General features: G+C 37.4%; 1 protein-coding gene and 1 pseudogene across 2 annotated transcripts; one reads left to right on the forward strand and one right to left on the reverse strand.

Annotated features, from left to right (window-relative positions):
- The first annotated feature begins 25,352 nt into the window (after positions 1-25,352).
- BCKDHB (branched chain keto acid dehydrogenase E1 subunit beta) lies at positions 25,353-214,247 on the forward strand. Of its 2 annotated transcripts, XM_045843192.1 has the most exons (11): positions 25,353-25,587; positions 34,774-34,851; positions 36,280-36,348; positions 68,134-68,267; positions 68,505-68,660; positions 70,822-70,930; positions 100,910-101,007; positions 102,935-103,045; positions 163,054-163,140; positions 212,265-212,413; positions 213,957-214,247. In XM_045843192.1, the coding sequence occupies exons 1-10, from the start codon at positions 25,395-25,397 to the stop codon at positions 212,403-212,405; spliced, it is 1,176 nt and encodes a 391-aa protein (XP_045699148.1). In that variant the 5' UTR covers positions 25,353-25,394; the 3' UTR covers positions 212,406-212,413; positions 213,957-214,247. The 2 variants fall into 2 exon arrangements, with proteins under 2 accessions (XP_045699148.1, XP_045699149.1); XM_045843193.1 differs by lacking the exon at positions 163,054-163,140.
- LOC123821621 lies at positions 60,276-60,988 on the reverse strand (annotated as a pseudogene).
- Positions 214,248-288,358: the final 74,111 nt, after the last annotated feature.

A 288,358-nucleotide genomic window follows, 5' to 3' on the forward strand; every position in this document is an offset into this window, starting at 1 on the left:
TCTTTGGTCAGGAAGAGATTTTCACATTTAGATCCTTAGACACAACTACATTGCTTGAGTGGGAAGCTGAGGCTGACCAAGCTTGGCTCTGGCTGTTGTGAAAGGCAGTGTGCTATGCTGCTTGGGTGTCTGTGCTGGTTACAGTCCATATAGTGATCACCTGGGACTGGTAATACACCACACTACTGAAAACATTACTGGCTAGTTGGAAGTTATAAAATTTGTTTCTTCAAGTTCAATGTTTAAATCCCTAGCTCCAGGCTTCTAGTTAAGATGGCAGCATAGGTAAACATGGCTTGCCACCTCACACAACCACATCAAAATTACAACTGGAATATAGAGCAACCATCACGCAGAACTGTCAGAAATCGAGCTGAATGGAAGCCCGACAACTACAAAATTCAAGCAACCACATCCACTCAGACTGGTAGGAGGGCGAACACAGAAAGGGCTGGTCCCACATCCACGTGTGGTGGATAAAAATTTGGGAGGGTTATCTCGGGAACAAAGAGTCCCAGCCCCACACCAGCTCCCTAGCCCAGGGTTCCAGTCCCAGGAAGGTAAATCCCCAAAACTTCTGGCTGCAAAATCCAATGGGAATTGAGTTGGTAGAAGAAATTTCTGAGGTCTCAAGCACTTCTCCTTAAAGAACCCAAGCATATACACACTCAGACTCACTCTCTCTGAGCTCCAGCACTGGGTAGCAGCTTGAAAGGCATCAGTGGCAAACAGGGAGGAACTGAAGTGTCTGGCATCAAGGTGAGAGCTGGGGAACAGCGTTGGCTCAGACAGAAAGGCAGAGGACATTGTCCTTTTCTGGGCGCTCCCCCCAGAGTCACAGAGCCACAGAGCCAGCAGGCCAGTGTCTTATCTGAGACTCCATCCACATGGCTAACACTGTTTTCCCCACCCTGGAGATCCTCTGAGACTCTTTCCCACCAAATTTCCCGCAGTTTTAACCAAACTGTTAACTGTGACTTTTCCATATGAGTGGCTGGTTTTGGCTTATACTTCACAACTTTCTAAACCTTTTCAAACAAGCCACAGCCAGCATTAGTGAGCCCCCAGCTCCTGTATACCTTTTTAAGTGGCCCCAGGCCTGGCACTAGCAGCAACCAGCCTAGATTCACAGCTTGGTAAAGCCTGGAAATGTCCAAGCCCAGCACAAGTAGCAGCCATCTCAAACTGCTTTATGGCTCATAAAGCAGGGCTGTCAAACTCATTTTCACCGGGGGCCACATCAGCCTTGCGGTTGCCTTCAAAGGGCCGGATATAATTTCAGCTCCTTAACAGTTAAGGAGTAGTTACATTTATAAAGTCCTAAAATTATTTCAAATGAAGAATTCTATGGGGGCAGTTCTATGATAAGAACACCGTCTGTAAGGAATAAATATTTACTACTTTCGACTAGTGCAACAGTCCCGAACCTTCCTTCCTACGCAGGATGCAGTAGGTCTAGTGGTTGACTAATAGAAGCCTGGAGATTGATTTATAGCTCCAACATGCATTCAAGGATGTGGGCAGTCTTTTGTTAATTAGCCCACAGCTATTGACTAGTTAATTATTCTTGACTTTCTCACTCTCCAGCTGCCATACTATAATTTACAACATCTCAGAATTTTTTCTTGTCAATAGTAATAGCTAAAATGCGTTGAGCACATTAATCATCACAACAGTCCATGGAGGTAAAAAACTATTGCATTGCTATGACCATTTTGCAGATAAGAACTTCAGTCACCTCCTTGTCCTTTTATTTTCAGAACTGACATTGTCAGGAGGAGGCAGAGTAGAGGGCAAATGCTCCAGAATTCTGAGGAGAGTGCATCCAAAGAGACTTACTAGATAGGAATGCAGAAGAGAGTCCAGGGCAACTAAATGAAGAGGAAGGTGGGGAAAGTATCAAAAGCTTGGGAATTCTAGCTATTAGGTTATAGGCTATGTGGTGTTTGAAATGTGTATTTTTTTTAAAGATTTTATTTATTTATTTTTAGAGAGGGAAGAGAAGGAGAAAGAGAGGGAGAGAAACATCAATGTGCAGTTGCTGGGGGTCATGGCCTGCAACCCAGGCATGTGCCCTGACTGGGAATCGAACCTGCGATGCTTTGGTTCACAGCCTGCACTCAGTCCACTGAGCTATGCCAGCCAGGGCTTGAATGTGTATTTGTAATGAAGATGATAATAAACATGGAGTATCAGAATATAATTGAAATTAGATGAGCAAAATTGTAAAGTGGGTTCAGGATGCGAAGGAATTCTAAACATAGGTGAGGTGATTACAGTTGAGAGCAATCATGGTATGTGATTATACCATGCTGCATAATAATCTCTCTATATATCAAGTTAACCTGTTTTTTTTGTGATTAAAATGGTAAATTCTATTTGTGTGTGCTCTCCATAAGTTTTTATTCATGTATTATGGTCCTTTATTCACCACTTGAAGCAGCATAGAAGGAATTCCTTAAAATGTACTTTAAATACGATATATCTGTAATGCTGAGCATGGTGCCGAACAGCTCACACATGTTGGCTTATTTAAACCTGATGGCAATCCTCTGATGTACTATTATGAAACGTGTTTTATATAAGAAAATGAGATGGAGGGAGGTCAAATAACAGACAAAGGGGAACAGTGAATAAATGGCGGCGGGAATGGGATTTGAACCCAAGCAGTTTGTCTCCAGTGTCTATGCTCTGCTCTTCATTTCTCCTGTTCTAGAGCTTCATGTAAATGGAATCATGCTGTGTGTCATTAATAATGGATTTTAAAATGTAATTTTGTTTTTAATAGTATGAGTTTTTCCTGGAAAGTTTTCTAAAGAAATTATTTATTCACTGAATTACCAAAACAGTAACATCCAATAGAGAAGTGCCTCTTAATTACCGTAGCAATTTCTTATTTATATATGTATATATGTATGCTTGTGTTCCATTATTTAGCCTTTTAATTACATTTTTTCTTTAAAAAATATTTAAACCTTGGAATGATCCCTTTGAAGTGTCTCAATAAACCTGGCATCACACTAGGACCTCGCTCTGGCCCCAAGCCCAATAGGCGCTCAATAAACACATAGTAGGTAAAAAAAAATCACTAAATCCAACAGTTATTGCCATCAATTCCAATTGCTTGAGTGATAAAATATTAGATTGGGTGGTCCTTTCTACCTATGCTGCATTTTGTCATTCATGCTTTCTAACCTGTAACCCGTAATGCAATCACACCAGAAGTAGGTGTGAGACAGCTTCAGCATGAGCTTTCTGTAGCAATCAAAAGCAGCTGGAATAGCATCTTACATCACTGTGGACCTAAAGCACATATCCCACTTACTTCCTGCAAACTTTGGCTGGTAATTCTGCCTTCAGGAATGTCAGGGTTAAGTCACCAGGGTGGTCAAAACACAATTTCTTTTTTCTGAATCCAGGTGTTACCAACCTCTCTGACTAATGATGATTTGTTTTGGAGAACATATTACATTGTTTAATTCCAAAGATGTCAGGATAGAAAAATCTAGGCCTGTTGTATCTAAAACCAATATGAGGTATGAAAATTCTAGTCTATGATGGAAGTTTTGAAAGGGGACCCTAGTTTGTTATTAAGCAGATGGAGTTACAATTGTCGAACTGTGGCATTTGTAATGATGACTTCTTGGCAGCTCCTAGGTTATTTTCTCACACACTTGGGAGACCAGTTCGCATGTAAATCTACTCCAGTTACAAGTGGGTCATGAATTTAAAACATTGGGAAGATAACCTTTCATAGACATATTTGAGAAGCTGAGTTCACCTTGTGTTGATTTTTCTCCATGTTTCCTTAGCATATTTATCTTTTATTTTTTTCATTTATGCACAGCTAAAAGTGGTCTATATTCCTTGAATCCTAGTCATTAGGGAAGTAGAATGTAGGAAGCAAGTAACCAGTATGTAAATTCTCAAGCCTCAAAATATGATGGAGACAGACATGCCAAAAAAGGCAAAAGAGCCAGCTTGAAGAGGATCCCACTGCCTAACTCTGGCACAATTGAAACAACACAATTAATGATAATAGTAATGATAGTAATGAATTATAACCCATAAATAAAATAAGAATCCATGGGTTCATGCTGATATAAATAAATCACTGAATAAATAATTAAATGAAGAATGAAAAAGACAGTTATTAAAATATAAGTCTAAATAATAAGTCTAGAAAGAATGATGGAAATGGAAATACCATATTTGGCAAAAAACACAGTAATAATTGTTTAGGCAAGAATCATCAAAGGATGCCAAAATTAGCACATGACAATATTTATATCACCTCAAGGTATCTTCCCATGAGATAATTACAAAGACAGTTACAAAGAGAAAAAAAGTAACATTACAGTACAAAAATCTAGCAGAAACCACTTTAACCAAGGGACCTAAGTTAGCCTTAATATTAAAGCGACAAATTGATACCATGTGCTGTCTGGAAACCCCATGAGGAGGACACAACAATATTTCTGTAGTATTCTCACCAAAAACTGCATAGCCTGAATTTAATGATGAGCAAACACCCATCACCCAAACTGAGGGGTATCCTTCAAACCATAGGCTAATACTCTTCAAAGTGTCAAAGTCATAAAAGACGTGCGGAGGGTTGACACAGCCACCGGCCCGCAGTGTCCACGGCATTATGGATGAGATACGAGACAAATTCACACAGACTACCGAATCCTGTGGAGGAAAAGGGACAGCGCGGCCACTCTCTCAAGAGGACAGTGCTCGACCCTTGCCTTGACAAGCTTTTATTGAGTTCAATTTGCATAGGAAAAGCTCATCAATCATTGTCAGGCAGAAATGATTACACAATAGATAACATTCAAAGAACTCTGAGGGCTTATTTTGAGTCAGGGTCAGATAGCTAAAGGGCCATAAAATTTTGGGAAAACCAGCTCATTTCCTGCTTGGTCCATTATTATTTAAATTGAGGGTATTAGCAAAGTAGGCTTCACAGGATTTTATGCATTCTTTCTTAGGCCTGATCAACCTAGGGAACCTGCCCTTTCTAGCACAGGGCTGCACCCACCACCAGCATTGTTTCAGGCTTAAAGCATTGTTACAGGCTTAAATCAGGCAGCAGAAGTAAGGCAGCCAAGAGATTAGGAGACTTCTTGCAGACAGAATGAGGACTCGGGCTATGTCAAAGCCAAGGGGCGAGGGTCCATCACCCCCTTTTTCTATAGCCCCCCAAGTCCTTCCCTGGGACCCCCCATGATCATGCCTGTCTTAGATCATCTCTTCCTTGAGGAATCTTACCCATCATTGGCTAACCAATCAAGCATTGGGGACCAGGCAGGGTGAAGTACAAGGAGCAGAAGCAGCACTCCTGCCAGGGAGATAAGCTTTATCTCCTTAGTGGCTTATGGTCTGAAGGTCTCTCACTCAGCCTTAGCCATGGGTGGGGGTGGGGTAGGGGGGTGGGGGGGGGTGTTATAGCTTCTGAAACCAGGCAGGGTGGTTCCCAACAGAGAGTATATGGAAATTCTTTGTACACATTTTGCAACTTTGTGTATGTCTGAAATGATTTTGGAATAAAATGTTTTAAAACACCTAAAAAAAATCCTCCCTTTTTGGTCCTTTATAAGCTTAACATCGTACAGGTAATCTGATGGCAGATGTGTTGACAAGAGTGCCTGGGCTATAAATGATTAGAGGAGCTCCCCCTGTCTAAACTGCCCCCTGCATCATGAGGAAAATTCCATTAATCCTCAACAATACAGAATAAACTTCAAACTGTGGGTGAAATATTGATTTCAACTTCTACCCAGATGGAATAAAGTACAAGAGGCATTCACTCTGAATTTAGAGGGGAAAAAGTTTTTGATGATCAATTGGCCTCTCAACTACAACTACTTTTCAAGAGATGCTGCCTGTGAGGAGCTTTCCTGGGCAAAACGGCACTTGACTGGCTTGTGACTAAGTCTTCTCTATTATTAATTGTTCTTACTGTTACTGTTATTATGCTTGATTGTAATAAAACCAGACTGCCAGCTGGTGTCTTTGTAAGGCCCAAAGAAGCGTTTTTGGGCCACGCATCGGGCTATGCCCAGTTGGATTCAGGAGTGGGAAAGCTTTTCAGCCTCAAGTGCACCCCATTCCCTGTGGACTCTATAATCAGTTACTGTGCTCCTTTCTCACCTCTCTCTACAGATGGCAAAAAAGTATTTATTCTCATTCCCTTTCTCTACTACCCTAAGCCTTATTAAGCCATCATAGATTTTTTTCCATGGGAAAAAAAAATTGTTCTGTGATCTAACCATTTTAAGCAAATAGCTTCAGCAATTTCTAATCCCACACAAGTTTAAAAATGACACGCATACACATACTATGTATTTATTTTTAGAGAGAGAGGAAGGGAGGGAGAAAGAGAGGGAGAGAAATATCAATGCGTGGTTGCCTCTCACATGCCCCCAACTGGGGACCTGGCCCACAGCCCAGGCATGTGCCCTGACTGGGCATTGAACTAGCAACCCTTCAGTTCGCAGACCTGCTCTCAATTCACTCAGCCACACCAGCCAAGTCTTTCAAGTAACATATATTTTCTAAAGAAATGGGGCAATCCACATTTTTTCTCCTCTGTGTAGTTTTTCACTTTTACTTTGTGCTTGAAATCTCACCGTGGTGTTTCAGGCATGGTATTGCAATGCCAGGGCCTGTCTGAAGCTCAACAGAAAGCTCTGCTGAGTGAAAATGAAGCTCTCACCACACTGCCACTTACTTCTTTCTCATGAAAATGCTTTCTGGGTGACCTGGGACTAAGTTTCATCCCTCCTGAAGTTTTATGATCAGGAGTAGACAAGAAGTGAGCAGAAGTCACACCTATTCCAAAATTGGATCATAGGGATAATTCGGGCACCCAGGTGAAGTCCTTAAAAGTATAATATACCCATGAAAACCATGTTCCTCTAGGATGATTTCTACCGTGCGAATTGCCCTAGCCTTCACTGTGCTAACACTGGTGAGAGGTAAGCTTCAGCAACCCCTCTGCTCAGGTGAGGGAACCAATGCTTCGGGATAAATGACTTGCCCAGGCTACACAGCCAGAAAGCCACAGCTGTGGCTTACATTTAGTTCATTTTTTAAAAATCAAAGATTATAGTTAGTATGCTAGGAGCCCTGTCGTAAATACCAACCCAGGCCCCAGATCTTCACAATTTCAATTGAATGATCAAAATCTTTTCAATCATCCCCCCCTATTTTCTAATTTCCTTTTCACACAAATCAACACACACACACACACACACACACTTCAAGCATTTGGGAAATGTTTGGTTTCTTGAGTCTCTTCTTACACATTTCACAACTCCCATTCTAGCCTCGCTCATCTAAAGGTGTCTTTGGGACAAAAATGTCCTGCCATATGGCTGAGGGTTGAGGCTTTGCTGGAGAGGAGCAGAGATACCCTTTTCACCCAGGAGTAGGCATTTTTGTTTGGAGAACTGGTGGCTGATGGCCTCACATCCTGTGCCAGCTGATCCCACTTACAAGCCCTGGAAGATGCCAGGGACACTGAACCGTCAGAACCTCTGCTTTGCCGGATTTGAGGGCATCTTCAGGATTTGCCTGGGTTACTATGTGGCATTTCAAACATTTCCTTGGCAAGGTTTATTTTTTCTGTTAATTTAAGTGTTTTAAAAATCAGTGTAGGAATTGCCAGTGTGATAATGGCAATACATTTATGTAAGAAAATATGAATGTTTTCAAAATGTACAAAATGAATGAAGCAAATGGTTCAAATCTAGATAATTGTTGAATCTGGGTCATGGATAAATGAGTGTTCATTGAATCATTAGCTCCAGTACTTTTGTGTGTATTCTTAAAATTTTTCATAGTAAAAATTTGTAAGATAACAAAAAGGGGTCTCTCTCTCTTTATTTCTTTCAAGAATCAAAAGACACTTTTAGTGAAGAAGGGCAAACAGGGGTTTTCAGTGGAGGGACTGCCAGAGAGACCTCATAAGAGCCCGAAGGCATCCATTGGCTTTAACAAGAGAGTGGTCACTAGGACCCTGGGGGAGCAATGGAGGGGTGGTAGGCAACAGGTGTGGTTGGCTAGGGTGCAGCAGTTGGTGGGGGCATATCTGGGTATAGCGGGTAGGTGAGAGCATCTGCACAAAGGGAGATATTCTCTGATGGCTGGTCCCTGGACTGAGCAGAGGCAATAAATGAGTAGAAGTGCTTGAGATTACACAGCAAGGAACCAGAAATGGAATCCTCAGAGATTTACAAAAATATGTGGTTGCCCCATTCAGGGTCCGAATTTGTCCCTCATTCAAACTGATATTTACTCCACATGTTTTAAGGCGAGCTCCAGGGCTGTGTGGGGGAAGAGCTAAGGAAGGAGCTTTAGCGGGCATGGCCCAGCCTCTCCTCTAGGTCCTAAGCAGTTTAGCTTAGGTCCCAAATGTGCACTCCACACACATAGCAAAGGCAGAGGCCAGCAGCAAATTGGGCAACCACCTCAAAAGGTGATTGAGGAACTAATCAGCTCTTGTCCTCAAACATACCCCTTGGAGTTTCACTCTAGAACCGAAGCAGATTATCGGTGCATTCCTCCCTGACACACACCTTCACTCCCTAAGAGGAGCACAGCAGAAAGGGGTGATTCTTGAAGAAGGCGTGTAGAGAAGACAAAATATGATCTCCTGGGCTCCCCAGGTTTACCTGCTGAGCAGGGTTGTTTTATGCTGAAGATAATGGGACACATTGTTCACCCGTGTGAACTGGGGTAGGTTACCTAAATTCTCTGAGCCTCAGGTTTAATTCATTTAATGGAAGTGACTTGTTATTAAGTCACTTCTATTTTTATGAAGTGGCCAAAATCTCATGAAATCCAACAAACAATGAGAAGGAATACAATTCCCAAAAGAAAGGAACTCCCAGGTCTCTATTCTATTGCTTAGAACAGAAATTTCATTATATCTTAAGCATTAGATAAAAGCTGATTTTTAGGTAAAAAATAAAAAATATAACACTTTGGTATATATTATAACCAATGTGATAAATAATGACATCATATGTAATATAATATATAAGATAGCATAATAATAAACTATAGTATTATAAATAATAAGTGTTATTTTCATAGATTATTATAATTATTAATTATAAATAAACAGATATAATAAATATTGGTACCCCACTACCATGATACTATTGCTATCTCTGTGTATAATTAAAGAAACAGCAGTTGGCCACGTGACCATCAGCCTTCTATCAGCAGTTGTATTAGAACAGGCTGGGCCATGCTGTGGTGACAAAGCTTATTTGCTTAATCAAGCTGTCCTCCATGTCTTTTGTGTCACAAGGTCTTGTGAAATGGACATCTAAACACATAGTTGTCAGCTTGTTGCACAAGGAGAAGAGAAACCCAAAGGGTCATTTGGCCCAGAAATAGGATGTATCCCTTCTACACATTACTCCATTCTCTGCAACTAGTTACGAGGCTTCAGTTAGCTGCAAGGAGAGTGGGACTCAGGCATCAGCGAGCAGAACATTTCTCTGACACAGGTGGATATGCGACAAATATAGATCTAACCTACATCTGAATGGGAGGTCACTTCTGGCTGGGAAGATTTAAAAAGGCTTGGGAAAGACGTGTTGTTTTTGCTGGCTCTTCTGAGTGAAAGGTCTCTGGAGAAGCAGTGTTGGGAGTGGGGAGGTCTCCTGTAGACAGAGGAACAGCATGGAAATAAAGTAGTAGATGTTTTAGAGACCTATTTTTCTAGAAAGAACAGGCCCTCTAGGAAGTTCTGGGACCAAAATCTGGAAATCATTAGTCAATTGAGTAGAGCCAAATACACATACCATGTCAAGGGGTTTATTCTACAGATACATTTACTGAAAGTGTTTGGAACTAGAATTGATATTATGGAGTAGGAAAGGACAGCCAAACCACACCATGCTATACAGATAAGGGTTCCCCAGACCCAGGAAAGTGACCTGCTCAGGGTCATATCTCTAATTATAAATGAACTGGGATTAAAAATCCATGTTTCCTGATTTCAAGTTCAGATTTTGTGTGGTTACCCCATGGTTATGACATGATTTTCAAAAATTAATCTGGAAGAGGTACACAGAATGAATAAGATGGGGGGAAGGCCAGAAATGGGAAGACCAATTTAAAGAATAATTAAATTTTTTCTAAATAAGGGAGAAAGGACTCTGAACTAGGCCAGTTATCAAGAGGTGTGGAGGAAGGTGTGATTGGAGTTAGTGGGATGAGTAACTTCCCACTGGAGTCAGAGAAGCCTTTCTCATTCCCTTATGACTTCATACAGTGGAACTTCAGCTCAGTCCCTACCTCTGGTGAGGTTGTGAAGAGGAAATGAGCATGTATGGCTCGATCCCACATGCTCTCTCCTTATTTACCATCTCTGCCACACATTGGGTCTGGGAGGGAATGAGGTGTCAAGCTCACCCTTTGATTGGTGGGTAGGTTTAATTCTGTGTTGGGTGGGACAGTGTTAGCATGCTTACGTAACCATGGATTCCAGTCACATTTTCAAACTCAACGTTATCTGTAAGAAAGCTATTCCTTTAGTGACCATTGTCTGTTTAGTGTATTTTATTTCTTAATTGGTTCTAAATTCAGGAAAAGAAAGGATAGTTAGCTATTATCCCTCTTAAACTGACACAGAAAGAAGAGAGAATCATAATTTTGGAATGGAAAAGACCTCAGAAGTTTTCCAGGTCAATAGTTTCTATTTATAAGAAAAGGAACTGACTTCTAGAAAGGCTGGCATACCCAGTGTCACAGCTGCAGTGCAGTGTTCAGAGAGCTTTCTCCTATTTGACTGTGGAAGGATGGCGACGGGAGCATAGCAAACTAAAAACACACAAGAGGCCAGCAGCACGGAGGGGAAGGTGGAGATATAGGCCAGAGTTACAGATTTGTTTAAGAAATTTTTTTTCCTGTGGAAACTATATGTTTTTGGTAAGCAAGTCTCTCACTACTTTAGTTACGCCTTACACCTTCAGTGAATGTGGAAATGTTCCTCTCCTCCTCTACATTGTGTAAACATGTACCTAGAATATATGAATAAATACAGAAGACATAAGAACACATATGGTATGTATAGAAAATATGAGGGAATATTTACAGTTTGGTGTTCTACAGTAAAATCTTAATCCAATCAGAATTTTGATATATTTAAATTTTCAACTTAAGTTTAATTAAATTAAAATGTTAACTTAAATTTTCAAGCCAAAATATCTTTTGTGCCCTGGCTGGCGTAGCTCAGTGGATTGAGTGCGGGCTGCAAACCAGGCATCGCAGGTTCGATTCCCAGTCAGGGCACATGCCTCGGTTGCAGGCCACGACCCCCAGCAACCGCACATTGATGTTTCTGTCTGTCTCTCTTTCTTCCTCCCTTCCCTCTCTAAAAATAAATAAATAAAATCTTTTAAAAAATCTTTTGTTAGAAAGACTATCTTTTCCTGACTGATTTGAAATACAGTATGTATCAAGTATCACCCTTTATATATGCCTGGGGCTATTTCCAAATTTTCCCTTCTGTCCAATGATCTGTCCTGACTCTGCCTTTGCCAGCCCCACCCTGCTGCATGTAGTGTCAGGCTTCACATGACAGTCATCACGGACAGCATGGGAAAGGATCAGGCACTGGGTTTGAGCTTAGGGTTTGAATCCAGGCTATCTCCCTTGTGGATGCATGTCCATAAGGAAGTGAGTTAACCCTCTGAGCCTCAGTTTATTTATTAGAGTAATGAGAATCATCCCTAACTAACAGAACTGTTCTGAAGACTAGGAAAAACACCACAAAGCATGTAGCACTTTGGTGCATGGTAGAGCCTTGGGGAGGAGGGTTGCAATGACCATCAAGTGACAGTGCAAGGAGTGAGATCTGTGAGAAGCAGAAGGAGAAGCTGAAGGACAGGGCTTTGGAAGATATGTCCATTTAGAAGGGTGGAGGGAGGAAGAGGAACCTCTGAAGGTAATAACAGAGTGGTAGGGGACAGGGAAGTGGCAGACTAAAGGAGGAGACCATGGTTAGTCAATAATGTCAAATGTTTTGCATCATTACGGAAAGTAGCATGTCTCTTTTGCTGTACTTCTTTTAGGATGACAGTTTTAGGGATATGTTTGGGCAGAAACTACATATATTTGAGGAAGAGTGTCATCATGGCTAGCCCCCTGTGCTTGTTATTCCTGTTTCTTTTCATGGAAACTGTGTGACATCTTCATTTGCTGTGACTGCTTGTGAAAAGCCAAGGCCACTTCAAGGTCAGAAGTTTTCAATTTGAGAGTCTTCCTGTCTTGTTTAACTGGAGTAGGTTGGTGTGCTTCAATTTAAATAAACTGCCTTATGACATCTGTTTTAAAAAGTGATATCATTGCAAATATCCATATAAAAGCTTAAAATTATTTTAAAAGTTAATCCTACTGATCTAGCTCAAGCACTTCTTAAAAAGCTAGATTTTCTGCCACCTCACAACTTTCACCAGAATGAGTTTCTTTGTTTACTTATCTCTGTTGAGCACTATGTTTATCACTGAAGAAAAAGAGACCCTTTCTACAACAACTCCACCAGCCAACCTTCTAAAGGAGGCTGACACTGCAGAGTCTTTGGAAAGTAACTGACCAGCCCCCAGCACATTCTCATCATTGCACGTGCAGTTTTACTTGTGAGTTAACTGCACTGAGGGGGCAATGAGACTGGAGAATGTTTTGCAATGGCTGAAGAGTGTCCTTTGCGGAATAAGAGTTTAGACAAAGCCAAAAATCTGTTGAGATGTACAGTTGAGACACAGTCTTCAAGAGTGTCATTGGGATCACATGTAGAAGAATTTTTCCATGACAAAGAGACCCTATAAAGGGTCATCTACTAAAGAAACAGTTAAGGATCCCATCTCTTTCACTCAGGACCTGTGTGCCCATTTTCCCTTGACAGTCGAGCATATTTAAAGCGGTTTCTTCAAACTCGAGGTTAAATTAGTTAAACAGGGTGGCAAGACCCAGATTCTCATTTGACTGGCTTCCTGAATGCCACCAGAGTCTACAGACATAGTCTGAAGATCACTACACTTGATAATGTCTTTTTTTCTCTATTATTTATGGTTCTCTTAAGCAAAAGAGTTCCCTCCTTTGAGTTTTTTAGAGCTTGAGAGAATTGTGAAAATGGAAATTAAACCAATGGAAAGTTCTCTCTCTCTATTCAAGGCCCTGTTTCAGTGCCACTATCTCCATATAGCTTCCTTGACCATTGGCTAAAATAAATGTCCAATATTTAATTTTCAACCTTTAGGCCACAGTCACTTAGTGAGCCTGTTAAAATGCAATGTGAATTCTCAGGTGCTATCTCAGAAGGAACTCCCAACATGGTAGGTCTGGAGGAGAACCTGTTCACTTGCATTCTAGCTGATAATTATATAGCAAGTAGTCAGGGACCACACTAAGAAACACTGCTGTCCTGGCTGGCGTAGCTCAGTGGATTGAGCGTGGGCTTCGAACCAAAGTGTCGCAGGTTCGATTCCCAGTCAGGGTACATGCCTGGGTTGCAGGCCATGGCCCCCAGCAACCGCACATTGATGTTTCTCTCTCTCTCTCTTTCTCCCTCCATTCCCTCTCTAAAAATAAATAAATAACATCTTAAAAAAAAAGAAACACTGCTGTATTTTTTGAGTACTGTTTCTTTCTAGTTTTATTACATACTACATGGGTTGCATAATGGTCTCTGGAATGGCTTGTCTGTATCTGTCCTAGCTTACACATGTTTCCAGTGTAAGGACATTTCTGTGCACCAAGGGTTCTTAAATTGCAAAGGAGGTCTCTATTGGTCGGTGAACCAAATATGAAGAAGGAAGTAGCAGTGGCTATCCTTCCTGTTCTCCCATGCCAGGGACCCAGGACAAGACCTTTTCAAGGTCCAGGAATGCTTCTCCCTCAGGCTGACAGACACTGGTGATGACTTTGGAGCCACACAGTTGGGTCACGCCATCATCTGAACAAGACCCAGCCACAGTGTCAGGGGAATGGTGCACGGTCTTGAGGTTGGGTGAGCCATTCCAGACATTATTCTGCAACATGATTTATTTACTTCAGAGATTAAGACTTCTGATGGAATGAATTGTGTCTGGATTATGTATTAGTCCCCATACAGTATTCAATAAATATTTGTTAAATGAAAGAGAAACTAAATAAACATTACTTTGATCTGAAACCAATTCCAAAATGAATGTGGAGGGAATGACTTTGATGAAATGACTTATTCCCATATGTGCTGTGCCCTTTTATTTGTAAGTAGAATATTGTGACACCTGTCTAGTATATATTAATATTTTAAGCCATACAGTATGTTAAGACTCTTGGATATGAGGTTTATGTAAACATTTTGCATTAATGCACTGTCACTTAAATATTCTTTACAGTATGCCTATTAAATTAAATACTGTATATTCACATGCAAGCTTATAAAGCATTATAGGCTTGGAGGTTGCTTCTTACTTTTTTTAAAAGTTACTTTAGCTATTACTCAATTCATACTTCTATAGAGGAATTAAGGTCTATAGCAGGCCACATAACAGCGTTTTAAAAGGTATTTCTGCCAAGCCTTGGTTTGAAACCCACTTTCACCCTAATCTTTTGTTTTCTCATCTGGAAACTACAGTTAATGCTGACTTCCTAAGAGAGATGAGGATAAAAATAAAAGGATAAAATAAAATAAGGCCAGCAATGTTTGCGGTTTGGTCTATTACTACTTTAAAGAGCAAAAGCAGATACACTGAAATGCTGAAATAAAACTGCAACCAAAAGATGAACTAATAAAGTCATTTTGAAGTTTGCTGCTTGCTTCCAAAATTTGAATCTCAGCCTTTCATGAACATATGCAGTATGTAAATCATTGTACAGTTGTATTCTGAAGGGCATTACAAAGTGGCAATAATTTTTATTGTCTCCTGCCACCTGGTGTCCTGATCAAGTTACTACAATCCGTAATTGTAAATGGTTAAAAAAAAATCAGATCTTATATTTATTAGATTATTTTTCTGCACCAGACACTGTATTAAACCTCTCATATGTGCTAATCAGATAATTAATTAATTAATTAAAAAATATTTATTGAGCAACTTCTGTGTACCAGTAACTTTTATGTATTATGTGATTTTATCATCGTGACATCCCTCTAGGTAAGTTTTCGTGTTCTCCCTACGAGACTCAGAGACATTGAGTGATACACCGAAGGTCATACATACAGCTAGAGGTGGGAGATCTGGTATTTGAATCAATATCTCTCACTGCTTCCATTGTGTATAATAGCTAATCTACTCTAATTTTTTTATGTAGCCATTTTTCTTTTACAGAATGATGATGAAGGTGCTTCCAACACAACAACTGTGTCAATAAACCTTTATCACTATCTCTTTAGACTTACTATCACACGCTTTATGAGAGCAGTGAGGTTCTTGGGCGGCAGGATCCACTTTCACCCTGATCCGTCGTACTCCTGCTGTCCGTACACTTTACGTCTAAATGTGTCATATACTCCATAACACAATGCTATAACTTTTACTTTAAACAATGATTTGCCTTTTGATACAATTAAGAAATGAAAAGGATAATGGCTTTTGTATTTACTCACCTACTTACAATATTTTGATCTTCTTCATTACTTTTATCTGCATTTTTTCTTTTATTTATGATTCTAGAATTTGACTTTTCTCTCTTTTTCTCTTGGTCAATGTAGCTAAAGCTTCATCAATTTTCTGGATCTTTAAAAAGAATCAGCTTTTGGTTTATTAATTTTGGTTTATTAATTTTAGAAACAATTTTCTATTGTTTCTTATATTCTCTTTTCTGTTAATTTCCATTCCATCTTTATTATTCCTTCTTTCTGCTTGCATTAGGTTCAGTTCACTCTCTTTTTTCCACTGTTTTAAAGAGGGAAATTGGGTAGTTAATTAGTCCTTTCTTGTTTTTTTTTCAATTGAAGCATTTAGAGATATACATTTTGTTATAAGCACTGCTATAGCTATATCCCATACATTTTGAAATATATTTTCATTTTCATTCATCTCAAAGTATTTTCTAATTTCTCTTTTAATTTTTTTGACCCATGATTATTTGGGGCATGTTACATTTAATTTCACATACTTTTGAGTGTCCCAGTTTTGGGGGGTATTGATTTCTATTTCTATTCCATTGTAGTCAGAGGACATACTTTGTATTATTTCTGTTCTTTTGTATGTATTGAGGTATATGTTATGGCCTAACACATGGCATATCCTAGAGAATGTTCTAGGTGATCCTGAGAAGAATATATCACTTGTTGTGTTGGTGGGTAGAGAGGTCATAGATGTCTGTTAGGTTAGTTGGTTTACGGTATGTTCAAGTTGTGTTTCCTTGCTAATCTTCTGCCTAGTTGTTCCATCCATTATTGAAAGTGGAGTATTGAAGTCTTCAGTTGTTACTGCTGAATTGTTTATTTCTCTCCTCTTTTCTGTCAGATTTTGCTTTGTATGTTTTAGTGTTCTGTTGTTAGGTTACATCTATCTCACTGATGGATTGATCCTTTAATCATTATAAAATGTCCCTATTTATCAACTATTTTTATTTTAAAGTCTATTTTATGTGGCATTAATATAGCCACTTCACCTTTCCTATGGTGGCTGTTTGCATGTTATATCTTTTTGTATCCTTTTACTTTTATATCTTTGAGTCTAATGTGTGTCCCCTGTAGATAACATTTATTTGGGCCCTGTATTTTACCCCAGTCTGACAGTCTCTGTCTTTTTCTGCCTCTGTTGAAATGATTACAGTTTTTATTGTTCCATCTGTTGATATGGTGAATTGCACTGATTCATTGTTAAATGTTAAACCAAACTTGCATTTCCATGTGTAAATCCATATGGTCATGATGTACTATCTTTGAAATATATCATTTTATTATCTTTTCTAGAATTTTATTGAGTATTTTTACATCTGTGTTCATGAGGAATATTTGTTTATAATTTTCCTTTCTTATACAGCCTTAATCTGATTTTAATATGAGGGTAATATTGTCATCATATAATGAATTGCAAAGTATTACCTTCTCTCTATATATATTTTTAATAGAATTGGTAATATTTATTCCTTATATATTTGGCAGAGTTCACCAGCAAAGCTATCTGAGCTTGGAATTTTCTCTATGGGAACATTTTAAAGTATCAATTTAATTTCTTTAATAGATATAGGATTATTCAGATTAACATTTCTTGGAAAGTGTTTTCCAAACTCCCTCACCTCTGTGCACCTAATGCCAAGTTTGCTTATCCTGCACTTACACATAAGTTTGTACTTTGTAGACTTATGTGTGTCATAAGTATTCTGTACATATAAATTATATTTAAATTACTTGTATTGGATTTAATTAATTGTATTTAATTTGCTTTCCATTTTGCTCTACTTTTTAAAAAGATTTTATTTATTTATTTTTAAAGAGAGTGGAAGGGAAGGAGAGAGAGTGAGAGAAACATCAATGCGTGGTGGCCTCTCGCTCGCCCCCTACTGGGGCCCGGCCCATAACTCAGGCGTGTGCCCTAACTGGGAATCAAATCAGTGACCCTTTGATTCACAGGCTGACACTCAATCCACTGAGCCACACCAGCCAGGGCTTACTCTATTTTTTTAAGGAAAGATGTAGGAGATTCAGATATATGAGGCCACTATCATCCTGCCAAAATGCAGGAGCATATTAGTCTCCCAGTGACAATGTTTCAGTCTATATTGAAGAATCCAGAGGAAGGCCTTTCATGGTGAAATTTTCATGACTGGAGGGACCAGACATGTACCTTCCAGGCAGGATGATACTATGGTCATTGGGTTTTCTTTTGGCTTCCAAGCACCAGTTCCCCCTTTGGTTGGTTGCAGCTTTGTGACTTATGTTTGGGTAATCTTCTCTTTCACTTTGTATATAGTTGCAGTTTATAAGACACCCCTTTGTTTCTCAGTCAAGGGATAGCAATGAACTGACCTGGGCTAACAAGAGCCTCTCCCCCAGGAACTGAGTCATGAACAGAATCACTCAAAGACAGATAAAATTATTGGAGTCAACGTATTCCAGGGGTTTTACTATCCATATAAGTCATGAAATTTCCTTCTGTTCTCTATACCTGGGGCTGCCCTGGTTTCTGTTTTTTCTGTGCTGTTTGTCCCTCATTTTTTGTGGGCTTTCCCATGTCTTCTAAAGTAATTATAGATGTTCTTAAATTAGCCAGAGGAGATTTCGGTAGCTTGTACCAAATAGCCCTAACTGATAAAAATGTGAGTGTGGTAAGGTGGTGGCTGTTCTTCTCTAGGCAGAGAACACAGTGTGTAGAAAGACTGCAGGCTGTTTATAGGGTTTGTACATATGATATGTAGACCCTTTTATCAAAGACACTAGTTGGGGGGAGCTAATTAAAAATGCAGATGCTCTACCCTGGGCCTAAGGAATAAGAATTTCTCAGGAATCTGGGAATCTGAAATTTGAGCAAATTTCTCAGGGATTATTCTACAAAATACATTTGAGAAACACAGTATAAGGGCATAGGTTTTTATATTTGAAAAATATAAATTGGAATAATTTAAGATGTTTAAACTGAGGTTAGTCAATTAATTTCTCTGAGCCTGTTTTCTCATCTATTCAATGGTGATAGTAAGACCTTGTTCATCAAGCTGTCTTGAAATATTAAAATATGTATATAAAGAATTTTCATGTTGCTTTAATAGAGAACAATTTAATCATGTGTGCATATCTAGACTTCTGAATCTAATATGTCTAAGGTAAAATGTGTGAGTAGTCAAAACTGTGATTGAAAATAATTTAATACACAATAATAACATGTGACCACATTAATGCATTATGTTGTGGATAAACACACTGTCTTTCAGTAAGCATACAAATGGGAATTTTCCTGTTAGAAAAGTTGAACATCATGCAACGTAATCGGCTTGCGCTTAGAAGTCATGTCCTATGAAAAATGAAAAATTTACATTTTCATTGTTTCTCACTTATGCTGTATATCAAACAAGGCCAGCTAGGGGGTAGTGGCATTCCAAGAACAGGCTGATGACTGCTCACAGCTAAAATGTTGCTAGTTGATGAAGCAGAGGAAGAATACATAAAGAACTGGCCATCAGCTCTTAAATTCTACCACCCAGTAGTAGCTGTTTACACTTGGGCTACAATTCATTGGCAAAGCAAGTCACATTGCTGTACCTAATCGCAGATGGCTGGGGATAAGCAGTCTGCCTGAGTTCTGAGAAAAAGAGGGAATGGAAATACTTGTGAGTATTGCTAATGTTTACCGCATGGGGCCTGGACATCAGTATATTTTGAAAACTCCCTAGGTGATTCTAATGTGAAGTCAAGACTGGATACCACTGGTCTAGGGCTTGTATTTTTTTCATGAAAGGGAAGGAAGCATCACCTGCTCTCCTGTAAGTTTCATTTTAATTTGTGTGGGTTAAATGTGTACATGGTGTGACGTTCGTGGACATTTATCTTATCTAAGCCTCAGGGTGGTTTACAGGGTGCAGAGAACAAATTTTCATGGATCCCTGGTGATGACCACTGTTCACCTGCCCCTGCTTTCTTACCTCCTTTTCCACACTGCTCACCATCAAGCATTCCCAGTATTCTCACAAAGTCTCTGATGCCTTCAGGAGTGCCAGTTGTTCAATGATTTGAAATGAGATTAATGGATAAAAGAGAAAAGAAGTGGAGATAAGTTAACATGTAAGTCTCAAAAATTTCTCTTAATCTCAATACTCATGATTAGGTAAGCCATAACTTTAATTAGGCTTTTAGAAACCTGGCAGTATTCACAAACTATCTTGGGAATTAAGAAAAAATCTCTACTGCCAGGCTGGCATGTATTTTTGTTTACAGATAAGTGGATCTTTCTGAAATATACATACAGGGAGATATTAATATTTGGAGCAGTGTTCTGAGCCATCATTTGTGTCTAAATCCACCAGGCTGTACACAAATGCCAGAAAATGTCACTTCGAAGGATGATCTTTTTGTGGTGACTGCTCACAGGGTTTCTGTCCACCCAGATGGTTCAGGTCCCTAAAAGACTATCATAGTATATCTCGAGCACCTGAAAAAGATGACAAGCTACAAAGAAGTTATCTGGACGCTTAGGAAGCAGAGAAAGAGGGATAATTCACATGCTGAATGGTACAGGTGACTGATGTATGGGTTGGCTTAAAATAATATTCATTAAAACACAGTGCCTTGCTCATGCAAGGCTCTCAATACAAGGGTCAGATTCTTAAAGTTAGGGAGATCCTCAACAATTCCTAAATGAAGCATCAATCCTTTCAAGAAGCTTCTCCAATAGTGTTCATCCCTGTACTTGACTATCTCCAATAATAGAGAATTCATTATTTACCAAGACAATCCACTCAATAAGAAGTTCTTTACATTGCATTGCAGTTTGCTTCATCTGTTTCTTGTTCTTCCCTCTGGAATCAAAGAGCAAATTTAATCATTTTATCATGAGAGCCTATCAAAATTTAATATATTACTTTAATATTACTTTAAATTAATATATTACTTTAAATTAATATATTACTTAAAAAATCTTATATGGACCAAGAATCTTGTTTAACTCTTCCCAAAATCAAAGAATATCATATTGAACAAAATCTATGAAACAATATACAGAAACTCTTGAATAATGCAAGCATCTCCAGAAAGTTCATCAAAAACATCCAGCTTCTGTTGTTTCACCAAGACTCTGGCTGTTATGGGTTAAATCATATTCATCCTTCAAAAGATATGGTAAATCTAACCCTCAGTAACTAACACCTAGTACCTCAAAATGTTACTTTATTTGGAAATAGAGTGGTACATGTAATTCAGTAAGTTAGGATGAGATCATACAGGAGCAGGGTGGGCTCCTAAGTCAACAAGACTGGTGTCCTTATAAGAAGATAGCCATATGAACATACCAGAGACAAGAAAGGAAGAAGAGTGAGGACATCATGTATGACAAAGCAAGAGACTGAATTGAGGCTGCTGCAAGCCAAAGATTGCCAACAAACCTCCAGCAGGTAGGAAGAGACAGGGAAGGATTCCTCTACGGGTTTCAGAGGGAGCATGGGTTTCAGAGGGAGCATGATTCTGCCAACACTTCCATCTTGGACTTCCAACCTCCACAGCTATGGGACAATGCACTTCTGTACCCAGTGGTACTTTGTTACAGCAACTCTAGGAAACTAATACACTGGCTTTGATTGTATTTTCAATATTTTGCATTGAATTTTTTTTGTCAGAGTTCCATGCAACTTGATTTTCAGGCACTTCTGGTTGTTTACTGATTTTAGATTGGTTGTTATCTTCCTTTTGGTTGTAAGGAAGTGAAGGGTTTCTACCTATGTCTCTATCTTGGCCAAAACTCTCCCTGTCCTTGCATTTAATTTTGATTGGACTTTCTTTTTGGGAAGATCCTCACAGGATCATTCCATGTAGTAATTGGCAAAGCAAGGAAAATCATTAAATTTTCCCATTTAAATAATCCCCAGACCCAAACTGAAACCAATTTCAGAGTTCATAAATAATACACATGTTGTCAAACCTATGTTGTAAGGGATACATCTCCTAATCCACATATTTAAGTGTACAAATCTAACTTCCTTATTTTTCTATAACATGATTTTTAAATAGCAGTTTTGCTGAGATATAATTTTTATGGCATTAAATTCACCCTTTTAGTGTTTTTTTAAGTGCTTTCACAAAATTGTGCAACCATCACCATCATTTAATTTTAAAACATTGTCTTCAATTCCTCAAAAATCTTCATACCTAATAACAGTCACTCCCCATTATGTCTTTACCCCAGCCCCTGGCAACCACTAATCAACTTTATGTTTCCATCAATTTGACTATTCTGTACATTTTGTATGAATGGAATTGTATAGTAAGTGACCTTTTGTGACTGGCTTCTTTCACTTGCCATAGTGCTTTCAAGTTTCATCCACGTAACATTACCCCATTTATTTTTATTGCTAAATAATATTTCATTGCGAGATTGTACTATTTTTTTTAAAGATTTTATTTATTTATTTTAGAGACAAGAGAAGAAAGGGAGAGAGAGAGGGAGACAAACATGGATGTGAGAGAGAATATCAAATGTTGCCTCTTGCATGCTCCCCAGCTGGGGAGGGGACCCACAACCCAGGTATGTACCCTGATCCGGAGTGGGACTGGAGATCTTTCGCTTTGCAGGGGACAATGCCCAACCAATTGAGCCACAACTGTCAGGATAGACATACTATATTTTGTTCACCCACATCAGTTGATGGACATTTGGATTGTTTCCACTTTTTGGCTATTGTGAGCAATGCTGCTATGAATATTTGTGGACAGGTTTTAGTGTGTACATAGCTTTTAACAGATATTTGTTTTGGGTGTATACTTAGGAGTGGAATTTCTGTGTTATATAATAAATCTGTTTAACATCTTAAAGAGTGATAAGCTATTTTCCACAGTAACTGCATCATTTTACATTCCTACCAGCAATGTGAAAGGGTTCCAACTGCTCCTTGCCCTAACCAGCACTCACTATAGATGTCTTATTCTAGCCATCCTAGTGGATGTGAAAATGGCATCTCACTGTGGTTTCGCTTTGCATTTCTCTGATGAATAATAATGTTGAACCCATGGGAATATTAACATGGAAACAAAAACATGGAAAGATTTCCATGAATTTATAGGCTATTTGTATATTTTCCTTGGAGAAATGTCTATGAAAAAACCTTGCCCATTAAAAAATAGATTTTATTTTTATGACATTTTAGGCTTACAGAACAATTCAGCAGAAAGTCTGGAGAGTTCTTACATACCTCTTCTCACACACACACAGACTGTCCCACTAACATCATTCTATCCCACAATGGTACTGCTGTAATGGCCAATGAACTCACAGACATCATTAGCACCCAAAGTCCACAGTTCACTTTAGTTTACCTTGATGTTTTTACAGACTATCGATTTTGACAAATGTATAATCACACGTATGTCCCATTACTGTATCATGCAGAATAGCTTCCCTGCCCTTAAAATCCTTTGTGCTGTCTATTCATTCCCCAAAACTCCTGACAAATGTTCATATATTTACATCTCCATAGTTTTTGCTTTTCCAGAATGTCATATAGTTGGAATCATACAGTATACTCTTTTCAGATTAGCTTCTTTCATTTAGTCATATGCATTTAAGATTCTCCATGTTTTTTCATGACTTGATAGCTTATTTATTTTTAGTGCTGAATAATATTCCATTGTCTGGATACACCACAATTTATTTATTCAACACCTTCTGATGGAGGATATCTTGGTTGCTTCCAAATTTTGGCAATTATGAATAGAGATGCAATAAACATTTGTGGGCAGGGTTTCTTTGTGGGCATAGGTTTTCAACTCCTTTGGGTACATTATAAGGAACGTGATTGTTGGATCATATAGTAAGAGTTTGTTTAGTTTTATAAGAAATTACCAAACTGTCTTCCAGAGCAGCCCTATTATTTTGCATTACCACCATCAATGAATGGGAGTCTACGTATTTTTAATTGGGTAATTTACGTTTTTATTAAGAGTTTTTAAAAAGTATATTCTGGGTACAAGTGCCTTATCATTCTGACTGCTGGACCTCCTCAAGTTTCCTGGACCTTGATGCCATATCTGCACCTCTTCTGTTCCAAACATCATGCCATGGTCACGAATTTGAGGACCCTGTAACACTCTTTTAGGTCTGCCTACAAAGAAAGACACCTGCAGTTCTTTGTGTTCTATGGCTCTACCTTTATGGAAAATGGGAAAAACTGGACCTTAAATTAGCATGCTCTTTGTAATCTTTTGTTCAAGACATAAATTTTATACCCTAAGTTATTCAGGTTCTTGAGGTTTAATAATCAGAAACCAGTCTTTAAAAGTTAGTCTTTTCTCCAATTATTGTCTCTGCCATTGGTTTTAAAGTCTATTTTAAAATTCAAAAGCAAGAATACGACTCCTTTGCTGTTGCCTCCTTGATGCCTCTGGTTGAGTTTGGGAGCATGTAACAGGATATGAGGATGAAATATTACAAGATATTATGTTGCTATATAAGAGAGGTGTTCAAAAGCTGACTCTGAACAGGTACAGAATGCACAGGCAGTGAAGCTCAGTGACAGGAAGTGAGCCAAGAGTCATTCTGAAAGATAGTGTTTGCCTGGCTTTCTAAATTATACTTCCAAAATTACCACAAAAGTGACAGTAATTTCCCAACTAATCATCAATGAAATGTGGCCAGGGTGGGTCCCACTTTAATAGCACAGACATTTCCACAGTTACCAGATAGAGGTGTGGTGGGGACAGGGAATTTTTTTTTTAAAGCGATTTGCTGGGCAGACACTTCTATTGGTGCTTTCTTTTTTGTTCCTGACTGCATATAGTTGGCAGTTCAAACTTAACCAGCATATGAAGATCTTCAAAATTTTGGGCCTGTCCTTTCCCATCCTCCTGCTTTCATCTGATGAAGCTACTTTCACTCTTGTTTCTGTCATATTATACAATGACTTGTAAATTCATGGACAGAGAAAGTAACTTTTCAAATATTTGGATTTTTAAAAAATTATAAAATTGATTATTTTAAATGTAAATTAATGACTCAAATTCTCCAGTTTTCTAGGCTAATTAGAATAAACCAGCCAGGTCATTTTCCCTACACCAGGGCAAAAATGCATCGACTATCTAATAAATGGATTTGTAAGATGAAATTTCAGTTTATCTGTTTCACTGTCATCTAGATAAAAAATTAATACAAATATATACAGACTTATCAAACATTCAAGAAGGATTTAAATGAAGAGCTGGGGTTTCACGCAGTGACTGTTAGGTTTTCTGAAACTCAAAGCCAATAACCAGTGCCACTCAGTAATCTTTCCTCCCTTTACTTACAGATATAGAGGTAAAGAATAGCAGAGGATACACAGGAGTAACATTTCAAAAGAAAGTATAAATGTTAAGATGAAAAAGCCAGCGAAACTGACAATGTAAATGATGCTGGGAAAGAACAAATCCAGGGATACTGAAGAACTTTGCAGAACTGCGACCGGTCCCCGGACCGCTAAGCTGAATTAGGGAAGGCTCCACCTCTATGGATGGATGTAAACTTCTGAGCTCAGTGCCTGCCCACACGCACTGCCACCCCACCTCTTCCGCAAGCGCAAGCCGAGCAAACGCTGCCTGGCTTTTCTCCATGCCTGTCCCACCCCTGAATCCGCAGTTCCGAATGGTTCGATTCATGGATCCGCCCCTTAAGCCGAACCAATGTGCAAGCTGCTTTGGTGCTCCGCCCTTACTGCCGGCAGTGTGCAGCGGAGCAGCTAGCAAAACCTGGCGGCGAGTGGGGATGGCTGCGGAAGCTGCGGCTGCGGGCCGCCTGTGGCTCAGTGCGTGTAGAGCCGGGGGACACTGGCGCAGACTGTGTAGTGCGGGGCTGTTGCGAGGTTTCCTGCAGCCCGCCTCGGCCGTCGGGGATGCAGCCCAGAGGCGGCAGTTGGCTCACTTCACTTTCCAGCCGGACCCGGAGCCCCAGGAGTACGGTGAGCTAGAGGCTGCCCTGTGCGCTCCCGCTGCTACCCAGGCCCGCGGGCATCCTGCACAGTCCATGCCTGGCTCTCTAGAGCCTCTTCCTATTGTAGGGTCCGATTGTGGTTTCCTTCTGGCTCTGAATAGCCCCTCAGTCTGGACTGTTCAGCTTTTGAGAGGCAGCCCTCTGCATCCTGGACCTGGAGGAGAGGACACACTGGAGTCTGGAAGGGCCCGAGGGTGGAGGTGTGGTGCCGAGGAGACGCCTCCCTTTCTCTGGTGTCCATCCTTGCTTTCCCAACCCTGGCCTTAGTTGTTGCCCTAGCTTGCCTGGGACTAGGCCAACACCAATAGGCAGCGGTGTTTAAAAGAAAGATTTTTTTTTCTTTTTACCTTTGGTAGATTAGAGAAAACGGAGGAAATAAGTAATTGAATTGATTTTCCCAAGGTCACAGAATAGGTTCTTCATGGACATGGGAAAGAATCCAGGCTTTCTACCTAAGCTTTCTGCTAGGCTAGGCTGCCACTCAGCCAAGGACCGGTAATTTAATTGACGTACCTGAAGGGAGGACGAAGTCATCTAGGGCTTCAATGGTAGCAAGGACACGGAGCACACCTCACAGTATAACAGTTGCATAACTTTTACGATTTTTTCTTCAAGTTTTATGTCATCTTTGAAAGTCCAGTGTCTGTCATTTGGCCATTGGAAACAAGAAAATGTTTTCCCTCGTCTAAAAACTTTTCTCCTGCTAGAGCTGAAGTGTGTTTTTATTTGTGAATAATTAATGAACTTTTATTGATGGCTTGCCCTGGGCAGGCACTGTGCTCAGATGTTTACATCCATCATCTCATTTGATGCTTAGGACAGCCTTAAAGAGGTCAGTAGTGTTTTTATTCCCATTTTTCAGTTAGGTTAATTGAGGTCTTAAGCTAGTTTGTCCAAGGTTACACAGATAAGTTAGTGGTAGCTTCAGCTTTGGAATTACTCATATTCCAAAGCTGTATTTTAAATAATGTGCTAAAATGCATGTAGAAATAATTTGCTATGAGGGCTTCCAGTTTTGTGGAACAGAGAATACCTTAAAGGTGAATAGCAGTGTTCTTACCAATAACACGAAGCTTGAATTTTGTCTTAAGAGCAAAGAAACTTTTGCACAATACTTGGGAAATAGAGCATAGGTCTTCTTAATCCCCTTACATAATTGAGAAATTGTTAAAATTTGAGTAAAATGATAGTCACTTTCTATGAATAGTCTTATAAAAATAATAAAGACATTATATAGATAATTTGGATAATAGAAAAAATAAAAAAGAATCTTACCACTTATTACTGTAAATATTGCTAACATTTGGGGTGTATTCCTTCCAGTTTAGTGGAATCAAAGTATTCTAATAAAACTAGTGGAATTAAATTTTCCCATAATTGTATTTTTAATACAAATACAATCTATGCTATTTAATCAAAAGCATATCCTTTATTGTTATATAGTTTATTTATTTATTTATTTGTTTTTAGAGAGGGAAGGGAAAGAGAGGGAGAGAGAAACATCAATGTGCGGTTGCTGGGGGCCGCGGCCTGCAACCTAAGCATGTGCCCTGACTGGGAATCGAACCTGAGATGCCTGGTTTGCAGCCCGCACTCAATCCACTGAGCTATTCCAGCCAGGGCTATATAGTTTTTATAATCTCCTTTAGAAGATGCTTTCTGTGGAGTAGGAACAGTATAATTCAATGATTAAAATCTTGGCTCTAGAATCAGATTGTCTTAGCCCTGCTACCTCTAACTTTGAAGTGATCAATTACCCTCTGTAAGCCTCAACTTTTTCATAAGTAAGGAGTTAATAATAATACCTACTTCAGAAGGTTGTTATAAGAACTAAATAAAGATAATAAGTATGGTATATACTTAACACAGCCTCTGACAACACCTACAATAAGTGGAAACTTTAAATAATTACTATTATGCTTTAGTTGTTACAGCTTTGTAGTGTTAAAAATAATGAAGATAGAAACACTTCATGTGTCTTTTATGTATCTAAGATTATTTGCTTAGGATAAAGTCCCAGGGATGATATTTCCAACTTGAAGAAATGAACACTTTAATGGATTTTAATGCATAGTTTAGATTTCCATTTATACTCCCATCTGCATTTTTAAGAGTGTGAGTATTGGGTGTCATGCTAAAATCACAGGTGTACTCTATATCATGATTTATAATAAAAAATACATATTTAATCTTTGTTCCACTAATTGCACAGAGTTCGGAAAATCCTTGAAATTTCCTTGACGGGAGTGATCAATGTGCCTTTTGTTATGTTAATATTGGCTTTTGGCAAGCTCCTTAGTCAATTAAGGATGGGGGCTGGCCTAGAGAAGAACAACCTTTGTGATTAGCCAGTTGGCACTTTCACTCCCACCCACCTGACCTCTGGGGAGGGAGTGGGGCTGAAGACAGAATGAATTGCCGAGGGCCCATGATTTAATCAGGCATGCCATAAAATCCCAAAGGACAGGGTTCAGACTGCCCCACTCACAAGTTAACATTGCCAAAGTTTGTCTTAATAAGCTTTCTTGTCCTCATCTGTACTACCCCAGATGTTGCTGGGGGGATTTTGTGAGATAACATTTAATTACTGGTGCCTGGTACCTGTTGTACTAGAGTCAGTTTCACTAATTAGGGGATTTGGAAGGTAACCAGCATAGGGTAGATGCTTCATAAATACTGGACATTTGATAGTAGTCACCTCACTGAATTCTCACAATAGCTCTGTACATTAGACATTTCTTCTATAGAGATGGTGAAGGAACTTGCCCCAAGTCATGCAGGATGTAATGGCTCACAGACTCAGGCCAGGCCTGCCTTGTGCCAGTGTGTTTACTCCCGCCATCGCCCTGTGTTGCCCCCCAAGGAATAGCACATCTAGTCACTCCTGTTGCCGCCCCTGATATCAGACATTGTGTGTATTTGTAGGTTTGTTTTATTTTTTCATTCTACACATTTTAATTTTCTCTGGATACCAAACTGTGCTAGGTACTTAGGGATATGGAGATGGGCCGGTCTAGTGGAGGAGATAGACATGAAGTAGTAGGCAAATGCCTACTTAAATCAATCCCAGTTGCAATAAGTGAAATAAATGTTTAGGTGCTAGGAAAAAGAATAATACAGACCTGGCTGGCTCCTAAGAAGAGGTAACATTTAACTAACCTCTAAGGGATCAGAAAGGAGTATTCAAGGAGTTGTGTGTGGGTTGCCAGACAGAGGGTCAATATATGTAAAGGCCCTGAGGTAGCAAGGAACTTGGTTTAGTAGAATTGAGAAGAGACTCAAATGGTGGGCCTTGGGGACAGTAGTGCAAAATGGGACTACTGAGGTGGGCAGCAATGAGATCAGTCAGGGCCTTGTGAGTGTGGTGAGGAATGGAGTCTTTTTCAGGTACGGAGGCCTTGAAGGATTTTGAGCAGAGGGGTAATATGACATGCATTGCTTTTTAGGACTCTCACATAGCAGCTTTTTGATGAATGATTTGGAAGGATGAAAAAGTGCAAGTTTAGAAGCAGTACTATGGACTGAATATCTGTGTCTTCCCAATCTCTGCACCCATTCTTATTTCGAAGCCCTAATCCCTGATGTGATGGTATTTGGAGATGGGACCATTGGGATGTCATTAGATCATGAGGGTGGAACCTGCATGAATGGGATTATAATGAGATTATAAGAATTCTCCCTTATAAGAAGAGAGGTTCTCTCTTTTTCTACTGTGTGAGGAAATAGCAAGAAGATGGCCTTCTGCAAACCGGGAAGAGGACCTGCACCAGGAATTCACCTTGGTCTGGATTTCCCAACCCCCATAACTGAGAAATAAAATTCTGTTGTTTAAGGTACTCATTCTATGGTATTTTGTTATAAGAGCTAGAGCTATCCAAGACATGCAGTTAGGAGGTAGGTTTCTGGAACAGGAAAGAGATGGTGGGTTCTGGAAATAGTGCCACATTTTAAGCTATGTTTTGGAAGTAGGATTGGTGGATTGGATGCCAGTAATGAATAAAAGGAAGACTTCAAGGATGCCTCCTTTGTTACTGGCTTGGGCAGCCAGATAGAGGATAGAGCTGTTTGCTAAAATGTGAAAGTAGCATCTTGGGCATAGACATCAAGAGTTCAGTTTTGTGCTTGTTGAGTAAAAGCCCAAGACACCCAAGTGCAGAACTGCTGACTGTTGGAGATGTTGATATAAGAACATCCAAACCTATAGATAATTTTTATAAAAATTGTTTTGATTCAAGCAGGATATAACTGGATGCAAGATCTCAGGAGACTGAGATAAATGCATTGGAGAATAACAGTTTGTATTTTCTGTTATGCATTTGGAATTAAAGAGGGAACAAAAGAAGATTACATAAAGGTGGGAGAAAGCAGATTATGATGGGAATTATAGGATAGTTAAGGGTAGGTGCTCTCTTGCATGCTTTAGAAGGAGGGGTCTAAAAGGGCCATTTCACAGGTGTGTGATCCTCTATGCACAGAAACAATGGAAAGGGCCTGCTTGAGGCAAAGATGAGCTTTTTCGGAAAGAATTTGTATGCTTGTGACTACCCACCATGACCTGCCCAGTTAGGAATTTATAATTAGATCACCCTGTGAGATTATGATAGGGGAACTCAAGAGTAAAAGATTTTAGCTTTAGCTGATAAGTGATTAGTGCACTTGGAAACCTATTATTCTAGGAAGTGGAATACAGGACTCACCTGTAACTTCAGGAGGTCCACAAGCAATTCAACCTTTGTGCCCCAGGGGCTCTGCAAGCAATGGAGATAGTAACTGAGCCATTGTGTTCCAGTGAGGGAAGACTGAGACTCAGATAAAGAATTGTTGATCAGCAGATAAGGAAATACTAGGAAAATTGCTGCAGGACTGCAACTCTTATCTGATGAACATTTTCCCAAACCCCTTACTTACCCTTTCTGTCTTCCTATAAAAAAGATTATCTTGAGATGAGATGTTAAGACAGTTTTTGAGAGTATATAACCTGCCATCTTCTCAGATTTCAGGCATCTGAAAAAAGCACCCATAATGATGTAATCCTTGTCTCTGCTTATTGGTTTTGGTAGTGACAGGCAGCATGAATGCTGACTTTTCCAGTCTCCATTACTTTCCATAGAACCCATTTTATTTGTCCACAAATATAAAAGACAGGAGCTCTGATGAGAGGTCTGGATTATAGATACTCATTTGGGAGGCACCAGCATGTGGGTAGGTTTAAAAGCCATTTTGAGATTGAGTGGAGAAGGAGCCAGAAAAAAGAAGGGAAGCCTCATCACTTGCCATATCATGACTAAGTTACCAGGTGCCCTGAGGGGGGACCCTAGGGACCTTAGTTACAGTCGATTCAACTTTCAGAGTTTCTTAGGGCCTGTCTATTTGATTACTGCCCCCTTTCCCCAGTACCATTTACTTTCTCCCTTTTCCTGGATATGCAATAATACCAGCACCTTAAAAAGGCATTTGTGTTTACAGATCCTTCATTTATATTTTAATGTTAAATGTTCTGTCTCTGATGTTTGGATTTTCTCTGAAACTTACTATAATGGAATAGAGATTGCAGCACCACTTAATGGAGCTAAGAATGAGGTAGAGGTACACACCTGGCACATAGAAAGGAATTGCTGGAAAATAGGGCATCTGGAGAGGTGAAAGAAGTTTTCTTGGGGGCAAATAGGTAGTTTCCTCACCATCTTCTCATTTCACAATATAGTTACTGCCAGTTTAAGCCACTGAAATATTCATTGTGCTTCCACAGGCATACATTGTATGTTTTAGGCACTGTGCTAAATGCTTTCTAAGGAATATGATGAGGCAATGCTATTATACGTAGGTCTACAGCAAGGACTAGGCAGCTCAAAGGAGTTGCAGCACTGAATTTGTTCGCAGAGCCTTTGTTTTTCTGAAAGTAGGCCCTAATTTTCAATATCATAGCTGTGTATTTTTATTTGTTTTGGGTCTAATTACAAATACACTTGCTGTTGACATGTCCTGCTATTGACCTTATTTATTTTTGTAGATTGCTCCTTGGGACCCATTTACCCCTTTTGTCTCAAGTGCTCTGGCTCTGTGGAAGGCTTCTCTCTCCCTTCAACACAACTGCCTACTGAAGAGTTATTCAAAATAACTGAATACTCCCTCAGACTGCTATTGCAATACTCCCCTCTCCCCCACCTCCCCTGCAGTCTCTTTGAATTGTGACTTTGACAGATCATTTTTTTCTGTCCATTCCTTTCTCTGTAAGTGGTTGATTAGCAGTTTGCTTTGTGTATTTTTTATCTTTATTGAAATAGCTGCATGTATTTATTGGTTTAGTCATTCATTCAACAAATGTTTATCGAGTACCTACAATGTGCCAGACATTGTAACCACTGAGCATATAGCTGTCATCAAAGGCAGATGGGAATCCCTTCCCTCTCACAGCTTATGTTCTGGTGTGTCCCTTCCATTCCATTCACATGCCACTTGCCTTTGCAGCAGTGATGACCTAGTAATTCGTGATGCTGTAAATAACTTTAGTGGTGTTCATAGACCACCTTCCTTCTTTTTTCTTTTTACAGATCTTCGCAGTGGTGCAACTTTGGTTGGATGTGCTATAGGTGTGCTTATCTTATGAGGGAACACCATTTTACCAATGGTCTTTGGTGTAAGCTACATAAGAATAAGTACTTTAAGGAAATTAAATATTTATTTTTTTAATTTCAATTTTCCAGGAAATTAAATATTTAAAATGATCTTACCTGTGAATAACTTGTGATTTCTTTCTGACCTGTCCATCAACATAGTACAACTTTAAAACAAATTGAAAGTAAATGCAAATAAGAAATACAAATTGGTAGTTACAAAATAGTCACAAGAATGTAAACTACAGCATAGGGAACATAGTCGATAATATTGTAGTAACTGTGCAGGGTATCAGGTGGATACTAGAACTGTTGGGGTGAGCACTTCTTATGTTATATAAATGTCTAATCACTGGGTTGTCCACATGAAACTAATATAATACTGTACATCAACTGTAATTGAAAAATTAAAAATATTTAAAAATTTCAAAAAATTGTCATAAAACTTTTAAAAGCATCTGATAGAATAGCAGTTAATCCAAAACCCTAAAATTTTGAATTTATTTGAAAAAAAAGTATTCAGGAGTGAAAGTTTATGTGCTCATATGGAAATATTACCTTTAAATACCCTTGTAAATTATTTTCATGCAAGATGAGTAAATTCTTTGTGGTTATCAAACAATACTTTCCAGACTTACTTTGAGTGATTTTTCATTATTAAAGTCTTTGCTTTCTTCTGACTGGAAATTTGCTGAGCAGCAATGTGATAAGATACCTTAGGAACATTCAATATTAATTCTAATGATCAGACTAAAATAAATACCAGCTTAGATGTTTAGGAATTTTTCATCTTCCTAGGTTCTTAGGTATAAAAATCCTAATTGATAAAAATCTTACTTTGTGAAATGTGTGCAATAGGAGAGTGGGAATATCTTGGTGGTTGGTAAAATTTACCCTAAACCATTATTATCTGATGCTGGGCACTAAAAAACACTCTAAAGAGTTTTTATAGGCTGGAGAAGGATTTAAGGAAGGTATCAATTAAATGATATAGCCTTAGCCTCAAGAAAAATAAATTATGACATGATCATGGACATGTGGTGTGATTGTGTTTCCTCTGACATAGTTGATGTAACAGTATTTTCTTGAGTGAATTCCTGTTATTCCTACCAGAAATAAGTCTAGAAACAGGCCTTTATTCTGGGCACACAGGGCAGCAGGCAGACCTGATGGGCATTGCCAAGGCTGGTAGTCTGGGTATTTAGCAGTGTTGAAGGGATTAGAGAGACACCTGAGGCCAGAGCAGACAGAGAAATAGTAGGCCATGTGTCAGTAGTTAATAAAGATTCAAGATGTCACAGGTCAGAGACTGTCATGGAGTCTTGGGAAGAAGATGGGTTTCCAGGAACAAAATGAGTGACTACTGTCTCATGGCCAGAGGGTTGAAGGCGATGAATGGCAGTAGCTATTGTGTCCCACCCTGGGAACTGGACCTTGGATTTTGGAACATAGCAGGCTACCGAGGAACACAGAGGTTAGATGGGGCAGTGGTCAGGGTGAGTGCAGGTGTTAGGTGATTTGATATTATCATGGTTATGGGTTAAAGTGAGCACCAGTGCAGAGATTAGGCACTAAAATGAAGACTGGGCCTGTGGATCAGAGAGGATTCTGGCAGAAGAAGCCTTTCTCTGCACTGAATATGGTTTTAGGGGAGTTGACCTAAAATTCTAGGATGACTGTGGGCACTGGGCAGCACCAAGACTTAAATCACACCTCTGAAGTCATAATGCTTCTGAATTTCAGCATTTGGAACTTGATCAACGAATGCTTTGTGCCCTTCAGAATAATGCCCAGGTGAAGATGAAGAACACAATGTCCAGATCTAATCATAAATAGCTAATATTTATTTTATTCAGCACTCACTGTGTCCTGTATTGTTCCAAGTGCTTTACGTGTACTGATCCATGCAACCCATTTAGGGAGAAAGACATTGGCTTGCAGAGATTCTGACTTGAGCAATAAAATAATAGGGAGAAACAAGTCTGATGGGTTTAGGCATGAGATTGTAGTATTCTCCAAACATCAGCAATTCTGGGTACTTAAGTTCACTTGTTAGCCTTCCTCATTGTTTTATGGCCTGTGACTGTTTGCTTCCACTGGCCTATGTAACACATGCCACTGGTCATGTGCATTCCTTATGGCTAATGTTCCCAACCTCCCTCTAGGGCACCTTCCCACACCACTCTCGTTGGCTGGTAACCTTTCCTGACTTTGCGTAACTTTTGTTTATTTTCTACACATATTTGGTCACTTGATTATATGTCTTTTTTTGTACTTCCTTTTTTATACTTGTTTCTTAAATTGTTTAATGTTTGTAAATTTTGCCTCATCAACAACCCCCTTGAGGTTTGTGTTACTTTTGTGTCTTTTATAGAGCCATCAGCATTGTAAATAACCCAATAAATTCATGTAATGTGCTCTGTACCTTCCTTCCTACCTTGATTTTATTTAAGTTGTAAATAACAGTTAACAAATGCATTATTTTTATATGTTTTACTATGTATGAAATGTGACTTAAAAATTTTTTTTTTATTTTTCAGGGCAAACTCAGAAAATGAATCTTTTCCAGGCAGTAACAAGTGCCTTGGATAACTCATTGGCCAAAGATCCTACTGCAGGTAACTTCCCTTGGGCTTGATTGTGGAGGCTGTGGCTTCAGAATTAACGATTTGCTAGAAATATTTGTCTGGAGCTCAGTGGTTAATATTATAGCTACCTGAAATTTGTAAAAGACCTGACCAAATGATTATGGTTTAATAATCCAATTATGATCTTAACACACTTTTAATGTGCTCGTTACAAATTAGTTCTCAAGCGCATCTAACATCATCAAATTAACTTTCCCCATAGTATGTGAGGTACTGATATTATATTAATACCTTCTGGATTAAACCTACTCTGTACTCTTGTTTCTCTAGCATATAAAAAACAAAATACCACTTTGTTCAGCTCTCTATAAAAATCAAGATTTAATTCTATGCTTTCCTATAGGATACATTGTCATTCAACTTGCAAGATTTTGGGGGCACTAACTTTATAAGTAACTTAACCTTTGTCTTATCAAGTTAAATGATTAATACAGGAAGAGTTGTCCTGCTGTATTTTTAAAAATTTGATTGGCTGTACTTCATACTTTTGACTTCCTTCTACTTGAGAATCCCTAGTTTTAAGATCAAGTGAAAAACAGGTTGTTTTTTTAGTAGGAAGTGAGAACTAGACTGTTGGACCTGCTTTGTTTTGAATGCTCTCTGAGAGTGATTGATCTGGATGAATAGAGAAGGGTAAGTTATTTTCCTGAGGTACACAAGGCTGGTTAGGTGCATTAATATGAATAGAATTTAGCACTGTGAATTTCATTTTTTAATTTTCTTTGCTTTTACTACAAGTTCCTCTCAATTTGCCCCTGTACTGTTCTTTTTCTTACTTACTATGTCCTGCCATACTTGCCTCCTTTCTCTTTCGCACAGTGCAAGTCACTTAACTATTTGTGACTGTTCTCTCCTTTTGGAATGCTTTGCTTTCAGCGCTTCTGAACACCGACTCTCACTGTATAATATACCATGTATGAAAAACCACTGGCCAGGGACTTGGGAGCCTGGAGTGTGAGTCATAGCTCTGCCTCCTGCTTTCTGACTTGGCAAGTTCCTTTACTACTTCTATGGCTTCAGTTTCTCCATGGTAAAACAACATGAGGTTTTAGATTAATGGTTCTTTCTTAACTGGAGCAATTTCAATCCCCCTTCCTCTTATGTGTAACAATGCCTAGAGACGCAACTGGGTGTGAGGGGCAACTGTCACCTGGCGAGTAGAGGTCAGAAATATGATGTGCTGCTGAATATCTACAGTGCACAGGACAGGCTGCTGCAATGAAGGAATCATCTAGTCCAGAATGTCAATAATGTCAAAATTGGAAAACTTTGATTTGGATCTATGGTCCATTTCTGTCTTCTGATTTAAAATGTAAACATTTACATTACTTATTTCTCATTGTTACTATGATTTAGGGATTATTAAATAAAATATGTTCTTTAAACATCATTTTTCAGTAATATTTGGTGAAGATGTTGCCTTTGGTGGAGTCTTTAGATGTACTGTTGGCTTGCGAGACAAGTATGGTAAGTTAATATCTTTATATATGAACAGTATTCCTGCATAATTTTTACTTAAAGATCTTGAGAATACAAAATATGCCTGTTAAATTGTTGCCATATCTGTATTGTATGAATGGGTTTCTTTTCATTGCCATAGCCACCCATGGAATCCTTTGGCCTAGATTTCTCCAAATGTGCTCTAACTGTGGCATCCCTTTGACCTACTTCATATTACACATATTATAGATTCCAAAATAATGTTGATTAAATGTATTGTTTATCACGTCATGCGTATATCTAGGAATCTTTGATGTTATTGCTGCCTGCTCAATTTCAGTTGCATTGCCTATAGTTTAAGATTTTGCCCCATTGGTCTTTCTTAAAAGATTTCATATTTTTTTATTTATTTTCTTTTTTATTTTTATATAATTATGTATACATACAAGTTTTATACATCTTTTTATGTCTATATATTTTATTTATAGATGTGCTTATATACATATGTTTTTTAAAAAATATTTGGCTCCTATTTTGTAACTCTTCTTTAAAAAATATATTTTATTGATTATGTTATTACAGTTGTCCCAAATATTCTCCCTTTGCCCCTCTTTGTATGGTACCCCTCCTTCTCTCCAGCAATTTTCCCTACTTAGTTCATGTTCATGGTTCATGCATTTCAGTTCTTTGGCTACTCCACTTCCAATACTGTTTTTAACATCCCCCTGTCTATTTTGTACCTACCAATTTGTACTTCTTAATCCCTGCACCTACCCTCCTTCTTGCCTATCCCTCCAAATAATCTCCATTTCTTGATTCTGTTCCTGTTCTGCTTATTTGCTTAGTTTAATTTTTAGATTCAGTTATTGATAGTTGTGTGAGTTGTCATTACACTGTTCATAGTTTTAATCTTTTTCTTATATAGTTCCCTTTAACATTTCATATAATAATGGCTTGGTGATGATGAACTCCTTTAGCTTGACCTTGTCTGGAAAGCACTTTATCTGCCCCTCCATTCTAAATGATAGCTTTGCTGGATAGAGTAATCTTGGTTGTAGGCTCTTGCTTTTTATCACTTTGAATACTTCTTGCCAATCCTTTCTTGCCTGCAAAGTTTCTTTTGAGAAATCAGCCAATAGTTTTATGGGAACTCCTTTGTAGGTAATTATCTGCTTTTCTCTTGCTGCTTTTAAGGTTCTCTTTTATTTTTAATCTTTGGCATTTTAATTATGATGTGTCTTGGTGTGGTTCTATTTGTGTCCAACTTGTTTGGGACTCTCTGAGCTTCCTGAACTTGCATGTCTATTTTCTTCTGCAGATTGGGGAAGTTTTCCTTCATTATTTTTTCAGATGTTTTCAAATATTATTGCTTTTCCTCTCCTTCTTGCACCCCTATAATTTGGATGTTGGAATGTTTGCAGTTGTCCCAGAGGTTCCTAAACCTCTCCTCATTTTTTTTGAATTCTTATTTCTTCATTCTGTTCCAGTTGAATGTTTATTTCTTCCTTCTGTTCCAAATCATTGATTTGAGTCCTGGTCTCTTTCCCTTTACTGTTGGTTCCCTATATCTTTTTTGTTTATTTCACTTTGTACAGCCTTCACTTCTTCCTTTATTTTGTGTCTTTACTCAATCATTTATGTGAGCATCCTGTGTTTTGAATTCTGATTCAAAAGTGTTACCAGTGTTTTGAATTCTTCATCTGATAGGTTGGCTGTCTCCTCATCACTTAGTTCTTTTTCTGGAGTTTTGATCTTCTTTTTCATTTGGATTATATTTCTTTGTCTCAGAGCACCTATTACTTTGTAAGGTATTCGCCAGGGCAGGGCAAGCTGGGTTGTGGTACTGTATGTGAGGAAGGGATCAGGGAGGGAACAATGCCATTTACTCAGCTCTCACTTTGTTGGGGGCCCTTTAAGAGAAGTCTCTTGAGAATCCTGCAGTTTCTTCTGCTGGCCCAATCCGCCCTGGTTTCTGCAGTGAGAAGTTATGGGAACTTATCTTCCTGGTGCTGGAAACCTGGGCAGGGTGGTCTGGTCTGTGGCTGGGGTTGCTCCTTCCTGAGGCATCCCTCCCAATTTTTATCCACCATAGGTGAGTGTGGGACCACCCATTCTGTCACCTCTCCATGCCTCCACATCTCAGCCCTCCTACCCATCTGGATGAATGTGACTTTTAATCCTTGGTTGTTGGACTTCCATACAGCTCGATTTTCTGATGAATCTGGGTGAAATTTGTAGTTTAGTTCTAATTTTTTTCTGTAGTTGTGTGTGGAGGTGAGGTGTGTTTATCTATGCCTCCATCTTGGCAGGGAGTCTGATTTCATCTTTCATTACCTGCATTACTCAGGGTTCTTCAGAAAATAGAAGCATTATGATATATTTGTGTTTTTGTGTATATATGTACCTATATCTGTGTGTGTGTATATATATTTATATATCTGTATATCTATCTATATCTATGCCTATATATAGAGAAAGAATAATAGAGAGATTTATATTTTAAGGAATTGGCTCATACAGTTGTATGGGCTGACAAGGCCAAAACTTGTAGGGCAAGCCAGCAGCCTGGAAACACAGGTATGATTTCTATATTTCAGTCTTGAGGCTGAATTTCTTTTTATGTAGGACACCTTCATTTGTCCTAAGGCCTTGAAGTGATTGTATGAGGCCCAGCCACATTATGTAGGGTAATCCTCTTTATTTAAAGTATACTAATTTAAATGTGATAAATCACATCTAAAAATACCTTCACAGCAATATCTAGACTGGCATTTGATCAGATAAGTGGGCACCAATGCCTAACAAAGTTGACACACAAAATGAACCATTACATTCTCTTTTTACATGTTTTATCCCAGCTAATGCATGTCCTTTGCCTGGTATGTGATTGATTTCTCCTTTTTGCTTTCACTCATTTCATTTGACTCAAGACTATCAGAATGCATTGTGGCCCATCTCATTCTTCTCACTCCTGACTTTTTATGTAAGGGATGTTGCACCCTCTACTACTGTAAGGGATGCCTTAGGTAATTTTTACCCATTTTTTCTTCTCAGTTTTATCTAATCTGGCAATGCAGTTCAGTTTCTTGGGAGAACTTGATATCTATCTATCTTCTTATCTTTGACACTGCCCTGTAAAGCTCCTGTGTGCTACCAGAGTAAGGGGTGAGGGTCTTTAAGATATATTTTTCTAATTGTTGTTCCTTTTTGTTCCACTCTTTTCTAAATCTAAGGAACCATAGCATGTTCATTTCACTTACCAGAAACTCCCAGGTGGTTGTTCTCACTTCTTTTTAATGGCAGGCTGATTTCCAGGGTCCTACCCCTCTGCTTTTGCCTAGTTTTCTATTTCTAATAGCTGTTTAGAGTTTGAGACAGTTGGGTCAATCTCATCTACCTCAGGCTATCTCAATTAGTTCCAGCTAATTTAGACTCCTATAAACTTGAGAACTTAAAAAAATGTAAAAATGTTTATACATTTGATTTCAAAAGTAATGTATATGCATTGTAGAAAATTTGGAAAATACAGAATGGTACAATTATTCATAATCCAGAGATAATGAAACAGGGAAAAATGTCCCCATAGGCTCCACTGCCTGCCACAATGAAAGCCAAACTCATGAGACAGGTGCTGGTGAGAAGGAAAGTGGTTTATTTCAGATGTTGGCAACCTGAGCAGATGGCAGGTTCATACCTCACAAACCATCTCAACATCTCTGGTTAAGCCAGCGATTCTTATTGGGAGTTGGTGGGAATTTTGGAGGGGAACTGCCGAGTGGGGGACTGTGGATGTATGGTTTCTCTTGAGACAGGGAAGTGGGAGTGAGGGGAGGGGGCTGAAGTGGAGGTATAAAGTTCCCACTTAAGTCCATTCTTCTTGTTCTGATGTTATCTCGTGATGTGAGTTAGCCAGATGTCTCATTCATTGGGTCATTGCTGGTGGCAGTGCTCTTCTTTCCAGGAACAGGGGCAAATGGAAGCAAAATACAGAGTTGATTATATGTATACTTTGATTTGTTACAGAATGTATAACTTTGGTCATTAGATTAGTAATATTAAATCATGATTACAATAACCTAGAGAAAATCACTGTACATAGTTTGGTTTGTATATTTCTCAGCTGTATTTAAATATATTTGCATTTATTAACCAATATTTAAAACATAGAATTGCACTTTTTTTAAGGCTCTTTGTCTCTACTTACATTGCCCATCTATTCTTACATGCTGTCTATTTTATGTATTAGAGCCTTTAGCATGTTAATCATAGTTGTCTTTAATTCTAACATCCCTACATCTGGTTCTGATGCTTGCTCTGTCTCTTCAATAGCTTTTTTGCCTTTTGGTATACCTTGTAATTTTTTCTTTATAGCAAGACATGAGGTGCTTGGTAAAAGGAACTGTTGTAAATAGGCCTTCAGGGATGTGGTGGTGAAGTGGGGCAGGGAGAGGAAACATTCTGTAGTCTTATGATTAGGTCTCAGTCTTTTGGTGAGCCTATACGTCTGGATTGTGAACTTTGCAAGTGCTTCTTATTCCCCCGCCCCCCAGGTGAGATGGGATGGCAAGAGTGGGCTAGAGTTGGTTATTTCCCTTCCCCTAGGTCAGTTAGCTCTGATAATACTCAGCAGGGTAGGCTTTGGTTAACTAGTTTCACCTGATGGTACACCTTCTTAAGAAGGGACTGCTCTGGTATGTCTCAAAATAGTTACTTCTCTGCTTCCCCTGCTGGAAGTGTGAGGAGATTTTTCTCTGATGTATACTATGGGAACCTCGTTGATCTCCTGGAGGTAAACCTCACAAAGTTGAGGCCACCTCATTGACTGGGTCCCTTGGAGTTTTTAAATCTCAGACTTGCCCACACTGAGCCTCCAGCACTTCATCTGTTACACAGTTCAGGTTTTCCTACCCAGGCACTGGTTCCTGTGGTGGTTTCAACTCCTAATCTCTGCTCCTGTAAGTTGAGATTCCCAATAGTTGTGTGTCTGCCTGTTTCTCCAGTCTTGGGGGCAGAGGTTTGCTGTGTGTCCTCCCCGCTCATATGGGTTTAAGATGATTTTTAGTCTGTTTACCTTGTTGTTAGGATGAAGTGGCAACTTCTAAGCTTCTTACATGTGGAACTGAAAACCAGAAGTTGAGTTATACTTTTGTAACTTGTGTGTGTTATGGGGCCTAGAATCAGCTCTGACTCTTGGCAGCCTTGTTATGAATGAGTGATGTCCACAATGCCCTGTTCTTAACAAGCCTGCTTAACTCTTGTCGATACATGCCTATGGCTTCTTTTGTGGAGTCAGTCATCTTGTATTTGTCCTTCCTCTTTTCCTGTTGCCTCCTGCTTTTCCCAGCATTGTTGTCTTGTCTATATCTGGTGTAGCTATGTCGCTGAGCAATTTCTAGCCTTCATTATTCCGTCATGCCTGGCCCAGTGTGTAGTAGCATGCCATATGCTTGTTTAAGCTGGAGACTCTTCTGTTGGCTCTCTGCCCAGGTTCTCATCCTTGGTGCTCCTCTTCTTACTGTATCCATTCTGTCTGGGGTGTTTCATCCACATCACCTTCAGCTCATGCACTGGTAACTTCCAAATTTCTATCTCCAGTCTAGACCTGTGGCCTGAGCTTCAGATCTCTATATTTAATACTGTATATCACTGCACATCTTCACCTCAATGTTCCAGTCACTTCAAAGTCAGCATTTCCAAACTCACATTTTCAAATTCAGCAGAAGTCATTATATCCACCCAGCAAATCCATGCCTTCCATTACATTTTCTATGTTGGTGAATGTACCACTGACCTAAGCCAGAAACTGGGGACATCCTAGTGTCTTCCTTTTGTTTCTCATTCCCAGTATTCAGCCAGTCCTACTTGTAATTTTATCTTCATAGTTTGTCTTTCATGTGGACTCTTTTTCCATTCTCACTGCCATGGATTCTCACTTTAGATTCTTCACCCGTTGTGCTTGAACAGTTTCATCATTTTTCTTAGTAATTACCCTCCCTCCGGTTCATTCCTTATCTTCTTGCCAGTGTGAGCATTCGGAGGTACAGATTTCTTGGCAAGATGTGTGGAAGACATTGAGATCTGCTTCCTACCTACCTACCCACCCGACCTCATTCACTTTATTCTTCACTTATATTGACTTTCTGGATGTTTTCCTGAAGCCCTTGCTTTTTTCCCTACCTCTCGTCCTTTGTATATGCCATTTGAATCTCTCTCCCATCTGATTATTGGTAAACTCCTATTTCACCTTCACATGGTTCCTCTTCGTGAGGCTTCCTGACCCTCGGGAAGACCCAGGCACTACTTAATCACTGTTCAGAGTTTACATATTTTACATCTTGCAAAGTATATTTTAATTGTGCTTCCATCAAATCTGTACCAGACAACTTAAAGGCACATCTTTTTTGTATCCCTGAGTGTTAACATAGCATCAGTGAATAGTATGTGAATCAACCCTCCACTTTCTCCCCAAGGCAGGAACCTACGACCTTAGAAAGGGGATTTGCTTATCTCCCTTCAATAATTTTTGGTTGGTCTGAGTTTCTTTCTTAAAATGTAGGTAAAAAAGGGAGAAGCTAAATCTCTCTTGACAAAGTCTACTGTTTGTAGAGGACTATTGCAGATCTATGTTTATATGACAGGGGGCTGAGAAACAACTCTTTCAGCTTTATTGTCAGCACTGCCATGAATTTTTACAAGAGCTTTAGGACGATGAATTCAAATTTTGAATAATTCTAGGTCGATCAGTAGGAACAATTAAATCACCACCACTGATTTTAATGAGAAGAGGGTAAGACTGAGTTTTCAGAAATGAAGAATGAAGAAAATGGTGATGAGAAATATACTATCAAAAAAGGACTTTTGCGCATTTAAAAAATAGCACTTGCCTTTTAAAAATCTCTGCCCTTTTGAATATAAGCTGGGACTTTTTAGGTATATTTAGCTTAGTGTTTTTTTCAAAGTTAAAAATATTAATTAAAAGATTATGTTGATATAGTTGAATACATTGTATGAAATGACATAGCAAAGACAGCCTTTTGTGAGCCAGCTCTCTGGGCAAGGCTGTGTTGAGTGGGAAGGGTTCACAGTCGGTCAGTAGGTGGCAGCCTACCCTTTGAAATGAGACTGACCCTGTTGGCATTTTACTACTGTTCTGACTGCAGAGGAGCGTTTTCAACTCCATCAGAAGGGTAATTTGAAGACTTGGAGGTTACTGACATAAAACTGTAAAGCTGAATATTAATTTATGTAAAAAAGAGGGAGTTGTATAATTAGGGACAATGCTATTTAAAAATAGCATTGGGAGGGGAGATAGAGTTATATTGTAGTCCAGGTAGTCCAGATGAATGTGGGTTTAGCACCACTAAACTGCTTTTTTCCTTCTTGTATTTTGATAGAACAAAATAATAGGAGTGCTTTGAAAATTGAATAGTATAACTTCCCAACACATTGAATACCAGATTGCAGTTTTAAACTTTTTAAGCAAGGAGATTCCTTGATCAGGAGCAACAATTGGAATTTGGGAAATTCTAGGTAAGCAGTGGGTGGGAGAGGGTAATTAAAGGTAGTTGATTTTTACAGTGTGTGTGATTTTTATGTTGAATACCACAGATTCTGTCATTTACATTATGAGACAGATTTCACTGTATACAAAATCTGCCCTCCTTATTGTCATCCTCAGTGTGATAGAGTGTGCATGTGTTGTAGTCAAATAAGACTTTGGCATTTCAGGTTCAGGGTCTGTTTTTACTTAACACTGTTGTGTACTCATATGAATATTGCTGGGCTGCGGTTCCTAAGGCTATATTTTGGTCTACTTTTTGCAGGAGACTTAGGTGAGAAAAGGAACAGCAGAGGACTTACTGATTTAGTTTACAGGCCCAAACATCCGCCTTTTCACAGGACTTGATGTTTTTCCATTACTGTATTCATTCCTCTACACCACAGCTGCGGCCTGTCGTAGCAACTTGGGAAAATGAATATAACTACTTCTTATGTAAACATCATAGAAATTGTATAACCAGATACTTTAATACACTGAATTCAGGAAGGGAAACTAGGACAGTTATGTGGCGATGGTGAGTCTTCATAGTATGCCAGTATTTGGGAGTCAACTCTGGGCCTTGGTGTCCTCATCAGTGAAGTGAAGGGAGAGGACCAGGTGGTTCTTGTAGATACATGTCTCAGTAATCTTTGTGGTTTTATTTTAAAAGTGAAACACATTTGCTTTATACTTTGATTTCCTTTACATTTAGAAGCTTTGTAATTATAACTGTTGAATTATTAATTATAGCTGTTGAATTATCTTAGAACCCTGGGGTTGCCCTGGCTGGGTAGCTCAGTTGGTTAGAGTGTCATCCTGATCCGGCAAGGTTGTGGGTTCAATCCCCCTGTCAAGGCACATACATGAAGAAACCAATGAATGTATAAATAAGTGCAACAACAAATTGATGTTTCGCCCTTTCTCTCAAATCAATAAAAATAAATAAAAAGAACCCTGGGCAAACTTAAGCACTTAATTTTCTCTTAAGACATCCCTTTTCCAGTATAATTTTGTAGTTGTGGGGACTGTGATCAAAATCATTTGACAAATCTCATGCTTTTATATGAATTACAAAATAACACAAACAGAAAGTGACCTTTTATTATACACTTCTGCTGCAAAGAATGGGTTGTTTGGGTGATAATCATACTCTTGGATTTAGTGTGAGGGTTCTGTTGAAGAGTGGCACTCTGTGAGATGGGGTTTGGCCTCTGAGCAATTGAAACTAATTTCCCTGAAGAAAAAAACTTAAATGATGATGGTTCTTCAGGGAAATAGAATATGTAGTTTATTCCCCCTATTGAAGTGTATGCATTTATGACCTCAGAGAATGTTGAAAACTAGTTATAGGTGGTAAGATGTCTGACTGTTCCCTAAGTTGGGAATGAAAACAAGTATCAATAAGATGGTGTAAACTGTTTTTTATAATATGCCTATTAAAATATTTTTAAGTATATTTTATGGATTATATTATTACAGTTGTCCCAATATTTTCCCCTTTTCCCCCCTCTGCCTGGTACTCCCCTTACCTCCAGTAGTTACCCTTCCTTACTTCATGTCCATGGGTCATGCATATAAGTTCTTTGGCTTCTCCATTTTCTATATTCTTAATATCCCCCTGTGTATTTTGTACCTACTAATTATGCTTTTTAATCCCTGCACCTTTTCCTTATTCTCCCCTTCCCCCTCCCAACTGATAACCCTTCAAATGATCTCCATACCTATGATTCTGTTCCTGTTCTGGTTGTTTGCTTAGGTTTTTTGTTGTTGTTGTTATTGTTATTGTTTTTAATTCAGTTGTTGATAGTTATGAGTTTGTTGCCTTTTTAATATTCATAGTTCTGGTTTTTTCTTTTTAAAAAAATTTTAATTGTTTAAGTACAGTTTTCTGCCTTTTACTCCCATCCCAGCCCACCCCCACCCCCAGGCCTCTGATCTTTTTTTTTTCTTAAATAGGTCCTTTTAACATTTCATGTAATAATGGCTTAGTGATGATGAGCTCCTTTAGCTTGACCTTGTCTGAGAAGCACTTTATCTGCCCTTCCATTCTAAATGATAGCTTTGCTGGATAGAGCAATCTAGGTGGAAGGTCCTTGCTTTTCATCACTTTGAATATTTCTTGTCAGACTCTTCTAGCCTGCAAAGTTTCTTTTGAGAAATCAGCTGACAGTCTTATGGGAACTCCTTTGTAGGCAACTCTCTGCTTTTCTCTTGCTGCTTTTAAGGTTCTCTCTTTATCCTTAACCTTTGGCATTTTAATTATGATGTGTCTAGTTGTGGTTTTCTTTGGGTCCAACTTGTATGGGACTCTTTGTGTTTCCTGGACTTATATGTCTATTTTCCTTCATCAAATTAGGGAAGTTTTCTTTCATTATTTTTTCAGGTAAGTTTCCATTTCTTGCTCTTCCTTTTCTGCTTCTGGCGTCCCTATGATTGGATATTGGCACGTTTGGAGATGTCCTTGAGTCTTCTTATACTTACTCATTATTTTGAGCTCTTGTCTCTTCTTCCTCTTCTGGTTGAATGTTTATTTCTTCCTTATGTTCCAAATCACTAATTTGAATCTTGACTCCTTCCCTTCACTGTAGGGAAGGAGTAGATGTTTCTTTATTTCACTTAGTGTAGCCTTCATTTCTCCCTTTATGTTGTTGCCGTACTCAATGCGTTCTTTGAGCATCCTGATAACTAGTGTTTTGAACTCTGCGTCTGATAGGTTGGCTATCTCTGTTTTGTTTATTTCTTTTTCTGGGGTTTTGATCTGTTCTTTCATTTGGGTCATATTTCTTTATTTCCCTAATTTGGCAGCCTCCCTGTGCTTGTTTTTGTGTATTAAGTATAGCTGCTTTGATTCTCTGTAAAAGGCACCTATAAATTCTGTGGGTTGGAGCCTTAGGTAATGACCAGGGTGGGGCAACCTGCTTCACTGGTTTGTAGATCTGTGTGGGGGAAGGTCTTGGAGAGGGGACTGTGCCACTGTCTGGCTTTTGGGGTTTTCTGTCACTTGCCCCATTTCTAGTCACTTCACCCGCTTCCCTTATGTGACTGGCACCCTTCCAGCTGTTGCCCTAGTGTTAAAGCCCAGAGTGGGTGGGTTTGCATATGTTTTAAGACCATAAGGGCCCTTTAGTGGAGCTTCCTGAAAATCCTGCAGTTCCTTTCACTGCCCCAACCCCCACTAATTTTTATAGCCAGAAATTATGGGTATTTATCTTACTGGTGCTAGAACCCTGGGCTGTGCATAGTGGCCTAGGATCACTTGCTCCCAAAGTATCTCTCCCAGTTTTTATCCACCACATGTGAATGTGGGACTGCTCATGCTCAGTCCACCGCCACTGGCATTCCAGGCCACACGGCATCTCCTTGACCCTTTCCCCATCTCTGTGTCTCCCCAACTCCCACCCATCTGGATGAATGTGGCTTCTTTAAATCCTTAGTTGTCGGACTTTCGTATGGTTCAGTTTTCTGACAGTTCTGGGTGTTATTTGTTTCAAGATTTAGTTGTAATTATTTTGTGATTGTGAAGGAGGCAAAGCATGTCTGCCTGCGCCTCTATCTTGACAAGAAGTCCTCCTATTTTTAAAGGATTGCTAGTCACTTTAGGTGTTTTTTACTTTCCCAAAACTCAGGCACTTTAATTTGCTCCTGATATTACAAGTCCCCTTTGTTTTCTAAAAGTACACATGTGGTGGAATTAGTTAAGGAACAGGTTTAATGTGCCCTTTTTTAAGCCCTTCTTTTTAATTCAGTTGAAGGAGTTACCTGAGAAAAAGCAATAGAAACATTGACATGTGCTTCGTTTACGGTAGTTTCCCTTATATATTACATTGATGTTCTTTTGTAAATTTTTATTAAAAAAAGATTTTAGGCCCTATTATAGTTAGAATTGGCACAAGTCATTACTATTTCAACTTCTCTAAACATTAAAATGACTGCCATCACAGTTGGTGTGTTGATCAGTAGCTTAACAAATAACATTTAAGAAAATAAGACATTTAATGTATTTTGTAGAATATCAGAAAAGGGGAGGAATTGAGGATATACTTGAATTTCTGGAGCACTGAAATCACCCCCAGTTCTCAACTGGGAGTCATTTTACCCTGCTGGGAACATGTGGCCATTTCTGGAGTCACTTTTGGTTGTCATAGCTGGGGGTTGCCCCTTCGCATATAGTGGGTGCAGGTCAGGGATACTTACCCGTGATGCATTGGACAGCCCTCTCCCACCAAACAAATAATTAGTATCTGGCCCCAAACGTCAATAACATCAGCGTTGAGAAACCCTGCTCTAGTCTCTCTTCTGATGCAGAAACTGAAGTTTTGAGAGGTTGAATTGTTACCCTTTTGCCCACTGGCAAGTGGGTGAGCCAGATACTGAGCTCAAGCTTTCTGAAACACAGTTTTAAGCTTTTTGAACTACGTTATTTGCCTTATCATATTTAAATGAACAACTCATTTATATAAAAACATGAGACATACAGTGTAAGGAATATGTAAGGACTTTTAATAAACAAAGCTTAAGGGTTTTGATTATTCATGGATCAAGAGGCCGTCATCAGTAACCCATATTAAAGTTGTAAAAAATTCTCTTTTTGTGACTCTTGTGAACAAATTTTTTGGTTAGTGCGTTAGATTGTTTGGGGGTAGCAGCTGCCGCTTTAACAATATTTTTTTTCCTTAGTTGATTAAACAATAAATGTTAGAGCTGTCAGCAGTTGTCTCTCTGACATTTAAAGCATCAGTATAATGCTCTTAAGCCAGTTTTTCTCAACCTTGTTTGACAATAGCAGGCTTGTTGAATTATTAAATGTGTACAGCAGGGCTTAGGAGAAAGGCAAGGACTACAATAGACCAGGAAAAATGGGAGTATAGGTCATTATTTTCAGAAAGCGTAAAACTGACTTATTTATCTTTTTAAATATCACAAAGAATTAGAAAAATTATATTTTATTAAGAAAAATATAGAGAAAGTGAAAGATCTTTTGTTTTACATTTTCACTGTCAAATGTGACACGTATCATATGTCCATTTAATAGCAGGTATGGCATTGCTAAGTTAGCTTCCCAAATCTGGTTCCAAGTCTCACGAAAATTTTCTTCCCAACTGTTACTTTTAATAGAGAGAAGAACATACTTTTTTCTTCAGTATTTAGTATTTCTTGAATTAGAGTGCCTTAGATATATTTAATTGTTTTATTTTGGAGCTCATTTTATAATTTTTACACATGGAAGCCAGAAACCAATGACTTCTTTCTTTCTTTTTTTTTTCTTTTTTACTTTTTCTGGTTTCAAATTTGCTTATTTAATTCAAATATAATTTTGAATTATGAGACTTTTCTTTTTAGATCCCAGAAATGATCAGGGCTGAAAGGGGATCAGTATAACAAGTTTTATATAGACAGTTCAGATTGCTCAGTATCTGAATCCCTGTATTTTCCCATCCTGTTTCATTCTTCTTTAGGGAACATCACAAAGGCCATTAAATTACAATATAGGATGCTCTTCTTTCAAGAAGTTGTGCCTGATGGCCATGCAGCTGTCTAGTAGCTTTATATTGACATTGTGCTCAGGTATTGAGCTGATGTTGTCATTTACCTGAAGTGACATACCTGTCCCAGGAGGTTGGAGTCAAAATGTGTAGGTTATTATAAGCTAGACATTCTGCGCTTTAATTTTGACTTGGAATTCCACCGCGTAGCACCTTCAATAGCTATAAAGTCACATAATAATTGAATTCACCAGGAAAAAGTGACTTTTCAGTCAAATAGGGAGTAGCCAGTAGAGAGAGCCCTGCATGGAAGACAGCATTAATGTCATTTGCCAGGTGTTTGTTGAGTGAGACCTATGTAAAGTCTCAGAAGATTGGAGCACAGTGCTCTTATTTTCTGTTCCCGTTCAGCATAGATGAGATTTCTCGCTTGCTTTGATTGGCAGAAGGGATGGGGGTTGAGTTAGGTAAAGGTTGGCAAATGTCATGTGCTAAGGAATCACTTGGGTAGCTTGTTGGACAAAAAGTTTTCAGTTTCCTAGTGAGTAGCTACACCCAAAGGCAGCTTTAGCAATGAAGTGCTTGACCTTCTCTGGTGGCATCCTGCCATCCCTCTCCCCACTGAGGTCCTCTGGCCATCAGCTAGAACTGGTGACATCTGGCCAACCTTAAATTAGCCAAAACATTCTTTTTCTGTAGTTTTGGCTCCCGGACACTCAAGCATCCCTGGTAATAAAGGATTTCTCTTCATCTCAGTTTCTGGGCAGGCAGTTCATTTAACCCTCATCTTTTTCCTCTGCTGGTGTCTGCCAGCTTAGAGTCCAGCACAAACAAAGACATTTACTTCTAAGCCAAAAGGAAACACACACAAACACAGCATTACAATCTTAATTCATAGATTCTATAGATGCCAAATTTGAGCATTTCATTCTTAAAAAAGTGGAGGTTCCTCAAAACTCAAAAGGAAACTTATATCACTTTAGGAACATGTTAATTCTTAAAGGAAGAAAGGAACATATTAAATGGCTTACACCCATGATCTCTATTCAAACCTACATTAAACAGTGATAGGATAGACACTAAAAAGTTCCACAGTATTTTAATATTCCTCAATATAATAGGGCACCTGGGTCATTTGCCTGGAGAAGCCACCTTACCTTTTGTCAAGTGAAGATTCCATGGAGTTTATGCCTAGGACCATTTAGCTATCACTTACTCTAGTGTGTGTGTGTGTGTGTGTGTGTGTGTGTGTGTGTGTGTGTGTGGTTATAACTGTACTCATAATGTTTAACTCTAGATAAAAAGAGAAGTTAGATATCATATTAGATATGTCATACAATTATTGCACGAATTGTGTTTTTTTGAATGGCTTCATTCACCCCACAGTCTGCTGAAAATGAGTCAGGAGGGGAACCAGGATCTGTTGTGTGCCTCTAACCTACCCAGTCCCTCCTGCTTTCTCTGAGATACTTGTAAGTGGAATTTGAGCAAAATAGTCTTAATGAAGCATTACCCCCACCCCTGCCCCCAGTCAGTTCTTGCCAAATTACCTTTATTCACCCTCATATCTAGTGCACACAGTTTCCTCAGACCTGCGGCCGAGACAGTTCACTGCTTAGCTTTAGCGCCTGTTTCACCTAAAAATTTCAGTGAAGTAAAATTTCAATAAAATGGGTTTTATTTAGGTTAAGTGATCCTTGGCTGTCAATATTCATTTCACTCAGGGAGCAACTGACTCGTTCTTGCACTATTCTTCACTGTTTAGGTTTCCTTGTAGCTGTGCAGAGCTCCTGCTGTCGCTTACTGCTACCATGTATCCCATTTCCCTCAGAGTAACCTCTGCATCCAAGGAGTTCCAGGACCGGAAGACAGACATTGTTTTTCTTAAGGGTTTAGATACGCTCAAGACTCTCATGGGAGAAGAGCCTAACATCAGGATTTCCTTGCCTAGTTTTATTTTCACAGGTACCCTTCTGGTACTATTTTCTATTTGTAGTCTCTAGTGGGGTCTTCGTTCAACAGCTTCAGGCTTTCTTCCCTAATTTCTGGTTGACTGCTAAAAGATTAAGCCCAACTATTAGCATACGATATATTTCTCTCTTCCAGACCACATGGTGTGTATTTTCCCCTTGTGGGTCCCTTTTGTGGAGGCTTTAGCAACTTGACACTGTTTCTCCTTGCCTGTCCTCTTCTTGCCATCACTGTGCATGCAGACATAAGGGTTCATCCTGTAGAGAACAGATGCCCCCCACCCTCCAAAAAAAGAAAAAAAAGAAGCCTCTGATGATAGTGTAGCAACATAATGATCAATGGACCCTGACCCTGCCTCTGCTAACTGACATTGCAGTACTTGGCGCGCAAAAAGACTATTTTTCATCTGTCCCCCCAAACCACCTCGTGCACACATAATATTTAAATAAAAGTAGTCTAGCTATGAAAATGTAAGATTAAGAGAAGCCATCTGGCTTTAGTTTCCAGCTAGAATGCTTCTCCTAAGCTCTTCCGACATAGATATTCTGGAGTTTCTGCTGCCTGGCAACTCCATCAGTTTCTCTTTGGGTCATTTTTATAGTTTCTGCGGAAATGGAGGGTTGCCACTCAAAATAACATGTGATATGACTGTTAGGCCAACTGTTGCAAGTAATGAAGAGGTATGAAGGCAGCAATGGGCTCAAGTGCACTCAGTAGAGAAAGGCTGGCATTGACCAGTGGACACAGGAAGTAGGTGATTAATACTGAAGTGTCATCTGACATGCATAAAAAAACATCCCTGAACTTTGTGTTGGGCTAAGGCACTTCTTTAGTATGTCCTGGGATTGCTCAGGTCGTTTTGCAGGCTACAGAGACCAATTTATTAGGCCTGGGTGCTTGCTGGAGGTACTATTTGAGGAAGATACAGATGCTTTTGTGTGTGTGTACATATGTGGGATAAAATAGTGTTTGAAATAGGCCCCCAGACAGTGACACCAGGATTCACTTTGTGGCACTGCTTTTCACCCTTGCCTGTATGTTGCAATACTGATTTGTAGGTCTCCCCTCAGAGGTTCTGAGTTACTGGTCTGGTGTGGGGCCAGGGTGTAGAAGCTTTAAAAGGTTCCCAGGTGATTTAAATATGCAGCCAAGTTTGAAACCTGCTCTAGAAGGTACTAAAGCTTGTAAGGAAATCACAATACACTTGATAGGTCAAAGCATAATTACATGGGAAGTTAAATAACAATGTAAGAATGAAATAACAATATAAAACTATATAAGAAGTGCCCATAACTTTGCTTCTTTTATTTAGGCTAGAATTTAAATGGCAGAGAGTGAACTAAATTGTGCACTGTGAGTTTTGATATCTGAGACTTGTGGAAAAAGACAGTTGAACATAGGCATCTACTTTTCTCCAAAGACTCCCCTGAAATGTAAAGGGATTTTCTTTTGTAAAGGCCTAAATCCACAAAGATGGGGAGAATGTGCCTGGAGACAATATGAATAAAATGATGGAAAGCTGGGAGGCAAAGGACTTAATAGGCCTGGAAAAAGAGAATCCGGAATGGGCAGTGGGGCAGCCAAGAACCTGCCTAGTTACGTCACAGAATTATCCAAAGGCTCAGGAGTTGGCAATACCACGTCTCTCTGGGAATAGGGGTGAAGAGTGTTGAGTCTCTAGAATGAGGAGAATTGGTTGAAAGTCTTTTTGCCCTCAGATCTACAACTTTTTTATATCATCTGGCTGAATCCTGGAGGTTAATTCTTCATGGAGAGAGCATATGTTAATCATCTAGAGGTTAGGGGGCTGAACATGTAGTCTTTATTCTGTGAGGATATGTGCTCAGCTAAATTTTGGGGTTCTGTTACTGTACAGGAGAGAATGAATAATGGGAGATAATTAGCAGTCAGTACTATGCTTACATATATAGGTATTTACTACCTGTGTTAGTATAATAATATTAGTAACAACAACAATGGTAGTGATAATAGTAGCAGCGAACTTTATAGTGCTTTCTACATGCCTAACACTCTTCTAGGAACTTTACATATATTAACTCCCCTAATTTTATTCCATGTTGCAGAGGTCAAGAATGAGGTACAGAGGAGATAAGTAACGTCCTCAAGGTTTTACACCAGAACCAGGCCTAAGACCTCATCTTTCTGTGATTAAACCTGACATTGTTTCAGAAGAAGCTGATTTCTAATTAAAGTTGTTTAATATGTTGGTTTTGTGTTCTCTTTGGGAAAAAATGATTATACTGATATATGTGCTTGATAAATGTAAGGAATTATTACTAGTTTTATAAAACTATTTTGTTGTACAAGTTCAAGTAACAGAATATAAATAATGTAACATTTAAAGTGTATTAATATCTTTTTTAATGGGTTCATATAATATTTTGAATACTGTTGTAGAAGGTGGCGAATGACAATTAAGTTGGCCATTTAGAATATAACTGACCACAACATGTGAGAATGAAGACAGGGAGACCAGGATCTAGATGACTGTTGAGTCCAGAGGTTCTTAAACTTTAACACCCATCAGAATCACCTGGAAGGCTTGACCAATTAGAGATTACTGGGCTCTACTCCCAGAGTTTCTGATTCAGTAGGTCTGAAGGGGGGCCCAAGAATTTTTACTTCTAACAACTTTTCAGGTGGTGTTGCTGCTGGTAGGGCAAGGACCACAGTTTCAGAACCTCTGCACCTATCTGAAAGGTCATGAGAAGCCAAACTATGGCCATGGAGGAAAGATGGAGTCGGGAAGGGGTCAATAGAGAGCCAGTCAGAGAGAACTGATAGGCCTTGTGATTCTTTGGAAGTTGAGGCAAATGGAGAGAAAAGGATCTAGGGCAATTGTCAGGAGTTAAATACTGAGTGAAAGACAAACGTTTCTGCTAGGTATGCAATTAGGAGGCCACTGGTGACTTGTTGACAGAAATAAAAGCACTTTTAATACAAGGTGAGGTCAGAAGTAGATTAGATGACTAAAATTTTGAGGGAATGTGATTACCCTGTAATAACGTATAGAATATAGATGTTTTTAATTTTGTAACACTAGATTTTACTCTGTACCATTGCTTATTTTAGCTGGCTACCTGGGTTGGACCAGACTAAAGGGTTCCATCATGTTATGCATCATGATACTTTCTGGCTTTCCCCTGACCAATTGTTAAAAAATGGATCTGACATTTAAAAAAGTTTCTATATCCAGTTTATTTCAAGTGAAACTCATCCACATGCATGTAGAAATTGTTTCCTTGCATTTTATAATGCATGGTGGCTTTTAAGCTCTGTGTGCCTCTTGGGTCTTGCATATGGATGCTCGAGACTACTCAGATTTAAAACTTCAGAGTTGTCAAGTTCTATTGGAAGTACCTGGTGTTTTTTCTCACTGCTGTCACTATCATAGTTCATGCTCTCAAGACTTTTGACCTGAAAGATTATAATATTTGTGGTAAGAGTCTTTTTTCTTACTTCCTACTCTAGCTAACATTATATACATCTGTGAAATTAATGTTCCTGGAGTACAGCTCCAATCACAATACTTAACTTGCCTAAAACCTTACCTGTGTTTAATAGTAAACTCCAGTTTTCTTAACTTAGCACTTAAGATCTTATGTGAACTGACTTTCACTTTTCTTTCTGTTAGTTTTTTACCCCATGTTCCTTGCTGCATCCATAATATTCACCAGTTGCACCAGAGCTTCCCTGGTCTTCTGATTTTCTTATAGCTTCTGCCCTTCGGAAAGTCCTCCCTCTTCTTCAGATCTGACTCATATTTCCAAACCCAGCACATCTTCCTCACAGTCTTCGCTACGTAGAAGTAAATCTCTCAATTGTTCCTGTTTGTGTCCATCTAGCACTGCACCTATAACTCATTATACTTATTTTGTTCCATATTTTATTTACATATAAAATTCAACTTTATATCTTCCAAGATGCCGATAATAATCCCACACACAGAGATTGGTTTAGTGAATGGAGAAATGGGAACTTGTTGTCATGATTTAGTGCAAGTAAAGTGATGGTTCATTTAACTGACACTGATAACTATTGCTTATCAGAGGATGATTTCTGATGGAATTTTCTACCACTGCTGTGAGTGAAGGTTTAAGTATAGTCTATCAACTTCATCATATCTCTTTTGATTGTTCAGAAATATTTTTATTTTAACTTCTTTGTATTTGATTGTGTCCTAGGTATTTCAGTGAGCTGAAGACTATGCTTATTATGAGATGTCACTGTTATGCTGTTTATGGCAAGCTTGTTAAGCATCGCTTGCATGACATGTGTGTGTATAAGTACCCATATACACACAGACATGAATTCATGCATATTTTACCTGAGATTAATATGGTGGACAACTGTGTTTTCCACACAGTGGTTATTAATATAGGTGGATGAATGGATTCATTAGTCAGAATAATGATCTACACAAGTTATTTTCTGCCTATTGATAAATTCCATTGATGTATTTTCTGATTCTGCTTTTAGTTACTCATTAGAGTGTGAACTGGAAAAGTAATTAGACTGTAGAAGTGATATGTCAGATTTGTTGGTTATAACTGATTTTAGAGGAACAAACATATAACTCTAGCATAAGAAATTATAATGCTATAAGTTATAAAAACTGTAAAACATTTTAGATTTAGAATAGAATAATATAATTGAATTTTCAAAACTAACTTGTTTTCTTTTTGTCTGACCATCAGTCCTTTGGGGATTTTAGACTGTCACTTTGGGGACTATATTAAGGGTCATAGTTATGGTATTTGTGTTTAGCTCTGCCTATAGTGCATATTGAATTTGTTCATATATCAGTGATACAATTATTTAACTTTTAACCCTCACTCAAGGATATGTTTATTAATTTTAGAGAGAGAGGAAGGAGGAGAATGAGAGAGAGAAAGAGAGAGACAGAGACAAACATAAACATCTATTTGCCTTTCATGATCGAACCTACAATCTAGGTATGTGCCCTGACTGGGAATTGAACCTGCAACATTTTGGTTCATGGGATGATGCTCCAACCAACTGAGCTACTCAGCCATGGCTACTCAGAGTTATTTTAAAAAGAGCAGATATAGTTAGTGAATGTTTATTTTTTTTTTTTGGTTAAAACTGTGTTTTCATTCTTTTGAGTTTTATTAATAGATCTTCAATTTAGACTTAGAATTGGTTTAATGTCAACTTTCTCCTGTTTACAAAGGGGAAAGCTCATTTATTTTTCATGCTTCTTTGTCATGTTGTTCCTTTGCTTCTGAGAAAAGGGCACTGACCCATTTAGATAGGGAAGTTCAGGCTATTTATAAAGCTAGGCAGGTTAATTTAAATTGACAGCTTGGTGATGTCGTCCTTGATGAGTGACGCACACGGGTTTGGATGGTGCTGGCATGCTGTTTTCACTTACTGTCAGGAATCAGCTGGAAGAATCTGTGTGCTTCGGGCTTTGGTGTTGACGTAGGTACTGGGTACAGATATGTTTTAGGAAACATCTCATTTCCATATAAATGAAGAAAGATTTTTTAAAAATTTATATGGCCTGCCCTTAAATTCCAGCTGGTATCATGAGGCTGATGAAAATGTTTCTTTTGACTTTCTGGAAAAAGAGCTTTGATTGTGTTCAAGCAAAGTGAAATCATTACAGGTTTATTCAGAAATACTTTTTGTACTTTTTTAAAAATAGTTTTTAAATATCTATGTATACATTTATTTAAAAATTGTGTTTTTGCTTTAAACTCCAACATTAATCTCTTAATAAGTTTCATAGATAGCTTCACTGAAGAAATTTGTGCAGTCACATCAGTAACCTTGTCAACTTGATTTTAATGAAAGAAGAGTCGAAGAATTCATCTTCCATGACAAACTGTGGTTCTCCTTTTAAAAGATATCATTTATACTAAATATCAGTTTGATTAATATGGGCTTTTGTGATTTTTTCAAATTTGTGAGTGTCACTAGACAAATACCATGTGGTCTCATTTATATGTGGAATCTAATGAATAAAACTGATGAACAAAAATAGAAACAGGCATGGACACATGGAACAGACTGACAGCTCTCAGAGGGGTGGGAAAGGGGGGCCGGAGGAAAGAAAGTGAAGGGATGAGCTGAAGAACACATATGTATAACCCATAGACAGACAGTGGTGTGGGGACAGCCAGAGAAAAGGGGGCATTGGGGGCTAGGTGGAGGCAGATGGGGGTAGGGGAGATGGGGACATCTGTAATAGTGTCGACAATAAAATAAAGGACAGAAAGGAAAAACAAAGAGTCTAATTTAAATGTAAATTGTTGTATGGTGCATATTACCTAGAAGCCAAACATTCAGATTGTATTTGTTTAAATTCTGTTTCTTTCCAGATAAAGTGATTTTATAAATGGGAATTTTATCTTCTTAAATCACATCGATCATGCTCAGAAATAAAATTTGACACAAGTGTCAAAACATCAGTGGTTGATTTATTACTAGCTTTTATATCGTTTCTGGACCCATAACCTTCAACAAAGCCAGAGCTGGGTAATTCTTGAGGATGTGTGGGCTTGGGAATGCTGAATTGGTTCTGTACTGGCAGGGTCATGCAATTGCCTTTGTGGATCATCATGCCGTAAGGGCTTTACTCACGTGTATGGCAAACACCACACTGCCATGGTTCAGGGACCAGGCATCGGTTTGCTCAGGTACCCTTGCAGTTGGGGGGAGTAGTGTAGAGCCACTGCTTCCAAGTGATGCCTGCTTGAATAGAACTGTGATCTATTAGGATCAGTTAGCCCTCCTTTCCAAGGAGTGTATTGGAAAGCTTTGGGCTCCCACAGGTTCAGTTTTTGGCCTCTACAGTCTTCAGCCCTCTAGGTAGATGCATAGCTGCTGCAGTGGCATTTATTACTTAGTCCAGGGGTTGTTTGGTGATTAACTCTTTCTTCTTCCTCCTGGGATATCTCCTGTGGGTTCAAAGTGGCTGGGCCTCCAGTTTATAGCTGTACTCGGCTCAGTGGTAAACCCCAGGACCTTTGTGTAAAAGTGCATGCTAGCCTCCTGCTCTGCCTCTTCATGATCTTGCTAATGGAACAAGATTTGGGTTCATAGTTTAGCATTGCTTGTTACAACCCTACTGCCATGACTGACTTGCTTTGCTACCCCACTTTTCATCCCAGATGGAGACAGAACTTATGGAGGAGTGTCAAAGTGGCATTGACATTTTCTAGCTGGGGTAGATTGAGGGTGGGCAGGAGCAGTGCCGCGTGGGCTTCTCTAGCTGATGGGAGTCTTGAAGACCAGATGTGGGCCTCAGTACCCCTCATTGCCAACCACTGGGGTTCTCTGCTTTCTGTGCCTTTCAGCTAACAACTGCTCAGTCTTATTGTGATAATTCTTTACATTCTATTATGCTTTATAGTTACAAACAGCTTATACATTCCTTACGTTATTTGACCCACTCAGGTCAACCCTTGTTCGTAGGCAGGTTACTTATTTTTATCCTAATTTTATGAATGCAAAACTGAAGCATGATCCAAGACCACACAGCTGAAGTGGAGGAACTACATTTAAATGCAGGTGTTCTGACTCCAGAGCCCATACCTTTAGCCATAATGCTAACTTGCACACATACACCAGACTTCCTGCCTTTCCATCCCACAACTGTTTCTATTCCCTTTATGCTTCAGCTTCCGTGGTTTATTTCCCAGCTCTGAATTTGCACTTTATTATTTGCCTCTGTGCCTTTGGCCACAGTATTACCACTTCCACCTGTGCCTTTCAAAATTCTCATTCTTCTTTTCAAAATTAAGTTTTTGGGGTGACAGTTTATAAGATTATATAGGTTTCAAGTGCACAATTCTATGGTACATCATCTGTTTATTGTACTGTGTGCCCACCACCCAAAGTCAAATCTTCTGTGGCCATATATTTGACACTCTCACAGCCTTCACTACCTTTTATCCCCCTTCCCTCTAGTGACCACCATACTGTTGTCTGTGTCTATGAGTTTTTATTTATTTTTCTTGTTCATTCATTTGTTCTCAGTTTTATAACCCACATATGAGTGAAATCAAATGGTTCTTAATTTTTTCTGTCTTATTTCACTTAGCATGATATTCTTAAGATCCATCCAATTGTCTTTCTGGGTATTTACCTGAGAAATTTGAAAACATTTATTTGCAAAGATATATGCACTCCTATGTTCATTGCAGCATTATTCACAGTGGTCAAGACATGGAAACAAATGAAGTGTCAAAGTTCTGCCCATTTTTTAGTGCTCAATTCCAGTGCCTTCTCATCCATGAAACTTCACTCCAAGTGTGAAAGAATCCCGTCTTCTCTAATAGCCTTTTATTTTTACATCATTTTCTTTTTTTTCTGTCCTTTTTTTATTGCAATATTTTATGTGAAGTTACACTAAAACTAACCAGTTGCTTTTATTATGTGACTGCCAAGTATCAACTCTACTGTGTCCAATAAAGAACCAATGATTACTTCTAAAACATTAAGATAGTAATTTGTAAAACAGTATCAGTTGAGACTTCCATGCATTTATGACTACTTAGAAACAAATACCAATCTTAAAAAACACAATTCCAGAATAAGTACAGTTACACTGAGTACAGATAAGAAAGCATAGGGAGTTCATTGGCTTTGTTGTATCAGATGGATGAAAAGTAAAATAGATTTTATAATGCCTCTCCCTGTGAATAAATAAACAAACCCCAATCTTTTTCCTGTATGTATGCTTAGATTCCCTGTACAAATACCAGAATGTTCCATTCCATTCACTTCAATAGAATGAACTCTTTAGAAAAAGACTAATAATCAACCCCTAGATTTTATGCTTATTTTTTACTTCTACTGATTTTCTGACATATTTAACATAAGCAAGAATATCTTTTCAGTCAGCAGAGCAACTGAGGACTCAAGTGAAATCTCAGAAAAAACCTGAGGTCTGGAAGAACTCCAGCAGGTTACACATATCCCATGTTGCTCTTGGTTTCCCATCTGTTCTTTGCTTCAAACCCCCATGCAAGTTTTTTCTTTTTCTGAGCAACCTGTGAATTTTCAAGTTCCTTTTTGGCTTTTACAAAGTTATGGCAGGCAATTGCTTTGGCAATTTTTACACCAAGCTTTTGGTGTAAAGCTTCTGGTATAGCCAGCTGGTTGCTGAGTTCCTCGGCCTTCTTGATATTCTGCTCTTCCACCGCCTGGTCGATGCTCTTTTCAAGGTCTGACTTCTTCAATTTTTTTCTTTTTCACAGGAGGTTCAAACCTGTCATTGATACCAAAATACTGAGTTAAGTTCCTTCCACTGTGCTTGAGGACTGTTCATTATGAGATTCTTCTTCATTCTTCAATTTACTTTTTCTGGAGCATTTTCTCTTTTTCCTTCTGAACCTTGAAGTTGAAATTTTCTGTTCAGAGTGTTTTTATTCAATTCTTGAAATTTATTCCACACATGTAAAGGGAATTCCAGGAGGACGCTCTTCATACGCATTTACATTTGCCTCTGTGTCAGTTTTGGTCCACCTGTAGGGAAATCTGAGATCTCTGTTTCTGTAATGGTCCTATGTTCTTTATCTTCCTGTAAGTTAAGTCTAGAGTTCTCTAAAGTGTCTTCATCTTCAGAACTCAACTCAACATCACTTTCATTTAGGCCAGGAGGTAGCAGCCCACTCCACATCTTTTCTTGAGGGTCAAGACTGCAAGAGGGTGGCTCTGGAAAGGTACACCTTTTCCTGCTTAGTTGTGCAACCCGGAACTCTGCAGGCTGTCTTGCAGCAGCATCACACCCCAGTCCCCAAATGGGTGCAGCACTAGGTGCCCAGGGTTCTGGTACAGGAAATCTAGCTGGTCAAGAGCCAGCCACCCGGCAGCCATCTTAAGACCTATATCACTTTCTTATATCATAGTTATTTATATTTGACTCATCTGTTTACATAAGTTGTTTGAATGTTAAAATGTTATAAGTCATTTAAATGGTATCTCACCTTTATATCATTTGTAGCATCCATCTACAGTGAGTGCCTTGTCCCATGGTCAAGTACATGTTGCGTGACTGTTTATTCTATTGGTTTAAAACAAGTCATATCAAGTTATATTTTCATAGGTCAGAATTAAAGCCTCTGATGGTGTCAAAAGAATATGGGAAGGTTCAATGTCATCCTTTGCCACATCTATCTGATAAGCTTAGGAAGTTTCAGACATCCTTCCTATTATATCCTCAGTTTGCTCTGCCTCTTAGGATACAACTTATTGGTTAAAGATCTTATATAAATTGTGACAGATTGAGTACTTTGTTTATATAAAAATAGTTTCATTCCAAATGTTCCATATTTTTAATAGTCTCTTATATGGTAATGGCTAGTGGTAATTGAATTTCTTGGGAAACAAAAGAAGATCCAACTTTTAGTATCAAAATAATTTTTATTTTCCCCTTCAAGATTTTTTTGTGATGTGTTTAAAAGTAAAAATCTCTTTAAAGTTTACACCTAGCTTTAAGAGCATAGCAAGCAGGAAATGTTGAATATAACTTAAAACGTTTTTTGAATAGCTTGGTGATAATTAAGATCATCTGAACTATGAAATTGACATAGTCAGTTTGAGATACAGGGTTGAATCTGAACTGGTATGAGGACTTTCCTTATATCTATTTAATTACTTCCCTTTTCTTTCACACCTTTTTCCATTAGAGTGGACAGTATAAAAACTACGTCACTTCACTGTCAGTAACATCTTAGTTTTATGGACAAGTCTGGCAATTTTATACTACCTTTTTGAGATAGAAACATGTATACATTTATACAGAATAATGGTGGTATCTTGCTATGCAATTAATTATTGGATCAAAGTTTGAAGCAGCCCCTTTTAAAAGTTTTTTTTTAATTCTCAAGTATTTACTTGATTTTTAAAAATTATGTTTTAAAGATGTTTTTTATTTTGCTTCGTTGTTGGTAACTAGGTACTGTTCTGTGAAGATTTAACCCAACTTTTTAAATTTGATATAGCTATTTTGAGAAACATTTGAGGGAAGTTTTAGGAATTACCCTCAAAGACTTAATTACATTCAGATTAATATTCTGGACTATTTTTTTTTGCATCTGTGGCTGTGGCACCAGATAATTAAGGTCTAATTTGATGTATTTGAGCATTTATGAGTTGAGTAGTTTGTAACAGCTAATTTAGGAAAGAAATTTCTCTAGTACAGTGGAACAAACCCTGATTAGAGTACCAGGGCTGTTAGTTACTGGCTTTTAACTTTGGGCTTGCTGTCCTTCCATACCCAACCATAGGTTTTACATGATCATTAAATTATCTCATGGAATCTCTATCTGTTTTTATTCCTTGTGAATTCCTTGTAGGTATAACTTTGAATTTCTTTTTTTTCCCAGTTGATACAGTTTGGAGTGTCCCTATATTCTATTTAGTTTAAAAATCTTTATTTAAATGAAAAACTAATATAACCCATAGCACTTTTTTCCAATTAATCATGTACACTTTTTTTTAACTTCAGTTACTAGTAGTAGTGCTTTTAAAAACAATTGCCACACTATCCTTCCTTGTCATCTGTGGCCCCTGGGCCAACCTTCTCTGTCCCTAGGCTGGCTTTCTGTCAGTCTCTCTAGCACTCCTGTCAGTGCCCACGTGCATGGTCTTCTCAATGCTCTGACTTCCCAGTTTTTTACCCTTTTCTCTAGTGATCTTGTCCTGCATTCCTGCCTCATCTTCTTACTCTTAAAGTTACACTCCTGACTTTGTCATTGTCAGTAACTGCAGTTCCTTTGTAATCTCAACTTGAAGCATCCCTAGCTATGACCTCCATGTAGAACCTCTCCAGCTCACTGCTTCTAGTACTTCCATCTCAATGATCTTTTGAAACTTACTGATTCTTAAAATCCATGATTGCCACAGCCCTGTTACTGTCTCGTACTCCCCTGATGGCTCTTCTTCCCTTTATACCCAGTTTTTACTTGTTTGGCAAAATCCAGTTCTAGTTAAATCTGTCCTCTGTCTAAATCAACAGCAACGCTGTTGGAATAACACACATCATCTTGCCAAGTGCTCTCACTTTACTCTAGGACTGGTGCTCGCAGGGCCTGCTCATGCCGTCTGCCATCCTGCTACATGTTCCCGGGCCACTCACTCTTTCATTCTTTCTTTTCTTTCAACACTGCCTTCTCTATTTACTCTTGCTGATAATCTAGTTTCATATTTTATTAAGAAGATAGATGCAACTAATAGAGAACTTTGACAAGCTTTCATCACCGCATATACCCATGTTCCAGCATCCGTGCTCACGTTCTTCCCTCCTGTTTTGAATGAATGTAAGGGTTCCTGTCAGCCTCTCCATATAGACTCCTTCCCTCTTTGTCACCTTTTTAAAGACATGGTTCTAGTCATTCTTTTCTCCCGATTTCATTAATTTTCTCAAAATCATCAATTTCCCCTTCTCTACAGATCATTCCTATTGGCCTGCATAAATATCGTTATTTCCTTCATCATTTAAAAAAATTCTTCTATTAGCTCCATATTCAGCTAGTTATTGCTCCTTTTTTTCTCTCCTTTATAGCAAAATTGCTATAGATAATTGTCATTACTCATGATCTTCAATTTCTCTTCTCTCATTCCTTTCTGAATTTTTTGTTTTCTCCTTCCTACTTTGCAGACACTTATGTTAAGGTCACCAGTTAAAACATTTCAGCCCTCATCTCACTTCTGTTGATAGCATACAGCACAAGTTAATTACACTCTCTCTAAAAACACTTTCCTCATTTGGTTCTAGGCCAGCATATTCTCCTGGTTTTCTTGCAAACTCTTTTGTGGTTTTTTTTTCTTCTTCTCAACTTTGCTGATATATTTCTCACCTCTTGTCATTGTAACATTGGATTTTTTTTCCTCTATATACTCATTTAAATTTACTTGGTAACTTCATTTAGTCCCATGTGTGGTTTTGTTTTTTTATTTTCACCTGAGGACATATTTTTCATTGCTTTTAGAGAGAGGAAAGAGGTGTAGAGAGAGAGAGAAAGACATGGATTTTAGAGAGAAACATTGACCAGTTGCTCTCTCATATGCTTCCTGACCAGGGATCAAACCCACAACCCAGGTATATGACCGGACTGGGAATCCAGCCTACAACCTTTCAGTCCACGAGATGATGTGTTACCCAACTGAGCCACAGTGGCCAGGGTTCTAGTCCTGTGTTTTTTCATGTCATCTTTATGCTTAAGACTTTCATATATCCAACAGTTAAATTAATACCTTTATCTTAATGTCTGAATGCATCTCAGACTTACTATCTCTAAAACTGAACTCTTGGTATCTCAACATGCTTCTTGATGGTTTTTCCTGTTTTAGTTAATGGCAACTCTCTCCTTCAAGTTGCTCAAGGAAAAAGCCTTTGAATCATCTTTAGCATTCTCTGACTCATACTGCACATTCATTTCATCAGCAAATCCTTTTGGTTCTATCTTTAGTCTATATCCAAAGTCTTACACCTTTTTTGCAATTATGTTTTGTCATCTCTTACTGGGATCATCGTAATATCCTGTAATCAATCTTGCTGTGTCCACCCTTGCCTATTTATAGGCTATTCATCAAGTACCAGCTAGAGGGATCCTGTTGAAATGCAGTTTTAGAGAATGGCATGATGTTGCTCATTGACTTCCTGTCAACTCACCTACTTTACTCATTCTCACAGTAAAAGTCAGAGCACTTACGGTGACCTGCAAGGTCCTATCTGATTTGTTCTGTCTTCCCATCCCATTCTCTTAATTCTTCAACTTCATATCCTTTCACTGTTTCTCTTTCTCTAAATCAAACATCCTGAACTTTTTGCCTTTCCCCTGCTTTGCTAACCATGTTCATACCCCCAAGATCTTTGTACTATCTGGTCCTTCTGCCTGGCACATATTTCCCTGGATGTATGCATGATAACTTCCTCAGTTCCTTTAACTCTTCCTTTAAATGTCACCCCTTAGTGGTGCTTTCCCCATCTTCTGTTTAAAGTCACAGTAGTCCCACCTGCTTCCCACCTGCTCCCTCAGTTACCTACTCCATGCTTTACTATTCTCCATAGCACTTATCATCAATTAGCACACTATGTATCTTATTAATTTTGTTTTTGTCTTTTTTCTGACTGAAATGTAAGTTCCATAAGATAGAATTTTTTTCTCCTGTATCCTCTGCATCTAGAATTAGTGTCTATACAATATTAAGTACTTTGTAAATTGTTTGAATAGGTATGAATTTTTAGCCTTTCCAGTATCCATGATTCTTCTGTTACGGATAGAAATTGAGCCTTAAAGAGTTTAGTGATTTGTGGAGATGATGCCTAAACCCACAGGCAACTACTTTATGTATTATTAATTTATCCATCAGGATACTGTGTGTACAAACTTGACATCAGGTTAATTGCATTGTAACAGAGGAAGTCATCAGTATTGTAGATTTTATGTGTGCTCTTACCCTCAATCATTACCTGTTTGGGAGAAAATGGAAGCAGATTTTTAACATTTAATTCATGTTGAAGCAGTTACTTTGCTTGATCACAGAGACATGAAGAGAGTTAAACTATTTTCTCGAACGAAGAATGTTTTGGAGTAAGAATTCTGCCTTCTAGAAACAAAAAAGGCTGTATTTACTGAGATAAAAAATAACTGAATCTGGGAACTAGAAGCAGCGAGGAATAAATATGAACACTGTTTCTCTGGCTCAGGTGGTTCAGGTATTCCATGGGTGTGGATCCCACAGGTGGCAGCTGGAATCTGTTTTCATTTTCTACCAGTGAATTGTTCTTAATTAAACAGAATCATACATTTTCAGAAATTATCAAGCAACTCACAGTCAAATAGGGAACTGATGAGGGATAGAGGTCACAATCAGAAGGTAGTCACAGATCGTGATGAGTATGAATCATGCTTTAAGTTTCTGCAGCTGCTTTTAGACCACAGACTGTAAGATGTGTCTAGCTGGCATTTCCTAGCACCTGCCCTATTTGTGGTTCATATTCAAAAGGACTGATTGAGCCGAAAGTAAATTCTACATATCAAATCCCTGGATTATAGAACTGAAATATGAATCCCACACCTGTCCCCAAATTCTGGTCAGCTGGCCAGACTATGGTCATTGGCTTGTGTCAGTTCATCCATGTGCCTGAAATGAGAACTTTTCATGAAATGCTGACATTGGTTGGGAGGTGGTAAAATTTCAGATGAGAATTTAGTTATGTGCTGATAACATCGTACCTTGTGGCTTCAATGGAAAGCCCAAGTTGTTTTTTTATCAAGCTCCTTTAACTTAAAGAACCTCAGACTCCAAATTCTGTCTCCCTTCTAGTGGGCAGAGCTAAAATCTATGCCCAGCTCTTTGCGCTTCTGGATGTTACCTGCTGGGCTTCTGGAGGCTCCTGCAGGCACAGGGGTCAACTGAGAATCTGAGCAGAGTTAATGCACAGATTTGGGGGCACTCCTGTGTAGTGCCTTCTTTTAGGAACTTAGTTTCTCAATTTCCAGCCACTGATAACTCCAGACTCCATTCTCTCTGACACTTCAGGCCAATAAGACCATGTCTGTGTATCTGAATTCTAGCTGTCTCATGTCAGGGAGACTGGGGAGTCCCCTTAGGGAGTATGTCTTGTAAATGTTATACTCACCCATTGCCATTCATTTCTTCCAAGGGTCCAACCTCTTTCAGTTTAGGCCTATTTTGGCCTCTCCAAAGACTTTAAGTAGTTTTTTTTTTTGTTATATTTTGTTCAGATTTATAATCATTAGATGTGGGAGGGTTACTCTGCCATTATTGAAATCTGAACCTCAATAAGTTGGGATACATAGAATTTTCATTATCATTCAGGTCAAAATACTTTCTAATTTTCATTGTAATCTCTTTGACTCATGAGTTATTTAGACATAGATTTAAATTTTTTTTCAACATAAGGATTTTCTAATTATCTTTTTATTAATTTTTACCATGGTCAGAGAATATACTCTGTATGATTTTATTTGTTAGAAATTTGTTGAGATTAGGTTTATTATCCAGTCTGTTGTCATTTAATACCAGTGTTCTTTGTTTACCTATAAAAGATTTGTATTCCTAGCTGTTAGGTATAGTGTCCTGTATCTTTTAGTTAAGTCATATTTGTTAATTGTGTTCAAATCTTACTTAGTTTTTATTTTTTTATTTTGGTAAGCTTTATCTGTCAGTTACTAATATTGGTACATTAAGATTTCCCACTGTATTGGGAATTTATCCATTTCTTCTTTTAATTCTAATATTTCTTTCTATTTATTTAGAACCCATGTTGTTACATGGGTTTAAATTTAGAATTTTGTCTTCCTTGTGAATTGAACCCTTTAAAGAATAAATTTTCACTTTTTATCTCTGCTAATGCCTTTTCCTTTAAAGTCTTCTTTGTCTGCCACTAATTTAGTGACAGCTTTCTTCGCATTGGTTTTTCATTGTATTTTTTCCTTCTTTTTACTTACGACTTTCTGATTTCTTTATTGTTTATTTTCTTTGAAGTAGTTGGGTTTTGCCTTTTTTTGATCCCAGTGTGACAATCTGTCTTTTAATTGTAACATTTAGATTACTTACAGTTAATATAATTACTGTTTGCATTTAAACCAGCCATCATAGTAGTTATTTACTATTTCCTTTGCCTATTTCATGCTTTCCCCCCTCCATCTCACCATTACTAACTCATTGACTTTTCAGGGGTATTGTGCATTACATTACTCTGATTTTTCATTGTAAGATGATTTACTTTTCTTTTCTTTTCTTTTCTTTTCTTTTCTTTTCTTTTCTTTTCTTTTCTTTTTTCCTTTTTAGGAAAAGATAGAGTTTTTAATACCCCATTATGTGAACAAGGAATTGTTGGATTTGGGATTGGAATTGCAGTCACTGGTGCTACTGCCATTGCAGAAATTCAGTTCGCAGATTATATTTTCCCTGCTTTTGATCAGGTAAGAAGATTGCAATTTACTATAACTGATCATTTCTAAGGTTAAGTCCATGGAGTACTGAAGTTTTGCCTCCAGTCTTCTACCCACTATCTTAGCAACTTTTTGTTATCTTTCAGCAAGTGCATTACAAGTTTTGTTGTTTTAGGCATGTATTTAAAGATCGAATAACATGTTTCAAGAAAATGGATGAGAATAAAGTTCTTGTTGTGATATGCCCCTTCTCTTTTCCCTCCTCAGATTGTTAATGAAGCTGCTAAGTATCGATACCGCTCTGGGGATCTTTTTAATTGTGGAAGCCTCACCATCCGTTCCCCCTGGGGCTGTGTCGGCCATGGGGCTCTCTACCATTCTCAGAGTCCTGAAGCTTTTTTTGCCCACTGTCCAGGAATCAAGGTATTCTCATTTATGTACTTTATTTGATCTCCATTTGATGTTTTCATTTTGGTTCATTCTACAGTATTAATATTAACTAATAAGCTTATCTAGAGGAAAGCAAACAAGATTTTTGGAATTTATGTAAACATAAATTCCAAAATCTCTTTTTAAGAGAACTTAGTATTTTTTTAGATCCACTAATCCATCGCTCAGGTTTATAGAATATTGATTTTGAAGTAGCACCTGGCTTGACCCTGATACTGATTTCAGGCTTCAAAGAATAAGACTGAGAACATAGTTGGTTTATCTTTCCCTTCTTTCAAAGCTCTAGGTTCACTTAATGGATTCTGGGGTAAAGTAATAAATCTACTGTTTAATTCATAGTCAGAGGAATAAGACTTTTGCTTTTAGTCTATTTCTTTTTAAGTAGACTAAAAGAAGCCTTTGTTAGCTAGGAGTGCTTTTCAATCCAGGTAAGGTAGTATTTGCTCAACCAATTAATTTTGAAGTATCTTTCTTTCATAGCCTTGCACAATATTCTTAGGTTTCTACAACAGCTTAAATCTTTTAATAAAAAACATGTTGCATATTTTAAGTCTAAATTTTTTACATCATTTCCTTTTTTAGTTCTATTTACTGAAGAGCTTTCCAGGGAATCATTATAAAAACACATAAATATGTCCACCCAGGGCTGTGTGTCTGTTTTTTGATAACATAAACTGGTTGTGGATGTGTTTATGTTTTATTTTTGTTTTTTTTTCTACTAAAGCAAAGTCATAAAGTTTTCTCAGTTGAATACAAATTGCATAATTTTTCAATGTAAGCTGGAAATTGTAAGTTGGGACAGAAGCCACATTTGAGGTGACAGTTTTATTTGTGCTTGAGTTGAACATTGATTCACATTTATTGTTTATGATGTCGCCCAGTATTTTTAAGAACAGATCTTTTCTCCCAATCTCCTACCTTCTCTATTCCTCCCTTTTTTTCTTTTTTTAATCCTAAATGAAAATATACATGTAATATGAAATGCTAAATACATGAGGGAAGCAGATGAAGAAAAGTAAGCGGTGTGTTCAACAGTCTATTTACAGAAAACGAAATACTGAGATTTGAGCTGCTGTTTTATTTTTTAAATAAAAATCCTAGACATGGTATGAGAATGATTTTGAAAGCCAAATATAGCTTGATTCAAGCAACCTTATTTGAGCTTTTGTGACAAATTCAGTTTTATTTTAATGGTAACTCTCCTGTGTAATTCTTGTCTTTATGCAGTTATTTAACAATAACTAAAAATTAGACACAAGTTTGTACCATAATTCGAGGCAAAATGGTGTAGAAGTTAAGAGCTTGAGCTGTGGTGTCAGTCAGAACTGGGCGAGAATCCCTGGTCTAGCAAGTGATATAACCTTGGGCAAGTTATTTGATCTCTCTTTAAGCTTTAGTCTGCAGTTCTAAATTTGGAAAATAATAGTAGCTACCTTGTGGGGTTGCTATGAACAGTAGATGAATTAGTCCACATAGAGTTCTTGGTCCAGTTAACACATGTGCTACCTGCTGTCATTTTCTTCTTCCTCATTATCAACCTCATTCTCAGGAAGGTCCTCGAGTCCTTTCCTGTCAACACAAAGCATGCAGTACCCACACTTTTCTTTTAGATTTGTTATAACTAGACATTATAGTACCCGGGTGATAAAGTTCAGTGGATTACTTCTTCAAATAGGAAATCATGTTGTTCATGGAAAAGAGATTTTGATGTTTGAAATTGGAGAAGAGAGTTGCATGCCCTTTGAAATTAGCAGTAGAGTGTTAGTGGAAAATATTTCTTTATAGATAAATACAGGAAGATATTGACAACTTGTTTTGATGAACGCTCTTTGCAGAATCCTATATTTTACACACACACACACACACACACACACACACACACACAACTTTAGCTCCTTAAGAGAAGAAGAGTTTTAGTCATCACAATGTGATAGGCATCTAATAAATGTTGAACAAGTTGAATTTTTGGGGACAGAATGTAAATTTTTATAAAAAATGGTAATTAGGCTAAAAATGCCAGATTTCTATTTTTAATTAGTAAAAATTGGTTATTTAAATACAAGCCCTTCTTATAAGTGAGTTTACTGGGATACAGTTTTACTAAAATTGTCTTTAAAAAAATCTGTTTTTGCAGGTGGTTGTGCCCAGAAGCCCTTTCCAGGCCAAGGGACTTCTTTTGTCATGCATAGAGGATAAAAATCCTTGTATATTTTTTGAGCCTAAAATACTTTACAGGGCAGCAGGTAAAGGTTTTCTTTATTTTATATTTGTGAATATCTTCATATTTTTGTTTTTTACACTTCAAAAATTTATTTTTTTCCTGTAAGTTTGGTTTATATTTACCTTGTAGAAAAAATTCTGATTTTTGTCTATATTTAGTTTGTTCTAAGGTGTATACTTTATGTGTAGGGAAAACCTACTTAGCCATTTATATTTTGATTGTGGAAAAAACATGCATTTTTTGAGAACATGGGGACTATGGTCATCTACATAGAGCTTAGTAAATGTGGGTTGAATGAAAAAGTGAATGAGCTCTTTGTGCTAAATAGCATCGGATGCCCTTATAGCTAATGTGTCTGTTTAGGCCTTAATTTAAATTAACATACTTACGACAGTGAAAGAGGGACTATTAATGCTGTGGCATTAGGTCTACATTGGGATGACTGCATATGGAAACTGTGGTGTCCAGTCATGCTCCTTTTAGCTTAAAAATCATGATTCTATAAATACTCATCTGTGACTGCTTATTTATCAGCTGTGATCAAAATTTTTAGATCAAATGATTTGTTCTGTTGAAAGTATATTTTGAATTCAGGAAACATTGCTTTGTTAAATGATTTTTTGAATACATAAGCTTAAAAACATTTAAAAAAATTCTTGTTTATTCCATTGCAGTTATCCCAGTTTTTTCCCCTTTTCCCTCTGCCCAGCCCCCCATTCCCCTCAACCCCTGCTCCCACAGTTCACCCCACACCATTGTCCATGTGCATGGGTCATTCATGTGTGGTCTTTGACTAATCCCTATCCCTTCTTTCTTCTGTTCCTCCCCTCTTCCCTTTCCTCTGGCACTGTCAATCTGGTCCCTGTTTCCATGTCTCTGGTTCTGTTTTGCTTGTTTTTGTTTTTTTTTTATTTTGTATTAGATTCCTCTCATAGGTGAAATCATATGGTAGTTGTCTTTCACCACCGGGCTTATTTCACTTAGCGTAATACTCATCAGTTCTATCCATGATGTCACAGAAGGTAGGAATTCATTCTTTCTTTCTGCTGCATAGTATTCCATTGTGTAAATGTACCACAATTTTTTAATCTACTCTTCTACTGATGGGCACTTAGGCTGTTTCCAGCACTTGGCTATTGTAAATTGTGCTGCTATGAACATAGAGGTACATACATTCATTTGAATTGGTGATTTGGGATTCTTAGGGTATTTTCCCAGCAGCAGAATTGCTGAGTCAAAAGGCAGTTCCATTTTTAGTTTTTGAGGAAATTCCATACTGTTTTACACAGTGGCAGCACTAGTGTTCATTCCCACCAATAGCACTTGTTTGTTGATTTATTAACCATGGCCATTCTGACCTGTGTGGGGTGATATCTCATTATGGTAATAATTTGCATCTCTGATGGCTAGTGATATTGAGCATTTTTTCATGTGTATGAGTCATCTGTATGTCCTCCTCAGATAAGTGTGTATTCAGGTGCTTTGCCCATTTTTTATTAGATTGTTTGTTTTTCTAGTGTTGAATTGGATGAGTTCTTTATATATTTTGCAGGTGAAACCCTTGTCTGATGTATCATTGGCAAATATGTTCTTCCATACAGTCAGTTTCCTTTTCATTTTAATGATGGTTCTTTAGCTGTGCAGAAGCTTTTTAGTTTGATGTAGTTGCATTTGTTTAATTTTTCCTTTATTTTCCTTGTCCTTGAACATATATCATAAAAAATATTGCAACACAGGATAGCTGAAATTTTACTGTTTCGGTTTCCCTCTAGGACTTTTATGGTCTCACAATTTATGTTTGACTTTTATCCATTTTGAGTTTATTCTGGTGTATGGTGTTAGTTGGTGGTCTAGCTTTGTTTTTTTGGCATGTGCCAGTTCAGTTCTCCCACCACCATTTGTTGAAAAGGCTATTTTTACTCCATTGTATGCTCATGCCTCTTTTGTCAAATATTAATTAACCATGTGTTTATTTCTGGGTTCTCTATTCTGTTCCATTGATCTACACTTCTGTTCTTTTGCCAGTACCAGACTGTTTTGATTACAGTGACTTTGTAGTATAGTTTGATATTAGTTATTGTGATCCCTCTAACTTTGTTCTTCTTTCTTAAGATTGCTGATGCTTATTGTGGTCTTTTTTGGTTCCATATAAATTTTTGAAATACTTGTTTTAGATCTGTGAAATATGCCATTGGTATTTTAATAGGAATTGTGTTGAATCTGTAGATTGCTTTGGGTAGTATGGACATTTTAGTGATGTTAATTCTTCCATTCCATGAACATGGTATATGCTTCCATTTATTTGTGTCTTCCTTGATTTCTTTCTTCAGTCTTCTATAGTTCTCTGAGTACAGGTCTTTAACCTCCTTGGTTATTTCTTAGGTACTTTATTTTTCTTGTTGCTACAATAACTGGGATTTTTTTCTCTAGTTTCTCTTTCTGATATTTCACTGTTGGTGTACAAAAATGCCCTTGGTTTCTGAGTATTGACTTTGTATCCTGCTATTTTGCCAAATTCACTTATTAGGTCAGGTAGTGTTTGGTGGAGACTGTAGGGTTTTCTATGTACAGTATCATGCTGTGCGCAAATAATAACTGTTTTACTTCCTCCTTTCCAATTTGGATGCCTTTTGTTTCTTTTTCTTGTCTGATCACTGTGGCTAGTACTTCTAGCACTATGTTGAGTAAGAGTGGTGAAAACAGACACCCTTGTCTTAATCCCTGATCTTAAGGAGAAAGCGTTTAGTTTTAACCTGTTGAGTATGATGTTGGCATTCATTTCTCACATAAAGTCTTTATTATATTGAGGTATGTTCACTCTGTTCCTACACTGCTGAATGTTTTTATCATATATGGATGCTGGATTTTATCAGATGCTATCTCAGCATCTATTGATGTGATCATGTGATTTTTGTTTTTCATTTTGTTTATATGGAATATTATGTTTATTGATTTGTGAATATTAGTACCATCCTTGCATCCCTGGGATGAATCCCACTTGATCATGGTATATGATCTCTTTAATGTATTGCTGGATTCAAATTGCCATTATTTTGTTGAGGATTTTAGCACCTATGTTCTTCAGAGATATTGGCCTGTAGTTTTCTTTCTTTGTTGTCTTTATATGGTTTTAGAATTAGGATAATATTGGCCTCATAAAAAGAGTGTGGGAGTCTTCCCTCTTCTTGAACTTTTTTGGAATAGTTTGGGAAGGATAAGAGTCAGTTCTTTAAATATTTGGTAAAATTCACCTGGGAAGCCATTGGTCCAGGGATTTTGTGTGATGGAGTTTTGTGATTATTGGTTCAGTTTCACTAGTTGTTATTGGTCTATTCAGACTTTCTGCTGCTTTCTGACTCAGTTTTGGAAGATTATATTTCTAGAAATTTGTCCATTTTGTCCAGGTTGTCCAATTTCTTGGCATATAGTTGTTTATAATAATTTCTTCCAATCCTTTATATTTCTGTGGTATCGGTTGTAACTTCTCATTGTTTGTTCCTTATTTCATTTACTTGGATCTTCTCTGTTTATTTCTTGATGAGTCTGGTAAAAGGTTTGTCAATTTTGTTTATCTTTTCAAGAACTAACTCCTGGATTCATTGATCCTTTGAACTCTTTTTTTAGTTTCTGTGTTATTTATTCTGCTCTGATCTTGATTATTTCCTTCCTTCTACTCACTCTGGTCTTTGTTTGTTGCTATTCCTGTATTTCTTGTAGATGTAGGGTTAGGTTGTGATTTTGAGATTTTTCTGTCTTCTTTAGGTAGGCCTATATGGCTATGAACTCCCTTCTCAGGACTGCCTTTGCTGTGTCCCATGGGTTTTGGGCTGATGTGTGTTCATTTTTTGTTTGTTTGTGTCCAGATACTTTTTGATTTCTTCCTTGATCTCATTGTTTACCCATTCATTATTTAATAGCCTGTTATACAGTCTCCATGTATTTGAATATTTTTCAGTTTTTTCTTTGAGATTGATTTCTAGTTTCAAACCTTTGTGATTAGAGAAGATGCTTGATATGAGTTGAATTTTCTTGAATTTGTGAGGCTTATTTTGAGTCCTACTATGTGGTCTATCTTTGAAAATGATCCATGTGCATTTGAGAAAAATGTATCTTTTGCTTTTGTGGGGTGAAATGTTCCGTAAATGCCAAATAAATCCATTTGATATAGAGTTCCATTCAGTGCCACAGTATTCTTGTTGATTCTCTGTTTGGAAGATCTGTCCATTGCTGATAGTGGGGTGTTAAAATCCTCTACAATGACTGTATTGCTGTCAATTTCAGTTTTAAAGTCCTCCAATATTTTCTTTATATATTTAGGTGCATGTATATTGGGTGCATATATGTTTACAAAAGTTATATTCTCTTATTGGAATACTTCCTTAAGTATTATCTAGTGACCTTCTTTGTCTCTTCTCATGGCCTTTATTTTGAAGTCTATTTTGTCTGATGTAAGTATTGCTTCCCCAGTTTTTTTCCTATGGTCATTTGCATGGAATATTATTTTCCATCCCTTCACTTTCAGCCTGTGTGAATCTTGTTCTGCAGTGGGTCTCTTGTAGACAGCATATATGTGGGTCATGTTTTCTTATCTATTCAGCTACCCTATGTCTTTTGATTGGAGCACTGAATCCATTTACTTTAAGATAATTATTGATAGGTATCATTGCCATTTTTTCTCTTTGTACCAGTGTTCTCTCTCTCTCTCTCTCGCTCTCTCTCTCTCTCTCCCTCTCCCTCTTTCTTCTTTTTCTTCTTCTCCTTCTTCCTCAGGCAGTCCCTTTACCAACTCTTGCATTGCTGGCTTGGTGGAGATGTATTCTTTTAGCCTCCTCTTTTGGGGAAGCTCTTTAGTTCCCCTTCCATTTTACATGAGAGCCATGCTGGAGGGAGTAGTCTTGGTTGCAGGTCCTTGCTTTTCATTACTTGGAATATTTTGTGCCAGTGCCTTTTTGGCTTCTCTTGTTGCTGTTGAGAAATCAGCTGATAGCCTTATGTGAGCTCCCTTGTATGTTACTAGCTGTTTCTCCCTGTTGCCTTTAAGATTCTCTCTTTATCTTTAAATTTTGCCATTTTGATTGTAATGTGTCTTGGAGTGGGCCTCTTTGGGTTCATCTTGATTGGGACACTGTGTGATTCCTGAACTTGTGAGACATTTCCCCTCACCAAGTTAGGGAAGTTTTCTGTCATTATGTTTGCAACAGATATCCTAGCCCTTGCTCCTCCTCTTCTCTTGGTATTTCTGTGGTGCTAATATTGTTACATTTCATGTTGTCCCCAAGCTCCCTTCAACTATCCTCATTCTTTTTGAGTCTTTCCTCATTTTGTTGCTCTCTGTGTTTTTTTCTACCTTGTCTTCCAACATGCTGCTTCAATCCTTTGCTTTGTCTAGCCTACTTTTAATTCTCTCTTGTGTGTTCTTCACTTCAGATAGTGCATTCTTCATTTCCAGCTGGCTCTTACTCAAGGTTTCTATGTCTTTTTTCATTCTGATATAGGTCCCACTAGGTTCCTTGCAGTTCTAAGTTCCCTGAGCATTGGTATAACCATTTGTTTGAACTCTTGTGTCTGATAAATTGCTTGCCTTCATTTTACTTAGCTCTTTTTCCAGAAGATTCCTACGTTTCTTTTGTTTGGGGCTTGTTTCTTTGTCTCTTCATTTTAGTTGTCACTTTGTGTTTGTTTCTGTGTATTAGATTGATTTGCTTTGACTCTCTGTCTTGTGGAGTGCCCTTGCATATTAGGAATCCTGTGGGACCCAGTGGTGCAGACTCCTTTATCTCCTGATCTGGATGCTCTAGGAATGTCCTCTGTGTGGGTTATGTGGACTCTCTTGTTGTATTTTAGTCCTGATAATTATTGTCCTGTTTGTTGATGGGAACTCCTTTTCTTCTGATTGGCTAAGAAGCTCAACCCCCACGATATATACTACATGTTGTATGCTGTTGTATAGGTGTTTGCAGAACAAAGCAAAACAGTACACAACAACATCGAAACAAACCCATCTGACCACCACAGGAATATGAACCACAAAAAAGCAAAGAACAATAACAGTGGTAAGTGCAATGCAATAATAGGGAAAGAGGAAAAGGAAAAAGAGCATGAGACAACCAAAGGAAAGAAAAGTGATTTGTGAGGAGGAAGGGGAAGAGAGGTAGTACTTATAATGAACTGAAAGAGGGAAACAAGGCAAAGGAACACAGAGAAGGTAACAAAAATAATAAATGGAGAGAACAAAGGGAACAGTGGAGTATCAAATATAAAAATAGAGTAAGAGATATGGAAGAAATTAGAGCACCAAAAATAAAAAAAAATAGATAAAAAGATCAATAAAAAAAGCCATGAGAAAGAAAAAATAGCCAAGATAATGAATAAAGGACCAAGTGGATTTGTGTCAGCTCAGTTTAGATCTTGCTTTCTGGTTTCTCCCTTTGGATACTACTTGATGTCTGAGTCTGGTGAAAACCAGTGTCAGGTGCTGTCCACGTCTGGCCCTTGGCTGCCTTTTCAAAGCCAGAGGTGATCCACAGTTTGTGGCGAATTCCTCCAGGCTTGGCTGCTCCCAGAATGAGCCAAGCTGCTGTGCACAGCTGGGCTTTTCAGCACTGTGTCCAGAGGTGTGTCAGTAAATGTCCCAAGTTACCACAGGATCTGCCTCTGCCTGTCTCTGCTGCTAGCCTGCTGCAATTTTAGACCTGTCTCAGGTCCAACTGTTTCTGGAAGGGCTTCTGGCAGAAACGGGGCTGTGATTGATTCCTGGCTCTCCTGTGGCAGGAGCCTTTCAGACTTCATGGAAGATGGTGGGTGTGTTCCCCCTCCCCCAAGCCACTAGCCTGAGTCTATTTGGGGTTATTTCCCTGTACTCAGCAGGGCAGGGCCCCTAGTTAGGCTTCCAGAGCCCAGATTTTGAGTTTGCTGGACACTGGGAGGATATTTCTGTGGCTCTCCTGTGAGTGGGATTCACTGGTATGTTTCCCAGGATAGTGTGTGGACTGGCTGTGCCCTACCTAAGCTCTGACAACCCCTGTGTCTGTTTATGTTGCTCTCTCCTCAGCAAGCGTAAAGATGTAGGATGGGATAAAAGAAAGAAAGAAAAAAAGCCCCAAAAATGAACACTATGGTAAATCAAAACTGAAAAAAGAACAAAAAAATTGTTGAGTGTAGCAAATGGGGTTTCAATGTTTGTGGCAAAGACATTTCCAGAGGGTGGGGAGGGTGATATCCCACTGGGTAAGGTGATTGTTTTTACCCTGGGAGGGGCTAGCTCTTCTCTAAAAGATGGCTGCTGTGGAGCCCAGGTATATTCAGGCCCTGAAAATCCCACAGCTGCTCCTGCGAAACTCTCCTCAGTGCCTCCCATTTGTGACTCTCCTTGTGTGACTCCATCGGCACTACCCTCCTCTTAAGAGGGCTTCTAGGTGTGGGTTGGGTCCCCAGTTGGGACACATGCAAGAGGCCATCTATGGACACTTATCTCTCATGCTGCCCCTCCCAAATCAATAGATTATATCTTGTATGCATCATCTTCTTTCAGGTCTCATGTCATCCTGATTGGGCAAGGGAGTGAAGTGAAGAGTCTAGCATCAAAACTATAGCACAGGTCGGTGGCGAGGCCTTCTTGCCACTCCCTCCAGTGAGTCTCAGATTCGACCTTCTGACCCTGTCCTCCCACTGTGGTCTCTGTAGCCAGTGCCACCCTGGACACCTCTCCAGCCCTAGCGTTCCTGGCTCCTCTGCCAGACCACATCCTTCTCAGTCAGACTCTGTCCCATTTACAGTTCCAGAGGTGCCGGGGGCCGTGGAGGTGACAGCTCCCTCCCTGGCAAGTACCACAGCCCCCTGACCCTGGCTCCTGACAGTGGTGTGGTGTGCAGCCCTGCCCAGGGCAGAGAGCACAGAGACAAGTCCAGGCACTGAGGTGTAGCCACTTCGGTGGCTTCTTCCGAGGGAGGATATTGTAATTTTCTCAAATGGAGTCCTGTTCTAAATCTGTACAGCCAGATGCTCTGGGCTGGGTGATGGTAGTGGCTCCACTGGGAGCACCTGGGCCACCCGCCCCAGAGTGCCCTCCCAGGTGGGCAGGCACTTGTACACTTGCACACATATCCACACACTCATCTGCACACACACTCATACCCTCTCTCACACTTAGCTGAGTTTTCTAGTTGATTGCTCTGTGGTTTAGCTACAAGGCTGGTCAGGGGCTTGGAGCAAGTGGATGGAGCTTCTAGCTACTCTGCAGCCACTTGGAAGCCCAATAAGTAAAATCTGACTCTTCAAAGCTTTACATTGGGCCAAGTGGTGGTCCAGCTGTAGAACACAATTCACAGTTATGCGTTAGGCCTGCAGCAGCCTCCCTCCTGCCTGTGCCTGTATGTGCCAAAACATTGTTTTATTGCAATGTGATGTACATACAATAAAATGCATAGGTATTAAGAATTCAATTTGATAGGTTTTTAAAGTTCTATATATCCATGTAAGCACTGCAAAACAAGACATGGAACATTTTCATCACTCCAGGAATGGTGAATCTATTCACCTTCCCTGCCAATTCATTCTCCCAATCCTTAACTAAGCCACTTTCAGATGCTATTACCATAGATTAGTTGCACATCTTGGGGCTTCATGTAAATGGAATCAAACAGTACTGTACGAGAGTGGACCCCAAAAAACTGGAATTATCTTCTCGAGTGTGGGTCTCTTATAGTACAGGCTTCCCTGTTCTTCCCTGCTAGGTGGGTGTCTGGGGGGGCTTCACTCGCAGAGCTGCCTGCAACCACCCCCCCCCCCCCCATGAGAAGAAGGCTACTAAGACATGATCTGCTTGGGGAGGAAGGGTGGCCAGTCTCTCAAAGGAAAAGGACTAGGAACCTTTTCCTCAATGGGCTTTTATTGGGTTTAATTTGCATGGGAATACAGGGTGTATACCTAAAGTTCATCAGTCATTGTCAGGCCAAAATGATCAAACAATAGATAACATTCAAAGAACAATGAGGGCTTGTTCTAAGTCAGGATCAGATAGCTAAAGGGCCATAAAACTTTGGGGAAACACTCATTCTGTGCTTGGACACTTATCATTTAAATTGAGGGTATTCTTCAGCAAAGTAGGTTTCCCAGGATCTTATGCATTCTTTCTTAGGCCTGATTGCCCCAGGGAACCTGCCCTTTCCAGCACAGGGCCACACACATTTTCAGCATTGTTTCAGGCTTAAGTAGGGCAGGGGAAGTAAGGCAGCCAAGAGATTAGGATACTTCTTGCAGACTGAATGAGAACTCAGACTATGTCAAAGCCAAGGGGTTAGGGTCCATCACCCCCTTTTTCTGTAGCCCCCCAAGTCCTTCCCTCAGGGCTTCTTTGCGAACACACCTGTCTTAGGTCATCCCTCCCTTGAGGAAAATTACCTGTCATTGACTAATCAGTCATCTGCCCGGGGCCAAGCAGGGTGAAGTAAAAGAGGGCAGAGGCGGCACCCCTACAAGGAAGATAAGCTTTGTCTCCTTAATGGCTTATGGTCCCTAGGTCTTTTTACTCAGCCTTATCCACAGGGGATTACAGCTTCTAAAACCAAGCAGGGCAGTTCCCAACAGGTGAGTGTTCTAGGAACCCATCTGTATCAGCATACAAGCTAGTGTTACTGTGACAGGCTGTGTTCAGCCTCAGTGAATTTTTTTTTGAAGACTCAGTGTGTTTGCCTATTTCATGATGGGTGATTTACAAGTGTACCTGCCCACAGCACACTGAGTACTCAGCAGTTTTTTTTACCAAAATTGGCATGACCCAATGCCCCACCCTCCCCATTCACCTGATCTCGCCGTGAGAGACTTTTTTTTTCTTTCCCCCAATGAAAAAAATCCTCAAAGGGAAATATTTTGCTGATGTGGGAGAGGTGAAATGAAACACAGCAGAAGCACTAAAAGCCATCAAAATCAAGTTCAAAATTGTTTTGGGCAATGGAAAAAAATGTCTCAATAGGTTTATTGTGTCAAATGGAGAGTATTTTAAAGGGTGAATAAAGTTTAAACATGTAAGAATAAACACACAATTCTTTATAAATGAATTCTGGTTTTGTTTGGGTCCCTACTCGTGTATGTTCTTTTGTGTTTGGCTTCTTTTGCTCAACCTAATGTTTTTGGGATTCATTCATATTGGTGCTTATACCAGTGATTTCTTCCTTTTTCATTGCAGAGTAGCATTCCATTGTATGAATAGATCACAATTTGTGAGTTTTTGCCTGTTTTTGGAAGTTTACTAGGGACATTCTTGTACATGTTTTTGTGAACATGTTTATTTATTTTGGGTAATAAGCATCCAGAAATGTAATTGATATGTTGCAAAGAGGTAGATTTAGCTTTAAAGAACTTGTTGAAGAGAGTTTTTCAAAATGATTGTGCCATTTTATACTTCCATTAGACACTTATCGGACTTTTAGTTGCTCTTAAGTTAAACATATTTTAAATTGAATCTCTGTGTTTTTTAGGAACTCTGTTGTGACCTATATCCTAATACAGGATAATTAATTAATGTAAGAATTTAAAATCTTAAGGTGAATAGGATGGCATACAAGATCTGTCTGGAAAAAGTCTAACCATTGTTAATATAACAAGAACAGTTTGTGCTACATGGATGTAACCTGGCAGCCAAGGAGAGTGGACTGGAATGCACTTGCATGAACAATGGTGACTTTACTGTACTAGTCAGTGAGGGTGGTAGAGGCTGCTGAGTGAGCATGAGTACTGTGTGGCCACCGCATTCAAAATGACTAAGTGAGTAGAACAACAAATCTGTATCAAATTTTGTGTTCGAACATTCCTCTATGGAAACTATTTGGATATTCAGAGGGTCGTAGCTATGGAGAACTAGTGATTGGCAGCTTCATCATGACAATGTGCCTGCTCTTGTATCACATCTCATGCAGTTTTTTGATTTGATAACTTCTGGCTTTTCCCAAAACTAAAATCACCTTTGAAAGGGAAGAGATTTCAAACTGTTGATGAAATTCAGGAAAATACGATGGAGCCGCTAATGGTGATTGGGAAGACTGTGTAAAGTCTCAAGGTGCCTACTTTGAAGGAGACTGAGGTGTCATTGTCCAGTGGACAATGTCTTTATTTTTTCATATTATGTGGCTGGGTACCTTCTGGACAGACCTCATATCCTGAGTAGCTATTTAATTTCTAATAATTTGGATACCCTTATAGGTGTTATATTTATAAATTCAACCAGCTGTTATACCTAATCAATAAATGCAGTTTCTTTCCCCACTATTTAATAAATGGAGACTGCATAAGAAACATTTGGATAAGTAATGTTCACCATGTTGAAATTTTGAAATCAAGATTGGTAAGGGAAAGGTTTAATGTTACGGGATTCTAGCTAAGCAAATGAGCTTGAGAAATTTATTGTAGGCTTGGCCCTGCAGGAGGTTTTGAAGTCTCGAACGAGGATCATGGTTCAGAAATTTTTTAGAAGTTTCCTCATGATTGATTATGTGCTATTTCAAGGACTCTAACTCTCAATGTTTTCTTGACCCCCAGTGGGTAAAAGACCACAAACACACTAGTTTTTTTTGATAGATAGAGAGCTTCTCTGCAGAGGACAGGGAAAAAAAAGTTAGCCACCAAAGTCTTGATATGAATGTTCTCTGGGTGGTTATCAAAATTGGTCCCAGGGACAGCAGTATAAAATTCCTGAGAGCTTATTAGAAATGCAAATTGTCTGTGTTCCTTCAAGACCTACTGAGTTAGAACCCCATGGGAGCAAGGCCCAGCTGTCTTTCTCAGTAGCCCTCCTGGTAATTCTGATTCATGCTAAAGTATGAGAACCACTGCTTAATAAGGTCAGTTCTGAAGCAATAACAAGTTGCTTATCTCCATTTATTTTTATTGGCTCTGATATAGAATTCAGCATGCTTTTTTTTTTTTTTTTAGATTTTATTTATTTAGTTTTAGGCAGAGGGGAAGGGAGGGAGAAAGAGAAGGAGAGAAACATCAATGTGTGTTTGCTTCTCACACACCCCCTACTGGGGACCTGGCCTGTAACCCAAGCCTGTGCATTGGGAATTGAACTGGCAACCCTTTTGTTCTCAGGCTGGTGTTTAATCCACTGAGCCACATCAGCCAGGGCAGAATTCAGTATGCTTTTAATCCATGGTTTTCTTTGACTTGGCTTCTTATTTGAATCAGTGTCTTGCAGCTGACCATATTCTGGCTCCTGCTCTTTTTTTGGAGGGGGATGGAGGGGAGCTCTGAATGTTTTGACACTGATTCTTCAGTAGTTGGCTGCATGCAGCCCACTATTCTCTGGCTCTGTCTGTTAATCTCCCAGATCTGCTTCACACTGGTGACGTCAAGGCCCAACTTCCACTTTTTCAGAATGATATATTGAATTTAAAAAAATGGAGCATTTTGGTTCTGTTATCTGAGGTCCTTGTAGGAGACATATCTGTGTTGACAATCAGTGGAACAATAAAAGAAGGCACTTTAATTTCAAAGATCAGAGTAGCCCGATGATTTCCAAGTTGTGACAATAAAAAGACTTTTGGTATCTATAAATAATTATTTAACTGACTTTTTTTCTTACATTCTTCTTGAATTTCCAGTATACATTCAGGAATAGTTAAAACAGAGTGAACTAAAAATATGGACTCATACATTTAGAATTTTTAAAAAGAGTTCATATTGTAGAGGTTCATAGATATTGTGGAGGTTTATACATATAGATATATATTATATTATAAATACTAGGCTGACCATTCCTTGTAAAAATAATTGCAAGTTGTGTTCATTACATAGCTCACCAGTAATCTTAACTAAATGGAAAATAGTCAAGTATAGGTACGAAAACTTCTCAGTAGTCTAAGGCCATGTTTATAAAATATGTGCATTAAAGCTCTTATATTTTATTTATAGAATGATATTGTAAATATGCAGATATATTCATGAGTTAGATAATTACAAAACAGTTAGATATATTATTCAGGCTTACCTCATAATAAGACCGTAAATAAGATGTCAATTTATTTTTCTCACATAAGTATCGACTGTTAGTCCAGGGCTGGTGTGGTGGCCCCTCAGTTGTGAGAGTGCCAGGGCTCTTCTGTCTGGTTTCTCTGTTTGGTTTAACGTGTGGCTTTCAGGCCGTGGTCCCAGATGGCCTCTCTGCTTCCAACATCACATAAACATTTAGCCACCAGTAATGGTGGAGGGGGAAAGGGCACAGGAACTCTTCTTCTCTTTAAAGAATTGCTTGGAAATTATACCTACTGGATCTACTCATATCCTATTGGTCAGAACTTAATCACAGGGCCACTGAGAAAAGTAGTTTTTAGCTTAGTGCCCAACTGAAAATTTTATTATTACACAATCATGTATAAATTTTATTATTACAGCTGCCTGCATGGTCTCCAAAAGTAATAAACTTTAAGAAGGGAATAGAATTGTTAGAAATATTATTTACTTTTGACCCATAATCCCCTTCTAAGAATGTTTCAGAGACATACTGAAAAAAGGTCTTAAAAAATGTTACTGTTCATTGAAGCACCATTTTGTCCATCTCTAGGGTATGTTGGTTGGTTGCATAAACTAAGATGCATCCCTTTTATGGACTACACTGCAGTTCTTTAAACGTGTGAGACAGATCCCTAGTTACTGCTTCATCATTCAGGGTGTGATCAAAGATGCAAACCACTAGGAAACGTAATAAAGAATATATTATAGGCATTATACCTATAATGTATACAATGAGAGAAGCTAAACAGTCCACAAAAAGTTTTTGTTCTGTGTTTGGTGCTGCATTCTGGAGTCTGTAGAGCAAGCAGACTGTCTGGAAGGGAAGATGGACATGAAATAGGAGAGAGACCAAGGGCACACTAGAACCTGCTAGGGTGGATCTGAAAACAAAGGACAGTTTGGGACTTTTGTCTGTCTTCTCACTGCCTCCAAATTTTAGTGTGATGAAAAGATAAGTCCCTGAGACTCAGCTAGGAGGCTTTAACAGCCTAAGAAATGGTGAAGGCCCAAATTAGCAGAGGGGGATGGGTTAGAAATTTCTGAGATTATATGAAATATTATATTTGCTGTCTAAATGAATTTAAAGTGAGGAAAGAAGAGGGAGGTGTCAAGACTAGGTATAGAATAAGAATTTGTTGTCTGGTAGTAATGGAAGAATGATAGATGAGATACCCTAAAACAAATGGTGTGTGTGTATATATTTTAACTGTATAATGATCTGGCATACAGGTTAGGGGTCTGGAGTCCTGAAATGTGAAGCTCAGAACCCTCAGAGGCAAGTGAATGTCAGAGTCTCTCGGTAGGTTTTTGCCAGGTCTTGGGGACATTGAGATTCTGCTTTGATGACATCCTGGGATATTGGGGACAGGAGATAAAGTCCAGGGCTCACTTTAGGTAGAGAATCTACTTACTTAAAGCTGGGACTTCATGGATCACATTCACAGTTTGAGATGTAGAGGCAGCAGGAAGGAGAATTTCCTGTCTTGACTCTATGCTGGTAGAGAGAAAGGAAAAGTCTCCTCTGAGATTTTTATCACAGGATGACCCTTATGCAAGATTATGATTTAAATATGTGCTAGTAGTGTGGTCTGAACATTTTTAGGTAGATAATTTAATTTCAAATGCTTCTGGGTTGGTGGCATGCTTAGAGAACTCTCAGAGGAAACAGATTCTCTCTGGAGTCACTTCTGCTCAGGTCTCAGAATAGTACCACAGATAGAAGTCTAAAAAAAGAGATAGTCTCTCTGCCCAGGAACAAGAAAAGGCAGATGCAGACCCATTAAGACTTCAGATTTCAGAACTCTCATATACAGAATACAAAAAAGTAGGTTTATATTTAAAAAAAGATGAATTGAGAATTCAAGCAGGAGAAAAGCAAAGTTGAAGAACAGAATGGAATGTCTATAAAAGAAAAATATAGGTGAAAGGAAAAAAATCTTATAGTTAACCAGAAATTATAAACAGATAAAGGGAGAATTGGTAAGCTGGAAGAGAGAGCCAAAGAAATTACAACTGTAGTCTAGGAAAATAAACAGAAGGAAAATATGAAAGAGATGTTGAGTATGGAGGGGAAATGAATAAATATATTTAAGAAACAGAGGTGAGTGCATTTTCTAATAATGTTCATTAATAGAATTTTGCTGACAGAACAGTAATTTCCTGGCATATTTTTTCCACTCTGCTCTATTTGAACTAAATTGATGGAGTAGGAAATATTTTAGGGAGCATCATCTGTCACTCATTAACTATTACCTGATTTTCCCTCCTTCAGAATCATTAAGGTAAGACGTAATTTTTCCCAAATCTAGAGTAGATTCTATACATAATTCCTGAAACAAAGTGTTTAAAGGATACTAGGTAAAGAGTTCTTTAGGAAGCTGAAGTATAAGGCATCTGTAAAAGTTAACTTGCTAACTCAAAGAATTTCCCCTTAATGTATAATTTATATCTATATAATTTATATCACTAAATCCTATATAGTTATTTAAGGCTTTAGCCTTGTAGTTGTAGTGCACATCTCTTTCCTTCTCATTTGTTAATCTTTTAGCATCTATTGGTCCATTATTTTCCTTATAGAACATATTCTTCCCTTGGCCAGTGTTCTCCCCAACTCCATGTGTTTTTTAAGGGGCTGCCAGTCATCCTATCTGACCTCTGTGATCTCAGGTGAGGGGCATGTGACTTGAGCCCAGCTGTATGACTTATTTTCCAGGATTTTATATGTGGACATATTGCTATATTTTCTATGTGTGGCTTGCCTGGGGTCAAGTCCCCTGTTACTTAGTGAATGAGAGTTTCTAGTAGAAGATTGTGAGGCTAAGGAGATATGTTCACTGGAGATGGGAGGGAAGGAGAGAAATAGAAATCAAAAGTGAAAATCCTCACCATTTTTGCCCTGACCAGCGTGGCTCAGTTGGGTAGGCGTTGTCCTGCAGGGCAAAGAGTCGCTGGTTGGATGGATTCCTGGGGCCAAGTGAGTGTGTGCCGGGCTGCTGGTTTAGTCAGGGCGCTTAGGAGAGGCGACCAATTGCTCTTTCTCACATCCGTGTTTCTCTCTGTCTCTTTCTCTCTCCCTTCCCCTCACTAAAAATAAATAAATTTTAAAAATCTTTAAAAAATTCCCACCATTTCATTAAGTTAGTTCTTAAAGTTCCTTGAGCTACTCATTCCTTGAATCCTTCCTTCAATAAATGGAAGGATCTGTGGGAAAGAAACTTAATCACATTTTAGGTTCAACTTCCTTTGAGTTCCATTCCCCTGTAGACTTTACTAATATAATGGGTAATTTTCACTGATATAATACATCATTTTGGATGGAGAAAAGGAGCTTCTCTTTCAAGATGAAAATGTCCTCAGTTTGATTAGTACAATAAACTGTAGCTTTTCATGTGCATACTATAAATGTCCTAATGGCTGCAGTAGGAACCCCTCCTGTGTATCCATGACTTGACTTATAATAGTAATCATATGGTTGTGGAGGGGTTGCAATAATCTATGTGAGTACCTGCCTCATCTTGAAGCACTTTCTGAACCCTTATGTGATAGAGACAGTGATATGTTGTATAGACATATGGACTCTTTCATTTAGTCTTCGTAACAAACTTATCAGAAAAATTCCGTCACTGTTGTCATAGGAACTTAAGCAATAGGGAAGTTAAGCAACTTGCTTAAAGCCAGTTTTCAAACCCAGGTATTGGGCTTTATGGTGCAGATGGTTCCATTTTATCTTCACAAAACCCTATGAGCTGGCAGTATCCTGAAACTGAAGTTTAGAGGGTTTTAAAAAGTTGCTTACAGAGGAATAGGTGATAGAGTTAGGTTCGAAGGCTGCTCTCTCTAACATTACCTTAGTTTGTACCCCATTTAAATATTATGGGAGAGTGTAGGAAACAAATTTTTCCAGTGTTTTAGTTTCATGCCAATACATATGCTGTCTATTTTATTTTCCCACAATTAAAATGATCTACTTTTTAATTGAATGGAAATATATGACATTAATAGCTCTTCATTACGGCACTATGTCCCTTATATTACAGTGTGTAGTCCGGAGTTTGAATATGTACTGCATTAATTTCTCCATTTGCATAGGATTAATTCACTTTTTTTTTTACTTTGAGTTTCTTTTATTGCTTTTAAAATTGTTTTTATTGTATTTTTTTCCTTTACACTTTATCCCCCTTACACCCATTTCCACCTCCACCCCCTACTTCTCGCCCCCTTAGTCACCACACTGTTGTTCATGTCCATGAATCTTTTTTCTTTTTTGCTCTATCCTATCCCTTCATCCCTTTACCTGTCACAAGTCCAGTGTGGTCACTGATGGCGTTTGGGAACATCTGCTCCATGTTGCTATAAGGGACCTACATAACCAGTCCCCAACTAGAGAAAAGTAACTGAGAAATGTAGTCTTCCTACATCCTAGGGAGAAGGGGTGAAACTCTTTGGTGAATGCACATAATTATCCCCATTACAGCTGTTCTCGATCTCTCTAATCGCCTCAGTTTTTGGACCTGATCTCCATATATTGTTCTATATTAAAACATCTGTGCTGTGGTGGCTATCCACATGTCTGGTCTATAACACACAGAAAAAACTTATTTTAGTTCAGCCAATAAGTTTTTAAACTATAAACATGAAAGTGAGAATAGGTAATACATCCTTAATGCAGCAGTTTTCTTGAATTTTCTTTCTGCAAATAAGTAGAATACATTATATATGTGACTATATAATAAATGTAAAATTTATCTTCTAAATTTAGAAGGAAGATAATATTTTTGGAATTTATAATTATGACATTTAAATACAAATAAACTAAAGATGGCAGAAGGCTCTTTAGTAAAGTTAGATAAGGAAGAGAAAACCTAGGCAGTCTCAAAACATACAAAATAGTTACGATTTAAAAAAATTGAGTTAGACATTATCAAATATAGGCATCTCATGGGGAAGCTATTCTTAATATGTCTTGAACTTTCCTGTTTTATTTAATTGAATGATTGGTTTTCATCTGTGGTTATTGTAGTTAGAAAAAACATAAGACTAAAAGCCTTGTGCTACTTGTTTCCAGGATTCAAATGATCCTTTTGGGCAAAAATAGGTCATAATGATACTGAGAACATTTTTTCAAAGCAAATACACTAATGTTGTATAAATTCATACATTAGGAGAAAAGAAAATTGTTTTAAGTAGCTTTTGAATGGTAGAAGATTTTGAAGATATTTTCACAAATTTGTTATGCTGACTTCCTGAAGCAGGTTATTTTTATGCAGGCTAATACATTTAATATAAGCTACACTCACTGACAAGAATTCTTTGATCCAGTAATGAGAGATAATTTAATTCATTTGTTAGATTTTTGAATTAGTTTTTAAATTTAAATGACATGTACAGATTTTAAACAGACAAATAATATACCCTGTAACAAAAACAGCAGCTCTTTACCTCAACTTTCAGCAAGCCTGTGCTTCTCTCCTCATTTCAACTCTTTCAGTAGTTTCTTCTGGTAACTTATTACCACATTTGTAGATAGTATGCTTAAACTGCTTTTTAACCATTTAAGCATTATTTCATTTTATTTATTTATTTTTTAAAAGTCAGTCTTTTTTTTAAGATTTTATTTATTTTTAGAGAGAGGGGAAGGGAGGAATAAAGGGGGGAGTGAAACATCAATGTGTTGTTGCCTCTCATGTGCCCCCTGCTGGGGACCTGGCCTGCAACCCATGCATGTGCCCTGACTAGGAATCGAACTGGCAACACTTTGGTTTGCAGGCCTGTGCTTAACCCACTGAGCTACCCCAGCCAGGGCTAAGCATTATTTTATCTTTCTAGAATTTATTTATTTTATCCTACCTTTTACACAGCAGCTGCCATCCCTGCCTCACCATATAGAAATTTTCTCTAATATCTTTGTAGAGTTAAATAGTGTAATTTTTAGTCAAATCATTATTTAGTGTTTATGTTGCTATTGCAATATCAGTATGATTTACAACTAAGCCAAAAATAAGTAAGTAAGTGAAGCATTCTTTCATTTCCTCTTTGGTATGCAAGTATTTTCTCTGAATACAATTTTTTTCTGTTTTTATTTGCTTAATTTCTCATGTTTCTATTACCAACATGGTTACTCATTTCCTTAATATTATCTATTTTCATTATGTTTGGACACAGTAGGTGGCCAGTCAGTGCTTTTCCCTGTAGGCATCCCTTCTGCCCTCACTCAGTCTAATGAAGTGGTTAAGAGCGTGGATTCTAGAACCGGACTGCCGGAGCTTGAAGTACTGCTCTACTAGTTACTAGCTGGGAGACTTTGGCAAACAATGTGTTTCTGTGTTTCAGTTCTCTAGCCTATACAAGGAGGACAATGACAATACCTAGCTTATCAAGTTGATTTAAAGATGAAATGGATGAATGAATAGATTTAAAGGAACTGAGTCTACAACCTGCCACAGAGAAATTTCTTAGTTCTGGCAGTTGACGTGGTTGTTTTTTCCAGGAATAAGTTTGTTGTATCAGTAGTGTTTGATATGTAATTACAACAAATCTAGTCACACATCAGTTATTTTATCCATGTATGTAAGGGCAATGACAAGGTTTGCTAAATATGAACTTGGATCCTTAACCAAAAAGTAGTTCCATTGCACTATTAACTTTTTTCAGTTAAAAAGATATATGCCTGATAATAAGGTATTTTAATATTTTGGGATAAACATTGTTATAATTAGAAGGTAACAACGCCTTACATTGTTTTCTTAAAAACACTTATTTTTTCTTATTATGAAAGTCATGTTCTATCAGCAAGCTATTGCTGCTTAGCAAGCTATCCATAAAACTTACTGATTTAAAACAACAACTTTCTTACGTAGCTCATGTGCAGTTCAGCAGTTTAGACTTAGCTCAGCGGGGCAGTTCAGGTTTCATCTCGGTTCCCTCATAGATACATTGTCAATTGCAGGTAAGGTGTGGGTTGGATTTGTTGATCTCACATATCTGGGGACTGTGACTGGTAAAGCTCTGGTTTACTTGTCTCTAATCCTCCAGCAGGCTAGCTTGGTCTTGTTCACATGGTAGAAGCAGAGGTTTCAAGGGGTCAAGTAGCAGCATGCAAGATTCCTGAAACATAGCCTAGAAACCAACACACATCACTTCTGTTTATAGCGTATTGGCCAAAGCAAGTCACAAGGTCAGCCCAAGTTCAAGGAGTGGGCAAATAGACTCTATCACTTCATGGAAACAGCTGAAAAGTCACATTGCCAAGGGAGCATATACAAGGAGGGTTAAAGGAATGGGGCTATTTTTAAGTCTTTATAGATGCTTTTTGAAATTCTGAAAAGTGCAAAAGAGAAGATAAAAAGAGCTCATAAATCTGTCCCCTAACTACTGTTGATGTTTTTGTTGTATATACTGTCAGAACTTTCATCTATATTTTAATACCTATATTAATACTGTCAATTTATTCTCATTTATTTGATTACAGACCTTTTACAGTTCATGGTTTTTAATTTCAAATATCTTCTTTATGAATTTTTTATGTAAACATCTATCTTAACATTATGGAACAGCATTTATTCTAGATCTGAAACAAGTGGGGAATTCAGTTAAGAGCTTGTGATCCTATTTTGTGATGAGAAGGCCTGATCTAGTATGAGTATCAAGAAGAACCAAGAGGTTTTCCATCAACTTGATGTGCAGAATTACTTTTAAATTTATGTATCTTCTGCAATTGACCTTATAAACTGAAATATTTGTGGAATATGACACAGTGGAATTCTTTTGTGCTGTGATATATTCTTTATAGTATTCACATGCACTTTCAGACTAATTTTGGCCATTAGATAGACGTTATTTTTGATCCTTGTCCTAATTTAACTGCATACTTTGTCAATGACTAAGCTTACAGTATATGAAAGAGTGATTTACTTTTGTTTTTAATAAAATATAATATGGGTTATATGCACTTTGTAAAAAGTTCAAGTATCATAGAACTATAAAATGAAAAGTGGAAGTTCTTTTTCTGTATTTAATTCCTTTCCTCAGACTGTTTTCTCTGTATTTGCATTGATAAACATATGCTTATAAACTGAATTATATAAAATCATGCTTAAACATTGTTTTGTAACTTGCTTTTCTTACCAATTTATTTTGGTTATATTTCAATGTCAGGTCACAAAGATTTAGTTGATTTTTAGCTCATAACATTTTTGAGGGTGTACCATAATTTATCCTTTTCCCTATTACGGAATTTTGAGTTGCTTCTAAATTCTGCCTGTACTAAACTATGTTGAAGTAAACATCCCTGTTTTTTTTTAATATTTATATATATATAAATCAATATTTGGGCATGAGGAAGGAAAAAGTTATAAGCCTCTTTATTATAGTAAACCTATAAAACCTATATTTCTTAATTCTGTTCTTGTTTATTATTGTTTTGATTAAGCCCAGCACAATAAGTGATTGATGAAGCCAGATACTGCAAGTCTCTAAATGGCAGTTAGTGAAAAACTGGAGGGATAGGGTATTACCGATGCAGTTACTACATCGGTAGTAAAGAGACAAAACTCAGTAGGTAACTTATTTATAGCCTGCAAGCTAAAAATGAAAGCTGGAAATATTTGTAAGATAGTTCACTTGAGAAAGCCTTGCATTTTATTCTATCAGAATTTTGCTTGTTCCTATATTTTTCAAACTTCTTTTTTCTGAATCTGTTATAAAGTTCTTTGCTATTATGTTTAATAGAAGTCTACCTTGAAACAACCGTATCTCAACACTTTAATGTTACCTTCTGGGAAATGTCACCACTATATCTATGCCTATGCCCTGGTTGTCACTGAGAGCAGCATTTTACCTGTTTGTTTAAACATAAATGTATATACACATATACACAAACATAGTTTTTAAAGTTGTTTTTCTATTTTTGCATCTTCACTGTAATGATTCTCCATTTCCAAGATCATGGTTGTCTCCCTTTATTCAAACTTCTTTTATGTCCATGAATAAGTTGTGTAGGTTTTTGCATTAGGTTTGACACATTTGTTGTTAAGGTTGTTACTAGATGTTTCATGGTTCATTTGCTTTTTTTGCTATATGGATAGGATTTTTTATTACATTTTTAATTGGTTATTGTTTAGAGAAAAGCTTTTGATTTTGTATATTATTATTGCATTCAGAGACCTTATACAATTCTCTAATAATATTTCAGTTAATTATCTTAGCTGTTTTAAGGTAGAAAATCTTACCCTCTTAGGATAGTTATACCTCTTTTTATGTTTTTCCCAAGAATTGATGAGACATTTTGACTTTTTCCTTTGTTAGGATTGTCTCATCTTAACTTGGATCCTGGTTGATAGTCTTTATCAGGTTAAGGAAATTACTCTTAATTTTTAACCTAGTCAGAGGCCCCTTCCTCCCACTTCTCCTAAGGTGTTGAGTTTTACCAAATTGTTTTTAGGTGTCTGGTAAAGATGATTGTATGATTTTTCTTTTTTGATCTCTTGATTAGGTGAAGTTCATGAACATATTTCATAATATTGTGATGAATAATTCTTTTATTCCTGAGATAAATTCTACTTAAGCATGATGTATTATTCTTTCAGCATATTGCTGGATTCAGTTAGAAGATTTTCAAAAAGACCTTTACATTCATAAATATAATTGAACTATAGTTATATCTTTTCATATGTATGAACATACACATATATATTTAAATATAAAATTGGTCTATAGTTTATCTTTCCTTCCCCATCCTGGTCTGGTTTCAGGAGTTATGCAGTCTTTTAGAATGAACTGGGCTCATTTCTTTTTCTATGCTCTAGACCTGATTGGGTAGCTAGGGATTATCTGTTGTATAACATTTAATATAATTTGCTTATAAAATTGCCTGGTTCTGGTGCCTTTTGGGAAACATCTTTGACTTTCTTTTTAATGATTTTTGGTCATTGATCTACTACCCATTCTTGAGTAGGTCTTGGTCACTTATGTCTTTGGTGAATATTTTCTTTGGATTTTCAAATTTAGTAGTATAAAGTTTTCTCTATAGTACTATATAATTATGTTTATATATAGGAAATATTTAGTTAATGCTTCATAAATAGTAAGTGCTGAATAACTGTAAGTAGTATATTAAAATATGTTTCTGTTATTTAAGAATCTCCAATGATTTGTTTTAATAGTCACACCCTTTGGCATGAATCTTTATTCAGAATGTCGGGCCATGAGCCCAACTCAGAAGCAGTGTCCTAATCTGGGGGAGAGGGAGGTGTTGGGGTTCTGTAGCACTCTAGCAGTGGAGGTCAGCCATCATCCAGTCAGTTCCAGGAGCAGCTGGCAAAAATGTTTGTCAGAAGAGGGAGAGATTTATTGTTCTTGCTATCTATTATTAATTGGTTGGGCAATTTAGATTTAGCAAGAAGAAGAGGAGGAAAAGTTGCTGGTTTATGGTAATTTGAGGGCTACTATGGGACATTTTTAGTTTATCAGGGAGTCTTACGAAGATTATTTAAGATTTACAACATATCCTAGCATTTTCGAATGTACATTGTATCTTGTTAAGTCAAGACAATGATTGTCTACTTTTTGATTACAGGCAATTCCTAATGTTTTTCTCAAAATGGGTACAAAGTTAGATGTCTGAAAGTCAAAGATTGACTTGTATTTAGTAAACAGAGTTCTATATCTACACAGATAAAAAATAAAAATTCTAATTAAACCTTATCTTTAGGCATAGCTGTCAATGACATAGTTATTGACTTTATATGTGCATGTATAGTTGATATAGATATATAGTAGTCCCTCCCTATCCATGTGGCATATGTTCCCAGACCCCCGTGGATGCCTGAAACCACAGACAGTATGGAACCCTACATACAGTACTACTTTTTTCCCATCTGTGCATAGAAGACTTTTCACTTAAAGGGAATAAGTGGCTTACTCTTTGGCATATCTGAATTACTGGCCTCACCAGTGTTGTTCTTGGGGGCCATTACTAATTTAAACAAAAGCTTAAAATAAAATTTCAGAGACATCAGAGAACTAGTCTTTTAACAATGAAGTTCCAAATGGTTGTGATGGATAGAAGGGTGGTGAAAGTGGAGAATCACAATAATTGTACAGTCTTTGGAAGGAGTCAGAAGTAGGCTATTTCTAAGTATGGTGCTAACTTGAGAGCTCAGCACCAGTATTTTAAAAAGTGGTGAATCACTGATATGCTTGGTGACAAAGAAAATAATATTCTAAGAATTATAAGTCAAAAGGTGAGGGAGAAGAATTAGATTCTGAATGTCAAAGAGTTTTAGGAATAGTTTAACTGCCTTTTTTGCTTATATTTCGGTCTTATGTATGTATAACGGTGTCACAATAAAACCCATGTCTGATTATTCAAAAGTTTTTTCTTTCAATAAGAATAATTCTAAACAACGTGGCGGCATTTTCATTCTTTTTTTTAAGATTTTATTTATTTATTTTTAGAGAGGGAAGGGAGGGAGAAAGAGAGAGAGAGAGAAACATCAATGTGCGGTTGCTGGGAGTCATGGCCTGCAACCCAGGCATGTACCCTGACTGGGAATCGAACCTGCAACACTTTGGCTCGCAGCCCGTGCTCAATCCACTGAGCTACGCCAGCCAGGAGCATTTTCATTCTTAGTGGCTCACAAAATAATGGCATATCCTCCAACTGACAGTGAGCATTAATGTACTCCTTTTTCATTTCAACACAATTCTTTTTGTTAGGTGGTTTTTCCTTTAAAATTCTCCATGTGTTGATAGAGAATGGCTTTAAAATAGTGCCCTTTAATTCAGTATTGAATTATTTTCTTTCCTACTTTGCCAGTTTACCTTGTTAGAGTCTATTTATGTGAATGAAGTTCACCCATATATAGCTTCTTACTGTAGAAAATACATTGAAAAATAGTTACTAAATTCTAATATATTAAACATGAAAGATGGACAATTGGCTAGTAAGATTGTTGAGCAGAGGACTTTTGCCAGATTATTAAATTCTGTACACTACAGTGTACAAAAAAAACTACTAAGAGTAATTACAAAGAGTGAACAAGATATATTATAAATATGGTTAAATATTAGTATACATTTTAAGGATAGTGATGCATATTATGCAATAATACCAGTGTCAAGTCTTTTTTATTACACTAAATAACAGAAATATGTGAGGCTAATTTTGAAGTTGTGTAAGGAATACAATGGCTACTTTGTTGTGGATTTGCTTTTATGATACACACTTGCAAACTATTTTGAAAGGAAATCTAAGTTGTCTCATAATGCAAAGAAAGTAGAAATCTGAAGTTTTCAAATTAATGTACTAATTATCAAAGAAAAAGAATTCAAATGTGTGAATCAAAATGGGTCCAGGACTTTTCTGGTTTAAGTCAGCATTGCTGTTCGGTTGAGAATATTAGTGGGGGTTTTTTAAAAAAAATCTTTCAGTGATATTTTTAGTGATAAGTTGACCTTCTGAAACTAACACCAGTGATTTTGAGATTTCAAATGTTTTTATATTTTTTATTTAAAAGTATCTCAGTGTGAGAAATCTCCTGGTTACATGCAAGATATTTGCTGATTTTGACTTGATATATTTCTGTTTAGACAATTTGACTGGTTATTAGTTTTTATTTAGTGCTCAAGAATCTCTAACAAAAAGCTGATGGTCATGAACATATATTGAATTCATTTTCTTCACATCCTCATATATTTGTATAATCAGACTGTGTTAAATTCACCCAGGTTAGAGGAGGTCCCAAATACAACATGAAATATAGCTGCACTTCTTTTACAGTCAGATAGCTTTAGTAATCCTCATTTCCTTTATTTGTACTGATAGTTCAACAGGTAGAGCTTGTTTTACAAGGCAGTGTCAATCTATAGTGCCTCTGCTGTGCCTTGAGTTAAGCTTAGTTTTCGTAATTTGGTGTATTGCCCCATCATGTCACACCTTATTCTTCCAGACTCTGTGGGATGGGAGACTTGCTGAGGTGGGTCAGCCTCCATTTAAACAATTTTAAATTAAAATAATTTGTGAAACTTTTTATTTTGAAATATGCTCAGACAGAAAGGTTACCAAAATAGTACAAAGAATTCTTATGTACCCCTCTCCCCTCAGCTTCCCCAGATGTTAACCTCACATGTAACATGGCCATAATGATTGAAACCAGGATATTAACAGTGATATAATACTGTTAACTCCTCCAGACACCTAATTCAAATTTCATTCGTCATCTACTAATGTCCTTTTCTGGGTCAGGATCTGATCCAGAATCTTCACTTACTGTTTTCTCTCCTTAGTCTCCTTTGTTTTGGGACAGATAGTTCCTATCTTTTTGTCTGCCATGATCCCCACATATGGTCCACTCTTATGTGGGACATCCCTCAGTTTGTCTGATGTTTCTTTATGATCAAGTTCAGGTTATATATATATATAAATCTTTGGGCAAGAATACCATAGCAGTGATGCTGTATCCTTCTCATATAACATGATGTGCGGTGTTTTTCTCAGCTTACTTGTTTAGGCATTTCTGTTGTTCATATATGGTACCCCACTGGTAAGAATGCCAACTTTTTGTCTTTGTGCATCTAATTATATTCATTCTTTAAAATATACCTTTTTTGTGGTTTTCTCTATTTGTTCCAGTTCATCTGCTTTCTCACTTCTCTGTAATCCTTTTGCCCTAATTCTCAGTAAAACTGAGATGCTTATGGCATGAAGGCTTAGGCTGTCATACGGTTGTGACCCTCAACCACTGTCAATCCCAGGAGATGTCTAGGGTTACTGTCCCTTGTGGTATTGAGACAATATGCTGGTCTATATTGTCCACATATGCTTCCAATAATCACCATGGGTTAAATAGTATCAAAATTTCACACTTAATTATCTTATTTATTGAAAGTTATTTTTATCTTCTAATTAGATAGTAATATTATATTAATATAACAACTATTATAATGACATATTATAGACAAATAAATGTAATATTGTTAACAGTACGTATATATGATTTTTCTAATGTACAGTGTTTAATCTTTAAGTTATCAATAATTAAGGTGAAGAGGTAAGGGGAAGATTGAATACAGCTTTATTTTAGGAATAACTTAAAAGTAATTACTATAAGAAATTGCACAAAATTTTCTTGTATGTATACATTTTAACATCAGCATTAAAGGTACTTGTTGATATAGAAGTAAAAATTATCAAAAAATTATGATTAATAACCTCAAATCTGAAAGGAGATCATTCAGAAAAATGAAAACTGTAATACAGAGATGTAAGTTTTATACAGCAAATGGTAGTAGGAGTCAGAATAACTGTTCAGAATAACTGTTTCTAGAATGAAAACTTCCTTTTATAGTCTTAATGACTATATCATTGACTTATTTTAAATGGTAAAGCCAGTCTTCTAAGGACTAAAAGGATGTCTGCAGTGATTAACTTTTGTCCTCATTCTGTTCCTATGGTGTGGTAGATAGTCATATACTGCTTTCCACAGTTTACAGGTGGCATACTGGGGCACAGAAGCAATACAATGTTTTGTCAAAGATCACCAAATGAATAAAATACAGAGATACAGAGACAGAGCCAGGACCGGGCTCTTGGTTGGGTGGATTTGCCCACCCCTCTCCCATTACACTCTAAATGCTGACAAATAAGATGGGCTTCTCAGGTTTGGAGATTTTGACTATGCTGTTAGTAATCAGGCAGCATGAAGTAATGTGTATTTTGTGAGGAAACTAGCATTACTGTAGAGTTGTGCCAGGGCAGAAAAATTATCTCTGTAATGGTAAAATTATGCCTTACAGGGAAACTTGCGTCTTTAAGATTAAGTTGTTCTCTTGCAGATGCTTTCTACATGAGTTATTAATATGGGTCCTTTCTACATGAGTTGTTAATATGGGTCCTGGCTGGGTGGCTCACAGGTTGGAGTGTTGTCCCATACACCAAAAGATTGCAGGTTTACTTTTCAGTCAGGGCACATACCTGGGTTGTGGGTTTGATTCTCTAGTCAGGGCACATGCAGGAGGCCACTGATTGGTGTTTCTCTCTTTCATCGATGTTTCTCTGTACCTGTCTGTCTGTCTGTCTTTCTTTTCTCTCCATATCCTCTCCTCCCTCTCTCTAAAGTCAATAAACATATACTCTGGTGAGGATTAAAAAAATACAAGGAATAAAATTTTCCGCCACATCACTGATAACAGCACCATTGAATTTGATAGTATTTACTTATAAATATTATCTTATAAAACTATATTTTTGACCTGAAAAGATGGCCAAGATATATTGTTAAATTAGGAAGAAGAGAGACTGTAGAAGAATTCTTAACTTGTAGGAGGGTTCCTAACAGCGTATACAATGTGATTTTATCTTTGTAAAGAAAAAAAACATATATGTCTTTGCCCGTGCATATTTGCATACTCGACATATCTGAAAAGATACCACATCAGTCAGGGTCCTCAATTTTCAAGCAGATAAGATCAAGCCTGTCCAATATAAGCAGAAAAGATTTATTTAAGGATAATAAGTAGATCAGAGATCTCTGGGGTGCCCGAGAACCTGACTTAGAGGCTGTGTATCTATCTAGGAGCAATACCCAAAATTCCACTGCATAATTGGTTCTTCAAATATCCTCCAACAGTTGTCAGTGGACATGGAACTACAGTCTGAATGATTAATATCTCTGAACCTGGATACCTGACCTGCCTCCACTGTTATCAGTACTCTGGAATAGATTCTGGATACTTGCTGCTCTTATGTGTCATTAGTTCTAATTCAGAGTCAGAGTCAGGCATAGGTGCATTTGATTGGCAGAGCCCATATTTTGTGCCCTAGCTGCAAGGGAAGCTGGGAAAGTGAATACATGGACCTCACTTCTGTAGTGCAGAAAGGGCCCTGCCTCATAAGGTGGAGCATTTCCAAATGTAGGAATAGGATATAGAAACCTGAATGCCACAAAGAAAGAGATGTTTACTGAAGACACCCAGGAAATTGTTGGCATTGATTACTTTTGGCCCATGTAGTTGGATGGACTGACTGGGGAGCAGAGGGAACTGTTTGTTCTCTTGTGCTCTTTGAATAAAAACCATTTATGTAGCAATGATAATATGACCTTGGGGAAAATGAACAGAAGCGGACATTTTTCCCTCTGTCAGTTCCACTGTAATGTTCTCACATAGGAATTCAAGAAGGCCTCCCTATAATGGAGTAATTTTATCAACTTCTACTCCATTTCATTTAAAAATTTGCCTTATGATTTCCTCTTGAATTCAATCAACTCTGTATTGCTTGTACTCGGTTGGGCAGAGAAACCATGAAATGTTCTTTTCTGGGATATCAGTGGCTATTCTTTATTTTGGCTGGTGGAACTGATTTAGTTTCTCTCTGTGTTTCACAGAATTTAGCTTTGAAAATTAAGGTGTTGTCAGCTGCTACAGTTGACAAAGTGTTCATAGACGCAAAGTACAAAAATAAAATATGCTTAAAAATTTGGCCTTGTTATGTGGTTTTATTTTTTTCCAAACCTTTGTAAGTTTGCTCCTTGATAGAAAACTTGTCTGGGAACTTAATTTAGTCTAATTGAGTTTTAGCAGATATATTAAAAAATTTTTATACTTTATTTTTCAGAACAGTTTTAGATTTACCAAAAAAACCTAAATGTAGTACAGAGTGTTTCTATACACCCCACAGCCAGTTTCCTCTGTTATTAATATCTTGCGATAGTGCAGTACATTTTGATACATTATTATTGACTAAAGCCTATACTTTATTGTCTTAGTTTTTACCTAATGTCGTTTTTCTGTTCCAGTATAGCTGATATGTTTCATACACTTATATTGCGTTTTTTCATCAATGTGGTAATCTCATGAAGCTGTATGGTAAATGCTATTTCTGTTATAAATATGGAAGAATAAGTAAAGCTTTGCCACAATGAGGTTCTTATATTCTTTTATGCACAGATGCCACATGAGAGAAAATAATTAACTTTTATTTTCCCCCTTTTATGTTCAGTGGAACAGGTTCCTGTAGAACCGTACAACATCCCCCTGTCCCAGGCCGAGATCATACAGGAAGGGAGTGATGTTACTCTAGTTGCCTGGGGCACGCAGGTCAGTAACATTTATACCAACTGGTAAGGTTCATGTGCTTGGAAGCTCTTACTTTTAATCCTGATACCATGAAGAATTAAAAATGATGCTTTCCTTATATCAAGTTTATCTCGTTTGGTGCTTCATCTATATCTGGTACTAATATTTGATTGAAGGCCAGGTGTTTATTCAGTCATTAAAATATATATGCGTATGGTGAAGCCGTTAAAAATATACTGAGTTTACAAAAATGTATTCCTTAAAAATACTTTTTCTTTTGAAGAGCATTTTACCTATCCACTACTTGTTGCACTTCACTTAGTATTTTCTTTATCACCTCATCTGCTGCCATCTCTCACGATTACTTTGCTGACCATGTGAACCCATCCAGTGGCCCAGACGCAGGAATCCCTGTCTTTCTCTTTTCCAGTAAACCTCACTACTGTCTACCTCCACTTTCCCTGTTGCTTGTCATCACATTGTTCTATCTCCAAGCATTTAAGCTCAGAACTCTTTCTGTGGCCATACTTTCTCTTATACTTCTTCATCACCTTGTAAAGAAGTGCTGAGTTTTTTTTTCTGTGTAAAGGAAATACTTGTTTACTTTAAAAAATTTAATATGAGTATAAAGAAGATAATGCAAATCATTTGCAATATCATGACCTTCATTTTTTTTCTCCACTTGATTTTTTGATTTGGAAAGCTACAGAATTTATGGTTTTTCATCTCTGGTAGGAAATTTTTTTATCCACATCCCTGTCACTCTCAGCATATATTCTTGCCTTTCTTTTTAATAATGAAGTTAGAGTGTATTAGATTGTCACTGTGTGACTTATTTTCCCTTTACACCTATCACTTCTTTCAGTCCTTTCCTGTTTTCCTTGTCTTCAAAGGAGTTGTGTCTGGTTGTCATAACTACCTCTCCAAAATTGTTTCAGATTATAGTCCATTTATTTTCTTCAGGACTGGGATACAGCAATTGGTCCCTCTCCTGCATCTTCAGTTTCTTCTTTACATGTCCCTTTTCTTAAAAAGGTATGTATCTCTTCACTATCTAAAAGTACATTTTTCTACTCTACTTTTCTTTTAAATACCAGTGTATTTCCCTTTTTTTCCTTTTAATTCTAACCTTGAGCCATTTCTACCACCAACAGTTAATTCCTTAACTTCCTTATGGACTTGTATTTTACAAATTCTGTTCCCACTAATTCACTATATCTGCTAACAGCATTAACCTTCAAATTGTTAAATTCAACTCTATCCCTGGTATATGACACTGGCTACTCTATGAAATCCTTTCTTCTTTAGCTTCTGCAATACACAGTCTCCTGACTTCCTTCCTCTTTCTTTTTTCCCCCCTTTTCTGTTGTTCGTGAATTCCTCTTCACCTTTTTCCCCTTAAATGTTGGTCATGTACAGGGTTCCACCATTTCTGCTCTTGACTGTTTCCTGTAAATGCTTTCTATTGAAACCCCACCTACTCCTGTGACTTTACCTCAGTGCTGGTATCTTTGGAATCAGTATCTCCAGCAATGACTGCTCTCAGTTTCTTTAAGAGCCTTTTTTCAGTTGTTTTCTAGACATCTACTTTTGATTATTTTGGTGGGTTATGGGATTCCATATGTCTAAAACAGATTTATTCTCTATAAAGATCAATTCCTCTGACTTTCAATACTCTATTGTACAGTTCTACAATACATCATCTGTATATTACATTGTGTGTTCACCACCCCAAGTCAAGTCTCCTTTCATTACCCTTTGTCCCTTCTTTACCCTCTTCTCCCTCCTCCTATTCTGTATATAATTTTATTGATCGATGTCACCCCAATAAATTCAATAAAAGATAAACTTAAAAATATACTACCTCTATGAATGATGCTAGAATTAACTAATGTTTTAGGCCTGAATTTCTGTGATTATTCTCTACATATTTTTCTCCTTATTTTAGGTTCATGTGATCCGAGAGGTGGCTTCCATGGCTCAAGAAAAGCTTGGAGTATCTTGTGAAGTCATTGATCTGCGGACTATACTACCCTGGGATGTGGATACAGTTTGCAAGGTATGAATATAATGTTGATAGATGTCATTAACTTAAAATCTTGGGCAAAGTTTGTTGGATATTTGTAAAGAATGGTTTTGAAATTTTGAGCTTTGTGAGGATTTTCAATTGATTTAAAATTTTAAAAATAAAAAAAATTTAAATTTTAAACACATGTCAACGTGTGTTATAAGGCTGTGGTAATTATAACATTATATTTGTATAAAGATAGACAAATAGACCATGAAAAAAATGTATGCTATATAATAAGCTAAATGCTTAAGGAAACAAATCACTTAGCTTTTTTCCTCCCATAGTTCTCTAAGTTGAGAATATTACAAATGTATCCTTCCTTTGGCCAGCCTGGGCTGAATTGTATGAGTAATGGAGTAGTGCAAATAAACACAGGGGTGTCATCAGTGTTTTAAACTTATGATTCATTATGGTTTAATAAGCTAGGTTTAATATAGTCAGAAATGGTTTGGCTAAATTTTCTTTTGTTTCTTCTCCAAAAGAAATGGAGATGGATTAATTAAAAAACAAACTCTTAGCCTTAATACTATGGATCACAGTTTGAATTTTATGTTGTGGGATTCTGGCAGCTCTGATTTATAGTTGTTTATCTAAGCTTCCTCTTGAACTTTGGCCTGATTAGATTGATCTTATTACTACTATTAATACGATTCATATAATTCACTCTCAAGGATATAGTTTAGTTCTCATTTACTGGGCTATCACCAAAATCATCTACTTCCATACTGGATTATAAGTAAGTTCAAGCTTTTTTCTTTTTCTTTTTTTCCTTTTTTTTTGTGATGGATTTATCTGCTAAAGTTTAGATAACATTGCTTGTGTTATTTTGTTTTTTTTCTTGATTTATTCCTGTAGCAAGTGAGTCCTGAGACCTTACGTTATTTTATATTTACTATTTTTAAGAAATTTGGCATTCTTGTAGCTTTTTGGCTATTTCTTAGGTTAATTTCATAAAAATAATCTGCAGTTACTACTGCTATAAAAGTGTAGCATATAGTGTTTTTAGGTGAAGATTGTGATGCACGTAAAAGAACTTTATGCAGAAAAATCAAAATATTACTCATAGGGAATAAAAAAGATCCAAGCCAACCGAGGCACATACCATGTTAATGATTATAAGGCCAAGAATAGCCAAAGCAATTTTGAAGAATAAAGCTGGAGGACTTAATTATCAAGTGTCAACATGTGTTATAAGGCTGTGGTAATTATAACATTATATTTGTATAAAGATAGACAAATAGACCAATGGAACAGAATAAAGAGTCCAGAAACAGACTTGGGTTGTCTGATTCAGGACAAAGGTGAAAATTGCATTCAGAGAGGAAGAGGTAGTCTTTTTAGTAAATGATGCTGGTTTAGCTGGGTAGCATGAAAAATATCACACAAATGTCAACTCCAGTTAGAATTCCAGTTCTAATTGTCAAAGAAAAAATGACGAAGCTCTTGGGTGGAAGCAAAAGTGAGTACTTCTGTGATCTTGTACAGGCAAAGATTTCTCAAAACAAAATAGAACACTAACATTTTTAAAAGGATGATAGAATTTAGTTTTTTTTTAAATTTTAAAAACTGATTCATCAAGAAGCCCCAATAAGAGAGTAAATAGACAACTCACAGATTTGGGGAAACTCATCAACATTATATTCAGTACTCTTACCATTAAAAATAAAAAGCACATCCCAATAGAATTATGGGCAAAGTCTTGAAAAGGCACTTCACAAACGAGGGTATCTAAATGGTCAATAATAATAGTATGAAAAAAATGATCAGTTTTTTTTTAGTCATCCGGATACACAAATTAAAACTACAGTATGATATCACTAAAGACATCATTCTAGCTAAAATGAAAAATACTCAAATACCAAGTATTGCTGAGGATGTGGATCCCACCCATCTCCCATATGCTACTCTTGGTAATATAAATGGGTACAACCATTTAAAAATTGTTTGGCATTATTTACCTGAATCCTATAACTCAGCAATTCTACTCCTGTGTATATACCCAACAAAAATGTATGATACGAAAGGTAAGTTTGAGAGTGTTTCTAGGAGCACTATTTCTGAGAGGGTCACACTGTAAACTACCTGAATACTCATCACCCAGAGAATGGAAAAATAAGCAATTAGAATGTGGCTTGGCAATGAGAGTGAACCAATGATTTAATGTAACAATGTGTTTTCATCTCACAAACACATTGTGAGATGACCTTAAAAAGCCAGATTCAAATGAATACATAGTATATGATTCACTTTACCATATTTTGCCATGTATAATGCTTTCCTGTGTATAATGTTCACCCATGGTTTTTTGTGAGCATTATACATGGGATTATTAGGCCTACTATGCCCATGGTATGTAATCATTATACTCATGTATAATGTGCACTCTTATTTTTCTCTCAAAAATTTGGGCAAAAAAGTGCACATTATACATGGCAAAATACAGTATATAAAGTTAAAAAATAGAGGAAACTAACCTGTGGTGTCAGATGTCAGGTCAGTGATTAATACTAGCATGGTCGTAAGTAGTTGAAAAGTATGTGAAGAAGGAGATGGATTGCTGGAAACAGTTCCTTGTTCTGAGTGCTGGTTACATAGGTTCAGTTTTTGAACATTGAGCAGAATATTCATTTTGTGCTTTTTTGTGTGTATTGTTATACTTGAACAGACAGTTAAAAAAAAGAAAAGAACCAAGGTCCTGTTGATTCATTTCCTTGGATTCTTGTTATAGTGTGCCTTTTTATAGGTTCTGGGAGAGCCTTTATAGGTTCTGACCTGGAGGAGTTTCTTTTGTCATTCAGCTCTATCCACTCCCCTTGTTCCATTTTTCATAATCCAGCTCAGCTGTCACACTGATGCAAAATAGGATCTCCTAAGTGGAGCTCATTCCAGAGTCTTCCTAGGAGTAAGAGCAGTGGTTACAAGTTGTGGGCTTAAATGAGCTTTCCTGCTGAGACACAGACCACAATCAAAATGAGTTATCGAAGTGGTAGGGAGATTTAGGCTGTCCAGCTTGAAAAGATTTAGTGAGTAGAAATCTAGAAAAGTTGCCTGTGGCATATAAGAACTTGATTTTGACAGGGGAATGACAGGCTTTGAAGGAAACTCGGAATTTCAAGAATTATGTTGTCATCTAACTTAGAGTCAACTACATAAAACAGTGCAAAAAAAAGGAAAAATGACAGTTTACAAGGTGATTTTCATATGTTTATAGAAAAAAGTTGACAGTTTTTTTTCCATCCCCACCCAAGGACATGGGTATTGATTTTAGAGAGAAGGGAAGGGAGTTGGGGAGAGAGGGAGAGAAGCATCAGTGTGAGAAACACCGACCTTTGCCTCCAATCTTACAACCTAGGCATATGCCCTGACCTGGAATCAAATTTGCAACTTTTTGGTTTGTGGGATGATGCTCCAACTAACTGAGCTACACCAGCTAGGGCAATTTTGACATGCTTATACTTTAATTAAAGATTAAATTATGTTAATTATTGAAATAAATAAGACTGCCTTTACACCTTGGTGTCTTTTTGATTTCTCTCTTTCTCTCATGCTCTGCCTTCCTGCATTCAATTCTAAAACAGATCTTGCTGACTTTGCCTACAGTGTGTCTGGAATCAGCCCACCTATACTGCTGTTACCTTTGATCCTGGTCCAGACTGCTAGCCTTTCTCACAGGGGTCTTGGCCAGAGCCCGTGAACCACTGTCTGTGCTTCTAACCTTTCTTTGCCATATGCAGAGTGGATCTTTGAAATGTGATTCACTTCATATCTCTTCTAGTCTTAAAAGGCTCACTGGTTTCTCATTAAGGTCAGTAGGAAAGTCAAATTCCTACAGAGATTCACCCAACCTCACCATATTTGACACCCTTCAGGAAGTGCTCTTGGTTGACTCTGTTAGGTCACTATTCAAATACCATTTTGTCATTAAGGCCTTCCCTGACCAGCTTATTTAATATTGAATCCCATTCCTCCTATGAAGAGCCACTTGTATTTTTTTTCTCTAGAGAAAGTAACATGATCTAACCGATTATGTTGTTTTATTATTTATATTGTTGCTCTTTCTTACCTATTAGAGGCTAAGTTCCGTGAGGGCAGGGATTTTTGTCTGTTGGTGCACTACTGAATTCTCATTACCTGAAAGTGCCTAGGATAGGCTTGGTGTTAGATAAATACTTGCTAAAAATTATTATGAATATCAGCAAGAGAAAAGTTTGATAATATGTTATAAAAATTTATGATATTGAAATGCTTGGATGCTTTTTATTATTCTTGGTGCTTATACAAAGGCTTAGAAAGTAACTCTAGTATGTTGTTGTATGAATAAATCCACTAATTCTAAGTTGAAACATGCAAAAGTCTTTTTAGTTTGACACTGTGTTTTTATTTTTGTTAAGTTGTTCATTTTTTATAATGGTATGTAAAAATTCGTTTGAATTTCTCATTAGGGTAGGGTCAATTTATCTATTCTAAAAAGCAAAATGAAATTGACTATAGTAAACTTCAGCTCTCTATAATTTTTGAGAAATGAGTTCTTAGGATAATTCCATTTTCTGCATAGATGAGACTTACTATTTTGTATACAGGTTTAAATACTTTTAAACCTTTTGGGTGCCAATATTCCCAGAACCTTTTGTGTATAATTTTATCTTTTAAAAATAATCCAAATGAATATGGATTGTTATACTGTATTAAGACATGCATTTTTTGAGGTATAGAGCTTTTTACTTCATTGGTACATTTCTGTGCATAATTTTTGTGGTTTTAAGCCTTTTAAAATTTAAATGTTATCTTACATTTTGCTGTCAATTACTGCTAGCTGCTCATGGAATCCAGATGACCACATTTTATAACTGAGACTTGTACATTGACCAAGGAGGGCCTGCAGTGTTTTCTTATGAATCCAGAACAAATCCTTTAACCTTCAAACCTTATGACAACAATTTTGGCTTTTCAGAACCTTTCTCTTGTCATTTTCTTCTCTGCAGTGCTGGTGAGTTGTTGTCATGGAGTTTAGAACTGAAAAAGGTCAGCCTAGGCCTGTTCCCTTTGACCTTCTTGCTGTTCCCTTTGACCTTGCTCTTCCCAGGAGCCACCTGTGACTTTTTTATCCATAGCAGTTATTACGTGGCGCTTCTGATCATCAGGATCTTTATCTGTTACAGCACACTGGGTACAAGATATTGTCTCAAAGTCTCTTTCCTGCAAGTAATCTACATTTTTTGAGGTACTTGGGAGGCAGTTTATTTTAAAAAAAACTAACAAATCTAGGGAATGACATAGAAAGGATCTTCTCTCTACTTCCTCCATTTCTCTCTCCACCTTGTCTTCTTGCTTCCCCTCTCCTTCCTCTTTTAAACTTAAGTTACATAGCAAAAGATGCTGTGCCCATAGATGCAAGTGGTTGAGCTTTGGCTGCATGTTAAGGTATTTATTGTTACAGAGTATTTGGGAGGTAGGCTATCATTGGAGCTGGGAAAGGCCTCAGCAGTAGGACAGTGTGGAACAAGGCTGAGTATTTCATCCCTGGCATTAGGGAGTGACGGTGGTTGGGACTGAGGGATCAGTGTTTCTAGGTTTAATGTCCTTCTACCCTTGTATCCCAGTTGTTTCCATTCTTCTAAAGACTTTATTGGGGACTTGGATAAAGGTAAGGCAGTTTCTAAGGCTGGCAGGGTTGGGTGGGTGTTTGGTGGTTCTGGAAGCAGGAGAGGCTGTACAATAACGAAGGAAAGAGATATTGTAGGAGTGGAACTGGAAAGGAGTTACACCTCAGTCATCTGAATGTGGGTAATCATTTATATATAAAAACCAAACTTGCTTAGTCTTGGATTTGAAAATGGTGTTAGTGTTAAATGTTTATGAATAGTGCAAACATGTTTAGAAGACCCGTAATACCACTGAAGATAAACATAAAAACCCATATGTTGTATTTTATGCCTTTAGTTTGTAGTCTGTATGCTTGTTTTTAATTTTCATAGGGTATTTGTTTAGACTACCATAGATTTCATTTTCTATTAAGATTGCTAACACTAGTAAGGTAATGTTAGGGTCTGTATTTTTTTTAAATCCTCACTTGAAGATATGTTTATTGATTTTTGAGAGAGAGGAAGGGAGAGAGAGAAAGGGAGAAACACCGATTGGCTGACACATAACCTAGGTATGTGCCCTGATTGGGGGTCGAACATGCAACCTTTCAGTGCACAGGACGACACTCCAACCAGCTAAACCACCTGGCCAGGACTAGGGTCTTTATTTTATTAAATTTCTCTAAATTGGTTTTATGGGGAAATTGTAGAAGTTACCTTTAGAGAACCCATAATGGTTTAATACTACCAGGTATATACATTATTTAGTTGATTTCTTGGACTTACTTAAATAATTCAGTGATAAAATAGTAGTTATTTTGCCTGAGGCTTTTAATTGGTGAGGGAGAGGGGAGAGAATGGGTGAATGAATATGAACAAGAGCTTTACCAGAGGGTGGGGGTTGATGGTAGGAAGGGAAGCTAGTAACTACCAATAACCACTAGAGGCCTCTCTTAAGCCAAGTTTCATGGTTAATATCACCAGGATTTTATAGTGGGGTCTGGCTGTGTCATTTTAAATTAAGCGTATTTTATGCTATAGCTCTGAATAGGTAGCATGAAAATACTTTTATTCTGTGGCATGTATTTTAATGTAACCCAAATGTTTTCTTTAAAATATATATCAGAACAAATGATTATTTTTGGACTGAAAACAAATGAGAAATCTCTGCTTTGTGTTCTCCTTCTGTAAATAATCTTTTAGTAAAAATGTAATCCAGGAATATGGACAAATGAAAATTATCTCTTTGACAATACAAGGATATTTAGTTTTAAAATCATTACTGATTTGACATGTGTTAAATCACTGAGAGTAGTTTATATTTTTCTAGTAGTAAACAATAAGGTATTTTTAATTGTATGTTAAAAATTGTGTATTTCATTCATGATTATAATAAGCTTCTAATATCCAAAATCTATTAAATATATGAGTCAAAATTCTTTTTAGACTTAATATTATCTGGGTAAAATGAATTTTTTTCTTTGGAGAAGTGAAAATAAGTGTTATTTTCAGTTGGGATTCTTTTGGATGCAGGTGTACTTTGCAGAGACAGAAGGAATGATGGGCAAGTTTGTCCAATCTGATAAGAGTTTTCTGTTCTAAACTAGGAAAGCCGACAGTTAGGCACTTGGTCTCCCCTTTGCCAAGTCATTGCTCGCATAGGGTTTTGTTTGTCATGACAACAACTAGTTAGTTAGTTGTACTAACTGGAACAAGTTTTAGATACTTCGTTGCTGTATTTGGGGTGTGACTACAACATTTATTGTCCTGTGTGGTGACCCTTAGCCAATTCTCTAAATTCCATGAGGGCAGGAAGCTTTGTATATTTTTACTGCTGTGTCCTTGAAGATGTCGAATATGTAGAAGAACTCATAAATATTTGTTGAATGATCTTATTAAATTTCAAGAATAATATGTAATAATAATTTGGTTTTTCAGTGAAAGAAATTAAAGGAGAAACTGCCCATTCCTGTAGGAAAAAAAAAATACACTGAGCTGAGTGTGTCAGTTCTGCCACTTGATATATTTTTAGATACGTTTTAAAGAAAGTTTAAGTAATGGATTCTAATCTAATTTTGTGTAGTATGTTTAATATAACAAAGCATAGCTTAGTGTCTGGTAAATAGTAAAAAAAACAGGTATAAGGACATATTTTACACATGTCTCCTTTAGAATTCACAGCTGTTCTTTTAATTAGGCATCCGTGTCGTTATTTGTAGGTGAGAAAACTGAGGTTTGGAAAAGGTAGAGGAGCTTGCTCCAAGCCACACAGCTCACAGAGCTGCTTTCACCGCAATCACTGGACTTCAGAACCTTTGCTTTTTTATTTTATTGCTTTTGTTGAGAAGCATGTAGCTTCTCAGGCAAAGTTTGAGCACAATATGTGAAGAATTTTCAGATGTCATTTAATAAACTGTCATTTGTAATGTGATTTGAATGTAACTTGAAAGTGTAAAAGATATTGGCAATAGACATGTATTTATGGGGAGGGTTAGTACTTTTTCATTCATGTTTATTTTGTGTACGGCTTTTTGTCATGACTGTGTGTTCTGGTTTAGTCCTTTCAGTTGCCTTGTAGGCTAAGAATTATTACTCCCATTTTAGAAATGAGAAAACCAAGTCTCAGAAAGATTAGTAACTTCCCTAAGTCTCTCAGCTAATAAGTGGCAGAACTGCAGTTCAGTCTCGGGTCTTAAATTTTTGAACCCTGGTATTTTCATGGTACAATAGGGCCTCATGTTAGAATAGTTGCTTTACAGTTAACTAGCTTCATGCTTCAATAATTATCATGAGTTTTACAAATGATATGCTTCTAAATTTGAGCTTGCAACATATTTTATTAACATTTCAGGAATTTTCTTTCACATTTGCCCACCTGTATAACACTTAAAAAATATATAATATTCCTAAATAGTATATATATTTTGTAAATCATACTGCCATATTTTATTTCATATGGATATTTTTTTCCTTCTACATGGAACTGGAGAAAGCAAGATTAAATGATATAATTGTTTTTCTGTTTCTAATCCTTTCTGATGTACCCCCTTATACACTTAAATTATTTGAGTTTCACTCAATATTTTAATTTTGATTAAACTATTTTCTTTTGCTATTAGGAACAGCAGTGAAAAGAAATAAATTACCTCATTTCATAGTGAAAAAAGATCACAGGCACATTGTGCTCTTAATTTAACATTTTAAGTGTAAAGTAAGAAATCTAAATTTGTTGACTTTGTTTCTCATTTGATGGTCATTTAACTTACTTTCCCATTAAACTGGTACTTAACACTTATAAAATTGTAGCATTTATGCTATAATCTGTAATATTTTCTTGCCTTTTCTTTTATAACAGTGGTTTTATAGTATCTAGCTATTATAATTTCACTTAAAAATTTATGGAAACTGTGCTCTACAAAGGTTTTTTAAAAATGAAATTAGGAAGTATATCATTTTACTTCTCTAATTTGTCTATTCCAAAATTTCAGCCATTCTTATTATTACAGATAACCAGTCCTTCCAAACACATACACTCCCTGTCATTTCTGTTGCTTTTTCTTCCATGAATTTGATTTTCTCTCTACTTGTTTATCTTTTCTTTTACATGTTTAATTAAGCTATATAGTTTCTTACATAGTTGTTCTACATCTTGTTTATTTTTCAATATTTTATGTATTTTTGTTGATATTGGGAGTGGTGTCATTGTTGTTATAATGACCCCCCCACACCCACTGCCCCATCAATCCTTTTTTTCTATGTGTGGCAGTAGAAGAGATTTTAAAAATTAGAGTAATACACTAAGATGTCAACAATATATATAGTTTAGCAGAGTTTGTAATGCAAAAGAACCATTTTTCATCCCTACCCCTAGTCTCAGTCCCTAAACACTGCCACTTTTAACCATTTCTCTACTTTGTTCTTCTGATGGCTCTTTTCACACCTCTAAGTCAAATCTTGGTACAGGTATTTTGGCTGTTGTACAATTTCTGCAAAGTCCTGGATGCTACATAAATACTCACTAAAACTAATAGGATTTATGGAAAAAATAGGTTGGACAGACCACTTAAAACCTGTACAACTTTATAAGGGTTTGCAATTAGAGTCAGGAGGGATTGAACCTGCTTGAGTTATGTGGTTAAGGGCAAAATGCGTAAAAGTTGGGAGAACCATGTAATAAACATTTCTAAAATGGAGCAGATGGACCAGCCTGGGCCAAAAGGAATAGTGTGTGGCACGGAATTTCTCTGAGGCTCTCAGCCCTGCAGTTACGCCTTGCCTTTTACTGTTTCTTAGAGACAGAACATTAATGCACTGGGGCAAATTGCACATATACCAACATGACTTGGTCAGTTGCTGCTGCCTCTGGCTTTAAAACACATATCACAAAATATGGACTTCCCTTGCCCAGTCCATTCACATATGTGATTCATTGCTGAATTAGGTTTGACAAAGCCTAGGTCACATTTTTATTTTAGTCATTATAGAGACTAGAAAACATAGTTTTTTACATTCTACCTTGAGAAAGTGGGATTAATAATTAGGGAGCAATCAAAAGGTGGAGACTATATTAAAAAGCTTGGGGTTATTTGGGAATAAGAGGACATACATGCACGTACGTGATAAATGTGTATCAGTGTGCATATACATTTATCAGATATAAATGGTATTTATTCCCACTTTGACAGTGAAGTTTCAGCGTGCTTGTATTACCTGTTAGCTTTACCTCATCACTCATTTTCCCACTTTTGAGTTATTTTATTTTCTCTGTGATTGCCTTTTGATTTTCAGTTATTCAGATCTCTATTATCTTGCCCTATTAACTTTTCTTAGTGTGTCTAAACTTTTCACTGTGTATGAAGGTGACATTAATGCCTTCTAAATTCCTATGTTCACCCCCTTTTTTTCCCCTTCCTATTCCCATTTTCTATGGTATTTATTTTCAGAATGCCAAGACTGATTTCATATAATGTTGTTCTATAACCACAATTAAATCCTACAGCCTTTTGTCATTAATGGATTCTAAAAGTTGAAAACCAGTAACACTCTTTTTTTAAAGTATTTTATTTATTTATTTTTAGAGAGAGGGGAAAGGAGAGAGAAATAGAAGGAAAGAAACATCAGTGTGTGATCGCCTCTCACACATACCCAACTGGGGACCTGGCCTGCAACCTAGGCCTGTGCCCTGAGTGGGAATGGAACCAGCTACTCTTTGGTTCACAGGCAGGCGCTCAATCCACTGAGGCACCTCAGCCAGGGCAACAGTTTTGATATTATGATAAAATAAATATTTTTCACCACTGAGATGACCAGGGGGTAAGATTTTATTTATTTTTTACTTCAGGCCAAGTGTCTCTGCCCATAGGCCCATTAGAGGAGATCTTCTTGGCATCCAGATTAAATGGTTTGCCTTTCCTTACAGTGGATCAATTTCATAAAATCTTGCCACATTTTAGATGCTTCATATTTGGGCCATGGCATTCTTTTAGATGCTTTTGGATTTTTTAGAGTTTCTAATAACCTTTTTTCTTAGAAAAAAACATAACAGTCTTTAGCATATCTTTAAGCTTAGTACTGTTACCGGGAATCCACTTTTCTTTTTGTGCCTCCAGGAGCCCTCTGACTTCCTGTTCCAGTTTTGACTGCCAGTCTCTAAATCTGCTGCACCACAGTCTTCAAGGATGTTTCTCTGTTTCTTAAAGACATTTTCTGGGTCCTATGACTGTCTCTTTTATGGTTTTCTCCCTTATTTCAATGAAGGATGTACATAACTTCTTTAAGCGAAAGGTGTATAGACGAGGGAGGCTCACAACACTTGTATTTGGAAAATAGTGTATTTATTTTTCACTCAATCACTTGATTGAAATTTGGCTAGATATAGAATTCTAGGTTCACAGCAACTTTCACTTAGGACTTAGAAGATATAATGCTTCATTATATACATGCATTATGTTGGGATACAAACATTTGATATCACTGTGATTCTCATTCTTTTGTAAGTGATCTCTGCTTTTCTGGAAACTTTTATGATTCTTTTGGTCCTTTTATGCTGCAGTGCCATAGGTATGAGTCTAAATGCAAGTCTGTTTTACTCTTGCTTGTGTCTATGACTTTGCTCTGGGAACTTATTAGTGAATTAAATATATAGTAATTATATACTTTCTCTTTGGATATTATTTCAAAAACTCATGCTAGTTGGATAATAGACCTTCTAGATCGATTCTCTGTGTTCCACATCTTTTTTTGGTGCTAGTTGTTGTCAGTTGCATTCTTGCAATATTTGGGACCTTTACTTTATAATTTAATTCTTGTTTTGAATATTATACTTTCATCAAAATTTTTTTCTTATGCTCAGTTCTTTTTGTAGCATGCTGTTTTTTTAATGCTGTGTCTTCTTCAATTGTCCTGAATATACTAATATGATATAAATTATATTATAAAATAAAACAATAATTTTTAAAATTTTTATAAATTATCTTGTTCCTTCAGTAGTTTGTTTCTTTTGTAATACTTTTCATTGATTATTCTGGATTGCTGACTGGTGCAGTTTTTCTGTAAGGTTTCCTTCCACAGTAGGCATCTCCTCAATGGGAAAATTGAGTGGATCTGTGTACAAAGGTGAGACTTTGCTTTTTGATGAGTGAATGAGAGATCTATCCTTAGGTGGGTGGTGCTGCCTCTAGATGTGCAGATGAACTAGGCTCCCCTCTTTGATATCAATTCTCACAGTATAGGCCTGTCTTTGTAGGCAATTTGAATGGTTTTATCAGCAACTAGCTCCTTTGCTTGATTGTCTCTGAGGTCAGGGTTAAATAGATGTGTTTCGTTGGCAAAAATGGGGCAATTAGGACAGCTGCTTTATTTAATTTCCCTGTTTTCATTCCCAGTCCTTACACATTTCCCACACCTGCTGATCTGGGGTCTCTGGAGAGATTAGCTTCCTCTTCCCCTGTGCATCAGATTCGTTTCCTCATCCCCCTATGCACACCCCTCCCATCCTTAGTGCCTGGGCTTTAGCTTCCTTTGCTCTGTCTGCATTTTTATTACACATCCACACGAGACTTGTCTTAGTCTCCATTGTGTAATACTCACTACCTTTCCCTGGTTTTGTTGTTTTGGCTGTTTTTTCCTTTTCTATTATTCATTTCCTGTCTTGGGAAAACAGGGAGGCAAAAGCGTATATGTTTAGTGCATCATCTCGACTTGGAAATCTTCTCTATTACATATTTTAATTTTTTACCATTAAAAAATGGAAGCATTTGTATGTTTCCATCTGTATATTGTCATTTCACCAGAATTGTATTTATTTCAATAGTTTCTTAGTTGATGTTCTCAGATTTCTAGGTTGGTAATCTTATTATGCATATAAGACTAATTTTGTTTCTTTTATTCTATGTATTGTTTTTTCATATGGCGAAAACCACTGAACAATGTTAAATGACAGTGATGGCAGTAGACATTGAATGTGATATTTCTTAAACCCAATCTTGAACTGACTAGATTGTTAAGTAAAAAGTATATTATACAGATTTCTGGATTATTGAGAAAGGTATCAGAAATTTCCAGCACAAGTATAATTTTTGAGTGAATGGATTTGGCTCTGACAGCCTGAATATCTGTTATATTTCTTATGCCAATAATCACAATTCAGAATTGGGGATAGGAAAGAAGGAAAAATTAGCTTTGTAAAATAATAAATCCTCTCAAGAGAGTTTATCAAACTTTAGATGACAATGTTGGTAAATCATTATTGGGCAGCAAAATTAATGTTACTTTATGAAAGTAAATCAAGAAAAAGAAGTCACTTAACTGATGGTTATAATGGCTCTTCTACCCCAGAGCCATTAAATGCCTAGTGAAACAGCCATCATGGGAGAGGTACCTGCACGTGATGAGTAAAGCCCACCTGACTGACAGCTAAGGAACAGGTCATTGCAGGAACAAAAAGATCTGGTTATTGATTTCACAAAGAAGAAGCTAAATTCTTGATTTATTTTTATTTTTTAAAGGTGCTTTAAGAATTACCTTGTAGCTATTAAAACAGATTCATGATGTGGAACTCTTGAGTATAGTATTTGGAAATGCTTTGTGGAAGTTGCAGGGAAGTGATTTTATGTCACAGTACAAAGGTTGTATATCAGTTTTACCTATAAAGGGGCTTTAAATCAGTTGGAACTATCAAAAAATGAAATAAGTTGTCTCTTGTGTCCTGAGACCCTTATTAACAGGAGAAACTTAATTATCTGGCAGAGATGCTAAGAGGATTGGGGAGGAGAGCCTATACAGTCTCTTCTACATCGAAGAGTGTGTGAAAGTTGGAATATAATAAGTACTATGTCTCTAAATTAAGTAATGTAATAAAATAATATGGATAGTATAAGAAGTTATTAATTTACCATATATATTTTTTTCTTTTATTGATTCTAGAGAGAGGAGAAGGGAGGGAGAAAGAGAGGAAGACAAACATGGACAAAACCAAGGGGACATGGGAAAAGGGGAGGGAGGTAGCGATGGCTGGGGTGGCGGGGAGTGGTGGTGGGGGAAATGGAGATAACTATACTTGAACAACAATAAAAAAATAAAAAAATAAAATAAAATAAAAAAGAATATTTAAAAACATCACAGTAGTTGATCATTTAATATAGAAACAAGATGGACATCTACCTTGATCCTTTAGTATTATAATTGATGCTCCAAATTCTATCTGTCATCATGAATAGATTAATTTTCATTTTATATACTGGGTTTGAAAGACAGTATTATTGCCTAAAGGTATGAAGGGGGTGAACTCTCAAATATGTTGAATAACTCAGCCCCTACAGTGCTAAATAAATGAGCTCTCACTGAGTTTCCTTCTAAAAGCTGCAGGGTACTGGTGCTTTGTTTCTAATCATTAATTTCCCTTTAGTTATATTCACATTACTAATAATGTTATGAAGCATTTTTAGGTTAGAGCATTTTTTCTATTTCTGATTTCTCATGTCACATCTGGAAACAAATAAAATGACCCCTTTTTCTTGGCTTTTATAGTTCTTTTAATTATGGAGCTGATACTATTTTGTTTTAACTCCCCCTGACGATTTCCAAACTTTAACTGGATTGGTGGGGAGGAAAAAAGGGAAGAGATTAATCTTCCATTTTTGTAGATTGAGGCGTAACAGATACCATATGTAGTAACAGTACTAGAAGTGCCTGTGCTGGGGCTCAGAACCACAAATCTTCTTGGTGTAAATCACTTGAGACATATTTCTTATGTCTCTTTGTGTGGCTACACTCCTCCAGGGGAGGTGGGGCTGGTGATGCCAAAGAGTACAGTGGGTGTCGACTAATCTGTTAAGTAGCCTTTTGTCTGAAAGTCTAGTTTCTCATTAGTAATTCTTTTTAAACAAATATTTTATTTATCCTATTACAGTTGTCCAAATTTTCCCTCCTTTGCCGTCCTCCACCCAGCCCGCCTTGCCCCCACTCCCTTAGTCCATCCCCATACCGTTGTCCATGCCCATGGGTCCTTCATTATATATTCTTTGACTAATCCCTTCACCTTCTTTCAATCAGTCCCCACTTTCTCCCTCCCTTCGTAAAGCTATCAGTTTGTTCCATGTCCTGACCAAAAGGGAAATGGTGGGGAATACAGAATTTTGTTTTTAATTAGTCTCTCTAGGGATGAGAGGCTTATTTTTGAAGAATGGAATTTTAAGGAAGCTTGACAAACTCACTTCCCATGTGACTGAAAAATTTGGCCGTCTCACAACTAGGAATTAGAGCCAGATTTTCCAGTGACTAAGCTGCTCTTGGGAGTTAGACTCATGGGTAACCTGCACCCCTGCTTTCAGGTTACAGTGGTTCTCTTGGGGTGCTGCTCGTGGGACTTTTATACTCTTTCTTCCCTAATGGCTCCAAAGGCTTTCAAGCAGTTTATTGTCCCATTGTGTGCATTACAGAAACCTTCACTGCTACTCCATTTCATACTTATGCATTTTAATCAGACCAGCCGACCATCTACCGCAAGCATAGGGTGGCTTAATGCTTTATCGTCTCTCTAAGAGTGATATTTCCCTCTTTTCTTACACTACTATACTATCATACTGCTACCTTTTACCATAGTTTTACAACTTGAGAAGATGAAATTGGTTTTTGCTCAAGATCCTATAAGGAAATAGAGAAGTAACCAAAAGTAGGCTATTGCCTCCAGGAGACACGGAGGTCAGCTTGCTGTGCACTGCATTGTGACACCCTGACAGACGGTCATCGAGCTCCTGTTAACATTCTTTCTGGGAAATGCAGTATCGATCCAGTTCGCATGTTGTGCAGTTCTAGTTGTTAGAAAGTTTTTAGCTGAAGTTTGCTTTTCTGTAACTTCCACCTTTTGATTCTTATTCTTTTTTTTTAGAAGAACATGCTTGTAACTGCTTCTACATAAATTGTCTTTAAATGTTTGTATACCTTCCAAGCTTCCTTGTAATCTTCTCCCATAGGCCAAATATTCCATTCATCCTTTTCAACTGTTACTTAAATCTTCTGGTTTCCAAATTTCTCATCACACTAACTATAATTCTCTGGACATACTGTCAATGGTCAATGACCCTTTTTAACTTCAAATGACTTAAAATGATACCTGAGATATTGTCAGTCTAGCCGAATGCTCACTAGGACTTGTTTTCTCCTCAGGCCTAACCTCTGTCATGACCTAGAGAAGATCTGTGCTATTTATACTTCAGTTCTGGAAAACCTGAAAAGGTCGTGAGTTCCATGTCATTGGATATGTTCAGCAGATGCACCCGTGCCGGAGATGTTTTAGATAAAAACAAATAGAAAGCATGTTGGGTATGTGGTGTCCTTACAAAAATAAATTTAAATGGCTGTTTTAAAAAAGCACCTTTATGAAATAACCAATTATAAAGTGTAGGGCAAATTAGAGTACATAATATTGGGAATAATACTTGAGTGAATAGTCTTCTCTTAGAAGGACACTTTGATAATTTTGTCCTTTTTGGCCAATCATGGAATAAACTAGTGAAGATATTTTGCATCTGTGAAAGAGTGCATCTTTGGTCAAAAACTTTCAGTTCATAGAAATTTCATCAACATTTTCCGTTCATGTCAACATGTGGCACTTTAGTTTTCTCCATATTTGCCCACATTGTTTACTTATTCTTTATAGAGTCAACACTTGGGGCAATGCAACTAGGTTGTCACAAACTTTTGATAAAACCTTAGTATTGTTACTAGCATTGTTTTATCCATTACCAGCTACTTAACTATTTCCCTCACTTGGATAATGTTAACTGGGCTTTGTTAGATTAATGTAGCCTTTTATCAATGACATTTTTGTAAATGGAGTATTGTTTCCTCTTAATCCAAAAATTAAGTTATTGAGATATATATTGACCTTACTATAAATTTGGGCTGTGTAGCTGATTGATTTTGCTAAATTATGGCAGTGACAGTTTTTGTGGAGTCTATTTTAGGACAAGTAATTCTTTAGTGACTGTGATAACATTCCACTATATAGTCTTATTTATTTTTTTCCATGATGTAATTTTTAAAATGTGAGATATTTAGTCCAATAATATGTTGCATATAAAGATGTTTAACGAGAGGCTTCTTGTGTTACAAGGAAAGGATGTTAAAAACCAAAATCTCTCAAGTAAATTGTGGTCTGTAACAGTTCCACCCTTGGGGAAGGGAGGCTTATTGAAACTTCCATGACTATTAATCTTGAGACAGAACATGTATCATCTTGTTGGACCAAAGCCTCTAGCCATCTTATCAAACCAGGGCTACAAATGTAGGATTAATTTGCATCCCTTTTTGGCCCATTAATGAAAATGAAAATGGTAGGTGTACATGGATGATATGTTGGGTCTTTGACAGGTAAGTGTAGGGTGTGAGTCATGAATATTTTCCTTTTCTTGATTTTACCAATTGTCTCCCCACATTTGCTTAGCACAACTATATAGTAAGAAGTCACATTTGCTTGGCTCACTTAACTTGTTTTGGAGAATGGTTGAGAAAAGCTTCCAGCTGGAGCTCTCAGTTTTTCTGTAGCAGACGCCTGCCTTTAGCCTTTTGTAAGGATAACTGGATACACTCCTTTCTTATTTTTGCTAGGAGGAAATGTGCTATTCTGGCTTATGTAGCTCCGGGCTGTGAGGCCACTGCCTGGTCTGGTTAGTGTGCAGAGCTCAGTGGCATGGAGAGGGTGGGATCTCAGGCCCTGTTTCCACTGGTTGCTGGACGAAAGCTTAAAACAATTAAAGGAAAGCTAGCAAGAGTTACTTGACTGAATTAACACCTATCTGGATACTTTAGTTACTATAGATAGGGTGACTTTTCAGATTACTAGAATATATTAAACAAAATGCCCCAAATAGGTTCAATATGTATTCCAGATTGTCTGTTAAATAAAAGATGTAAGTCTAGTCTAATTTGTATAAATAATTTCAATTCACTGAGGAAACGCATTGTAGTTTTTTACGTTGTCCATGTAGATTGTATTACAGCATTAAGGCACTTCACAGGACACTGCAGGGTTCAGTCATTTGAACCCTTAAAGTTCCTTCAGGGAGTATCATTGTGAACATTCATGTGGACCTTTAAAAACCACCTAGTTAACCAATATTTTAAATGGCATCAAGATTATTTCATGTCTTTAGTGTTCTCACTTTTTAAATTTTTTTTTATTGTTGATAGTATTACAGATGTCTCCGTTCCTCCCTCCTTTGCCCACCTCCACCCATCCCCCACACCTCCTTTCCCTTCCGTTATTATCACACTGTCGCCTGTGTCTGTGGGTTGTGCATATATGTTCTTTGGCTGATCCCTTCACCTTCTTTCATTCCCTCCTCCCCTCTGACAGCTGTCAGTGTGTTCCATGTATCCATGCCTCTGTTTTATTTTCTTTGTTGGTTTTCATTCACTAGATTCCACATATTAAGTGAGATCCTATCCATAATTTAATTTTGCTGATGTTTTTTTAAAAACAGTAGATGAAATAAGCTCATCCTGAAAAAGTAATTTGGCTTCCAGTTTGCATAAATGTAATTTCAGTTTTTGTATCCTAGCAGTGTATTTTGATTGTGCATTTAAAATCCTATTAGCTCATTAACACTCCCCTTCTCATGTTCAGTGCCCTATAAACCTATAGACTTCAGTGACCTGAGCTGTAATCTGTGGTTAAAATGCAACCTTCTTGTAGGTGTGTGACCATAAAACTCCTTGAAGTTAATCTTCAGTTTATGAACCTAAAAGTGTTGTAGGTGAAGTAACAGAATAACTTATGATTTGAAAAGGTTTTGAAAACTGTAAATCACTCCACTAATGGTAGAACTGTTATCTAATAAGAGTAAGTCTGTGACTCATTGTAGTTTCCCTCACTTTTTATTCTCATGAGCAGTTGAAGTAACCCACTGTGGGGGGTGGAAATATTCTTTCTTCTGATTGTGGGATGACACAGTGGTTGCTTTTTCCAACCACCATATGTGGTGATTCTGCTCTTTGGAATGACATGGGGGTACTCTCTGAACAAACAGTAACAGCCTTCCAAATAACATATAATAAATCAAGTATGTAAGACATTTCCCCTCACCAGATGTAGAGGGATAAATTTAAAGTGACCTCCTGCAGGAAAATTTGGGAAATGCCTAGGTAGATAAGAAAATAGTCACATTCCTAGAAATAAGCAAACTCCTTTTTCATTTTTAGATGAGAATATATTATTTAAATATACATTTATGTTTTGTTTTCATGATTTCTGGGATTACTTAGAAAATGCATTGATTGATAAAACCTAAGAACTTTAGTGAACTATTAGTCTGCCTGAGCTGTTATAGGGTCTTTGTTTCCAATATTCAAAAACATTTAAGCAGGTAGTGCATTTTGATGTTGTTCATTTTTGCGAATGTTTAGTAACTGATCAAACTTTGTAAATTAAATTGTATTTTACATACCATAGAATGAAAATCCAGTTCCTAAGGAAATTCTGGAAAGGTGGCATCTGAACCTGGGCCTCTGAGATCCCTTTCAACCACCTAAAACAGCCTCTTCAGAATTTCCAGAAGAAGGAACTTGGGAGTAAAGCAGGGAACAGCTAGAGGACTTGCCCTGAAATGGCACTTTCTTTGCACACACAGTGCTTTACCAGGGTTTATTGTGTTTGTTTGGATGGGCCTGAATGGAGGGCTCCGCATCTGTCACGGCCAGCCCGTGGTGCCTGCGCTGTTCTACCAGTCAGGCCCAAGCCAGAACAGGCATGTGTGCTGAGGTTCAGAGCGTTCTCCTGACTCAGGTAGTGACCAGCCTGGGCTCTCAGAGACTTTAGTTCACAACTTTGCTAGATTTAGTTTTATTCCATCTGGGAGCATGGCATGTCTTCCTGTTGTTTTTTTTTTTTTCTTTTTTTCTGACTGTTAGTAAATTGGAGGAGTTTGATGAAAAAAGACATTCTTAAAAAGAGAAACCAAATAGCCAGTGGCTGTTGTGTAAGATGTTTAGCATCATAGAAGCTGTATTCTTCTTCCATAAAACGGTGATTATAGTGTCCACCTCATAGTATAGTTGGTAGGATTAAATCAGATAATACAAATAAGGTATTAAAGTGCTTGGCACACAGTTATGTGCTTATTAAATGTTAGTTTATTACTCTGTAGAAATAAAAGCATGAGTAGGCAAGGATTGCTGTGAAAGGACGGTTATTACAGTTTTGTTTGTAGTTGAGAATAACTGGAAACAAACTGAATGATGCATAAATAGGAAATAATTAAATAAATTATTGTATCATTGCTATGGAATGTTATGCATTTGTTAAAAATAACTAGTTTAAATTATATCCATCAGTTTAGAAATTGGTCTATGACATATTGTTCAGGAGAAAAGCTGATTATAGAATTATAAAGTATGGTTTCAGTTTTATAGACTAATAGGGCAAAAGTCCTTTAAAATGCTTTTTGATACTGAAGTATTGAATTTATGCATTTAAAAATCACCATTTTGACACACAGTGTTCTAAACATACACTATGTATGTCACTGTCTTTTTCTAATACACCTTTCAGCATCGATCTCTTGCTGTCTTTTTAACTCAGGGTCTTTTTAGCATAAATTCTTGTTCTGGTTAGAATACCAGAATGTCTTCAGAAAATTAAAGAGTCGATGTGTTTGCCATTGATTGTAGCTTTTGTGATACTTCCTGCTTTTTTTAAAAGTGTTTACTTTTTAGAGCAGTTTTAGGTTTACCAAAAACTGAGAGGAACGTGCAGAGATTTCTCATATACTCTGTGCCCCGAAACATGCATGGGCTCCCCATTATTGACATTCTTCTTCCGAAAGGTACTTTTCTTTTTAAAATCAAGGAAGAACTAAATTGATACGTCACAATCACAAAAAGTCTATAGTTTACCTTAGTACTCACTCTTGGTATTGTATATTCTATGGATTTGGGCAAATATACAATGATATATATCCATCATTATAGCATTATGTAGAGCAAAGACTTTCAACCTTTTGCATCTCATGGCACATGTAAACTAATTATTAAAATTTGCAGCACATCAAAAAATATACTTTTTGCCAATGTAATGAAAATAATAAGTATGATTTTGATTCATTCACACCAGGCAGCTATTGTTGTGTTGGCTGTTACCATTTTTTAATTTGATCATAAGGGAAAAGAGGTCAGTGCCCCTGACTAAATAGTCAGGCACTGCAAGTTTTAAAAATTCTTATGGCGCATCCATGTGCTGTCACACATGGGTTGGAAAATGCTGACATATCTTCACTGCCCTAAAAGTCCTCTGTGCTCAGTTTGTTCATTTCTCCTCCTCAACTCCCACAACCATTGGCAAACACTGAACTTTTTACTTTTTTACTGTCTCTGTAGTTTTGCCTTTTCCAGAATGTCATATAGTTGGAATCATACAGTATGTAAACTTTCTAGATTGGCTGCTTTCACTTAATAATATGCATTATTATTATATGCATATACATATAATAATATGCGTGGCTTGATGGTTCTTTTTTTTGTTTTTTTAGTGCCAAATGTTCCTTTGTCTGGGTGCACCACAGTTTATTTATTCATTTACCTACTGAAGGATGTCTTGGTTGCTTCCAAGTTTTGGAATTATGAATAAAGCTGCTATGAACATCTAGGTGCAGGTTTTTGTATGGGCATAAGTTTTTAGTTCCTTTGGGTAAATTCCAAGGAGCATAAATGTTGCATTTTATGTTAAGAGTAGTTTCATAAGAGACTGCCATCTTCCGAAATGGCCGTACTGTTTTGCATTCCTGTGAGCAATGAATGAGACAGTTCTGTTGCTCCAAGTGTTCAGGTTCACCAGCATTTAGTGTTGTCACCTTCTGGAGTTTGGCCATTCTAATGGGTGTGTAGTAGTATCTTACTGTTTTAATTTGTATTTCTCTCATGACATGTTGTGGAACATCTTTTTATGTGCTTATTTTCCATTTGCATGTCTTTTTTGAAGATCTTTGATCCATTTTTAATTAGATTATTTGTTTTCTTATTGTTGAGCTTTAAGACTTCTTTGTATATATTAGATAACAGTTCTTTATCAGATATATCTTTTGCAAATATTTTCTTCATTTGCGGCTTTTCTTCTCATTCTCTTGATAACCCTTTTGCAGAGCAGAAGTTTTTAATATTAATGAAGTCCAGCTTATCAATTATTTCTTCCATGGATAGTGTCTTTGGTGCTATATCTACAAGGCCCCTAACGTCTTCCTCCATCCCCACCCTCAAGACGCCTAGAGCCGGTTTGGAACTTGTGCAGACCAGAGGAATCTGACAGCTTGATTGAAATGAAGCATCCTGAATGTCTGGGCTGCGTGTTGACACGCTGTGACTTCTGCCTAGTGCTCTGAATGTCAAAGTGCAGAGATTCAGTGAAGTGTGGGTAAAATGCTTTTTGTACTGGTCTGTTTTCTTCTTTGCTCTTAGGTGATAATCTCTTTCCCACTGTGTCTTGTTCTTTCTCACTCTTTGTATCTGTTTCTAATTAGAAAGAGAGAGCTGGAGTTGGCATTGTGTACAAATTGGGATTCCTATAGACCTGATAGGGGAGGACTTTTGTAAGAGCATTGTAGTGAGTGCACTTTAGAATGTGGGCATTACAATATCTGTTGGCTAGAAAATACTCACTCTTTCCTTCTATTAGAATCAGTGGTGTTCTGTATAACTGAGAGTCCTAAAGGAGTAGAAAGAAGATGGTACTATATGTAAACATTCTATGCTCTTTATTAGGTTTATAATCTTGTAAGATATTACAGTTTAATACATAACGCAAATTACTCATTAGTTTAGTTAACACATATTTATTGTGGACCTGCTATGTTTTAGGCTCCTGGCATTGGGGATACAGTGGTAATAAACCCAATGACTGCCTTCATAGAGACTACAGACTAATGAGAGACTGAGAGAGAGTCATTAACTGAAGCAAACAAAATATAGGAAGGTAAATTTATAATGGGGACAAAACTATTGAGCTATTTTCAAGGTCACTTAAGGAATCTTAAAAACTTTCAGAGTAATACAGTATAAACACTAATTTAGTTCAACTAAATTTTTGAATTGCAAATCAGTGACATGATACTTTTTGTGGAATCCATACCTGAGGAAGGAAAATAAAATATTTTCTAGTATCCAGTTCATTGCTTATAATACACCCAAATATTGTAATACTAAACTAGAAATAAATATAACTAGAATCATAACTATTACTACATTTCAAAAGAATATTTTTAGTCATAGTTACCACAGTATTAATACACTATTAACGTGTGGAGTGAAGGTTATTTATACCCTTGCATCAACCAGATATTTTACATCACAATGGTGATTACTTGTATTGAACTGTCAACAGAGAGAGAAAAATAGACATTCATTATAACTAACAAACAAATTGCAATTTTATGCAGTAGATCTGTTGAATAGATCTAGATAGTACTTATTTATCAGGATTTTCCCAAAGGTCTGTTCTTTCATCAAAGAATTTACTATGGGGCTCCTATAAACAGGGGAATTCCTTTTTTTCTGTTGTGATATATACTAACTACTGTTTTGGACTTAATCGTTGTTTCCATTTTTGTAAATATTTGCTCTTATATCTTTGTATAAGCAAGACTAAAATGCCCTAATTCCAGTAACAAATAAAAATTCAATTCCATTTTGTTTTCAAAGGTTCTGATATTTACTGTAATCCATTAAAATGGTTCATGATGTTTATCAATATAGCTGTATCCAGAGCAATGACCTTTTCTACATCAATTTAATATGACTTTTACAAAATGGAATTCTGTAATTATACAGTGAAACCTACCTGGTGTCATTAACTGGGAATCCAAATTGGTGACTTTTATCCAAACATTTACATGCTTTTATATCTTCGAGGATGCCATTATTGTTCTTACCTGACTCTGGATTATTTGCCTTTGGATTGGTAGTTTTCAGTGATTTCAGAACATAGTGCTTATTACTGTGTACCCTAGTCATCTTAATTAGGCTTCCTTAGATCAGAGGGATTATTTAGAATGTATTTACATAACTGTCATATTTGTTTGTGGTTCATAGTCTTTTTCTTTTACCCACTTTGCTTGTCAAATGTCCAGTGAAATGGAGTATTGCTGTCCAGTCTCAATTTGTTAGACCTCCTTTTTCATGATCCTCTATATGTTCATCTGGTGTTAGAGGCCTTTGAAAGGAGTTATACCTTTTATTACCTGAAATACTCAACTCCAATTAGTCAAGCAAAACATACATAACAATTGTATGCAGTAGTCCCCAACCTTTGTGGCATCAGGGATCAGTTTCGTGGAAGACAATTTTTCCATGGACCGGGTTGGGGGCGTGCTTTGGGGATGATGCAGGTGCATTACATTCAAGCTCACCTCCTGCTGTGAGGCCCGGGTCCTAACAGCCACAGACCAGTGCTGGTCTGTGGCCCACAGGTAGGTTGGTCAGGGACTCCTGGTATAGAGGACACAGTGTCAGTCACCACAACCTTGAGATTTTCAATTATTCCATGAAGAAACCAAGGAAATACTTTTAAATGAACACTGTGGTTATTTAGCTGGATATTTGTAGATGGGGACTTGGCTTTTTGCTGGCTATGATCAGAAACAAAGAGCTTTGGCTAGAGAGGTAGGAGTTTCCATTTGTATGTAAACTTAGAGCTAGGGTGCTACTATTGAATGGATTAATAACTTGATAATAAATGATATTTTAAATAAACATTGTTCAGTTTTCAAAGCTGATCGTGGCAACAGCATTAACAATAGCTAGTACTTAGCATTGTCTAATCACATTAGCCTTCTCTTCATCCATACAACTTTAAGAGATAGTTGCTTTATCATTTTCATTTTACTTTTGCAGAAGCAACTGTTTGGACAAGTGTGGTTAATCACTGGAAATATAAAAGCCAATTCCTAGAATAATGTCTTCTGCAAAGTGGACGAGATTATTTTTGAATTAGTGTCTGAACTGGTATTTGAATCTAGGTTAATCTGATACCAAGCCTATGTTCTTGATCTTTATATTTTCTCTCAGTCGATCATATTTATTCAGTCCAAAGCCAATGGCAGTTAGTAGGTCCTATAAAAATAACTATGTGGAATAAAATCGGGTCCTACCAATTTTCTTTGCAGTTACTTGCAGAGTGAATAGAATCACTTACAGTCACATCATCCTTGTTCTGGAACAATCTCAATGTTGTCATCTCTGAGTTGTATATAGCATCAGAATGCAACAGAACAAGTTTATCTGATTGTTTAATGGAGGAGTGAAACTGTTGGGGATTGATGATTTTGTGAGCACTGGCATTGGGAACCAATGATCAGCCATGCCGTGCAGATGGAAAGGGTACTGTTTAGCTGTGGAACCTGGGTGTCAATGCCAAAATGAGAGTAAGATCAGGCTGTGCTGGTCAGCCAGACATCTAACCCGTACTCTATGTGGAATGGCTGGTTTTGCAGCCCTTCAAGTTCATATGTTAATCATAAAACTGATTTATTAATATTAGTTTATTAAAAAATATTCAAAACAGTGTACTCTAGCCATTAGATGTTCTGTTGTTTTTTTAAGTAATAATTAGGCTGTGAAGTATTGCCATATATGTTTTTTAAAAAGATTTTATTTATTTATTTTTAGAGAGGGAAGGAAGGGAGAAAGAGAGAGAGAAAGAGAAACATCAATGTGCGGTTGCTGGGGGTCATGGCCTGCAACCCACGCATGTACCCTGACTGGAAATCAAACCTGCGACACTTTGGTTCGCAGCCCGCGCTCAATGCACCGAGCTACTCCAGCCAGGGCCTTATATGTTTAATGTTGTGTTCCCACAGCACTTGATACATACAGCTAATGCATTATTTGTATTACGGCAATTTGTTTACATGCATATTTCCAGCTTAGCCATGGACTGTTTAAAAGAGAAGTTGTTTTATACAATTTTGGGTGACAGACTTTAGGTGATCAATGAGTGTTGAACTGATTTGAAGTATAAAATCAAAATCCACTTAAATTTAATTCAAACTATAGGTCTCAGTTAAGCTGGAAAAATAATTTCATCTGTGAGTATAAATGTAATTTTAGGTCTTCTGGTCTTATAATTTCCATATATAGTCCAAGGCAGTCTGTTATTTATATAGAAAAAACTTAAAGCCCTCACTCCGTGGCTTTTTCAAAATTTTCATTTATTAACTCATTTATTCCTTACTACATAGCATTAGGGAGCTACTGTGGAAATACCGAGGTGTAGAGAGATTAGATGACTGGGCCCAACTCACACCAAAAATTGAGCCAGGTTTTGAACCCAGTTAGTCCAGCTTGAGTCTGGGCTGGAAACAAGAATGCTACTGAAGACCATCAAGTACAATATTTGGCTGATTAAGTCATTGAACTAGGTGACCAGGTATAAAGTTCCTTCTGAACTTGCACTGCAATTCAGTGATTCTGACAACTTGAGACAAAAGAGATTCTGTTAAATTTACTCTTACTACATACTACATCACCTAGAAAAGATCTATGTAGGTAAATTTCTAGTGAAACTTAAGCTCATTAATCTCAGTAGTTATAGAAAATAATGCCCGCCACAAAGTTATTCATAATATCAAGCTCATGGAAAATCATTCATGAAATTTAGTGATAATCATTACTCACATTTCCTTTGTGGTTTTTATGTGTCAGGCATTTTGTTAGCACCCTTATATGTGTCGATTTATTTACACTTCACAGTGACCCTGTAGCTCAAGTACTATTACAGATTATTATAGGTAATTCTTACTTTTCCAAAGTTCACATTATGCCACTTCCCTTTTACAAAATTAGTACCTAATTTTGCTAATTGAAATAATTCTGAAGAGGCTTTTTCAGTTTTACAAAAAGTGAAAAGCAAAATTAGCATTCAGAGTTTGTTTTGCAGTTTGTTACAGAGGCAGCGTGCACTCTGAGCTGCAAAAGTGCAGCACCAAGCTCCTTCCCCCGGACCACACTCAGTATTAAGTCACCATAAATTTGAAGTTCATGAGCATCTGTGCTTTATCTAGATTTATTTTGTACAGCTGTTAGCAGGATGTGTACAAAGGTATCAGAAAAGCTTAAGAGAGCTTATAAAGGTATTACACTTAGCTTAAAACTAAATGTAATTAAGGATATTAGGTATGATTTGATAGGTTTTATTTTGGGTTTAGGAATATGGAATTTTTTCTCATTAATTAATGGTAATTGCCTCTTCACTTTACACCATTTCAGCTTGCAAAAAGATTTCATAGGAACACCCTCCTTTTGAATGTGGGGGAAACCTCTGTTGTCTGTCCTCATTTTATGGGTGAGGGTTTAAATAGCTTGCCTACATTCATATAAGCCAGTAAGTTGGCATGGCCAGGACTTGAACTTAGGGCTTTCATACTCTAAACTTTTATGTTTAACTACAACACAACCTTTTAACTTTGAGCCTAGATCAGAATTTGAAAATCATGATAATTAGCTTAAGTTCTCAGAATATGTTGTCTTTTATTGTTTACCCAAGAGAAAAGGTTTGGGTCATCTCCATTGATTGGAGGGGACTGCTATAAGGAAAGGAAGGAGGAAAATAGAAAGAAGAATGGGGGAAAAGGAAGGGAATTATTTGGTAGAAACCATTTTATGTCTAGGTGAAGTATATTATAAAAGTTAAATGCATTTTTTTAAAGTTCTGTTGTAGCTAGTATGATTTTATAAAACACTCTTTTTTATAAATAAGAAATGCCTGTTGAGATTATCTCCAAATTATTCAGTAAACAACAGGTAATTATTGACACCACCTTTGAGAAAGAAAACTGGCTCTGCTGTACTGAATATATAGCCTTAGATGTTGGTGTCAGCATGTGGAGGCAGTGCACATCTCAAAACTTCAGTATGGGTGGGGGGGGAGAATGTTCCAAAAGAGGGAAAAGTCGATGCAAGCGCCAGAAGGCCGAAGTGTGCCTACTGTCCGTAGGAAACACCGAGGGCATTCCTGGGGCCGGAGCACTGATAGTGACAGCAAGTGTTTCAGAGGTGCGGTGGCTGAAGAGGTTGGAGAGTGGAGTGTTAGTGCTTTAGCTTCTACTCTGAGTGAAAAGCAGGCTCTTGTTGAGTAAAATGATGTAACATATTGGAAAAGGCTTGATCATGTTGCTTTGTTGGAAGCAACATGATCAAGAGTCAGGGAAACTGAACAGAGTCAGGGAAATCAATTAGGAGACTCTTGTAGCAATTTGGAAGAGAGAAGATGGTGGCTTGGACCACAGTGGGTAACAATAGAGGTGGTGAGACAAGTGGTCAGATTCTGGGTGGGTTTTTTTTCTTAGGCAGAGGCAATAGAATTTACTGACAGATTGGGTGTAGGGAATGGGAAAGAGAAATCAAGGACAACTCAAATTTTTTGACCAGAGCTATTGGAGGGTGCAGTTGCTGCAGACCAAAATGAGAGTACTGCAAGGGTATATATGCTTTGTGGAGGGAAGATTAGGAACTGAGTTTTGACTGTTGTATTTTATGTGTCTTATATGAGTCTGAAGTTTGGGAAAGAGTTCTGAACTGGGCATTACATTTGAGATGAGAGTTGTCAGCATATAGATAGTATAATCCATGAGACTGGATAAGATGACCAAGGGATTGAGTGTAAATAGCAAATAGATTGAGAGAGGCAATCTTGAGACCCTCCAACCTAGGGATCAGGTGGAAGGAAAGGCACCAGCAGAGCAGACTGAGGAGCGATCAGTGAGGTAAGATACACAAGGCAATGTGAAATCCTGAGAGCCAAATGAAGGAGAGGGTGTGGTCAGCTGTGCCAAATGATGAGGATAGGATCTGTGGATGAATACTGAGAACTGAGCAATTGGTTTATCAACGCAGAGGTCATTGGTGAGTTTGAGAAAAATTTTAATGGAATGTTAGGGAGAAAACCCAACTGAGGTGTGTTTAAGGGAAATAAAAGGAAAGGAGTTGAACATTGCTAATTTTGAAAATTGTCAAGGAGATTTTTAGCATAGGGGAAATGAAGGCAAATGGTATCTGATGGTGGAAGTAAGCTCATGAGAATGTTGCTGACTTTGTTTTAAAGAGGTGGGATAAATAAGAGCATCATGACAGTGGTTAGTAAAAGCACAACTTTGAGTAATATGCTCACATATGAGTACATTTGCTAATTTATTCTAACTACTGGTGTTCCAGTGTATGAATATATCAAAATTGATTTATTTGTTCTCTCATTAATGGACATTAAGTCATCTTCTAGTTTTCTCTAATATCTACAGTGTTTCAGGGAATATTTTTGTTTGTATTTCTTTATGCATACACACACTATTTCTTATAGGTACTGGAAATGAATCTTCTTGGTCATATTTTATCTGTATTTTCAACTTTAATAGATATTTTGAAATTGTTCTACAATGTGGTGGTGGCATTTACACACTCACCAGCAGCATGTGATGTGTCCTGTTGTGATGAAACAGAAATGGTTTCATATTGGGTTCAAGTTGGTATTTCTATAATTACTAATGAGGTTGAACACCTTTTAATAAATGGATTGGCCATTCTGGATCTTCTCCTGTAAGTTCTCTTCCATTTTTCTATTGGAGAAAAATAAAATTTTTAAAATTAATTCATGGAGTTCTTTATATTTATTGATAAGAAGTCTTTATGAGTTATCTATATTCCAAGTATCCTTTCTCAGTGTGTGGCTTGGATTTTTAATTTTTAATGGTATCTTTTAATGAATGAAAGTTTTAAATTTTGTTGTAGTCAGATTTATTCAACTTTTTATTTGTAGGTTCTGATTCTTCTGTCTCACATCCTTCTTTATCACAAATTTAAAGATATTCATTTACATTTCTTTGAAGAATTTTAGTTTTACCTTTGGTTTCTAGTCACATCTAATCTTTTCAGCGGGCTTTACAGTAGGAACCCTGTTTCCTTTTGACCCTGAACTACTTTTTGAATAGTCTGTTTTTCTTCCCATGGGTTTGTGATACATCTTCTGTCAGTATTTAATTTTTTTTGTTTATTGATTTGAGAGAGAAAGAGAGGAAGGGAAAGCAGATGGGGGGAGAGACAGATGGACAGACAGACAGACTGACTGATTTGCTGTTTCACTTATTTATGCATTCACTGGCTGACTCTTTCTATGTGCCCTGGCTGAGACTGAAGCTGCGGCCTTGAGGCATCAGGATGACCTCCATCCAGCTGAGCTGCCTGGCCAGGGCTGTCAGTATCTAATTTTTCATGTATGCATGGGTTTGTTTATGGGCTCTCTATTTTGTTTCTTTGTATCTCTTTAAAGTATTTCACTAATATTTCACTGTCTTAACAATATAGCCTTATAATAAATCTAGATATCTGGGAGGACAAATTTCCCCAGCTTTCTCTTCTTTGCACATTTTTTTTTGGCTATTTTCATTCTTATATTTTCTGTAGGAATTTAAAGATTAAATTGTCAAGTTACACACACACACACAACTTGTTGACATTTTGATGGGAATTGCATTTAATTTGTAGATAACTTGGGGAATATGGCATCTTGGCAATATTGATTCTTTCTTTCTATGAATATGTTTTATTTCTTCTTTTATTTAAGCCTTCCTATATTCTCTTATAATCTTTTGGGTGTTTCCCCACAAACTCTCCTTGCTTATATTTGATTAGATATGTTCATAAATACCTTAGAGATTTAGTTACTGTGATGAAAGGATCTGTATTTTTCTATTATATTTTCTTCTCTTATAATGGGTTCAGAGGAACATCATTGAATACTGAGCTATATTGAGGTTGAAGGGCTTAGTAATAGAAAGGGCAAATTTGAGGAGTCAGGGGCTCTAAAATGGAGAGACCATACTAAGGGACTGAACTAAGTAGCATCAGTGAGGATGGAGAAGAGAACCTGGTTTTATGCTTGTCTGAGGCAGGTCCCAAAATTTGGTGACTGAAGGAAGTGAAGGAGTAAAGTGAAATGAAGTGAAGGAAAAAAGGCTGGGTAACACGGTGATGATTAGATGATGATCCTGTTAAATGAGACGGGGTGCATAAGAGCAAGCATTCAGGAAGGATAGTTGGAGGTTTATTTGAGGACTACATTTTATTCAAGCAACTTTGATAGTGAGAACTAGAATTCCTGAGAGCTAACTTTGTAGAGGTCTGGATAACATCTTGTGGATCAAATGGGAGTCTGGGGGTAGTTCAGCCAGGTCTCTGGGCTCTTTGTTAGGCTGGTTTTGATTCTTGCTGTTGTTTGTTTGATTCTTCATTTTCTACTTACCAGTTTCTTAATCACCTTGGTTTCTGTTTCAACTGTAGTACCTGCTATGAACTGGTGGTTTTCCCATACATCTTATTTTAACTTGCAAATTATGATGTTGATCCCATAATCTTCCAAATCACTTTCATAGGTTACGGGTTGATGGCCACCCTACAAATTGGCTTTTTTTTTTTTTTGGTCAAATGCTTACTGTTGATTCAGTTCTCTGCAGAATGACTATATATCGCAGTTTGCCCAGCATAATTGTTATTCCAGAATAATTATAATACCCCCTTTCTTCTCAAAACTGTCTTAGTTTGGACAGTACAGTACTTGGTTTCACTGTTCATTAGTCACCCAGGGCTACAAAACATGACTACTTATTCTGAAAGCAGAGATTATAGAACAGGAGTGTGGTGATAATTAGTAACTAGACTAGGGGTAAGTAATACCCCTAATAGGTATAAGGTGTAATAGTGGAAGACCTAAAGAATCTGTGTGATGTCCAGGGGTAGTCCACTGGTAATGGGATCTTATACTAAATGGAAGAGAACACATAAAGTATGCCATTGGGGTAGGTGTCCAGAAACCCACGTCAAACAGGAAGAAAGGTAGATCTGTAGTCTGAGTATTCCGCTAGGGCTCACAGAAGAGAATGGTTTGGCAGGTGGTAGAGATTGGCATCTCTTTATCAGGGGTTAAGGGAAAAGAACTCAGGAAACATCAGGGCTCCAATGCCAAAAATTCCAGTCACAGACTAAGTGGGTAGGGTCTAGTCACTAAAAGACTGGATAGGAGGATAGAATATAGCTACAAAGAGATGAAGCAAAAGGGAGCATGACCTAGCCCTGAGACCCAACTAGAAGTACAGGGATATTACAATGATCCTGAGCCTGCTCATTACCAGGCAGAAGTTATTACTTGTCTTCAGCACAAACATGAAGGCTGGAATGTCAGTAGCTATAATCCCAAAGCAGGACTGTCCCACTTGGGGAGAGGTGAGGAATTGAGAGCCTGTGGTTCATGACAAACTTTGCTTATTGATGAGGTGATAGAAGCGGAATCTGTATATATCTGATACGGGAAGATTCAGGATGCAGAGAAAGAACATTTTTAACTTACACATGGATGAAACCTGTGTAAACTGAGCATTGTTTATCAACAGCTTGCAATTAGTGAGACAAGTCTTTAAGTGTTCATATTTTTAAAAATCTTACTTTAAATGGATCTCAATGTAAGTGTAGGAAATTAGAAATGAGAAGCATATCTTTATACTTGCTTATTTTGATAAATTTGTACAAGAATGAATGAACAACTCACTTTTTCCAGTATACTGTGGCAATGAGAAGTTATAAGATCTAAATATAAGCAAAGCATTCATGAAAAAATAACAGTATTTTCTGATGCCTGGTTCTATCAAGCTGAGTCTATAAAATGACAGAAGCTACTGGGTTTTTATGTCGGCAAAGCTGTAATTGAGAAACACATGTGACGTGCTGGTATTCAGGGAAGGCTGAGGAGTTTGATGACAGATGAAAGTAAAGGCTGGAGAGATGTCGAGAGGGAAGGACAGAGTTTTGAGGTTATTTGGTGTATATGTGATGTGTTTTGAACCATGAAATAGCATAACTAAAGGTGTGTGTTATGTATGGTAGAATTAATGAGTAGGCAATGAGTGGTTTCAAAAACATGTTTGAAAATTAAGCTCCCTTTTGAGGTACTATCCCATAGAGATTCTAAAAGGGGCTGTTCATAAATCAAATCCTGAAGGGCTCCAACATAATTATTAAAAAATAGTTCCATTAAAATCACCATTGAAAGCATTAGACATAAATCTTTTTGTTTTGTTATTATCTAAATAGAGAACAGATTTCTCTTTGTTCTGAGGGATAAATGGGTAACAGGCATTTTATTTGTGTGGTTGTTACTTTATGTGTTGCATCGACTGTAATAGTAACAGATAGTGTCTTTTAACAGTTCATGGAAAGAATTAGTTTCTTCTCTACCAAAAAGCAAGCCTTGTAGAAGCTGACAAAAGTGATTATATTATTATGATTTTTGGCTCAAGAAAATAATGATATCTTGGAAAAAGTGAAGGAGTATGGCAGTGGAAGAAAGACATCTGTGATACAACAAACAAATTACTTAAACAATAGATACAGTGTTTCTTTAATGGGAGTCTCATGGACTATTGGTTTAAAATGTGCTGACCAAAGGCAGTATCTGGAAGAAAGGAACTTTGAATTTCTGAATTATAGTTTTTCCAGCTTGGGTTCAGTTTAATTTAACAAATTTTTATTGAGCATCTACTCTGGGCTCAAGCAGACCATGTTTAATTCTCAGTTCTATTATTCTAGCTTTTTGTGCATCCATTTTTCTCATTTCTGAAATGGGGATGATAATACTAGTCCTTATTCTCTGGGATTGTTTTGAGGATGAGTTGAATTTTAATGTACATAAAGTACTTAGAACTGTACTTGCCATTTTAACACAAATGGCCAAGAAGTTAGAATCCAGAAGTTTAAGGATGCCCCCACTGTCTTGGTGGGAGAGGCAGGTGAGCAACCCAACAATTTCATATTTTCTGATGATGCCAAGAAAATATTTATCAAAAAGTTGCTGCGGGGACAAAGAGGTGGAACAAGTAACAATTTTAGGGGGATAATTCAAGAGTGGTTTTCTGTAGGGAAGGAGAATATGTTCCTCCAAAGATCCCAACAAGCAAAATGTAGATGAAGCCAGAGGCTGGGACACACTCATTTGTAGCATTTTGAGCGTCCTTTCTTGCTGAGCCTACCACTGCGTGTGGTCAGCACTTGAACACTTCGTAAAAACATGATGCAGATCATTTTAAGTTCTGGCTCTCTTTTTATTTGTACTATCAATTACAGAGTCTAGTTGACTCTAATAGAATTGGAATAGTTGGAATGGCAAATGACTTTTCTGTAGTGTAGAGTTCTTCATACTGCTGGACAAAATACTGATTTCTGGGTTGGGTTAGAAGAATGCCATGAAGAATGAGCAGCAGTTTCATGCCATGGCCCTTCTCTTCTACTCTTTGTCAGTTTAATGAGTTAAGAAGAGAGGTGCGTGTATCTTATCGAGAATAAAAGAGAGAAAGGAAGACATTTTAAGGCCAAGATATGGCAATCATGCTTTATGATAATCTTGATATTAAAATAATTTGTGATTCTCTAACCTGTGGAAACTGTAAACTGTTAAGCAATATACAATCACTACATCTGTAGATGTGCAGAAATGTGACTTGACTTCTTTGTAACTGAATTTAGCTATGGAAACTGCTTTTTTGCTGGTAGTGAGGAAACATGCAATATTGCTTTTTCAAATTAACATCTCTTTAGCATATGGGGGTAAATATTTAGTCAAATGCAAAATGGAATGCAGTCTTTAAAATTCATCTGCTTAGGGCTGTTGTTCCCATCCCATGATTCTGTCCCCATCCCTGCCCTCACCCGCACTGCAGCAGACTTCAGATGGAGTCTGAGTGTAGGGGAGGCATTGGCAGTAGGAAGATGTCTGTGTAATCTGTTGTACCCTGGGCCTCCGTGGTCTTTTTCATGTGTCTTATGCTGCTTGGGCTTTGGCCTTTGTCTTCATGTTATCCCCTATTGCTGTACTAAAGGCTGGGGCATCTTATTGTGATTTTTTGTGGCAGGGGGTTAAGATAAAATTTTGACTGCTTGCTGATCCATCAGCTGGCCCCATAGTTCTCCATGCTCACTGTCCTCACTGGCTGCCTGCACTGTTGCAAGAAAAGCTTTATAAGACCTCCCCTGAATGGGCCATGGGATATTTTTGGATCTCTTTGACATCCCAGTGAAGCCAGGAGCACAGGGAAGCTTGGAGATCTCAATCCTGTTCTGCCCTGGCAAAGTTTGCCATCATTGCTGCTCTCTGGCATCTACCCAGCACTAACTTGAAGGACCTATCAAAGTGATTTTCCCAGAGGGTTTAGGTAGAAAGCTGGGCACAAACCCCTACTATTTGTAGATACCCTCAGTCCATCTAAATTTGTTACCAGCTTACTATCCCATCTCCTGTTCATCCCCTCCAGACATACTTGCATATATACACCTTTAAGGTCCCAGGCCAGTATCTAAACTCTAGTTAGCCAGTTTGATCCTTATCTCTTTCTACCAGCCAATCAAACTTCTGCCTCTTTTTCTAGAGCCAGGAAAACTGCTCTAATATCCTATGTGCTATTACCATAATCTGAAAAACTTGCACATAAACCCTCAATTCTAAATGTTCCAAACCAGATGCTTTTGGAACATCAAAACATACCATCTCTCTCTCACACTCTTTAAGTAGAGACTGTGGGTTTCAAGACAATTGCTCTTGCTGATCTCATTTAAGAAATTCTATTTGGAAAGTTAGAACTGAACAACAAAGTCTTTGTTCTTGGCTCTATCTGCCTGTCTGCCAAAGCAGAAGCTGCCTCAGTAGGAATGAAAAACAAATCAGATAATACTTCAGAAATACTATTCTCAAATCTTATTGCATAGACCTGAGTTTATACCACAGGAGAGGAGGACTCAATCATTTACAGCCCTCCCTGTGATAAGGAGTCAGGGTGATATCCATGCGTATTTATAAACAGAATTGTTAGTTTCTCAAGGATGTGTTCCAGGTGAGTTGATGTTAGCTGTAGAGGGGAAACTGTTTGTCAGTGTTTAAATTCTGACTCCTTTTTCATTCACTTGGATATCCTTACAACTTATTTAAACCTTCCAGAATCTTATTTCTCAGACAGGGTGACTCACTTACAACAATAAAGCACTGTCTGTACTTCTGGAAGCTCTGTGGAACGATGTCAGCAGCCGACCAGATTCTATTGTTGTACACATGAGATGAGTAGAAGTGGTTCTTGAAGTGACCCTGTTCAGTTCCTGAAGTAGCAGCTCCTTGGGTAATCACCATTGGGAATTGCTGCTCATGGCGGTGTTAGTAGGAGGTCTGTGGGGCGATGAGGACCTCTTGAGCACTGGCTGTGTCAGGGTGGTTTTGATGCTTTCTGCTACTTAACATTCAGAATGATCCACAGCTCTTTCTAAATTGCTTTTAAAAACCCAGTGTATTGTCAATGGGAGTTCCAAGTATCACTGCCCAGTTATTTTAAGACCTAGTTGCCTCAAAGTTCTTCAAAGAGTAAAATGACATAAAATATGTGAACGTTGTGACTTCAACTTTATGCAAGTGTTAGGTTGTTGTTATTAATTTTTACTCACTCTCCTATTATACTCTATTTTTCCATCGTATACTTTTTTCTTTCTTTTCAATGCTTTAGGATGGTCTTGCCTGTAAAGGTTGATTTTTAAAGAAAGGAGAGAGGGGTGGTGAGAAATTCCTGTTAGATTTGGATATGGGGAAAGCCTGAGATAGCCAAGGTACAATACCTGGGAGAGACTGTGATCCCAAGTGGCAGATCTGGGAGTTATTAGCATAAAGACTGTGATTGAAAGAATGGGATGAATGAAAGAAAATAGAGATAAATTCCCTATTGGGAAATGGGGTTATTCTTCTGTAGGTATCCTGGTTGGGGAGGACTCCTCAAATAGCTATAGTGATGTTGAGTTATTTAAGTGCTGAGTGTCCTTGATAGGCTTTCTGGAAAGTACAGTTTTAACCATCAGTGGTGCTCTTAAACTAGAGTGTCTCAACCTTGGCACCGTTTGCATTTTATTTTGGATAATTCTTTGTTGTGGGAACTGTCCTGTGCATTATAGGTTGTTTAGCATTACCTCTGGTCTCTACCAGATGGTAATAGCATTCCATTCCCTACCCTTCCACCCTTAGTTGTGACAACCAAAACTGTCTGTAGACATTGCTGAATGTCACATGGGCTACATAATGCCACCAGAACAAGTTCTCTGTTTAGGTAAAGCATTTTGGGAGGAGCTGTCTTAGCTTTTTTGTTCCAGAATAGCCAAATAGCAAATACATTTGCTTCTGCAATTTACTCATCCTGAAAGATTAAGTAATTTTATAGTTTAAAATCTACTGCACATAAAAACACAGGTAGCTGCTAATTTCAAATCTAATCTTGTTTTCTCTCTGTGTGTCATATGTAAACAAAAGGGGTGTTGTACTCCAAGTAGTGAAAGGGCTTGTGGCAGCCATTTCACAGGAACTGCTGTCAGCCCCTTATGTGTCAAACATTTTAAGGCAAAATATCCAAAAGAATTACCTGAGAATACTCTTAGGGATGGAGGTAAGAGGGTAGAGTTCAAGTTAATCAAACATGAGCCTTGTTATAGCAATTTGATTGTAAAAAATTAAACACAAGAACTAGTACTTAATCTTTTATTGTTGTTTAATTACAGTTGTCCCCATTACTCTCCCCTGCCCTGCCCACCCACCCCCACATTCAGTCTTCACCCCTCACTTTGTCCTTATCTATGGGTCCTTTCTAATTGTTTCTTGACTTGACCCTTTTCTTTCTTCCCCCGTTATCCATCCCCCCCTTAACTGTCAGCTTGTTCGTTATTTCCATGTCTCTGTTTCTGTTTTGCTCGCTTGTTTTGTTTTGTTGATTAGGTTCCCCTTATAGGTGAGATCATATGGTATTTGTCTTTCACTGCCTGGTTTATTTCACTTAGCATGATGCTCTCCAGTTCAATCCATGCTGTCCAGAAAGGTAGGAGTTCCTTCTTTCTTTCTGGTGCAAGTTCTAGCCACAGTAAATCAGACAAGAAAAAGAAACAAAAGGCATCCAAATTGGAAAGGAGGAAGTAAAACTGGCATTGTTTGTAGGTGACATGACAGTGTACATAGAAAACCCTATAGGCTCCACCAAAAAACTACTCAATCTAATAAATGAATTTGGTAAAGTAGTGGGATACAAAGTCAACATTCAGAAATCAAAGGCATTTTTGTACAACAGCAATGAAATACCAGAAAGAGAAATTAGGAAGAAAATCCCATTTACCATAGCAACAAGAAAATAAAGTACCTAGGAAAAAAACCTAACAAAGGAGTTAAAAGACCTGTACTCAGAAAACTACAGAACACTGAAGAACAAGATGAAGAAAGACATAAATAAATGGAAGCATATACTGTGTTCATAGATTGGAAGAATTAACATCATTAAAAAGTCCATACTACCCAAAGCAATTTATAGATTCAATGCAATCCCTATTAAAATACCCATGACATATTTCACAGATATAGAACAAATATTTAAATAATTTATATGGAACCAGAAAAAAGACCATGAATTGCCTCAGCAATTTTGAGAAAGAAGAACAGAGTAGGAGGGATCACAGTACCTGGTATCAAACTATATTATAAGGCCACAATCATCAAAACAGTCTGGTACTGACATAAGAACAGACACATAGGTCAATGAAACAGAATAGAGAGCCCAGAAATAAACCCATGTCTCTGTCGTCAATTAATATTCAACAAAGGGGGCAGGAGCATAAAATGGAGTAAAAATAGCCTCTTCAACAAATGGTGTTGGAAGATCTGGACAGGTACATGCAAAAAAATGAAACTAGACCACCAACTTGCACCATACACAAAAGTAAATTCAAGGTAGATAAAAGACTTAAATATTAAGTCTTGACACCATAAAAGGTCCTAGAGGAGAACGGGAAATTTCAGATAATGCACACAGTAATATTTTCACAGATATGTGCCCTAGAGCAATGAACATAAAGGAAAGAATAAACAAATGGGACTACGTCAAATTAAAAAGCTTCTACACAGCTAAAAAAAATCAGCAAAATGAAAAGGGAACAAACCGTATAGGAAAATGTATTTGCAAATGATACCTTGGATAAGGGTTTGATGTCCAAAATATATAAATAACTCACACAACTTACAGCTCCACACTGGGAAGACACAATCCAATTAAAAGATGGACAAAGGACCTGAATAGACACTCTCCATGTAGGATATACAGAGGGCCCATAGGCATATGAAAGGGTGCTCAACATCACTAGCCATCAGAGAGATGCAAATTAAAACCACAGTGAGATATCACTTCACACCAATCAGAGTGGCCACCATAGAGAAATCAACAAAGAACAATTGCTGGCAAGGATATGGAGAAGAGGGAACCCTAGTACACTGTTGGTGGGAATGCAGACTGGTGCAGCCACTGTGGAAAACAGTATGGAATTTCTTTGAAAAACTAAAAATTGTACTGCCTTTTGACCCAGCAATTCCACTGCTTGGGATTATACCCCAAAACCCTGAAACACCAATCCAAAAGAACCTACCCACCCCTGTGTTCATAGCAGCACAATTTACAATAGCCAAGTTCTGCATAGCAGCACAATTTACAATAGTCAAGTTCTGCAAACAGCCCAAGTGCCCATCAGTAAATGAGTGGACCAAAAAACTATGGTACATTTACATAATGGAATAGTAATTAATATTTTTAAATTGACATTTCTTTATAGTTATCATGAAAAAGAATGTAAGAAAGTTACTTAATAAATTACCTACTATGGTAACTGAATTAACTGACAGATTGAAACACTCCTTTTTAGAATTACTCAAGTTTACAGAGACATTTATAAGGTACATTAGTTGCAGGCACTTGCCTGTATGTGTTGTTCTGACATGATGCTATTAGTTATGCCTTTAGAGTGTAAATTCTGTGGGTGCTAGATTTTGTGCTTTTTTTCTTTCACTTCACATCTCACACCTCCATGTTACAATTCATAGTGTAGAGAGTGGCTCAGGGAGGAACTTAAGAGAGGATTAACATCTTGGTTGTTTTTTTTTTTTTGGCTCCGATTCTGACCACTGGTCCCCTTCCTCACAGCCTAGTATTCTTGATACTCCATTTGGAGAGAGCACTGAGGCTAGAAGTTTATTTAGATCATGGTGGCATCATCTCTCACAGGTCTTCCAAGCATTTCTTTATAAGCTCTCATACAATCGTGGCTATGGCACGTTCTAATAGGCCTCACACAATTGTGGTTAATGACTTCCAGCCCCAGTTTAATCTTGTTCTACCAATAGAGGAAAGACCAAAAAAAAAAATGGGATTCTAGTCTGCACAACATGTATTCAGCCCTTACTCAGAGGCCCATAGGTCCCTTCCTAAAATCTGATCACCACCTTTGTTTAAAAGAAGTGGGAGGAAAGGAAGGGGCGGGATACCAGGGTTTGGAGGTCTTTATACTGCTTTTTATCCTAAAGACAGGAAGAATGGTATCTGGACAGCTAAGAAAGGTGAGGACCTTTTCTGTATATGACTACTGCTAGCTGTCATTTGACTGGAATGACTAAGAACACTTTGGAACTATATTTTATCATTTGAAGCAGAAAGGGGTTTGGGTTTATCTAGATTTATACAGTACAGGGAAGATGGAGTGAATGTGGTATGAGAGTAACTGTGAGGCTCATCCCACATGAGAGTCCACATGGTGCAGTAGAGAGTGTGCTTACCCAAGGGGAATTACTGGTCCCCTGTGTGTGCTCGGGCTACTTAACTTCCCTGTTCCTGACTCCTCGTTGATAATGCCCACTCAGAGGTGTGAGGATTTAATGTCATCATTGTATAAAGCATTAATAGTTGTAGCAGCATTTTTTGTTTGTTTGATTTAAATGGTGAGTGTGTAGGTTATTTGCTCAGGAATTATGTGATAGCTATTTAAGAATTGTTTTCTGACAGTTGAAGATTACGTGTCTTGTTTTGGCTTCATCACTAACTAGGTAGTCTCCTTGGTTAAGTCATTTAACTTTGGGGACTCTGGATTCCCTTGTATTTATCCAAAACCCTTGAAATTGATGATCTTTCATTTTCTAAGCCCTGAAATTCTATTTTATTTTTCCATTTTAAAACCTAGCTCTCCTTTTGTTAAAAATATATCAACCGATTTGAGTTTTACTCATCTGCTAGATTTAAATAGCATGGCAACTCTGAATTCTTTTACAGATAATCCTGTCATTTTTCAGTTGAGTATGTGCAAATAGAACAAATAGCATAGTTGATATTTTACAACTTAATTGTGTATTAATGACTCCTGTTCAAGGTTAAGGGATAATATAAACTTATTTAAAATGTTTCCAGAACACCCAGCCTGTCACAGGGATATATGTATGACAAAGGCAAAATTCTATTATGATGTAATTTGTAACCAAATGCTCATAATTTCCCATCCATCTGTTGCTATAGGGGGACTGATCATGTGTTCTTTCTGTGTTTAGATTTTTTTTCCCTTCTGCCATATGTTTATTGTATAAAGCAAGGAGATTATGTACAATTAAGAGGCTCTCACTTTAGGCCTCAGTTTTGAAACATCACTCACGTTCTCTGTTCTCAGGAAAACTACTGTCAGTGTCTGAAAGAATCATCATTTTCCTTTCTGTGTTTTTGTTAGTTTATAGTATTTGCAGCAACCAACATCAACAGATGGTTGATTCTCTCATGTAGAATTTTTTAAAGTAATGACAGGGAGCTACTAAGCCTCAGATCTAATGCACAAAAAATAATTTCAGTATAAGCTGTGTACAGAATTTTGATTGAGTTATTAACTTACTGGACTCTGCTGTTAAATAAAAATGAGTGAAAATATAACAAGTATTTAAAAGCTAATATGTAAAGGGGATATGAATTGACACAAAACTAAAACTCAGTATTATGCTGTAATGATAGATTTATAATAGAATGTTTGCCATGGTGCTAGGCATTATGTTAAAAAACTTGATGTGCGTTATTTCATTTAAATACCCCAACAATACTCCTAGGCAGGTGTTACCATTCCATCCATTTTGTAGACAAAGAAACTGAGTCTCAGGATAAGAACCTTGCTCAAGTTCCTATAACTAGGGAGCAGCAGAGCTAGAAGTTAATCTAAACTGCCCAAATCCAAAGACCAAAATAAAATTTCCAAAATTTTCTTCAGTATAACATTGGGCCTTATTTCTGTTTAGGTCAAATGACGTGGCAAATTGAGTAGCTTAATTTTCCACTTCCTGGCATCTCGATTGTAAAACCATATTTTGACAAGGTTATTGGTTGCAAGTTATTTCAACGAATTTTCTGAACTTAAATTTTCTGAATAGAAAACAAAATTTTAAAATTACTTTTTAAAAGCATCAGATGAATTGAAGTCAAACTTTTGTACTTTGCATAAAACTAGGGCAATATACATCTACCATCTTAAATGGTTACTTATCTATGGAAATATAATGTTTAATATTTAAAACAATCCCAATCTGCCCTGGCTGGTGTAGCTCAGTGGATTGAGCATGGGCTGCGAACCAAGGTGTCGCAGGTTCGATTCCCAGTCAGGGTACATGCCTGGGTTGCAGGCCATGACCCCCAGCAACCGCACATTGATGTTTCTCTCTCTCTGTCCCTCCCCTTCCCTGTCTAAAAATAAATAAATAAAATCTTAAAAAAAAGCCAGTTTTGATTAAATAATCCCAATCTAATTTATTAACATTGAAATTTTTACAAAGAATGATTAAAAAGAGTAATAGATACTAAAAGTAACACATTAAGCTTTAAAATATATAATTGGACAGTGAAAACCTACTATCACACAGTTTAAACTTAAGTATGATTGTTTGTAGTCCCCTCACAGTGTGGTCTCATAGCTCCTGGCCCTTCTGGTCATCTACTGTGTGGGTTTTCCCCGACCAAGCATTTCTCCATGACAGCAGCTGAGTGTCCTACATTTTTTTTTAGATTGATTTTTTAAATTTTAATTGTTGTTCAAGGACAGTTTTCTACCTTTTACCCCATCCTGGCCCACCCCCCAGCCCTCCCTATCTCCCTCCTATTTCCACCCCCCTCCCCTTGTTACTGTCCATGTGTCCTTTATACTTGTTCCTGCAAACCTTCCCCTTTTCCCCTGAAATTCCTTCCCCTCTCCCCTCTGGTCATTGTCAGCCTGTTCTCTATTTCAATGTCTTTGGTTATATTTTGCTTGTTTGCTTGTTTTGTTGATTGGGTTCCTGTTAAAGGTGAGATCATATAGTATTTGTCTTTCACCACCTGGCTTATTTTGCTTAGCATAATGCTTTGTAGTTCCATCCATGCTGTCGCAAAGAGTAGGCCTAAAATTTGACTTAATTCTGACACTGTCTACTTGGAATAGTGTCAGATTTCATAGGATGAAGGCTCCCACTCAACTTGAGATGCAAATAGCAAGTGGTAGGCTCCCAGGTTACCCACAACTTCGGTCTGACTTGGCTATGAAGAGGAGGTTCCCATGATTCCCTCCTTAGATTTGATTATGGTACTTTGCTGTAGCAGCTCACAGATCTGTGGGAAACACTTTTTATTTGGAAGGAAAATAGTCTCATGATAGTTTTTCCTAGGTCCCACTGAATAGCATTTTCTCTGTTGGTGAAATCAGGTAGCTCCTTATGTTAGGTATCAGTCATACTTTCTAAGTGAAACATACTGATTTTGACATTTTCTGTTGGCTTAGCTTTTCAGACAGGAGATACAATTGTTAATAATTAACCATAAGCCCTGGCTGGTGTGGCTCAGTGGATTGAGTGCTGGCCTGAACTGAGTGCTGGCCTGCAAACTGAAGGGTCGCAGGTTCAATTCCCGGTCAGGGCACATGCCTGCGTTGTGGGCCAGGGCCCTAGTTGGGGCTGTTAACCTATCCATGTTTCTCTCCCTTTCTCCCTCCCTTTCCCTCTCTCTAAAAGGAAATAAATAACATCTTTTTGAAAAAAAAGTATTTAACCATGATAAATGTAGTTGTCTCATAGTACTTTTTTTTTTTTGACAGTGATGTGGTTCAAAACAGACTTCTAATTGATAGATAATTACTAGGTAACAGGAGAGGATATTTTCAAATCTGTATACTTACGGTGGATGATTTTACTCTAAATCTAGTAGTTTCCTGATTCAATTTTAGTTTCCATAGTTGTTTATGAATGTGTTTACCTACATTATTAAGAATAAATTTCACACCGAGAAAATTAAATACTGTATGATCTCACTTATATATCTCATAAATACTTATGATCTCACTTTACATTCCATTTATGTATGGAATGTAAAAAAAAACCAGATTCATAGAAACAGAGAACAAATTGGTGGCTTCTAGGAGCAGGCAGCCAGTGTAGGAGGTGGGAAAATAGTGAAGGCGGTCAGATGGTACAAAATTCCACCTACAAGTTCTGGGGATATACTGTGCAGCGTGACTGTAGTTAACAGTAATATATTGTATGCTCGAAGGTTGCTAGAAGAGTATATCTCAAAAGTTCTCAACATACACACACATACACACAATTGTAACCATGTAAGGTGATGGATGTATTAACTAACCTTAGAGTGGTAATCACTTTGCAATATATATATCAAGTCATTACATTACACACCTTAAACTTATGTAGTGTTATATGTCAATTATATCTCAATAAAGCTGGGGGAAAAGAATAAATTTGCTCATTAGTGATATAGCTTCTTCAATGTTATTTGTGAGACTTTTTTAAAAAAGGAAAATAATAATTTTTAGCCTTTCAGCAAATGAGTTTATTGAGCATCTACTATGTCCTGAGGCACCAAAAAGCAAAGTGCCTCCTGTCATGGGGGGCTTATTTTTACAATGTGCTGAATGACTGCTTTTGGTTTACAATCCTAGTTTCTCTTGTCTTTAATATCTCTTTCCTTTTGCCCCATACATACTGCATACCTGTCCCCAAAATACACATATATACATATGCACACACATTATGTATGATGTACACATAAATGTATGTATGTATATATGTATTATATATATAACATAATAGTATAAATATCTTGTGTGGGGTAAATTATACATATATTTTTGTTTATGATGAAACCTATAAATCAGGGGATTAATTATATATATAACAATAATGCACAGTTTAAGAATTTGAATGCTGCCTTTAAGTATTCCTTATTATATATCCAAATTTTCTACTTAATGTTCTGGCTTTATAATATATCTGTCTTTCACATTAATTTGTTAATAGACTTTTTCCTTTCCCTTGTTTGACTGAAACAAAGCAAAGCAGTGATTGATGATGTACCACTTCTGCCTAAAAGTTGAGAGAAGCATTCAAGGATCAGTGACAGGTTCTGTTTTCACCAGCTCCTGGTCAGTTCTTCATAGTAGAGGTGCCTAAGGAGAAAAGGTCACCAAACTGAGCTAAGGGTGCCTCTTTTCAGGGGCTTTTGGAGCTTAAAGGAACTTTAACACTTGTTTAAGCTCTCAGAGAAAACCAGTAGAACTCTGATTACAAATAGAGCACATGGAATGGGTTAAGATATTCCCTTCTTTGTTTATTTAGAATGCCAGAGAAAATTTTCAACAAAACTTCATCTTTCCTTAAAAGTGTCAGCTCATGTAGACATCTGTCCATCACTAGCGTGAGGTTCAGTGGAATAAAGTTCTAAAGCAGCAAACAGTGATTGCTGATGCTTCCTTTCCCACACTTTGTGCACGTTGATGACTTGTTCTTCCTTGCCCTTGGGTGGGTTGATGCATTGGCACAGCCTGCCTAGTTGGCTCTGAGCCTCACCCGACCACCCAGAGAGTGAGGATCTGCCTTTCCTAGCCCACGGTTCCTGGCTTGGGGTTATCACCTAAGCAGTGATCCTGATGAGAAGAGACAGTGGCATTGTGTGAACACTTCTCCACACTGATGAGGGTTAACAGGAAGAGCAGCAGTTTAGTGGCAGTAGTGCGTTCTATCACTGAAGTGCGGCTTAGCACATAGAGGCTTAAAGCATTCTTCTCCTTCATGATATAACCCTTTGGGTTGTAATTTTCTTCCAAACTCTTCCCCATAACTTTCTCCCAACTGCAGTTAATTGGAGTGGATGATTCTATGTCTCTTAAGCATGGTCTACTTCATTTGCATGTATTTTTTCTCAACATAAGGCCACTGCTGAAAGATGTCCTAGGGTGGTACGGTCAGGGCATTAGGAATGGAGAATGCCTTGTATTACAAGGACCAAGATTTATTTATTTTTTTTTGAGTTTGCTAATATCTTTTTAAAAGATATTTTATTTTTAAAGATATTTTAAATAAAAATATTTTATTTTTCAGTTATACTTTACATTCAGTATTATTCAGTTTAATTTCCATCATTGGATTTTCCAGTTCTTTTTCTGTATGAGCCCTGAAATAAACCCAATTATTTTCATGGTGCCGCCTTATTCTCTTCCTCTGCTCAAAGATGTTCGCCATGGTGTCTGTGCTTCCTCTTCATATCTGTTCCTTGTGATTAAGACAGAAACACTGACTTTGGACATCACTGGCACTGCTGTGGGCCTGGCCCAGCTCCCAGTGCTGATGGCCAAAATTAGCAATTCGCATTTCCAAAAATTGGTAGTGATAGGTGTATATGTGTGGGGGGGCATTAAGAAAAAATAATTCTATAGCTTCCCTGTAATGTAAAAGAATTCTAGACAATTACATTTCTGGTAGAATTATTAAAACTTTTATCAACAAACATGCACCTCATCTGTTGCAGATATTCTCGCTACCATATTTCTCCTGAAAAGACTAAGGCTAATTGGCAAGCTGATTGTCACTTTCACTGGCATGTAAGCACATTGCAGGCCTCCTGGTGGAAGGACAGTGTGAATGCTTCAGGAGTGCAGTGTTGTTACCCAGTGCCTTTTGAATGAGAGTTTTAGAGGTGTAGGCTACTTTTCTTCCTGTACATTTAAAATTTCAAATGCTGTAATCTCTACTTATGATGTCATTCTGGAACATACAGCAGGACTACTGAAAAGTTAAAGCTATCTTGGATAGCTTATTGTTTTTTCTGGGTTTTAGAAACACATGGTGAAGAAAATGGCTCAAATGTCTTTCTTTTGAAACATTGGGACTGCTCTGCTAAATGTGCTGTTCAACGAAATGGATATTTATATTGGTAAATATCCACAAAATGTTTGGGAAGGCCAGAATGGAAAGCTGCCTAAATCAGTGTATAATTATGTGGGTAAAGATAACATGGCAGAAAGTACATCTTGACATTTGAAAAAAAAAAGTATTGTTTCACCAGAAAGATGTTTCCTTAAAGTATAGGTTGCAAAGTTTTGGGCAGAATCCAGCCTGGGGACATATTTTGCTTGGCTTTCATAATACTTAAAAAAAAAGTTTGACCACCTACGTCAGGGACTGTGTTCCCTGGTTGTCCACATTCCCCACCACTTGCTTTGCCTCAGTTACTCACATTACTTTGAGGTGCTGAGACATTTGTTTTTGTGTACTCTGTTAAAGGAAAGCTATTTGTAGGCAGTTTCTGATTTCTGTGCCTTACTTGTCCTTTAAGCTGCTGTCAGACTGAGAAGAGGAACCTCTTTCCTTCCTTCTTTTCTTTCTTCTTGTTTGCAGTTCTGATTTGGACAATATGAAGTCCCTGGTACCCTTCAGAAAAGGAAAATCGAAGGAGAAGGGGAGGGAGGCCTGTCCATGCGTCTCCATAGGTGGTCCTCCAGTGTCTGAGGGGGTGAGGGAGTCTATGGGGGGTCCTCACTGCTGTGCTGTGTCCAGGGACTGGGGAGAAAAGATGCCTTTTTATTCACCTTCCCTTCCTGTCTGCTTGCTTCTCACCTCTGTATATTTCTGACACTTGCAGCAGAGGCCAATTTATCCCTACTCATTCATTCAGGATATGGTTTTGATGGCTGCTGAATGGAAAGCAGTACACTGGGCTAGTGGAGGGCAGAAGGGGAGGATGACCAGATACACAGATTATCACCATTGTGGGTTTCAGTTTTACTGTGTGATTTTAGTTCCAATGTGAGACTTGCAGGTCTCGTCTGTATCCTTTTTCACCTACCCTTGTGGTTTCTTTAGTGTTTTTATTCCTATCTCTTGGAGCTTACCATATTTTGCCATGTATAATGTGCACTTTTTTGCCCAAATTTTTGAGGGAAAAATAAGGATGCACATTATACATGGGTATAAAGATTCCACAATTTCCTGTATAATGCACACAAAATGTGGGTGCACATTGTATACTTCAGCACATTATACATGGCAAAATACTGTAGCTCTTATATCCTGTTAAGAATGCACAGTAGTTACTTAAATACTTTCATCTGGATCTTGAGTAGATTATTTTCAGAGGCATACTTTTCCTCTGAAGGATCAAAATAATTTTAAGTATTTTTTTCAATAGGCTCTATGGTTTATTCCATGTTTTGCTTCCTTTACTCAGTTTTGAACACAGTGGTGTCATTTTGTCTTTCTTGGCTCCTTTGTCCATAACCAGGATATAGGGGTTCACTGTGATTCTGCTCTCTATTTGTTTATGGGGGCAGTCCTTTTCTCAAGTTTCCAAGCCGAAGGGTGAGCTGGGCAGCTCCCAGCCTGGCCCTCCATGACAGGAGCTCCATTTGCAGGGACAGCGTCTCCTCCACTGCCAGCCCTCCACCTGCCGCTCTGACACTCTGAACTAGGGATCGCAGCCTCCAAGCACTGTTGAAGGTAGGGAGATTAAAGAAAATGATGGAAGCCTTGGTTTTAGATAGTATGCAATGTGTTGTGGGTGAGGAAGGCATTTACATGCAATATTTTTAAAGTAAGTGCTTTGCCCTTTCAAATAGAATTTTCCCATGAGCCAAGCATGGTATTTAAGTCTTTAGTGTGAGGGCCTGGTTCTAAAACGTGTTTCCTAATTAAAAAAATTTTTTTTGACTCAGTATACACACAATAATTTTAAACCAGAAGTCCAGAATTTTGCATCTTTTCAATCCTTCTTGAAAATAAATTTTGGAACTGAGGTTGCTCATTCTAGGAATTGGAGCATTTTATAGCTTTTGATAAATGTATTCCCAGAATATTTCTCAAAAGATTTATGTCAGTTTACTTTGCATAGGCAATGTAAGGAAACTTTTACTGTATTCTTGCCAGAATTTAAATTTAAATTATTTTGTGACTTTAATGGATGAGGTGCCATTTCATTCTAATTTTTTACTTATTTTTAAAATTATTAGATTGGTTAGTAATATCTTCTCATTTATAGTAATCATTTTATTCATGATAGATATAGCAAAATGACCAAATTCTCAGGATAACATAAGTCAACAAGCACAGAATCTTGGATCACTTATCAAAAAAAGCATTTTGTATCATTTACAATCTAAGGTATGTGTTATAGGTGTCTCACTTTTTGTGGTATAATGGCCACAGTCATCGTACTCTTTTTGTTAGTCCTTGTCAATAAAAAAGTTGAAGAATAGAGAACTGTAAATCTGACAGGGGTAGATTATTCATATCTTTGTGGTTTGTAAGGAAAGAAAATTTCAGAGGTTTTCTCTGACAAAAAAGGAGGGGCTTAACACTAAACATAAATTGATTTTTGAATATTGAGATATATTTCTGCTCAAGTAATATTATTGTATCTTATCACTAATATTCCATTAGCAATGAATATTGATAGTGTAATTCTTGACCTTGAGATTTCTGTGCTTCTGCCCCTTACTGTCTCTATAAAATAATCAATGAATGTTTTGTAGACAAATTTCTTTCTACTAAAGGAATTCTTTTCCTGGAACTATCTATCATATAAGTAATTTCTCCTCATCATCTTGGTTTTAATGGGAGGAAGAAATTTACGTTCTTTCTCTTTTGCTATCTTAGTAACATATACTCAAAAACATATGTCTAACATTTGCCAAAACATCCTTTGAGTTTTACTATACCACTTTTTTGATTCATACCCCAAAAAATACATAAAAGATTTAAGCTTTGCTTATGTTTTATGAACTACACATGATTTTTTTTGTTTCATAATGGACTAAAAATCCATTTGCTCCAATAGAGTTGGACCAGGTTTTAGAAAATAAAAGCATTTATCCATGGTGATGCGGCAGTGCGGCAGTGTTTATGCCTTTGATCATTCCTCAGAGAGGTATTACCTTGGTAGACAACCAGCTGGCTTCAGGGAAAATTGTACCCTTGATATGTGCTTAAAACAGCAGTGTAAAATGTAACTGCTGACAATCTTGGTTTTGGTAAAAGTTACTTTCTTATTACATGGTATGCTGGAAGCACACAGGGGATGATGTCAGTTTCTACCCTTTAGAACTCTTATGATGGCCAGAAATAGTATTTCCCTCTGTTGTCAACACTTGAGAGAAATTTGCCAAGTGGAGCCTTGGTTTAGAAAAGGAAGGAGTATTAGTAATTGTTTAAGAAAAGAAATTTTTTTCAATGTTATTATAGAAAAGACCTCAGGAATTAAAATTTAAAATTCTAAAAAAAACTTTGTTTTTAACAACTATAACTTGATTTTTAATTCCAATATTCTGCTTTACCAATGTTTTAATTGCCTTTCTTCTTTTTAAATATGCTTTGCCCTAGGGCATGCTGAAATGCATGTTACAAGCCTTTAAGGACCTTGGTTAACTCATCTTTGTTTCGCCAATATTGGCACATGTGAGTGGCTCAAGAAATTGGCTTTAATATGAACCAGTGAACTTTGGAATTTATACAACATTAAAAGTTAATTGGGAAATAGCATGTGATACTCAAATATGATAGTGAAGGTGATTTTCTGGTTTGTACCAATGTTCCAAACCTTTTTTGTTGGCATTATTCTATCCCAATTGCTGGGAAGTGTGTGGAACAAAGATACGAGGCGTGGAAGGTTCTGCAGCATGTAGCTGGGGCAGTGGAGTATGGCTGCTGTTACAGTTTATAGGTTATCTTTGTGATTCCAGATAGCAGATTTACCATTGAAGTTTTCTCAGGAGAGGAGTGCTGTCTTAGATAATCTGTTTGGCGAAGGATCTCTGTGACTAGTGATCTTTTGAAGAAATGTCCTTGTGTCTGTTTTGGAATGGGAGATGGTGAGGGAATAAGATGTGAAGCTTTTTCAGGAATGAGGACACAGTGAACGATTGAGTTTGATTATATCATTTCCCAAATGGAATATCATATCTGAAAAGATGTTATTTTAAGTCTTCAAGGAGATCAGTTTAAGAAATTAGATGTGTTAAGCATTCTTAAAACACTATATGTATCAACAACAAAATTCAAAGAGCCTGATTAAAAAATTGAAAAGAAAAAGATTAAAAATAATTAGTGATTACACATCAGTTATCATTAGGGAAATGCAAATCAAAACCAGAAGATACTACCCCACACCCATTAGATTCTGTACTATCAAGATAACAAGAAATAATACATTTTGCTGAGGAGGTAGAAAAATTGGAACCCTGTGCATTGGTAGTGGGAATATAAAATGGTGCAGCTGCTGTGGAAATGGTACAACTGTTTCTCAAAAATTTAAACAAAATACTACCACGTGATCAGCAATTCCACTTCTGGACATATACCCAGAAGAAGTAAAAGCAGAGACTTGAGGAGATATTTTACATACCCACATTCATAGGAGCATTATTCTCAATAACCAAAAGGTAGAAGTAATCCTCGTGTCCAAGAGATAAATGGATAAACAGAAGGTTGTATACGCATACAATGGAGTATTGTTCAGCTTTTAGGAGGGACATCTCTGCACATTCTACAACAAGGATGACCCTTGAAGGCATGCTAAGTGAAATAAGTCAGTCACAAAAAGACAAACGCTGATGATGCCACTTATATGAGGTACCTAGAGTAGTCAAATATAGAGAGACAGAGTAGAATGATGATTGCCAGGAGCTGGGGCAAGTTCTTGTTTAATTCGCACAGCAGGGGTGTCAAACTCATTTTCCCCCAGGAGCCACGTCAGCCTAGTAGTTGCTTTCAAAGGGCTGAATTTTAAGCCTGAATGTAATTTTAGGACTGTATAAATGTAACTAGTCCTTAACTAGGGGCAAGGAGCTTGGCACTGCCACTGGGTAGAAACAAGGTGTCGAGCGGGGAAAAACAAGGTGGAGGGCCTTGTGTTTGCCGCCTGTGGTGTACAGAGTTTCAATTAGGGAAGATGAACAAGTTCTGGAGATGGATGGCGGGGATGGTTGTACAATGGTATGAATGTGTTTAATGACACAGAAGTGCACCCTTAAAATGGTTAAAATGTTAAAAAATACAAATAATAGTGTCTATATGGAATTTTCAGTGAGTTCATAATCTTCATAACCTAGAGGCTAAACTAGGCAAATGAGTTATTTGTGAATTATCAACCTCTTCTCCACTGCATGCAATATGAATATAGCACCATGGTAACAAAACCATATTACTTGAATAAAGGTAAGGTGCTTGAATTAACTAATAATAAATGTAGTGGGATGCCACTGTCATTGATCTTTACTGTTGGGTCGCATTCTAAATTTGCCAAGTAGTGTGTAGTATCTATTGTACTCCCACTTTCTCACTTATTAGAAGAATATAAGCATATATACAGTAAAGTTTTAGTTAGTAGTACCTCTGAATGCTTCCTGCCATAGCAAACTCCGAAGACAAAGCCCGAAAGAGCTCAGGATGGAAATAAGAATAGATGTAGAAGATACAATACCCTAATTATGTTTCAGAAGTACAGCTCAATTTTATAATAGTAGTCCTTGCTAATGATTTCTTTAAAATTCTGTAACATGGAGGTCAACAATATTTATACTCCAATGACATACTATAATTTCTTCTTTTCATAAAAAGGAACTGATAGAGTTGAAGCAGATATTAAGTACCAGTTTATGGAAACATGTTAAGTCCTGCTGAAAAATGATAGGGTGGCGATAAGAATGAAAATACACAGACAACTTGAAAAATGGCTATTTCAATCTTAAAAAAAATAGTGTTGGCAGAAAAAAAAATTATATTGACTCCTAGAAGTAGTTAGGCTTTGCAATGATATTTAAAGTAATGGGGTTCCCTGACTGGTGTGGCTTATTTGGTTGGACTTTGGTCTGCAAACAGAAAGGTTGCCAGTTCGATTCCCAGTCAGGGCACATGCCCAGGTTGTGTGTTCAGTTCCCAGTCAGGATGTGTGCAAGAGGCATCTGATCAATATTATTTCTCTTTCTCTCTTTTTCCTTTCCTTTCTCTCTACAATCAGTAAACAAAAAAACAATCCTTTAAAAATATTCACAAAAAACTAATGGGGGAGGTGGGAAAAGACTTCTAAGACACATTTATTTATATACTTACCCATGTTTAACTACATATCTAATAAATGTCCATCAATCCAGTACAACACCCTTTCATCATGAGATGTGACCTGTCGTCAGTAGGAAAGGAAATTTTATGTTCAGTATGAAGGAAAGTGTACATTGTGTATGTGTGTATATTCCAGTCATGCACTTAAAAATGTATGTAAAAATAGAAGCATGTTTTATACTGCTAACTCCTTATTCTACAAACAATCTGGAGTAGGAAATATAGGTGGAAAAAGTTGGCTCAGGTAGTCCTCTATCAGAATGAGAACAATGATTAGAGCTTAGTTTTTAGGACTTCCCTTTTAATGTCATTCGTAGCATGATTAGTCCCTCTGAAGAGCTTGAAGACCTCAGAAAATTGGAGTCTTCTCAACGATTCATTTAAATCACTGTCTGTATGCTTTTATAAAAAATACTATAAAGAACATTTAATGAGCATACACAACCATATATTAATTGTTATGGTTAGCTACAGAACCTTGATACTTTCTGAATTTTGTGCTCATGAGTGATTTAGAGTCTGCTGGAGGACATAGTATAGACATACCTGCACACACCCTATGAAAAAGAATACCCTCCAAAACAAAGACACGGAAGATTCTTTGTCCCAAAATAATAAAGTGCATATCTGTTATATGCTATATTCCGCAGTGAGTACAAATATAAATAACACAGAGTTTCTATCTTCAAATTTGTGATTCTGAGTGTGTTTGCAAGGAATAAAAAGACAGATGTCCACAGGGCTGTCCTATGACATAAATTAGTAGGGTTCCTAACCGGAGGTACAGCAGTGAGTGCTGCCTTGACCCTAGTACTTGACTCTTGACCTTGTACCCTGGTTTAGGTTTCATAGAAAATCCTTGCATTGTCAGCTACCTCAAATTCTGTTAGGAAATGGTTGCTAGAATATAGAATGTGAAAAGGAAAAAAGGAAAAAGTTACCACGGGGTTTAAATTAGGGAAAGCCTACTTGGGGGAACTGTGGAGAAGGGACTGTGTGAGATGGGTGTTAGGGAGGGTTAGAATGCCTGCCAGTTTGGGGAAGGAAGTCAGAGACGAGAGAGCAGGGGTCGCATTCACAGACGAGCCTGACACGACTGGAGCCTAGAGGGTCCATGAGGAGTCAAGCTGGAAAGGTAAGATTGATGGACAGAAACACGTTTATCTGATGTTTGGAGGTAGCATTCAGAAAGATGTCCACTTCTCATTTTTGCCAAAGTGGTTTTTCATAGGCTATTCAGTGTTTCAGCTCTGATTACACAAATCATTCAGGCAAAAATGAATCAGTGAGGAAGTCTGAAAGTTTCACGAATGGGTGAATAAATGGGTGATAAAACTCTGAGGATTTAGGTTTTCTCAGTTTACACCACTTTCCTACAATATCAAAAGTAATTGTAACTTCACTGCTAATATCCTTGCCAAGATGGACTTTTCCGAACTTTCTCTGGAGCTCGTGATTGTTATTTCTGTTTTAGCATTGGCATCTCTCCAGTAGAATATCAGCTCATAGTCTGATTGTGTGTGAAGATCGATGATTAACAATAGTTACTAGGCGTATATTAATACATTTGTTAGCCTGGGATTAATTTTGAGTTTTTTTTGGTTAATTTTTCTAATGCATTTGGTTACTAAACAAGAAAACATTTCAAAAACCTAATTCATTTTCAATAATATTTGAAGCTAATTAAAATTATATCTTTAATTATAAGTTGTATAAATAAATATTAATGGTTTTGATTAATGAAACATAAGCATATGATTTTACTATTACTTCTGCTCATATGTATTTATAAGCAGATTTGCTTTCAAAGGAAACAAAAAGGGTCAGTTTTGATGTTTCTCTTGCTTTTCATTAGCTTCATATTTAGACAGAAAACATTAGAAGAGGTATAAATTGCCTATCTGAAGTGTTAGTTTCCTGTTTACAGCAGTCAGAAAAGGTGACTGAACTTGGTATTGGTCAGGCTAAAATGCTCTGTAGGAAAAAAAATCTTGCTATATATTTTGAGTAAACAATAAATACGACATATCAATATATTTGTTTTTTTAATGTCACTGTTACACTTTCAGGCATATGCAAGCTTAATGGTCTGGCTGTCTGAACCATGTTCTCCTCGAATGACAGTTTAACAATTTTCCTGGTTGGATTGTGTTAAAATCTTTAAAGGCTACATTCATTAAAACATGTGTTCAATGTTTGGACAGCCAAAATCTGTGCAATAATTTTAATGGAGTATAACTTAGCAATTCTCCTGTTACCACAGATATCTTATTGTTAAAGCTACATTAAAATATCCTCAATTTGGAGACTATTATTTCATATTTAAATTGTTATGGGCTGTGCTGAAGTATACTTTTGCACTATTTGAAAAATAGATTTTGCCAAGAAAGCAATAATTTTGTAAGTTTAATAAGCACATGCTTAATATAGTTAAATTATTTTAATAAATTTTTAACTAATTAAATTTCTTGAGTGTCTACCATATTCTGAGCATTGTGCTAGATATTCTGCCTAGATAACTTGAAATTATAGCCATTAGTAGTGGCATCAGGGTAGGAGACAGACAATGGGAAACAGTCATGAAGTAGCCCAACCAGAAACAAGGCACCTTCGGGGTTCTGTCAGAACAGGACTATCGTGACGCTTCTACCGTTGGCAATGTTGTACTCTTTGGACTGTTCAGATTTTGATAGCTCCTCTTATAATAGTATTCTGTTGTTGTGCCGAAGAAGGGGACAGCTAACTAAAACAGTGAAAAAGACTGAGATTTCTTGGGAGAAATTCATGGCAGACCAATGTGACTTAGCAGCCTACTGGCTGTTTCACTCCTTGCCTTTTAGAATTGTTTTTTAAGTTTTCTTGACACATCTTTTTGAGACCCTGTAGGGAGAAAAGCCCTCTTGTTTTATGGTAGAGGACACAGAGAACGTTTATTGACAGTCCAGTCTTAACCGGTACAGTCTTCCCTGGTACCTTTGTCCCCTCTAACTTACTGGTGCTCTTTCTGCCTGAGGCCAGGTTCCTTGGAGTGGGCTTTAGTGGCAATAAGTTGAAGAAGCAGATACTGGAAAATCCAGCCTTTTGTGATTTTTGCTAGCTTTGATAAGTTCAACTTTTACATTGACAAGTTATTTCAACCTTTCCAATTGTTTCAATTGGTGAGATACATTTATCACAGAAGAAAACTTGAAACTTTAAAATTGACTTTATTATAAAAGAGAAAATCACTTGTAAAGTATTATTTGTATTTATAGTTATTTATTTAAAAAAATTTAATAGCTATCTCCATTGAAAGGCACAATATTCATTTTTACTAACTATGCCAAAATGCAGTTTGGCTAGAAAAATTTCCCAGCAGTTACATATCATTGTCCCTCCATGTAAAAGGTAATTTTTGAACGTAAAAATGCCTTTGCGGTTGACAAATGTGTATAATCAAAATATCTAATTAAACCACAAAAATAGTAACATTCTCCTCAATTTTGTATATTTGTCTAATCTAACTATAATAATAACAGTGTTACTAATTCCCAAAGTGGTATAGAAAAGAGGCTATCTTCAGAAATTTTAGCAAATTAAAATTGTGAAGAATAAAAAGCATATACCAAGTCGAATTTATATTATACCTTACAGAATCATTGAACTGTATTTATAGATTCAATCTTTTAATGATATATGCTAATTATCTTTGAGGGTGTGACTTTGAAACATCAGTGTTATTTCTAAATTTTATCAATTTTCAGAATTTTTATGTAATTTTATTTTATATATTTTAATACTTTTCAGATATCAGAGTTGATTTTAAGAAGCAAAAATGAAACGCAGGTACTGTCTAAACTAACTGCAGTAATCACTGTAAAGTGCTGAGCCCACAGCCTCACACAAAGGGACTCCCATGGCAGTCGCCTGTTTGTGACTGTGATCAGTACTTCCGAGTCTCCTTGCCACACCCTCTCTCACTGGTGCGTGCACCATGGCCATTTCCATAAACTCACAGCAGCGCTACATTTCATTGTGCCTGCACTGCAGCTCTTGCTGTTTGAGAAATTTCTGGAATTTTTTCTGTAACTCTAAGATCTTAACTCCTGTTCAAGAACACATAAGTTTATATAACACACATACAGATGTGTTGAAGACTTCACCTTCTGTGATACCAATAGCTTATTTCCCACTTTCTCTAGTATCCAAGAGCTTGTGGGTCAAGAGATGAGTGGGATATAATCCTGACCTGCAGCAGATCATGAAGAGACTGTCATGGGAAGGCTGCCGGTTCCATGTGTCTTTAGTGTGCCTGTTTGCTGCTGGAGTTTGGGTTCCCTAAACTCATCCTAAAATACCATGAAAAACAGCATGTGTTTCTTAAAGGAAATTATGACTTCAACATAATATGTATTTGCCTGTGACATTAATTCAAATGTTTTCCCTTTAATTTTTATTTATTGTATACTTATTGAGAATACTTCCAATAATATAAAAATATTTTATATAAAGGAATAAACAAAAGTCCCTTTCCTACAATTCCTTTACTGTCATTCCTCATGAGAAATAAGTTTTGGTATTTTGAAATGAATCCTTCCAGACTATTTACACATGTCAGCGCGTTCTCTCTCTCTCTCTCTCTCTCTCTCTCTCTCTCTCTCTCTCTCTCTCTATATATATATATATATATATATATATACACACACATATATAAAATCAATAATTCAGTTTATTAGTTTAATTAGTAATGTTTTGTTATGCTATTTGCAACACTTTAGAAATAGTTTAAAAACTTATTTCTGTTTTAAAAGTGTTTAGTTAAGATGCTAGCTATGTTTGTCGGTGCCCTCACTGCTGTGGTGGTTGCTTTTCACAAAATGAGATTATTTTTCTGCAATTTGCTTATTTTATTAAACATATGTGCATTATTTCATGTGCTCAGTCTTCTTAGCCTTTTTCATGGCTGTGTAATACTTGACTGTTGATACATGTTGGTTTATTTAGTCTTTCTCCTTTGGAAAGACACTCCAGGTCTCTGGATTTCATCTATGTACACATCATGCTGCATGAACTCCAAGGCCGGAAGCTTTTGTCCTGGGTACAGCTGTGCTTTAGCTTCCTCGTTACACTCTGTAGGCTATAGGGAGCCTACACTGTCTGCCTAGGTTGCTTATTGGCCTTAAGGGATCATTCTAAAGGCTGTCATATGATCTTGATTGGCTGCAGCTCAGAGTATCAATTCTGTTGTGTGCAGTCTTAAGGCAACAGTAGCACTTTTATAGAGGTTTCATTTGTACCTCTTAAAAATACAAGGTGCACTGTCCAACTGAGATGGATTTTAGTTGTCATCTTTAGACACTGTCACATTGGTAGAAGTCTGGGTTTTTGAGCTGTCAGGAAGATCTGATTGTCAAATCTGTCTTTTTTTTTAACTAGTAATTTTTAAAAAATCAGGGCATTTTTAGAGAATTCTTTGAGACTACATTTGTGTGTGATTGCAGAATATTTTTGTCTCTTTATGTTTTTAACCAGGTGCATAGAAATTTAATTTGTGACTGTCATAAATGGAGTAATTAGTCACTGTCATAAAAATCCAAACACCAGTATTCCAAGGTTAGCATTTTTTTGGGGGGTGGGTATGGTGTTCATAAAATTTTATGTTTTTCAGTCACTATTTACTTAGTAGCTACAGTAACTTATTTTTGTCATGGCTACTAGCTATATCTTAGAGTTTAACATATGCTGGTTTAAAACTGCTGCATACTTTAAAATTCTAAACTCCAATTGCCTAGAATGAAGGGAAAATTAATTTATACACATATTTTGCTTGGAAGATTTTATTCCATATTCAGAAGTAGTATTGTAGAATTTAAGGAAGGTGATAAATGATTGGAAATGTAGAGGAGGATATACCACTTCTCTTTGGTAATACTGTAATTATTGAGCATATTTTAAGTAATAACTGATAATAACTTGCTGTTGATTTTAATATTTTTTAACTTCCAACAGAGCGGGTATCCTGTGATACCATTGCTATACTCCCTGATTTATTATTGTACAGAGTATATTATGCACAGTGTGGACAACCATACCGAGCTGGTATTGAGAACACATCTTTATGATTTGTGACGTTTTCAGTGTTAAAATAGAGTTGAGATTCTGAACCAGGTTTTAATGCACATGGACAAAGAAGGTTGTAAACCTTGTACTTTTACAATGATTTCTTCCTTCCAGGACTCTTCAAATATCTGGTAGCATGAGCCAGCTCCGCTGCAGCATTTATGTGCTATTTTTATGTTTTCCTTCTCCACAAAACAATATTTCCTAAGACTTTATGGTTATATGCAAATATACAATATTTTATAATGAAATGCATTTTTGGTGACATACATAGAATTACAAATCTTATTTTTATTTTGTACTTGTATTATAAACTATATTAAAAAAAGTTTTAATGTGCAAAAGTCAAATGACTGTCTGGTTGAAAGAGTTGTGTTGTAACTTATTTGTCCTAATAATGCACTACTATTTTTTTATAGTTTATTGAATGTAAATAATTTATTTTTATTCCTTAATCAAAACTACCATTATATACTTGAAATGATGTATTCTTTTCAATATTAGGTTTTCCTTGTCTTTTTCAGTCTGTAATCAAAACAGGACGACTGTTAATCAGTCACGAGGCTCCCTTGACAGGTGGCTTTGCGTCGGAGATCAGCTCTACAGTGCAGGTAGAGTAACTTTTTGGCATTGGTTTTAACATTTATGTAATTGCATGTGTATATTCCAAGAAAAAATTACTTGTCACAATATATAAAAGAATGCACTTTTTGGAAATGCATATTTTTCATTTGACTCCACTGTCTTTTAGTTAATGGTGTAAGTACATCATCTAGAAAAGAAACTTTAATGTAATAAAAGCTGAAAATTCCATTATAAGAAGAAAATTTCAAAGTTTAATAAACTAAGGTCAGTTATATTTACTAACAGGAAAACCCTTTTAAATTTCAATGTAATATTTCTTGATAAAACTTAAACTTATTATGAAATGTATTATAAAACTGATCTTAGATTCTCCTGCCCTCACCTAACAAAAAAATGAATCTGTCAAAATTTAATAATGTGAATTCAATAAATAATTTCAAAATCAATAATTCAGTTTATTAGTTTAATTAGTAATGTTTTGTTATGCTCTTTGCAACACTTTAGAAATAGTTTAAAAACTTATTTCTGTTTTAAAAGTGTTTAGTTAAGATGCTGCATATCAGGAAAAATTTTAATACACCTCCTTATAGAGAATTTTTACTTAAAACTTTTATTCACATTTGTATCACACATTTGAATAGGATGATTTACTGGTAAATGATTTTCATTATCCCTAACTCTTAAAAAACTTACATAACTATTTTAAATGTGAAGTATATGCATTTTAAACCTAAAAAGCTTTGCAGTTTGTAGGCACTTTGCTTTTCTTTATGGGTATTATTAAAACCCATATAAATTGAGAATTCTTTTAAGAGTGCATATGGTTTAAAAACCAGATTCTGATATATTAGAAGTGGTTTTTATTTTTAAACTTTTAATTAGTAAACAGTGATTTCTACCAATAACGTACCTGTAAGTTCTAATTGAAACCACTAAATAATTTTAAATTACATGAAGCAAATTTAAACATGTTTTTAAAGCTAGGTCAAAATAATCCAGAAGTAGATTCAGAAATAAAACGTATTATTATTTTCACATGTTATTTATAGATCTGTTGTTTTCCTATTTATTATATAAATTAAAATTTGAAACATACTGTTTATTATATAACATGACTACCCAGTATTTATTGTGCATTTTATTCATTGAGCAGTATAATGTACTAACTCTGTATAAAAATGTATGTTGCAGAAATAAATTATTTCAATAACAAGATGCTATTTCAAGTTAGAGGGAAAACTGGAAAAAGAAACTGGGGTGTTATGACTCTTGGTTAATATGTGGTCCACTAAGCCCTTTGAAGTGACAGTGTCTGGCTAACAGAAAGAATCTTCATTTGACAGCCTTGTTTTGTTTTTTTCTGTTGAATGCCACCTTATTCTTATCTCAAAGATATATTTGCATTTAAATATAAAGGAAAAACAGGTAGAACATATATAATTCCTTTTGTGAAGTTAGCTTTTTCTAAGTGTGCCTTTTAAATTTGATTTTCATAAAATGTTAGTGAGCTGCAATAGAATGTAACATATTTTTGAACTGGAAAGGAATTAGAAAGATTGTCAAATCTAGTGTCTCTTGGTCCTGAATAATATGTGGATTTGTGTTAACAAAAAAATATTTCCTGGGCCCCAAGAATACATGTATGAATTCCAGTTTGAGGAACAACATATTGCATGTTAAACACGGTCAGCATAAAAAGCTAACGTCAACAAGATCCTAAACACTTGATTCAAGTCAGAACCTGAAGTTATGTGATACTAGTAGGTGCTAAAAGTTGTGAAGGAGATTATCCAGAATATAGTTGTATTTATATCATAACATGAAGACACCAAAACAAAACAAGACACTGTGTAATACTCTCACACTCCTAAGAATATGCTCAGAGATCCTCAGACGTCTGCCATCTGAGAAATCCTGACCACCTAAGCCAACCATATTCCTTTTTTTAGTTAAGCATTTATTGTTCAGAGTGCTTGTGACTTACCCAGTTTAAAAAGGACAGTGGAAGCTCTGGGGATGGGACAAGAATACTGAGTAAATACTGTATATGTGCATGTGCAGTTTCTGTTCAAAGCCTCCATGCCCTCCCAGCCTTCAAGGGGAAGGTAGCAGTTTTAGATTCATTAAAAAATGTTCTCTGTTTTCCATGTTAAAATTATTCAACTAATTAACCAGAAAACTAATTAAAGCAATAATGTAAAATTTGTAGGGGGATCTACATTTGGTATTTGGGGAATTAGAATTTGACTTATTAATGTGAGTGAATTTGAAAATGTTCGCAGTTTTGCTAAACTCAAATTTTATTTGCACAAATGAAAGTGTGAAAAATGAATTTTAATATAATCAATGTAGTATCCCCAAAAGTTTGCCTGCTGGCTTTTATGTATTGATAAGAGAGAAAATAAAAGAAAGTTAGATACCTTGAGAGATTTTCTTCTTTTTTTTGGAAATAATTATTGCATATAATTTAGAGTATTTTGAATAACAAATCTACTTTTCAGTAATTGTTTCTTGCACACATTCAACTAAATGCAAGGTACTATAATGAGCAATTTCTTCATGGAAGGTCTCATTCCCAATTAAAATTGAAGCTTATATCAAATTACCAGTGTCTTGGGTTGTTTAAACTGAGATCACTTAAGTGGGAGGTGCAGCTGCTTTCACTGTTTAGAATAAGCCATATTTCTATATTTCTTTTTGTTGTGTATAGTTAGTAAGGTTAAAAACAATAAAACAGGGTTAAGATGTTTTCCTTGGGATGGCAGAGAATAGGTGCACAGAGAACTTTTGATTGTTGTCTTGGCAAAGAAGTTTGAGATTATGGATAAAATAATGTATAAACTTGAGCACTATTGATTAAAAGAACGAATTATTATTCTTATTGTGTCAGTGAATTTAAATTTTATGTGAAAGTGAGTACACACCAGATCTCCACAAATACTATTTTGTGGAAGATATTTAGTAACTTTAAAAGCTCAAGGCTAATCTTACAAAGTTGCTCTTAAAAATTATTTTAATGATTGTTATTTTATTATCAAGTAAAATATTTAAAATATTGAAAAATATTATTTTATTATATTTTAATCAATATACTGATTATTAGGAATAAAACTACTGTTTTTAAATACATTCATATCTGAGAGCATGATTTTCTGTTTTTCTCAAATTCTGCATATCCATATTAAAAATGAAAAATTGTAAAGAATACAGCACTATAAAGAATATTGGTTTAAAGTTATAGTTGGTATTTTTAGGTAGAAAAATTATGTCATGCTCTATAAAATTGGATATCAAATAAAGAAACTTTTTTGCTAGGTGTAGGAAAATTTTGCTGGTATTACTATTAAGATTATTTTTAGTTATAGAGATAAAATATGGAAAGAATGAACAGAAGATACATTTTTATTTTATTTACATAGTTTCCCACTTACTGCAGGTGGCACTTCTATTATACAAGGAGTTCAGTGTCTGCATCTTAAGTTCGTTCATGTCTGTTGCCTCTTTTTCATAGTCATTTATTTTATTATTTAAAAAATTTTTATTGTTAACAGTCTAAGTTTGAAGTAATGTTAAATTCTTAAGAATGATTAAGAGATTACTTTATGTTGAATATAGAAATTTTTTACTTATATTTGTTCGTAGTTTCTTGATAAAATATATGCTTACAAAAAATCAAAACCAATACATTGAATTGAAGAACTGCTTTGCATTTCTGTTGGATTTAATCTGAAAGTTAACTGGGAAGCACAAGCTGAGGTCTGGTATATTTGGCTCCCCTCAGGGGAAGATTTCTTGGTCGGTCATCCAAAGCTTCACTGTCTTTTCCCATCTAATTTTACATTCCCATCTGTTCTCATTTTGGGGTGAGGGAACTTTTTCCTTCTTTCATTTGACACACACACACACCAGAACTTGGAGATGTGCTTCTTTGAGGGAGTTATGCATCCCATATTGCAGCCTGATTTGTGGAAAAGTGCAAAGAGAGGAGTTTAGGTAATTCATTGACCTCATTGCATAGTTTGAGCAAAGATTTCATTGTTTCAGAAAATTATATGAATTAATTTTATGTGATGTATTCCTCAGCTCTATGTGACCACAGCTGTAAAAAAAAATCCTTATTGTTTAAGAAAAAGGTGTTAACCTCATCTATTTTAATATTCTTCCAAATGAATTTATATGTTCTAGAGTACAATATTCAAAATAGGCATTATTTATTTAAATATTGAGACCAAGTAATTTGTGGTATTTTAACAACTTTAAGCTTTAAATAACATACTTTTTTTTAAGCCTGGTAGAAACCAACCTTTTTTAAAAATTAATTTCTAACACATTCTCATAATAAATAAACCTTTAATCTGATAGGCTGTGATAATAAAAAAATGTTTTTTCTGGATTCAGTGCTTAATAAGTGTGCCAAAAATTTTAGGGATTGGATTGGCTCAAAGGTTTGAATTTTTTTAACACATGGAAGCAATAAGTCTGTAATAAAGAGTCCAGTTGGAGAGGATGGTAAGTTTCCATACCATTGTTCCATCCTTTCTGTGCGGTCTTTTTTCCTAGAATAAGAATGCAGAAATTGTACATACCGACATATAAGGTAATCATATTCTAATAGTCTTTGAAGATTTTTATGGGGTTTATACAAATCATTGTATTAAAATTTTTCATAGTTTAAAGTAAAGGGATTTTGGTTTTCTTATAGTTTCATGTTAGAAAGTATTCTACAGAAAGATTCTATCTAATGAATTAACATTACTAGCAAATTTATAAGCAATCTTAAAAGAATTAATCTGAAGAAGAGGGAAGGTCCTAAGGTCCTAAGTTATTATCATTGTGGAAATATATTTAATCAAAATTACTATGTTGATAAAGTAAGAGTCATCAGAGAAAACTATCAGAGTAGTAATTTGATGAATAGTTCACTGCAATTTTGTAATCTTAATTTTTTTTAATTAGTAATGCAAAGTGTTTGCTGATGGCAACACATATCATAATCAGGAGAAGTGCACTTCTATACTAAAATTTATTTAGATGGAGCCAAAGCATCAGAAAAGCAGTTTAACACAGAGTGTTCAGATATAGGATGGCCTTTAAAATAGCATTTTGCCTTAAAGCCTCTTGAATGTTGATTACACAAATAGATTTTGTAGCCATAGATCCATCTGAACCAAAGACTGAATTGTTCAGGGATACAGTGTGGATGGGGACACTAACATCACAGTAGTTCAACCCATGTTACACTCTTTTGGCCTCCGCCTTGCCCTGACCACACCATGTCTCTGATGATGGCTCTTTCTCTTTTGCTCATTAGTGTAAGTGTGGCCAAGTTTCTTCCGTCAGCCCTCTAATTCTCCTAATTTTTCTTTTCCTTGGGTGAACTCAAACCATTTGCATGGCTATTCTTGAAACTTTTAAATGAAAATTTTGAAAATTTGTTCTTGAGTGTTAGACTCAAAATGCTAACTTCACACTCAGTTTGGTAGTGATAGGAAATTTGTATGATAAAATAGTTTATATGGAAGGATTTTAACATGAAAGCAAGAAAAGGTAAACTCAGCACATGGCTGACTATCTGCTAGTTTCTAGAAATCAGCTTATATCACAATGAGCTCTATTTCTCCTCAACTTTTCCTGGACATTTTAAACATCTTCTTTAGCCTATCACATTTTATCACATTACTGTTCATTATTTTCTTAAAACACACATCAAATTTTGTTCATTCTCTGTTTGAAAACTTTCAATAGATCTTCTTCGGCTATAGAAATAGATCTTTATGTCACCATTCAGGATCCTCATCTCTCCAAACCAATGTTTCTAGTGTTATTTCTCACATTTTTTAATGACTCCAGTGTGCTGAGCACACAGTTCTTTCAACCAACCTTTACTGAGTGTTCTGTGTACAGCCTTAACTTGGACATTTCATTCAAGAAAGAGAGTCCTTGTTTTAGACACACTCAACAGTTTAGTTGAAGAAATAGTTGCTAAACAGATAATGGTCCTATGCGAGGATAGAGAAATATCCAGAAGACTATGGAACTATAAAATACTTAGTCATCTAACCCAGATATGACAGCCAAATTAACTCTTGGAGTAATAAGTGTGATCCTATGAGTGAAGGTGGGTGGGGATTCCAGACAGGAGACATAATATAAATAAGAAGGCAAGAGAAATATTTGATATTCTAGGAGTTAAGGAGAATTTGGTACAATTGAACAGTAACATGTGAAGCATGTTGCACAAGGTAAGGTTCAACAAGCAGGCAGGAATTAAATCTTAAAGAATCTTATATGTAATACTGAGGAATTGTTTTTGCATAGAGGAAGTAGACATGATAGAGTAGAGTCCGCTCACATAGAAATAAATCTAGTTCTTCCATATAATGTATTTAAAATACACTTTATAAAGTTCCTGGCAAATAGGAAGAAGTAGAAACTAAAAAAACAATATACATCATTTAAGGCAAAATGGTGTAATTAAAGGATTTTAAGCAGGAGAACAACATTAAAGATTTAGAATTTAGAAAAACTCTGGCACTATGTTGAGGGTGCATTGGGAGGGGTGAGGCAGGAAGTCCTAGAGATTAATTAAAAAACTGAGTCATTTAGGTGAGAGATTCAAGGGTCTTCTAAACAGAGGACATGGGAGTGGGATTGGAGGGAAAGATGGATTTTAGAGTAGGAGGGAGACTCTGAAAGACTTATGACTGATTAGGGAGCAATAGGATAGGGACTGAAGTGGGTGACAGGCAGGCAGGAATGCAGAATAAGGCTTAGCTTGGTTTCTAGGTTGGGTGGTTTTTGAATGGAGGTGTGGTTACTTCACTGAGCTGGGGAATATCATTGGGAAACAGATTTAAGCACATCTTTAAGGGAAGATTATGAATTCATTTTAGACTTGTAGGATTTGAAATGGAGATGAAAATGGGTCTCTGAAGCTCAGGAGGGAACCTAAGGTGTAGGAAAAGATTAAGGAATCATCATGAGGTGATGGCTGAAGCCTTGGGGATGGGTATGACCACACAGGAAAGGGATAGTCTTTCCAAGGGAAGTTTCTGAAAATGTCTCTAGTTGTACCAACATTTAAAAGGAAGACAGAAGAGTGAGATGGAGTGGCTAGAGAGAAGGAAAGGAAGAAGAGAGAGCCGTCCCAGAAGACATTCAGGGGGAGTTTTATGGTAGAGTCTGTGGGCAACAATATTAAATTCTTTCAGACTTTGTCAGGTAAGAGTGACAGTTGTACCTTGAACAGGAAGACATTGGTGACTTCTATGAAAGCAGAGGAGTAGCTGGGTTGGGACCCATGCTGTGTTTGGGCTGGTGAGTGAATGGTGATTTGAAATGAGGAGTATAGAAACTACTGTTTCAACAAACATGACCTGTTTTTTTTATTGTTAATCAGGTACAGTTGTCTTCATTCCCCCCACCCCCTGCCAGTTTCCCCAACCCCAGCCATCCCCACCTCCCACCCTTGATCCTGTCCCCTTTGGCTTTGTCCATGTGTCCTTTATACATGTTCCTTGACAACTCTTCAACAAAATGACTTTTAAGGTAAGGAGAATAATAAAGTAATTAGAAATGGGTTCAGTCTCTTAATGCTATTTGCTCAACATGGAAGACTGTTTTCTCAATTTGAACCCCTCCCTGGCAGCCTCCTTAATTTCTCCCTCTCTCAGCCTCATCCTCTCCCTTCTACGTCCAGCCTTTCTAGCAGTTGGGTTTTAAATGCCTCTCATATCTGTCCTTTGCTTTCCATTCCCCTGATAAATTCTAAATGAACTAAAAAAAAAGAAAGAAAACGTAAAGAAAGCTCAACCACAAAACCTAAAAGAAAAATGTAGGAAATAACTGATACTGAGATAGTAAGAAATTTTTGAGCAAAAAATAAAAGCAATAGGATCAGTCATATTTTCACAGATTAATATATTTGCATTAATGAAAATTTTTGAGTGACAAAAAACAAGCACAACTGACGGATTGACAGTTGGGGAAGTTGGAACACAGGACAGCAGGTTAATATGTGTACTGTATTAAACATTCTTAAATATCAACAAGGAAATTACTAGCTCCTTTGTTTAAAAGGTCAGAATCAGATTATTTTTAGAATATTAGTGGCCAGTAAACATGAAACCATATGCCATTTATTAAGGCTAAAAATACAAATTTCAAAAATGAGTTATCAGTATCATTTGTTACCCATAAGAGTGGCGTTGCTCAAAAATTAATTACACAATATTTAGCATTGAGATGATGCCAGGCGAACACAGATATTGATTTCTTTTTCCTGGAACTCAGTTCAGGAATGTGGGGTAAGACTCCCCTGCTCAGGAATTCTAGCAATCATCACTTCGGTGTTGCACACGGAAGTGCATGAGAGCATTTCCCTCCATGTCGTTCATCTGATAGGAAAATGTTTGAAACCGTGTTAATGACAACAGGAGCATAGATGAATAAATTGTGAATGTGTAGATTTATTAGAATCATTAAAAGAATAGTCAACAACACCTTATTTGTATGCACCCATATAATATTATATGAAAAACTCACTCTGCTAACCTACAGGTGTTTTTCTTGCCCAATTTTGTGAAGAGAGAAAAACCATGTATATTTTTCTACGCCTGGGAAAAAATAAGACTTCTATTGAATATTTTCCTTCAAATTTTTTCTTTATTTTCTGTGTACATATAACTTAACAATAATTAAAGGCTTTGTTATAATTAGATGTCTCTCCCACATGGCATGATGAGTCCTATAGTTCTTCCTAAATTGTTTTAAATATGAAAGCCCATTTTTCTCATTATGGTTGATTTTTACAATTTCATATTTTGTTTTGACACAGTTTCTTAATCATGTACATTTGAGTTTTAAAAATTGTCACTCACAGTGATACAGATTACTCAGATTTGTGATGAGAGATAGTTTTAAAACCAGTGAAACTGAATTGCATAAACTTAGTTATGCTGCAGGACAGTGCTGTCCCCCACATGTATGGTGTATTTGGTTCGTCGCTCTCATTGTGAAAGTGAAAGCAACCTTATACTGGGATATTCAGAGTACTTGGTTTTCCTCTGTTAATTGGTCATCGATAGTGAGACTAACAGTGCTAGCATGTAAGGATACAACCATCGGATCCCCTGCTGATTTTCCCTTCCTTCTTTTGATATTAGCTTTATGGTGGATGGCCATCATTCTTTCTGAAATCTCCCTGGACATAATCCAGTCAGAAAGAAAGTTGTCCTTATTTCATCTCTCTGGATAATGATGAAGTACCCCAGTTTCTCTGACGCAATCCTTCCTATTTTTCTAGTCAGGTGTAGTTGCCTTTGAATTGACTGGTGCTTTCATATTACCTCCCTCTTTTTTTTCTCCCTTTCTTTGTAACCTCTGGTTAGCATTTGGTTGTATCCCTCTGGTGGCATCCCAAGACCATTCCTGTCCATCTCACTTAAGAATGACTGATCTGCCAATTGGATGGGGAAAATTAACTCTGCTAGAAAGTTTGAAAGGAAATGTGCTCAGCTGGAAAGAGTATGTGGATTCTTCAGTAAACTCAGTTTTGAAATAGCACCTCCTCAGAAAGGCCCTCCTGAATGCCCCATCTGCAGTAGCTCTTCAGCCCCAGAGTCTTCCTTCCTCACATGATTCTGTTGAACTGTTCTCATAGCTCTTGAAATGTCTTGTTTATTTAGTGTCCTTCCCCAGTCGAAGGCAAGCTTCATGAGCTTGGGGACCTTTTCTGGCTTGTTCATGCCCGCAGTTCTGGGGCCCAGAACCATGCCTGGCACTAAGCGGGAAGTGAATGATGTAAATTTACATTGCCCTCCTCCACCCTGCCAGCTGCCAAGCATCACGGTTGTTAGGCATTTCTTGGAAGGAGAGTGATGTTCTTGCTGGTTTATGTTGTATATAGATATTTCTAGTCATAAAGACTGACAGGTTGAATTGCTGCCCTTTATACACCACCACTCCAATTTGACCAAAAACCAAAAAGATTTATCTTTGTAAAGTTACTGATATTATATGCTGTTATCCCTCACATATTTACTTTGTATCGTTTTGACAGCGTTACTTCTTTTGAATAATCAGGTGGTAAAAATCTGAGGCTAAAGCAGACACTGACAGTTACGTAGTTGCCAATGTAGTTTCATAGAATAAATAAACTATTAAGTGAGTACAATGGATTCTCTGAAGGAAAATATTACTTTCTTTAAAATGTTAATGATTTCTATAATTTGATACCTTTCAACTGTATTTTAGTACCTGAAGAGTTGTGGTTTCCTCTTAGAGCAGTAATTCTTGAACATCTGGTTGTATTCTCAAAGAAAATTAGTATAATTGGTTTAACATATTTCATTTCCTTGTTTGGTGTGAAATATTTCAAAATATTTTTTAAAAATATACAACCTGTCTTAAAAGTTTTCAAACTGTAATAAGATTATTTAAAATTTTGCAAGTGAGAGAGCCTGTATCCATGACCTGTACAACCCTCTTGGCTGCATTGTCCGACATCTTAGCCAAATACGGAGAAGCATATTACATTTGTAAAGAAATGTTAGGCATGTATTGTAAACGTTGTATTCACAATCAATAAGGGACTGGGTTGGCCTTCGGGAGACAGTTAAATTTCACAGCTAGTTTGTCATGCATTTTGGTGGGCCTTAAAGTTGTTGAGAGCACATTTTTTTTGATAATTTAGTGTGATTAACTTTATAGCTCAAATTAGTTTATGTTTTATTAAGGGATTATCGTCTCTTTTTTCAAATGAGTTCACAGCTCACCAAAACATCCTTGAGTTTAAAACAGACATTAAAATAGAGATTAACTACTGCTAATGAATTTTCTGCTCCATTTGAATCTAAATATTTGTGAAAATTAAGACATTACAATCAGCAGTTACTGCAAAAAAAGCAGTTGAAAATGAAAGCTATAAGCAGCAATCATCTAGTTTATAATAGCTCTGGTTTTTTAAATGTATCAATATTAATAAAAGTGTTCAAGATGTTGGTTTAGTTTGCAGAAATGACAGAAAATTTGCATTTGATTAGGGAAGTGTTGAATATTTGATTTTTCTTTCAAGTTAATATTAAAAAAGGTACTTTAAATTCTTGATCCATTTGAAGATAAACTTTTGTTTCAGTCCTTGAGAGGATCATATAATATTTATTATTAAGATAGTTCTGTTGCTGATGGTACCAAGAATCTGTTTGTTTTTATCAAAACTATTAGGTGAAAAGTATAATTCATGACTATTCTTTTAAGAATATCTAAATATTTATGTTTTAAGAAGTACCTTGAGATGACCAACATTTCAAAATCCACATTTATATCACCCACAGTCATAGTTGTGTCATTGTTTAAAACAATGATCCTGATTATTTCCTATCTATTGAAAAAATTAGTTTGCCCTTTTCATAGCTACATTTTTGCATTCCTTTCCTGGGTTGTTTTTAAATTCCTATCTTAGAATACGGAAAGTATAAAATACTCACTATGCCTGTATCCTTTGGTGCTCACTGAACCAGTTAGACAAAAATCTGTTTTCCCTGAGATGATTTACATCATTAAATTCTCTAGCACCATTTTTTCCTTTATTCTACTAGTCTTTTAAAATACCAAAGCTGGCTCTATATTAGCAGTTAACTTGGAACTTACTCTTAACCTTTATAGCTTGTTATTGAAGAATCTTCTGCCTCTGTACCCTGATAATAAATTTGTGCATTATTTTCTTAACCATGAACTTTTCTGGGCATAGATTTCTATCTGAGTGTGCATTGCTGATCGAATTGAATGTATTTTATGAATAGTATTCCAACATGACACAGTCTTAGAGTTTATTAAAACCAGCTTTGCTGTAGCAGTTCCAAAAACATTTACTGTTCAGGTACAGTAAAATAATGAAGTGTACTATATATAACTGTTGATAAGATAGCCTTTTAATATGATGGAATATTTTATTATGTATGCAGCTATCATTTTGCCTAATAAATGCATATTCATTTTAATAAAACTCATGTATTTTATAAAACTAGGACCCTGACTACCCTGTGTTTGCATGGAATCATGGGTAGCATAGGTGAAGCTAAGTCCTCATATTAGGGGGCATGCTACCTGGGTACCTTCTTAGCTCCAGAGAACCACAGTATTTTTTTTTCATCCTTACTCACTTTCCTCCCTCTCTTCCTTTCTTTTTGCCTTTCTTGGCAGTTTTCTCTGTGCTACCCTAAGCAAACATGTGGATCTTTGCAATAAAACTATAGTTCTTCTCTCACCTTGGACAAACTAAGCACTATTCTAGTACTTTGTGTTTATGAAAGCCTTCTTCATTCTATTAGGCAAGAATTAGAAGTGTCCTGTAATACTGGAAAAAGGTAAAGGAATGAGGTTGGATGCAGGCAAATATTTTCTTTTTCACCTGGTCGATCACAAAAGTTATAGAATTAATAGCATTTGAAAAGCATTTTTAAAATGGGTCATTTTTCAGTATGAAGTGTAAAGAATTTTTCCTCTAAAGAATATATGAATTAACTTTTTTACTGATGGTTTTCTAAAATGGTATAATGGGATAAGGTGTTATATATGAAACTTCTACATTGTTAATGTCTTCCAACAATATCATAGCTTACCATAGTTCTAATACTGCTTTTAGGGATAATTTGCTAAAGTTGAAATGAGGGGCATTATTATGACACATTCTTCTCCAAATCTGAAATGCAGACAAAAACAACTGGGAGGGACCGAAAAACATTTTTAAATGATTTCCCCTAAGAGTAAGCCCATTTTTCATTCTTTCTTCAGAACAAATGTCCTAAAAAAAATTCCATTTTGAAATGCTGGTTGTGTTATTTGAAAAACTTGCTTCTTTGTTACTTAAAATTGAACAAAATATTATTTGTTCATTGTTGAAGAAGCATTTAGCTAATAGTCTGAAACAGAGTTATCTGTACCATCCTCATTGTGTTACCTCTATTAAAAAGATGAAGAACCAAAACGTGGCTCACTTGCTACCAGCTAATGAATTTGTTTTTCATGGAGATACAGCCTCTAAAGTAATGTTTTCTGACAGGATACAGTTTCATGTTATACAAATAGAAGTGCTTCCCGTGACATATTGAGAAGGGTAGGTGGGGCCTATCAGGTGAATACCAGTTTGTTTGTTGAAAGTCTTTTTGCTTACAACTGTGAAGCTAACAGTCTCTTTTCTGTCTATAATATTTTAAAACTGTTAACTATTTTATAGATAAAAATATAAAGTCCATATTATTTTATTTTGCTTTTTGCTGCCATAGAGGTTTAGAGTATGGTCACCTATAATAATCTTATCTTTTTATGCTATGCAAGTCAAGCATTTTAAGTGTGGTTTCATATTTGCATTGGTTTTTATGAAGTTTTTGGTCATCTGTATGTTAAATAGAGCTGACATCTATATTAGAGTTCATTTATCTAGAGAAGAAATATTTGGATACGTATAGTAAATGACCACAAAGTTGTAACTTCCATGTCAGACTAAGGAGAAGTGATCTGTTAGGGAGCAGGAAGTTAGACCCACTTCTGTTTGTCCAATTGTTAAAAAAAAAGTTATTCCCATTTTGGCCAATTTCCATTACTTACTGCCTGAATAGAAAGCTTGTCATACAGACAGAGAGGACTTATTTTTGCGAGCAAATCCTACAATTTTTCTTTTGAGTTTTGTAAGTGGTCTCTTGTGAATGCCAAAACCTTATTACATACCTTTTTATTCTGCAAAATTGTTTAGTTCTGTTATCATGATATAATCATCATGAAACATGTTGAGGACTAGATGTTTGAAATGCTGACTTTTCTAGTAAAGCCTTACATTGCCAAGTAGGTAAAAGAAGCATTTTCTCACACAGCACTATGTGTATCTGTTACATGTCAAGGTAAACCTATTTGAATTTTCTAGCTAATCAGACCTTGAAAACAACAGCCAGTTCTATCATTAATTGTGCTTTTATATTTGTTTAGCTTTAAACTATATTGTAGATGTGTTGTTTTCAGTTACAGTGTAAAAGGATAATGGAAAATATATAAAGTTGTGCTGAAACAAAATCCTGAAAAAAGTGAAATGAGCTCTGCTGTGAAACCACTTTGCAATGGAACAAAGCAACCTGGTTGGGGGGTTGGGGAAACATCTGTTGGGTGGCAGCCCTACTTATGTTTGAGATTCACAGATTATCAGTGTTAGTGTAAATGGGATGGTGATGCTTGAAAAAGGGCAGCATTTCTAGTACGCATGGCAAGGGATGTAGATAGGAGTTTATTTTACTAAAACTAGGAAGTAACAATCATACAGGAAAAAGTCTTCACGTAATATTACCAAAACTCAAAGGGTAATTCTTTGTATCTTATGGCTTCAGTTAGTGAGATTTACATACCCCTATGTCAAGATCCATGTTGAGGTAATGCTACTGTAATAAATCTAACAGACGGAGAAAAGAAAGTATTTTCAAAACTAGCTAAGTCCAATTATGAGTTATAACTGAGTAAGTCTGGTAAAAATAGATGATACAGAGACAAAAGAAACTAAAAATTAGGGCAGAACATAGGCAGTTTTTAAAAATCCTAGAGAATGTCTAACCCAACTTCCTACTTCCTGTGCTCTGATCTCGTGCATACACATGAGTGTGCCTGCACGAACCTACCCGTGGAACAGGCACCGGCTTTTGTGGAAAAAGCAGCAAGGCCTAGAACAAGTTAAAAAAAGACTCTACAGATAGTCAATGCTGCCTGTAACAAGATCTCTTTTGCAAAAAACTAGTCCACAATAAAGTGAGAACTCTAAGAGTGCTGTCTCCCTGCCTTCCTCCCCCCCTTCTCCTTTCTTATTTAATAGAAGTAGAAACTCTTCAAATATTAACATCCTTCCTTGGGAAGGTCAGTCCTTCTGTAAGTTTGTTCATCTTCTTTTATTCATATTATATATATATTTTTTTCTTATCAATTGATGATGTTAATTGGCTTTTCTATTAATGCTTTTTGTTAATAAGTCAACCTGCTGTCCATTAGTTCTTTCTGTTTAGGAAATTGCACCAATTCATAAGGTGGTGCTAGAGACCAGTTTTTTCATTATTATACAGAGTTTTAGCTTCTTAGAGCTGTGTCTCTATTTTGCCTCTGTATTTATTACACAAATAACAGAGCCACTTAGGTGGGTCTCCAAGAAAATATCATCAATAGAATCATCCTTAAAGGAGTGTTCCAAGAATGTTCCAAGTTTTTCAGTAATTTTTTAAAAACCTATACACTTTTAGGTTTTAAAAATGTAGCTAAGTAATCAAGAAATTCAATTACAGGTAATATGGGCCATTTAAGTGTAAACTAGGCATGTAATTAATTTGAAAGAGATACATTTTTTCTAAAGGGTTTTTTTTCTCTTAACTCATTTTGTAACCATTTGTTACTGATTTGTTGGTATTCTGTTTAAGGACACTGAGGAATATAAAAGTGAAAATATGGTCCAGGACATAGGACCAACATTTTTTTATTAGTATTATGCCAGTCATTGTTCTGAGGTCTTTACCTGGGTTATTTAATGTACATATTTACATGCTTAAATAAATATTTACTATTAACACAGAACTGCTGACAAAGAATGATACTATAAAATAGGAACCACTGGCTTCTTTGTTTTGTAGATGAAGGAACTGAGGCACAGAAAATTTAGCATCTTGATCAAGATCACAAGTTAGTAGGTAGCAGCTTCCTAAATATTCTCCCAAATATTTAATAGAAGTGTCTTTAATTTTTACTAGAGATACTTTATCTTTTTTTAATATTTTATTTATTTTTAGAGAGAGGGGAAGGGAAGGAGAAAGAAGGGAAGAGAAACATCAATGTGTCGTTGCCTCTCGAGCGCCTCCCACTGGGCCGGCAACCCAGGTGCTTAGTCCACTGAGCCCCACCAGCAGAGCTGTTTTCTTCATCAGAGACAAATTTTAGGAAAACTTAGTCTGGGATCAGATGGCATTATTTATAACATCATAGTGGTGATATGTTGTCTTTATTTTTTAACAAATAGAAGAAATTTTCTATATAATTTTAAAAGGTATATAATGCAAATTTTTAAATACCAAGTTTACATCACTCATAGGAGATATTTGGCAAGCAAGTTCTTAGTTTACATTTCTTCAACAAATATAGATAACTAATTGTAAGATGATGTGTCTGCATGTTGTGAGCTTTGAGTGTGAACATTTTAATCTTTAATTTAATGTTCAGCTTGTAATGCCATTTCTCAGCATTGGTTATTAACCATATTTTATAAGTTGACCAGATCCTCTCTTTAAAAAAAAACAGAAATATAACTGAAGGAATCTTTTCTATATTTAATACGCTTTAAAAGTTTTATTTTACTATGCTCTGGAAGAACAAAAAAAGCAGAAATTTAAAAATCAGCATTAAATATAAGATGTGAAATATATAGCAAGTTAATTGTATACTACTTCTTTTTTAAAAATTGTTTTTATATTATCAGCAAATGTGAACAAAGGCTATGAGACCAATAAGATTCATTATGATGATATAAATACTTCGGAAAGGAATATAGATTTTAGTTTATTTTAGTTGACTCAGTTAAAAGTACTCAGTTACAAATAACAACATTTAGAAAGCACAACTGTCTGCTCTGTGCCAAGTAGTTTCTAGTCATTAACTGGTTTCTCTGGACTCTTTATGTGCCTGGTTTTTAGTTTTAGTAGTGATTATTTTATTTGGATTAATTGTTGAATAGATTTAATGTAATCATAAAGCCTTTAGGAAAATTGCATCTGACTTTATTTGGGGCATTGTAGTGTTTGAGGAGTTGCTAATTTGCAGACCTAGAAACTGGGTATTGTTTGCTGCTTAGGCAGAGTTTACAACATGAGCTCTTGGGAAAGGATCCTGTTACATCCTAAAGCTATAAATTTCCCTCTAGGCATAGAAGAGGGTAATAAGTTCCTTACTTCAGGTCTGTTAAACTCTCAGCTTTATTTTTAGCTTCCCATTGCTCTAATTTTCTTGTTATTGTACCATCTTTATATTTTCTATTAACTGTGCTAATTTAATTTAAGTGGAGAGAAGAAAATATGGAAATGGTGGTTTTTAAGTTAGGTTGTTTGCCTGGGCTGATCTTTGAGGGAAGTTAGCTAACCCCGTTTTCAGCCTGCACCATCATGATGAAGGTTGTAGGAACATCTAAAACGTCAAAGTGAGAAAATTGGACGTGACCTCCTAACAGCTCAAGAAAAACTGGATGAAGTCTACCACCATCTGTGAATGCTTTTGAGACTCAGTCATGTATTTTTCTTTACTCTTCTTCCTCATGCCTCCCAATTCCAGATCTCTCTCTCTCTTTCTGAACAATGTTTTTCTTACTTACAGCCTTCTAGACATTTACTTTTCTGCCATATGCCTTTAAAATGTAATTATTTCATAGGCCATTGTTAAGTACCATTCCAGGGGCTTTTAGCTGTTTGGTAGAAGTTTGGGAGTACAGCGTGACCAGTGACTGGGTTATCTTGGTCTTAACATGAGCAGATTTCACTTCTTAAAGAAAGCTGTTGTTGTTTGAAAATGTTAATGAGTACTTTTTAGAAAATACAAGTTTCATATTTCAAGTCACTTATGGTGTTTTAGAAATCATAGCAAGCAGTCATTTTTTCTCCCAAGATTCCAAATGTCTTTAAGGTAACAGACCAATTCTCTAGTGTGAAACTTTGGCCAGGTAGTTATTAGTTGGAGGTATCATGAAGTGATGCTGTGTCAAATACTTAACCCATGCGTTCCTCAGGTCAAGGTCTATTTACTGTGCTCTACCTCTCTTCAGAAATTTGAAGGAGGAAATGACTTGTCATTAAAGCAGATCAGATACATACATTATGGATTTCTAATTTTATTGCTGATTGACATGTACAAGAACCTAATGCTCCATTTCACTTAAGACTAAGGCATAATCATACTTAGCATCATTGTTTAGGCAATTTGATTAACATCTTCATTAAGTTGGAATAATAATTTTATGGGGGAAAGGAAAAAATGGAACCAAACTGAAGATTATTTTATATGAACATAGAGGAATATTACAAAGTTTAGAAAATAGTCTAAAACTTTCTAAAGACAAGGATAAGTATAGTAATAATAAGTGATTAATTCAAAACAGTTACCATCCTGATAAGACAAATACTTCCCCCCACCCCAGTTCACAGGCTGGTGCTCCATCCACTGAGCCACACCAGCCAGGGCTAAATTACATTTTTAATTTAATTTTATTATTCTTTACATTGTTTTCCAAGTACAGTTTTCTGCCTTTCCCCCCTCCCTCTCCCCACTACCCAGCCCTCCCCACCTTTCTCCCCATTTCCACCCCCTACTTGTTGTTGTCCATATGTCATTTATAATTGTTCCTGCAAACCCTTCACCCTTCTCTTCCTTTATCCCCTCCCCTCTCCCTTCTGATCACTGTCAGCCTATTCTCAATTTCAATGTCTTTGGCTATACTTTGCTTGCTGGCTTTTCTTTTGTTGATTAGGTTCCTGTTAATGGTGAGATCATATGGTATTTGTCTTTCATCACCTGGCTTATTTCAGTTATCATAATTTTCTAAAGACAAGCATAAGTATAGTAATAATAAGGATTAATTCAAAATAGTTACCACCCTGATAAGATCAAATACTTTGAGTTGTATTTGTGACTTGTCAAGAGTCTAAGAAAATGAACATATCAGCATTGCCCTGGTATTTTCATAGGTTCTTCATTTGTAAGGAGCTTTTGGCAGGGCTAGGTTTTCACTGCTGTTAATTAATTGTGTAGTTCTGACTTTCCTAGAACAATAAAAATCACCAAAGTTAACCAAAGAAGAAAATGAAAATGAAAATCTTATAAAAGAAATTAAACCAGTAACTTATCTTTTCTTAAAGAAGTATCAAGCCCAGTTTATTTTATCGCCAAGTTTTTCTGGAGTTCACTGTTTTACACACAGCCTCTTATATAAGACAGAAGAAAGAAGCTGGCCCATCTTGTTTTATGGAGTTAGTATAAGTTCAGAACCAGACAAGGACAATTCAAAAACAAAAAACTGTAGGCCAATCTTGACTCATAAGCTTGGGTGCAAAGTTTATATAGCAAACTGAATCAAAAACATTCAAGACCAAGTCAAATTTATTTTGGGAATGGTAGTTTAACAATAGACATTCTATTCATGTAGTTTATTACATTACCTGAATAAAGGAAGAAAAACTATGTAACCATTTCAGTGGATACAGGAAGAATATTCAATAACTTTTGGTACTTACTTATCATTAAAAGAAAAAAAATTCTTAGCAAATTAGTAATTTTGTTTACCTGATAATGGTCATCTACCAAAAAGCTACAACAAACATTACATTTAATAGTAAATGTTGGAAGCATTACTTTTAAAATCAGAAACCAAGAAACCTACTGTGAATAATTATATTTATTGCTGCACTACTTGTCTAGCACAATAAGACATATATGTGGGAATGATCTTTAAAAATCATCTGAGACCTTTATGGAAAAAGTATCAAACTTAAAATTATTAAAAAAACAAATTTTAAATGATTAAAAAACACCTATGTTCATAGATAGGGAGATTTACGACAATAGTAAGTTGTTGTCTAACTGGTCCATAGATTCAGTCCAACTATAAACAAAGTCCAAGCAGGTTTTTGTCTTGAAACTTGACAAACTGAATCTAAAATGTTACGGAAGAGTAAGAGCTCAAAATAAGCGAAGCAGGAAGAGCTGGGTGAGGGGCAGTGTGTTCCACGCTGATGCAGCAGGAACAGCCCATGCGTAGAGAGGATTCTGGCATCAGTTGTCTCTGTGTCCATCACAGAGCGCTCAGATTCACAGCAGTGACAGTTTTTGCCCTGCCACTCACTCACCCACAGAGCTGAGGGACTAGATCAAGTCGGTTCAACCCAATCTGTCCTCCTAGTATATTGCTCTTGTCTTACAGAACCGCTTTCAAGGGTTAAATGAGAAGAAATCACTAACACAGGGAAGGCTTTGACCAGCAGTGGCTAAAAGAAACCACTCAAGAGGCAAACTGCCTGGATTTGAATTTCAGCTGCACCTCTTATCTGCTGTGATCCCACATAGTTATTTAATCATCCTTTGCTTCAGTTTTCTTATCTGGAAAATGGGGTAAATACCACATTCTGCAAAATGTTATTGTGAAGATTAAATGAATTAGTACATGTAAGTAAAACTAGGACACACAGTACTCAGGGAGTATTAGCTGTTATTGTTTTTATTCCTTTATACTGTTATTCTTTTTCTAAAAATGCTTTTATCCTTGTATCATCTTTTGAAAATACTTTGTATTGGGCTTAATTCAATGTTAAATTGCTGGTATCAATATGTATATATTTATCACCTCAGGTGATAAAAATCAACAAATAGCAGGTTTAGCTAACAAATGAATACTGCACCTATTGTATTATAGGCTTGGGTTTCAAGAACTGTCAGGTTAAAGGTCTCATTTTAGTGGGAAGGGACAGTTGTCAGTGAACAATGTGATAGGTGAGACACCAGTACAAAGGGAATATGTGCATAATACAATATCAATGTAGAGAAAGGTGCTTGAAAGATTTGAAGAAAATTGGTCTGGAAGTCTCATGAAGAATGTAGGATTTTCTCTGAGATCTGAAGAATGAGTAACCGTGTCTTCAGCATGTAAGCAGATATGCCAGCCAGGGCTCATATGACTGGAATGCCATTCATAGGAAGAAGCTATTCAATAATGTTTACAAGGTTGTGGCAACAGGGTATGTGTTGATGGAAAGACACCCTCAGACACAAATAAAGATTTTAGTTTCATTAATGGAAATGATACAGAAACTTATGAAAGCAGATAAATCTGGTGATGACACAGCATGCCCTCACATGGAAGTGTAGCTCTGCATTTTCCCAAGGAGTCATCCAGCTGTGTCTTGGTGCCAAGCACGAGCATGCCCTTTGTCCTGACCCCAGCTTCCTCCTGGGAGCTGGCTCCACGCTTGCTGGAAATTCTCCTGGAGATGGCTCCAAGGAGCCATCTACCTGCTAATCAAGAGTGAATGGCTGGTACAGGTAAACCGCAACACAGTTCTGATGATGTTTACCGTGACACTGAGTGAGGTGAAGTTCGGTTTCCAGAAATATTCCTCATCATGCCAAGCTCCAGCCCATCTGAAAGAACTTCTCTATCCTTGATGCAGAACCTTGGTCTAAAAGCCTCATCTATCATTTAAGTTATATAACTAGCAGCTTATTCTGAGATTCACTTCTCAGTCCTTCAACTTGTCTTCACCGCCAGCTTTTCTTTCCCAAGAGGCATAATGGCCTCAGAGAAAGAGGCTTTATTTAATTAGACAGACTAGGGTTAGATTCTATAATGTAATAGCTTTGTTTACTTAGGAAAGTTATTTTCATTATAAATCTCAATTTCCTTATCTGTAAAATGGGAATGGCCAATTTACCATACAGGATTACATGAGATAATATATGCAAGATGCCTAGTGCATTGCCAAATGCATAACAGGAGTACAGCAAACTGTTTATTTTTTCTGTATTCTAAAATTGGATTATATCAATATTAAATGTTCCCACCCCCTTTCTGTAGTGTCCTGAGCTAATGATTTTCTGTTACTTTTTTTCCACACACATCACAAAAGGAGCATGCCTCTTTTAAATTTTCAGTAAATTTCAACTTGTGTCCATATATGTCTACTAATGACTACAAAAAATACCCGTGAATGAAAAATATCAATATCATACTTGAAAGGGTAACAGAACTACAAAATATATAACTGAGAAAATTTATAAATTATTTCTGTTCACATAAGACATATTTTATTTTAATGCAGAACATGATATAAATGTCCACGCTGACATTTGTTAGTTTTCATTGTCTCATTCTTATAGCAGAATGTGAAGCACACACTTTAAAATGGAGTAGAATTTTTAAAAATTAGGATATAGACCCATTTAAAGAGAAAATTTACTGAAATAAAAAATGCTTCATTTGAATAGAATTGGATCCAGACATATTTTAGAATACAGAACACTATAAATGTGACTCAAAAAAAACCCCTAAAAATAATAGAAACTTCCTGAAGTAAAATCACAAACTACCTTACACTTCATTCAAATTAGCCTAGCAAAAATTTTTGAATGCCAAATACAGCAAAGGTCTCTATAGTTTCAACTAAGGGATGGTCCCTGGTCCCCAAAAGCTTACAGTCTAATAAGATATATAATAAATATACAAATTAATTAAAATATAAGATAGAAAAAGATGAGGAAAATTAGAAAAATAAAAGGTTACACTAAAACTGTAAGGTACATAAAGCAGTGGGTTTTTTCTTACTGTATTTGTCCCTGTGTACCTTAGTGTCTATGTGTATCCTTTTATTTTCACACGTTTACAAGTATGCTTTGTGTGCATTTTTCTTTCCTGCTTTTTTCATTTAGCATTAAATTATGAGCATTATATCATACTATGTTCAAAAATATTGTTGCGTGGCCATCATTTGCCAGTAATTTAAACATTCTTCTGTTGTTGGCCATTTAGTTTGTATGCTCACCACTTCAAGCCTCAGCAGAAATGACAGAGAAAAATATCCTAATAGTGATTTTTAACATTCAATGTATTTAAATGTATTTTACTATATACATCAAAGTTAGTACCAGATCATTATATTGTACCATTTAACCTTATACATATGTTAGAGTACTACTGTATTCAAATTAAATGAAGAAAGCTAAATTTTATTTTCTAATTCAGCTTGCCATTTATATGTGTGTGTATATATGCTAACAATTTTATAATTTTACCCAAATTAATACAATTTATGGTTTACCAGCTATTTTAGTATTATTTTATTATTTTTTAAAATATTTCTTTTGGTCTACTATTAAAATATAGATTATTGACAGTAAATTTGATTATGAAGAATGTATTTTTGTCTCTTTAACATCATTAACTTTATTAAAATATATACTTTGAAATATTTACTTGTTCTATAACATTGACTTAGTTATTTTAGAAAGTAGTAGTATCCTGTATTTTTGGCCTTTTTGTTTTGTTTTTTAATCTATAATATGTAGCCTATAGTGTTTAACTGGGATGTTATGGAGAGCCGATTCTTTAAAAATATGTGAAGGTCCTACCACAGTGTCTGACAGAAAGTAGGTGCACAGTTAATGACAGTGTCATCCTCTCTTTTTTCTTTGCACAAGTTAGAGCATAAACCGGTCTGCAGAAGATTCTATAAGGAAAAGTGAAATGAAAAATGAAAGTTATCTGTCAGAGATATCACTCACATCAGGCAAGTTTATGGACTAGGGTGACTTCTAAGGTTTTATTCGTGTTCTGTAATTTCAAGATTCTGAAAGAGTAAAAATAACTGGCAGGCTTGGTTAGCCAGTACAGTCTCAAGTTTAGGATAATTTAGTTTGACATTTAAATTATAAAACAGATGTTAAAACATTTACAAACCTCAGTGAGCTATTTTATAATTGAGTCAACCATTTTAAGAACTTAAACTATATTTGATTGTTGTAGATTTTCTTTGAATCATGATTTAATTTGTATATAAATAATTTCAGTTATGTATCATTATGTGACAAAATATTCAGTCTAACACAAACTTTTTGTTTTATTTTGCACCCATCTTTTTCTGTATTACATGGTCATTATTCTAATTCTTTACAAGGATAAAAGTATACTCCTTTTTAGCATAACTTTCCTTCCCAACAACTAGGTTTATATTTTATGACTATATAATGGGTAACAGCATAAGCAAATGTGTTTATCATGTCCATTCTTCCTTTAATTTAACTTCGCTCTTAATTAATGGAGAAAATTATGAAATCAAGATACCTCCCACAATGAGTTCTTAAAAGATAGTGCTTCATAGCACCAACTTTTATCTTATGATTTCTGCTTTCTTTGCCTAGAAGTACTGGCAGAAGTGAGAGGAAAGTGATCTTATTTGTGTCAGCCCCTCAGTGGCTAGCTATTGTTTCCTTGCAGCCTACCTGAGGACTTTGTCACAGAGTGCTTTGTGTACTGCCTCCCTGTCTCAGGTACAGACTACTCTTGACCTTGGCTTGCAATGAAGGGCAGACACCATTTAGGAGCACCAAACAGTATATCTTTTATTCTGTTTGCTTTTAGATGTTCCAGGTTTGCTCTTCCCAGAAGAGAATCTTGGGGTGAGGTTTAGAATTAGAACAGCAAAGATAACAAGATTTACCATATCGACCTTTACATTAGGCATTCTATCCTAGGTTTACTCTAATTCTTTAAAAAAATTTCCCTTTCATTCTGTTCAGCCTTCCTTGAGCTGTCAGGGCCAGATAATGATCTTCCTCTCTGGCTGGGCTTCTCTCTCTCTCTCTCTCTCTCTCTCTCTCTCTCTCTCTCTCTCTCTCACACACACACACACACACACACACACACACACACACACACACACACACACACACACACACACCCATTCCGTTTTTTCCCCCTCCACTCACAGGTGGCAGGATTGACCTAGAATTCGAAGTTCCCTATATAAATTTTCTATTGCTGCCATAACAAATTACCACAAACCTAGTGGCTTAATACAGCACAGATGTATTATTTTATAGTTCTGTAGGTCTGGAGTCTGGCACATGTCTCACTGGTCTAAAACCAAGGTTTCTTCGGGGCCACATTCCTTTCTGGATGACTCTAGGGGATCTTCCTAGCCTTTTCTAGCTCCTAGAGGCAGCTTACATTTCTGGGTTCATGGCACTCCCTCTGTCTCAGGGGTGTCAAACTCATTTTCACTGGGGGCCACATGAGCCTCAAGGTTGCCTTCAAAGGGCTGAAATAATTTTAGGACTGTATAAACGAAACTACTCCTTAACTGTTAAGGAGTTGAAATGACATTCAGCCCTTTGAAGGCAACCTTGAAGCTGATGTGGCCCCTGGTGAAGATGAGTTTGAGGCCCTTGCTGTATCCTCAAAGCCAGCAATGCTGCTTCTTTTTGCCTCCATCCATGGTCACATCTCCCTTTCACTGACCACAGCTGGGGAAGGTTTCTAAATTTAAGTGGACACGTAATTAGATTGGGCCCACCTGGATGATCCTGGGTAATTTTCTGATATTAAGGTCCTTAATCTTAAGCACACCTGCCAAGTTCCTTTTGCCATGAAGGGTAATAAATTTACTCTTGCTGGGGATTAGGACATGGGCATATTTCAGGGCAATTATTCTTCCTACCACAATCTCCTCTTTTTTGAGTGGAGATTTTTTCTATTACTCTGAGAACTTGAGGGAGACCACCCATCCCTCTACCATGTCACGGTGGGCCCAGGCTATGGTGATTTGTAAAGCACAAAGCCCAGTGCATCTGGCTCCAGACCAGGGCTTCTCAACCTGTTTCCCTTCCATTTAATAGACTGAATTTTTGGTCATTTCTTCCTCTGCTTTCCTCCAGCAACTCTACTACTTGTTTTGAGATGCTTGATACACTGAGTCCTTTATCCTCCAGTCAGTATTTTTCCTGCAGCTTTCCTCAACTCCCCATGTACTTCGTAGAAATGGACACCTAGTCCCAACATTTGTGGGTGTCTGAGCAGTGATCCACCACTCCATCAATCCCTACTCCTTCCCATTGACGCTTTTCTCCATAAAGGGCAGTTTAAGGCTCCTAAAACTAGACAAGAAAGTTAATTAGTTAATCATTTAATTGTACACAGTGCAAGGATAATCAGATAAAAAGATGTGGCCCTTGTTCTCAAGAAGCTAATAGTCTAATGAGGAGTCAAACATGCAGTACAATCATTGCTGTGTGCAGGACAGATGTGTCTAGATGTGTATGTTTGTGTATGTGTGCGTGTGTGTCATCATGGGAGCACAGGAATGGTAGGCCCTCCGGGCTCCCCGGGGGATTCAGAGGACTTTGTCCAGAGGCAGCTGGGCTGGGCAGCAGATTGCAAGAGCATGCTAACCAGAGGACTCTTCTGCTTTTACTCAGTCTATGGAAAGAGCTGTGCTTGTGGAATTTTTTTTTATGTGGAAAAGAATTACATGTCACAGTATGCATTTTTCTTCTCTTTCTCACTCCTTACTTTTAAAAAGAAACCAATAAGAGTCACAGTACTGGCTGACACCTTACCAACAGTGTGATCTTCCTCACATTTCTTATCTCTCAGTTCTCAGTTTTTCCATCAGTGGTACCCAACTCCCTGACTATTGTTCTGTTTGAATGAGTTAATAATGCTACACTGTCGGAATGGTATCCAGCATTCAGGAAACATTTAATAATATTGTAATGTATCACTGTCAACATTTATCATCATGATCTGTCTTGAATTACTCATTACTTTTATGCCATCATTATATGCAGCAAATACCTTGAGTCAGGCTGGTTTTTTTCTTATTTATGGTTCTGGAGTTGCCTCTAGTTGTCAAAGGAACCTTGTAGTCTTCTGGTTGTATTGCATCAGTGGATGTGTAGTGAAGCCACGAGGATACACCTTCTCTATCTAGTTCCTTGCGTCTAGATCTTTCCTCCATCTCTATAGTTCTGTCATTTCAAGGATGTTTATATATATGGAGTCATACAGAATGTTACTTTTTGAGATTTTTCTCACCAACCATAATGCCCTTCCACTCTCTCCAGGTTGTATAAATGTCAATAGTTTGTTCCTTTTTATGGCTAATTAGTTATTTGTGGTTGGTGTGCATATACTACAATTTTATAGCCATTCTCCCATTGAAGGACATTTGATTTGTTTTCAGTTTTTGCTATTGTGTGAAAGCTGTTATATTTCTGTACACATTTTTATGTGGGTATAAAAGTTTTCATTTCTGTGGGATAAATGCCCAAGTGTGAAATTGCCGGGTCATATGGTACGTTCATCTTTGGTTTTATAAGAAATTGCTAAACTGTTTTCCAGAGTGGCTATACCATTTCACACACCCTCCACTGATTTACGCAAGATTTCCACACTCTCCTGAGTTTGGCATTGTCACTGCCATTGTTTTATGTTCCACTAGGTTTGTAGTGATATCCCATTGTGGTTTTCTTTTTCCTTTTCCTGTTAGCTGATGGTGTTAAACCTCATTTCACATTGTTTTGCCATCTCTCTCCTCTTTGGTGAAATGTCTGTTTCAGTCTTTTGCCTATTTTCTAAATTAGATCATTTCTTTTTTTAACTGTTGAGTTTTGAGGATTGTTTACATATGTTGTGATACATAGTGACCTGTCAGATATGTAGTTTACAAATATTGCTTCTAGTCTGTCCTGTGCCACCTTAACTAAATCTTAAACCTTACTGTTTCCTAGAAGTTCTGACTTTCCCTTGAGAAGATGGTTTTTACCTTTTAACCCCAGGTGTCAAACATTTTGGGTTATTACAAAAGAAACAACATTTTCCCACCATCACTTACTATTAAAGAGATTCTGACACTTCCCTAATAGGGATATCTTTTATCGCTATTTTGTTTAGAGTGATGAGTTTCTTCACCAATATAGCCAGCTCTTACATAATTTTTTTCAACTGTCAAAATGTTCTCTCTATCTGTGAGTCTGTTTCTGTTCTTTTTCATTTTTTTTTAGATTCAATTGTTGATAGAAATGTATTTATTGACATTTTATTGTTCATATTTTTTAAATTTTTACTTCTTTTCCTAAACAAGACTCTAACATTTCACGTAATACTGTTTTGGTGGTGATGAATTCTTTTAGCTCTTTCTTTTCTGGGAAGATCTTTATCTGCCCTTTGATTCTAAATGATAGCTTTGCTGGGTAGAATAATCTTCTTGGTGTACATCCTTGCTTTTCATCACTTTGAATATTCTGTGCCATTCCTTTCTGGCCTGCAAAGTTTCTGTTGAGAAGTCAGCTGACAGCCTTATGGGAACTCCCTTGTGGGTAACTAACTGGTTTTCTCTTGCTGCTTTTAAGATTCTTTTTCTTTAACCATTTGCATTTTAATTATGATGTATCTGGGTGTGGGCCTCTTTGGGTTTGTCTTATTTGAGACTCTCTGTGTTTCCTGGGCTTGTATGTCTATTTTCTTTACCATGTTAGGGAAATTTCATAATTATTTTTTCAAATAGGTTTTCAATTTCTTGCTGTCTTCTTCTGGCACCCTTATGATGTGAATGTTCATATGCTTGAAATTGTCCCAGAGGCTTCTTATGCTACTTTCATTTTTTTTTAATTCTTTTTTCTTTTTGCTCTTCTGAATAGGTGTTTTTTGCTTCCTAATATTCCAACTATATTCTCAGCTTTATCAGCTCTACTGTTGATTCCCTTTAAATTATTCTTCATTTCAGTTAGTATATCCTACATTTCTGAGTGGTTCCTTTTTATAGTTTCTATGTCCTTTTCATGTTGTTGAGGTTCTCCCTAAGTTCACTGAGCATCCTGATAACCATACTTTTGAACTCTGCGTATAGTTGATGCTTGTCTCCATTTGTGTTCAGTTTTTTTTTCTGGGATTTTGTTCTGTTCTTTCATTTGGGCCATGTTTCTTTGTTTCCTCATTTTGGCAGCCTCCTTGTGTTTGTTTTATGTATTAAGTAGAGGTGCTACTTTTCCTGGGTTTGGTAGAGTGGCTTTATGTAGTAGGTGACATGTAGGGTCCAGTGGCACAGCCTCCCCAGTTACCTTAGCTGGACATTCCATGTGCACCCTGCCACCTGCACCCCCTGCTCCATATGGGCTGTGTACACCCTTTCTATTGTAGTTGAGCCTTGATTACTGTTGGCATCAATGGAAGGTATTACCCCCAAGCCGATTGGCTGTAAGGAATGGCTGCAACCCCACCATGGAGGATCAGCTGTGCTGAGGCCTACGCCACAGAGCAGGACTTAACTTCAGCAGGGCTCTATTGCTACTGAGTCCACCCCTTGAGTATATTGCTTGTGGAAGTGATGGGTGGTGCTTTTATGTAGTCTGAAGCTGTCCACCAGGTGCACTGGCTCTGGGGCTTTCTGGGAGGTGCAGGTCAAGGTCAGCTGCAGCCTGTGTTCTGCCCTGGGCCACCTGGCATGAGCTACAGAGACATCTGCAGATGGCTGCTACTTGTACTGGGCTTGGAGGTGACCAGGAGAGGCCAAACTGTGAACTAAGTCTGCTGCTAGTATCAGTCCTGGGGCCACTTAGCTAGAGGTATGTGGCATGTTGAAGCCAGATGCTACTTGTATGAGAGATTTTAGGAAAGTCTGAAGCATGACCCAAGACAGGCCATTCATATGGAAAAGCCACAGGAAACACCCAAAATTTGGTGGGGCAGAGTCTCAGAATCACCGGGGTGTGGCAAACAGTGTGAACCAGGTGAATGGAGATACAGATATGGTGCCTGCCTGCCAGCTCTATAAGGGGCTCTCAGAAAAGGAACAATGGCTTCTGCCAGTGCAGTTGTATGGCTGAATGCTGCCCCTTAGCTCTTGTCCTGATGCCAGACAATTCAGTTTTTCCCTGTATGTCCCTGTTGCCTTTTGAGCTGCTGCTCCAGCAATGGAGCTCAGAGGGAGTGAGTCCCTCAGTGAGTAAGTCTGTGTGTGTGCCCCTTTAAGAGGAACTGCCTGGAACTCCTGACCCCTCTTCTCCCTCAGCCTCAATCCCTGCTGATTTTTACAGCCAGAAGCTATGGAAACTTCTCTGCCCAGCCCTGAAACCCTGGATTCTGGGACCTGGTGTGGGGCTGGGACCTCTTGCTCCTCCAGGGAAACCTCCAGAGCCAAGATATCCCTCCCAATTTTTATCCACCTCATGTGGATGTGGGACCAGCCAGTTAAGCATCTTTGCCTCTTCTACCAATCTCAATGTGGCTTCTTCTTGAAATCCCTAATTGTAGAACTTCCCTTCAGCTAGATTTCAGGTGGTTTTGAATGATGCTTTTCTGTAATTTAGTTATAATTTTGATGTGGTTGTGGGAGAATGTGAGTAGCACATTTACCTACACCCTCTTAATCTCATTACAGTGATGTTAGCCCCCTTCATTATTTAGTCAGAATTAACCTTAAACAAAAAGCATTTTGTAACTTCTTAAGTCCCTTCCCTTCCCTTCTCTTCCCTTCCCTTCCCTTCCCTTCCCTCCCCCTCCCCCTCCCTCCCCTCCCCTCCCCTCCCCCTCCCTCCCTCCCCTCCCCTCCCTCCCCTCCCCTCCCCTCCCCTCCCCCCTCCCCTCCCCTCCCCCTCCCCTTCCCTTCCCTTCCCTTCCCCCCCTCCCACCACCCTTTCCTCTCTCTCTTTTTGGTTATTATGAGTTTATTTTGTTTTGGTTCTGTGTCCACCTGTGTTTTGTCATTTTTTTTGCCATTTGTGTGTCAAAATGGTCAGCTGACAACCTCCTGAGTTTTAGCTTTGTCAGGAATTCAGGACTGAAATTCTTTTTGTTCAAAATCTCCTGGCTTGTGTTGTCTGTACTGAAGAGCTAATGACTCTCAAGCCCTTGCCTTCCTCCCAGCTTGAAAGATATTAAGATAAGTGAAAACAGGAATTTTTCAGGTCAACTTCAGACTTACTGCTGTGTGCCAGACATCGTACGCTAGGATGACTTCTTATATAGGGAATCAGGAAGGGCATTTATCCTTTCATCAACTGGAGTTCGATTTCCTTTATTACCATGCTGATCAGTGCCTGCTGGTAGTGTGGATGATTGAATAGAAAAGCTAGAGCCACTAGCTGATACGAGATTCAGGACGAGGACCCAAATGCTCTACTTGCTAGTACAGTATGAGTCTGAAACCCAAAGGAATTGATCTGTTTTGTCATTCATTTCACAAAGGAAACATTTTTTGACAACATGAAAAGATAGTGAGTTAGAATTTACTTAAACTTTCTAAGAAATTAGTCTGTATGTAGAGATTCCAATTAATAATTCCAAATAACAGAACTTTTAAATAATCTGAATTTTTATAAATCAGAATTAAAATAAATGCTAAGCAGATACAAATATGCTCTTCTAAACTTTGTATAGTTGGGCCCATAGAACATTTTCCAGTTGTATTTTGCTTTCACTTATGGATTACCACACAACCACCCCAAGTTGCTGGGCAGGAAAATTATTAGGGGACTAGCTCAGAGTTTGTGATACTGTAATCAGCCTTGGTGATTGACAACAAAGAGAGGACATGAATGAGCAGGGAGGGTTTTCTCTATAGACCCTAAGACTATGAAAACCTGTTTCTGTGTGCAGTGAATTTCTACCCCTTACTAAAAGAACAATAGATACTATTTTTAAAAATATAATCTTTGTGCATGTTGCTAGGTTACTCAATTTTGAGCCTTTTTCTTTACAATACATAATTATAAGAAACCATTGAGAGAGATGCAGAGATAAGAAATAAGAAGATGAAATATATAGTAGTATGAGTATATGGGAAATTGATATTATCATTAAGATACTGGATATGGTAATAAATAGACTGATTACTAGAAAATATACTTGATTACTTGCCAAGAAAGGATTCTATTTAGCCACAAATCATAGTAAAATGCTTCTAATTTCAAATTTTCTATTTTTTCCAACTTCCTCAGAAGTATTATTTAAATGATTTTTTATCATTTTTATTGTTACTGTATTACAGTTGTCCCAATTTTTTTCCCCTTTGCCATCCTCCGCCCATCCCACCCCCTGCTCTTGCAGTCAGTTCCCACACTGTTGTCCATGTCTGAAAGTCATTCATACATGTTCTTTGACTAGTCCCTCCTCTTATTTCCACCATGTCCTCCTCCCACCTCCCTTCTGGTCACTGTAAATCTGTTCCATGTTTCCATGCCTGTGGTCCAATTTTGTTCTTTAGTTTATTTTGTTCAACATCCCGCTTATATGTGAAATCTTATGGTATTTGTCTTTCACCAACTGGCTTGTTTCACATAGCATAATATTCTCCAGCTCCAGCCATACTGTCACAAAAGGTAAGGTTTCTTTCTTTCTTTCTGCTGCATAGTATTCCATTGTATAATGGAATACACCACAGTTTTTCTGATCCACTCATTTACTGTTGGACACTTAGGATATTTCTAGCATTTGGCTATTGTATATAGCCCTGCTATTGTATATAGCCCTGCTATTAAGATAGCCCCGCTATTAACATATTGTATATAGCCCTGCTATTAACAAAAGTACATATGTTCTTTTGAATGGCATTTTGGTCTTCTTAGGGTATATTCTCAGCAGCGGAATTGCTGGGTCAAAAGGCAGTTCCATTTTTAGTTTTTTGAAGAAATTCCATACTGTTTACTGCAGTGGCCGAACTAGTCTGCATTCCCACCAACAATGCATTAGGGTTCCCTCTTCTCCACATCTTTGCCAGCACTTGTTGTTTGTTGATTTTTTAATGATTGCCATTCTGATTGGTGTGAGGTGATATGTCATTGTGGTTTGAATTACATTTCTCTGATGGCTAGTGATGATGATCATTTTTTCATATGTGTATGGGCCTCCTGTATGTCCTGCATGGAGAAGTGTCTATCCAGGTCCTTTGCTCACTTTTTAATTGGATTTTTTGTCTTCCTGCTGTTGAGTTGTGTGCATTCTTTGTATATATTGAAGATTATATTGTCCGATGTATCATTGGCAAATATGTTCTCCCATGTGGTTGGTTCCCTTTTCATTTTGATGATGGTTTCTTTAGCCATGCAGAAGCTTTTTAGTTTGATGTAATCCTATTTGTTTATTTTTTCCTTTATTTCCCTTGCCGTAGGAGATATATCAGCAAATGTATTGCTACGTGAAATATCTGAAGTTTTACTGCCTATGTTGTATGCTAGTATATTTGTGGTATAATGACTTGTATTCAAGTCTTTTATCCATTTTGAGTTTATTCTGATGTATGGTGTAAGTTAGTGGTCTAGTTTCATTTTTGCGTGTATCTGTCCAGTTCTCCTAACACCATTTGTTGAAGAGGCTATATTTGCTCCATTGTATGCTCCTGCCCCCTTGGTCAAATATTAATTGAACATAGGGACATGGGTTTATTTCTGGGCTCATTGTTCTTTTCCATTGATCTATGTGTCTGTTCTTATGCAAGTACCAGACTGTTTTGATTATAGTGGCCTTATAGTACAGTTTGATATCAGATTGCGATCCCTCCTACTTTGTCCTTCTTTCTTGTAATGAGCAAAAGAATGAGAGCTGACTAAAGGAAGAAAGAATGATTTTGAGAGGACAGAATGAAGAGAAATAGGAAGAGTAAGGAATAGGAATAAGTCGTACTTTGGGGGGAAATAAGATTTACAACAAAAATAAGAAAGGGCAGGAAAAAGGCAAAATAGAGTAAGAGAAGGTAAGAGTAAAATGTGAAATATGAAATCAAAATAAACTAAAAATAATGTAAAAATCTAAATAAAATGAGTCAGAAATAAAAGACAAAGAATAGTGAATTGGTTGGAATACAATTGATGCAAAAGAAGAAGTCTTAAAAAAGCTGTGTGAAAGAACAAAAAGAATACAAATTCTGAAGAGGAATGAGGTGCAACTTGTCTCAGCAGAGTTTGGCGTGTTTGCCTTTTGTCTTCTCTTTCTGGATCCACCTCTGGTTTTTTCTCAGCTCAGAGTCCTGGGGTGGGTCGTCCAAGTTCCAGCAGAACCACCTCTACCACCTTCACCTGCCTCTCAAGGTGGCTTCTATTGTGATCGGGGAAGTGGGATGCCTGTGTCTCTCTTGGGCACTGTGCAGTCTTCTGGGAAATTCATGGGTGTGTTCCCCCTGCCCCTATACCATCCGTCTTGGTCTGTCCCAGCTTATTTCCAATAATGTATAATTTCTGCTGAATTAGCTGTCCATTTCAAGGTATGGGCCAATCTGTGTAAGAGGGTCAGCTGTTTTCTGCTTGGTGGTGCTGGCAGCTCTGTGTGTGAGCCAAGGCAGGGCCCTGATTCCCCTTTGCTGTACTGATTTCTGATCTCCCTGCCTTGCTGGCCTCAGTGGAATAGGGCCATAGGAACCAGTGTATTTTGTCTCCCTGAGATAAGTCCAAAATGGGCCCTTTAAGTGTTTCTTTTTCTGTCTTTCTCCTGCAGGTGTGCACCCTGCAGGATGTTCTTGAGCCTCTCATGCTTGCAGTCCTGAAGGATGTGGGGGCTGGCTGTGTCCTTCCCTTCCTGGAGGTTCAGTCTTCCCAGGGAAGGCGACTCTGTCTGGCTATGAATAATTTCAGGTGCTCCCCTCCCACCTGTCCAGTTCTCAGACCACTGCCATTGTAGCAGACTCAGTCTCCACTCTGCATAGTCTCTGGCCTGCAGCTGCACCAGGCTGGGGTCAAGAAATCCCCCTGCTGTGCACCTTCCTGATCTCTGCCCACCTTCACTCAGTGGGAGCAAACCATACCTTCAGTACTTTCCCATTGCTGGCAGAGCAACTTTGCATGGGGTCCCTGCCCAGAACACCTCAGCTCCCATTTTTAAAAATTCAGGCACTCCCACTGTAGCACTGAGTCACTGTCTAGCTTTGCATACACACTGTTTCTCCAAAAAGCCAAAAGTGTCTCACAGTCAAGGCTTGCTGCGGCCTGTCTACATCCGACCCAGGCGCAGGTAGAATCCCTGTCTCTCTGACACTGTCCAGGTTAGTGTTTACCACTGCAGCTATGGGTGTGCTGCTTGCTGTGTATGTGTGTGGCCTGGAGCTCCCCAACTTTGTGTATCCAGGTCACTCCAAGCTCAGTTCTGGGGCTCTCTGCCCTGGGAGAGGAGGGAGCAGCAGAGCTGAGATGTCTGACCAGGTTCTTCAAGGCCTCAGGCGCCACACCCATGGTACTTCCCCTTCAACCTATAAAATCTCCTTACCTCCTGTTGTGTACTCCTTGGCTTCCAAACTTCATACCAGCTAAGATCCCATTGAATGATTAGTTTATTTTTCAGAAGATCAACCAGGTATCCGAATTAGGGACAAGAGCAAGCAGATTCTGCTTCAACCTACTTGGCCACCACCTTTTCTCTCAAAATGTTTTACACTCAATGAAATGATAACTTCTCCTAAATAACACAAAAAAGTGATCCTTTCATGTTGTGTACGTTGACTTACTATCCTTATCCCTGTATTGTTTCATGTCTCACTGAGATTCTCAGCAACCCTGGTATTCGTCTCTAATGATATATCTGATTTCCTGTAAATGAACCCAAAGTTCACCTTGAACATCTTGTAACTCTCCATAGCTACTCTTGTGTTGCTCTGTAACATGTAGATATATAAAATATGAAAACCATCTGTCACTGTTGGGGCTGGTGTGCTGGCCACTTGGCCACCTGGTTGTCCCCTCCATCCCCCCCGTCACTCTGTTGTTGCTCCTTTGTTGGGTGCTCTCACCCCAGCCTGTGCTCAGGTCCCCAGAGCTTCCTCTCCACCTCTGGACTACACCAGGCTCGTTGCTGTCTCTGTACCTTTGTGCTTATTTTGTCACCTGGCAGAGCCACCTTCTCAAGAAAGCCCTTCCCCAAGCACTCTGTACAGCTGAGTCCCTGTTTTGTTTACTGCAGACCTCTGTGGACGTCCTGTCTAGGACTTCCTCATACGTATTCCCCCACTAGAATATAAAGTTCTGTGAAAGTAGGGGCACCATGGGGTCTGAAATAGGTGATTGAAAAATGACTGAATAAATGAATATTTAAAAAATCAACATCAATGTCCCGAAGGCTTCCTGGAAAGGGGCATTTGAGCTGAATTTGAAAAGTGGACTATGTGCAGGTAGCAGAGGATAGAAAAATTAGAGTTTTAGAAGAGAGTGGTTTATGTTATAAAACAGCAAGCTTTGCGATGGTGATAGGCCTGTGCATGTCTGTCCTGGGTTGTGAGGGGATTAAGGGTAAATGAAGAATAAGTTTTGGGGAACCAGGGAAAACTTCTAACCAGGAGAGGGGCAGGATCATAATGGCAACAACAGTGTGGAGGCTGCTGGATGAGTAAGACCGTGCGTAGTAATTGCTAAGGAGTAAATACCTCCACAACCCATCTCTGTCCTGCTGATTTTTTGCCTCATCAGTGACTAAGGTCATTAATGTCCTGGTGTGAACTGAAACATAAGTCAAACCTGGAGTTGTTTGGTTAGCAATCATTTATTAATGCCTACTCTGTAGCAGGCATTGCACCTCTAATACAGTGGGCTGTGAAGCCAGTGTATGTGACTCTGCAATGTTGGTTTGGCACACCTAAATTAAGATGCAGCTTTAAAGATTTACCTATTGATACTTAAGCCAGTGAAGACAAAGGTGGTAAATACCTTCCTGAATAGGAAGGAGGTATATTTAATTTAGTAAATGTAATCAATTTATTTATTACACTGCACAGTAATATTTAGATATCTTAAAACAACCACAGGTAAGAAATATAACCATTGAAAATATGCAAGAAACTCCAAAAGCTGTGTGGAAGCATATGTTGTTTCTCGTTGTCAGTTTTGCTTCTTAAATATGTCATTTGCTCTCTAGAGATAGTTTTCTTCTGTCTGGACCTCCACACAAAATGCACTCCAGCCATTAACATTCTTGGATTACTATATCACACATTTTACCTCGTTTTGAAACTAGACTATACAATGACTGATTTCACTAATTTTGCATTTATTATAAAGCTGAATTCTAGTGAAATAATTCAGTTACCAAAGATACTGTTAGTTTTGCACAAAAAGTGATATATTGTAGTCTTGAAACTACTTCCTATTGTTACTGCCACAGAAAAGGAAACCTATTTTTTCCCCCAGACTATTAGTGTTCAGAGCTGCTGCTTATTGATAGGGAAAGAATAGTTGCCATAGCAATCTAGCCGCCTCTGAGGGAATGCAGTCATGGCCTTCAGCATCCGGCAACCCACCCCGTTTTGGAGAGCACCTCTGAAAAGAATTCCCTTCCAAAGGTATTAAATTACTGAGATAAAATAGTTTAATTTCTGTAGCCCAGATTTGTCCATAGGTTTGTTTACACACTTACCTTCTGTAATGAAAAGAGAAGCATTTATAATAAGCATATATGTGGTTATCTTTGGGGATGAGGTTAAATACAAGTATATTTCATGCTCATTATTTCATAAACATGTTCTCAAACACACAAACAGCCTTTGCTGTTTTTATGTGAGTTACAGAGCTTAAAAACCAATTTAACAAGATGCTGATCTAATGTATTTATCAATATTTGGGGTTTTCAGAGTTTCAGCAAGTGTTGTAAAGTAGAGGAAAATCATAGCATTATAGAAATCTGCACAAGCTGAGCTGAGCAAAACAAGTGACTTAATACTCACGTATAGTAATCATTTTACAGTAACATCAACCTGCCATCAGTAGTTCTAAATCCAAAATTGCTCACAGGACAGCTTGCCATGTGGACACTGTCTTTACAGGACCGAGACTGCACATTTGCTCTGCAGCTGTGTGGAACAGTTATCAGTTTGGTGCACAGCAGGATTGTTTTGGAGGGATGATAGACACTTCAGATCCCCTTTGGCAATTCTGAAGTAACGGAAGTAGCTGCTGCCGAAGTGAATCACATGTACTTAATTCGATTTGCTACATAATTAGTATTTGAAGAAACCAAAGGAAAATCCTTGTGGGTTGGTGATTTGTTATATAAAATATATGCATGCACATTCAGGGAAATGGGGATTGAAACTGATGCGATTCTACTGCATCATAATCCGGATGTATTACATACATATATAATTTTTTAATCAGGCTTTTAAAAGTGATACTTTCCCAGGGATGACTGAAATGCTTGTCCAGACAGCTGGGACCTGTCCACTTCCATGCTTCGGGATGGGCCCTTCTGCAGATAGCCATGTCCACTTGATGGCACTTATATGTGTATAAACAGCTCCCCACCTATAATACAGAGCCCACAGCTATTCAGTGAACACCTAGGTCAGCTGCAGAGAGTGTGCCAGTGACCACTAATCGAAACTGACAAATACAGTCTGAGACAGGGAAATCCGTGCCTCACTTAAATTTAAATTTTAAGATTAATTTAATTGCAAGTCTTATCTATTGTTTTTAATTTCACAAAAAGAATTTAACGTCTATTTTTAAAAGATATTTCTTTAAATACTTCAGAGATTTTCTTGTATAGTTTTAGAGTTCTTCAAAATGAGTTTACTGTGAGAAGAGGATTAAATTTCATATTCTAATTTAAGTCTAGGATAAAACTTCTAACCTATGTTTATTTAAAATATTTTTCTAATCAATCAAAAAGCTGTCACATTCTTATCAAATTACTTAGTACCTCAATCCATCTAGATTTTATTATAGATAAGGAAATAAATTAAAGGAAACATTTAATTTCCTGATGGAGCACTTTAATGATTTTTTAAATGTAAACTTACAGCCTACCATAGTTCAACATCCAGTTCTTCCTAAGTGTTCACAGCTTTGGAACTGAAGGAGACGGCTCACATCCTGCACTCTATCTAGGTGCCAGTAATTACATAGAAAAAACGGTACCCACATCCCCCCTTCCCCTCATTTGCACATCTTCTCTCCAGCAAGTATCTAAAGGGGACAAATATAAATCTGAGCCTGACTTACTGTAACTTTAATTTAAAATTTATTCTCTTCCCTCCCCACACCAAAAGAGGTACTATACTGCTAAGTTTTTTGTTTGTTTGTTTTTGCCCCTGCCCCTTCTAGAAACCTGCAAAACAGAGCTACATGGCTCTTGTGAAATAAGAGAAAGAATTCTAGAAATATATTTAAAGCTACGTTACTTTGACCTAAGTTCTAGTTCATTCCTTCTGAAAAAATGAGGATAATAACTCATATTTTTATATGATTGTTCTAAGGCAAGGGTTAGCAAGCTCTGGCCTGTGGGCCAGATTAAGCCCACCCCTCATTCTTGTACAGCGTGCAGGCTCTTTCTAGTCTAGCCTACAGGACACACAATGTAACCAGAATTTGTAAAGCTTTTCATTCAATTGAAAAAAAAACTTCACTGGAATGGATGAAAACAAACAGTTCCGTCAGTTTTTCTTTTTCACCGGTATAATGAGCACTAGATATAAATATTAAATATTTCCTTATATCTAAGCAAGATGCTTTGGCCCACTAAAGATTTAAGATTTAACCTTAAATCTTTCTCAGTAACACTCAGGATTAACCAGGAGAGCTGGTTCAAATACTAACAAAACTGTGAGCGCCTGTGTGATCTTAGGCCCTCCTTAAACTTGGGCGGCCCCAGCTCCTCCCTTATGTCATCAGAGAAGTCATTGAAAGGATTAAGTGAGGCTATAGAAATACTTACCCTTGTTTATTACTAAATAAGAACATCTCTTTGGTTACTATTTAGTGAACATCTGGCTTTTCTGTTGCTTGTATGCCTGTACTTACTCCTTTCTCTGAACAGATAGGTATGTGGACAAATACATTTCTCTTCCCGTAGGCTGCCGTGTTGTTTCTTGGGACAGTGGCTGGAATGTGTTGATTAAACACAGGATTGTTTGTTGGTGTCCATGTGTGCTTATGTACATCACTAAGTGTGATATATGACGTACTGGGAAACGTCATATATCAGAGAGTCATTGCTTTTCATGTTAGCCTCTGATTCCTAATTGAGGGACTGGATTGAATTGATATAGTTCAGCCTCAAGCTAGTAGATAAAAAATAGTAAGTTAATATTCTGGTCCATCTAAATAAATTATGTGGACATTGACATTTTTATGAACTGTATACATTTCATCTAAATTTATTAATAACAGTATCATTGGAGAATGCTAATATTATATTTTTACACTAAAGTATAAAAGTACCCAGAGCTAAATTGCAGTTTCTAACCACCCCCTCACTAGAGTATCTATGGTTTTTATCAGGCTTATTAGAAGTTTATTTATGGAGCATGCAATACGTGAAAACTTGGGTTCGGTTCCTCTTATCTGCATACAATTTACCCAATATTGGGAGCAAAAAAAGATATATATATATATATATATATATATATATATATCCCTCTAATTCTGAAATATCCATTCTTGAATTTATGAAAATATATATATGCAAATGCATAGACATTCAACCTGGAAAATTTCCATGTAAGAAATATTAAGCACCTTCACAGGTAGAAACATAGTATGTAAATACAGTGAAGAGGAAAATATATTTGGAATTCTGCATTTTATTATAATTTAATGCAGATAGTTATTACAATTGCTAGATTTAATGAATAGGTCAAATTCATTATGTTAGCTAAAGTCATTCTCATCTAAATAGTGAGAGCATCATTTATAAGCCTCCCCTTACTCTGGTCAGAGATTGCCACCATTACTGAGGTCAGAAACGTGTTTACTTTGTTAATTTGTTTAATTACCAAACTTTGGAAGTGCAGCTACCACTGGAGTCCAGTGAACGAATGTTTGACCAAGTCTCCCTGATTGTTGGTGAGAGGCTACAACGTTATTTCTCTAGTAAAATCGCAATGATCCAGTGACCAGCATTACACTGCTGAAAAATAAGTTGGCACAATTTATTCATTCAGCAAAACCAAGCTTAAAGGCTGTGTTGCTATGACACCCCATGCTAACTTTTTAAAAAATGTGTTTAATTTCAGTAAAAACATTGACACATCTATTTTGGCATTATGTCAATTAAGTTGATTTTTTCCCTTTTCCTTGCTTTATTTAACAAGTTCTTTCAGCATTTTTTAAACATAAACTAAAAGACAAACTAGAAATCAAAAACATTTTTAAACAGAAGGAAAAAGCAATAAAAACCTCTCTATATTGCAGCAAAAGCATATCATTTGTAAAATAGAAAATATTCTAGACATTATTTTTTAAATCCAGCTTCTCAAACTTTTTAGAAAGATGGTGCCAGATAGGGAGAAATCACTCTAGTTTAGTAGTTTCATTTTGTAATTGGTTTTGAAACTTAAAAACAGGTCATGAGAAATCCTAATAATTTTTTTTAGTGCAGGTTCAGTCCCCCAAATTCTAAGACAATACCAGTACATTTTCTTTGTCACAAGACAAAGGAATTGTCAGGTTGCTTTAGATAGGGTTCATTTCTGCCTTCCGAGCACCATTAAATGGTGTTATAATGCTATTTGAAGAATTTTGGGGGAAAAAAAAAAACAAGCAGAAAAAGTAAATGCTTTGTAGGATCATCAAATGTTGCTCTACCAGATTATTTTAAATCTCCTGGTGCCAAGCCAAGAATAAAATCCTACCTTACAAAGAGCGATTTGTTCCTGCGATGATTCAGGGCTGCAAGCCACTTATATTTATGATTACGTGTCCACATTCTAAAGAAATTTCACTTTCAAACTTTGCTGCCGTTCATGCTTTCTTATATAGGAAGAATTTTGAACTATAAATTTTAAGCTTTGGGGTCTGTGGAAATTTGAGAACACTGCCTTTTTTTCTACTGTTGAATATAAATTGTTTTAACAAAAGCAATGGAGCCACAGTACATTTTGAATGTCAAAATTTGCACATCATATATCTCAAAAGAATTTAAACTTTAGACTTTGAACTTTTAAAACGTCAGAACATCGTTGGAGACTGATTGCAGCACATAAACAGAATATGTTGTAGGAAGATTTAATGAAGAAGTTGATTTTTTCGCCATTGTTTCTTACAGTGCTTTTAGGTGAAAACAGTGAGGCAGCTGTGGGTTGTAGCTTAAGGCTGGATCTAGGGGAAAGTCTGAAAGCAGAACCAAACCTTGACAGGTTTTACCGGGAAAACCAGAGTGGTGTGGATGGAGTGCTAGTGATTTGAAATAGGATTATAAATTCCAGGACTGAGTTGTTACTTGCTTTCATTTATTTCTGATTTTAAATATAGTGAAATTTATAAAATTATCATTTTGAGAAGAAAGCAATTTATATTATAAATTATTGATGTTAATGTTAAATTTTGATATTGAAATTTGTTCTTTAAACAGTTAATGTATCGAGATTCATAGATTAAGCTTACATTAACATGCTTATATTCTGACATGACTGTTGAATCTGAACGATGAATGTATATTTTAACATCATTGTATATATATTTTAACATCTATGTGTATTTTAACATCATTGTTCAACTTTGTTTAAGTAGCTAGACTGTATCCAGGAAAACTGTTTAGATCAAAAATAATATTTCTAACTTCAGAAAATAAGCTTCTATTTTAAAAATGAATTGGAATTTAAATGAAAATCCTAATTTAGAATTCAGTTTCATTCTTTAAGGAGCTGGAAAAATATCTTAAAAAACAAAAATTATAACGAATTTCCAGCAATTTGCATTAAAAAGGAAAAAATGGAATTTTTTATAAAATCAACAGACATTGAACACATCCAATGAAGTTAAGTAATAAAAATCTCAGCTTTTAATTTAGTCAAGATTATGATTTTATATGGAGGTTTTGCTGAAGTAGGTGAGCCTGAGTAAAATGTTTCAGTTGTTATACAACTCTGGGTAAAATTATATTATTCATACATGTATACTGCTTTATTTAGTTATGTAGTTTCAGCTGTGTTTTAAAAGTGAGAAACTTCATAGCAACAAGTTTTTGTTGAATATATCTCATGTGAGTGGTACTGGAAAAATAAAATGAACATAGCTCTAATGTTTAAGGGAACATTCTGTTAGTTTGGGGATAGATTAGGGACTCAGCTGTCTGAAGAATTAATTTCATAGACCTATATGTTGTATAGAAAATTAGTACAGACTAATATATATTTTAAGTTCCATTTCAAAAATATGCATGATATTTAAACCATTAGCTTATATGAAAAATATTATAATTAATAAAATTGTATTTATTTAATTCAGTAATGAAGTTAATTTGGAGTTGCTGATATAGTGCCTTTACCAGGTATTTTCCCTTCCTCATTAAACTTTGTTTTAGTGGGTCACAAAATTCTGTGACAAATTTTTGGTTAAGTTGTTTCTATAAAAAGTATTGACTTTAAAAACTAGTAACTTAAAAACTGCCACACACAAAAACAAAACAACTGGTCTATAAAACATCTTTCTTTGCTTCTGAAGGTTTTATGATGTATTATAATTATTAACCTGTCTTTTACTATTAAACTTAAGTAGCCAGTCGAGATAAACAGTTCTGAGACTGTTCCACCACTGATTGCCACTGAGGTGGCAGGTATCGGGCATAATACTCATTTAGCCTTCCGAGCTTTCTGGGCAGACTTGGTGACTTTGGCAGCTCCAGCTGCCTTCTTGTCCACTGCTTTGATGACACCCATAGCAACTGTCTGCCTCATGTTATGAACAGCAAAGCGGCCCAGAGGAGGATAGTCAGAAAAGCTCTCAACAGACATGGGCTTGCCAGGAACCATATCGACAATGGCAGCATCACCAGATTTCAAAAGCTTTGGGCCTTCTTCCAGCTTGTTCCCAGAACAATTGATCTTCTTCAGCTCAGCAAACTTGCAAGCAGTATGAGCTGTGTGACAGTCCAGAACAGGTGCGCATCCAGCACTGATTTGGCCTGATGGATCAAGACAATCACCTGAGCTGTGAAGCCAGCTGCTTCCACTGGTGGGTCACTTTTGCTGTCACCAGCCACACTGCCATGATGAACATCTTTGACAGATATGTTCTTGACATTGAAGTCTGCATTGTTCCCAGGAAGAGCTTCACACAAAGCTTCATGGTGCATTTCAACAGAGTTGACTTCAGTTGTAACGTTGACTAGAGCAAAGGTGACCACCAGCCCAGGTTTAAGAATGCCAGTCTCTACTCGGCCCACAGGGACAGGACCAATACCACCAATTTTGTAGACATCCTGGAGGGGCAGGTGCAGGCGCGTCAGTTAGACGAGTTGGATGCAATCCAGAGTTTCAAGCGTTGTGGTTCTACTGTCACTTTCATGGCTGACTTTCCATCCCTTAGCTCTTGGCTCCAGCGTGTTGTCACCATTCCAACCAGAAATTGGCACAAATGCCTCTGTGTCAGGGTTGTAGCCAATTTTCATAATGTAGGTGCTGACTTCTTTAACAATATCCTCGTATCTCTTCTGGCTGTAGGGCAGTTCAGTGGAATCCATTCTGTTAACACCAACAATCAGCTGTTTCACATTCAGTGTATCAGCCAGAAGGGCATGCTGGGGGGTCTGCTCATTCTTGGAGATACCTGCTTCAAACTCACCAACACCAGCAGCAACGATCAGGACAACACAGTCAGCCAGAGATGTCCCTGTAATCATGTTTTTGATAAAGTTTCTGTGTCCTGGAGCACCAATGATGGTCACACAATACTTGCTGGTCTCAAATTGCCCCAGGGAAATACCAAGATTATAGGCTCATGGTCAGCTTTCAGTTTATCCAAGAACCACGCATACTTGAAGCATCCCCATCTCAGCAGCATCCTTCTCGAATTTTTCAGTGGTTGTTTTGTTGGTCCCAGCACACTTGTGGATCAGATGGCCAATAAGTGGCAAACTTGCCAGAATCTGTGTGACTGGAGACGACAATATTGATGTGAGTCGTTTCCTTTCCTATTTTGACTTTGATTCAGTGGTGGTTTTCATGACACCTGTGTTCTGGTGGCAAGCCCCTGCAAAAAAGCTACAGGTTTCTTTGACTCATTTGCTGAGAGAGTATGATTTAGGATATCAGAATCATTTTTTTTTCTCATCATCTAAAACTCATGTTTTGTCTATGGGCAAGTTTTCAGGATAGATTTAAAACCGATTTAAAACAAGTATTCTCTGATAATATTTGGAAGCTGGGGGAAGTCTAACCTTACATAAATAACTAGGACAAATCAACTTATAATCAAAAATAAGTTTCTAAGCTCATGGACTTTAAAGCTATCAAAAAATACATCACTGTAGTCTATTAATTTAGTTTTCTCATATTTTTAGCATTTAACTCTTGCACTGGTCATTATGACACCTAGACAACTACTGTGATTGCATTTAGAAGCAAAGTCTCCATTGTTGTCTATTAATAATAATAGACAACAACCCAGTGGTATTGGGAATTTAGGTTTAAAACTTTTTAAAAATTTAGGTTTAAGTATGTTCAAAAATCATCTGAAGTTCTTTCTTGATGTTTTCTCTTAGAGCAGAAATAACTTCATGATCTGTATGTCTTGTTCAATGCTCATTACATTTGTAGCATATTGGACTTTCCCACACCACTCCTCTTGGAAACAAAGATAAATTCTCATAGTTTAAATGTTGTTATGGTGGCATAATAACAATTATATGATATAGCCTGCTTTATGTTTGAAAAGTAACTTAAAATCAGTTTTTTGAGTCACTACTTTGAAAGTAAGTTGTAGACTGATGTTTCTTGTGGTTCCAGGGAGGAACGTATAGTCCTGACTTATCAGGTAATTCTATAGGGAATGATGTCTATTTTCACTTGTGATGTGTTTCTCCTTACCGTGTCCTGTTTTCTGATTTTCCATTAAATGTTTAGAGAAATTAGTTCAGTAGTTTTTCAGGAAAATGAAATGAATTTCATCAGCCAATGTCAGTTGTAAAAAAGTAGAAAATACATGTATAAAATACCTAAATTTTTCTTATCTCACTTTAAACTTCGTCATTTTCCAACTCAAGATGATATATAGGTATTTTTGCACAGTGGGCTATATCTAACTTCCTGTCACAGAAAACCAGAATAAAAATTATGTCAAAATTGTTCTTAGAAAGAAATCTGAACCTGGAATTGCCTTGCATTAAAAAACAAAAGCCAAATAAATCAAATAATGTTGTATGGTCTTTATTTTTGACTCTGTGTTTTGAGGTGTGTATGCCTTGATTACATTAATTTATCTACTTCTACTGGTAACCATTTGGTAGCTGACTGAGAGTCTCTTTTCTATAGTAGCACTACTTGGAAAATATGTTCATTTTGGAGGAAATTTTAAACCATTTCCCTAGCCCTTGACCCTAGCCTCAGGAACTGGTAATTAGTGCCTAGGTCCCTGCTCCCCAGCAGGGGGCAGCACTGGGCTTGTCTTTCCTTGTAGCTTGACTGTGGTCTCCACCCTCCTTTCTCATAAAGCACTTAAACTTAGTCTGGTAGTTCCTTTTTTTTTTTTTTTAAAGGCTTAGAAAGTGTCCAGTAAATAGTAGCTATGCAGGTTCTGTGCTATAAGGAATATTACTTTTCACTGTTGACTCTTCTGTGTTACCAGAATCTTGTCTTCAATGATGATTTGGTTTATCATTGCAAATATTTACCTTGTATTTATTCTGACTTGGAAAATCTTAAGAGGAAAACAAAAACCTCACACATACTGAGCACTGTGATGTGTCAGACATGAAACTAGGTACTTCTCATATGCTACTCCACAGTCTAGGAAAACAGCTAGGCAAGGCAACAATAGTGTTACAAAACAATAGGAAGATACCACAGCAGAATTATAAATACTTTTATTTTGCTACTGAGCAACCAGAGGCTAGGAGTGGTTAAATCACAGTAAAGTATAGGTTCCCTTCAGACAGAATTCCAAATTCCATGCTGCATCAATTATGTTATCAGCCCTGCCATAAAACAACGAAAAGATTTGTTGACAGTGACTGAAGCTGCAGTGTGGAACGCCTGAGGCTCATTTCAGTGATGTCACTTCTGTGACATGGTGACAGGAGAATTTATGGTTAATGCACTTAAAACTTGAATCGGGAAAGGGGTTAAGTGATATTTAAATACACACACTTATAAAACCTATATTATATTCACTAAGACATAGGAATATTGCAGTATAGTTGATTTTTAAAAACTTATCAATAATACTTTATCCTAAGAATGGGTCATATTTCATTTTTACTTACCTTCTCTTACCTGCTAGAAAATTTTCAGGATCTCTGTTCTTGGCAGTTTCAACAGGATACTAAAAAATTTGTTTTGTTTTGTTATAGAAAACAGGCAAATAAAGAATTCATTTTGCTGGGGTGTATGATTTTTATGACTTGAAATTGGTATTCCGCATTGTCTGCTTCCTTTTCTGGTTATAATATGCATAGCAAGCCAGATGGCTAATATATAAACAATTTGGGATATGCTGATTTGAATCATTTGGTATAGCCTAGGAGGTGCCTAATCCCAAGACCATCTGTTTATTGCTCTGGGTGTTACCTTCATGCTGAAATGTGTTTTCCGTTTCTTCATGTCTTAGCCTCTACCTTTCATATAAATGCAGAAGAGGCTTCTTAGACCAAACTTAACCCATTGTGCCTCTCGAGGTTCTATTGTAAAACTTTAATCACAGCCTGCCTTCCACTTTATTGTTCTTATTTATTCCTATTTTTTTCTTGTTATTGCTGTTTTCAACAGCAGTGCTTCAAAATTGCTGAAGAGTGACTAAGAACATGGGCTTTGTTGGAATCTTACTTGACTATGTTTGTACCTATTTGACCTTGGCCAAGTTTCTTCACCTTGGTTTCTTCATCTGTGAAATGGAAAATGATACCTCCCTCAGGCATTTGTAAAAGGATTAAATCTGATAAAATAGAACTCATTTAGCACCATGCCTCCTGTATAATAGTGACATACCAGTCGCAGCTCTTATTAACACATTTTAAAAAGAAAGTTTTCATAGTTACAAAAAGACATGGCATATGCCATATATAGAATTTCATGCAAGGGTCTTTTGGAAGGAATGTGTTTTTCTTCAAATACCTGATTGTTTATGTGAAAGCACAGACCACCAGAAAAGGGATGTAGGAAATACTACATACCTGGTTTAAGGTTCACTATCAGTCCTTTTAACTGGATTCAGGGTGAAACTTTGGACCACAAATAGCTGGAAAAAAGTTCCTCTTGGCACCTGCCTGGGCTCTCTCCTGTTGCCCTGGACTACCTGTTACAACTGAGGTCTGCTTTGGAACACCACCATCACCCCTGCCAGCAACTGAGGCTTCCCCTTCTAGCCCCTGTGGTGGATATTACCTGTAATCTCCACAGTTCCCCAAGGGCTAGGTAGTTATTTCTTCCTAATTTTCCATGGATTACTATTTATGAATCAAAAGTCATCAAACATAGTTTTTAAAATATGAGTATGCTTGGGGAATACAAAGAAGAATGTGATTAATGGAAAAGAAGATGATTAATCTGGATTGTTTTGAACCTTTAGGCACATGGTGTCTATAGTTATTGTGTCATAATGTGGTATATAATGAAGAGAGAGATGCTTCATGGAGGATTAATTAGGTACATTGATCTACACAAATCTGCCAATGAGACTCAAATATTTTTCTAAGACTGTGTGAGTGTATTTCTGTGTGTGTACAGCTTCTGTATGAAGAAGAAAACTGACGCAGAATGAAGATGCCCTGTTTTGATGTTTACCCAGAGAAATAATAATCACAGACAGATCATTCATATGTGAACCAGTTCAGTGGGAAGTAACTCTGCTTAACCCGAACATCTTATTTCCAATTGCTTTAAAGAAGTTTTAACACAAACTCACAAAAGGAAGAATTTAAATCTCTTTAATACACTGTAGTAAACAAAGTGTTAAAATTTCAAACTGCTTCATTTAGTCAGCGGATAGCCTTACAAAATTGAATCATAATCATCCATATCCTTGAATTATCTTCCATGATTTTTATAATACATTTTATATGCTTATGTCTAGTGTGTTAATTCCACAGAATTTACAGGAATTGTTTTCAAATTAAGTAAGTGCTACATATAAAATAACAAATTTGTGTTTGTTAATTCTATAAAATAATAACTATTATTTACATGAAAGAAAATTCTTTACTCTTTCTCTTTATTTTAGTGCCATTTAATTACAAAAATAATACTGTGTCATACAAACTCCAACAATATGTATAAAGTACAAAGTGGAGTCTTTTCTTACCTCCTGCTATTCCCAGTATGGTTATTGCATATAAACTTTGAAGAATTCAGGAAACAAGAGAAAACATACCATCACTAATTTCAAGCTGCAGAATTTACTGTGAACATCTTGTTATGATTTTGTTATGCCTTACATTTGTGTTTGTGAAACAGCTTGTTTGGTATAATCTGGTTTGGCCTAAACAGTGGACATGTATATAGGCCTAATATACATATATGGAGACGCAGACATGTTTTAGGTAAAACTGGATCATGCCAAACATGCTGTTTGTCACCTGCTTTTTTCAACCTGCTTGTTTCATGTTACAATAGACTTATTTTCATGCCCTTGGATGGAATTGTAGTTTAAGTTGAAATGTTTCATCTCTGAAAAAAGATTTCTTCTTAAAGTTAACCATCTGTGTTCTTATCTGTAGGAAGAATGCTTCCTGAACCTGGAGGCTCCTATATCAAGAGTGTGTGGGTATGATACCCCGTTTCCTCACATTTTTGAGCCATTCTACATCCCAGACAAGTGGAAGTGCTATGATGCCCTTCGAAAGATGATCAACTATTGACCACAAAGGTAAGTCTGCCCTGCATTTTGAGAAAGCTAGTGTGTGTCCCCGACAATAATGTTCTGGTACCCAAGGAACAGCAGTCTTCAGTGTAGTGTATTTTGGTAAATGGCAACTTCCAAATGAAAATGGGTATTTCAGGGAAAAAAAACGGAAATTTATAGTAAATTTGCATTTAATAGAAACACAGTAAGCATATGTATTATCTGGTGTCTCTAAAATAGATGCATTCATTTGTTAACATTGAGTAATCATTAGATCAGGATGTTCTTTGCTGTGGTTTAATTGTAAATACACCCTACCTCATCGTTCCAGCTCTTATTTGTATTTCTGTGTATTTTTATCAGCTATTTGAAATCTTCACAAATAGGGGTCATTTCATTTATTTAAAAATGGCCCTTCAATTTAGTCTCCAGTGATTTTGACAACGATTCATACATAGTATTCTGAAATTTGCCTTTATGTTATCTGAAAAAAATAGATTTGTTGAACCGGAAACCTATTCATTATGTATAAAGGAAATTTTTACTTAGAAAAACCTAAAATATCCAGCAGCACCACCACTTCAAGAATCTTTTTGGCAAGTGAATGTTTTTAAATTGTGGGTAATAAATGGCATGTATTCGTTACAGTTTTCTAAGTCGTGCTCACATGCCTCTTCAGCAGGGTCAGTCTAGCGACAGCAGGCTCCACTAAACACTGCTGAGTCAGGTTTGAAGGTGTGACACTACAGAAGTTGCTGTCACTGACACACTTACTTTGTCTTTTCCATTTTTGAGATGATTTAAAATACATAGATAGGAGTTAAATGCCATGTAATAATACAGCCCATACTTTTTAAATATAAAAAATACCATATTTGAATGTAGGAGGTGGGGATTGGGTAGGGCAGAGAGAGTAATGGAGAGGAAATTGGGACAACTGTAACTGAACAACAATACAAAATTTAAAACACTATATGTGTTTTCCTTTATTCTGTGACTGGCTAGTAAAGCTAGCTCACCTAAAACCAGAGAGAACCTTTAAATTCGTGCAGAGAAAATAATGCTCCCTCCTGCCTGATCTCCTTCCCACATATTGTGTAGTTATGTTCTGAGAATACTGTTAAGACCATTACCCACACATCCCTGGTATTCTCTCTGACACGCAGAGGCAGATGCTTTGTTTCTGATGTCCTCTTAATTTCTGTGAAAGCCACTGGCTTCTACGGTAAAGTCACACTCAAGACTGGTTAGGGAACTTCCTCATTTTGTTGTCTGTCTTCTTTCCTTCCATGGTCCATCATAATGGAGAGTTAAGGTAATAACATGCAGCTGTATGGCTTGTTGCTACTTTGAAAGTAGTATTTAGGTACTGCTTTTACCTTCAGATGTCTATTTTTTTAAACAAAGGGAAAATTGAGCCTATTGTGAGAATATGATAAAAGATGCATAGGTGTTCTATACCAAAAGTTAAAATGATATTGAAGAATGTACTCATACAATTAAGAAAAATCTATATTTAATTCACAGTGGCCAGAATGTCTATAATTATTGTTGATTTCTTTTACAGAAAACCTGGAAGATCATGACTAGATATGGAAGTATTTTTCTGAATTTTTTATATTGTCTCAGATTTATCTCTTCTTGAAAATTAGAGTTTTTATGAAATGAATCATGATGGATATTGGCTGAAAATTATAAATTAGTTATTGTATTAGCACACATGAATTGATTTCCATTAGAGTGTTTCAGATTAACTTTTGAAAGTGTTCCATATGATGGTCTTATAAATTCCATTTAATTACATATGTAAATATTGGGTGTGGGTAGTACTCAATAAAGCAAAGTCAGATTGTCCTCAGGTTGTGTGTCTTTTTTTCATTAGTAAAAAGAATTTTTATTGCAGATGAAGGGAACCCAAATTCCACCACCCTGAAGCTGCTCTTTTGAGATACAGATTTTAAGCTGTTTATTAAGAAACAAGAATAAGGGGGGAGCTTTGACCCTCCCCAACCCCCTTCCTCTTGCACAAGAGATTCAGACAGAGAAACCTGCTTTAGGAAGATCTTGGGGTGTTTGTCTTAACCTAACTTAAATTAGTATGGTGCACAAGAGCACTTCATGCAGATGCCTGTTACCCAGACACCCCTTTTGTCCCATTGTTGCCTAGCAGGGATTTTCCTGCCAGGTGTGCTCCCCTCTTCCTCAGCCACCTGCAAATCACCCTTTCTCACTTCTGAAATCTAAGACCCCACCCCCCTCTCCTTCTTTGTCCAAAACTTAGATACCCATGTTGTCTCACTGTCTTTGGAATTTTTGTGCTTATATGGATTCCTCATGCACATGTATTAAAACTTTGATTTTTCTCCTGTTAATCTGTTTCTGTTCATTTGATTATTAGCACAGCCAGAACTTAGAAGGTGGAAAAAATATTAATATTTTTCAGCCCCCTCACCCCAGACTAGTTGTCAACTTGTTCATTAGATCTAAGTAAAATGCAATGCTGAGAAATGCTGAATTTTCAACTTTATTGTATATGGTTTTAGTTCTTTATGGCTGAGATGATTGGTTGTATGTTGGTAAAACTTCTGGAATGTTTTTCCTCATTCTCCCCTCTTGCCTCAACCAGATGTACTGACGGACATACTCATTTTTTCCCAGAATGGGGTGGCAGGATCGAACTTGCTGCCTGTCTTCATGGAGAGCATGGACTTGTCTTTAGTTATAAAATTGCCAAGCTTTTGCTGTAGTTGTGTTTTTTTGCCATGATGTTACAAAGCAAATATTTTGTTCCTATGCTCTTTATATTATTATGTAGTTAAAAAGAAAAACATTAGCAGCAACAAAAGGCTCAAAACAGAAGGGAGCCTCCTTGTTGGGGAAGTTGCCAGGGCCTCTTGTTTCTTACTTTGCCTCTGCAGCCTTCGGCACAGCTGCAGACAGGCCCGCCCTGCCCAGGAGTCCCGGTGCAGAACCCGCAGCCCTGGCCCTGCCTGTGGGCCGGTGCTGTTACATCCACCTCACTCCCATGGATCCAGAAGAGCTTCTGCTCAGGTCCAGCGCCCCCCACCAGCCTCCACCCCCTAAAAAGCAGAGAAACAGGGTCCTAGAGTATTTTTCTTTCTCTGTAAATATTGTAAAAAGTGGCATTTTCTTAAGATTACAAATGTATGTTACATTAAAACTATAATTGAAAAGTGTGTCCTATTTATTTTTATCAGATATTTGGAGGAGGAAACAGAAGGTAACACTTGTAGATTGCCAGAAACGGGGAGGTAAAGGATAGGCACCTGATCACAGATTCTAGACAGCAGTAGGCTGAAATGAAGGACCCAAAGCACTGGTTAGGAATGAAAATAGAGCCGCCCTGTCATTGGTTTAAAAATAGAAACACCTGTAATATAGGATGGGAAAGGATTATTTGTCAGCCAGAGTTTGGGAAGGATTTCAGGAATTCACTTGGCTTACAGTACAGGACTTTCTGAGTTTAATTCTCCAAAACTCAGTATGGACTTTGGCTTTGGACTTCACTCACCACCAAAGGCTCCAGACATCCTTGCTGGGAGTGTGCGGCAGTCAACCACATCTGGGCCTGCAGTGGGTTCTTTAGAACATGTTTGTTTTAGTTGAACATATTTTTTTTAGTTGATCTTATTTATTATTTTAGTTGAAGTTACTCATTTTAAGTTATATTGCCATTGGTAATTTTTAATGCTGTTTTTTCTACTCATTTGGTATTATAAAATTTTCTCATAGCTATTTTAATTTTATTTTACCTTTGTTTTTGAAATAGCAAGCATGAGGACAACTATGGGGATAATCTCTCTACATGGATTGCTGCAGTTCAAAAGCACTTTTCTCCCTCCAGTTAGCCCTGCCGTCCCCATCAGCAAAAACCTCATTCCTTTCCAGAATAAGTGGCTTACAGTTGATACTAAACTCAGTCTGTAGCACTAGATGTACATGTACACCTAAGTAACTGTCTTAAATACATTGATTCACTTGAAACAAGTGTATATGGCGGAAATAGAAAATAGTGATGAAAACACACATAAGAAATGTTAAATGAACGCCAAAGTCAAAATCCCCCACTACTCAGCCTCAGCATAAGTCTGCTCCCTTGTGACAACATGGATGTATAAGTGAATATAATCTTCTGTAGTTCAAATTGTATAACTGATAGATATTATCCAAGCTGAGTAAACAGACCTGTATACATTAGAAAAAGAAAGGAGGCAGAAGGCCCAGAAATGACCTCAATCCAATCTGTTAGGTTTAAGTCACATAATCTACAAACTCTAGGTGAGAAATCCCATAGGCATTCCATTCAATTTAGTGAAATCCCTTTCCCATCAGCTTGCCTGTGGTGGACATCTGTGGTTTCTGGCTGCCTGGCATCCCTGCCCCCACCTTCTAGTAACAGCACTGCTGCTTATTTAGAGAACCCCCTCGCCCCACCACATGTGGCTCTGCAGTGGCTGCCAATCCCAGTGCCGACCAGCACCAGCCACAGGGATGGCCCGGGCCCAGGCCCTACTGGGGGCCTCAGAACAGAAGGTCACATTGCGGGTGCAGAAACAGAATGTAACCTCAGCCTTGTCAACCACAACTAAATTCAAAAAGACTGGTTCTCTAATTTCTACCTGTTCAAAGTACACCTGAGAATACAACTGCTAGGTGTCAACCAGTCAGTCACACAACAGTAGCATTAGCAGAAACTCTTTGTGGTCAGGAACAGGACCCCAAAGCTGACATGTCAGAATTTCCAGAGAGACATGAGGTTTGGAGACTTGGATGTGCTTCCTTAGGCCATCTAGTTTGGAGAGAAATAGAAAATATTCATGTATGGGCAAGATTTAGAAACTCTGATATATGATATCTTCCTGAATATGGTAATTAAACATATTTGCCAGGAAAGTGAGAAATAAAATTAGAACAAGGATGAGGAAATCACAGCTGGAATGGATCAGAGGTAAGAATGGAACAAAAAGATACTTCTAAATAATTGTCTTAAGTACTTTTTTTTTAAAACTAGTGTTCTACATTCGACAAAGGAATATATTACAGTTAAATTATTTATATTGTAAATGTGTATTATTAAAATATAAGCACAAACTTATAAATACAGAAGATATGTACAGAACAGCTATACAAGGCTTTATCTGCTTTCAATTTGATAGACAAAGTAGACAATTACAAGTACTAGGATTAGGTCAATAGAAATGTATTTTAAATGTTGTGCTTCCACAAACAGAATAGTCACCTTTTAAAGTAAGCATAAGCAGTTTAAAAATTGATCGTATACTAAGGCACACAAAAAATAACAGTAAATCCCTCAAAGAGTATTAAAAGGCATCATGTTTTCTGACCACATCCCAAATTAATGACAAATATTCCAACTACTTAGAAACAAAAAAGCACCCAGCTTAGTAACTGTGGAACCAAGGAGGAAATGGAAAATAGTTACAAAATATTTAGAACATAAGATCACTGGTGCACTTCTGCCAGGGTTTTACTCAGAGGTAAATTCATAGACTTTGACTTTAAATCTTCTAAAAAGGAAAACATAAAATACAAGAATGTAAAGAGGAAGAAGCACAAGAAGAAAGAAAAAATAAAAATAGGAAGTTCCAAATGAGAAAAAACTAACATTGAAGTCATTTTTTAAATAAACTTGAAAATGTTCCTTTTATTTTATAGTGTCTGTGTCCTGTGAGGATGGAGCTATCTTTTTATGTAATCATGATACCAACAAATAAAGGCCACGGAATGGCTGTGCCTACATTGGCTCATACCATTAAATCCTTTGTTTGAGGGGAGGAAATTATTTAGCAAAACCTAATCATTTACCAGAAGTATTGATAAACAAAGGTCTTTGTTGTTAGGATAACTTATTCCATCATTTTAAGAAAATAATTATCAGGGTCTTATTTTGCTCAAAATTCTTTAGTTCTTTTGCTGAGGCTTACTTGGCTACTTCTCAGAGTTTTTAAAGATTTTATTTATTTTTAGAGAGAGGGAAAGGGAGGGAGATAGGGAAAGAAACATCAATGTGTGGTTGCCTCTTGCACACCCCCTGCTGGGGACCTGGCCCACAACCCAGGCATGTGCCCCAACTGGGAATTGAACCAGCAACCCTTTGGTTCACAGGTTGGCACTCAATTCACTGAGCTACACCAGCCAGGGCTGAATTTTTTATTTACTATGAATTTTCATTAGATGTGGTGACTATAAAGAATTAGAATAATGACACCTACTTATTATTGTCCTGAAATTGTTTTTTCTTCATCCACAATGTTTTACTGATTCCAAAAATGCAGGGAGTTTTGGTCTGTTTCTCTACTATTCTGCAAGAGCCTGGAATAGTGCCTGGTCCACAGAGGCTTTCTTTGTGTTGCTGAACAAACATGAAAGGAAGTGCAGGCCTATACTTAAATCAGACCCTGTACCAGAAAAGCACTCAGGTAGAGCCCACTTTGTAGATATTTAAAGTGATATTTTGATAATAATTGATATCAAGAACAGGAAACAGGCATTTGTGTAGGGCTAGACCCCAAGGGTTTCCAAGAGATAAGAATCATTTTTGTATGTTTTTTTGTCCACTTCTTCAAATGGATTTCAAAACCATGTATTTTAAGTGGTTTTATGACAATATTATACATTAAAATGTCCATATATGTCAATGACAAACCAGACTAGACTGATCATTCTAAACTGTTGAGGGTGATGCAGTTGTCAGTCATTTTTCTTTATTTCCTTAACCTCCATTCCTAGTCACCAGTGGAGAGTCAGCCCCTTCTGTGCCTGACTGGTTTTTCCTGACTGGTCGAATGCACAGACTCGGCCTGAGCCAGTGGTACAGCACCATCTCTTTGGCTACAGTGACTGGTCGATGGATGGAAGGTGACCAAAATTGGGTCACAGTCCTTCAGGATTTTTAAAACAAATAGATCACTCCCCCCAGAAAAATGATCACGGAGGAGCTACAGCCATCTTCCCCTATGGAGGAATGCCATATTTTTCTGAAAAAGATGAACCTGTGTCCCAAGAAAAGCTGAAGTGCAAGATGGCATCAGTCCTGGCCAGGTTCCAGGGTCAGGAGCCAGTCACCCCAAACCCGGCTCCACTGCTGCGGGGGCAGCCCCACCCATTCCATTCTTCCTTCCATGCTGTGAAGAACTACCCCCGGATCCTTCCAATAAACTACCTTTTTCTTTGTTCAGTTGGATTTTGGTTGCTTGTAACCCGAAGCCTCCTAATTCAATTATTCTAAATGCTTATGAATATATTCAGTTTGAAAGAAGAAAGCCCACATGTTTTTAATAAAATATACTTGGGGTAAACCCTTCACCTTTGAGACTATTGGGCTTGATTTTTTTCCCTTGTCTACGACATGCACATTCGCTGCAGATACGGCGGGGTTAACATCAAGTGTCTTAGCCATCAAAGAAATGAATTCAGACTTTCTGCCTGAAAGTTGAATGCTGGCAACCTTCTCCTAGGGCAGGAAAACGAGTAGTTCCACAGCATCTGTTTTGTAGAAACCTGCCTGTTTGGGGGCTTATTATAAAGTTCTGTACCGAGGTCCTGAGACCTTACAACTGTTGTTAAACTTCCCTGTGTAGCTGCAAAACAGCCCTTGGGAGTTTTCTCTTTCAAAGAGGTTTAATATGCCTGTTGTCAGTCTAACAGCACATTTTTCTTTGAAAATACTTTGTATGAATTCCCCACATTTACCCTCCTTCTGTTGAAGCATACCTTTACTTTCACCCTTATTTATCTTTTATGTGAAGTCTTTCAAAGAGGTTAGAGAACAGTGTGATTGTTATCTCTCACATAACAAACATTGTGAAGTACATTTTATCCCTTGAAGGTTACCCTCACCCAAAGGAAAAATTTAAAGCTCCATTAATAGTAACAAGTAGTGTTTTCTGGAAAAAATTTCCCAACTGCAGGTAGCCTCGCTGGATTTCTCCAATTATTTAGGGGACTTGCTGGAGAAGCATCACTTCTCAACAGTCATTTGAATAGACGTGCGGAGTCCAGGGTACTCTCGCTCCAGCTGCAGCCCCCTGCAGAAAGGTCTGCTGCCAGCAGCTTTAGAAGGCACTGCAGGGCCGCTGCTGCCACCGGGGCCACCTGCAGCTGGCACTCACTGCCCTGAAGCCCTCAGAGCTCCCCACGGGGATTGGGTGCAGGTGTGGAGGCTCATCATGCCCTTTGTCATTAGGCCCCTGGACCAGTGAGAGTGTTCTGTGTTCTCCCTGGGAGCTGGAAATCTTTATCTCCCATAGAGATCCATAGATCCCCAAATAGTGTGGCTGTGTACCCTAGCACCTCCTGGGTATTTGGTGAAACAGGCCATGGTGAGAGACCAATTGTACTTAGAACTTCTGTCCCTGTTTGGGGCTCTAGCATTGTTTTTGGTCTAAGCCAGGCTCCATCATCCTTGGAGATAGCTACTCCCACAGGGCTCCTCTTTCTCAGTACACGCAGACCATTGGCTGACTCACCCATCAATCCTGCAAGCCCATCTAAATCTTAGAGCAAGCATACTTTAGCCCTAACTTGGTTTATTCTTCTAAGGAAAGGCCTCAAGGCTATCAGATTTTTTTTTATAATATTTTGTGCTCAGTAACAATTTTCATATAGATTATAGGAAAATCACTTAGGAGAAAGTGGAACAGCCATGGTTTATAATGAATGGTACATCCATATGATTAGATATAATGTAGGATTTGCAAGTAATGATTGTGAAAATTATGTAGCAATATGGAATCATGCTCTTTATATACTTTTAAGCAGAAAAATCAGGATTCAAAATTATATATATAGCTACAACTATTATTACTTATGATTTTTCTTGCATAAGACTAGAGACCATGACAGCAGTGTTAGAGTGAGGACCATGAAATATATTATATTAAAGGAACTTATTTTTAGCATGCCCTTAAGGCAAAGTAATAAAGTACTTGAATATATACTTAAATGTTAGGAAGTGTTAAGCATTACATAGCCTTCCCATTCTTTAAAACACAGCCCCTAAGCACCATTACTAAAGAATCTTTTTTTCCGTCTGCCAGAACACAAGATAAAATACAATTTTTTTCTCCCTCCTAAACTCTTCCCCCATACCTTCTTTCCTGTACCCCTCTCTCTCTCTTTTTCATTCTCTCTCTCTCCATGAATGATTTGTTAGATAATCTCAGAAGGGATGATTAAAAAAATAATTCATCTTCTAGAGGACTATACCGATGCCTTTGTAAAAGTTTGACTTTTATTCTCTCTTTAATTTTTTTAAAGATTTTATTTATTTAGTTTTAGAAAGGGAAGGGAGGGAGAAAGAGAGAGAGAAAGAAACATCAATGTGTGGTTGCTGGGGGTCATGGCCTGCAACCCAGGCATGTGCCCTGACTGGGAATCGAACTTGCGACACTTTGGTTCGCAGCCCGAGCTCAATCCACTGAGCTACGCCAGCCAGGGCTTCTCTTTAATTTTTTTTATTTTACTGAGTTTATTGGGGTGACACTGGTTAATAAAATTATATAGGTTTCAGGTATATGATTCTATAGTACCTCATCTGTATATTGTGTGTTCATCACCCCAAGTCAAGTCTCCCTCCATCACCGTTTGTCCCCCCTTTACCTTCTTCTACCTTCCCCCACTCCCTTTTCCTTCCAGTAATCACCGTCCTGTTGTCCGTGTCTCTGAGGGTTTTTTTTCTTTGCTTAATCTCTTCACCTTTTTCACCCAGCCCCCAACCCCTTCCCCTCTGACAACTGTCAGTCTGTTCTATCTGTGGGTCTATTTCTATTTTGTTAGTTTTGTTCATTATATTCCACATATAAATGAAATCATATGATGCTTTTTTTCTGACTGGCTTATTTCACTTAGCATAATACTTGCCAGGTCCATCTAGGCTGTCACAAAAGGTAAGATTTTCCTCTCTTTCATAGCTGAGTAATATTCCACTGTATAAATGTACCACGGCTTTTTTATCAACTCATCTACTGATGGGCACTTGGGCTGCTCCCAAATCTGGGCCATTGTAAATGCTACAGTGAACACAGGGATGCAGAGATTATTTCAAATTAGTGTTTCAGGTTTCTTTGGGTATATTCCCAGATGTGGCATTGCTGGGCCACAAGACAGTTTCATTTTTAGTTTTTGAGGTAACTCCATACTGGTGTCCATAGCTCTATTAAAACTTATACATTTATTAGGGTCACAGCAGAAAAACAAAGGTGTCACATTTAAAGGTTTTAATTGAATAGAGTTTAATAAAGTGACAGTTTACGAAGATATGGGCAGATGTAAGGAAGTGAGAAGGAAGGGTGAAGCTCCTAGGAACCAGCAACGGTGAGAATTCGCTGCCACCCTGATCTGAAGGGGCCCTGAGGGAGGTCTGGTCCCAGAGCCTGGTCAGAGCTATAGGCCTGGGGAAGGGACTGCTTGACAAGAGGTGAGGCCACAGAGAAAGAAAACAGCAGCTGAAACAGTACTAGGAGGTGCAGGGGTATATATCCTAATCTCTGTCTCTTCCTATCCCCCAGGGATGACCTGCCAGTGCTGCCCATTGACCCAACCCTATTTCAAGCCAATAAGCCAAGGTAGCCTGGTGATGCAGTCCTGGGAAGTCAGTCTTTTCAGAGATAGAGCAGGCAGAGAAGCGTGGAGATGGATTTAGAGGAGCAAACAGAGAATGACCTGAACATGGAGCTCTGTGTCATAGCAGACTGCCAGGTAGACACTAGTTTAACTGCAAGCTTGCTAGTTTTTAAGCTGATGGAAAATGTAGCTACATTTTACTCATGCCACCTTTTCCTGTGCAGACATGAACTTCATTGCCTGCTGTGTTCTGCTGGTGGAAATTGATGGCAGAGCATCTATACCCTGCACTTGCAAGGATCCTCTGCAAGCCCTCAGTCTTCCTGCAGAACTCTGGACTGGCTGCACTCAGCCTGTGACGCAGCAGCCTTGCTGGAGCTCTTCTGTGCTGTTGGCCAACTTCCATGTGTTTTCTGTGTCTGTGCTTTTTTCTTTCTTTTTTCATTTTGTCAGAGCACATCCTTGAGTAGATTTCTTACGGTGTCTTCCTGGGATGCTTAATTTTCTGAGCTCTTTCATTTTCATTTCAGAAAATAGTCTTACGCTAACCTTTGACTAATAGTTTGGCTGAGTGTAAGATTTTAGGCTGAGAAATAGTTCTTTCTTGGGATAGTTAAGGCATTGTGTAACTTTCTTTTCACACTGGTCTTTAATTATTTCTCTCAAAATTTGTCTCTTCATCAGACTTATTGGGATATCTCCTTAACCTTATCTTCCAACCTTTTATATGTTATTTTTATTTTGGCCATTTTTTAAATCTTTGTTCCTTTCTCACATCATCCTTTTCTTAATTTAAGGCTGCCATTATGCATATATGTATGCATGTATACATACACATATATGTACACACATGCAAGTAGGTGTGTATATTTTTTACAGTTCTCAGGATAGATGTTAGAGGTATGGCTTTTTAATAAGTTTCAGTGTGCTTTCTGAATTATATTGTTTCCTCCCATTTCCATTCTTCTGTTTATTTTGGTTTTTCTCTTTTGTTTTATATAGGATGGTTGCCAGTTGTTTTTGTATTTTTCCCTCAAGACTGAGGCATCAACAACTGATTGTGGATTGTGGTGTAAACATACAGTGGAATATTATTCAACCAGAAAGATGAAGTCCTGATGTATGTATGCTGGAACATGGTGAACCTCCAAAACGTTATGCTAATTAAGAGTAGCCAGATACAAAAGGTCACATATTATATGATTCCATTTATGTGAAGTATCCAGAATAGGGGAAACTATGCAGACAGAATGCAGATCAGTGGTTTCCAGGGGCTGGGGGGAGGGGAGAATGGGGAGAAAGCACTTAATGGGTGAGGGGTTTCAATTCAGAGTGATGGAAATATTGTGGAACTAGACAGAGGTGGTGTTTGCACAACATTGTGAAATGTACTAAATGCCACTGAAGTGTTGACTTGAACATGGTTAATTTTATGTTATTGAATATCGCCTCAATAAACGATTTGTTTTTAAGGCTGATGGGGCGAGCTGCGGCTGTGCCTGTGTGTCCGGTAAGGCAGGCGGAGGCTTTCATTTCTGAAGCAGCCGCCGGAGAGCTACCACTGTGAGAGGCCCCAGCATCGTTAGCACAGAAAAGTGCTTCCTCGGGGGCTTTTTGCCAAGAAAAATGTTCTAATCTCCTACCTAAGGAAACCTTGTTTATTAAGTGCTGCTTGGATTCGGGGTCTGGATGTGACATTAAATTCCGTCTCCCACCTTGTGTATCATTTTATCCTTGTTCCGAGCCAGGTTTTTCTGATCCCAAAGGCTCTCCCTCTCAATTTCTCCAGGGGCCAAACCGCTGATCTCCAGGTAGACACCTTGTTCCCTCTGTGGGGATGAGGGAGGGGGACCCCCGGTTTTCCTCCCCTTGCTCAGTCCTGCTGCGTGCCTCCTGGGAGACCTCCGAGGACCGCGGCGTGGCCAGTCAGCCGCTTTCGGCTGGGCTCTTCCGCCAGCGACCCTCCGGTCCTGGGCTGGGGCTCCCTCTTCCGACGCAGCTACTCTGACTTCATTCTTCTGACAACGAGGTCATGTCCCCATTCTATGTTCTTTGTCGTTAAGATTTATGCTTTAAAAACATTTTAAAAATTTATTTTAATGCCATCTGAGAAAGGAGAGGCGATAAAGCAGTTGTTCAGTAGGCTGGTTTAACAAGAGGCCTGTACACTTTATTTGGAAACTTATTGGGGGAAATATTACCTCAGAATGAAAAGAAAGCCACCCAGAAGTCAGTGCTAAAGTCAGCTGTGTTCTCAGACAAGTTAACAAAATGCCGAAACGTTTCGTGTGCTCGATGTTTAGCTGTTACAATGGCGATGGGAGCAGGTGAGGCATGACAGGACACGGAGGGCCCCACGTTTATTCAATGCCGGACCTGGGCCCAGAGAGCAGCGCTCCACCTCCTCAGGCTTCAGGTGCAAATTACTGAAATTAAACTAATGTTTACCTGTCTTGTGTGATTGTTTTTGCAAAGTAAGTATCACTTTCACAACTCTCTTTGAAGTAGGTGAAAATTAAGTCAGTCACTGTTTCTGCAGCCCTAGAGCACCAGCCTGTGCCTGTATTACAGGCTTCCTCCAGGCCCTTGTCATTATTGCTCACGCCCTGACCCCCGCAGGAAGGAGTCCTGCCTTGTTCATCACCATACACGAGGCGGCTCCACGGGAAGTGACATAATATATGGTGTTCCTGTTATAGGAATAGTGATTTAAATGGGAGAAAGTAAGTTGATAAATGTAAAGTGGTCTTAGAATTCATTATCAACTGTGACTAAAACTGAGAGCCTTATGTTCACAGATTGCTATTTAGCAATACTAGTTTTTGTTCTAAGAAACCCACTGGTGCATGTCCACTGCGTTGCAAGGACCAGAGATCTACTCTTATTTATGCTAGGTGGGATTAATTCTACTGAATCTAATTGCAAGAAGACTTCTAGGGCTTAACAATAATTAGAAGATCATCATACACCTTTTTATTTTAATTTCCCTGCCCCTCTCCCTGTCTCACCCCAGGACTCTTGGTATCTCCTCTGTGCCAAATGCCAGCTTCATTTTTTATCTCTGCTGACCTTCTCAAGTCACTCATCGCTATGCGTTTGGCTGCCTTGAAATGGCAGCTTCTACCTGGCCCTCTCGCTTGGCTTTACGTAATTAACAAACTCAGAATGTGTTCATTCTCATTCCAGGAAGTGGGAATAATTGGCCCAGCTTGAGTCAGGTGTCCCCTCTGGCCCGCAGCTGGTGTGCAGCTGCACTGTGTGAAGGGGGCTGGGAAAAGATGGTGCCTCCACTGGACAGGTCCCTCTCTCTGAAGCAGTTGGTTATTGTTATTATGTCTTCAGAAGTAAGGTGTTTTATCCACGACCTAGTAGGTGAACTGTGAATGGACCTGTTCTTTGGAGGCTTTTGTGTAGCAGCGGAGCACCTGGAGTCGGGGTAGGTGGGAGGGTGGATTTCCTGAAGGAAGTTGTTTCTGGTGCTGCTCTTACTGTGATCAAATAGGAGTACCCACCCCCACAAGAAATAGTACTTTTCTCCACTTCAGCCTAATTTCTCAACTGTTCATTCAGACACTGGCAGCTAATAAAGGAATTGGCATATAGTTTGGGCAAATGGATCCTCTGTAGCACCAAGGCTTGGAAGCCACAGATGGAGGGATTGGTAAGTTCCTATTTCTTTGATTCTTTAATTGCCATCTTTGCCCACAGAGGTCACACATTGTAGAGTGAAGGGGACTGGAGGAGAAGGCAGATTCAGAGAAATCTGGTGGGGCAGAGAGCTAGAGAACTGGTTCAAAGACTGAAGGTCACGTTTTGTATAGAAACCGTGGTCCTGAGAGTTCCACACTTAAAGCGATCCTTTACTTAGCATGTCATTATATATGCTGAGTGTATGCTAGGCTGTCTCTGGGAAATACTGGTCAGTTGCAAGGATAGTTATGGATTGGAACTGAGAACCTGTCTGGGCTCTGAAGCAGCGCTGAGAAATCCACTTCTGTTTTCTCTTTGGAATGGTCAGCTCAGTCTTGCTTCCTATTCTCTTGGGGTAATTTCTTCTCTTACCTTGAATCCACTAGATCAAGGGAATCTGATCATATTTTAACTCAAAGTATAAGTCTTCAGCCCCCAGTCCCTGATTCAACCAATTTCCTATAGCCAAGATAGAAATGTTTTTTTGTTGTTTTGTTGTTGGGTTTTTTTGTTTTTTTTTTCTTTTTAGTCTTAGCATTTACTTCCTTTCACCCATTCCCCGTGGAACTGAGTGCCAGGAAACAGCACTGAGGGAGAAGATGCTGTAGAACTGTTTTTTCATGGGAAGGGCACTGATGTTTACCTATGAAAGGGGCTGTGGAGATCAGGGTAAATAAAGGGCATGATGATGCCTAATGACTTCCCAGTGTAATCAGAGGTTACATTATTTTTTAGTTCTCCAGCAAGCTACTCAGAGTGGCCATCCTGGTGCTAGTATAGTGCTGGGTCACTATTGTACCTTCTCAGGGATGACCAGGGATAAAGGCAACCCAGGACCATCATAGGACCTGCCAAGCTTTGTGCAGAAAAACAATTGTCTCTTGGAACGCTCCCCAGAAGAGAGAGGTTTTAGTGGAGTCTGAAACCGAAAATGGGTATGTTGTTATACTGTGGAAGAGAGCAGAAAAGCCTTTGTAGGCAGGGACACCTGTATGATTTGATGTGAAAGAAAGATCAAGTTGGCCTCACAGTTTTACTTTGTTTTTTGGCCTCTCAGTAAAGGATTCTCAAAAAAAAAGTGGCCCTAAAACCTTACAAATTGCAACCTGCTTGAATTTTAAACTTAATAAATGTTCTGTCAGTTCCCTGATTTGAAATAAAAGTTGCATTAACCAAGACGTGCCTTTAGATGTAAGTTTAAATAAAGCACCTCTAAAGAAGATGAAAATTCTATGTAATTTTACATAATTAAATGTAGCTATTTTGTCATACTACAATTTTCCGCTTTGCTCCTTATGTCTACAATTTTGATGTTCGTCATGGATTTGGATGGTTTATTTCAGTGCAAGCTTGCCCACATTTGTAGGGTGCAAATGGTAATTACTCTACCCAAAACCAGACAAGATGCCCCAAGTTCTCAGTTTGATGACACTTGGGAAATTTTTAGCAAAGAAAATAGTGAATGCTCTTCAAATCCAGGCACAAACAGTGAAGGCAAAAGTAGTTTCAAAAGGCCACTTTTATTTCCGCCTCTGGCCTCCCTTTTCCACTTCTCTCCTTCTCATTGGTGAGAATTTGATTGATCACATTGACATGAGCATTTCTAAAATGGCTGAGACCACCACATAATTCCAAGGACTAATATGTTTCTGATTACAAAAAAAAAACCCTGTTTTTTCAAGAGCCTGTCTTTAGGAGGCATTTATTTTCTTATCTCCTCAAATAAAAGATCACACAGAATGTCAACAGGTCTGAAGTCCTATGAGTCTATGCAATTTTTTCTTATTCCCTTTCCATCACACACAGAAATTAATATTTTGAATTTTCTCTGCTTTATGTGTAGAAAATTTCTCATGTACTAAATTTCTTGAAGTTAGAAGAGCTGACCTCATTTTTTAGCATTGTTGAACAAACTATTATTGTAAGCATAGTACAGGGCTGTTGGCCAAGGAGATTACAAAAGAAATGTAGGATCAAGTTCATGCTCCCCGTAACATACAATTTGGTTAAGCAGAAGGAGTATAACAATCTTTTAAAGTTTTCTTTTAAAATAGATAAACTTGACTCCCTAAAAGTCTGAGAAGGTCTACATAAAAGCATGGAGGAATTAAGAGTACAAAGAATATGTTAATACACAGCAGTTGTGCAGTGGCTTGTAGGTGACTAATGTTTGGGCAACCCTCAGCTTATTTATAGTCTTACAGCCTCAGAGTGAGCACTGGGCTACCACCAAGGACAACAGAATCCCTGTTATTTATGCCACTGACTCACAGATATTTGAGGCAGTGAGGTAACAGTACCAAATAATTCACAAATAATTCCAACCAGCCCACAACACTTTCTCCCTCACAAAGTTCAGAATGACTAACAGTAGTCCTACAGTGATGTTCTGTAGTTTCTTCCTTTTTAAATTCGTGTTTGTGTGTGAACCATGTGGATTTAGAGAGTATTTATCATTTAGGTATTTGTGTTTTTCCTGTGAGTTCAAATATGCAATTACCCAACCTGAAATGAATAGGACCAGCCAAGGAAAGAAAGAACAGCTAGATGCACCGAGACACACCACAAATGATCTGGGTGCAGATAGTTGGACTAGGCATTGCTGTCGAATTTGAAGAGGGTATTTGATGGATGGTGGGAGGAAGGAGATCCGGGTCTGTTTCTGTTTTGATGTGGGGTGGGGAGCTCTGGAGCCATGAAGCGGTGATGGAGGACAGCCCAGCTCTCCAATTGTTCAAGGTAATTTTCAGACAAGTATTATCCTACAAGTAAAACGTATTTACCAATTTATTTCAGAGGTTAGTTGAGTCTCTTTTCCACCATGTTTTCATCAAGACTCTCTGTTACAGCCACTAACACCAAAGTGATTGAGCCAAACTCAGGCTCTCGGCTGAGATGAAAAGCCAAACTTGTTCACACTGTGAAGGCAGACTCCTGATAACAGGAACAAGTGCTGGCAATTCAGAGAAAGATCGATTTGCTCCTACTTTGGCTTTCCCTGTACAATAATAGAACCTGTTGAAAGCAAATTTGGGGCCAGGAATTCATTTAAGCAGGAGGCTAGAATATGTGACACTTTTGGAAATATTTGAAAAGCAAACAATCTCACTACAACTGGTCCTTTAGGCATAATCACTCAAAGTAGCCTTATGGTATATGCAGTTTGTGTTTTTATAAGTACGGGTGTGTTTCTATTTTCTGCAAGCCATTTTCAGTCTCTAGACCAATAACATAACCTTGACTCTGAAATAAAGCAGGAATTTCCCTGTTTGGCATTGAGCTGTACTCATTAGCTGTTAATGAGGCAGAAGTTGTAGAGCCAAGTCCCATGTGGGCCAGTTGGCTTCATATTGAGAGAAACATCTCTCAAAGGCGGAGATTGAATTCCCATCTCTAGGCAGCATCAGGCAGATGACTATCGTGGGACCCAATTCAGTCCTGAGGAAAGAGTATAGATGTTTAGCTTGCTGTAGCCTTTACCTATCACTGGGGGTGGGGAGGGGGGTAAGTGCCAAATACAGCTTAATATCTAGAACAACTCTAGCATCTTGTTCATAGTCAGCACCCTATTCCCTTCGTGATGGGAGGAAAAAATATTTTATCCTCTCCCGAGGACGTGCTTATTGATTTTAGAGAGACGGAAAGGAAGAAAGAGAGGGAGAGAAATATCAATGTGAGACAGAAACATCGACTGGTTGCCTCTGTATGCACTCATCTCAGGGATCAAACCCACAACCCAGGCATGTCTCCTGACTGGGAATTGAACCCATGACCTTTTGATCTATAAAATGATGGTCCAACCAACTGAGCCACACTGGCCAGGGTGGAAATTTTTTTTAAGAAAAAAAATAAAATTACCTATATATGAAAATATAATTTTGACTTACAACCTAAGTGTCCTATTGACCTAAAAGTATATTTTTCCTGCACAGAATATTTTACACAATACTCTTGGTATTATTCTTGGTTTTGTGTATCTTAATTTTTAAGTATATTTTATTGATTATGATATTACAGTTGTCTCAATTTTCCCTCTTTGCCTCTCTCTGCCCAGTACCTCCTTCCCTCTAGCAATCCCCCCACCCTCTTAGTTCATGTCCATGGGTCATGCATGTTTTTTGGCTTCTCCATTTCCTATACTGTTCTTAACCTCCCCCTGTCTATTTTATGCCTACCAATTATTCTTCTTACTCTCTGTACCTTTTGTCTCATTCTCCCCTTTCCCCCTCCCAGCTGATAACCGTCCATGTGATCCCTATATCTATGATTCGGTTCCTATTCTAGTTGTTTGTTTAGTTTGTTTTTTTTTTTTAGGTCCAGTTGTTGATAGTTGTGAGTTTGTTGTCATTTTAATGTTCATTGCTTTAATCTTCTTTTTCTTAAAAAAGTCCCTTTAACATTTCATGTAATAATGGTTTGGTAATGATGAGTTCCTTTAGATTTACCTTGTCTGGGAAGCATTTTATCTGCTCTTCCATTCTAAATGATAGCTTTGCTGGATAGAGTAATCTAGGTTGTAGGTCCTTGTTTTTCATCACTTGGAATACTTCTTGCCAGTCCCTTCTTGCCTGCAAAGTTTCTTTTGAGAAATTAGCTGGTAGTCTTATGGGAATGCCTTTGTAGGTAACTCTGCTTTTCTCTTGCTGCTTCTGAAATTCTCTTTATTTTTAACCTTTGGCATTTTGATTATGGTGCATCTTGGTTTGGTCTTCTTTGGGTCCAACTTGTTTGGGACTGTGTGCTTCCTGGACTTGTATGTCTATTTCCTTCACCAAATTAGGAAAGTTTTCCTTGATTATTTTTTCAGATAAATTTTCAGTTTCTTTCTCTTCTCCTCTTTCTGGTTTCCCTATGATTCAGAAGTTGGCACTTTTGGAGACATCTCAGAGTCTTCTTATACTCTCCTTATTATTATTTTTTTGAATTCTTGTTTCTTTTTTCTGTTCTGGTTGAGTGTTTATCTCTTCCTTATGTTCTAAATTGTTGATTTGAATCCTGGCTTCCTTCCCTTCACTGTTGGTTCCCTCTGGGTTTTTCTTTATTTCATTTAGTGTAGACTTCATTTCTTCCCTTATGCATTTGCCATACTCAGTGATTTCTCTGAGCATTCTTACCACAAATGTTTTGAACTCTGCATCTGATAACTTGGCTATTTCTGTTTCCCTTAGTTCTTTTCCTGGGGTTTTATTCTGTTCTTTCACTTGGGCCATATTTCTTTGTCTCCTCAACTTGACACCCTCCCTGTGTTTGTTTCTGTGTATTAGGTAGAGGTGCTTTGACTCCCTGTCTTAGCACACCAGTTGAGTTGTAAGGGGCAGAGCCTTAGGTATTGCCAGGGCAGGGCAACCCACTTCACTGCTTTGTGGTGCTATATGGGAGGAGGAGTCAGGGAAGGAACAATGTTGTTGGAGGCTTGCCCAGCACTCATCAGTTACCAGTCTCCGTATGTGATTTTCAAATTCCCATGTGCAATTGTGACCCTTCTAGCTCCTGCCCTGGTGATGATTCCCATAATGGGTGAGTTTACATACCTTTTAGGACCCTGTGGGCCCTTTGAAAGGACTCTCCTGAGAAACCAGCAGTTTCTTCCACCACTCCAACCCTCACTGATTTTTACAGCTAGAAGTTGTGAGGCTTTATTTTCTTGGTCCTGGAACCCTAGCCTGCTCAGTCTGGCCTGGGGCTGGGATCACTTGCTCCCAAGGGAGCCCTCCCAATTTTTGTCCACCACATGTGAATGTGGGACCACCCATTTTGCCCCCATCACTGCCTCTTCATGCCACTCCATGTCCTCTCCACCTGGCTCCCCATCTCCACCCCTCTTATACATCTGGATGAATGTGGCTTCTTTAAATCCTTGGTTGTTGGACTTCCATGCAGTTCGACTTTCTAGCAGGTCTGGTTGTTTTTTGTTTTGGGGTTAGTTGTGATTATTGAGGTTGTGCAAGGAGGACAAGTGTGTCTACCCACACTTCCATCTTGACCAGAAGTCTGTGTATCTTATTATTAATATCTCCCATTTTCCCATTTCATAATAGATTGCCTAATCTATAAAGACTGGAAAGGAAAATACATAAGTCAGTTTATCTATCCTCCCATTTATCCATCCAGCCACCCCTTATCCACTTATTTATTAGATTTCTAATACATTTCTGAAGTATAATTTATTCTTGCTGCAATAATGTTCTCTTTGCTGACTCCTTAATCCTTTGAAATCAAGCTTTCAGTCTAGCTAATCTCCCCATATTCCTCTCTCAAAGTTTACCATGTTAACATCCATGTTCAATGTCTATTCTAATTCCCAGTCTGGGGACAGGAAGGGAAAAATGCAGATTTCAGAGGTGAGCCATCTCCCTGGAGCCCTGCCCTGTGCCAGCTGGAGGGACAAACATGGAAAGTCTTGTCTTCTCTGCACCTGTCAGCAGAGAGCCACTTCCAGGCTGCATTTGAGTAAATTAACCAAATGGTCTCTCTCCTAAACATTTCTTTGACTTTCCAACTTTGCTTATCCTGGCTCTACCACAACCTAATGATCCTCTCAGGTACGGACCAATGCAAAACAAAAATGAGGGTTCCCTTGTTCAAAACACATGCAAAAGTACCATTAAAGATGCTTACATAAATATTTTTCATTTCTCATGTAGTTTTTCTCTTCACTGTGATGCTGATTATCTATTTGCTATTTTATGTCATGCTAAGTACAGAAAAATTAAAAATTTAAATTACTAGTATGAATTTTACCATTTCTATTTATGTTATACAACTAATTTTAAGTGCAAATTTAAGAACATTTAGTTCATATGTAGAATTACTAAAATGACATAATCAGTAGTTTGTGGCTCATATGCATATGTCTTTCATTCTTACCAGAATAGTAGGATTACTGCACAAAACAGACTTTTGAAATTAACTTGTTGATGTGCACACATCCTACCAACACTCTCTACCGTGGTCCACAGATGAGTAAGGGAGGACTGAAAGGAAAAGGAACTGTGGGTTGCCTTTTTCTTATTTCCTTCTGTGTCATCGTTTTCAGGATAAGTGGTTGGCCGATACAGGGGAGAAACTCAGAAAGGACACAAGAAGGTTGGTTTGTTTGGGGTTTTTTTGGAGGGGGTCATTTTATGTTTCTTAGAATGCCATTTGATTTCTTTCAACACAGGACATTCTGGTTGGAGCATAAATCATAGCCTTTCAGGACTTTCACACCTCCCCAGCTCCCCTGACTGAGATGAAGATGAAACATACTCACCTGTACTCAGGCTGAGTCTTGCGGGACTCCCACACATCATGGGCATAGGAATTCCATGCTCAGGAGACACCATGATTGCCATCTGTGAACAGGGAGGTGAGGCGTGTTGGGCATGTATATTGCACAGATGTCCTCTGCTCACATACACGGTCCATTGGCCCATCCAACTTTAATTACAAAACACAAGTTCAGAGATAAAATTAGTAAGAATTTTAGGTTGTAGTAAAAGAACATTTCATTAGGCTTGGAGACCTTCTGAGCATGGAATCTTATGCAGCTGTAGAGATCACTCATCTATGAAGCTGGCCCTGGACTCTCTGTCTCTCTGTTTCAGCTAATCCACCTAATAAGTGTCTTATGTAGTTCTGTCATCATTTTCTTCTCTTTCTATATTATCTTTGCCCTACAGATTCACTTAACACCTGTTTCTAGCTCTCAGCTTTTCCCCAGGCTCTGAATATCCAAGTGCCTGCAGAATACATCTCAACATGTAACATAACTAAAATAAAATCCATCATTTTCATCCTAAGGCTCTTCTTACCTGCTCAATTACTGGAACAAAAATTCTCAGTCACTTGGTCTGCAGTCTGTATATGGCTGATAACATGATAGTTGCTCAGTATATACCAGTTTATTGCTCATATTGAAAATGTGCTTCAAACTCTAAATTTGTAAGATTCAGTCTCAGTCATTTAGAAATTGGTTATTCTGGTTGCAGATGACCCATATCTCTATATCTTTCACTTTAAAAATTATTCTTACAATATATTTTCAAGGCAGTGTACATAAGCAAAGAATTAATATAAATTTTAACCACCCATATTTACTTAACACTAAGCAAAAATTTTTAGCAGGAAATACATTGATATTAATAGTTAAAATGGATACTGGCTTTGGAGTCAATTTCACATATGCTCACACCGTTGCCTTTCAATCACTCCCAAATTAGCAGTTTTATTTCTCTTCTATTTCTAGATTTTTATATATGTACTTTCTAAAAACACTGCCAGTTGGCCTCAAACTTAGTCCTTTTCAGAGCCATATTGGCTACTGTCTTGTTATTTGAATTCTTTTTTGTTGAAAGAATTGTAATTGGATGGACTTTAATTATGGTGTCTTGATATTTCCAGTGCTTCCCACTTCTGGTTAGACCATAAATACAATCACAGTATTTTTGTTGTTGTTGTTTTTCTGTCACTTTCAGTTCAGACTAGAACCCAGGAAAGGTTCAAGGGTACTAAAAACACTAGCAGCAACAACAAAAAAAGACAAAACTAATAAAGAAAGATGGGGGTTTGGATTATTTCAAACCTCATTATGGTATTTGGTTTATATTTAAGTGAGGTTCAAGTCAGTTTCTGTTTTTATGGGACTCTTCAAGCCAGTTTCTAGCCATCTTTGCTTTAGGTTTGGCTTGTGGAAAGACTAACCTGCCTTTCTGCCTGACTGGGGCTCATCCAGTCATTAACCGCCTGCAACACTGAGGTAGAATTTTTACTTATTTCAGATGGTCCAGGAACTGGAAATAATGTGTTACTTGTATAATAAATCCAAAGAAATGCCAGAATAACATGTGGCTTCTCAAAATGGCCCACAGAGCTGTTAGGCATAAGAAATGGGAAGCCAATTTAGAATCCAGTATCAGTCTCTCCATCCAAATCTGCATTCTGGAAGAAATGAAAGTGCTAGTTATTTGTGAAAATTGAGAGTAAGGTCTTAAAGAAGACTTACTTCTAGGCTGTTCTGAGATATATTTTGTTTATGGTACATTATAGTAATACTCTAATTTGGAGGTAGCCTGAGCAATTTAAAACTATTCCCTTAAACAGTCTTAAGAGTTCTGTAACATTTCATTCTTCAACATCAGAGCCGGGAAAGCAAGACAGCAATCAATCAAAAACATTGATTGAATTTTGGATGCATCAAGCACTGTTATAAAACAGCAGTAAGATGAATAACTCCTACCTTTAAAAATGAACTTTTGAGGTAACTGTAACATAAGTATATGAACAATTTAGAAGCCAGTACAGTCTAGTATATAGTTCTCTTAAAGAAAATGGTCAGAAGAGAAAGAAACTAGATCCTATAGGGAGAAGAAAGTGAGACAAATTGTCCCTCTGGAAACTGGTGAGGACTGAAGAGGGCATCCTCAGGGGACTTGTGCAAAACAAAATACCTAAGGGGTTTTAGACATTGGCAGATTGCATTTCTTTAGCTATAAAAGGACATGATATTTCCAAAGACTAAGCACTGTGGCCTATTAAAGAGTTGTGGTGTGATTTTGAAGGAATTCAAGAACTTGAAAGAGTAGCTTGTCTTGACAGAGTAAGAAATTATTTCTTAATGGGAGTGGGGTGGTAGAGGGAAATAAAAAAGTTCTATTCAGATCCTTTATCCATTTTTCATTAGGTTGTCTTTTTAATATTGATTCAGAGGAGTTCTTTACATATTCTAGATCTATAGAATTCCTTTATCAGATATTTGATTTCCAAATCAGATTTTTCCCATTTTGTGGATTACCTTTTCACTTTTGTTGATTATGTACTACATAGCAGAACAGTTTTAATTTTCAAGTCTGATTTCTAATTTCTTTGGTTGCTTGTGCTTTTGGTGTCATATCTCATAACCATTTGACAAATTCAAAGTCACAAAGATTTACTTCTGTGTTTTCCTCTAAGAGTTTTACAGTTTTAGTTCTTATGTTTAAGTCTAATCCATTTTGAACTAATTTTTATATGGTGTAAAGTAAGAGTCCAACTTCATTCTTTTACATGTGGTTATTCATTTGTCTCAGTGCCATTTATTGTGAAGACTTTTTTTTTTGGCTTTTGGATAGTCTTGACACCCTTGTCAAAAAAACAGTCGACCATAGATCATGAGTTTATTTCTGGACACTCAATTCTATTTCATTGGTCTCTATGCCTGTCTTTTTTTTTTTAATTATTTTAGCTTCTTCTACTGCTCCTGGTGCTGCTTGTGTGCTCCTTCAGTGCGGACCTGGTACCTCTTTTGTGAAGCAGCAGCTGAGAAGACTCCTGTGCTCGCCATGGCTGACAAAAAGCCCAAGTAGTCAAGACTGAGAACAATGATCATATTAATTTGAAGGTGGCGGGGCAGGATGGTTCTGTGGTGCAGTTTAAGATTAAGAGGCATACACCACTTAGTAAACTAATGAAAGCCTATTGTGAATGACAGGGTTTGTCAATGAGGCAGATCAGATTCCGATTTGATGGGCAGTCAATTGATGAAACAGACACACCTGCACAGTTGGAAATGGAGGATGAAGATACAATTGATGTGTCCCGGCAGCTGACGGGAGGTGTCTACTGAAAAGGGAACCTGCTACTTTCCTTCAGAACTCTGTTCCTCCAGACCAAGAAGACATTCTCAATTAGAAAACTGCAATTTGGTTCCACAACATCCTGACTACTACAGTATAATTTTCCCTATTCTTTCATTTCCCTTTCCCCATTCCTTTATTGTACATAAAGTAACTGATGTATGTGCACAAGCATTTGCATTTTTTTAAACTAAATGGCCAATGGTATGTTTTGATTAACATCACATGGAGATGGGATGGGGAAAAATACTGGTTCTGTGAAGATACCCCCTTTCTCCGTTAGTGACATGCTCATTCAGCTCTTATCTCTATATTCCAGTAAGTTATTTTGCTCTCGCTCTTTAACAAAAAAAAAGAACAACATAAAAATTCCTGCATACCTTGTTTGATTGGAGAATTTTAATGTTTTTTATTTATCATTGTAAAACCAAGGACAATTTTATAACGTTTTTGTGTGTAGCTGTTACATGTAGGGCAATCTGTCTTTAAGTAGGGATAAATTACTCTAAAAAAATGAATCCTAGGTAGTTTTCCCTTCAAGTTAAGCATCTTGTTGTTTAAATAAACTTCTTGTTTAAAATGAAAAAAAAATTATTTTAATTGTTGTTGCAGTACAATTTTCTATCTTTTACTCTATGCATGTCTTTATACCAGTACTACACTGTTTTGATTATTTATGCTTTGTAGTAAGTTTTGAAGTGGAAAAGTGTGATTCTTCCTACACTGTTCTTTTTCAAGATTGTTTTGGCTATTCAAGACACTTGGTAATACCTCTGAATTTTAGAATCAGTTTGCCCACTTCTACAAAGAAATCAACTGGGATTCTGATAGGGATTATAGGTCATTTTGGGGAGATTTGCTATCTTAACAACATGAATTCTTTAGATTCATGAACATGGGGTGTTTTTTCATTTATTTAGACCTTTAATTTTTTTTTATTTTAATCATTGTACAAGTACAGTTTTCTCCCTTTTATTCCCATTCCAGCCCACCCACCCAACCCTCCCCACTTCCCTCTCATTACCACCCTCCCCCTAGTTTTTGTCCATGCGTCCTTTAAATTTGTTCCTGTAAACCCTTCCCATTCTCCCCTGAAATTCCCTCTTCTCTCCCCTCTGGTCACTGTCAGCCTGTCCTCTATTTCAGTGTCTTTAGTTATATTTTGCTTGGTTGTTTGTTTTGTTGTTTAGGTTCCTGTTAAAGGTGAGATCATATGGTATTTGTCTTTCACTGCCTGGCTTATTTTGCTTAGCATAATGCTTTCCAGCTCCATCCAAGCTGTTGCAAAGGGTAGGAGCTCCTTCTTTGTTTCTGCTGCATAGAATTCCATTGTGTAAATGTACCATAGGTTTTTGATCCATTCATTTACTGATGGGCATCTAGGTTGCTTCCAGCACCTAGCTATTGTAAATTGTGGTGCTGTGAACATCAGGGTGCAAAGGTTCTTTTGTATTGGTGTTTTGGTGTCCTTAGGATATAGTCCCAGCAGTGGAATTGCTGGGTCAAAAGGCAGATCTATTTTTAGTTTTCTGAGGAAGTTCCATACTGCTTTCCATAGTGGTTGTACCAGTCTGCAGTCCCACCAACAGTGCACTAGGGTCCCCTTTTCTCCACAACCTCTCCAATACTTGTTGTTTGTTGCTTTGTTTATGATGGCCATTCTGTCTGGTGTGAAGTGGTATCTCATTGTGGTTTCAATTTGCATCTCTCTGATAGCTAGCAATATTGAACATCGTTTCATGTGTCTTTGGATTTTCTGTATGTCCTCCTTGGAGAAGTGTCTGTTCAAGTCCTTTGCCCATTTTTTAATTGGGTTGCTTGTGTTCTTAGAGTGGAGTCTTGTAAGTTCTTCATATATTTTGGAGATTAAACCCTTGTCTGAGGTATCATTGGCAAATATGTTTTCCATACAGTTGGTTCTCTTTTTATTTTGATGCTGTTTTCTTTAGCCAAGCAGAAGCTTTTTATTTTGATGAGGTCCCATTGGTTTATTCTTTCCTTTATGTCCCTTGGTCTAGGGGACATGTCAGTAAAAAAGTTTTTGCGTGAAATATCTGAGATTTTCCTACCTACGTTCTCCTCTAGGAATTTAATGGTGTCACGGTTTATATTTAAGTCTTTTATCCACCTTGAATTTATTTTTGTAGAAGGTGTAAGTTGGTGTTCGAGTTTCATTTTTTTGCACAAAGCTGTACAGTTCTCCCAACACCATTTGTTGAAGAGGCTATTTTTACTCCATTTTATGTTGCTGCCCCCTTTGTCAAATATTAATTGACCATAGAGACTTGGGTTTATTTCTGGGATCTCTGTTCTGTTTCATTGATCCATGTGCCTGTTTTTATGCCAGTACCAGGCTGTTTTGATTACAGTGGCCTTGTAGTATAGTTTAGTGCCACGTATTGTGACCCCTCCTACTTTAGTCTTCTTTCTCAAAACTGCAGTAGCTATTCAGGGTCGTTTATGATTCCATATAAATTTTTGAAGTGTTTGTTCTATGTCTGTGAAATAAGCCATTGGTACTTTAATAGGTATTGCATTGAATGTGTAAATTGCTTTGGGTAGTATGGACATTTTGATGATATTAATTCTTCCAATCCAGGAACATGGTATATGTTTCCATTTGTTTGTGTCTTCCTTGATTTCTTTCCTGAGTGTTACGTAGTTTTCTGAATACAGGTGTTTTACCTCTTTGGTTAGGTTTATCCCTAGGTATTTTATTTTTCTTTTTGTTATTTCAAATGGGATTTTTTCCTTGATTTCTGCTTCTGCTGTTTCATTGTTGGTGTACAGAAATACCTTTGATTTCTGGATATTGACTTTGTATCCCGCTGTTTGGCCAAATTTATTTATTAGGTCAAGCAGTTTTTTGGTGGAGTCTATAGGATTTTCTATGTACACTATCATGTCATCTGCAAACAGTGACAGTTTTGTTTCCTCCTTTCCAATTTGGATGCCTTTTATTTCTTTTTCTTGTCTGATCGCTCTTGCTAAAACTTCCAGTACTATATTGAGTAGAAGTGGTGAAAGTGGACAGCCTTGTCTTGTTCCTGATCTTAGTGGAAAAGATTTAAATTTTTGCCCATTGAGTATGATGTTGGCTGTAGGTCTCTCATATATGGCCTTTATTATGTGGAAGAATGCTCCCTCTTTTCCCACTTTGCCGAGTGTTTTTATCATCAATGGGTGCTGTACCTTATCAAATGCTTTTTCTGTATCTATTGATATGATCATGTGGTTTTTGTCTTTGCTTTTGTTTATGTGATGTATTACATTTACTGATTTGTGAATATTGTACCATCCTTGCATCCCTGGAATGAATCCCACTTGGTCATGGCGTATGGTCTTTTTCATGTATTCTTGGATGCGGTTTGCCAATATTTTGTTGAGGATTTTAGCGTCAATGTTCATCAGCAATATTGGCCTGAAGTTTTCTTTCATTGTTGTGTCTTTATTTGGTTTTGGAATTAGGATGATGTTGGCCTCATAAAAAGAGTTTGGGAGTCTTCCATCTTTTTGGATTTTTTGGAATAGTCTGTGAAGGATAGGGGTTAGCTCTTCCTTCATTGCTTTGTAGAATTCTCCTGTGAAACCATCTGGTCCAGGGCCTTTGTGTGTTGGGACTTTTTTGATTACTGCTTCAATTTCTTTTGCTGTTATTGGTTTGTTCAGGCTTTCTGCTTCTTTTCCATTGAGTTTTGAAAGATTATATATTTCTAGGAATGTGTCCATTTCACCTAGGTTTTCAAATTTCTTGGCATGCAGTTCTTTGTAGTAATTTCTTACAATCCTTTGTATTTCTGTGGTATCTGTTGTCATGTCTCCTCTTTCATTTCTGATTGTGTTGATTTGGGTCTTCTCTCTTTTTTTCTTGATGAGTCTGCTTAAAGGCTTTTCAATTTTGTTTATCTTTTCCAAGAACCAGCTCTTGGATTCATTGATCCTTAGAATTGTGCTTTTAGTCCCTATGTCATGTAATTCTACTCTGATCTTGGTTATTTCCTTCCTTCTGCCTCTGAGCTGTCTTTGTTGTTGTTCTCGAGTTCTAGTAGATGTAGGGTTAGGTTGTTTGTTTGAAATGTTTCTAACTTTTTTAGGTGGGCCTGTATCACTATGCACTTCCCTCTCAGGACTGCCTTGGCTGTGTCCCATAGTTTTGGGTTGTGAGTTTGTTTTCATTTGTTTCCAGAAACCTTTTGATTTCTTCCCTAATTTCATTCTTGACCCATTCATTGTTTAATAGCATGCTATTTAATCTCCATGATTTTGAGTGTTTTTGGTTTTTTTCCTTGGGGTTGGTTTCTAGCTTCAGTCCCTTGTGATCCGAGAAAATGCTTGGTATGATTTCAATTTTCTTGAAATTGTTGAGGCTTGTTTTGTGTCCTATCATGTGTTCAGTGTTTGAAAATGTTCCGTGTACATTTGAAAAGAATGTGTATTGAGCTTCTTTGGGATGGAGGGCTCTGTATATATCAGTTAAGTCCATTTGATCGAGGGTATTGTTCAATGCGACAATATCTTTGTTGGTATTTTGCTTGGAAGATCTGTCCGTTTTTGATAGTGGTGTGTTAAAGTGCCCACTATAATTGTGTTGTTGTCAATATCTTTCTTGAAGTCTTCTAAGATTTTCTTTATGCATTTGGGTGCTTCTATGTTGGGTGCATATATATTTACAATATTTATGTCTTCTTGGTGGATTCTTCCCTTGAGTGTTATGAAGTGACCTTCTGGGTCTCTCTTTATGGCCTTTTTTTGGAAGTCTATTTTGTCTGATATGAGTATTGCTACCCTGGCTTTCTTTCCCTGTCCATTTGCTTGGAAAATTTGTTTCCAGCCCTTCATTTTCTAGGATTTTTTCTAGGAAAACCATTTTCCTTTATATTCATTGAGCTATATCTCATATTTAATTCTTTCAGTGGCATATTATCAACTTTGGTGCCTAACACATTTCACTAAATTATGATTCTGTGGTTAATTTTTAAACCAAAATAAGTAAATTCTGCATTATTTCTCAGTTAAGGGCATTTCTAACCACCAGCAAAAAGGTTTATTCTTCATTTCACAGACATGCAAAATAGTGAGCCCCATAATTCCCATAGCATCTATTTCATTAAGAACCCTGAAACCAATGGCTATGCTATTGGAAAAGGTGTTTCATAGTTTGCATGTTCAGGTCAATCCTCTGAGGCTTGGAGAAATTCCCAACACCTAATTAAGTGAGGTAAACAAGTCATGTGAAGGTTTTCTACATATCATTTGTTGTGTTTTTACTTAATGCAATATAATTATCGTAAATTAGAACTCATGCAGTAAAGAGCCCATTTAATGGCCAGTAGATTTATTTTGATGATAATGATGACATTTCAGGAAGAGGAAGCAAAATGTTTACCATGATCATTGATGTATATTTAATAGTAATGGGCTCCAGATTATACAGTACATCTTTTTTTATTCCTTTTAGAGATCAAATCTGTTTAATAAGATTTAGAAGACATAGAATTAGTTTCTAACACTCAGTGTTCTACAAATACCAGACCATAAATAATGACTTATCAATTTTGGTTCTAATAAAGTTGTGTAAGAAAGAAAGTTGTAAATAAGCTATTCAAGTAGCATTGAGATGGCAAGTGACATTTAAAATCTCACTAGAGTTTATAATTCTAATTGTATGGATCTTTATAAGACCCATTTCTGGATAATGAAATATGAGGTGCAGAATTCTAGGCTCTTTTTTTTTTTTTAAAGAGAATTTCCTCACTCCTCCTGAAGAACAATCCCCTTTCATCCTATGGCTTCTAAGTTTGGAAAGGCTGAGCTTCCTTTTGACTGTGAAATTCAACAGCCTAAGGCCAACTTAACACACTGGGAACAAAACAATGGAGAGAGATGAAAAGAATTTGGGTTCTTAAAATTGTGTTTGAGATACTGATTGTACCCAACTTAGAGTCTACTACATCTTTGACTTCTGGCTATATGAGAAAAAAGTTTTCTATTGTTTAAACTAGTGGTATATAGGGTTTATTACTTAAAGAAAACAGAGAGTACCCTGAGAGTACCCTTAAAATACTCTAAAAGATACTGACAAATTGCTTTATGATCTCACCAGCAGTAGATTGCTCATTTTATAACACTATTTTATAAATCTACACCAGGCTGACAGGCTAAAAATGACATCTTTTTACTTAGGCATATATTTGATTTAAAATGTGTTCAAGTATTTTCCACAAGTTCCTGTTAATTTTTTTCTTTAATGTGTTGTTTTTTCTTTTTCTTCACCAAGTCTTCTAAAATAATGTTAGATATTTCTCTCACTGATTAATAAATTGTAAGAGTTCCTGGCATATAATAAGAATATTAGCAGATGACTATAATAGCATAAAATATAAAATAGAATAAAAAACAATATTAGCACTGTATTCCATATTCTTTAGAAACATTTTCCTTGTTTGCTTTCAATTTTCAGTTAGGTTTTAGGTGCATACAAAACTTCATCTTTTTACATAAGCAATTATATAAATTATATATAAATACTTTATTCTTCAAATGATTGTTCAAATGCCCTTGTGCATGTTACAATTAGTTAATTCACTAATAGCTTTCAAGTGTTTTATAGCTTCAAAAGTTATATAGAAATATTCAGCACTTAAAATTTATCTTTATGATGTGAGGTGAGGATCCTTTTTTAAAAAATAATAATCTTTTATTGTCTTTTAAAAAATTCTAATGATTTTTGGATGGTAGTACCATCATATGTTTCAAAATTCAAACAATATAAAATAATATGGGCTTAATGTAGAGACAATGATGTTTTCTTTATACATGTTATATCTTAAAATTATTGTTCTTTGTTTACTTAAGAATACAGATTTTGAACAATTATTTAGATCATATTTCATCTGCCAATACCTTTACATCACAGTTTTCTCACTCATGAGCTTGTGATTTTACGCTCTCAATCAGTTGAAAGATATTGGGAAATAATTTTTCCCCCAAGAAGTTTACATGAGTGTTGTAGTAGCTGAATGATGGCCCCAAAGTTCTGTCCACATCCCAATCCCCAGAACCTGTGATTATTAACTTATATGGCAAAAAGTGATAAAGTTGAGGATTTTGAGAAGACGAGGTTATCCTAGATTATCCAGGTGAACCCAGTGCCATCACGTGTATCCTTCTAAGGGAGGCAGAGGGAGTTTTGACATAAACATGAAAGAGAGATGAAGTGAAGAAGGAGGAAGCTGATTGGACTAATGGACTTGGCATATAAACCAAGCAACAAAGGGACTGCTGGCACCCATCAGAAGCTGCAAGAGGCAAAGAATTGATTCTTCTTTCGAGTCTATAGAGGGAGCACACCCTGATTTTGGGATTTGACCTGCTGAACTGTGTGAAATACATTCATGTTGTTTTAAGGCACCAATGTTTTGGAAATTTGTCACAGAAGTCCTAGGAAGCTAATAAGGTGGTATTTTATGAACACTGGTATAATAAATAAGAATGTCTTTCTCTGTCTTAATGTATAAACTGCAAATTGACCACCTATTAAATTGGAGGACTATATAAATTTATGCCTTTTATATTTCCTGAATATTGCTTTATTGACTATTATTCTTGACCATTGTTCATTTTAAGGGAACATCCATGTTTTTCCTCATGGTGGTATCTGTTTTTGTTTGTACTTTTCTTAGATATTTTTTAAATGTGTGCCTCTTTTTATTGGTAGCTTTTTAGAATGGAGTAAGCCCTTCTAATATATATACATATAGAACTGGTTTTCCTAAAGTCAGAATATTCTTCTTTTAAGGCTCTGTACTAGTCTGTTCAGGTGGCTTACAAATGACAGAAATTTATTTTCACAGGTATTTTCTGGAGGCTGGAAAATCAAACTGAAGACACGAATGGATTGGTGTCTGTTGAGGAGGACCAGCTTTTTGATTCGTGGACGGTCATCTTTTCGCTGTAACTTCTCACTGGAAAAGGCAGGGGAACTCTCTAGACCTTTTATAAATGCACTGATCCCATTCTTGAGTGCTCCTCATGACCTAGTCACTTCGCAGAGCACCCGCACCTCTGCCCCAGACCGGTACATTAAGGTTAGGTTTCAACATACACATTTTGGGAAAGGTAAATATTTAGTCCATTGCAGGCTCTGATTATTATTTTTATTTATTTGATTTTTCTTTATTAACACTCGTATCTTATATTGGCTGTCTTCTCTGACCTCAATCTTCATGATCCTTTCATCATTTTCATGCCATTGTCCCTTTCCTCCATCTTCTTGGATGGCTATAATTTTTCCTGAATACTATTGTTTCCATTTTTTGCAACAGTTCTTACTTTACTTACAGTTTCCAGTGTTGATTTTTATTGTTATATACGTAGCTCTGTTTCAGTTCATTCTAAATTTGTGTTGTGTTTTCTAGCTTGTTTTGTCCTTGTGATTTTTGGTTTCTTGCTTATGGAGGATTTATCTTCTTATCCTTAATTGAAGTTATAGAGCATTTTTCTGAAAAGCTCGTTTGGATCCTGTAGTTGGACACTTGCAGAGATATACTTTTGCTCTGTAATTTTCTCATACAATTACATCCTACTTTCTTAGTGAATTACATTTACTACTCTAATTAAAATGATAGCCTGTAACCAGCCTATAACAAAGAACAGCAATCCTGTGCCCCACCTTAGCTTAACCATGCCATTCTAATTCCCACCTTTCTCACTCTTTCTACTTGGTTTCTTCTAGTAATTAATTGCCTTCTTTGTCTAAACATATTTGGATTATAGTACAATCTCTTGATTTTATAGCCTTGGATTATTACTATACTATGGACTATGAGGATTGTATCTTTAATACTTTTCTCCCTCAATATTCCAACAGAATATTTTCATAATTCTGCTATCAGTCAGTATTTAATGTTTAATATGATTATGACTCAGCATTTCCCTCTCATGATCCATGTAATGTAGCACAAATATAGTTCTTTTGCTGTCACATATTTTCTGCTCCTTTGACAGCATATGGAAGAGTGCTTTATCTTTCACTTTTTTTTCTTCCCTTCTCCTCCTGTTACAGGGTGCAGCCAAGAGGGGGGACCCCAAATGGGCATTTGAAATGGGGTCCAGAACTTAAGGTGTCCAGGAGATTTTAAGATGTCTCCATCCCCCCCACCCAGGGTGTGGGTTGGGGGAAGGGACAAATGGAGCAAGGCCATTGAGAGCTGTTTTGCATAGCAACAGCCTTGCAGCTACCCTCTGGCGTGGTCATTTAACATATCTATAGCCTTTGGCTGGTTGCTTAGATATGTTAAATAGCTGTGATCATCTCTGAGCCAGGGGAATGGAAGTAACTTCCCCACCAAGACGTGACTGGGGTCAGATCTCCCAAGCTACAGTGCCTTCGTGGGAGCTCAGAGAAGATTGGCTCCAGGACACGGGGCCACACCTGCCCAGACTCATGATGGCAGCCCAGTAAACCTGGAAGGATACGAGTTCTGGCATGTGAAGCCGAGTGTGGGAGGAGTCGGAAATGAGGCTGCAGAGGATGATTGGCCACGGGGATTTAAAACCCAGACTTGGCAGCCATTGGGGAGAGAGAACCACGCGGCTTTGACGGAGTGGAGACTCCTGCATCCCAAAGAGAACCATGCTGCTTTAGGAAGGAGAGAACTGTGCTCCCTGAGAAGGAGAGCCATGCACAGCCCTGAGAGAGAGAGAACCACGCGACTTTGACAGAGTGGGGACTCTCCCCTTCCCGCAGCCCTGAGAGGGAGAACCACGAGGCCTGGACAGAGTGGGGACCCCCGCAGCTTTAGAAGGGGGAACCACCACCTGGTTTTAGCAGAGATCCTGGCAACTCAGCGGAGGGTGCTGGGAACCCAGGGAGGTCTCCCAGTCGAGAAGGAGGACTGACTGGGAAGAACCAGAGGACTGCCTGAGCCATGGACTTCTATTTCCTTTCCTGAGATATGGTACTCTGGACTGGGCAAAGGGGGAAGGAAGGAAGGACTGTGTCTGTTTGTGGGTGTTTTAAGGGACTTTAGGATTTTTGATGAAGACATTAGGTCACTACTTGAAGTCTGTATAGCATTAAATAAACATTTCCTTTCCTTTTCACAAATCTCTGGCATTGAGAGACGTCTTTCCTCTGGCGGCAGACATAACGGACCCAGGGCCTTCTTTCAATAATAGTATATTGTCTCAGGCCCCCCTTGTCTGCTCTGTAACACTCCCCTTCTTCCCTCCTCCCCTCCTTCCCTCCTTCCTTTCTCTCTCTTTCTCTCACCCTCCCTCCCTCCTTTATTTCTCCCCTCTTCTCCTCTTCTCCCCTCCCTTCCCCCTCCTCTCTTCCTCTCCTCTCCTCTCCTCTCCTCTCTCCCCCCTTCTCTCCTCTCCCCTCCCCTTTTCCCTTCCCTTCCCTCCCTCCCTTCCTTCCTTCCTTCCTTCTTTCCTTCCTTCCTTCCTTCCTTCCTTCCTTCCGTCCGTCTCCTTTTCTTTCCTTTCCTTCTATCCCTGTGTTGTCTCTGCCTCCTCTCAGTTTCTTTATTTCTGTTTGTGTATTTTGGTGTCTATTTTGGATTCTCTTCCACCTCTGATTATCATAGGCCACTTAACACTGTTTGTAGGCTTTTTGTGTGGTCTGGGAGAAACTTCTCAAGTAATGGCTTCACTAAAGTTTGGTTGGACAGAGATTCAGCCATTTTTTTATCCTCACTCAAGGACATTTTTTTATTGCTTTTTGAGAGAGAGGGAGGGAGAGATTTTGACATGTAGCCAATAACCTAGTCTGAAAGAAAACTAACACTGTAGCAGGTAATTAAAATTTTCTTCTTACCAACAGATGATAAACAAAAATGTGGTATTTATATAACATAGAATATTATTCATCTTTAAAAAAGGAAGGGATTTCTGGTACATACTACAACATAAATGAACTTGAAGACATTATGCTAAGTAAAACAAACCAATCATAAAAAGACAAGGCATTATTTTGTTTATGTGAGATACTTATAGTAGTCAAATTCATAGAGACAGAAAGTAGAATAGTGTTTGCAAGGGGCTGAGAGCAGAGAAAAAATAGAGAGCTATTATTTAGTAAATATAGAGTTTTAGTTTGGGAAGACAGAAAAAGTTCCAGAGATGGATTGTGGTAATAGGTGCATAGTAATGTAAATGTAATACTTAAAAGGCACCCTTAAAAAACTAAAGTGGCAAATTTTGTTATATAAATTTTACTGATTTAAAAATCTGCAGTTATACCCTAAGAATACTGAAACACAAGAATCAAAAGAATCTATGGACTCCAGTGTTCATAGCAGCACAATTTACAATAGCCAAGTGTTAGAAGCAACCAAAGTGTTCATCAGTAAATGAGTGGATCAGAAAACCATGGTACATTTACACAATGGAATACCACACAGCATACAGAAAGAAGGAGCTCCTACCCTTCATGACAGCATGTATGGAACTGGAGAGTATTATGCTAAGTGAAATAAGCCAGGCAGTGAAAGACAAATGCCATATGATCTCACCTATAAGTGGAACCTAAACAGCAAAACAAAGCAACAGAACATAGCCAGAGATATTGAAATAAAGAACAAACTGACAGTAGCCAGAGGGGAGGGGAAAGGAGATAATGGGGGAAAATAGGGTAAGAGTCATTAAGGAACATGTATGAAGGACACATGGACAAAGCCAAAGGGGGTAGGACTGAAGGAAGGATGGGGTGGGAGGATGGAGTGGTGAGTAGAAAATGGAGACAAACATCAACAGCAATTAAAAAAATAAAAATAAAATAAATAGAAAATAATTAAATTCTTCCCTTGTTCTACCCCTTGGGTATTTATGTCATTAGAATCAGACTTTGAGAGCCAGGAAGATCTTTGAGATGTGAGATCCTGAGAGACAGATTTACATAGAGCCAGCAAGTAAGTGAGTAACAGGGATCTACAAGCTATAAATCCTGGTTGCATTTACCAGAACACCATATTTTAAGTACTGAGTGTTCTTTTTACTGATTGTTGGCATGAAAAGTTTGTTCTTAAAACTCCGTTGTGACTTCTTCCTGTCTCCTTCTTGAGATAGGAGGTATTTTCATTTGGAAGCGATATGGTTAACATTATTTCTGGTAAGTCCAATAAAGATCTTGGGCTATTGGAAACCATTTGGATTTTTAGAAGTGGGTGTATTTGGGGGCATTTCTCAGGTTGTCAGTAGGGCTCAGGAGCTGATGTCTGGTTTGGGTCCCTAATATGAAGAGCCAGTGGCTCTGGGGTATAGAGGGAAAAAGAGTTTGAGGAAAGCTAGTCATTGTCTTTCCGGCTTTGAAGTGTCTGCATGAGCCTGGATGGAACCCTCTGTGGTGTTTTATGAGTAATTAAATAGTACTTATGCGAAGAAGAGGAATGGCCAAAATTACAAATGGCTGTCTGGAAAAGACTTTTCCCAGACTAAAGAAGTGGAACAACTCACTGATCGAGAATTTAATGAATTGCAGCTTGGAAGAAGCCAACAAGAATGAGTTTACATTTATTTGCCACACACAAAACATGCTCCAAATATACAGGGGAACATGACTAAGCCTGGTGTAAGGACTGAAGTGGGTTGTACATGCACCACAGAGTTGGAAAAAGAGACTGTCAGCATTCCTTAGGCTACACTGGAATTCAAGACCAAAATACTTAATTCCTCCAATGGTTGAGTATAAATTGTGCAACCACTGAGCTGCCAGTTTCCTCTGATTATGATTGTTACAGATGCAACTGTCACATGTCACTTGTAACAGCTTGATCATGTCAAGTGAGAAAATACGGATTCAAAGAATTTGCTCTTTACAGCACTTTCATTATAAACTACCGTGCAGTCAGTGAAGGGATTACACCTGGAGTGTCTGAAAATAAAAGTCACTTCAAAAGCAGTATTAAGTGGAAGGACTTAAAATTGCACGTGTGAGGATAGGTTATTTTATTTCCAAGAAGGTTCCAACAACTATGGACACTTAGTTACCACATCAGAGATGACAATGAAACCTAAGAAAGCTAATCATTTTAAGATGATCTTACACCTTTAAGATGGTCTCCAGAGGTCTTACACCTACCATCTCAGGTATTTATGTTGCAGTAAATTTTCTTAAATGTCCACAGTACTGTGTGTGGAAGGTGGAAAAGGGGATAGTGTTGTGAGTTGAAATCACTTTCTCTTGGTTTGAAAATCAAATGAAACAAATGTAACATCCAAATTATTTCCCAAGCAGATTTTCTGGAAAACAGGAGAAAAAAAATGTTTAGTAACAAGGAGAAACAGTAACAAGCAGAAACAGTGTTGTCTGCTGGGGACTGAGCATTTTTCTACGATTAGTGAAAAGGTTTGTGTATAAAGATAATTTGGTACTATATCCTATAATGTTTTGAATTCATTTTGCCCTCCTGGATAAGCCCAATCATTTCTAAAAACTAGTTTAGTTTCAATTATTTTCTCTTGTTTTTCTGCTTCCCTCTGACCTTACCTTTATTACTTGCTTCCTTCTGCTTAATTTGGGTTTAATTTGCTATTCTACTTATTAAGAGGAAAGTTCAGATCATTGATTTGAACACTTATAATATAAAGCTATAAATTTTCCTCTAAGGATTGCTTTGGATGCCTCCTACCACTTAGTATGTTATATTTTAATTTTTGTTAAGTTCAAAACATTTTTAAATTTTCTGTGGGATGTCTTCTTTGACACTTCAATTATTTAGAAGTATGTGTTTAAATTTATGAAAATTTGGGAGTGTTTTCAAATATCTTTATGTCTTTAACATCCAGTTTAATTTCCTTGTGGTGAGAAAATATACTTTATAATCCTTTTTTTTTAATTCATTGACATTTTTATGGTATGGAATATAGTCTATTTTTAAATGTTTTGTATGCACCTGAAAAAAATGTGTATTCTGTAGTTGGGAGATTATCTTATGAATATCAATTTGGTCAGTTTGGTTGATAGTGTTATTCAGGTTTTCTATATCATTGATTTTCTTCTAATTGTTCTTTGTTACTGCAAGAAAAATTTTGAAATTTATTCCCCATAATTTTGGATTATGTATTTCTTTTTTAAGTTTTATCAATGTTTCATTTATGTTTAAGTTTAAGAAATGTATGTAAAATTGCTCTGTCCTCTAGATGAATTGATCTCATATTGATTATAAAGTATTTCCCTTTATTCCTGGTAATATTATTTGTTCTGAAGTCTACTTTATCTGAAATTAATATAGACATTCCAACTTTATTATTCTTAGTGCTTGTATGATATATTTTATTCCATTCTCTTATTTTTAACTTATTTAAAGTGATCTTCTTCTAGACACAATAACATTGAGTGGTTCTTTTAAATTTAGTCTGACAGTCTCTGACTTTTAAAATGAGTGCTTAGCCATTTACATATGACTTATATCTATGATATTGATAATTTGTTTTCTATTTGTCCCTTCTGTTCTTTGATACTTACTCCTGTTTTCTGCCTTCATTTAAATGAAGTACTTGTATAGTTCCATTTAACTTCTTCATGGTTTATTGTCTCTACCTCTTAGTTTTGTCTTTCATAATGGTTCCTTTAAAGTTTAGAGTATATATCTTCCAATCACCACAGTCTACTTTCAAATAATAATGTTATACTACTTTACAGGTAGTATAAGAATCTTACCATAGTATACTTTCATTTTTTCCTCCTGTCTTTTTGATATCCCACCTTTTTGATATTACAATGATCCATTTTATTTTATACATGTTCATCATTTTAATTCTCCATGTTTTAAACCCTAAAATACATTATAATTTTTTATTTAAAGAATTGTTTTGGGACTTCCAGCCAAAATGGAGGCATAGGTGGATGCACCATACCTCTATGCACAACCAAGATTGAAACAACAACAATTTAGAGGCAGAATAACATCTAGAACTGATAGAAAATTTATCTGAATGGAATTTGGAAAGCCAAGAAGTTGAAATAGACTCGTTAATCCAGACCGGTAGGAGGGGCAGAGACAAGCAGCCAGGCATGGGTCTCGGCGTGTAGAGCAGAGAGACTTGGGTGCATAAGGCATCCAGAGGCACATAAGGCATCCAGGGGCACATAAGGCATCTGGGGCATGCAAGATTGCAGCGGGTGGACTCTGAGTATGCAAGCAGCAGCTGGCAGACCCAGTGAGGCGGCAATTGTGGAGCAGGGCAGAGTGCGCAATGCAGGATCCCAGAGAAGGGACTGAGGTCCCATGGAGAACGGAGCTACCGCCATTGTTCCCTATCTACCGCGCCCCCACATACAACATCACAACCCAGCGACTGGACTGACCCGCCCTGGTGAACACCTAAGGCTCCACCCCTCATATGTAACAGGTGCAACCAGACCAAAATAAAAGAGAGAGAGAGAGATGGCTCAAACAGAAGAACAAATCAATTCCCCAGAACTCATCCTTTTAAGTGACTAAGAGGTAGCCAACCTATCAGATGCACAGTTCAAAACACTGGTGATCAGGAAGCTCACAGAATTGGTTGATTTTGGTCACAAATTAGATGAACAAATGCAGGTTATCATAAAAGAAATGAAGGAAAATGCACAGGGAACCAATAGTGATGGGAAGGAAACTGGGACTCAAAACAATAGAGTGGACCAGAAGGAAGAAAGAAACAACCGAACAGAAAAGAAAGAAGAAATAAGAATTCAAAAAAATGAGGAGAGGCTTAGGAACCTCCAGGACATCTTTAAACATTCCAACGTTTGAATTATAGGGGTACCAGAAGGGGAAGAGAAAAAGCAACAGATTGAAAATGTACTTGAACAAATAATAAAGGAGAACTTCCCCAATCTAGCAAAGGGAATAGACTTCCAGGAAGTCCAGGAAGCTCAGAGAGCCCCAAAGAAGTTGGACCCAAGAAGAAACACACCAAGGCACATCATAATTATATTAGCCAAGGTAAAAATGAAGGAGAGAATTCTAGAAGCAGCAAGAGATAAGCAAATTTGACAGTAACCTACAAAGGAATTCCCATCAGACTCAGCTGATTTCTCAAAAGAGACCTTGCAGGCAAGAAGGGGCTGGAAAGAAGTATTCCAAGTCATGAAAGACAAGGACCTACATCCCAGATTGCTCTATCCAGCAAAGCTTTCATTTAGAATGGAGGGACAGATCAAGTGCTTCTCAGATAAGGTGAAGTTAAAGGAGTTCATCATCACCAAGCCCTTATTTTATGAAATGTTAAAGGGACTTATCTAAGAAAAGAAGGTAAAAAAAATGTATAGTAAAAGGACAGCAAACTCGCAATTATTAACAACCACACCTAACACAAAAACAAAAGAAACTAAGCAAACAACTAGAACAGGAACAGAACCACAGAAATGGAGATCACATGGAGGGTTAGCAACAGGGGAGTGGGAGGAGGAGAGAGGGGGAAAAGGTACAGAGAATAAGTAGCATAGAATGTAGGTTGAAAATAGACAGGGGGAGGGTAAGAATAGTATGAGAAATGTAGAAGCTAAAGAACTTATAAGTATGACACATGGACATGAACTAAAGGGGGGGAATGTGGGTGGGAGAGGGTGTACAGGGTGAAGGGGAGTGAAGGGGGAAAATGGGACAACTGTAATAGCATAATCAATAAAATATATTAAAAAATAATTATTTTAAAGAGATTTATAAATGAGGAAAACAATTTTAAAAGGATTTTACATTTACCCACGTTATATAATTTTCAGCATTCTTTATTCTCTCCTGTAGATTTTAGTTTTCATCTATTATCATTTTTCCTTCTGCCCAAGCACTTTCTTTAATATTTGTTTTTGTGCATGTCTGAGGGCATTGAATGCATTCTCTCTCTTCTTTGGATTTGAAAAAAATCTTTATTATGCCTTCATTTGTGTAAGATATTTTTGCTAACTATAGAATTTTTCAGCTCTTCGAAGATGTAATACCATTGTGTTCTGGCTTGTGCATTTCTTAACAGACAGTCTGTTGTCATTCATGTCTTTGTTCTTTTGTACATATGCCTTTTCTCCCCCATAGCTGATTTATTTTTTATCCTTGGTTTTCAGAATCTTGTATAATATGTGGTTTTCTTTTTCTTTCTTTTGTTTTGGATTCATTAAACTTCTTGGATATCTTGGTTAATAGGTTTTATCAAATTTGAAAACATTTTAGTCATTATTTCTTTAAATATTGCTTCCTTCTTCCTATGTTGCAATATCTGAGGTACCAGCCACACATATGCTGGACAACTTGGTATTATTTCACAGGTCACTGATTCTTTTGGGGGGTAGTCTTTTAGTCTTTTTTAGTCTTTTTCTCTTTGTGCTTCTATATAAATAGTTCATAGTCCTATGTTTTGGATTCACTGATCTTTTCTTCTGCCTTGTGTAATATATTGTTAATCACCGCCAATGTAAATTTTTTTCAGTTTCAAATGCTGATTTTTTTTTATCTCACAAACTCCCATTTGGATCTCTTTTATGTGTTTCATTTATTTCTTATCATTTTAATGTTTATCTCTACTTCTTAATCATGTGCAACCTATTTATAATATTTATAATAGCTATTTTAAAGTCTCTGTAATTTCTCACTTCTGTTAATATAGATTTGTTTTTTTGACTGAGTTTTTATTTGATTATGGAGTAAATATTTTCCTGAATATTTCATGGTGGTAATTTTTAATTGGATGTTTGATATTGTGATTATTTTTCTTTTTGGATTTTTTTAAGAGTATTGGTTTGTTCTAGTGTGTATTTAAGTTTCTTGAAATGTATTAGACTCTTCCGAGGCTTTCCTAGGCCCGAGAAGCCTCTTTTCTTGAGCTACTTTAGCCCCACCACTAAGGCAATACCCCTCTGGCTACTCTACTCATTTCCCATGTTTTATATAATCTCTGTACTTCGGCTGATGGGAAATTAAACTATCTTCAGCCCTACTGGAGCTTCACAACTTGTTCAGCCTGCTGCTTTTCAGTGGTTCATTCCCTGGTTTTGGATAGGTTCTTTTGCAGTAACAGGTCTGTGCTCAGCCACAGACTCAAAGGATTTTTCTTTAGATCTTGGGAGCTTTATTCTGTGCAGCTTTTTCCTCTCTAGCACTCGTTTCTACAAACTCTAGCCATCTTGGCCTTCTTGAACTCTAATCTCAAATGGGGTAGATTCCCAGGCTCCGTTTGGGTTCCCCATCCTGTACTTCAGCCTGGAAACTTCTTAGGCAGAAAGTTGGAACACTTGTACAGCTTTCCTCATGAGTTTCCCTTCTCCCAGGGCTCAGAGCCCTGTGCTGTTATCCAATATTTTAAAACCAGTGCTTCATATGTTAACTGTTGTGTGGCTAGCAACAGGATTCTCCAGCTGGGCACAGTCTGATCATACTAAAACTTGTCATGTCATTTCTTGACTTTTATTTCTCATTGGATACTTTTTTATAGTTAGGAACCAGTTGAGAGTAATGAGAAAGAATCAGGCCATGGTAACAAAGAATCCAGGCCTGATTCATAGCTCCACTGAAAATATACATTAATTTAATTATTCAATTTATTCATGACTTTGTTCTTTTGTTTTTATAATATTTATTGAATGTCTACTTTGTGCCAGGCACTGTGCTAAATTCCAGCTTTAGTTTGTCATCTATAAAATAGAGAGAAGTAACACCTACCTCATTGTGGTAGATTGTGAAAATGGTCACAAGTTCCTGCACATCGATTTTTGGGATTTTTTCATGCTCTTGCAGTATGAACTTGAAGTTTCTCCTATCATGAGGTGCACTCTTCTCCTTTACTCCCTACACCTGGGCTGACCTTGGGACTCACTTTGGTGTGTATACTGTGGTAGAAGTGATGTGTATGATTCTGAGCCTGGATCTTAAGAGACTTCGCAGGTTTCCACTTTCTTTCTTGAAACCTTGTGCCTGCCAAGTGAGAAGGCCTGAACTGGCATGCTGAAGAATGAGAGACTAAGTGGAAAGAAGCATCCCAGACCTGCTAGTCAAGGTCATTGTAAACCAGCCAGCCCCAACCTACCCACCCGCCTTATCTTCTAGCCTCAGTTTATTGACCTAAGAGAGTCCAGCTCAGATCTCCTGAGCCTGGCTTAGACAAGAAGAAATGCATACTTGAGCCCAATCTATACTGCCAACATGCAGAATTGAGAGCTAAATTAATGTCTGTTGCTTTAAGTTGCTACAACACCCCACTGTTTTATGCAGTTTGCTATGCATAAAAAGCTAACAGATTAACTATATCAGATTATGGTAGAGATGACAAGGTAATATGCATAAAATTCCTACTACAGTGCCTGATGTGTAGTAGGCACTCATGAAGTGTTTTGAATTGCTGTTTTTAACATCATTGTCATTATTTTAACATCATTAGCATGTCAGATTGGTGGACAGAATTTATTTGTGACCTCTAAATGCTTTCTTATTCTGAATTCTTTACATGTGTAGTTTCAGCTGTGCAGTTGAGATACACATACACACATACACACACTCTTACATAACATACATATATAACCTCACATCTATACACATATATTAACAACTCTTAAACATAAACTTATTGTTGTAGAAGCTGGTTAAGAAATAGGGTAGCATAATAATAATGTAATTATCATATAGTCTACATGTGAATAAAAATTTTGCTCAAAAGTTTTGAACATTAAAATACACTAAGTATCAAAACTATATTAGCCAAGTGTGATTCAGTGCAGAAGGCACTGAGTGCTCTTTTCTCATCCAGGATTATCACTATAAATATTAACTGTTATTGTGTGGTATCTATGAATGTGTCAGTTGATATTTTTGACTGGCCGAATGGAAGATAAGTAAGCTACACAGTTGTGCACAGCTATTTTTGAGCAAATAAGTAAAGCTTTAAATTTCAGCTTAGAAGTCATTTTCTTAAGGATACTCTTCTGACATTGACAGCTCTGATAAAATTATATTTTCCAAATTATATGCTCTTTGTACAAACTATATTTGTTCTTTTATCAAGTAATTATTTATGTAACTGTGTAATATTAAACTCCTGTATTCCACAATTAACTTCATTTTAATGTTTCTTCTTGGCATTTAATGCAGTGCCTGGCAATTAGTAGATATTTGGTAAATATTGTTTGGATGTATGAGTAAGAGGCAGAATGTGTTAAGGATTGAGAAATGTCACTTAGATTTAATAGTAAAGGAGTCATTAACACAAATGTTGAGAGTAATTTTAATGAATTAATGGGAAAAGAGATTAGACTCACAGGTAAGTGAATATTGCAAAAAGCGTGGAGAAAATAAAAAAGAAAACCAAGTCTAAGTTACTAAATTTATTTTAAAATGGCAAACTCCTTTTATGCTTGATTATTTTTTCTTTTAAATTAAAAATAAATAAATCTAAAGTGTCAGGTAAAATGATTACAATGTTATTTTTATTAATCTGCCATTCCCGTGTCTCTGAGAATGAGCACACAGAGGATCTTTAGTGGCAGGTGCTCTGGTGATATTAACCTCTTTCAGTTTTGCTTGCACACTTGTTTCGAGTGTTCCAGAGCTTGACAGTTAAAAGGACACATACCTAAAAGAAAAAGGCAATATGTTTAGTTTGTTTTCTATGGGCTAATTGAAAATGATCCAGAAAAACTATCATTTGGATAATGGAATAACACTGCCTTAAAAATCAGGTGAAGACTTATCTTTCAGGACTCTGTATGCACATTTCCTTTACTTCTCTCATGGCAGAAAGGACACATCTTCATGAGTTTGCCTTCTACTTTTGACAGTCATTTCATTATTGCAGTTGTCAGTTTTAATCCACATTAAAGTTAAAGACAAGAACTGAATGAACTTTAGCTTCACTGCTGTCAGTATTTCAAAGAAAACAGGCCTTTCCTTTTCGGGGAAGGGTGTGTAGGGTGAACAGATGTCACCACAGGCTAATGTGCTGTCTTTCACTACCAGCCGTATGGACTGCAGTTTGGCTCTGGCCACATGTGGATGAGGCTGGCCATCTCAACGTTGGCTCAGCTGGTTCTGTCTCTCTACAAGAAAGCCATCAAACAATCCACTCCAAACCTTGTTATCAGTTGCCTAAAGAAAGATTGAGGTTTTGATGGCAGGAAAATTGAAGCCAGGCCATTGAGCAGGCAGTTGGCCTGGGCACAGTTTTCTTTATATATATATTGTTTCCCACTAAGTAGCTAATGAATCTTTGGCCATGGGTGAATGGTATTCCAATGGAGGAAAATCCAAGGGAAAGGAAAATGTACCAAGTTTAAAACAGAAGTAAAATATGTTTAGGTCACAAGCCTGGGCATACAGAATATTTGTGATCATGAAAGAGACTTATCAGTGTGATCTGAATGGGACACAGGATGGAGGTGGGACCTTCTCCAGAAAAACAAGTGACATTTCTTTGAAACATTAGAAATCTTGTAGAATGCACATGCTAAAGACACTGTCCATCCATTTTCTTTCTTTGATTTTTTTCATACAACATTCACTTATTGTTTATGATGTGCTTAAAGAAGTCATATGGTAAAGTTAATGGTAAACTACCCGCTCTTCTGTTTTATGTCGAATGCTTAGTCATCGTATCACCTTTTGTACTGTCTGTAGCTCATGTGAACATTCCACAGAATGCCTTGTTTATGAGGTCAGAATGAAGTAGGCTGCAAGCTGAAGACCTGAAGTTACCTTTATGGGTATTGGAGACCCCTTCTCCTCTAACGGCAAGCTGGCTCGTTCGGTAGAGAGTGACCGCGCATCGGAAGCTATGGTAACATCTCCGGCAGTAAATCTTGATCACAACATTCATCTTATATTGCTGTCATTACCATATTTCCAATGTGCCCTTGCCACATGGACATTTTATTGCTCCCTTTGAGTTGCCAAAGTTCCCTGACTCCATCTCTCATTGCCAAAAAAGACATTAAACTCTTCAGCTAGTCTTATCATCTTCCAGAAAACAATAAAGGCCCTTTTGTGTGCCTTTAGTTAAATGTGTTCATTGTGCCAGCAAGACAGGAGTTAGGCGTGTTCTTCAGTGTGGGCTCAAGTCCAGCTAGAAGGGGTGCAGTTTCTGCCATTCTCTGTCTCAGGCACAGCATGCGAGTTGATTTTTCATTGTAGAACATACATTTGGTGAGTTTTATTCTGAATTCCAAATTCTTTTTAGGCTTATTTGTGTGTACTTTCAACATGTGATTGCAAATTAATTTTAGTCTAGCCTTTTGAGGAGTTGCCCATTGTTGAACAATCATGAGATAAAATTGCCACACACTGAAGAAAAAACATAAAATGTGGGGTATCCTGGGGACTTTGTTCTAAGTCATTGCAATTTTTATAGGACATTTCTGCACATAAGGAGAAATGACTAGATACTTTAGATGGCCTAGCCTGGACCAGGTAGGAGTAAACACTTTTAAAGGCTATCACTCGAGGAAAATTTCTATGCACTTTAAAGCACATGCATGTAAAGACATTGCCTTTTGACTATAGCAATTCTATCTGGATTTGACTTTAGGAAATGCTATCTCCTTAACTGAGTTTGGTGACTTGAATCATTACTATGATCTTTGGGAGTCTAGTAAGTGTGGCAAGACTGACAACTCCACCAAATCTGTTCCCCCTTCTGTCATGAAATCAGACCTGCGACTGAGTCCAAGCATCTTGGGTCTCACTTGCAATTGCTCATGTGTCTGAGTCTAAAAATTAAAACTTGGGCAAAACTTCAGACTCTTGCTGGATATGGTAGAGATACAGATTTTTTTTTAAAAAAATCCTCACCTGAGTATATTTTTATTAATTTTAGAGAGAAAGGAGGGAAGAGAGAGGAACATTGATGTGAGAAATATCAATTGGTTGCCTCCCATACGCACCCCAACCAGAGATCAAACCCGCAACTGAGGTATATGCCCTGACAGGGAATTGAACCCACAAAATTTTCGTGTACAGGATGATGCTCCAACGAACTGATCCACCCAGCTAGGGCAGAGATATAGCTTCTTTTGTGTTCTGGAGGATAGAAAAGCAATGAGGCGCAGGAAACAGTCTGAATGACTGACTATGTGGCAGATTTGTCCTATCCAGCTAAACCACTTGCTTCAGTTCTATTCCACAGGAAATTTCTATATTCTGTAAGCCACTGTATTTGCATCCTCTTTAAGAGAGGAACTCATCCTTTAACATAATTATAAGTTTGTTTAACCAGAAAATGATATGTGCTGGTTTTGTTAAAGATTATGTGTGGTTTTCAAATTTAAGAAACAAATTTGGAGGATCCAAGATGGAGGCATAGGTGGTCGCACTGTACCTCCTCGAGCAACCCAAACTAAGGACAACAAGAATTTACAAACAAAAAACAACTAGAACAGAGAGAAATGAACCCAACAGAAGTCTGAATACCATATATCCAGTCCGGTAAGGAGGGGTGGAGTCAGAGACCTACGGAGAGGGGTCAAGGGAAACTGGCAGGAAAAATCGGTGGCTGGCAGATGTGCTCGCACAGGGTGCAGACTGCAGCTGACAGACCGGCAGCAAACCCTGGGTGCAGGAGGCAAGGAGCCGACCCAGTGAGGCACGCAAGGAAGCTGGCTGTCCGCAGCTGCACATTCGCATGCAGAACTAGGCGAAAACAAGCAGCACAACACAGGCCGTGCATCCCAGGGACCCAGCGCCAGGAAACAAAGCCTGAAGGCACCAATTAAAAACACCTGTGGAAGTTGAGTCTAGGAGATTCTCCCAGCCTCACAGGAGGCTCCTTGGAGAAACCCACAGAGTCTGAGAGAGTGCACAAGCCCACCTGCCCGGGAGCCAGCACCAGAGGGGACCAATTTGCTTGTGGGAAGTGGCAAGGGGGACTGGACCCCTGGTGGGAGTGGAGTGGGCACCACTGTTCCCTCTTGGGCCCCGCCCTCATGTACGATGTCACAACCCAGCGACTGAGGTTCCCTGCCCTGGTGAACACCTAAGGCTCCACCCCTCATATGTAACAGGCGTGACCAGACCAAAGGAAAAAAATAAAATAAAATAAAAAAGATGGCTCAAACAGAGTTAAAAGCCCCAGAGCCAATTTTTTTAAGCAACTGAGAAATAGCCAACCTATCAGATGCACAGTTCAAAGCACTGGTGATCAGGATACTCACAAAATTAGCGGACTTTGGTAATAAATTAGATGAAAAAATACAGATTACAGTAAGTGAAATGAAGAAAAATGCACACGGAACCAATAGTGATGGAAAGAAAACTGGGTTTCAAATCAATGGAAGGGACCAGAAGGAAGAAAGGAACAACCGAACAGGAAAGAATGAAAAAAACAAGAATTCAAAAAAATGAGGAGACGCTTAGGACCTCCAGGACACCTTTAAATGTTCCAATATCTGAATTGTAGGGGTACCAGAAGGAAAGAGGAAACATAACAAGTGGAAAAGTTATTTAAACAAATAATAAAGGAGAACTTCCCCAATCTGGCAAGGGAAATAGACTTCCAGGAAGTCTAGGAAGCTCAGAGAGTCCCAAAGAAGTTGGACCCAAGGAGGAACACGCCAAGGCACATCATAATTACATTATCCAAGATTAAAATGAAGGAGAGAATTCTAGAAGCAGCAAGAGATAAGGGGACAGTCACCTACAAAGGAGTTCCCATCAGACTGTCAGCTGATCTCTCAAAAGAGACCTTGCAGGCAAGAAGGGGCTGGAAAGAAGTATTCCAAGTCATGAAAGGCAAGGACCTACATCCAAGAAGACTCTATCCAGCAAAGCTTTCATTTAGAATGGAAGGGGAAATAAAGTGCTTCTTAGATAAGGCCAAGTTAAAGGAGTTCATCATCACCAAACCCTTATTATATGAAATGTTAAAGGGACTTATCTAAGAAAAGATAAAAAATATGAACAGTAAAAAAAGACATCAAACTCACAGTTAGTAACAAGCACACCTAAAACAAAAGAAACTAAGCAAACAAAGAGAACAGGTGTGGAACCACAGAAATGGAGATCACATGGAGGGTTAGCAACAGGGAAGTGGGAGGAGGAGAGAGGGGGGAAAAGGTACAGAGAGTAAGTAGCATAGACAATAGGTAGAAAATAGGGAGAAGGCAGGAATGGTGTGGGAAATGTAGAAGCGAAAGAACTTATGACACATGGACATGAACTAAAGGGGGGAATGTGGGTGGGAGGGGGTGGGCAGGGGTGAGCGGAGTGAACGGGGGGAATGGGACAACTGTAATAGCATAATCAATAAAATATATTTAAAAAAAGAAACAAATTTGAAAATGTTTCTTCTCTAATGGATATACAAAGAACAATGTATATTTTTCATAAATTTATATTTTCATACAGGTATAACATAAAAATTTCTCTTTTATCCAGTGTTAATGAGGGTGTAAAGAATCTTAGACTTTTATACAAGAAGTGGAATGTAACTGTTATGACCTTTTGGAAGTTATTTGGTGGTGTCTGTTGAAAACAAAAACACGCATCACTTTGGGCTCCACCTCTAGAAATCTATCTTCTGGAAATAAGGAGGAATGATCACATGTTCTGACATGGAAATGTGACTACGAGCTAGTAAGATGAGTGTGTAACAGGACAGTGTGCATATTACACAGCATTTACCATATTTTGCCATGTATAATGCACACTTTTTGCTTAAATCTTTGAGGGAAAAATAAGGATGCACATTACACATGGGTAGTACCTGAAATACCTTGTATCTGTTCTTGTGTTTTGTAATTATTTGTTACATAAGATTTATTGTACCATAATATATTAAAAAATAAATGCTAAAATTCCTTTGTAATACAAAAAAAACCCCAAGTATCTAAATATAAATAAATAAGTAACTGATATAAAAAATTAAAACGAAAGATTCTTTTCCTGAAAGTTTGAGCCAGAAACATGGGTGCACATTATACGCGGTAAAACATGGTAAGTAAAAATGCCTTTGTGTGCATGTGCATGTGTGTTTCTCAGTGTGTGTGATCAGAGGAAATTGAGGCAGGGATGGTGCAATCTGACTTTGCGCTCCTTCCTTTTCTGCAGTATCCAGCATATAATAAAAGCCAGATGTTGACCCACATATAACGAGCTTTACCCTTGCTGTCATCCAAAGTGTAAAAGGCTGCACGCATATGAATAAATACATTTGTGATTTGCACAGGAAAAGCATAGGAAGACAATGCATCCAGGTCCCTTCTGGCAAGGCAAAGGGGATTTGTGGCGTAGATTGGAATGCAAAGGGGAACTATCACTTTTCCATTCTATATTCCCCTCTATTTTTTTTTACTTCTTAAATATGTCCCATGGCTCCTTGACTTTAATATAACATAATGTTAAAAACCACAAAGTATTTAAAGTGTTTGGTGAAAATATATGCAGCACAGGAGCTTTTAGAAGTGTCCGATGCTGATGCTGTGGTGAGATTTAATATCTTTAAGCCAGGGCTTCAAAGAAGTCAGTTGGTGGACGAGAAAGGCTTTCGGTCAGAAAGAAATTAAAATAAAAACGGAAAATATAACTTCTACTGGAGCTCTACAAGCAACTCTTGGCCTTTTCTGTGAGAACCCTGTAGCTTCCCTGTGGGTGAATTCAGGGATAATGGCCGTGAGCTTCCAGGCCGAATGTGTAAGTGCAGCTGGGGGACAGTTGTGCCAAAGAGAGTGGAAGACAGCAACAGGCCAACAAGCAGGCGGGCCCTCTGAATGCGGCTTTGGACAGTGGGGCCCTTTGCGAGAGGGAGGTGGACACACATCCCCCAGTAGGCCTTCAGAGAACAGGTAATGCTTTGAAGCTTAATTTTCAGAAACAGAAATTAAAGGGTAATGCCTTAGACTATTGTTTTAACTGATTAAGGGTTTTTCTGACTAAAATTGGGGGGATTTTAAATATTTTATCCAGGACCAGCTATCATGTGAACACTTGGATGAATCTTAACTTCTTGAGATAATAACAGTCAGAAGTTTAGAAATTCACTAAGTTGCATCAAATCAAATATTATTTTAAATACTCTTAACCCCTAAGTAAAATAAAACAATACCCAAATCTTCCTTTTCTCATCTAATGATATTATGAGTGGGTGGGTATGTTAAAATAATTCAACTCAGCTCAAATGAAGCTCACATCCAAAGGTTATTCCATAGACTCCTGTGGAAAATGCAGGTGCTTGTCTTGAGTATTTCCAGACTGTTCTGCCAAAGCGTTCAGTGGAGCAGTGACAACCAGACTGCAGTTTGGACTGCCCCAGTGCTTAAAGGTAAAATGTCTTAGAAAAAGCAACCATGCTATCAGGCGTCTATTCAACACACATTCATGGATCCCTACATTGATTTAGAAACAGAAAGTTAAATAAGCTGTAGACCTCCCTTAAAGGGGAAAAGTTTTAATCACATACTTATAATGTAAAAGTGCTATAAATAATACTAGCAAAATGCTTTGGGGTCCCAATAAAGGGCAGAAAACCGCCTCTAAGTTGTTAAAGGTTTTACAGAGGAGGTGACTTTAAAAGCGTCTTTAAGGATGCCTGGGATTATACCCCAATACGAAGGGGAGCAAAGGCAATAGCATGCCCTGAATACACAGCTGTAGGGGAGAGTGTGAAGTTCGCAACAGTAGCATTTTGAAAAACAAGATTGTTACAAAAACAATCAAATAAAGTTAATATTCAACGTTAGACACTAAAAAAAAGGATATTTCCAACTGGCAGTAGGTTTGACAGAATAGGGATTTTAAGAATTCTCTTTTCATTTGACAACAAGGTGGATATGTTTTTTCCCTGATTGTGTAGAAGAAATAACTCTGACCATCATTTAAGTTAGCCATGAGAATGAAGTTTGGAAGGTGAAAGATACGGCCTGGAGGAAGAAAAAAGGCCTGGAGAAAGAAAAAAGTATCTTAACTTTTTTGACCGCAGGAAGCACTTTGAGAGTGACAAGGCAGAGAACAAAGACAAAGGTTGGAAGACACGAGGGTTCCACCACCACGCTCTATTATGGGCAGCAAGGTTTTGAAAAGGGACTTTGGAAAAGAATGTTCAGGAAATGGTGAGTGATGCAGCAAGTCTGGAGTGCGAGGTGTAAAAAGAGCTGAAGAACAAGCTTTGTTTGGAAAAATGGATCACTTAGAATTTCAGTGGTTGTGGTTGCACAGAATCAAGGAGACCCTAGGAGTGAAAATGATCTGTGGAATTAGTGGCATAAAAAGTTACTGTCAAAAATTAAACAGTGACTCATTCCTCCCAAATACAATGTAAATTAAAGGACCACTGTCTGTCTATATAGAAGAGGCAGTTCAGATGGATCATTAGCTCCACACTGCATGAGAAGTTGACTTTGTTGCTCAGCTTTGAAACTGTGTGTGTGCTCAGTCCCACAGCCTGGGCATTGTCTGATGTGGTGGGATAATTGGGCTCTCCACCACAGCCCTTCCTGAGAAGGTACAGAACACATTTACATGGTTTCTTGTGTTTGTAAAGCAGCACATTGGCCCGAGGACAACAGACCTACTCTGCTTAAAAGAACTGTGTGCGGCCAGGTGGGCACCACTCACTTGGGCCCTTGGAATGTGGGGCACCAACTCTGTACTGAGAGGCAGTCTGCCAGGTGTCAGTAAGACCAGCACCTTCCACCCCAGGAATGAGCAGGCCCAAGTGGAAGGGAGGGTTAGGGTGATGAATCTTGCAAACCTGGGCGAGGAGCAATGCAAGTGTTTAAAAATAAAAGCCAGGTTTGAGGGGGTTGTGTTTGGCTGTCCATTGAAGGTCCAAGTGACGGTCATCTTTCTGACCTATCTTTCCATGCCTTGATTTTCTCATCTGTCAAATAGGGGCAGAAATTCCTGTCCTATAGCATACTATTATGGTGAAGATCAGATGCATGAAATATATGAAACAAATAGATGGCATTTACTGAACATCTTTAGTGCATGAGGAACTGGACAAGGTGCCTGTTTATTACCTCATTTAACTCTTATAAGAACTCTCTATGCAATTGTTGTCATCTTCTTACAGATGTGGAAACAAGCCTGGTAAGGTTAAAATCACTGTTCATTCATTTGTGTGTTTGACACATTTGTACTGAACACCTAATATGTGCCAACATGGTACTAGACCCTGGGAGTACAGTAGTATATCAGCTACATGACATCCCTGTGCTGTTGGGGCTCAATCCACAGTAATGATTTCTCATCCTGATTGATATCCAGCTCCTCATCAATCTTTCACTAATGGTTTTACAATCTGCTGATAATTATTTCCTGAAATCAAGATTTCATTAAGGGTTGTAAAATTGTGACTGTATATTAATAAATAATCATTTATCCAGTATTTATTACCTGAAATTCTTCTGTAAAGAAGGTTTCCTCATCAACGAGCACTGTTTGTTTTACATGGACATGAACTAAGGTGGGGACCATGCAGGGCAGAGGGGGATAAAGGGAGAAAAAATTGGGACAGATGTAATAGTATGATCAATAAAATATACTTAAAAATGAAAAACAGTTTATATAGTTCATATTGAAATATTTAAACATTTCATTTTTTCCCTTAATTTCCAATAAGAAGTTGGTGCCAAAACTATCTCAATGGTGACTAATGAGTTTATTTTTGGCTTTCCTTTTTGGAGTATTATAATGAACTCATGGATTTTAATATAATAATGCATTTCAAAGGTTTGCAGTCCAAAGTCTTTCTGAGTTTAAGCTGGCCAACAAGAATCTGAGTGGGTTGTGGGGAAGAATTGCCTCCGACAGAAAGAGCTGAAGAGGGGAGAGGGAGAACGTTGCTGGAAGGGAGTTTCATGTTGGCCCCAGTGAAGCAGTTCATCAAAGGATGGATCTCCTTGATGCCAAAGGCCCAGGTCCTTCCATCACTACCAGCTTTTTCTGCGTGAAATGGAAAAGTACTTCAAAAGTTAAGCATGTTACTCTTTAGTAATATCCTACTTAGAATGTATATTAATCAGCTTTTGCCATGACAGCATACAATCCTCAAATCTCAGTAATTCAAATAACAAACATTTATTCCTTGCTCATAACAAGGTCTTTGCTTACAAATTGGCTATGGCTGGGGCATCTGCTCAGTCCTGCTCTGTGTTTTCTTCTGGAACCCTGGCTGTGGGAATAGGCACTATTTGGTACAGTCTGGTGCTAGAGGAGGAAGAGTGGGAAAGTTGGAGGAAAACGATCAAGTCTCTTAAATCTTCCAGCTGTGGTTTACACCACATTAGCTCACATTTCATTGGTGGAAACATGTCATGTGGCCAAACCCCATTTCAACAGGGTAGGAATGTATATTTCTCCAACAGGAGGTACTGCATGCAAACCACATGACAAAGGCAGGAGATTAAAGCTTCCCTATAGGGAAGAGGGTGGTGCAAATACTTGAGAAAAAGATTACATTTATCACAGATTGTCATCTGATAACCTTTGTAATAGGGCTAACAGCACGTTGCAAACATATTTTTCCTAAATATTTTTTATTCATAAAGATATTCTTTAGTCGGTCATTCAAAATCTAATTACTTTTAATTTACCCACAATTCTGAGAAACAGAAGTAGAAAACTGCAGCTAGTTAGTGATGGACTTGGGGCACTCTGAAGGTGAACAGTGACAAAAGGAACAAGGGACAGTGAGCAGCAAAGGAAGTCATCAGAATAACTGAATTAAGTACAAGTGAAATCTAGAAACTAGAACTATTTGTTCAATTTAATACCAGTTTTGCACAACTTAATACCCCTTAGCATATAACAAGCTATCTTTTTTACTGCCAGTGCTCTGTCTTCTTATTTTATCTCAATTACGGTGCCTTCCCCAGAAGACATACACACAAACATGCATCTATAGTACTGATACATACCAATCCCATACATTTTGCTCCTGTTTGTAGAAAAATCATTATTATAATACACATGTATATCAGTTTGGATGGGCCAAGTTAGGCTTCTGTGACAACTCCCAAAATTTTGGTGGATGAAAATAACAGGTTTCTTTTTCATGCTTTTTCACTAAGGGAAAGAATTAGAAATCTTTAGTGAGTAGTGTCAATAAACCTCACAATGAGGTCCTATGTGTCTGGGCCTGCTGAAAACATAGAAAAACTTAGCTGAAGAAAGATGCACAGCCCTGAGGAAACGGGACACTGGGCTAGGGGTTTGGTGGGGCCTGACAGAGAAAAGGCAGTGGTATTGGGTGGTGCAGTGAGGAAGCCCAAGGACAGCCTCAGCCTGGGGGCAAGGGGAAGAGGAGGGAACAAGTCCCCAGAGTGTCGTAGGTTTTAGTGTAGTTACATCTTTTCTAAATCTCTTCCTGTTCCTGCTTTACCTAGAGAGTTACATACTCTGATCTCCTTTCCCATCATTTCCATTCTCTTTCAATAGTGTCTGGATTAATGGTCTCCACTCACTGCCCCACACCACTGCCTTGTTTTTCCACAAGCAGAAATCTGAGACAGGCTCTATTTAGCATTTCATCTTTCCTTTCTGTGGAGCTCTGTGATGTGAAGATCTGGGCTCCTCTAATGAACATGAATTTATGTGGCATGGACTCCTAAAGGAATCTGCTTCGTACACTCTCCCCAACCTGTTTCCCTTAACTTTGGGAAGAGTAGCTTGAGATCAGAATTGGGTACAGGGGTGTCCTAGAGGCCAACATTATGAACACAGGAAGGGGAAAGAAGAGTTCTGCAAACAGAGAGGAGAATTCTAGGAGCAGAGCCCCTGGTGACAAGCTCCTGGCTCCCAGAAACCTAGCCCAATGAAGAGACTGGAAGTATGCTCTCTCTCTTGAGAGCAAAACCTCACAGTCAGCTCTGGGCTTCCACAAAGTGTGTTTCTGGATCATTGTTCTTTCCAGCTGCAATTAGTCACACTTTTTCCCTTGGTGGCCTGCAAGAAGTATTGGCCACACACTACTGTGGTTCCTGATCTTGCAGAGCTCGAGGGCCCTGCTGCTCACATGCACAACCCACTCCACTCTTGAGAATCTGCACTTTGTTTAATGAAGCAATGAGGTTGTGGGAATCTCAGGCATGAAAAATTTAAGGATAACAGGCTGAGTGTTGGTAAGTCTCTTAAATAATAGAAGTCAGGACTGTAGACCTCACAGCCTCTGCTCATCCACAAAGACCTGATGGAGCTGAGTGGTGTTTGCAAGACACTGGATACATAACTCTTTTTCCAGATGGGTCCTCAGGAGATTGCGACCCAGAAGACCCTTGGAGTGTGTATCTGTATTTGTCTGCAAGACCACACACCGCATCAGCAGCCCCACTCTGCACGTCTCCAGCCTTGTCTAGCCAGGTCTTCCAAGGTTGACTCAAACCTTTCCATGCTGTATAGAAGCATTTCAAGTTCATTCTGCAATCTGGCCCTGGCTTGTCCTTTCTCATTTATGCTCAAGTTGTCCTCATTAATGACCCTCCACTGTGGTTTGAGCATTCCTGTTTTGCTTATACATTATCTCCTCAACTTCAATAGACCATCCTGATCTTAATTGTTTTTAAAGACTGAGCTCAGACCTCACTTCATCCATGAACCCTCCCTAATCACTCCTCAGGTTAGAAGGCATTCTGCCTCTTGTTTCATATATTACACAAAGACCAGAATTCCTACCACCTCCACACCCACTTATCTCATGCACATAGAGCCATTTTGCATTTAACATTGTCAATATATCTTGCACTCCTAAAAGTAATATCCTTAAAGACCAGGTAGGAAGTAGGAGGGAAAGTGTAGTGATGCAAAGATAGCTTACATTGTTCTATGTATCTTGGTTTTCAGCTGGTGTTACTCCACCTACTGAAACATATAAAATTGTTTCACATCCTCTGGGAAGTTCAGGGCTTCCCCTATGATTTCTACCAATTTTGAGAGGTTTATAGCCTTTTTCTATAATCATTTACTCTCATTTTCATTTCTTATTTGTCTGACTCTCCCACATTTCTTATCCCTTAAAAACTTTATCAGCTCTGCACCAGCCTAGACTTGGAAACTGCTCCTTTGCTTTGGTTTCCTTGACAGTGTCACTCATATAAAGCATGCATGGTAGCAGACTCTACCAAAATCACCAGAGTACCTGCATTCCATTTAGCACCATGTAGTAAACGTAGCATATTTCATATTGCTTTTCTTCAGCATCATTCCTTCAATTGGGGACTTTCTCATGAGCTAACGTTTCCCTGCAAGGCCTTCCCTATGCAATGGGATGGTCCCTACACACCTTTCCTCTCCACAGGTCTCCAGTGGCACAGAAATACCTACCTCTCCAAATTCTCCTTAATCTTTTATCAAACTAATTTAGCTATCTTCTTATCAGCACATTTCTAACCACATGCTAGGCACCTCATCCATCACACCCAGAGCAAAGTAGCCGGGCAAGGTGGCAAGCTGAAGGGAAGACCATCAGCACTGGAGACCAGGCTCCTTACTCCCTCAGAGGCAGGAGCAGCCCAAGTTGTTATTTAAGCAGCAAGCTTTCTGTTCATTCTGATGTAACTATATCCAACTTCTTTGGTTTGTTTGGTATCATTTTAGATCACCAAGCATAGTGCTTTTCATAAATCAGGTATTTGACATCTACAGGTTGAATGAAAGAGTAACAGAGACAACAAATAACCAGAGGAGGTACTTCCCTGCCCAGGTAAAAGGCTGTGGCTCAGGCAAGGTTTCAGTCTATCTTGGCTGCCTCATCATGCCTTTTTTTCTCAGCTTCCATATTACTGTCTACAGCATTCACTAATTGTCATTTTAATCTTTTCATTAAAAGATTTAATCTCTTAAAAGATTCTAAAATCTATTTTATATTTAAGATATAAAAGTCGATCTTATAATGGCTTAAGTTATGTCTACCAACCTACTTCTTCATTTCACTTCCACTTCTTCATCATCCATCAGAAAACAGAATTGTCTTTAAGATCCAAAGTAAACCAGCTAAGCACTTAAGTATAAAGATGGTATTTGGGTAGAAGGTCCTACCAAGTGTCTCTTAAATATCGCCTCCTTAGTGGCCCCGTATACTGTAAGACAGCATTTCTCCAAGTGGGTTTTTAGACCCTGTATAAAATCACTTCAGTACTTGTTAAAATACAGAATCTTATTGAATCAGGATCTATGATGATTCTTAGTGCCTTAATAGCAAGTTCCTTTGGTGATTCTTACTCTTAAAAGTTTAAAAACTGTAGTGTAAATGCATAATCTTCTCATCTATGTGTTGGAGAGAAAAGATTTCTTCCCTTCTTAGGCCATGTGCTTCCTCCATCGAGATCCACCTGCCTTCATGGGAGGAAAAGATGGGTTTGTTATGCTGTGTTGGCAGCAATACACTTTCCTGTTTCATTTTCATGTTGACCATGAGAAACGGTTTCAATTTTTCTTGAGAATATTTTAGACTTAATTCATCATAAACAGATTACCAGACACAACCTCTTATATTATAAACCCAATGCACTCCTCTTTCAAACAAGCAGCTAGAGAGCAAATACAAAGCATACAGATGAATTTCGTGGCATTTTAAGCCACAGAAGAAAATGACCCAGGAAGAAGTAACCTCAGCTAGACTGTGCTTTACAACCAGAGGTATATGAATATGGTGCACCTGTGTGAATTTGGGACATGTGAGTAGGGCTTGCAATGACATTCTACCTCTTTGGAAGCAAGCTCCTGGACCCTCAGAACTGTGGGAAGTTAGTAATGGTACCTTTAGGAAAAATCCCACCCACCCAGTTACCCACAGCTACTGCCTGACTCTGGAGAACTCACCTCCTATGCAAATCCTGACCCCGTTGAGCATGTGAGCTCTGGCACAGTGTCCAGGCTGAATTGGCACACACTCTTTCCTGTCTGTTTGGGTGACTCACTGAGTGTTCAGCACACATTTTCCCTTTCCTGGCTGCCAGCTGTAGCTATTGGCTCACTCACTCTCTCTTTGGAACAACTCAGCACTCCTGTGCTAATGCAACCGTTTGAACTGATGTGCAAGTGTGTAGAGTCCTGCAGAAAAGCATAAAACTCTATTTACCATGAAGCTGAAGGCTGGGGTTCTGTCACATCTATTGGAACATCAGACATGAATCCTTACCTTTTTTCTACCTGTTCTTATTTACTAGTCCTATTTGTGGCCCTCTGATGGCTTCCCAGTGTACAGAAACCTCACAAACTGCAAAGACACAAAAGTGCCAGTGCTCAGGAAATCAAAGGTAAATGTATCCCTTTCATCTGAGTCTTAAGAGGAGAAATGAAGGGCTTGTATATCTGGACGCATGAGCACTCTCCTCTCTCTCTGCTATGCTTGGCACTTATGTGTAGTTTGGAGTGCATTATCTGGAACTTGTATATGGACATAGATCTGGTGTAAGTTAATGATCTTCCCTGGATCACACAGACCAAGAATCCAGTCTCCAGCCTCTTTGGTGACTGCCCAGAGCCTAGTGCAGGTTTAGTTGAGTGCAGCTGTAGGGGCTAGGCTTGCTGAAAGAATGAATGGGGCACATTCCCATGGAAAAGCCAAGTCTGTCGAAGGAAGGACTTTCTTGCCAGTCACATTAATTTTTTCCACACACTTTCTACCCCATCAAAGGAAAGCATTTCTTATTCTTGGATAGGGAAAAGTATGTAATAAATCAGTCTGTAGTAACCCAATTTCACCTCATGGGTCAAGCAAATAGCCAGCATGAAGTTTTGAAGAAAAAGTATTTGTAGGCTCCTGGGCACACAGCAGGGGCTGGGCATCTAAAATGGATTTGTGCATGTGAGTGAATGTCTACATTTTTCAGCTATTGTTTAGTGGATGGAAGAGGCAGCGGGGGCTCTGTAAATACAGGCAATGTGGAGAGTCCTGAATCCTGGCTAGGCCACATATTAGCTGAGTGGTTGTGTGTGATATCACTTAACCTCTTTAAGCCTCAGGCAATTCATTGATCAAATGTGTGTGTGCAATTGTACTTCCCTCCTAGAGTTGTGGTTAGAATTAAATAAGATTATTAATATCAAGTACCTAACTGATATAATCAATAAAACCCCAGTAAACAATAGCTGTTATTATTAATGGTGCTTGATTAAGTGCAGGCTTTGTGGGGTGGGACAGTGAAGGCTGATACTCATCTTTTGGTTTGTTCCTAATGTTGACCTAATTTCCTGAGTAGTTTGCTCTGAAAGAAAAGGAGAAAATTACTGAACTCTCATGAAAAACAAAGCTAAGCTAAATGTAAGTATTTGGTGCTCTCTTATTGGCCTATTGCTGATGCTTTACCTCGTGGAAAGCTGGTAACATGAGGACTTTGGGGAAGACAGACTTGTTCCATCACTTTTATTTTCAAATATGTAACTAGTGTTCCTACTTTTTCAAAGGCTGATTTTCAAGTTTATGTAACTGCATGGAATTACTCGGTGATTTGAATGATTCCAATTCATTGTGACAACTTGGACACATAAGCCTTTTCCCAAGCCATCCCAAATAGATCAAGATCATCTATTGTCAATAGAACTGGGATTTAAGTTTAAAAAAAAATTGGCAGAAGAAATATTTTTAATGTGCTCCCACAGCTTTTGAGGGCTGTTCCATACTGAGCTCTCTGAGAATAATGATTTTACCCCAGTGGCTTCTGTATTAGATGTAAGATATGCACTCACCCCTTAAATATTTTGTCTTCAAAATTAACTAAATGGTGGGGGGATATTAATAGCAAGATGCTTCAAACTTTTTAGAAAAAACATGGTTTACTTCTTTAATTGAGATATCACAAATAACAGTATGTATTATACAATCTAAATCAATGATGGTATATTTTAACAAATAGTAAAATTGCACATAAAATCCTTTAAAAGCAAACTTGGAAATTTTCTTCCTTAAAAATGAATATTTCCAGAACAAATACAATGCTACATAGAAGCACTTGCTTAGTTTATATTTCCCACAAACTCTATTTGACTTTCACTTCAAGGACTCACAGCAGGAACACTGTCTGGAATACTCCCTGCTAAACAGGGGATAAATTTATTACATCCCTGAGTACAGACTGCCCAATTTCTGGCTCACTAACTGATAAAGGAAGAAAAACAAAAATACTCCAAAGTCTTTTTGTTTAGGACTAGTTCAGGTTTATCTTCAGTACATTGGGACTGAAGGAACTTGGGGGTCTGTGGCTCAGTGGTATATTTCATCTGTAAAAACTAAGCAATATAAAGAACTGGTTGCTATTGTAAAAAGTGGTGTGCTCTAAGGCAGAGTGAATCAAAATCTGCTGAGAGAATACTTTTGGACCGGGCCTCATTTTCTTTAATTTTTTAAAACATTTTATTTCTTTTCAGAGAGAGGAGAAGGGAAAAAGAAAGAAAGGGAGAGAAACTTTGATGTGAGAGAGAAACATTGATCAGTTGCTTCTTGCATGTACCCCAAATGAGGACCAGCCCACTGCCCAGTCATGAACCCTGACTGAGAGAATTGAACCACTGACCTTTCACTTTGGGGGACGACACTCAACCAACTGAACCACGCTGGTTAGGTTCAAGCCCCATTTTCTTGGCTTGAAATTAAACTGAGTCAGATGGACACTTTTCAGTGTCCATATTCAGTTTCCAGGTTTATCTTACTTAACTGCTGTGAACATTTGACATTGTTCATTGGACTACTCTCCATGAAACAGTCTTCCTTGGCTTCTGTGATCCTTCATTTTTAGGGAGAGTCTTCATTCTGCCTGGCAATGGCTCTTCTTTCTTGGCTGGTCCCTTAATAATTGGTCTTCCTGTGGTATTTGTTAGGACTGTGTTATATTCATAACACACACACACACAGTCCCTAGTGATGTCATTCTTTTATGACATTACCTGCTACATGCCAGGTAACCAATCTCTATTTTCTAAAATTAAAATCTGTACTTCTGCCTCCTTACTAGAATTCTTTCACCTGAATGTTTTTCTAATGACCCAAACTTAACTTATTATCTGCCCTTCTTCTCCTACTCTTCCTTTCCTTTCCAATGTGGTGATAATGCTCATTGAAAAAGGAAGCACTGCCACCTCATTGCCTAATTAAAAAAAACTAGGTGTCATCTTTGATGCCTCTGTTCCCATTATTCCTCACATATAATCCATCTCTAAGACCTGGTGTATCTACAGTTACTCATCTCCCATGTTCATCTATTTCTGCCCATATTCACTAGTGTCTCAGTTCAGCTTCCCACCACTGATTCCTTGATCACAGCCTTTGGCTCTTGATTTTCCCAGAGTCCTGCCTTCATGCTCCAGAGTTCTTTAAAGTGTTACAAAGTAGACATTTGATCATTTGTTTCTCTGGAATAAAACCCTTCAACGTTACCATGGTCCTTATGATAAGGTTCAAACTTGTAAGCCTAGCAAAAGTGTCATGTATGCTCTGCCCCCCTCCCCCTTTTTTACCACTCTAGCTTCAGCTCTAGAGATTTCTCCTCTTATACAATACACTATAGCCATATTGAAGGTCTTTTTAAAAAATTTTAATTACAGTTGATATTCAATATTATATTAGTTTCAGGTATACAGCATGGTGATTAGGCATTTATACAACTTATGAGGTTATCTCCCTGATAAGTCTAGTATCCACCTGGCACCATATGTAGTTATTAGAATATTATTGACTATATTCCCAATGCTGTACTTTACATCCCTGTGACCATTCTGTAACTATCAATTTGCACCTCTTAAACCCCTCACCCTTTTCAGCCCTCTAACCTCCCTCCAATCTTAGCTGTATTGAAGTTCTCGAAGTTACTGAATGGGTTATTTTCTGTCTTTCTTCTCTTTTGTTCTCTTTCTTCTCTTTCTTCTCTTCTCTTTTTCCTTCTGCCTGGAATAATTTTATCTTATTTGATTCACACCCACCCTTCTTTTCAGCTGCAAGGGCATTTCATCTAGAAAACCTTCCCTGATCCTATTTCTGATTCCAGATTTGAGTTACCTTTACAATGCTCTTCCTTCTTACCTCTACAATTCCTTGTGCATTTACATTTCATGACACATACACACAAATACTGGCATTGCCTACTTACTTATCTCTCTCCTCCAAGAGCTATTTGAAGTCAGGAGCTATATCTTTTTAACATTGTATTCCTAATGCCTTTGCCAGAACTTGGTATATAGTAAGCACTCAATAGATGTGTTTTAGAACTAACTACATAATTGTCAAATTATAAGTCAAGGAGAATGTGATTTGAAGACTTCACCTTATTTTTAGAGTGACCAAGCATCAGACAAGGCTCTCTGAGCAGTTCTCCATAGCTGGCGTGTCCTCCACTTGTGTTCTAGACATGAGAGCCCTGAAGAGATAAATAACAGCTGAACTAAAGCTGCAGCAGCCCCCAAATACACCCTGTAAGTCCATAAACAGAATTCCAGGGGTCTTTCCTCTGTCCTTCAAAGGGAGCAAAAGAGAGACCTTTCACCATTCTTGAAGGCATTATGTGTCCCATGGTTTTTGAAGCCAGGGAAATCTTTAACTTCACATTCACAGCTTTTGGGAATTTATGTAGCATCCAGAATTTTGAACCTGATGCTCCATGAGTTTGTGGGAATCAAATCAAGATTGTCAGGGGCTACAGACTGCCAAGAGGGCTTGATATTTCCATGAAGTTTTCTTCTTCCAAATGAACCTTGAGATTATTTGTCTATAGTTCTGCCAGTGGCCTCTCCAGACTGTGATTTGTTGGGAACAAGTCACCATGAACATGTCCTGAGGTCTCCATCTTCCTGCCATTGCATGCAAAATAGAACTTATCAAACACACAGCAGAGCCAAGCTTTCTGAATTCTACCAGACTTTTCAGAGGGCTCGGGATGACATGCACTCACAATTAAAACAAAAAAGAAGGATGAGTAAACAAGGAACTGAAAATCACATATTTTTGTAAATTAGATTTATCTGTAAGATTTAGATATGTTCAAACATATTTTGAATGATCTGGTATGAATTATGTTTTTTTTTTATTAAAAATCTATTCTGCTTTGTCCTTATGTGTGAAGTAAAAAGAGATTGCTTTGATGGATATTTCCCTTTGGTAAGTATTGAATTTTGAGGGAATACTAGTCTTTGTAGCCAAATTGAAAAATTGCTCTGAATTTAAAGGATACTGCATCTGAATTCAAGCTGTGTTTGGGTTTGGCAACATATTTTTTTTTGGCAATGAAAAGTGTGTTTGATTCTTATGACTTGGTAGACCTCAAACAGGCTCGCACACAAGCTGTAGTCCTTGTGATGTAGATGTGGGGAAAAGTGATAGATGAGAGAAAACTTTGCCTCAAGTGAAGCAAACAAATGAGGATTTTTTAAAAAAGACTTTATTTATTTATAGAGACAGGGGGACAGAGAGAGAAAGAGGAAGAGAAACATCAATGTGAGAGAGAAAAGTTGATCTGTTGCCTCCCCTACACGGCCCGACAGGGGATGAACCCGCAATCCAGGCATGTGCCCTGACCAGGAATGGAACTGGTGACAGTTCAGTTTGTGGGACGATGCCCAACCAACTGAGCCACACCAGTTAGGGCAATACATGAGGATTTTAAAAGAGAGAATTGTTTTAAGTCAAAAGCTTTGAGATATTGAACTTGTTGCTTTTTTATTTTCAGTATTTTTTAAAATCCAGAAATGTACTGGATTGTCTCAGTTCATGCTGTTTGTTTAAGATTCCCCATCATAAATAGTAAAAGGACAATGGTTTGGCTATTTTCAAGGCTTAAAAGAAAAAAAACTACTAGCCATAAGTGCCTGTTATGTTACATGCCTTAACATTGGACACAGCATCTCATTCATGTTCACATCTTCCCTATACAACAAGTACTATTTTCCCCACTTTACAGATGGGAACACTGAGGGTCAGACAGGTCAAGTAATGTGCTCAAATACATGCAATTAGTAAGTCTAAGGCCCTTATGGACTGTTGTTTTCTATATCTGGAACATTCCTGCCAGTACTCCCTTGGCCTCATTGCCTCCCCCAGAAATGTCTCACCTTCTCTCCTTTATCTGGATAATTCCTGTGTCTTTTAAAGTCCAGCTCTTTCAGAAACCTTTTCAGGTTTCCTACCTACCACCTATCCCAGCTACAGATAAGTGCCCTCCTGGGTTCTATTGATCTGTGAACCTGCCTCCACCCAACATTTATTATGAGTGTATAGAGTCTCTCTGTAGTCAGTCTCATTATCGGGGTGTCAACTCCAGTTCACAGGTGGAACTATGTCGCCTGTCGTCTTCAGTGATTCACTTAGCCCTGAAACAATTTATAATGTGGAATCTAAAATCACATACATGCATAGCTCTCTTAAGATTTCTGCAAATAGTCACTTCATTGCCTTATCTTAAAAACAAACAAACAAACAAAGACCCTCAATACCTAGCAAAAATCCTTTGTCCAGGGGAGGACATTCACTGTAAGAGTGAAAAGAGACTGCTTGCTCCTTGTTTCCCACTCTGCTTTCATACTATTCTTCCAAAATAATCACCAAAATTCACTTCAGAAGAAAGGCTACAATGTTTATTACACTGCTCCTCCACATTTGCATTATGTCTGGGTTCTATATTTGGGGACAGAGAATATAAGGCTTCAGATAAGGATTTAAGCTAGTATTTTGCAGGGAGCTAAATCCTAGGACACTGGGAGTCAGAGGAATGGGCAGCAATGTAGGCAAGAATGGGAAGGCAGAAAAGGTAAAGCCTAGCCCTGGTTGGTGTAGCTTAGCCGATTGAATGCAGGCCTGTGAACCAAAGGGTCACTGACTCAATTCCCAGTCAGGGCACAGGGCACATGCCTGGGTTGTGGGCCAGGTCCCCAGTAGGGGGCATGCAAGAGACAATCACACATTGATGTTTTCCTCTCTTTCTCCTTCCCTTCCCCTCTCTCAAAAAATAAATACACAAAATCTTTTTTTTTTAAACTATCCTGAAAAAAAAAAAACAACAGGCAGAGCCTACTGCTCCTGTTACTTCTTCACAATGAGCTATAAAGAGACAATTCTGTTGTTTGGTAGGTGTCTACACTTGGCCACTTAGGACATCTTCAGGCAGGCTGATTAGGAGGAGTAAGGGAGAGAAAATTGATCTGTCCAGTATTCTTTTCCTGCCCACCTTGGACCAAGATAGTGCTATGAGGAGTTAAGTACCTTGCATGCCAGTCAGGTCATCTGGCTGCTTTGGCAGCCTCTTGGGAACAGATGTAGTCCCTGTGGCAGCATTCCCCCAAATCTAAAAGAGATGGAAAGAGACAGGAATTGCAGGCATGAGGTGATAACTTTGTAAGACTGATTGTGTGGATTGCATGCCTTGCAATGCATACAATGCATTCATGATGGAGGTTGAGTCAATAGCTGAAGATCCCAGAACCCTTGAGGCTCAGGGACTCAGAAGAGGCACATAAGTCTCATACAGGTGTATTTCCATCTTGTGTGATCTCATTGTCTTCTGAAACTATGGCATAGCTGGTCCAAATGTCCAAATGTCTTCTATTGGACAATATATTGGTGACTCAAGCATAGCACAATAGGTCTAAAACTAACTTCAGTAATACTTTTCTAACAAAACCTTTCCCTTTCCTGGTTTTCCTCATTTCTCTTCACTGATTCTTATAGCCACAAAGTTAAAAATTTCAAAGTTATCATCCTTCCTGTCTCGGCAGGTAAGGCCCATGATGTAAACATATCAGCAATTTCCCCACAATGACAAGGGCACTCTGGTCCAAATTACACATTAAGCACATGTATGAATAAACTGAGTGAATGTCTTTGCTTTTAAATTTGACTTGTGCAGAAAATTCTGTTTACAGATAGAAAAGGAGGAGAAGAAAGAGAGGAATCTATACACCAGGTACAATTTTGCAATAAAACAGCCACATTGACCCAGCTGGAAGCGTTTGTGGGGAGACTACTTCCTGCTGCCACATGCCACCACCAGCCACTCTGGTTGGAACCTTCGGCATATATGGATATGAATCAGGAGGGTTTGAAAAACAGAATACTAGATGTATTTATTTGTCATAATTACCTGTTTTTGATGGAAGAATCTCAGAGGTACTTAAGTTGATGGACCTTTAGCCAAGTGCCGAGTTCTTGCAAAATTTAAGTTCTTGCTAGGTAATGCATGCCTCTCCAATAAAGCAGAGAACAAATTCTAGGAGGAAGTTGAGTAAGTTTCTTACAAGGCTCACCTTCTGTTTCTCCTCTTAACATATATTATTAATAAAGGAACTTTAGAAGACTGTAGGAGTAAATTGCGGCTATTTGGAATTTTATGAGAAAGTGCATGTTAGATTTGAGAATTTGGAAGTTTCAGACATGTTGTCAGAAATACTGAGTGAAAGCTGTCACCTTAAACATAATACAAAGGGCTCTCCGTTCCAACTGTCACATCTGTTAATTGGGGCCTGAGTCTGAGAGAGTCACCGGCCCGTCATATTGTTATTGAATCTTTCCTCTACGGAAAAACTGTCTCTAGTGAAAAAGAACATTAGACTCCAGAAGTGATATTTTGCCAGCAACATCTCTAATGGCCTTTTCATCTGCCTGATGAACTCATTGTAGCTATGGAAATTCTAATTTATTATCTTGGGTCAGTTTCAGAAATGTGCTTCGAATGAACTTATCAACTAATAAACTAATAAATTATTTTTTGGCTATGTTTAAATATATGTTGCCCAGATTTTAAAGATCAGGGCATTTTTAGGGTCAAGTTTGCTTCATAATTTTTCTATGTCACATATTCACTTTCCATTAAAATCTTTTTTTTTTCTATCAAAAAGGTGTTAGGCTTCTGATTTCTCATGGAAATTGTACTTCACATTTGTATTACCTCATCCAAACGTATGTTCCAGTGAACCTGTCATCAAGTGGACTTGATGCCTATGTTTTCCCTTTTGTAGCAAGATGCCTAACTGGTTACTTATACAGGCCTTGTCAGTGAAATTAGAGAGGCGGGGGGTGGGGGGGTGGAATGTGTAGCAATTACAAGCATTAGAAATGAGCCCAGAGGTTACTGAAGCAGCTGAGATTGTAGGGGAAGCCAAGTTGTTTCTTCAGAATCAAAGTGAGCAGAACTGGAGTCAATTAATTTATTGAACACTTGGGTCACTTACAAGAACTCTGCAGTTACAAAGGTAACTGCCATTTTCTCTTAAGGAAAACATGTCCGTGGTTTGTCCATTCAGTGAACACTTTCTAAGCAAGTTTCATCTACTGGGGTAGGTTCTGGAAGTACAATGGTATTTAATACATGACACAAATCCTTGCAGCGCTGAATACAAGCCCTGATATAAAGTAATAGGCTGTGAATGAGGAGCAGACAATGCATAGTGGGCACTCACAGGATGTGTTGGCTGCATGCATGTGGATGGAAGTTAGGACTTCATGCAAGAGGCAGCATTTGCTCTGGACCTTGAAAGATGGGCAAGGTTGGAAATGTGGGGATACTGAGGAAGATCGTCCTCCATAGAGAGAACATCACAACTGAGCACCCCACCAACTCTAATGTTCTCTAATTGTATTACTCCAGTCTCACAAGGGCCAAAGTGACTCCTCAGAATGGTGGCAAAAGAGTCAGTGGTGCAGGTTCTCCATCCAACAGTCAGAGGATTCTTGGGAAAGATGAGCCTCCAGCAGAGTCTGCGGTACTGTACTGGGTGTGTTCCATTAGGCCATGTTTCCTTCACAAAATTTCCTCAGACACACTGGCTAAATATTTTTGGACTTAGATTCTAGGTTCAGAGGCTTTTACAGATAACTGGATAAAATAAAAGGTACATTTTATTTTACACATTGATTAGGAAGCAAGTTCATTTCAGTTACCAGAAAGTTCTGAGAGAGAATCTGAAATGTCACACCTTGCTCAGTAGCTGGCAATACTTTTACTTACATTTTCAATTTGCTTTCAAATCTGTTCATTTCAGTTGTCCTAATATGGTATCTACATACTTCAAACGACTAGGATACAACGTGATCTGCAATTGCCCTGATTTAAATGCATCATGTTCTGCAGATTTAAATTTGCATCAACATTGCCTTTCTAACTAGACTGTCACCTCCTTGAGGTCAATATGATGTTGTCTTTTTTTAAAAAATAAAATCTTACAGTTCTGTGTAGGTAAGGAGAGCATAAATGTTGGCTGAATTGACAACAGAGGTAGCACAGACCTGAAGTTTTTTTCTTTAAGAGGTCAAATTTCATGCAGGTTCAGTGAATAAATGTTCCCCTATGGTTCAGGCAAAAGGGTTGGTTTGTATTTTTTTTTCTTCTTTTCTGTTAGGCCTACAGGAATCAACCCAGGGGAATTTACAAACCGTTTTCAGTCTTGACCAATGACCAATGTCTCCTTTCAGGATCGAAATGAATTTGTTTACTTGAGACTTCATAGAAGTCAAGGATACATTAATCCTGCAATGAATTAAAAATTTTTCCCTTCTTGTCCTTGGCCTCCATCAAAATTACCACCTCTTGTTGAATTTTGGAGGCTTATTGTTTTATTGTTTCTTATAAAGAATTTTAAATGTCACCATATATATAATTATAATCTTTATACTCTCTTCAAATATATCTTGAACATTTTTCTATATTAAATATTCTTCTACAGCATAATTTTAATAACTATGTATGTTCCATTACATGACTGTATTATACATTTTAACACTCAAAATGAATACATTATAGTTGTAAAATATGCTTGCAATATAAAAATTAATATTGATATATATTGATTGCTTCACTCACTGATTCTCACTGTTCTCACTAGAGTTAATCAGCATCTGTGTCTTAAATTCACTGGGTAGGCTTTTTTTCTATCCTCACTGAGGACATGCTTATTGATCTTAGGGAGAGAAGAAGGGAGGGAGAGAAAGAGGAAGAGGAACATTGATCAGTTGTCTCTTATAGAAGCCCTGACCAGGGACTGAACTTGCAATGAGACACACACCCTGACTGGGGATTGAACCTGCAACCTCTCAGTTTCCAGGACGATGTGCCAACCAACTGAGCCACATTGGCCAGGGTTGGTTGGACATTTTATATACAGTTGCATCTGTATGTATCAATAAAGTTTATTTTGAAATATAAATATTGCATATTGAGTAGACTTAATTACATAGAAACATATATTTCCAAAATATACATACAGGATACAAAAATAACAATACTATGAAACCTGCAGACACAAGCAACCAGCTTCAGAAATAGAACACGTCTGATGTCTTAGAAACCACCTTCTAGTCTTTCCCAATTGCATTCCTCATCCTAGTTCCCAATGATTAGATCTGAAATTTTCTTTAATTCATTCACAAGCTTTGACTTATAATTTTAAAACATACATTTATAGGCCTGAAAGTGTATTTTAAAGTTGTATATGGTTTCAAACACTATGGAGGTAGAGACATGCTTTCCAAATGTTCTAAATTAGACCTTGCCTTTCACAAGCAACAATATTTTCTACAGCAGCAAGCATGAGCCTTTCCCAGGTCTTCTTCAGGATTCTGATGTAGGTACCATAGCTTGTCCTTCAAATGGATATACTGTTTCATTTGAAAGTCAAGGTTGGTGCCATCTAAGGGAATTGCTGCTGCAAGGAATGTGAGCACAGTCTTCTTCATCTAGGACATCAAATACTTCTGACATTGTGAAACTTTCCCTTAAATTATGACAGGAACCCAGGACAAGGTGGTGTGGACCCCGCTTTGTGTGTTATGGAAGAGCAATACTTTTTTGTGTCTTTCTTTTTTTCATCAGTCCTGCCAGAAACTTAGTGGTTTTACTAGTTTTTTTGAAGAGTTGTCTTCTGACTTGATTGAATTTTTATATTTTGTATATATTTGTTAATCCATTAACTTCTATACGTATCTTTATTTTTTCCTTCGTTATGTTTTCTTTTGGAGGAGGAGGGAGTTCTGTTTTTATCCTAACACCTTAAGGTGAATGCGTAGTGGGTTAAGCATGAGCAAATAGGCTAAATAACACAAGGCACTTTTGTCTTGGCCATTGCAGTGTCAAGAAAGTCCTGCCTTCTCCCTCATCTTTTTTTGGCCGTTAAATGCAGAGGATGCAGCAGGCTCAACAGGCTTCCAATTGGCTCTAGGAGATGACAATGCCACAAAACAGATTGACTCATAACCCTTGAATCCTTGGTGATTGAGACATAAGGAGAAACAAACTTCTATTGTGTTAAGTCACTGAGGCTTCAAGGTTGACCTGTTTGCGTGCTGCAATGTAGTGTGGCCTGATGAATCTGGTGTCATTCCAGTCTTCTGTGTCTGCACTGACATTTTGTCATTTAATCCAGCAACTTTGGAAAAAAAAGTGTTAAAATATTCTAATCTGGTAGTTGATTCTGTTAATTTCTGCTTGTATTTCTATTTTTCTTTTTATGTTTTATATTTCTGTTGTCTTTTTATATTATTAGGTACATACAAGTTCAGAATAATTTTATTTTCCTGCTAAATTTAATCTTCTATCATTATAGATTGACTTTTTATTTCCAATAATGCTCCTTGCTTTAAAGTTTATATTGTTTGATTTAAATATAATTATTCCCACTTCATTTGTTTAGTGCTGGTTATATCTTTTTCTATGCTTTAACTTTTATCTACTCCATGTCTATATCTTTTAGGAGTGTCTCTTCAGCTTATTGATGCACTAAAAAAATCTAGCCAACTTTTTTTGTAATATGTTTACTATGGTTTTAGATAAATTTGTATTTATTTATAGTACCTTAATTTTTCTTTTAATATATTTCTCTTATTTGGAGTTTTTATTTTATTTTTTCTTTCCTGAGATTTCACTAAATTCTTTACTGGTTTTAAAAATAGACTATCAATACATGTTTCTTTTCAGTCGAATTTCTTTCAATTTAAGAATATTACTTTATTAAATTAACTAATAAAAATTAATTAAATAAATAATTAAAAGAATGTTACCCAGTCAAATTTTTTAAATTAAAGAATATCACCTATAATATGCCGTTTAGAATTTTCTTTAAGGAAGTTCTCTTAGAAGTAAATGCTTTTAGGTTTTGCTTGTTTATAATGCTTTTAAAAATAATTAATTGTTTTAAAAGTATCCTTTTATTGGGTACACAATTTAAGATTGAAGCTTCTGTTTGTAAATGTTATGGATTAGATTGTAACAGACCAACATTTTCTCTGAGAAAAATAGAAGAGCTGGGTAAATATGAAACACCTGTTTGAAAGCTTTGGCAAAGTACTGAGGCAGCCATAATATATGTGGTCAAGATCCTGAACAGAATGGAATTGAAAAAAAGGTGAGCCAAACATTACTCACTGCTTTTCTTCCTAATGCATTTGTTGCCAAGCTGAGATGTCAATCAGAGATTTTATCTCTGGGGATAGAAAAATTGCATAACAAGGTATTTGTGAAAAAAATAGTAAGTAAATGTTATCAAGAAGCTAATAGGGAAAGGGAAATGGAACCTACTTTACTAATCCAAAGAGGCAAGAAAGAAAGAAAAGAGGAACACAAAACAGATGGAAAAATGGAAGAAAATATCATGCTGGGTTTAAAATAAAATATGTCAGCATTTACATTAACTATTCCTATTAATGGATAAATAATGGTATACAGGAGTATATAAATACAAAACTCAACTCTTTGCTGTTTTAAAAAGATATGCCTTAAATATGAGAATAGAAAGGTTGATGGTGAAAGAATGAAAGTAATATAACATAAACATTAATGATTCTAAGTTGATATTTATTTCCTGTGTGACTAAACTATGCTTTTGAGAAATTAGTTGTCAATGTAATTGTCATTTATTTGAGGATAATTTGTATTTCATCTCAGGTTGATTTTAAGATATTTCTCTTTGGTACACAGTTTGGCTGTGGTGTGCTTAGATGTGGTTTTCATTTTATTTATCTTGAGATTTATTAGCTTTCCAGTAGCCATTAACTAATTATTAGCTGTGCAAATTTCTTATGCACTATCCCTTCAAATACTTCTGTTTAATTTTCCATCTCCTTTTCCTATAATGTTTAAATAGATATTGGACCTTCTTGCCTTACTGTCCATATATCTTAGCCACTTTGTCACATTTTTCATTTGGCTATTTATATGTCCTGAATTCTAGAAAATTTCACATAAACAGTCAAATAGTTAATAATTCATTTTTTGATATGTCTAATGTGTTCTATGGGTTCTTATATGTTATAGGTTTTATTTCTAAACAAGTTTTATGTTTTTATATTTCAAGATACACTCTTCCATTTTTAAAGAAGCTTTTGTGCTGTTGTTATATATTAAATTCCACACTTTATTTCTTTAAACATATTTGTTATAGTTTGAAATTGATAATTCTAGTACCTGAGGTCTTTATGGGTCACAGCAATCTTGTATTAGATTAAATTGTGTCCTACTAACTGCCACCACCCCCCCCAAATCATGTGCTCTCTAGAACCTCAGAATGTGATTTTATTTGGAAAAAAAGGTCTTTGCAGATGTAATTATTTAAGATGAGGTCAAACAGGAGTAGTGTGGGTCCTAAATACATGATCGGTGTCTTTATAAGAAGAGACATGGAAACACATGCCAAGAGAGAAGATGTGGAGAGACACATGTGGAGAGTGCTGTGTGAAGAGTCAGAGATTAGAGTGGTGCATGTACAAGCCGAGAAATGCCAAGGATTTCTAGCAACCACCAGAAACCAGGAGACAGTCAAGGAACAGGTCCTCCCCAAGAGTCCTCAGAGAGACACGGTCCTGCCGACACCTTGATTCTGACTTGTAGCCTTCAAAACTGTAAAAGGTTGAATTTTTGTTATTTTCTGCCACCAACTTTGTGGTACTTTGTTACAACAGCCCTAGAATACTAATATAAACCTCATTTATAAAATGGATAATACAAACTCACTCAAGGATACAATGTGGGGATTGAATGAGATCATGTATGAAAAGTACTTTGTCCTGTCTGGTCCAAAATAAGTGCTCAGTAAATGCCATCTTTTTGGATTGATTTCTAAACACCTCATCTCTGTGACAGAGTTGGATCACTTTTTAAAGATACACATATACATAAATATACATATATACAACACACACATATGATATCTGCATATTCACATCATATGATGCCACATACAACTGATTCCAATTCTCTTCACTTAGATCTCATCTAGATCTTTCCATATGATCCCAGCTATGAACACCTTAAGGGTTTCTCCTATTTTTAAAAATGGCATATATCTAAGTTTCTCAATTTCAAACCAGATTTCATGCAATGGAACCTTAACTTTTTTCCTCTAAATAAGAGAAAGAGCATTCTTTGCAAATAAATATCCAGAAATAGTGAATTGTGTTAGAAGGGAAAAATTTCATCAGTAGTCAGTACCTTCTTGGTTATTTTTCATTAGTCAGAAAAATCTTTCATAAACCTATTTTTCAGAATAAAAAAAGTAATGACGGCTCCAGTGGTTTACATAGTGGTGGTGCTCACTACAGGATAAGTCAGAAAGCAACAATCTCTCTTTATAGTAGGAGTTTAACCAGTAATGTAGCTTAGCTAGCTGAACCAAAACTTCAAAGTGAGAGGTGGAGTACTATGAGAAACATTAAATTTAATCTTCTGAGTCTCAACCTATTAAAGTTCCTGAAAATCAGAATGTAAGTGTGCTTTAAAATAAATTCTATTATGAATTTATTTGTACTGAATGGTGTTAGTTTAGAAAGTGGCTTTTTTTCTTCCAGTTGTCTCCTTGTGAATTTCAGTCATTAAAGCAATGACAAAAAATCTTATTTTGTCATGGGAGATAATCATACACACCCCACCACTTTAATATGTTTTGATACTCTGAGGGTAATACCAGGTGTAGTATATAAATAAAAAGCAAAGCCCTAGATTTGACAATAGTGTCTCAATTCAAAGATAGAGTGGTTAACCCTAGACTGACATCAACTAGGGAAATTAAAATGGTCTTTTCAACTATGTATTCTATATCAAGAGAAGTTTTTTTCCTTTCCTTTAAGGGCTCAATTCATGATGGGATTATACAGTATAGCTATGTATCATTGTTTAATTTATAGTGATACCACTTCAGGAAATGAGGTTAATTAAGAAAAAAATGCCCCAATCATATTTAAAGTACCAGCCTCATATTCATAAGGATTCTTTTAAAAGATAGTGGAATAA

Source organism: Phyllostomus hastatus, unplaced genomic scaffold (assembly GCF_019186645.2).
Source record: "Phyllostomus hastatus isolate PE091 unplaced genomic scaffold, TTU_PhHast_1.1 phas_contig_40, whole genome shotgun sequence".
Lineage (NCBI taxonomy): Eukaryota > Metazoa > Chordata > Mammalia > Chiroptera > Phyllostomidae > Phyllostomus > Phyllostomus hastatus.

Excerpts from the sequence above, each read along its gene's own strand:
- BCKDHB (XM_045843192.1), top strand. The coding sequence starts at position 25,395 with ATGGCTGCGGAAGCTGCGGCTGCGGGCCGCCTGTGGCTCAGTGCGTGT. Across the intron at positions 36,349-68,133 it reads TGGCTTGCGAGACAAGTATG|GAAAAGATAGAGTTTTTAAT; the intron begins GTAAGTTAATAT and ends TTTCCTTTTTAG. Across the intron at positions 68,661-70,821 it reads CCCACTGTCCAGGAATCAAG|GTGGTTGTGCCCAGAAGCCC; the intron begins GTATTCTCATTT and ends CTGTTTTTGCAG.